The following is a 229,421-nucleotide window of genomic DNA, read 5'->3' on the forward strand; positions in this document are numbered from 1 at the left end:
TTAGGTCATTACGTATTACTTAGACTGTTGCAACGGACACCTCGCTGGTTTGTCTACTTTCACTATTGACCTGCCAGTTAAACAGAAGGCAGCCAGTGTGACCCTTTAAAATTTAAGTCAGGTCATATTATTACCCCACAACCCATATTATTACCCCAAGTCTTCCCCATCACACACGCACACACACACACAAAGTGATCACAGTGGCTTCCATCGAGGGCCTTACGTGTTGTGGCACGTTTCTCCGATTTCATCTCCTCCCTTACTACCTAACTCTGCTCTATCCTTATTGGCGTTCTCCACTCTTAACTCCAGCCAAAGCATGATCCACCCTTAAGGCTTCTGCATTTGTTCCCTATTCTTGGGATACTCATGTACCAGATCTTTACTAGACTTGCTCTCTCCACTCAGATCTCTACTGAAATCCTACTTATTCTGAGAGGCAGCTCTAGACTGTTCCAACTAAAATGATATTCTACACCACCATCCTCTGTCCTCTTACTCTGCATTGTTTTTTTTCCTAACATTTTTTACCTGTGAACATTTAACCTATAATTATGTATCTGTAATCTAAGTATACTACTAGAATATGAACTCTGTAATGGCAGGGACTGTATCTTTCTCACCTTTGTAACCCCAAACCTCTAGAAGAGGACCAGAGCACAAAGTAGCTGTCTGATGCCGTACCGTTCTATCCGTTCTTTCATTCACTCTGTCAACATCTGTTGAATTCCCATAGCATGTAAGGCCCTGTTCTAGGTACTGGGGCTGAAGCAGTAAAAAAAACAAACCAAAATTCCTGCATTCACAGAACTTATTTCCCAGGGCAGAGGTTGGGGTGAAAGGGGAAGACAGGATCACACAGACAATAATATTAAAGTTATGAAGACCAGTGGAGAATAAAGCAGGGTTTACCTGAGTAGGTGTGCTCTTTTACTGAGGGGGTTCAGGAAAGGCCCTCTGCTGAGGTGACATTTGAATAAAGATTTGAAGTGAGAGAGTGAACCATATACACAGGGGAAAGAACCTTCCAGGCAGAGGGAACAATAACGTAAAAAAGACCTGAAGCTTGAGTGTGCTTGCTGTATCCAAAGATTAGCAGGGAAGCCAGTGTGGCAAAAGAGCAGATAGGAAATTAGTTTGGAGATACACGATGGGAGCCAGATCACTCCCAGATTTATAGACCAAGGAGAGGACTTTGGATTTTATCTCCAAAGAGTGCTAGAAAGCCATGGAGGGTTCTGAGTAAAAAAGTGACAGGATCTGATTTATAAGTGAAGAGATTTACTCTGGCTGCTCCTTTGAAAACTGCCTGCAGGGAGGCAAAATAGAAGCTGAAAGACAGGAAGCTATTGCAAAAGATCTGCAAGACTAGTGTTGCAGTGAACGTGATAGGAAGTGGTTGGATTCAGGACATACTTTGAAGGTGGCAGAGGTGATTTGCTCATAGATTTGAGTATGGAGTGCAAGATAGTCAAGCTATCTCAGGTTTTTTTATTTGAGCGACAGGATAAATAGTAATGCCATTTACTGAGATAGAACTCCAGGCAGGAGCGGGGAGCAGGAGGAGAGGGTTTTTTTGGAAAAATGTCCAGTTCTATTTTAGACATGTTAAATTGGAGGTGCCTATTAGATTTCCAAATGGAGCTACTGAGTAAACAATTGAAATATGAATCTGAGGCTCATAGAAGACAATTGGTGGTATAAACTGGGGAGTCATTAAGGTATAAACGGTGTATATAATCACGGAGTGGGGAGCACTTACTTCATGTGGAAGAAAAGAGAAACAGTTTATATATATAGGCTGGACCCTCTAATCCCACGGTGCTCCAACTAGTAAAGGTCAGGATGTAAAAAAAATCCAGCAAAATTTATTTAGAAGGAGCAACTGGGAAATAGAATTTATTTTATTTTTATTTATTTGACAGAGAGAGAGAGACAGCAAGAGAGGGAACACAAGCAGGGGGAGTGGGAGAGGGAGAAGCAGGCTTCCCGCCAAACAGGGAGCCCGATGTGGGGCTCAATCCCAGGACCCTGGGATCATGACCTGAGCCGAAGGCAGACGCTTAATGACTGAGCCACCCAGGCGCCCCCAGGAAATAATTTAAAACCGGAGAGTAAGGGGTCTTATAAAACAAATGTTTTAAATGTTTCAAGAAGGGCACTATCAACTGTCATTCTTAAGAGTTTGAGGTTAAGATGACTGAAACTTGACCACTGGGTTTGGAAACATGGAGGTTAAGACCTCAACAAGAGTGATTTTAGTGGAGCTATGGAAATAAAAACCTCCCACTGTGTGATCCGGTTTCTATGCTTACTCTGGTTACTATGCTTCGATGGACACCATTGCTCTTAACCACCAAATCTTCTTTCTTATTTTGGGCTTTCCTATTGCGTTTGAGGTTGTGATGATCATTACCCCTTCTAAATATTCATTCTCACAGCTTTCTGTGACATGTCCTTCATAGTTCTATTTATATCTCTTGATGATTTATTTCACGAACTGCTCTTCCTCTTCATTCTACATGTTATTCCAAAGTGATCTTATTCATTCTCACAGTTTAAACTACCATCCCTATCCCAAAGCCTTTATTGCCAATCCAGGCTTCTCCTTCAAGCTTTAGACTCACATACCTGATAGCCAATGGCATTTTTTTTAAAACTGCTTTATTCAAATGAAATTCACATACAATTCACCCAAAGTGTGCAACTGAATGGCTTTTAGTACATTCACAGATACGTGCAACCATCACCACAGTCAATTTCCAACCATTTTCATCATCTCAAAAAGAAACCCGGTACCCAGTGCTATTACCCCCTATCTCCCCATACCCTTCCAGCCCCAAGAAACCATTAACTACTTTGTATCTATGGATTTCCCTATTCTGGACTTCCATATGAATGAAATCGTATTTTTGTGTGTGACTGGTTTCTTTCACTTAGCATGTCTTCAAAGTTCATCCACGTATCAGTATTCCATTCCTTTTTATAACCAAATATTGTTCCATTGTATGAATATACCCCACATCTTGTGTATCCCTTCATCTGCTGATGGGACAAGTTTGGTTGTTTCTTAAGACTATTATGAATAATGCTGCTATAAAAATTCATGTACAAGTTTCTGTGTGGACACATGCTCCATTTCTCTTGGATATATACCTAGGAGTGGAATTTCTGGGTCAAGTGGTTAACTCTGCTTAATCATTTCAGAAACTGACAGTTTTTCAAAGCAGCTGCACCATTTCACATTCACACCAGCAGTGTATGAGGGTTCCAATTTCTCCCCATCCTGGCCAATATTTGATTATCTAACTTTTTATTTCCAGTCATCCTAGTGGATGGGAAGTTGTATCTCACTATGATTTTGGTTTGCACTTCCCTAATGACTAACAATGTCAAGCACTTTTCACATGTTTATTGGACATTTTTGTCTTCTTTGGAGAAATGTCTATTCAGATCCTTTGCCCATTTTTAAATTGCCTATTACCGAGTTTTAAGAATATATATTCTAGATACAAGTCCCTTATCAGGTATATGATTTACAAATATTTTCTCCCATCCTGTGGGTTTTCATTTTTGATGGTGTCCTTTGAAACGCAAAGCTTTCTAGTTTTGATTAAGTCCAATTTATCTTTTTTTCCTTTTGTTGTTCATGCTTTTTGGTGCCATACCTAAGAATCCCTAGCTAAGCCCAAAGCTATGACAGTTTTACCCGTTTTCTTCTAAGAGCTTTACGGTTTCAGTTACTACTTTTAGGTCTTTTTTTTTTTTTTAATATTTATTTATTTGACAGGGAGAGAGATAGCGAGAGCAGGAAAACAAGCAGGGAGAGTGGGAGAGGGAGAAGCAGGCTTCCCGCCGAGCAGGGAGCTCGATGCGGGGCTAAATCCCAGGACCCCGGGATCATGACCTAAGCCAAAGGCAGACGCCCAACGACTGAGCCACCCAGGCGCCTACTTTTAGGTCTCTGACCTATTTTGATTTTTTAATATAATGTGAAGTAAAGATTGAGCTCATTCTTTTGGCTATCCAGTTGTCCCAGTACCACCGTTGAAAAGACTATTCTTTCCCCGCTGGTTTTGGCACCCTTGTCAAAAATCAGTTGACCACAGATGTGTGAGTTTATTTCTGGACTCTCTGTTCTACTCCATTGGTATGTGTCTATCCTTGTGCCAACAGCACACTGTGTTGATTACCATTGCTTTGTAGTAAGTTTTGAAATCGGGAAGTTTGAGTCCTCCTTTCTTTTTCAGGACTGTTTTCTTATTATGAGTCCACCGCAATTTCATGTGATTTTTAGAATTACCTAGTCAATTTCCACACAGAAGTCGGCTGGGATTCTGATAGGGACAGCACTGAGTCTTGAGATCATTTGGGAGTACTGCCATCTTAATGATGTTAAGTATTCTGCTCCATGAACATGAGATGCTTTTCCATTTATTTAGATCTTCCTTCTTTCAACAGTGTTTTATAGTTTTCACAGTATAGTTTTGTACTTCTGTTAAATTTGCTCCTAAGTACTCTTTTTCCCCCAAGTATTTTTTTTATGTTATTGTGAACAGGATTGTTTTCTTAACTTCATTTTTGGATCATTCATTCCAAATGTATAGAAATACAATGGATTTTTGTAAATTCATCTTATGTCCTTAGAATTTCCTATACAAAGATCATGCCATCTGCAAATATGGCTTTTATTTCTTCCTTTCCAATCTCAGTGCCTTTTATTTCTTTTTCTTGCCTAACTTTCCTGGCCAGAACCTCCAACACAATGTTGACTAGAAGTAGTGAGAGCTGATATCCTTGTGTTGTTCCTGATCTTCGGGGAAAAGTACCCAGACTTTCACCATTAAGTATACTGTTAGCTGTAGGTTTTTCATAGATGCACTTTATCAGGTTGAGGATGTTCCCTTCTCTTCCAGCCATTGGTACTTTAACATTCCCAAAGTGAACTCACCTTTGCTTTACCTTTGTCAAACTCAAACTTCTCCTATTTCTTATCTCTTAGTTGACACCACTGTTCTGTCTTAGGCTGGATTCCCTAGAAACAGAGATCAAAAAAGGGATTCTGTGCAAATGGTTTGTTGAGGGAGTGCTCCTAAGTAAAACCTGTAACAGAGTGAGGGAAGCAAGATAGGATAGGGGGAAAAGTTAGGTAAAGATATGGATTCCTAAGTTTACCCTCCACCAGGAACTCTTGGCAAATACATGGCACGTTTGCCCCACCTTGAGGAAAGGGGGAAGGATCACTTGCTGATAACACAATTACCGATTACATGTCATCACTGATAATGCAATCTCTATCAGAATCCCAGCTGCCTTCTTTGCAGAAATTGGCATCATACCATTGTCTGTGATGCTGTCCCTGGGAGGGAATAACCTTCCAGGAATTTCCAGCAGTGGCTCCATCGGCACAGAGGGCAATTCTCAGAAGGATGCAGCTGTGAGCTATTAGCAGCCAAGACTTTACACTTCCTAGTAAAGAGGTTCTAGACAGTGTACCAGTAATGCTTACTACAGTCCACTTCTAGCACTGCTCAGATCCACATGCTTTGTATACAAGTTCATTCTATCAAGGCAGTTTCTCCAGCATTCTGGTTAATCACAATTTCTGGGGACACTTACAAGAGGGGTCCCTAGCACCCATTCTGGATTCATCTCCCCATTGGCTAGCACTTCTGTTAGTCTATATGGCTTACCCAGTAGTAATCCAGACCCTCATCCCTGAGGTTTCTGAGCCCCTAGAGATCATGCCCTTATCAGGATGTAATTGTTGACTTCCTCATTTATAGTTAAACTGAGTACAGGAGGACCAAGAGGTATCTCAAGGATCCTATGTGCATCACACACTTTCCTCTCCGTGTCCCTGTTAGCAGCAGTCCTACCTCCCAGGCAGTGTGGTAACTTCTTTGCTTGATAGTCTGCAGGCATTAGGAGCTCAAAGTGACCAGAAGACAGCACATATTTAAGTCTGAGATTCTTATGTTGTGCCTGGTAGAAGGATCTCCCACTCCACCCCACCCCACCGCCAAAACCAGGACCTCCAGAGCCACAGAATTTAAAGTTGCAGGGATGGTACATAAAACTCCTCAAATAGATCACTGGGAGTGATGCTGAACAGGGTGACTTCTATTTCCACCCCTTGGTCCCAGAGCCCTTGGACTGAGGATAAAGCACCCTATTATGGTCATATAGGTATATACTGTACTGTAAAGGACAGCACCCCATTCTTGCTGGCACCACCAATGTACCTTCCAAAGGCCATCCCAATGCTCTAGTAAGTCAGAAGCTTCTGGATGGAAAGGTATTTGGTAGGAACAGTATACCCTACTGTCATGCCCCCATTGCCGCACCTGCTTTGTCATTAAATGGGTCCCTTGTTCCAAGGCATTATTATGTAGGATCCCATACCAGTAGATCAAACGTCTCTGAGTCTTTGGATGGTAGTACTAGTAGCTAAGGCACTTTAGGTAGGATAAGCAAAGTTAAAAAACACGTGATCAGAGTAAGCTGTCAGCGTGACTTTTCCAGCATGGAACTGTTGCCACCAGGTGGCGGGTTGTTCTTGAGCAGTGGTACTGAACTAGGGCATCAGCATTGCTCTTTGTAGCTGACAGTTAAGACATTTAAAAGAGCTAGGTCAGCCTTGGGTAAGAGAAGAGTCCAGTGCTAACAGGTGGATAAATAGCTCCATCTCTGCCAACAAGGTGATTCTCCTCATGAGCACACTGTGAAGAACGGGGCTAGGTGAGGCTCCTGACCAAATTGTCCTGTCCATTTGGTTATTAGTTAACACTTTTCTGGTGAATACTTTAACAAGTCCCACTCTCACAGACCCACTGAAATGCTCTTCACCAGACCTTCTCCCGCATTTTCCTATCTTGCACTTTCTGGGCCCCTGACCAACCAGCCCGCGGACTGTGAGTTAATGTATACTCTTGCCTCAGGCCACTTCTCTCCTTCCAGACCAAGTGGATGATCAGCTCCATTGCCTGAAGACCTACTGGTTGAGAATTTCTCCTCATCGTTGACTTTCAGAGCTACTCTAGATGGGGCTGTTGAGAAGCAGTAGTCCATTATTCGTCTTGCCTTAACATATCAAACCAACTCATCCACAAACCAGGCCTGGATTTCTTCCTCCTCTGTCAAATGGTTGCAGGAATTCTTACATTGCCACAGGCATGAGCTCCGACAAGGCTATCAGTGCAACAGATATAGGTAAGACAGAGGTCTGGGGACCCTTGTTTGCTCTAACTTACTTGTACCCACTAAGTGTGTTTGGGCTTCTTCCCAAATGTACCACTTCCACTGTAAGATGGATTGCTATTGTATCCACCCAACCTTATGACTTGGCAGGTCCCACAATAACCAGCTGGCTATATGGGCAACTGGTCACATAGTCACTTGACATTTTGTGGTCAGGCACTGAGTCCCTATCAGGGCCTAATCGTATGCTAGGAGATGCTTTTCAAATGATGAAACTTTCTTTCCTGCAGATGGCATAACGTTACTCCAGAACCAGAGATCTATGCTGGAACTCTCTACTGTGGATTGCCATAGAATCCACACATCATCTTTCCCTACCACAGATACCTCTAGTGCCATAGAATTTTCCAGGCCATATGACTCATGCAGCAGCGCTGCTTGTATCATAGCCTGGATCTGCTGCAAAGGCCTATCCTGCATTCCCAAGTACAGAATATAGTGCCTCCAAAACTGGAAGAGGGCTACCAAGGCACTGTGCTTTCTTGCAGTAAAGGATACAAGATGCAGTAACTTATCCTTTACTTTACAGAGAATGTCCCAGATTACTCCAGATCACTGGACTCCTAAAAACTTAACCAATGTGGTAGGACCCTGTAGCTTTGCAGGATTTATCTTCCACCCTCACCAAGGAATCCAAAATACTTGACACTGCTTGTTCATCAGGTCTGATTAGCATATTCCTACTTCCTGAGTAGCATAAGCTTAATAAAGCATATGAATACGATATTCTGTAGAATGTCCAGCTCCCTTTGGACTACACTGTGAAAATGGGGGAAAATTAACAGAGCTCTAGATCAAGATTGTGAATATACACTGGTGTATCACTTGTGAATGCAAACTGCTTCTGATACTCCTTTTTGATGGGTATTGAAAAACATATTCACTAGATCATGGGGTCAGCAAACTTTCTGTAAAAGATCAGACAGTACATATTAATAACCATACACCTATGACAGAAGCTGTGGTACTTTCTCTAGTAGAGAAAACAACACCCAACACAGTACCGCAACAACCTACTTCAGTTTACTGTAGTCCACAGCAATCCAGTTTTTGCAAGAACCAGACAGGTGAAACTAAAGGAGGAAATGATGGAAACCCACACCCCTGCATCCTTCTACCTTTTTAAGCATTTAACTAATCACTGCCATTTTCCCCAGAATACGATGTTATTTTTTATATTCTATCTTGGCAGAAGTGGAGGTACAGTTTCAGGGGCTTCTATTGGGGCTTTCTGCCAACTGCCAAATATGTCCATTCAGATTATACATTTGGAAACCTGAAAAAATGACCATAAAGTGGATTTCTGGACCCACTGTGAGACAGACTTGGGCAAGCACTCCATTCTGAGCCCACATTTCCTTATTGCAATGTGGATGGGATGTAGGGAGGGAAGCGCTGTAGTGGTGCTTTAGGTCCCTGGATATCAGAGTCAATTCAGACCCAGTATCCCTGTTTTCCAACTTAAAAAATTTAGGTCATCTTCCCCCAATATACAGTTAACTAAGTAAATGGATCTTTTAATTGATAGGTTGAGTCTGAGAACTGTCTCAGGCCTAGGAAATTGGCAAGGAATTTTGACTTTTTGTTGAAGTTACTGACCTCTTTCTTCTGTTCAATCATTCTTGATCTCTCTTAATTAAATATAAATCAACACCTTTCTTGGCTGTCCATTTATCTGGTCCCTAGGCCCACCCACATTCCATTAGCCATCTCCACTTTGAACATGCTGCCCTTCTGGAAGTCCACCCACCCTGCTTCTGAGAGTTAAGTGCAAAGTTGCCGCTTGGCCTCTGCTATGCCAGGATCCTATCATCCTCACTGCTACAGGGGAAACCAGTTCTTAAACATCCCCTTCCATCAGCCTCCACCCACAGAGACAGCCACTTCTGAACTTCTCAAAGACACCGGTGACCCATTCATTAGTGCCTTTCCTTTATAAAAAAAAGTTGTCCCCAGGCCTTCCTGAGAACATTGTCAGCCGGTGGGTTTTCCAGTGTAATAAACATTCATTCTTGCATGCCCACTTCCTCTAAGTCTTTTGATCATTTCTCATATGGTCTATCATCTCAACTTCATTTACTGTGGGCCATCAGTTTTTTCCAAGTTCCCCAAAGCCATCTCTATAGCATATCGTAAGCATCTCTTCGTGCCCTTGCCAGGATGGTCCAGAGCTACAGGAAAATGTCCTCATTATCACAGATTCTGTATGAATTTGAGTCTTAATTCATGAAACCATCCAAACAACTACAAGTTTATTATCTAACACACAGAATTTTGGAACAAAGGGGCACCTCCTTTTGAGAGCAGCGTAAAAACTCCACGTACAGCTTATACCTGAATTCTGTGAAGGTTATTTTTAAGCAAGAGAAAAGGCTAGAAAAATACTATAAATATCCCTACAGTGACCTATCTTGCTAAAGAAAAAAGTTCACTGGACGCAATCCTCATGTGAGAGAGAACAGGTATAGAAATGTAACAGCGTGGCCGATGGAGCCATGGAGCCCGGGGAGGGCCCCAGCAGTGCTTCTCAAGGTGGTTCAAGGACTTGTACTGGTCCGTGAACAGTTTTTTTTACTAGTCTACAACATGATGAGTTAGAAACTGAAAGTGTTTAGACACCTTTTAGCATTTTGACATTGCCGTGATACCCAAGTGCATGATCCATGGACTTATCCTGCTGAAAGGGGTCTGGTCAGTTCAGGTGTGGTGAAGCTTGTGTAGCGGGCAGCATCCTGTGTGAACTGCACACTTGTCATGGGCAACAGGAACACTTCTTAGTGTGCAAAGGACTGGATATTTGTAAAGCAAAAAGCCTGGTCCTTTACCACAGACAGTTTGAGAAGGACTGCTCTATCCTTCCGAAAGTCACAGAATCACTCAAATAGTGCTTCTGGAACAGAGAGTAACTGGAGGTCAATTTGTTTATGTTCAATCAAAATGAAAACAAATGACTTCGGAGCAAAACTAAATTGGACTAGGACATCTGTTTAGATTCCTGGAGTAAGCCCTGACTAGGCCGGCGGGAGTGAGAATTTGTAAAAGAAAGCTGCCTGTATAGTAGGCACTTGGTTCAAGGGGCAGGGCCTTTTTGTTCTTCCCTTCTCCTCTCTATCCTCGTCCAGCTTTTGGCTGGAGCTAGATGAGAGAATTTTGGCCCTTCAGGCCCTGTGACCATCATCACAAGTCCGCCTGCACTGTTCCCACCTCCTGCAGCTCTACAGTAGAGGAGTCTCGGATTCAGACTGGGGCTCTGCCCATACTCTGATAAGGTACAGTAGCTGGATGTTCCCAAACAGCCTGAGGCCCTCAGAGCACTTCCTTCCTTGTCAACACCACAGAACATGTAGGATCATTTTAAGGGGTGAAAAGCTTAACCCAAGGGAAGTGGCATGTCAGGAACGCAAAGTGACTCAGATGCTGAATGTACCCTTGCTCTGTGCCCCATCTTCTGAGTGCAGAAACGGGACAGCCAGCTGGCCTGACCAGAGTACCCACCAACACATGGCAGCCAAGGTCCATGGATGCATTGGTTCCCAAAGAGAGGTGCAAGGTCAACTCGAAAAAAAACAGTTATTAAAAAAAAAATGTTGGGGCGCCTGGGTGGCTCAGTCGTTAGCGGCTGCCCTCGGCTCAGGTAATGGTCCCAGGGTCCTGGGATCGAGCCCCGCATCAGGCTCCCTGCTCGGCGGGAGGCCTGCTTCTCCCTCTCCCACTCCCCCTGCTTGTGTTCCCTCTCTCGCTCTCTCTCTCTCTGTCAAATACATAAATAAAATCTTAAAAAAAAAAACACGTTAACATTACTAACAATAATAAGAATATCAAATGTTAGGGTACAGTACCAATTGAAGGGTTTCCCAGATTGAAACACCCAGAGAGAATGAGGCAAGATGGCCAGTCTCCTTTGCCAAGTGAGGTGCAGACCGAGCTGGGGAAAGGGGGTGGTGGTAGAATCCAACACTGCAATGTTATGCAGAACTAGTATGCAAACATTCCTCACACTGCATCTTACAGAAGGTGAGGAAGATCAGAGAAAGACCTGAATGAAAAACAGGCCACACTCCTCAATCAGAATATTTATTAGTCAAGAAAAAGGACCCAGGCTGCACCCCACTCCCATTCCCAAGACACCTGCTTAATCAAGGGACAGGATTCAAAGAAATCGGAGGTCTCAAATAAGCCAGAACGTATCTGGGGAAGAACAGTCATTCATTTCCTAGGCCTGACACTGTAATTATATGTGTTTTCCAGGGAGAGGGGCCAATCAGAGTGGTGGATGGCCCAGATGAGGGGAAATAGGATGGCCCTTCTTTTGTCACAGCTTGGGTTCAGAGAAGGGTTGGAATTAACAGGTATTTAAAAAGAGAGATGAAGAGGGGCAGGGGGTGCAGGAAGGTCAAGGGCTGGTTTCACCCACATCACACAGCATTGTTCAAAGAACCAAGGTAACAACTTTAGTTCTCAGGCTGGAATAGAGTTGAAAGCTCAGCACCTCGAGAGAGGAGAATCCCAGGGCTTCTCTTTCAACTCTACTGTCATTAGATGCAAAAGGCCCCACTTCCTTTTCCTTCACAGAATTCACAACGGTCTGTCTAAAGGCAGGAGGACATGGTGACAGACCTAGAGAACCAGCCTGGGCTGTTTCTCCCCATTCATTCCCAAAGGCCCTGCCCAAAAGAACTAGAGAAATACAGAGTCCCAGGACTCTGTCTCTGCTCCCCAGGTCCAAGAGGGAGTAGAGACAAGGCACAAAGACCCTGGATGCAAAAGTGAACATCAGTGTGGCCATATATAACATTATTTGGCAGGGAAGAAAGTGCATGCCCCACAAGGGATGCCTTCCTTCACCTGGAAGGTAGCTGGGCCTTTGCTAGTAGCAGAAACCACATGGATAGGGCTCACAGAACCGGCCTGCACAATAGGCCATGTTTCTAGAAAGATAAGAGTCAAAGCCTCAGCTGGTATGGCACAATCTCAGCTGGAACGACAGAGGGCAGTGGGCAGACTGCTCGTGCAGACGACACTCCTGCCTCAGTTCCCAGTGGTTCTGCTGACTCCAGATGCTCCCCATGGCTGGGAATCAGGGACAGACACGTGTTGTGTTTCACATGATCAGACACTGTTCGCCATTGGCACCTGGTGGGCCCGACAGATTGAGGGCATCCAGGTCAAAGTTGAGGCCAGGAGGCTGGAGAAGAGATGGAGGGATGGAGATTACTGCTCTTACCTCAAGTGAGAGCTTTTGAAGGTGCTTCCCCTGTAGCCACAGTGATCGCTTCATGTGCAATCATTAAAGATTACAGAATTCCAGAAACCTGGGACTCACATTCAAATCTAGAAGATATACTCACCATCTCCCCAGCCAGTTCTTTTGGAGGATGGCCCAAATCCTGTAGCTGGAAAATAAGAGGAACTTGAGAAAGAGAAAATCCTAGAAAACAATATAGCAGCCCAAGAAGAATCTGAGCCATGGTCTCTCTCCTGTCTTCTGGGGACCAGGCTATGGGACCTCTCTTGTGCTTCCTCCTCTGCCTGGGTTTGGCAGTGTGGCATTCTTCCCAGATACCTCCTCCACCGAACACCCAAAGAGACAGCACCAGGGGGCAGACAGCAAGAGGAGGCCTTACCTGCTGCATAAGATCCAGCACTAACTCAAAACGAGCCTTCTGAGTGGCCTCACTGTCTGTGGGGCTCTCTGCCTCAAACTGCTCACATATCTTGCCCATGACACTATGTTGTTCCTGATATTTTTCAAACTGCTCTGGAGGAAGAGACTCCCGGTGACTCTGCAACCATTCCGGATACTAAGAAAAGACAGAATGGGTGGGGAAAAATTAATGAACAATGGATAGGAAAGGAAATTAAACATGAAAAACAATAAAATATGAAGGGAAAGGGGAGGACATGGAGGAAAGAAAAACTGAAGAAGTGAGTTCAGCGTAGGAAGTGGCACTGACTCCAACCCCGTCACCTGGCTATGCTAGCACGGATGGTCACCAGAGGGTGGCGCACTTCTTCTGTGAAGGGCTACATGGTAATATTTTAGCCCTTGCGGGCCATATGTGACCTGTCACACAGCCTTTCTTTCTTCTGTTTTGACTTTACAACCTTCAACAATTCTTAAAGGCGGAGTTGGCTCTGGTCCACCCAGACCTTGGCCTGCTGACTCCTGGTCTAACTACTCACTTCACACTTGACCACATGTTGGACTGTGTCACTGAAACGCTTCTATTCCTGTATTCTGTAGGCTCTCTGACAGCAGGAACCATCTTTTACACTACTCTTAAACTGTTCATAGCATAAAACAAGGAAAAGAAAGGGCTGGTCAGACAGCAGCCCCAAACCAGTTTACAGAAACCAGAGCTGAAGGATTTCCCCTTCTACCTTCAACATCTTCAGTGTGGTACCTTTATTCCCAGAGACACAGCTCCTCCCCAGCCCTCCTGCTCCAAATACACAAAGGAGAAAAGACTGGATGGCTTGTGCACTCGAGTTACTCTCTAGCTCTGTAGGCTCTAAGCAAAGTAGCCCACAGGGGTTGACACAACAGAAAACAAGGAGGAAAAGCAGAAATGTAAGTTCACAAACCTTTTCGGTAATCTCCTTCAGTGATGGGTACAGCACATCCTTGGACAGGAGGTTCTGCATGATGCTCTGCATAATGGGGAGAATGTTCCCTTCCCCATCCCCTTCATCCATGCCCAGCCCTTCCATGGCCTTGGTCAGTTCCTCCTCTGACATGCCTGAGTTCTAGAAAGGACAGAAAGGAGGTAAGCAAATACAGATGGTCCCTGACTTAGGACCACTTTTCAACTTTATGATGGTGTGAAAGGGATGCACATTCGGTAGAAACCGTACTTCAAATCTTGAATTTGGATCTTTTCCCAGGCTAGTGATATGCAGATGATACTCTCTTGTAATGCTAGGCAGTGGCCATGGCTCCCAGGCAGCCACGTGATCACCAGGGTCAACAACTGATGCACTGACAACCATTCCATCCCCTTATAACCACTGTTTTTCACTTTCAGCACAGCATTCAATAAATTACATGAGATACTCAACACCTTATTAGAAAACAGGCTTTGTGGTGGATGAATTTGCCCAACTGTAGGCTCACATAAGTGTCCTAAATGTGTTTAAGGTAGGCGAGGCTAAGCTGTGATGGTAAGTAGGGTAGGTATATTAAATGCATTTTCAACTTATGACAGTTCCAACTTATGATGGGTTTATCAAGGTGTAACCCCATCGTAAGTTGAGGAAGATCTGTATATTGCCTTCTTGGAATGCTTATCACCCTTTCAGGTGGGAAAGAACTATTTAAACTTGCCTGCAGCAAAATAGTGTGGCAGGAACAGACTTCACATGCTACCAAATAGTCTGTTTTTTGAGACTCTGCTGCTGATGTGCCTGAGAGGTCCCTCATGGCCCCTACCCCTTTCCCTCACCTGAAGATCAGTGGCATTTTTGGCGAGTCCACTTAGTGTCTCCTTCAGGCAAGACGTAAATTCTTGTTGGGAGGTTGCGTCACTGCCTAAGGAAGATCAAGAAAGCCAAGGTCTTTAGGTTTTATCTGTCTGCTTACCCAGACTGACCTGGTTATCCGCTTGGATATGGAACATTTACTAGTGGATCACTAGCACTCCAAATCTCTGAATCCTCTGTGGTTATCTTCATAGCCATTTTCACGAATCTACAGGAACTGTGTGTCAGTTTGTTCTCCATGATGACACCCACAACACTGTGACCTTTAAAAGGTCAGTTTTTAATAATCTTTTCAATGATTTTTCAGCCTCATCCCTTTCATTAAGCCATGTTCCTATCCTCTTCCCATCTCCTGGCCCCGCCCCATGGCAGTGATATAATGAGCGCTATCAGCTTTACCAAGAGTTCTAGTGTTCTCAGGCAACAAAGATGACAGAAGTTTGTTCAGATAGTTCCAGCCCTCGGGGCCTCCTCCTCACCCACTCTCCCGGCAGCTTCTGAGAGCTTCTGGAACTGCTCCACCAGGTGGGGCTCTTCCTCAGCCAACTCCTTCATCGCCTTCTCGAACTCCGCAGTGGCTTGGGAAGCCAGCTCGCTGTCGAACAGTTCCTGGAAAAACTTCTCTTGGGAGGCAAAGAGGGCATCCTGCAGGGAATAGGTGACCAAAATGCATCTCTTACTTGGCAACTCTGACAAAAGCCACAGGCAGTGGCTCTGCGAAATGCAGTGCTTCCCTCCTGCCCATCTCCACTGGCCATTCTAACTCCTCTCTTAAGAAGAACAGTAAGAAAGGCATCTGACCACTGCGGAAAGGGAATGGCGTGGCATTCCCAAACCAACCATTTAAACCTGCTCTTCTTTCAAAGAACTTCCTCGAGATCCCACCACTCCATCGTCAAAAGTCCCTGTTTACCAGGACTGAGGCCTGAAAGAGCACTCAGCAGTGTAAGGCCAAGGCCTCCTCCCCCCAGTCCACTCCAACCCGCAGGGGCTTGCCCCACCTCTGCTCAGAGACGCATGCCCGTCCCCTCCCCCTCCCCTAAGAGGGTGGAATTTATACTTTGGCAGTGTCTCCTGGCGATCTCTTCTGGGGCCCCGAAGCATCAGGGGCCGTGGTGGTAGGAGGGGGTGCTGGGGAGGGTTTGGCCTTATCGAAATCATCAAGAGCACCTTCAGAGACAAGAGACATAGTGTGTGTGTTGGGGGGTGGATGAGGATGCAAGGCTGGGGTCAGGGGAGGGTAGTTCTGGGCAAAGCATTAAGAGAACAATCTTTCAAAGTGCCAACCTTTCTAAATTTTTTTTTGAGTCTCCCTCTCCTGGCCCACCCTTCAGTAAGCTTCCCACTTCTCTCCTCATCACCCAATTTATGTGATCAAAGGAGAAGAAATCCCGGGGCGCCTGGGTGGCTCAGTTGGTTAAGCGACTGCCTTCAGCTCAGGTCATGATCCTGGAGTCCCGGGATCGAGTCCCGCATCGGGCTCCCTGCTCGGCGGGGGGTCTGCTTCTCCCTCTGACCCTGCTCCCTCTCATGCTCTCTGTCTCTCATTCTCTCTCTCAAATAAATAAATAAAATCTTTTTAAAAAAAGGAGAAGAAATCCCTTAAGATGGAAGAGGCATCGCTCTCAGAGCTGGGAGGAGAGAGCTGAAAGTTCTGCAAAGACAGCTCCGTCTACACAGTGCCTTCCTTGCCACATCTAATGGGTCCCCAGAAATCCCACACAAATATCCAACAGGAGCAGAGAGCACAGATGTCCTTAAGCCCCTGAGCTCACTCTGGAGCCCTCAAGGGAATAATTTTTGGCAAGCAAGCAGAAGCCACGCGCTGTTCCACCCAGCTTCCCACGGGTCCCGGCACTAGCACAGACTGAGGGAGAGCACGCTGCACTCCCTGGGGAGCACCGAACGCTCTTCTCCTCTCCTCAGATGCAGCCCTCCCGTGGCAAAGCTCCTAGAGCTCCCTCCGGCCTCCTCGTCTCTGCAGCTACTGATGTGCCCATCCGCACAGAGTCACCTGGCATCCCTCGCCGTTTCTGCTCCTCTCTCTGTGACTGGGCAAGAGACGAAACATATTCACCGCTGCCCTGAAAAACCCGAGTCCTCCCCACCATCCCGCCTGCCAGGCCTGGGGGAGGGCATGGCCCACTGCGGGCAAGCGACCAACAGAGGAGCGGAGGGCAGGGCGAAGGAGGAAGGAACACTCAGCCTCTTTCGGAGGGTGAACCGTCTCCGCCCAGAACCGCAGAAGGGAGCTGGCTCGAGCTCTGACACGGGGAAAGAACTGGAACAGGGCCCGCTGAGGAAAAGGTGAAAGGCCCGGCGAAAGACGCGCGAGGAGAGCACAGCGCACAGACGGCGCGCCACGGACCTGTCGACACCTAGAGCAAGCAGTCCGTGAGCGTCGCGGTCCCTGGCCACCGAGCACCGAATGCGGCTGCTGGCGGGAAGGAAGTCGGGTCCGAGGACCCGCTCACGCAGAGCAACGGGAGGTCGGCGTCGGATCGGGAATCGCCGTCCGGGGGGTCACCGCTTCCCCTCCGGCCCCGAAATCAACGGTCTCACACGCTCAGGGGCCCCAGACGGGCTCCTCAGCCCCCGCCGCGGAGGAAGGAGAGGGTGACCCAGGGATTTTCTTCGGAGTCGCAGGCAGATCCTCCGCCCCCGGCCAACCTTGGAAAGCCTCTCCCGCTCCGCCCCCAATAGCTCAGGCTCAGTTCGCCGTCGAATGAGCCCTTACAACCGCCCCCGTCGGGTCTCTCCCTTTACCAGCTCTTACTTTCCAGGAGCTCTTCCAATTCCCGGTCAGCGTCGGCCCCAGCCCCACAGTCCTCCTCAGCGGCGGCCATCTTGCTCTCTCCGGCTTGCCGTAGGGGGCGGGCCTCCGCGGCGCCTGCGCCCCGCCCCGCCCCGCCCCTTCCCCTCGTGCAACCAATAGCAGTGCTGGTCGGTGCGGAGCCGCCATTTTTAAAGGGACAGGAAACGGAGTTTTTTGGTCTTGTTTTGGGTTTGGGGGGGGTGCTTTTTTTTTCCCCCTCTCTCTCTTTTCTCCCTTCTGGCCAGGAACCGGTGAACTAACGGAGTGGAACTTACTGTCTTACTGTTAACTTCTGCCAGGTTACTTAGTAGCCTAGCTTCCTTTACTTCACCTTCTCGCATTATCCAGAGAAGTAACCGTCTCTCGTTTTCCCCAACACTTCACACTCTCTGGCATGCGATGTTTTACTTCCCTGGTTTCCTGTCTCCCCGCCGCCGCCTAGAATTTAAACACCACGCCGGCAAAGATTTGCCTTCACTGCTGGGTTCTCAGCTCCCGGGCTGGGCCTGCGGTGGGTAGGCGCTCGCTGGCGGCTCTTTGCCCGCCCAGACCCCGACAAGGCACACTTCCCGGTGGGGTCTAGCGGCTCTCTCACCTCCTGTCCCCCATCAGGACTGCCAGGACTGAAGGACACAGGCCTAGGAACTTAGAACCCAGCGTCAGCTGGAGCAATTCAGGCAGAAAAAGCCAGTCTGGGGCCGTGGACCGAGCCAGGGGACAGTTCACATGTAGTAGTGACAGACCTGCCTTCCCTGAACGACCTCCTTTTCTCCAGACGGAACCCAACTCCAATCCAGAGAAGCTGGGGGAGGAGGCACGGATAGAGACGACTCTACACATCCCTTCCCTCCTCTTCACATGGGCCAGGACCGCCTCAGACGCAAGCCGACTTAAGCACTTAGAGGGCATCCACTGTTTAGGATCCTGCGCTGGGCACAAGAGAGGAAGAGGGCCAAGTCAGGACCAGCCCCTGCTGCCTGGGGATTAGGCCGGAGGTAGGATCGGACAGACACGCAGTAAGTATGGTACAAGGTAAAGCTCCTAAAAGGAGGATAGAGTGCGATGGAGCTTAAAGGGAGAAATCACATCTAAATGAAGTCACTTCACAGCTTTCATCCTCGGCTTCCTGAACACACACGAGTTCTGGGTCAAGCACCAGCTTAGGTACCTTACTCTTTCCTTCAGATTCTTAAAATCATCACCTGTGCAAAACCTACCGTATTGTTCCAGGCACAAGTGGTGTGACTCAGGAGAAAACATTCTGAACTGAAAGTCAGCTGACTGAAGTCCCAGTCCCAGTTCTCTAACTAATTACTTTTGTTCAAAACCCTTCACCACTCAAGGCCTCAGACTGCAACTATGTAACATTATAGTTCCTTCAATTCTAAACTTCTATAATGGAAACGCCCTCTGATTAACCCCTTTCTCCCCAACACCTGTAACAGAATCTATTCCAGGCTTCCTCATTCAACTCCAAACCACTTACATGCCTATCTCTATTCTATCGTTCTATCAAGCACATTACAGGTATTTCTATTGGCTTTATATTAATGTGGTAACAAGCATGTTAATAAGGAAAATAAGGAGGTAACTGAGAGAACATGGAGTTGAAAACAAGCATGATCCTTCCTCTAAACTTGCTTCTGCTTTTTTCTTCTTACTAGTGATATTCCTGAAACTGCATCTTCACATTTATTCACCTCCTGCCTTTCTAATGTATAGTTCACACTGTTGCAAAATATTTTACAGCATTTTTTTAAAGTGGGCTCCACGCTTAGAGCCCAACACTGCACTTGAACTCATGATCCTGAGATCGAGACCTGAGCTGAGATGGAGTCGACGTTTAACTGACTGAGCCACCCAAGTGCTCCTACAGCGTTTTCTGTATATCTCTCTTGCTTAAGGACTTAATGGCTCTCCACTGTTTATTGACCAACTTCAAATTCTTGCCTGATATTCGCAATTATTTTATATATATCCATTTTGTTTCCCTAATAACATGAGCTTCAGGAAGCACGGATTGTCCTTTTTTTTTATATATCCCCCAGTTCAGAATAAAGTTTATGTTTAAATGCAAAGTTAGTAAACTTACAAAAATAATTTTTTTTGCCAAAATTTATCACCAACTTGCCTATGTTTACAGAAAGAATGTTGACAACTTGAGAGAGTATCATCAAAGTAGTATGCAAGTTTTTGAGAAGGCAGGCTTTGTCTGTAGATATTAAGTTTAAGCGAGCAGCTCTTAAAGCTAAAAAAATATCAAGGCCTGTGCTCTCTGATGCAGGAATTCCATCTCGAGGAGTCTGTCCTACAGACACACTTCCCCAAACTGTACAATGTGTGTTCAAGTTATTCATTGCAGCATTTTTTATAACAAAGATTGAGAACAATCTAAATACCCATCAGGAAAGAAGGTAACTTACATAAACTAAATCATTCAATGGTACACTATGCAGAGAAGTAAAAAAAGGGAAGCTAACATACGATATAGAAAAATATCTTAAATGCGGTACACATGATAAAACAAGGTGCAAACTCATTTAGCAGCATGCTTCATGTCTGTGTAGCAGGGGAATCTGCTTGTGTACACACAAACCGCTGATGCACACAAGGACGCCAAGAGTGGCTACTTATTTGAGGGAAGGTGACAGGAACTGGGTAGCTGAGGAAAAGAGTGGAAGGAAGATGTCACAGAATAGCTTTTTACCTTTACTGAGTTTTGAACTATATGAATGTATTGTTTATTGAAAACATGAGTTTAAAATGAAAAAAAGTACAAACTGTAATCACAGGCAAAGAATGTCACTCTATCCAACGTAGTCTTAGCACATGACAAGCAAACTGTGTTGCCAATAGAATCACTGTAACATATATAACGTACTAATTAATTTTATACATGTGGATTACCTGTAAAATATCTAGAACAGAGACAGGTACATGGTAGGTGCTCAGTAAGTACTGGCTGTAACTAGGAAAAGGGGGTAAGGTTGCCGTCGTCAGTAATGGAACAGGGGAGCTAAACTTGCTTTCTACATTCTCACAGTTTAATAGATGAACAGTATATGCTTTTTTTTTTTTTAAGACAATGGGCATTTCTTACTTACAAAAGTAAGTAATTCTAAGTAAGTAATTTTAATTACAAGATTTAAAAAAAAGCTATCTGCTTTGGTGAGGCAGCTACATGGAGTAGGAACAGGAGGGTGTCCGGGAAACAAATGGGGTCACAAAACTCATAGAAATTTACTTTATTAAGGGTGAGAAACAAAACACAAGAACAATGGCTATAAAGAACAAATCAATAAAAGGTGATGTGCATTTTTGGAAAACCAGTTTCTTCTCAGACTTTAAGTTTCTGGGCACACACAGAGGGTACCTGCCTGGGAGTTTAAATGTCCAAGGAAAATGGGGGATGGCTAAGAGTTTGCTGTGGCTGAGTAAAAGATGGGCTCTTATTTATTACACCCTGCTTCTGTCCAAAAGAAGATACAAAGAGGGTGGGGAGGGAAAGGATGAATATTAAAGGAATTCAGTAAGCACATGCGCATCCTGAGTTTTCATTTGTTCCTTGAACGATCTAAGCTGGGACGACAAGGCCAACTGCGACCACAAGTGTAGTCACCCTTGAGATGAGAAATAGTCAAATGTAGATGTTCTGATTCGCCACAGAAGAAGAGAAAGTGACACGACGTCTTAGGGCAGGAAAGCTAAATGTCAATAATTTGAAGGGTAATTGAGGAAAAAGGAGCTAGAAGGACAAAGAGACTGATTCTCCGGAGGAACTATGGTGATTGACCTGCACACACCAGAGGGGGCCTTAGCGGAACTGCAGAGGACTGATCCTTAAACCAATGACGTCTTTGCCAATCTCTGTCACCTGTGGAAAAGGAAACAGAGGAAAAAATTAGGGATTTGTGAGGGTGAAAAGCCCAGAGAGCTTACTCCCTCCACTCTTCAGGGAGGACAGAAGTGTACGTTGTTCATGTTGTTAATGTCTGTCACTGATCTGTTTATTGATTGTTTACAGTATCACTGCCTCAAGGAGCTACAGGCAAATAGAGGAGAAAAAAGGACGAACATGCTTCCTTCTCTTTCCTCTTCCCTCAATATCCTGGATGCATTTCTAGAGAATAGTACTTACTGTAGTGACCTTGCAGATTTGACCCTTGAACTCAGGGGAATAGCAGGCCCCACTGAGCGGACATTTCTCTACAGGCTTTCCACGGTAGATGGGCCGATAGGAGGCAGCACAGATGTCAAAAGGGTTGTGCATGTCGTAATTGAGCTGGTAGGCATCTGTGGGGTTGGGGTTCTTCTCACAAGCAGACAGAATTTTGCGGGTCTGAGGGAGGGAAGGAATATTTTATTTAAGAGGACCAAAAACTGCAAACCAGAACTCAAATGATCCCAGCACCACTGTTTTTAGTTTCTTTGATTCAAGATGCAATTGTACTGAGTGAAATCAGAATATGTCCTCCGTACAGGACATATGTGAAGGGGTCACAATTACCGTTCCTGCTGTATCAGGATCTCCCCTTCTCGATAGCAAAGTGGTTCCATGGATCTAGACCCATATTCCTCCGCCAAGTCTGGGAATTATCAGGGTCAGGACTCAAAGGGTTAAGACTGGCTTCGACTGCCCAAGAGGAATGCTTCTAGAGAATACAAGTAGCAACTCGTGTGTGTGCAGGTTAGCAGTGGTGGTAATGGGTAGCAGAGCTTAGGCACAGGAAGACTAGAGCTATTCTAGGGAGTAGGTCCCTCTTACACCTGCACCACGGCTGAATGAGTTAGAAGTTCCCTTTCCCGGAACAAAAGGAGGCACCCACGCCACTAAGTAAAGAGGATGGCGTTCTGTTGGGTCCTTTTGTTGAATGTTGTTCTTCAGTGCTTTGTTTCAGAGGCAAGGGCCTTGGTCGTCTACTCCCTCCATGTAGGCGATGTGATTCCTTTACGCTTACAGGAGTTCCCATCTACCTGTTGAGCCACCTCCGGCTTGGGCCCAAGTTCCAGCAGGCGCCGAGCAAAGGTGGCAGCTGTCTTAAAGTTCTTGAGCTTGAAGAAGAGGTTGAGGGCCGTCCGCAGCACCAGGATCATGTGCACAGGCTGCAGGTTTGAGTGGGTGAAATAGGCTGCCATCTGGTGGACAGAAGGAGGGACACATGCCCCGCTGATGCTACAGCCAACACAGATCATTTATAGGCGGCTGCAGGGGCATTAATCACCACACAAAGCAAACAAAAACAGGACTGATTATACGGCAGAGGGATCTTCTGCCCCCTGGGGATGGAGGACTGACGGAATGAAGAAGGGCAGAAAAATACACCCTCTCCTCACAGAAGTGGGCCCAAATATCTCTTACTCCCCAGACTGCAATCTGGGTTGAGAAGTCCAGAATTCAGATCTGCTGGTGGGGGAGGGGGAGGACACCTCTGTGCTGCGCAGAGGCCCAGAGACAGTACCTCGCAGATGCGCTTCTGCTGATCCAGAGTCTCTTTGGGCAGCTTCTTCCTTTCTATCTCCATGGACAAACCCACAATGTACTCACGGCAGATGGTGATGAGCTGCTGGGCCTGCAGAGAGGGGCGAAGCAAGATCACGGTGCAGAGGCAAGGATGTGGGGGTGCCCAGGACTACAACAAGCAGCTGCCCCTCCTACCTCTGCAATCTCCTGTTTATTGTCCACAACGAGAAGAGGCACACTGAGCAAGATGGAGCGGAATTTTTCCACAGCCTCCTCAAACTTGCCAACGGTGGTGAGCTGGTAGCAGAGCTGCAGCCGCTGAATGAGGTCATTAAGCTTCAGGCCCACCGCTGGTACACCGTTCTTCAGCCCTGCATCCTTCCTGGACGTTTGGAAAAGTAGGAAGAAGAAAGGAGAATCGGGACTCCACCAGACTCAACGGGGGAAACAGGAGGGGGAAGTGGGTGCAGATGTATAAACCAAGCCTCATGCAGTGTCAAGCCGAAGTTCTCTTCCTACTAGGAAACCTCAGCTCTGGGACAAGGGTTAACTGTCCCCCAGGCTACCATCTGAAATACCTACCCCATGCTGGAAGAGACACAAGTCACGAGCAAGGGGCCTTACCAATTGCGATTAGGATAGCCGTACATGGAGGGCAGGCAGGGCAGGGCCTGATAGGTGGTACGGCCGCGGGCATAGGTCTGTAGGAACAGTTGCTTATAGGGGCCAAACTGGGTCACCCCCACTTGGTCGTGAAGGAGCTGGAATACAGGAGGAAAGAAACACAAAAACTGTGACCCTGCCACTGAAAAACCAGCTGACCTTGGGCAAGGTACTTCTCTGTACTTGTTTCCTCATCAGTAAATCACACTTAATTATAGGACCTACCGCATTTAATAATACCTATAAAGCATTTAGGATAGTGCGGGATACACAGTCAACACTGAGGAAATGTTCGTGGTTGTTGCATTTGTAGTTACTGTTACTGCCATCATAATACATGGTTTAGCGTTCAAAACACACACCTGTTCGTGAAGGGGCGCTGACTTTGAGCCACAAAGCAGACTATACATGGGGGGGGGGGGCTGGTAGGATCCACCTGAAGAGATTACTAAGCCAAATGGAAAGCACTAAGAGGAAGGCCTTATGAGGCAAGTTTCCTCAGGCAAGACCAGGGTTTCCACGATAAAGACACACCTCTGCCCTTGTGGATAGGTTAATTTCCATTCGGTTAAGATGAGTCACCCTTCTCCCTGGGGACCCTGAACGAGGAACACTCAGCAAGAGCCAACGCTACTCTCAGACTTACCCGCATGGCTGTTTCAAAAGAGCCTGCCAGGATGTGATCCACTGGAAGCTGAGAGTTACTGCACCAGATCTAACAAGAAACAGAAAACCCAAGCCAAGTTAAACTTTGCCCTTTCTCCTCCCAAACTATCCTACTCTGTATCTAGAGCAGAAAAGTATTAGCCACTCATTACATATTAAGCCAGCGTAGCCAGCTCAGAACCAGAAGTCATGCCCACAGGGCTGTGTTTGTCTACTTACCTGAGTTGGGCTGGTTCCCTTGGTGGGGGGCACAAAGAACCCATCCTCAGCACCCCCAGCTGCCCCAGGGGGTATATCCTAGGAGAAAAACAGGTCAGTCATTTTGTAAGCCATTCAAGCACTCTGTGCTGATCAATCTAAACACAGCCCTTTACCTTGTCCCCAGACTCGACTGGGGAGGAAGGGGGATGGTTGTGGGAGAAGACCTTCAAATACGAGCAGCTTCACGAGTAACAAAATGATACACCAAAAGCTCTAATTCAGACAACAAAGCCTGCTGCCTTTTCATAAGCTGCTGTTGGCACAACCTGATTATCTCCTTTCCTTCTTTCAAATGGAGACAAGCATCAGACCAGGACGGTCTAGACCCCCTCCCTTTCAAGGAGCCTCAGGACAGGTCGGGAGCAGTAAGGACAATGGCTTGCATAGGGAGAAGCAGAGGGAGCCTTCTAAGGGTAAGAACCCCATGCACCAGCTCAGGAGGGAGCTCCAGGTCCTCTTCGACATCCCAGCCGCCTCCTTCTTCCTGTCCCTTGCCAAGAGCGTCGTCCCCCAGACCTTCTGTAGCCTCCACAAAGCCGTCTGTAAGGAAAATCCAGGCTCAAAGTGGATTTGCAGAGTGGTATAATCTTTAGCCCAAAGAAAGCACAATGCTAGGATCTTTATGGGTCCCATGGTTTGGAACCCTGCAGGAGTGCCCCACAACCCAGCCCCCACCCAGGCCACCATCCTTCCAGGAGTCCAAGAAGTACACTCTTACCTTCGTCCAGCTGCAGCTCCGCATCCTCTCCCCAGCCCTCGGTGCCAACAGTGTCAATGTCAATGTCAGCAGCCAGTGCTCCTCCCTTGCCTACAGAGAGAAGGAACAGAAAGGAACTGGTTATGGCCAGGCAAGTCTGAGATCTGGCCTCTTCTGCAGGCAAGCTGCATCCTTACAAAAGCAGCTGCCAAGGCCCTGTCCACTCAATGTTCTTGTTTATTATTTATTTTTGTAGTATATATGCTACGCTAACTTGCAGTAGTTTTCAAAGGGAGAGGGAATAGAAGAGAGACGGAAAGGCCTTCCTGCTACTAAAACCTGCCTCTTAAACCATTTTTTTTTTAAAGGTTTTGTTTATTTATTTGAAAGAGAGAGAGAGCGTGCGCACCCTCGAACAAGTGAGGGGAAGAAGCAGGGGGAGCGGGAGAAGCAGACTCCCTGCTGAGCAGGGAGCCCGATACGGGGCTCAATCCCAGGACTCCAGCATCATGACCTGAGCCAAAGGCAGACACTCAACCAACTGAGCTACTCAGGTGCCCCTCTTAAACCATTTTTTACTTAGCAACTCTTAGAGTTTCCCGCTGAGAGCTCTGCTGAGCTACCACCTCTACAGTGTGTACGCGGCATGGGGACACAGGGTAGGTGAGAGGTGGAGGGATGAGCAGGCCTGGGCACAAGATGCCCAGGGGTCTATCTAAGCTTTCAGCCAAGAAAACCAGAGCGGGCAAGGGTGGGAGTAGCGGTGGGAGGTAGCTCAGGTCTGCATACGCCCGCATGCCAGAGTCTGAGGTCGCTGCCCTGGTGCCTTAAGACCGTACATCGTGAACGATAAAATACTAAACGGGACTGAGTGACCAACCACACATATGGAAAAGCCTAAGGAAATGCACCCACATGTGCAGAGCGGTTGTCGGAAGCCTGGACTAAGACACAACTTTCTTTTCTCCCCCTATTTTCCAAATTCTAATAATCTCATAATGCTTTTATTTAATTTTTAAAAGCATGTACCATAGCTCAGATTGGTGTCTCTGTGCTCCATGATCTCACACAGAAGAAAGGACAAAGGAGCTGAGGGTACTCTGTAGGACAGCTCTTCACAAAACAAACAATAACAAAAACACTACAGAGGGGTGGGCACTTACCCTTGCTGGCAATGGAGCCTTCAAAGAAGCCTTTAGACACAGTCAGTAAGGGCCAGTTGGTATCCAATGGCATGATAGGTGCAGGTGGCTGGAGCAGCTTGGCATTAGGATCAATGTCTGGGATCTAAGAGGTGGAAGAAGGTTAAAAGCAAACAGCTCTCAGGAATCATGCAGGGAAGGCTACAGAGCCTCCTTTGATCTCCTTTGCTTCTCTGCCTCTCCTGGTAACCAGGTGGGAGACTAACGTCTGTAGATTTAAACTGTCCCCAGATCTGAGTTCATCCTGTAATCCGACACCCATGTAAACAAAGACTCACAGTCTCCTTCTCTGGGTCAAATGTCTCCTTCAAGCTCTCAGCTTCTTCATCTAAGCCATGAGTAGCAGCCGTGAGATAGGCCAGTGACTCTGCAGAGAAAACAGACGTTGTGGTAGACAGCATTCCGGATGTCCCCCAGCAATCCCTGCCTCCTGGTCTTCAAGTCTGTGCAAAATCCCCCCCACACCCACACCTTCAGTGTGGAAGGGACTTGCTGACTCACTTCTAATGAACAAGACATGGCAGAAGTGATGGGATGTCACTTCTGAGATTAGGATACGACTGTGGCCTCCACCTGGATGCCATCGCCTGCTCTGAGGGAAACCAGCTGCCATGCTGTAAAGTGCCCTAAGGAGACGCCTACATGGCAGAAAATTGACATTTCCCAGTCAGCAGCCCACAAGGACCTGAGGACTGCCTGCAGCCCTGTAGAGAGTGTGGGAGGAGATCCTTCCCCACTCAAGCCTTGAGATATCTGCAGTCTTGGCCAACGCCCTGATCACAGACTCCTGAGAGACACTGAGCCAGAGGCATCCAGCTAAGCCATGCTGAGGTAATCAGCATTTGTTGTTTTAAACTACTCACTTTGGGGTAATTTGCTCCACAGCAGTAAGTAACTAATACAGTCACTTATCCTTAAACTCTCTCATCAGTGCTGACAAGAATCTTGGAGTCATCCCTGGCTCCTCTCCTCACGTCACACATCCAGCCCTTCAATAAATCACGTTGTTTCCACCTTTACAACATATGGCAAGTCTGACCCCTTTACTGCTTAGCACCTTCGTTCAAACCACATCTCTCACCTTTCTTGTTTCCTAGTGTATCTCAAATGCTAGTATTGTGCTTGGTACATACTGGGCTCTCAGAAAATATCCTTTGAGGAGCGTCTGGGTGACTCAGTTGTTAAGCATCTGCCTTCGGCTCAGGTCATGATCCCAGCATCCTGGGATCAAGCCCCGCATCGGGCTCCCTGCTCAGTGAGGAGCCTGCTTCTCCCTCTCCCACTCCCCCTGCTTGTGTTCCCTCTCTCGCTGTGTCGCTCTCTGTCAAATAAATAAAATCTTTAGAAAAAAAAAAGGAAAAGAAAATATCCCTTGAATACATAAACGAATAAATAAGTAAAAGAGTAAAACCTCCAGGCTTGAGGTAAAAGAATAAAATTCTAATGGCAACCAGTCAAGTGTATTTACTAGGGTCTCTGCTTCAGGACATTTTAAAACCCCCTAGCTCCTCCATGACTATTAACTGTTTTCCTAAGAGTGCTTGACCAGACTGAATATTCTGGCTGTACCTCCACCTGGCTCTGAAGAATGTCTCCTGAGCTTGATAGGAGCATGCTGTCTCTTCTGGAAAAATGCACAACAAAGGGAAACATCTCACCGCTATACGTGGGTAATTCACCACGAAGAGAAAATACTATCTAAGCCCCAAGAGAGATGGTGAGTCCCACGTGCCTACTTACTCTGCCCACAGTTCTTCAGGATCCGCACCCGCTCGGACACGTCACCCAGGTAGAGGGCATTCTGATAATGGCCACTCATGTCCTTTCGGATCTCAGCTGCAGCAAGTCAGTAAGAGATACCAAGTTAGGGCTTTTCTCTTAAGTTCTCATTCTCCTCTATTTGCCTTCCTCCTTCCCCCAAGGACCGCTCTTCCCATCCTTAGTTTCTGGGGACTCACCAATCTTCATCATCTTGCGAAGTTTCTCTAGGTTGCCAGTGATAAGGTACAAGAAAGAAAGTTTGTCAAAGTTTTTGGTGCGTTGATAACACATTTCCACAATCTGGTGGTTCCCTTGTAGCAAGGCCACTTCTCCCAGCTTTTCCCAGCAGTTCTTGTCATCCAGTGCTTTGGCTGCTTCCAGAGCAATCTAAAGAGTCCCCAGGGTCAGAGTTAACAGGTTGGCAGATACTGTGACTCAAAACTAGGGACTACAGTCAAAGTATCTGCCTCTACATAAATCTCCCACAGGCTCTCTATACTTGCAATTACTCTTAGCGTTCAGTCTAATTCTACTGAAAATCCTATCACCAAACAGAGTCCCTTTGGCTCCATGGAAAGAATCACATTACATTATCCTTCTCCTCCGAAATTTACTTTTACAACAAAATCATCTCCTACCATTTGCTGATTCCGTAGGGCCAATTCCTACTTAGCTACCTTTTTTTCTACTTGCTAAGTTTGAAGATCCACAGGGGCTTTAGGAAAGAAGAAATAATAAAAGAAGGAAGTTCACAACTAGAAAGTCAATTCACCTAAGCCCTCTTCCCATTTAAAAAAACGCCTGTACACTCTAGGTCCCAACATTTTTTTTAAAGATTTTATTTTATTTGATTTTTAAGTAGGCTCCACACCCAGTGTGGAGCCCAACACAGGGCTTGAAATCACAACCCTGAGATCCAGACCTGAGCTGAGATCAAGAATCAGATGCCGACTGAGCTGCCAGGCACCCCTCTAGGTCCCAACATTTCACAAGTACTTCTTCATCTAAGCAGCCAATCAGCAAGTAAGAGGTGAAGGAAATAATGAGATTTTTCAGATTCCACACTATGTTGCTCCGATTCTAGAAGTTAATGAATTCAGAATGACCGATAATGACAACAGTAACAACGCTATGGCAGATGCAGAGACAGGAAGTGGCAGAGATGGGCCAACAGCAACAGGAAGACAGCTCTACCTAACAACTAGAAAAATCTCAAATTCCATCATACCTCCTGAAGCAGCAAGCCCAGAATAACATCCTTGCAGTGCGACCCTAACCCTATCACCTCCTCTGCAATGAAATGGGGCTCATGACCACGTCTCCCTCACCTCAATATTTCCACACTCGAGTGCCAGACTAAATCGAGTTTTTTCATCCTTGACGAAATGCAGTGCCACTTCTGGGTAGCCCTTCTTCTGGAGGTAAGCAATGATGGACTGTCCTACTAGCTTGGCATTCCTCACCATGTGCAGTACCTAGACATTTGGGGTGGGGTGGGGCAGGAAGGAGAGATCACTCAGAGGGAAAAAGGAGTGCTGGCCCTCTCACACCCCTAGTGCGCAGTCTCGTTTCATACCTCATCATATTTTCTGTTGATCAGGGCCAGCTTGAACTTGAACTCAGTGGGATCAATGGTGAGCACCCGCGGACGACACTCCCTGTCCAGGCAATACACATTGTTGCCCTTCACGCGCGTGACATAGATGGGTAAATCCAGAGTCCGGATGATCCCATAGTCCCTGCAAATAGGAGTTAGAGGGCACAACTTTCAGCAAATGAGGGGCAAAACCCAGCCTGTGAGGACCTGGAACAAGCTTAGGACACAACTTTTTATCTTCTCACTGCTCTTTGGCCAAGTGCCACTTGCACAATGGGACAGATGGGAAGCAATTCAAAAGAGAGCAGAACTAAATGCCACATGTACTTTTTCTTTTGTATGAAGCAGGAAAACACGGGGCACATGGTATGATCTTTCTCCATAAGTTACAACTCTGAGAGCCAAGAGACATGGCTAAGGAATCAGTCCTGAAAGTTAAATTTAAAGTTCTGGTATACAATCACTGGGCCAGTTAAATCCTTCCCTGCAGTTACAGGTAAAAGGAGAAGAGCAGGAGATGCGAAGTTCTGACATACAAATGATAAAAAGCAAAAAATATTTTAAACTGAACAAAAACTAAAAGTTTATAAAATTTATGGGCATCGCTAACACAAAATTTGATTGATAATCCAGGATGCTAAGTGCACACACTGTATTAGAAGAAACACCAAAAACTAATGAGTTCTATGTACATATATTAGAAAATTAATAAATATAATATAAAAAATAAAAATGTAATAAAAATTAATAAGCACCCAACTCAAAAATTTTGTTCTTTTAAAAGTTAAACCAAAGAATATACTTAGGAAAAATAATGAAGCCAATCATAAAATTAAGAAATAGAAAACAAAAATACAACACAGAAGTTCAATCAATAAAGGCAAAAGCTAAATAAAACTGATAAACCTCTCATGAGGCTAATTAAAACAAAAAGATAGAACTGCAATATTAGGAATGGAAAAGGGGATATTACTCTAGCTCCTGCAGGATGAGGATGGGCGTAAACTTTTTTTAAATGATCAAATTCCAAGAAAAGTAAAAATTTACCAAAACTGCCTAAAAAGAGATAAAAAACCCCTACAGTCCCATAACTGTTACACAAGATAAACTGAATCATAAAAAAATCCAGGCCTGGATGACTTCACTGGCAAATTCTACCCAACATTTCAGGAAGAATTAAACCGAATCTTATTACAAACTCACTGAGAGAACAGAGGAAGGTGTATTACTTCCTTATTTTATGAAATTAGCACAACCTCAACACCAAAACCTGACAAGGACAGAAAGAAAAAGGGAAGTCACGGGTCAATCTCATATATGTACATACATGGATGTAAAAATCCTGAGCAAAATACTAGCAAACTAAAACTAGCAATATCAAGGGGCGCCTGGGTGGTTTAGTCGTTAAGCATCTACCTTCGGCTCAGGTCATGATCCCAGCATCCTGGGATCGAGCCCCGCATCGGGTTCCCTGCTCAGTGGGGAGCCTGCTTCTCCTTCTCCCACTCCCCCTGCTTGTGTTCCTGCTCTGCTGTCTCTCTCTCTGTCAAATAAATAAATAAAATCTTTAAAAATAAATAAATAAAATTTATTTTATTTAGCAATATCAGAAACGGGTAAAACATCATGACCAAGTTAGATCTGTATCAGGAATACAATGTTGGTCTAACATTTTTTTTTTTAAGATTTTATTTATTTATTTGACAGAAAGAGAGAGAGCGAGCACGTGCACAAGCAGGGGTGTGGGAGAGGGAGAAGCAGGCCCCCTACCGAGCAGGGAGCCCAATGCAAGGCTGGATCCCAGGACCCTGGGATCATGACCTGAGCCAAAGGCAGATGCTCAACCAACTGAGCCACTAGGTACCCCACTGGTCTAACATTTTTTAAAAATCAATTTAATTCACTACTAATCAATAAAAAGAGAAAAATCCTATGATTACCTCAGTATATGCAGAAAAAGTATCTAATAAAATTCAATATTTATCTGAGCTATAGCAAGGAAATTCCTTAATAAATAAAAGCTATCTCTAAAGAAGTCTACAACAAACTTACATAATGCCAATACACTGAAAGCTCACTCTTTTTCTTTTCTTGAAGATTTTATTTAAGAGAGAGAGAGTGCAAGCAGGGGAAGGGGCAGAGGGAATCTTAGGCAGAATCTCAAGCAGACTCCACGCTGAGTGCAGAGCCCAACGTGGGGCTCAATCTCACAACCCCAAGATCACAATCCAAGCTGAAACCATGAGTCGGACGCTTAACCAACTGAGCCACCCTGGCTCCCCAAAGCTCACTCTTTAAATTGGAACAAGACAAAAAAGCTTGCCATCACCATGTTTATTCAACACTATGCTGGAGATTCTGGTCAGTGCAAGACAAACACATGAAAGTTAAGTACTGGAAAAGAAGAACAAACCATCACTACCCAAAGATGCTATGATTATTTGTGAAAAAAAGATAAATTACTAGAAATAATAAAAGTCTAGCAAGGTCTCTGAAATAGAATCAATTTAAAAACGTAATTGTATTTCTAAGTATCATAAAAAGTTAGAAAATTAAATTTTTAAATGGATACTATCCACTTACAAATCACATTGAAAACTACCAAGGGCCTAAGAATAATCTAAAGAAATGCAAGATCTCTATGGAGAAAATTATAAACCTTACTGAAAGAGTAAACATTTATTTAGGAACACCTAAATAAATGAAGAGTTACTACATCATGTTCACAGATCAGGAAATTTAATATTGTAAAGATGTCAATTAGGCCCAAAATGACAAACAGATCCAATGCAATCCCACTAAAATCACAAGAGTGTGTTTTCTTTGTTGGTTTTATTTTGCATGGAATTTCACAAGCTGATTCTAACATACTTTTTTAAGGCAAAAAAAAATTGAAAATTTGCCTTTTCAGGGCAAAAGTAATTAGAAAATAGCTTAATAACTTTAAAAAATAAAAGTGGGAAAGATCCGAGGATGTGCTTTAGCAGATGCGAAAAATCCTAAAGCTGTAATACTTTAAGACAGAATGAGATCAGAGATCAACACACAGCCCACAGAAAACAGGTCCTTGCATTTTTGGAAACATGATTCATACGTGACAAAGAAGGCACTGTAGAATGAGGGGGTAAAGATTGGTCTGATTTCAGTAAATGACTCTGGGACAGCTGAGTGTCCGTAAGGAAAACTGTGAAACTGAGCCCCCTGCACCTCACACCATACACAAAAATGAACTTCAGCAGATCACAGTCCTAGATATGAAAAACAAAACTATAAAGTTTCTACAAGAGAATATAAAAGAATGCCTTTATAATCTTGGAGTCGATAAAGATTTATTCAAGAAGATACAAAACCCAATACCCATAAAAGGTAAGATTCATAAATTCAACTATATTAAAGTAAGAACATCCGGTCGTCAAAGGGCATCATAAAGAGAATCAGAAGACAAGCTAGAGAATGGGAAGAAACATTAAGATTTGTAACACGTAGCCCTGACAAAGGATGCACACTCAAATATATGAAGAACTCCTAAAATTAAAAAGGATAACTCATTAAAAAAAGAGATAAAAGGCCTGAACAGAATTCACAAAAGAGGAAATCCTGATGGTCAACTGAAAAGTTGCTCAATCTCATTAGGAATCAGCGTAGAAAAGTAAAATGACAATGAGATGCCATTACACACCCACCAGACAGACAAAAATAAGTCTGGCAAAGCCAAGGGCTGGAAAGGATGGTAAGCAAGGAAGATTTTCTACCATGCTGGTGGACGTGAAAATCGGTACAGCCCCTCTGGAGAGCAGTTTCATGTTACCTAGTAAACGCGAAGATACGCATACTCTATGATCCAGCAATTCGGCTCTGGGTGGACACTCTAGAGAAACATTATGTGCATTTGCACCAGAACACATGTAAAAGAATGTTTAAAAGAACATTGTTCATCACAGTAGCCAAATCCTAGAAATCACTCAAACATCCCTCTAGAGTAGAACTGATAAAACTGCGGTATATTCATATAACAGAATATTACACAATGAAAATAAATTACAGCTACAACATGGATGCATCTTACAAACAAAATATTGAGCAAAATAAGTAAAATATGAAACAATATATTCAGTATGATTTACATGAAGTTCAAAACCAGGCAAAATTAAAGCATACTATTTTAAGACACATATTGGGCAGTAAAATTACAAAGAATAGCTAGGACGAAATTTCCACAGAAGTCAGAATAATGTGATCTTTGGGTGGGAAGTAGAGGTGGTTGTGCCCAAGGCTGAGGGCTTCTGGCTGCCAGCTCTGCTGTAGCTCCTGACCTGGGTGGCAGGGACACGGACATCCACTATGTGACAATCTGCTATTCTCTTTGTATGGACTCCGTGCATTTGTCTGCATTTGGGTCATATGTCACAATTTTTTAAAGAGTTGAAAAAGAATGTTCAGCTGTGCGTAGCACACATGTGCCCGACAAAGATTTCCCACGAAGAAGGTTCAAGGAGGACTCAGTTACATCCCTTGAGCCAGGACAGTGATTTCAAGAGCTGCATGCTCCCACTCTGTGTTATCAGATGATTCACTTACCCAGTGGTGACGGCATATTTGATGTGGTTGCTTGTGGTATATATAAATACCCCACTCTCATCCCAGGCCCCACTCTTGACGCGAATGTTCTCATGAATGTTACACAGGGCCTCCAGTTTGCGGTTACAGATCACAATGGCTGTAAGAGGCAAAGGGCATGAGTGCTCTGCTGGACAGGATGAGTGAAGCAGACTGGCAGGGGTGGGGAGGGAAGGGCCGGTCTCTAAATCAGGGCGGATATGATGAAGACTTACCATGTTTGGCCAGTAGTGCGACGTGGGACATGTCTGCTGACCAGATAACATACTTCACCTTAGAGATCTTCACAGAGGCCAGAGTCCTGGGACAGAGAAAGGTGAACCTAAGTGGACCTGACTCCCTCGTCCCAGGTTAAGACCTACATGCTTTTCATCTCCAAATTAATGTAAGCCCCAGTTTCTTAAAATAATACCAAATAAACACTCTCTGCATGGTAGCTGAGTGACGGAAACATCTTGGCTCACACCGTGCACTTTCCCTTCCCTCACTCCCTGTCCCTCATTCACATGTATTATTAGGGAATCTGTGTATGTCTGATCTCATCAGTGGACTGGAAGTTCCTCTAAGTACAAGAACCATGCTATTCATCCCTACGTGCCCATAGTTCTAAGTCCCCAAAGCATTCTTCGTTCAGGTGCTCCAAAAACTGATAGATAAGCCCCTCCTTGCGATGCTAGTATGGAGAGGATGGAAAGTGACCCCAGAGGGAAAAGTGGCAAGCAGGTCTTAGAGTTACAGCACAAAAGCGGCCAAGCCTGAGGCAAACTCACTGGGAGAAAAGCTCCCACTACAGAGGCCCACCCTCACCCACTATACGCCTGTCTGCTTGGGGGCACCTGACATGTTACCGCTTCTGCTGAACATCAAAGAGCGTGATGGATTCTGCATCTCGAAGCAGGAGGCTGCCCGTGCCAGCATAAAAGATCTCATCACAGTTGGGCACTTGCACCTTTTTGGTGATCTCATTCTTCAGATTCTTGATCAGGAGCTGAAATAATGACCAAAGCTGGGGTTATCAGAAATGTGTGTTCGTCAGATGATGACAGTTGACGTGCCTCAGCAAGGGTTCCTGAGCTTCAAGAAATCAAGTTTGGGTTGTTCCTGTCCAGGCCAGTCACCACTCCAGGCAGCCCACTCCCACCCAAACCCTCTCCAGGGGCCTTGAGAGCTTTTGCTTTTCCCCCCAACTGAAACATCCTGAGAAATCCAACTGAAGTCCGAATTCCTCCTTCAACCAGAGAGAGGACAAGACTTCTGGGCTTAAATTTTTGTTACATATTTTCTTGAGAGAGCTTTGTCTGTCTTGTTTAGGACTGCTTACATTTTTAAGTACCAGTGGCGGTAGTTAGCATAAGGAGGAGGATTTACTCCTCATCCAGCCCACCTATTTCAGAGTTGATGTTTTCTGGCTTCTGTGTTGTCAAGAGTGACGTTAGCTTGGTTCTCAAGCTCAGACCCACAGTGATCATCAACCCAATCAAGTCAATTTTCAGGTTTCTTTGCTTGATGGGGCGACTGGGGTTATCTGCATGATGATCACAACTCCCCAGGCAGTGAGCAGAGAGAAAACCTGCTCTTTCTTTGTGCGATACTTAGACCACTGCCACCACGACGCCAAAATCAGTTTCCCCTTTTAGGCTTAACTCACCGAATGCATCCGATCTAGGACAGCAAACCGATTTCTAGCAACCCAAACGGCTGTCAGGCCCGAGGATCGTTTCCCTTCAGGAGCTGAGAACAAAAGCAAAGGGCGGGAGCGTGTGATGAGCCACTGGCAGGTGACGGAGTCAGGTGCCATGGAGCTGCCAGTCTTGCCGGCTGCCATGTTGGCTTTGCCAGTTCAGCTGCTTCCTAACTAATTCAGCTGTAACCTGAGGCTATTGTCAGTGACTTTTCCCCACCAGTCCCCTCCAAACTCCAACCTCCACCCCTGCCAAGCCTCTTTTCTCTAGGCCAAGTGGATGCATTTCAGCCAACACCATGTACTGGCAGAAGGACCGCCCATCTTGGGAGACTGCACACTCCATCAAGCTAACGAGCAGGGCCTGGCTGGCCAAGCTGCCGAGCGCTGCATGCAGCCTGTCAGCGTCTAGGACCTCCTAGCTCCACAAGCTGGAGTAGAGGGAGAGCCCCCTCCCCAGGACGCAGCTGCTCTGCTGCTTTTAACATGCAAATGCAGACCTCGGGGTAGAGCAGGGTGGGGCAGAGCGCTCCCAACTAAATCTTGACAGGCAGATGAGCTCTGTGTGGGGCAGTGTTTAGTACCAAGCTGTTGCTCCATAAATGTCCATCATTCTTATTACCCTGAAGAAAGTTATAAATGTTCCTCGGTTCCCCAGCATTTCACTGGCTGATTAGAATTCTGAATGGGCTCTCCACTCTCAGGGACACCTCAAGGGTCATACACAGAAGGCTGCCCCAAAGTACTTTTATCTATTAGCATCGGCAGCAAAGTGGACAGAACGTGCGGGCCAGCCTTGCTCTGCACTTCTCCAGCACCTGTGCCTGACAGGCAATTCTTATCACAGCCGACACCCCCACGCTGTGGGGGCTGGGGAGCCACACTCGTCAAGCTTTTGCTCTTTCTCTTCCTCTTCCTCTCTGTGGCCTGTCACTGGGCTGCACTGTATTCCTTTACTAATTATTCTCTCCCTCGAAAGATGGAGAAAACAAAAGTGGTACTAAAACAAAACTAAGGTATTTTAAATGCTATTAACTGAAAAACAGAGGGGGAAAAAGAGTAAGGGGGTGGGTAGGGAGGGACACAATCATAAAATTTGGTCAGAAATGGCTTCACTGTTTAATTTATAGGGAAGACTGATTTATGGATGCCAAAGACATACAGGTTTCCTCTCTTCTCACCAGGACCACGCTTTTTTTTTTTTTTTTTAAAGAGTGAATCGTTTCGGCAACGCTAACGACACAGTAGCACCCACAACAGGGCCAGGGCTAGCAAAATGACTTCTCACATTCTGCTGATGGAGTCTAAAGTGTCCTGAAAGCGTGCTAGTAAGGTGGGGACCCAAGGAACACACTCTGTAAAGCAACGGGAGGAAGTGGACTGCAAGGAGCTTCTGAGAAGGACTCAACAAGGGGTGGTGGTGATGGAAGAGGTAGACGGGGGTCTCAGCTGGATCCTGGGATCCCTGGTGGGGTGTGGGCTGCGAGCAGCCTCATCTCTTTGACATGCAAAAGGAAGCCTATTCGGATCTGGAGTGGATGGGAGAGCATAAATCCCTAGTCCCAGGATGAGACACTACAAGATTGGAACCACATTCTTAAATAAATGAAACTACCGGGGTGAAAGTCGTATCAGCTGACAATAAACTAGGATAACATGCTGTGCTGAAAGAGAAAATGGAGAGTTTCTAATAACCAAATTATAAAATATATATATCTAGCTGGAGTAATAAAATGAAGGAGGAACATGAATATTTCACACCATGGTCGCCTGTGATGCAACTGTCAGCGGCCCCTGCCAACAGACATGAGTGATGTGGCCGCAGCCTGGGGACGGAACGTGAAAACCCTGAAGAGGCGCGACTGCACAGGAGAGAAGAGCTGTGCGCAAAGCCCGGCAGACACAGGGAGCACCTACCGTCAGGATTCTGGGAGTCTGCATCCTTGGGGATGGTGTACAGGTCATAGGTACTGTTCTCTAAATTGCTGGCTCTCTGTGGACGACAGAGAGAGGTCAAATCGTGAGAGGAACCTAAGGCGGCAGTTTATTCTGACAGAAAACTGTGCCATCATACAACAATTCGAAGGTATCCCTTCCTCACTCTTCACCTAGAGGGCAAGCGAATGTTTCTACAGCTAAAAATTCTCAGGCTCATTGCCCAAGGGCTCAGAATTCACAGCACTTTATTTTTTGTATCCTCCAAAGATGCAGATCATATTTGAAAGGAAGCAAAGGATTGCTCTTGGCTCCAAAAATTAACAAACCAAATCCCCAATATTCTGGTTGCTCTACCTGCACACAACTCATCACCTTTAAAGTCTGTTCAAAGGGGAGAAAAAAAAAAAAATCAAAGGAAAGATAGCAAAGACAACTGTCAGGAGAAAAATGTTCTTAGATACTGAACAAGGACTGGATTAGACACTCAAAGTCATATGGGGAAAGACAGGTTTTCATTCTTTTTAATTGGCAAACAGGGCACTAAAACTAGAATGTCATTTCTTTTTCCCCCAAATTATATGGCAAGAAATGTGGGAGCTACTTGCTGACCCTGAAAGCAACTCCACTGACAGGAACCCTCCTCCAAGTCAGCTCTACAATTTTACCGACATGGAGGAATCAAGATAAACATCCTCTTTGCATAGGATATATATATGTGTAGTGATTTGGGGCATTCATCTTGATGCTCCGTTAAGTTTAGAGATCGTCAGCCTTATACAAGAGAAGTGCACAAACCCTAACATGTTTATCATCACTGGAGTGGACCTGATTTGAGCCTGATTACTGGGTTAGCTCTCTCAAAATGACCATTAAATGGCTTCTAAGGAGCCGCTAGAGGTTCTCTAAGGGCATGAGAAAGAGACCTATGGGAAATGGGAAGATCCTAGGAGGATTCCATGGGTTACGTACCGTACACAGTAGGACTGCATTTTCTGCTGGATTGTATGACATATTGAACACCGGAAACTTGGAACCACTGGAGTTATACATGGAAAAAAAGAGAAAATACGGAAGAGGAATAAGGATGGAAGAACGGAATTACTCCCACACCTCCTACTTATCCAGTCTTTACACATATACTCATCACTTTTGTAATCAGGAATAAAAATAAATATTGTATCTACTCTCTTCCTTCCTTTAAGGCTTGGGGACATCCCTAACTCAGCTTTGACAAACAGTTTTAAAAAGACAAACCCTAGTACAAGCCCAATTATTCAACGGAAGGTAGGGTTAGCACTCACTGTAGTGAGTGGGACTGGTTCTTCTTGGGTACAAATTCCTACACATAATTGCAGGGGACACCAGAGTAACATGACATGCTCTGTCTCTGGCTAATTTCTCCTGTCCCTTGGAGTGTTCACATAAACCCATCTTTTTATTGTAGTAATGCTGGAGGGTGGTTATCAAACCCTCATGCCAAAGTTTGCCACCATGAATGTTTCAGCATGCTGATGCAGCTGGCTTTCCAAGAGGACAGTTCTTTTTGCCAGACATCCCAGAGGTTATCGTATCTTCAGAGTTAAGAGCTTCCAGAGACATATATTCTAGTTTAGAGATGTGTGCATTTTGCTGGAAAGCAAAGAAGAGTTACAGAAATGCCAAACAGAGGGAAAAGGGCCTGTCACCAAGTTGGGCTGCTCTCTACCAGGAGACTCTGGTTTGCAAGAGACCCGGCAGACTGTGGCAGTTATGGTCTCCTCTGCACAGGGTCACTAGCATTCTCCTTAGGGAAACTCCCATTCTCCTCATGGCATCCTCCTTGCCCACCATGCTCTTGGGGTTTAAACTGAGCAGCCTCCCCGATAGGGATTCAATCTGTGAGAGGAGATGAGATCCAAAATGTCATTGGAAGAACAGAGTCCGGTTTGTGGGTATCAGCTCTGGCGACAGACGAGAGGGTCTGGAGGGAGGGAACAGGTCTGACTTACCTCCGCAACTGCATCACAGCTACATCTTTGGAGCTGTTGAAATCCAACTGACGTAAGAATCTGTCCTTGACATAATGGAGCATATTGCCATGAACAGCATAGGCTGGCCGTTCCCGTTCCAGTTTAAACACAATCATGCCACCATCATGGCCTGGGGCAAAGGGAGAGGAGGAAAGAGTCAACTGCAGGCAAGAAAGAAAGCTGGAAACAGGAGATACACAAGGACGAGCACTGCATATGCGTGCTAAAAACCAAGATACCTAAATGTATCCTTTATTTGTCTAAATTCTCACAGTTCTTAGAATCTTTATTCAAATAAATTTCTGTAAATCCTTGCCTAATCCTCTATATCACACCATCACGTTTAGACACACCCTCCTCTGTGTTCTCCTAACACTTTGTACAAAGTTCCATTATACCTAAAATAAACAAATGGAATTGCATCAAACTGAAAGGCTTCAGCACAGCAAAGGAAATCATCAACAAGATGAAAGGGATGAAAGGGCAACCTACTGAATGGGAGAAAATATTTGTAAATCACATATCCAATAAGGGGTTAATAGCCAAAATATATAAACACAACTCAGTATAAAAAAAGAAAACCACACACAAACAACCCAATTAAAAAATGGGCAGAAGACGTGAATAGACATTTCTAGAAGACATTCAGATGGCCAACAGACACATGAAAAGATGCTCAACGTCACTGATCAGCAGGGAAATGCAAAATCAAAACCACAACGAGGTATCAGCTCACACATGTCAGAGTGGCTAGTATCAAAAAGACAAGAAATAACAAGTGTTGAAGAGGATATGCAGAAAAGAGAACCCTCGTGCACTGACAGTGGGAATGTAAATTGGTTGTAGCCACTATATAAAACAGTATGGAGATTTCTCAAAAACTTAAAAATAGAAATACCATATGATCCAGCAATTCCGCTACTGGATATCTATCTGAAGAAAATGAAAACACCAATTTGAAGAGATATATGCACTTCCACGTTCACTGCAACATTATCTCTAGTAGCCAAGATACGGAAGCTACGTAAATGTCCACTGATAAATGGATAAAGAAGATGTGTCACTCACACACACATACACACACACACACACACACAGTGGCATAGTACTCAGCCATAAAAAAGAATGGACTCTTGCCATTTACAACATAAATGGACTTAGAAGAATTACACTAAATGAAGTAAGTCAGACAGAATGACAAATACTGTAAGAGTTCACTTATATGTGGAATCTAAAAAACAAAAGAAACAAAAATGACCACCACCACAGTGGAAACAGACCACAGATATAGAGAACAAATTGGTAGTTAGCAGAGGTTGGAGGTGGTGGAGAGTGATCAAAAGAGGTAAAGGAGGGGCGCCTGGGTGGCTCAGTTGGTTAAGCGACTGCCTTCGGCTCAGGTCATGATCCTGGAGTCCCGGGATCGAGTCCCGCATCGGGCTCCCTGCTCGGCGGGGAGTCTGCTTCTCCCTCTGACCCTCTCCCCTCTCATGTGCTCTCTCTCATTCTCTCTCTCTCAAATAAATAAATAAAATCTTTAAAAAAAAAAAAAAAGAAGGGCGCCTGGGTGGCTCAGTCGGTTAAGCGACTGCCTTCGGCTCAGGTCATGATCCTGGAGTCCCGGGATCGAGTCCCGCATCGGGCTCCCTGCTCAGCAGGGAGTCTGCTTCTCCCTCTGACCCTCTCCCCTCTCATGTGCTCTCTCTCATTCTCTCTCTCTCAAATAAATAAATAAAATCTTTAAAAAAAAAAATAGGTAAAGGAGATTAAGAGGTATAAATACCCAGTTACAGAACAAATAAGTCATGGGGCTGTAATGTACAGCATAAGAAATATAGTCAATGATGTTATAATAACTTTATGTGGTGACAGATGGTAACTAGACTTAATCATGGGGATTATCTTGTAATATACAAAAAGATCGAATCACTATGATGTTCACCTGAAACTAACAGGATACAGTATGTCCACTCTGCTAAACCCTCCAGTACAGCACTTAACGGCCTGCACTGTAACTGTTTAAGGCCACCAGCTGCGCTATACCACGAGCTCCCTGAAGACAGAAATTACAATCATTTCTGTCCTTCCCCCGTCCCCAGCATAGAGCAAGAACATAAGAGGTTTTGCTAAACAGGGATGCTAGTTTAAAAAGCCTTTCCAGTTGTTTTAAAAAATGTTTTGCTTCTTCCCTACTAGCATCAACCATCTCTCAGAGAAACCTCCAACCTTTGTCCTCCTGGTCAGCTCTCCACACATAAACCCGATCATTCACTTGCCTACCCAGCACTTTCCAATGGCTCTCCACCCATTCAGAGTAAAATCTGGACTCTAACCCTGGCCTGCAAGGTGGAGCACAGCCGGGCCTGCTCTTCCCTCCCACGACTCCACCCCTACTCGCTGTGCCCCTCCTGGCCTCCGATGCCGCTCACACGTGCCCAGCACCTCTCAGAGCACTGCCAGCATTGTGTGTATCATCCCTCACTGTCCTCAAGACCCACCATGAAGCAGCAGTGCCCACGTGTCCCTCCCCACGCTCCTTTTCTTCAATGCATCTTCCAGATGTTATTTTACATACTTATTGTTTTACGGTCTCCCCCACTCACTACACATAAGAGTTCCACAGGGTCGGGGACACTGCTTGAGGCGCTGCTCTCACAGCAGCACCCAGACTAGGGCCTGAGGCGCAGCATGTATCTGCTAAATGGATGACAGAAACTCAGCCTCGAGCTCCTCAGTTCCTCTGTCTGAGAACCCTGAGTGCCCACTATTAGCTTCCTAACGAATCAAAGGGAAGGGGTTTTCTTGTCAAATGGATCTGGGTGGAGAACAAACACTGAACGACTGGTTCTCCAGGAAGGTGAGGGAGAGCAAAGGAGAGAAGCTTCAACCGCCCGGCTCTAAGAACCCTATTTCTCCCCACCACCCTGCTATGCATCAACTGGAGAGAAAGCTAATGGAGAATCACTCTCATACCTTACAAACTTTGAACTTAAACAAGAGAAAAAAGAGAAGAAATGGCCCTTACCTGCTGCAAAGAGGTTCAGATTGGGGTGGGCAGCTAGGACCCAGAAACGATCGTGGTCCCTGCGGAAGGTCTGAACCCCAGTCCTAGGAAAGCAAAAGGTACACAAAGGAAAACATTAATTTCAGAGTAATCCTCAGTCTATCACATACAACAGCACTGAACACTGAGTGTAAGCCAGCACACTGATGAAAGATTAAATCAGGGACAGCAAATTGCATATACTCTGACCCTAATATTTGGGTATTTCAATCTCCCCTTATTCATCATGATTTCCTGTTATACTACCTTCATTCCATATTTCTTATTTTCCTAACTACCGAAGAACATGCTTAAATTTGGGGGAGAAAAAAATGCACATGGAAGTTGCATTGATGGGAGATCTATAAATGCTGGGTGATCTCTAGGCCCCTTGAGGTTTTCATAACATCAGATCTGACTTCTCCATATGCTGAAGATGGAGAAACACACAGAAGCAGTCTAATCTAACTTTTAGGAGAGAATGAGAGAGGAGGGGCTTTCCCCTGGCTTGGGTCACACACCACCATAACCCTCTTACCGCTTGGACATATCCCAGACTCGGATACTCTTGTCCTCAGAATTGCTAAGGATCAGCTCTTGGCGAGGGTGGAAGACAGCACAAGACACGTTGTTGTAATGACCACGGCAGGTGTCAACCTCCCATGCCTTTGACTCTGAAGGACCAAAAAGAATTAGATCACAATTCTCTACTACTACTACAAGTTCAGGATTTAAAATTACGGCATCTCCAACCAAATGCTAGGTGCTACACCAAAATGCTACAGAAGCAACTTTTTTTTTAAGATTTTATTTATTTTTTTTATTGTTTTATTTTTTAAAGATTTTATTTATTTATTTGAGACAGAGAGAATGAGAGAGAGAGAGCACATGAGAGGGGGGAGGGCCAGAGAGAGAAGCAGGCTCCTTGCTGAGCAGGGAGCCCGATGCGGGACTCGATCCAGGGACTCCAGGATCATGACCTGAGCCGAAGGCAGTCGCTTAACCAACTGAGCCACCCAGGCGCCCAAGATTTTATTTATTTGACAGAGAGAGAGACAGCTAGAGAGGGAACACAAGCAGGGGAAGCAGAAGAGGGAGAAGCAGGCTCCCGGCTGAGCAGGGAGCCCGATACAGGGCTCGATCCCAGGACCCCAGGATCATGACCTGAGCCGAAGGCAGACACTCAACAACTGAGCCACCCAGGCGCCCCTACATAAGCAACTTCTAACAGGGCAATTTTTTCATTTAAGCCTCTGAATCTCTATATGTTTCTTTGTTCTTTCACTCGGACCCACCTATCAATGGCAGCACCTCTTCTCCATCATTCTTTATCCTCTTACCCTGTTTTGTCACTAGGTGTCATGATAGAATAAATGTAAGCTCCATATGTTTTAGTCACCATCTTATCTCCAGAGCCTTGAACAATGATTAGTACAAAGCAGGTACCCAGTAAATGTTTTTAAATGAATGTTTATTCTTAACTGTGTTCAGAATTCTCAAAATCAGGATGCCTCAAAAACAGGAAAAAAGAGAACGGGGCAATTTTTATGCTCCTAGGATTAGCGTAAGAACCTAAGGTAGGAAAATGGGTCACTAAGTCCAGAAGACCTGGCTGCTTCACCTGGCTGGCCAGCAGTCCGTTTTTTAGACACAGTGATACCGTCATTACTCACCATTCATGCGCCAGATCTTCACTTGACGGTCATCTGCCCCAGATACAATAAGGGGCATAGTGGGGTGGAAGGCAGCCCAGTTTACTCCACGATCATGACCCTGTGGAAAAAAAGAAGTGGTTCTTCTAAAATGGCTTTATAACTATTACTGAAAGCAAACTAAAGAGCCACGCTGGTGGTTATTAAAAATGTCTCTGATTTTTACTCTTCCTGTGACAAGAGTCAAGGGATTATGCTATTCTAAGATATGAACATGAGAGTTACCATGTCAACCCACCCAATATTACACCCAAGTTCTCATGCCAATTCCCAAATCTTACTCCCAAATTCAGCGTCATTTGCATTTGGGATACACTGCCTTGTTTTATTGTCTACTTATATATTATTTCCCCAACTAATTATTAACATCACAAGAATAAAAACCAATTTTACAACTTAATGAGGAAATGTTGGGAAACTCTCGGATGAGTCCCAATACTCCCTTAGGAAATCTGTGAGGTCAAAACTATTTTCCTAATAATGTTAAGGCATTATTTGCCTTTTTCACTTTCATTCTCTCCTGAGGATAAAGTTTTCCAGCAGCTACGTGACATGATGTCATTGCTCTGATGGCTAACAGAATGTGTGCTTATATATTTTATGTTTTAAAAAGTCTGTAGTTTTAATTTCAGATACGGTAAAAACTGAAAGATATAAACCACATAAACAAGAACTCTTTGGGGTCCTCAGTAAGTCTTAAGGGTATAAAGAGGTTCTCAGAACACAAAGTTTAAGAACTGCTAATTTTAAGATATCTTGTACTTTATTTATACAGTTGTACTCAGTACCACTATAGAGAGACTTCATGTGTGGCGAAAATCCCTTGGGTTTTGGAGTCCGATCCAAGTTCAAATCCTAGTTCTTTCGATTACAAGATACATGTGGATTTTGATAAACTGCTCAATTTCTCTAAGTCTCAATTTTTTTCATCTGTAAAATCAGGTTACTAATATCTACCTCAGAGGATAGCTGTAAGGATTAAATTAGATATTCTTAAAAATCTAGTTTCTTTCTCTAATGCTTTTCTATTTTCTCACCACGCACACAAATTACTCACATATGGCTGGTCCTTAATAACTCCGATTAAATCACAACCCCCCCCATCCCAACTCTCACAAGAGGTGTGCGAACGGGACTCTGCTTTGGGATCGTGAAAGAGCTTATACCAGCCTTCTCCCTCTCTCCCAACTGGGTTTAGGAGGTAATGTGACTCTCCCCTAGGTGGCACAGAAGCCTCATTTGTCCTGGCTCATGAACTATTCTGTTTCCAGTGTCTCCAAACAATGCCCGGCATTTAATAAGCACTGCACAAATCTTTGTTGCAGGAATGAACAAACGAGCGGCGTCCTGTCCCCACCTCCCGGACAAGAGCCCAGATGAGCCGCTGGCTGTGAAGATAAGTACCTCCAGCACGTGCTTCACCACCGCATCTGTCGTTCCAAACAGATCAACCCCAGTTATTCCTCGCACATCGGACTCCACGGCACCAGGGGACAAGTTTTTTTTCCTTAGACCTTCGAAGGGATGAGGAGTGGAATGGAAGACACAAAATAATGTTACCAAAAAGAGCCCAGTAACAGAGGCACAGGAAGGTACAGGGAGAAACTAATGTTAAAGACAAAGAAGGGAAAAAGAAATCTAGAGAGACTGAAGAAAGAAGTCAAAAGCTCCTATCGATCTCTTTCTAAAAATGTTCAAGATATTGAGGCACTTTGACCAGCCTCTTTTCCTCCCTGAACACTTAACAGCCCCGCTACTGGGATCTCCTCCCCAAGGAGGAGATCCAAACTTCTGACACGGCTACCTTCTTCAGCGAGCCTCGCCTCAAGAGCTGTCTACCTGAGGTCATTTCTAGTCTTGACTGTTCTTGAAATGAGGCCTAAAATGGTAAACCTCCCATTTCCACTTTCAACTTTGTGACAACTACAGCAACTTTTCTTCCACCATCTCAAAAACTTTTCAAAGAAAAGCCATTTGGGGAAGCCACAGCTGTGTGCTTCTCAAACGGGAAGCTGCTGGGCAACTCATGGGGCAGTTCCAGAGCAGCTAAGGAAACAAGGCCCATTAAATACCGAACAGTTATTTGGTGGAAGAGAGTAAAAAAAGTACAACTATGCGGAAAGTGTACTCCTCTATGTGACTCTTGGGCAGTGAACAAAATAATTTAAACTGTCATGTCCTTATGCACAACAGAACTTTATAAATGTATTCTCAACAAAAAGATTGCCAGATCAATGTAATTTCTTTCCTTTAGATCATGACGAATAAAATCTAGTTAGGGTCAAAATAAATAAATAAATAAAAATAAAACTGTCATGTCCTTTTAAGCTCTTACTTAAAAAGGCTGGTTATAGACCTAAATACATGTATTTTGCCATTGAAACTTCTGGAGGCTGGGGGGGTAGGGGGAATGGGTTAGCCTGGTGATGGGTATTAAAGAGGGCATGCACTGAATGGAGCACTGGGTGTTATACACAAACAATGAATCATGGAACACTACATCAAAAACTAATGATGTAATGTATGGTGATTAACATAATGAAATAAAATAACATAAAACTTCTGGAGGCTAGTTTCACTGGGAGGAATTGCCCACAATTTGAAAACAACAGAAAAAAGACACCAGGATAAGAAGAGTCTCCCGTGTATAAGACCCAAACTCATGGCTCAACTACACCTATCTTTATAAACTGTGGTACAGTCACAACCAAAGCTATGCTAACAACTACTTTACATTTGAACAGCACTTTGTGATTTTCAAAGCACTCTCTAACATATGTTCTGTAATTTGATCCTGATAACCTTTGAGACAGGCAAGCAGGTATAATTATATATAAATAAGAAAACAGAATTGGGACTAAAATTCTATCTTTTGAAGTGTTTGTGGGGGAAAGAGGAAATTCAAACTACTGGCACTTGTAAAATAAAAAACAAGTATCCATAATTAGGGGGAAAATAAAAGCCATTACTGAAAATAAAACCTAAGTCACTTTAAGCCTAAATGTTGGCCTGTCGGAAAATATAAACATTTAACTTTAATGACTGTATTTCTCTTTGTTGTTCTAAAACTACAATATTAATGTAATCTCTTCTCTTCCAGTGGCACGTAGACATCAGCACTGGGGAGGCAAGTGCTTAAGAGGGCCTGACGGTGTCAATCATCTTGTCCCCTGTCCAAGATGAGCATTTAGTCAATAGGTGAGAGAAATAAAGCCGATGCTTTAACAAAAATGCACTCTCCAAGGCTTCATAAATACATTATCAAAGGGATGTCTCTTCTCACTTACTTCGCTTGTCTCTTTAATGGGATCTGTCAACTTCTAATGAGTCTGGTGTATGGAACAGATTCAGAGGAAGACACAGAGACAGACAGCTGTGAGGAACTTCACCTCCAATAAGCTTCAACAAACCCATTAAAAGGAAAGCCGTATGACAGAATGCGAGCCTTTGCTGCACTTGCTGTCATGACCCAGGAAAGGGGGAAGAGCAAAGACAGAGAGATGAATAGGGACAGGCAGTGAAAAGATACTTAAGAGAAGTATTTGAGCGTTTGACAAGCCACTCACTACAACTGAACGACAGATGGAAAATTTCTACAGCAGCTACTCAAATCCAGAGGGAAGGGAGTTCACTCTCAGACTGGACCAGTTTGACGCACGCTTCCCAATGGGGGCCAGGGGAAGTAGTAAAAAGAGAGGAATAAGGACAGGAACTGGCAGCAAATTAATACTTTTTTAGTTGTCATTTCAAAGATTAAGCCTGAATTACATGGGCTTGACATGCAAAGGTGTAAGCACATTAAGATAATTTAACTGTCAGTTTACTTGGAAGATCAAGCTATAAAAATAACCTATCTTCTATATCTAGATTGTAAATATATTCTCTTTTAAACATATTTTACCAGGCTAACAGAAGAGATTCAGGTTAAGTAAGCCCCATGGGGCTCAATTCTCATGGGACAGATAACAAGACAGGTTTTCCTTTAAAGATCTCCGTTTTCTTACTGTATACTGAGCTCAGAGAGGTAGACATTCCAAACAATTAGAATTTTCAGCAGTCCTTTAAATGTGAGGGTATTCATTCTCTGACTCAGAACTAACTTTTCCTCTCTCAGAATTACTACCTCTGGTCCCTAACAGACCTGAAAGCTAATTACTCTTCCTGTGTTCAGACTTATTTGAACCCAGGCAAAAATAATTCTGCTAAAAAGAGTGTGCTGACTTCCAGAAAAGGAAAGACTAAATGTGAAAGTCTAACTCAAAGCTCCATTTGGTTAAAGACCAAAGCATCTCCTTTCACTCTGGTTAAGGGGTTACTGGAAGTCAAGAGAGTTGTAAGTAGAGAAAACACAGAAACAGTAAAGAGAGCATTCACATCAGTAGAGCAAGTCAGCACAAAATTCTCAGTATCACATATGCTAAGTAAGTATAGTGACTGCAATATAATTAGTGACCCATGCACTGCACACATTCAAGAGCAAGTAGAAACCCCAACTGGGGTCACCCTCTCGCCCTCTCTTCTTGGATTTAAGGTCCTTAATTCTGATGCAAAAAGTGATCTTCAACCTACAGAAGTGAAGAAAAGGATTTCTTGCCTTGGGCATTTCAGGTTATCAGTGAGAATCCATCCACCTAACTGCCCCAATCACTATGGCTAGGCCACAGGCACCTGTTGCGCGAGCATCAGGGGGCGTGACCAGCACTCTCAGAGCAGGGCAGTAAGAGGCTCTTCTCAGAATTAAGCCCTAATGGCCAAAGCATCCCTTTATGCATGTAATAAATTAACTTCTTTATGATCTACAATGTCATTAGCTATATGCCATTCTCATAAGAAGTGAGAAAATAGTCACTCAAAGTATTTGAGTAGTGCTCAATCCTGTCACAGAGCTCTGGCTGAGAAACACGATTCTAAATAATGGCTGCTGATCAGCAGGAACAGCATGAGCCGGACCCAAGCCCATCAGGCTCCTATATCCAGAGACAGAGAGGGGGCTTTGAATGTGTGCACAGTGAAAAACCATGGAAAGCCATAGCTAGGTTACTGAGAAAGTAAATAAGGAACTCCCTGGCACTAGCGGTGAGGAGGGAGCACAGGCTCATGGTGCTTGTGCTCAACTCCTGTCGGCAAAGCTGGTCACATCTGGGTGTACTTCAAAAAGCCTCATCAGTCTGACGAAAAACTGCAATGGCAGAAGCCCTAGTGAAAAGGAGTACAACTTGCCTATCTCCAACAGTCTTGTTGATGCCATTCCCTTCTAATCCCGACTCTCTGAAAACTGCAGAAGATTCTAGAAGTTCTAAGATGAGAGTCATCACAACAGTTCACCATGACACAGGACTCAGACTGTCATCCCTGAGGTTAAAGACCATACATAACATACGCTGAGTTTCCATCAAGAACTCTTCTCCTGGTTGGGAAGGGAAAGGGGCTGGAGAGATAGGTAAGAGCATCTTGTCACCTAAATCAGTTTTTAGCTCTTCACATCTCTGCCACACCAAAATACGTATACATTAGAAAGTCAAAAAGTTAAAAAAAAAAAAAGAACCCAAAGGTTCTGCTCTCCTACTGTCCTCATCCCCCCCTGGTTGCCTTCTATGCTGCATGAATCCTAACCAACTGCTACTACAATATTCCAAGTGCTGCACCCAGAAATCCAAATTCCTGGCTTGCTATTCATTAGTGGTTTGTACGAAGAGCAAGTACCACACTGCTCTAGCCCACCATGTCACAAGGGAGCTGAGAAAAGCTACCACCTCGGCCACACGATTCAGATGGATGACGCCTTTACCACCAAAAAGAACCAGGCCAAGGACCTCTGAGGGGCCTTCCTTTTATAGAACGCAACAAGTGTTTTGCAGTCTAGCCACTGACCTTCCACAGAACCCCAATCTCTAAGAATTCCGAAGGCAACAAACAAAGAGAGACTATTCAGCAAGTGATAAGTAAATTTTTTTTTTTTTTTAAGATTTTATTTATTCATGAGAGACAGAGAGAGAGGCAGAGGGAGAAGCAGGCTCCCAAGGAGCAGGGAGCCCGATGCGGGACTCGATCCCAGGACGCTGGGATCTTGACCTGAGCCGAAGGCAGACGCTCAACCATCTGAGCCACCCAGGCGCCCCATAAGTAAATTTTACTGGGCAGGGCACCATAGCATTTGGAGTTCCTTTTCCATATTCTACCTGTCCACAAAGCCCTTCCAGCCAGCCAGCCTGCTGGCCTACCGGCCTGCCCACCTCACAGGGGCTGTCCTTTCCCCACATTTACCCTCTCGGCTTAGGAACTTTTCATGTTTCCTCTACATAGCGCCAACCATTTAAATCCTTATCCCCAAATCAAGACACATAAACTGTGAAAGGAGGGATTATTCCAACTATCCAAAATCTACAAATCTGTTTTAATTTCTGGTCATTGTAATTTCTAGAAGTCTGCCCATTGAAAGGAGTTCTGGACATAAAAATCCCACTTCTCCTGTGCTCCCTACATTAGAAGAAATGGAGGGATTTTCTTATTTCTAAATGAGGCCACAGGATCCCAGAGTCCTGCTGCCCCGCATTAATCTATTCCCAAAATTCGTTTTGGTGGAAGATGTTATTTCTTGTTTTACTTTACTGGAAGGCATGTTTGTTTGTTTTTTTAAGATTCTATTTATTTATTTGACAGAGAAAGACACAGCAAGAAAGGGAACACAAGCAGAGGAGCAGGGGACAGGGAGAAGCAGGCTTCCCGTGGAGCAGGCAGTCCGATGTGGGACTGAATCCCAGGACTCTGGGATCATGACCTGAGCCGAAGGCAGATGTTTAACAGCTGAGCCACCCAGGCGCCCCTGGAAGGCATGATTCTTAATCAAATACTCCCAAATATATAGATTCTATATAAGATACTATATACCAGTATCTAGATTTTAACTAGATAGATACTCTTCTACCTACAAAGTGAAATTTCCTTCAAGTTAAATACGCTTTCCAGAGCAGCCACTTCTCTCAAGAATACCGCTAACTCAAAGTACCCTCAAAAGCGGATTTAATACCCTCATAAGCAGAGATGCCATTACATGAGAACAGAATATTCTAACTTTTCCTGGTCTAAGCCAACTACCCTCACTATTTTAAGCAATTGCAGTTTTGCGCCAGACATGATGAGGTTGTCCCCTGAACTTGGGCAGCTCACCAGAAATATCCCAAACACGCACAGTCTGGTCCAGGCTGGCTGACACAACCAGGTCTTCTGAGGGGTGAAACTGAGCACACATTACATAATGGTTGTGTCCTGTTAACACGCTGCAAGAAGAAAAGAGAAAGACAATACCAAATTAGAGGCAAGACTCAACAGACTCCTACACACTAAATACTACTCTCCATTTTTAACAGATAACAGACCCAAGTATTCTTTTTGGAGGCAAAGGCAAGTCAACCTAACAATTCTGAACTAGTAACAATAAGCAAAGTCGGCTGCTTTAACAATAGTCCCCTTCTTTGCTCTGATGCTTCAGCATTTAAATATTACTAATTGCAGGAGACAGCTCTCCTCTCATGTTAAAAACGTTCATATATCAAAATAAATGGAGTCCTAGTAATTTATACTGGAAACTACCAGTTAGATTTTGGTGGGATAATCCCTCTTAAATGGCCTCATTTTTCAATGGTCCTTACATCTTCATGAGAAGTTCAAGACCCAAACACAAAACAGAATGGAGGTCTAGACCTTGACTCATGTTTCACGAGAACAGAACTGAAAACCAGCTAAAAGTTTTGTTCTAAAACCTAGTGATAGGACCTCCCTTCCCTGGCAAGAAATGATCAGAAAATCCAGATCGATACATTACTGACAAGATTGCCTCTATATTTATCATTTTGCATGTGAAAGCATCTTACAAATACAATCAGTAATGAATCAGCGGGCAGGGCCCACTAGGGAAGGGAAAGGATTGCTCTGAAGGGAAGCTCATAATGCAAACACTAGGCAGAATGAAGCCTCTCTCTCAGCCACATCTCCTGCTTTACCAGACACAGGTTCTAGACTGCCAGTTCCACACCCGGATGGTCTGGTCATCTGAGGCACTCAGAATCCAGGGATATTCCTGAAAGACAATCCAAAGGGTTTCGACACTAAACAAATGTGTTCTTTCGGGCTCTGTAACCATTCCTCTCTTTGGAGGAAACCCCCCACTGCCAGACATCTCAGCTATACTAGCAAAGGGATCACAGCTTCTGATCTGCAGCCTCGCTGTCTCCTCCCCACCGTTCTGCCAGCTTTTCCACACCGGCACTTCCACCTGGAGATTTCAGAACAGAAGCCAGAAAAAGGCATAAAGGATTCTTAGAGGCAAAGAATATATATCATACTTACTTTTCTGTGTACATGTGTGCATATGTGTATTTCTATTTACACACAGCTAGTCCTGTAAATTAAGATCCTATGAAAGGGTCTTCTCTCTTTCACTCTAGGATTAGAACACTGTTTTATGGTCTGACTCGTCAGGCCATCCAGTCTCAAAAAATTCCCATCCCAGGAACCAAAGCAAAAAATAACATGGAGAAACAACATAGCTCTTTTTGAGTCCATAAGCTCATTGAGAAAAGAAGGTATTTCTTATTCACACTTGTATCTTCAGTGCTTAGCAAAGAACTTAGTAAGTACAAGGCACACGTATACTTATTGAACCAAAAAAATAACAAAGTTTTTCTAACTTTCCAACTGGATAGCAACTTGCTAGGCAGGTCTTCAGCACGTCCCTTATGCCAACGACAAAAAATTCCTGCTTCACAGGGCATCTTATTGAACGGTTATCATTCTCAAATGGTTTTCTTTTTTTTAATTAATCACATATATTTCTATTAATTACTTAACATCACTGAAACCCAGTTTTTTCCATCCATAAAATGGGGTTATTATAGACATTTCTGAGTCGAATGATTCTTTGAATCATCCTGTACATGGAAGGAAGTTTAGCAGCATACCTGGATCCCATGCACCAGATGTCAGCAGCCTTCATTCCCTAAGCCGTACAACAAAAATGTGTCTGGACACTACCACATCCTCTGGGGGGCAAAATCCCCCATGGTTGAGAACCATGGAAGAGGTACCTAAAACCATTCTGGCAATTCGGCAAGCATTCCATTCACATTGGCCACCTCCTCCTCCAATCATTCTAGACTTAAAATAAAAGCAAACACCACAGGGTCTTACACTGCACATGATTTCTTCAAAGTCCCAGTAGTGCTGGAGGTAAAAATTTAGGATGAAAGGACCTGGAGAACGGCCTTAATAAAATGTACTTCCTCCATTTTGTTTTGTGCATTAAGAGAAGTTTCAGGCATCAAACAGAGAGCACACTTGGCTTCATTTCTCATAAAGTGAAACAGGTCCTCCAGGACTAAGTACCAGCAGGATGGCCTTGTCAACACCAGCCGCGAGCTCACAGCAAAGCGTGCACCGTCTAAGAATTTTCTTTTTCATCATGATAAGTGTACTCTTTGATCCCCATGCTCTATTTCACCTATCCCCCCACCCACCTCCCTTTTGGTAACCATCAGCTTGTTCTCTATAGTTAAGAGTCTGTTTCTTGATTTGTCTTTTTTTTCCTTCGCTCATTTGTTGTATTTCTTAAATTCCACATGAGTGAGATCATATGGCATTTCTCTTTCTCTTATTCTGCTTAGCATTATACTCTCTAGCTCCATCCATGTCACTGTAAATGTCAAGATTTTATTCTTGTTTAACACTGAATATTCCACACACTTCTTCATCCATTCATCTATCAATGGACACTTAGGCTACTTCCAAATTTGGCTATTGTAAATAATGTGGCAATAAACATAGGGGTGCATGTATCTGTCTGAAATAGTGTTTTTGTATTTTGGGGGTAAATATCCAGTAGTGTGACTACTGGATCATAGGGTAGCTCTATTTTTATTTTTTTGAGGAATTTCCATATTATTTTCCAGAGTGGCTGTACCATTTTGCATTCCCACCAACAGTGCATGAGAGTTCCCCTTTCTTCATCCTCACCAACACTTGTCATTTCTGGTGATGTTTTTAGCCATTCTGACAGGTGTGACATGATATCTCACTGTAGCTTTGATTTCTATCTCCTTGATGCTGAGTGATGTTGAGCTTCTTTTCAGGTGTCTGCTGGCCACCTGCATATCTTTGGAGAAATGTCTGTTCATGTCTTCTGCCCATTTTTTAATTGGATTATTTGGTTTTGGGTGTTCAGTTTGTTGTTGTTGTTGTTGTTTTCAAGCAGGCTCCAAACCCAGCATGGAGCCCAACACGGGGCTTGAACTCAGAACCCTGAGATCAAGACCTGAGTTGAGATCAAGTGTCAGATGCTTAACTGACTGAGCCACCAGGCACCCCTGGGTATTAAGTTTTTTAAGTTCTTTATATATATTTTTGATACTAAACCTTTATCAGATATGTCATTTACAACTATCTTCTGCCATTCCACAGGTTGCCTTTTAGTTTTGTTGACTGTTTCTTTTGCTATACAGAAGCCTTTCATTTTGGTGCAATCCCAACAGTTTATTTTTGCTTTAATTTCCCTCGCCTCAGGAGACATTATCTTGAAAAATGTTGCTACGGTCATGTCAAAGAAATTACTGCCTGTGCTCTCTTCAAGGATTTTTTTTTTTTTTTTTAAGTAAGCTCCATGCCCAGCGTGAGATCAAAACCTGAGCTGAGATCAAGAGTCCGCTGCTTAACCGACTGAGCCACCCAAACACTCCTCTAGGATTTTTATGCTTCCAGGTGTCATATTTAGGTCTTTAAACCATTTTGAGTTTATTTTTGTGTATGGTGAAAGAAAGTGGTCCAGTTTCATTCTTTTGCATGTATCTGTCCGGTTTTTCCAACACCATTTGTTGAAGAATCTGTCCCATTGTATATTCATTCCTCCTTTGTCCAAGATTAATTGACCATATAATTGTGGGTTTACTTCTGGGCTCTCTATTCTGTTCCAATGATCTATGTGTCTATTTTTATGCCAGTACCATACTGTTTTAATTACTACTGCTTTGTAATATAACTTAAAAGTCTGAAACTGTGATACCTCCAGTTTTGTTTTTCCTTTTCAAGACTGCTTGGGCTATTTGGGAGTCTTTTGTGGTTCCATAAATTTTAGGATTGTTCGTTCTAATTCTGTGAAAAATGATGTTGGTATTTTGATAGGGGTTGCATTAAATCTGTAGATTGCTTTGGGGGGTATAGACACTTTAACAATATTTGTTCTTCCAAACCATGAGCATGGAATGTCTTTCCATTTCTTTGTCTCATCTCCAATTTCTTTCATCAGTGTTTTATAGTGTTCAGAGTACATGTCTTTCACTTCTTTGGTTAATCATTCTCAAATGTTTTTGCTATAATTTTTGCAATCATTCTAAATTTTTTTAAATTTTACAGAAAGAAATAAAACTATACTTAGCCAGGAAACTCTTATTTCATTATATTCTAACTTAATTCAAGAGACTTAATCAAGAAACAGTACAAATTAAATCTAATAGCACAGAATTATAGAAAGATCCAGCCAGGTTGAGACTGGTTAAGAGGCTGGGAGTCTCTAATCCACATTTAGTCTGTCTTCTAGGATACCTGACAGATCAAAGGTAGAAAGCCTGGCTAAAGGAACAACCTCTACTGTACCCGAAAATCCTAGGATAGAAGTGCTTGATTATGTTAATGCTTCAAAACATTTACTAGCTCATCAAAATGGCATCTAACCTTGCCCTCCCTCCAGACACACTTTAAAAACACCCCACATGGGATTAGTCTGCACACTTTTGTTCACGAGCTCAGCCAACCTGAAATCAAATCTCTACTTTTCCCTATAGAGAATCAATGCCTTCCTTATACAGCCCACTGAATCCAATTAAATTAAATTCAATATAACCCTGAGTGCTTCCTTTTGCAGAAGGAAACAAAGCAGAAAGGTCAACACCACACAGACTCTAGAAGAGCCACTCCAAGAACTCCAATAATTCTGTTATCAAAGCATGGGTTCTCGAGAAGCAAGAAGATTCCCAGAGAACCTCAAGAATGCTCTACAACTAGAGCCACAATGGTTACTTACGTGATGGAAGAATGTGGTGCGAATGTAGTCTAAGTGCCCAAGCAACGTGAAGAGACAGCGCCGAAGCTTGTAATTCCACACCTGCAAAGAGAAATCCAACTAAGCAATAGGACATAAGGGTCCTGAGCCTCAAAGAGGTTCAGGATTCTCAATAAATACATCTGGTTTATATTTTGGCATTTCTAAATAAGTAGGAACCTTGATAGGAAGTCTTGTTTAAGACCTGCTTAAGGTTGGAGATAGAAAGATCAAAGATGAAAATGTAGGTCAACCAAACATATGGAGAGGGGAAAAAAGGCAAGGCTAGGGACAATTACGGAAAAGTTTTTCCTTTCTTTGGGGAGAAACTATCTCAATTTAGTAACAGGAGACAAGAGGTTTATCCGGGGCTTAACTCTTCTTTCTACTGCATAATTGGGTTCTTAGCTTGAACACTGACCCCCCAGTGTGTTACCTACTACCTTAACTCAAGATAAAAAAAGCAGGACAGATACCATGACTCTAAAGGAAACAGTAATATAACATATGGTGTCATCTCTTAGACTGCTAACTTGGTGGCAAACGATGCCCAAACATTCACAGTCTGTACTCAGCAGACAGACTTTAATTCATCACTATGGAAAATACTACATTGCTCACCATTAGGGTGAGCTAAGCAGAAAAACATCATATTCAGATATAAAGTTGAGCTAACTACCAAAGTACCAGGTATCAATGAACATAACTAAGAAAGACACTAAACCAGGACCAGAAATGTAAGCATACACTCCCATCCAGAAAAACCTCTCAGAAAGTGCAAAATTGAGGTCACTTGGCCTTTTTAAAACACTTTAACATTTAAAATTTTTTTTTATAATCTACCCCCAAGCCAACTAGTTACTATTCCTTTTTTACTTAAAAAATTTTAATTTTCTTTTGTAAATTACAAAAGGTAACACCATCTCCTGTAACAAATTCAAACAACCGGGAAGTATGATTGTCCAAACAAGAATGCAAGCTCCCTCAAGGGGGGGTCCTTGTCCACCATGCTCAACACTATACCCTTAGCATCTAAAACAGCCGCTAACACTTAGGAGGTGCTCAACAGGTATGTGCAGAAATGAGAAAAGGTAAACGACATGAAACATGAAAGTGAAATGTGAAAGTATCCCAATACTTTCACTGTCATCTGTTGAATTATCTATAAATAAAATACATGTACACAATGGAGTCTGAGTGTCACACAAAAATTAGATCATACCATAAATACCACTCTTAAAACTTCTTCCCCCTTACAGAGTTCAGTGTTTTAAACTTCCACATTTCCAGCTTTATAGTCCTCCACCAAACTCCAGAACTGTGAATTCTTAAAGACAAAGACCTGCAGGGTTTCTAGACTCTGGCCATCTGTGGCTCCCTGTGGTAACACTGCACACCGAGCCAGCTAGCTAATTCCTTTATTTAATGGCTTTATTGAAATACAATTCAAATCCCCAAAAAATTTATCCACTAAAAAACAAAGAATTCATGTTTTTAGTACTTTCAGAGCTGTGCAACCATCACCACCACCAATTTTAGAACACTGTATCACCCCCCCAAAACTATACCCAATAGCTGTGACTCCCCATTTCCTTCCAACCCCTCCAACCTCAGACAACCACTCATCTACTGTCTGCCTTTACTGATCTGCCTATCTGGACATTTCATATAAATGGAAAATAGTCTTTTTTAAAAAGTATTAATGATTTGGGGAATAAATCTTTTTTCTCAAATGTCACCTAGTCTTTCTTAAATAGATTATAAGGAACCCAAGTTAACCATTCTTGATAGTCGATGGTCAATATAAATGACAAATACCTTACTAAAAATATTATATAAAGTGATATCCCTAGGAGCTTTTGAGGTCTATCACGTGGTTTGAGCTTCCACAAGCCGCCCCTAGGATGCAGTACGAAAATCTAAAAAACAGAAAGAACTGTCCTTCCTATAATTCTAAGGCCTCTTTTCTCTGTCGGCAGCCATCACTTGTCACGCCTGTCACCTAAGTTATGCTGTGTAATCTAAAACATAACTTTCTGAGCTAGCTTCTGAAAAAAGTATCTTTTTTATGAAGTAAATTTCACTGGTTTGATTGGATACACATGCTTAATGAAAACCTGTGGAAGTAAAGAGAAATTTTTGATTTTTTATTTTATAGGTTCAAAGCCTCTGGCTCCAGTTTTGCTTTTATCAGCCAAGCTTCTTCAAAGAGCTGCCTATATTCTACTGCCTCACTTTTACATTAAGGTGCTAGGATCACTAACATCTTCCTAATTAAGCAATCCAAAGGTTACTTGGTCCTTATGTATTCCAACCAGTTTCTCCTTCCCCAAATCCTCTCCTTCCTTGGCATCCAATAGGCTTCTGCTTCTTCCCCTTGGTTCATCTCCAACCTCTAAAATCATTCTTTCCTATACTAACTCTACTTACCCTAGCTCTTAAATGACAGCTTCTCTTCTCATTCAACATGATCCCAGAGGGACACCTTCTACCACCTCTGCTTTGGCTCCCTCCTTCATGAGGACAACTCCCAAATATGACTCTAGTGCAGACACATCTCCACAAACTGCCCCTTAGGTACCTCAAACTCATCAGTATCAAGACGGTATTCATTACCCGTCTGCTGTGGACTGAATGTCTGTGTTCTCCCCCCAGTTTATAAGTTGAAATCCTATTGCCCAATGTGAAGGCATCAGGAAGCAAGGCCTTTGAGGGGTACTTAGGTCATGAGGGTAGAGCCCTCCTGAATGGGATTAGTGTCCTTATAAGAAAGACTCTGCAGAAATCCCTCACCCCCTCCACCATTTGAAGACACACAGAGAGAAGGCAGCCGTCTACAGCCTAGAAGAGGAACCTCACCAGAAGCGGACTGTGCTGGCACCCTAATCTTGGACTTGCAGCCTCCAAAACTGTGAGAAGTCAGCTTCTGTTGTTTATAAGCCACCCAGGCTGTGATATTTTGTTATAGTAGCCCCAACAGACCAAGACACCATCCTCCCCCAGCACTCCGGAAAACTGCACCTCCTCGTTTTTCCTCTCCCCGTGAATGGTACCCAGTGACGTAGGCTAGAAGCCTGCAATAAATGTCATCTCATTTGTTTCCCCTTACCGTCCCTCCAGCAGACTCATTGATGCCCTTCCTTAAGCTCTCAATTCCATCTCTGTCTCCATTCTGAAATTCTACCGCCTGAGGTCAGGCTCTGCCCACTACCACCCAGGCTTATGCAACAGTCACCTAACTGGCATCTCTGCATCCAGGCTTGTCCGCTTTATCCAATCCTTTCTCTAGACTACCACCCAAGTAATCTTTAAAAAAAGTGAACCTGATGTCACTCCTCTACTTAAACCTCTGTAATGGTTCCTTGTTATCTGTATGATGACATCCACATTTCTGAGCACTGCAGATAAGTCCTCCAGGATCCGGCCCCTCTCATCTTCTGGCTCTTCTCTCACCTTCTCTCCAGAGTTTATTCACGCAAAACTAATTACATTTCTCAGATGTATCCAGCTGTGCCATGCCTTTCTGTCTTTGACTTGGACTGTCCTTGCTGCTTTCACTTTGGTTATCTATTGTATCACTCAGCAAACTGTCATGCTACTATTTAGGGTGTATATGTATCTCCTCCATTAAAATAAAAGCTCCTTGAGAACAGAGATCATTTCTTATTTATTTTTGAATTCCCAAAAAAATAAAACAGTGTCTGATGTTATCACAGTAAGTATTCAATAAATGTTTGCTGGATAAGTGTCCCTGATAACATCAGAAGCCTGAGCTCTGTATGAATGCGATGTCCTGTTTTTAGTCCTTTCCACAACGGCCAAACCCCAAATCCTATCCTTTACTCCTAATCATAACAGACCCTTTATACCTTAATCTTATAGTCATCTCCTCCAGAGACAAACAATGGCTGCTGCTTATGGAAGTCAATGCCTCGTACTGGACCTGGGGAAAAAAGCAGGCAATGTATGTTAAAGAGAACTGTACTTCCTAATCTCTAAGGTGATTCTTATTCAGGATCCAGCCCATCCATATTCTCTAAACCTAAAGAAAGCTTAAACTACTCCAGAAGACAATAAATATTTATATCTCTTTAATTTCCTCCTAGAAATTGTTATCTTACCATCATGTTCATCAAACTTGTCAATAAGGGTACACATCCGATAGTCCCATAACTGGATGACCCCATTGTGTAAACTGGTCAGGATCCAGGGTCTTTTGGGGTGAAAACTGAGCCCTAGGGAGAAGAAACAAACAAACAGGGAATGATCCAATGAGCTAAGCATGGCCCACGATGGCATCCTGTCAATTTAGACAGGAAAAGCGAAGAGCTAAGTTAACCCTAGGTACATACACTCATTCACTGAATGCCAGACATCATGAATTTTATGCTGTTAGGTGCTGGATTTTGTTACATTGCTAGACTTTGTTTTAGGATGTTGTGAGGTTACTTGTTTTGAAGTTTGCTTTTACTTTTGTTAGTGTGGGTCCACAACAGCCTTTAGTCTAGATCTAATTTGGCACCACTATTAAGGCAATACCACCTGAGGTCTCTAGATGATGCCCTGCAGTATTAGGAGGCCTTCGATTCTGGCTAATAGGAACACAAAACTATTCCCAGCTCTAAGTGAACTCCAGGGATTATTCTGCCTTCTCTCTAGAGTTCTTTCCCAGGTTCTAGGTCATTTCCTCACATGCATATGCAGATTAGGACTCAGACAAAGGCCTGACAGCATCCCCTGGAGAACTCCAGCATTCCCTGTGCAGCTCTCTCTTTGGTATTTTGTCCAGCAAACTCTGTCTTCAGTGAGACCACAGGGCTCTTTCCCCTTCCCTATACCGCAGCCTGGAAACTCTCCAGGTAGTAAGCTGAAACAATCATAGGACTCACCTTATTTATTTCCCTGAATCACTCTCCTGCACTGCCTGTCATCCAGTGCCTGAAAATTTTTGTTTCACACATTTTGTTCAGTTGTGCAGCTGTTTTAAGGTGGAAAGGTAACTCTGGTCTCTGTTACTCCATCATGACTGGAAATGGAAGTCCACAGAAGTAACAACTGCCAACCAGTCTGGAGTGTATCCTTTCAGATTTGTCATGCAGACCATATCATTTTATGAAAATGGAAATACGTTATGCAAACTTCTTTCCTCGCTTAGCTATATACCATGGATCTCTCTTTTTAACAACAGCAAAATACAAATGTACCATATTTTAAAATTATTTTAGTGATGGGCATTTAAGTTTTTTTCCCTGACGTTCATCTATCAGAAAATAGAGCTTAAAGAAAATACTTTTAGGGCGCCTGGGTGGCTCAGTCAGTTAAGCGTCCGCCTTCAGCTCAGGTCATGACCCCAGGGTCCTGGGATCGAGTCCCACATCGGGCTCCTTGCTCAGCAGGGAGCCTGCTTCTCCCCCCTGCCTCTGCCCCTGCTTGTGCTCTGTCTCTCTTTCTCTCTCAAATAAATAAATAAAATCTTTAAAAAAAGAAAATACTTCTACACATGATCTAGCCTATTTACATTATTACTGCTTTAGGCTAAAGACCTGGAAGTAGAATTGCTCAGGAATAGGGTATGTGCATTTAACATTTTCATAGATACTATCTGATTGCAAAAAAACTAGGGATATACAGTCTCATCAGGTTTCTGAAGATAGCAGTTTTGCACACAGTGCCCAACATGGATGTTATTGGCTATTTGTTTTGTTTTACTAATCTAAAATTTTTTAAAAAGGATATTTAAGTTTTTTTAAAAGATTTTTTTTTTTAATTTATCTGTCAGAGAGAGAGAGAGAAAGCGCGCACAGAGGGAGAAGCAGGCTCCCTGCTGAGCAAGGAGCCCGAAGTAGGATTCCATCCCAGGACCCTGGGATCCTGGTCCAAGCTGAAGGCAGACGCTTAACCAACTGAGCCACCCAGGAGTCCCTTTTTTTTTTTTTTTTAACATTTCTTTCATTATTAGTGAGTTGGAGAATATTTTCATTTATTTACTGAACACTTACATTTCTTCTTCTAAGTTTTCTACTTACCCATTAAAAGTTATTTTTTTCCTTCATGATATGTAGTAATACTCATTAACAGACAGTAACTCACATATATTCTAACATCTTTTCACCCACTTTCCTTCTCTACTGCCCAGTGAGAAATCAGGAGAAGGGAAAGTTCAAGGATCATGAAGACCCATTTCAGCCATCCGTAAATTCCATCAAGACTCCCACAAGACTTAGAAACTGCTCAGAATCTATTCCCACGTGAACAACGGCCTCCAGTTTTTGAGCTACTGAGTCTACACCAGGCACTGTAATAAGCATTCTCATACACTATCTCACTCTAATTCTAAGGAAAAATGTTAATTATTTGCATTTTAGGGATGAGAAAGTAGAGATTTAGAAACCTTAAGTAAGTTGCTCAAGATCATACACCTTGTTAGGGGATGTTTCAGGATTCCAAAGCAAAGCCCTTTTGACTCCAAACACCAAGTTCCCAAACACCTTGTTCTAATGCATCTTACTAAATATTCAAGATTTACGTACATATATTTTTCAGAGTCTCGCCAGGTCGTGCTTCTCTGCCCTTCCCATTCTAACATTCTAAGAGACGACTACTGCTCTTTCGATCATTTGCCCTCCACCTCCATCCACTCATACTCCAGCTTTGGAGTTGCCGTGTTCAGGAAATAAGAATGAAGATGCCCCGTTAAATCTGAACTCCACATAAAAAGCGAACAATACTTGAAAATTACTTCGTTGTTTCTCTGAAATTCAAATTTTTTTAAAGATTTTATTTATTTATTTGAGAGAGAATGAGAGAGAGAGAGAGAGAGCATGAGAGGGGGGAGGGTCAGAGGGAGAAGCAGACTCCCCGCCGAGCAGGGAGCCCGATGCGGGACTCGATCCCGGGACTCCAGGATCATGACCTGAGCCGAAGGCAGTCGCTTAACCAACTGAGCCACCCAGGCGCCCCTTTTTTTTCTTTTTAAAGATTTTATTTATTTATTTGAGAGAGAGAGAATGAGAGAGAGCACATGAGAGGGGGGAGGGTCAGAGGGAGAAGCAGACCCCCCGCCGAGCAGGGAGCCCGATGCGGGACTCGATCCCGGGACTCCAGGATCATGACCTGAGCCGAAGGCAGTCGCTCAACCAACTGAGCCACCCAGGCGCCCCTCTGAAATTCAAATTTAACCAGGCGTCCTGTATTTTACCTGGCAAGCTCACCAAGTTCAGACTTCACGGGGTTGCGGGCCTCAGTGTCCTGCTTGCAGGCAGGAAATACCGCCCAACGGAGGCACTGGACGTCGCGAAGGTGCAGCCAACGCCCCCTTGAGAGAGGTAGCCGGTGCTCACTTCCGAAAATGCTAGACTTCGATGTGAATGGCACAGGTCGGGACTCGATCCCCAGGGCCACTCCCTACAACACGGTCATCAAAAAGCCAACGGGTCACAGGGCCCCGGGACGGGAGCAAAGTCGGGGGCAGTGGCCCCAGGAGAGGAGGGAACGGAAGGCGCTGGGAGCAGGCCTACCGGGCCTCCTGCGCTGCGGGAGCCGCCACACGTCAACCACACCCCGAGGGCGCTCCGCAGAGGAGAGCGCTGCAGACCCGCCGCCAGCCCACCCGCCCTCCCCTCCTCCCCGGGCTCGCTCGGCGGGCCCCACTCGGCCTCTCTCGCCCCCGCGACGGCGCCGCGCCGACACCCAGAGCCCGAGCTCCCCCTGGTTTTCTCCATTACCTTTGACCCGCGCGCTCTTGGTCTCGAATTTGGTTAGCATCCTTCAGGCCTGGGGCTCCGAGGCACCGACCCGAGCCCCGCCACTCCCTGCGGCCCTTCGGCTCCCTCCACGTCAGCGCCGCTGCGCTGCGCCTCCCGGAAGCTCCCCGGACACGAACTTCCGGCCCCGGGAGCCCCGGACCACAGAGACGGCACCAGTGTTGGCCTAGAGAAGCCACTGCCGGACCGGAGGGGAGGGGTAGCTTCCGCTCAGCCGGGAGGCAAGATGGCCGCGGCTGGCGGCAGCCCTGCGGCCGATCCGGGGACTCGGAGACTTCTTCGCCTCGTGTCTTTCTGCGTCCTGCTGGCAGGTGAGGCTTTCCCCGCCCGTGCGCTCCGGCGTGTCAGGAGAACCGGCCGGGCCGCGGGCGCCGCCGCCCCTCTTCTGGTCCCCTCCGCCCTGGGTCCCCGCACCCTGCAAATCCGCTTTCTCTTTCGTTCCCGCGACAGAAGTTCCCCCTTTTGCCTGGACTTGGCTTGAGGGTCCCTTCTCCCCCGCGCCACGTCGTGTCCCCCATCTCCTCCTCCGGCCTCTTCCCGGACTTCCAGCCTGGCCCGCCCACTCTGCCCGGCTGCCTCGTTTTCCCCACGGCCCCCGCCGCCCCACCCGCGCGTCGGAAAAGACAGGTGTCAGTTCCACTGGCCGTGCGTGTAGACTGTTGGAGGTGAAAGCGGCCTCGTTGTGTGGGTGCAGTGCGGCGCTTCAGACAGTTCATTCCTCGTTCCTTCCTCTGTTGATTCCCCCACGGACCCGCGCGTCCCTGTGCTTTGCCTCAGTTTGTCTTACCAGTGGAGTGAGACAAAGCGGGGCCCTGGGTACTCCTAACTGTTTGGGCCGTGGGGTAATGATTCAAGGAACTCGAGGCATTGACAGTGCACAGAAGTGTTTGCTTACACGCATTTATGTCCTGGTGTAGGTCTTCCTAGGTGGTCAAGCCCTAAAATGCAAATGTGCCTGGGTATAACTCTGACCAATCCTTTCCCCAGATTCATGTTGTCTTTTTTTTTTTTTTTTAAAGATTTTATTTATTTATTTGACAGAGAGAGGCACAGCGAGAGAGGGAACACAAGCAGGGGGAGTGGGAGAGGGAGAAGCAGGCCTCCCGCCGAGCAGGGAGCCCGATGCGGGGCTCGATCCCAGGACCCCGGGATCATGACCCGAGCCAAAGGCAGACGCTTAATGGCTGAGCCACCCAGGCTCCCTGTTTTTGTTTTTGTTTTTTTTAAGATTTTATTTATTTATTTGACAGAGAGAGACACAGTGAGAGAGGGAACACAAGCAGGGGGAGTGGGAGAGGGAGAAGCAGGCCTCCCGCCGAGCAGGGAGCCCGATGCGGGGCTCGATCCCAGGACCCCGGGATCATGACCCGAGCCAAAGGCAGACGCTTAATGGCTGAGCCACCCAGGCTCCCTGTTTTTGTTTTTGTTTTTTTTAAGATTTTATTTATTTATTTGACAGAGAGAGACACAGTGAGAGAGGGAACACAAGCAGGGGGAGTGGGAGAGGGAGAAGCAGGCCTCCCGCCGAGCAGGGAGCCCGATGCGGGGCTCGATCCCAGGACCCTGGGACCATGACCCGAGCCAAAGGCAGACGCTTAACGACTGAGCCACCCAGGCGCCCCTCATGTTGTCTTTAAAGATTCCCAACAGAGAAACTAGAGTCGCCCCACACTGTGGTCACACACAAATGACCTACGGATGTTAGAGTAACTGACAGATCTGTGGCAGAAGGTTTCTCCCAGTTCTGTTCAGATTCCTGTACGAATGTCTCAAAGACTTTTTACTGTAACCTCTATTCTTCGACTAGCACCCTTTTGTTAAGTAGGGAGGTATATACATAAAAGGTAGGAAGCAGAAGTGCACTCACCCATGCAACCAGGAACAGGTACATCCGAGGTTACGTGCTCTTCCTTTAGGAAGTGAAGTTTTCCTTCTTTCTGTGTTGATGTAAGTTCCTCTAAGTGAAATCTGTAGTAACTCTCTGCAGCACCTAGCTGGGTGCATTCATCCAGTCCAGTAATGTGTCCAGGAAGTGAGAAGAATGGCCATTAGTCCCATTTTAGAAAGTATGATATACCCAAGCCATGCGGCGAGCAAATGACTTGAGAGTGCCAATGTCTCTCAATTTTTTCTAACGCTTTTTATCTTCTGATCAGGTTTCTGCAGGGGAAATTCAGTGGAGAGGAAGATCTACATCTCCTTAAATAAAACAGCTCCTTGTGTCCGTCTGCTCAATGCCACTCATCAGATTGGCTGCCAGTGTGAGTTGAGGTTGGGATTTGTGTTTGTGGCCATTGATATTTCAGTCTGTGCCCTCAATATAAAGATCCAGGTTCTGCTTGGGAGTCTCAGCACACAAATTAGGCTGTGTGGGTCGGAGGTGACAGAGAACCATTTGTCAAACCAAGCAAGATAATTATAAATGCTGCATTCTTTTTTTTTTTTAAGATTTTATTTATCTATTTGACAGAGAGAGACACAGCGAGAGAGGGAACACAAGCAGGGGGAGTGGGAGAGGGAGAAGCAGGCTTCTTGTGGAGCAAGTAGCGTGATGTGGGCCTCAATCCCAGGACCCTGGGATCATGACCTAAGCCGAAGGCAGATGCTTAACGACTGAGCCACTCAGGCGCCCCTAAATGCTGCATTCTTAAGCTTCTTCTAATGCATCTTCTTTAACCACCACAACAGCCCCATGGAGTAGATTCTCTTATTATCTCTGTTTTACAAATGACAAAACTGAGACTGAGAGAAGTTGAGTAACTTTTCCAAGATCATCATGCTATTAAGTGATGAAGCTAGGAATCGAGCCCCATGGTCCAAGTTCTAAGCCTGGGACTTTTTTTTTTTTTAGATTGTATTCATTTATTTGGCAGAGAAAGAGACACAGCGAGGGAGGGAACACAAGCAGAGGGAGTGGGAGAGGGAGAAGCAGGCTTCTTGTGGAGCAAGTAGCGTGATGTGGGCCTCAATCCCAGGACCCTGGGACCATGACCTGAGCCAAAGGCAGATGTTTAACGACTGAGCCACCCAAGCACCCCGTAAGCCTGGACTCTTAACCATCCACTAGTTTAAGTAGGAAACAACTGTTTTCTAAGGAGAAGGAAGCCTCGTATTCTATGGAGCCCACCATCACTTGCACTCTGAACAATCTTCTTGGAACCGAAATGGGCTTCGTTAAGGCAGTGAACTGTTTGAAGAGAAGACATATGAGAAAGCCAAACAGCTGCAGGAGGAATTAGTAAAGCATTTGGATTTGTCTTTATGCTTTGTAAATGTGTTCCAGAACAGCGTACCAGGACAGTATGGTTATAAAACCATGCAAGGGGAGAAAGCAAGGTGAAGACTGAACCCCTGTTCCTCTGCTGCTTCACCTGTTGTCTTCAGATTTCGTTCTTCTGTGAATAGTTGTTCTGTCAGAATGCAGTTGGGCAGTAAGCAGGAAACTTAGAGGCAGATCTTGGCTTCTTCTTCTTCTTCTTCTTCTTTTTCTTTTTTTTAATTTTATTTAAAGAGAGAGAGAGAGAGTGTGCACATGAGTGGGGGGGCAGGGAGGAGGGAGAGGGAGGGAGGGGCTGAGCAAGAGGGGTGGCAGACTCCCCACTGAGCAGGGAGCCCGGTGCAGGGCTTGATCCCAGGACCCTGAGACCATGACCTCAGCCGAACACAGATGGTTAACTGACTGAGCCCCCCAGGTGCTCCAAAACTTTGTTTCTTCACCATCAAATTGGTCATGTCTGAATTTCAGTTTACCCCTCTAAAAATGGCTAGAATATAGGTGCACAAAGCTGAGAGTCAAGCTACCTTCTATAGACGCTTATTGATGATGCTGAGTGAGCAGCATGGTCTCAGGAGTACTGTGGGATTGCTTGAAACCTTCCAGATTGGCAGGAGGACACACACCCCAGGAAGTGAAGGGCTTGCTTAAGGTGGTAGGTCCTCCTTTTCCACCCATCCTTCCCTGAGCTATACTCTGTGTTAATTGTGCCATGTCCCTGCTGCAGGATGTTCTGGAGGAAGGTTAACTGGCTCCAAACAGTTCCAAATAAAATACCCAGACTTAGTTCTTAAACTGGGTTTGTGGGTAGAAGAGAGCCAGGTCCAGTGTGGGCTGAGCTCAGGCTGCTGGCGTTGCTGGGACTCCACTCTAGTGCCAAAAGGCCAAGGCCCCCATCCTCCTGGAAGTGTGTGCTCTCAGATACCCTCTTTCGGAATGAGTCCTTCTGCTTCATGTTCTTAGAGCAGCTCTGTGGGAAGCAAAGCAATAGCCTGTAGAAATAAGCCAAGTGCCAGGGCAGAGAAACGAGAAGGGAGGGGTTGGACTCTGGCCACTTCCTCGTGAAGAGCTTGGCTCCTTTTCAACTTATCTCTTACTTCATATTTGTCCATCTTGAGCAAGCTACCCCCTCTTTGATTAGGATTGCTAGCATGATAAACTTAAGGAGAAAAAGATGTAGGTTTGAGTCTCTGCTTCTATTGGCCCCTTTTAGTTGTTTTTTTTTTTAAGATTTTATTTTCAAGCAAGAGATCAAGAGTCGCACACTCTAACAACTGAGCCCTATTGGCCCCTTTTAAAATGCTCCAAGGGGGCTATGTGTAGGTTTCTTTCCTTTCCTTCCTTCCTTTCCTTTTTTAATCTGTCTCCAAAGTATGAGATGAATAAGGGTGAAAATGTTTCTCCTCATTGAAGACCCAGAGGAAGTGAGCAAGCTACTCCAGACTACACAGTCACCAGTTGGAATCCAGATTAGAATCCGGGTGTTTTATTCCAGTGTCCTGGCTCATCTTCTCCCTGTGCTCCTTGGAGCTGCAGTGAAACATGCTCTGTTCCCCAGAAAAGCTTTTCCCTTTTCTGTGTTTTGTGTGGCAAGGACTATTGCCTTTCATTGGACTGAGAACTGCCCCTGGTAGCTAGATCTTTATTAAAGTTATTCCAGATTCTGATATTCCTCTAAAGTTTATTATTATCACCATCACCATGAACTTCTTACTTAGTATAAGATAGAGCTGAGGGTTGGGGACTTGCTTCCATGTCCAGATTTTACCAAATCCCATGGAACAAACTTTCTACTTGGCTGGCAGTCAGAATGTGCTTAAGGTTTTGCACAAGTTAGAAATATTTCACTGGCTTGACCTAGAACCATAATTCTCATGACTGGCTATGTATAATAAAGAACGATATGAGGGGAGCACGTGGATGGCACAGTTGGTTAAGCATCTGACTCTTGATTTCGCCTCAGGTTGTGATCTCAGGGTCATGAGATCAAGCCCCATGTCAGAGTCTGAGCCCAGCATGGAGTCTGCTTGAGGGTCTCTCCCTCTGCCCCTCCCGCTCATGCAGGTGCACTCTCTCTCTTTCTGTCTCTCTAAATAAATAAATCTTAAAAAAAAAAAAAAAAAAAAGAACCATATATGGCAAGTTTGGAAAGTACACATACCTGGGCCTCACCTTTAGAGACTTTAATTTAGTAGATCTGAAATAAGGCCCAAGTATCTGTATTTTTTAAAACTCCAAAGTGATGCACAACCAGAGTCAAGAACTACTGCCCTAAAACAATATACGAATAACACATCCAATTTTCCCTGGGGAGAAGGCTCACGGGGAGACCATAGGATGTCTCTACATGATTCACTAGGGACTTGACAGGCATTCAGGACGATGAACTATCGATCCTCTACTGCAGTGCTTCCTAATCTTTGTCATTCATGAGACACATAGAAAATGTTACTTGTGTGGCATCCTGGCATATACTGAAATGGATGATATTTGCAGGGCATCCTGGGGTAATGGATGAGTTTGCTCGTAGCTGGGAGTGACCAGCCTAGGGTCTTTGGAAACCCTAGGTCCCCAGAAATGAGGGGGGGGTCAATGTCAGCTCATCGTTAATCCAGCAAGGCCCATCAGTTGGGAAGCTGTCTTCTAGAGACCCCAAGGTTCTTGATTAACCTTACCTAAAACTGGCTAAAAGCAAGTAAAGTCATTCCCAAATAGGGCATAGGAGTGGAGACCCAGGAATTCTCCTAAACCCAAGGGAGTCTGCACATGTGTTCTCACAAAGGAAGATTCGGTGCTAGAACTCTGAGCTAGAGATCTAGAACCTGCCATTTCCTGGAGAAAATACGGGTTTGAAAACTCCGGTGTCTGCTGTTCTGGAAATTTGTATGTATGGCTAAATGAGGTTGAGGGAAGAGGGCAAGAAAATGCCCGTAAGCCTTTCTGAATATTTAGTGACTAAAGCCTCTGGTGAGGAGACTTGTTGGGCACTCTTGTTCTCCAGTCAGGCCCACCAGCTGGTGGCCTTCAGATGGAGCTGGGCGACTCAGCCTTCAGTTCAAGTGTAAGCCTGGAGCTGGCGGCATTCACCCAATGTCCTGTGCCGTGTTTGGGGGATAAATGATCTGCAGAATCAGTGAGGCAAAGTCAGAATTGTCAACTGTGGGAGTTTTTTTTTTTTTTTTAAGATTTTATTTATTTGACAGAGAGATAGAGAGCACAAGTAGGCATACAGGCAGGCAGAGGGAGAGGGAGAAGCAGGCTCTCTGCTGAGCAGGGAGCCGGACGTGGGGCTCAATCCCAGGATCCCAGGATCATGACCTGAGCCGAAGGCAGCCGCTTAACCGACTGAGCCACCCAGGCGCCCCAACTGTGGGAGCTTTAATGTGACCCACTCTGTCCCGGCAGCTTCCGTCAGTGGGGACACAGGGGTCATCCACGTAGTGGAGAAGGAAGAGGACCTGCAGTGGGTGTTGACTGATGGCCCCAACCCCCCTTATGTGGTTCTGCTGGAGGGCGCGCTCTTCACCAGGTGAGGGCTGTGTGTGTCTGCTGGGAAACCACAGCCAGAGAAGGGAAGGCTTGGGGGACCATCCTCACACCTGTGAATAAAAAATTCCCTTGGCTGTCCTGGTCTAATCAGGGTGGAGGCGTGGGAGGGAGTCTTAGAAGAAAACATGCACCATCAGTGGAATCATCATGGTGACCTCATAACTAGAGCTCTAGGGAGGAAGGAGGGGCCTTGGGGTCCCTCAGGGACAGGGTAGATGAGATTAAGCCCTGAGCTCAGGCTGGGTCATTGTCCTCACTTAGGAGTTAGAGATGGAGAAGCAAGAAATGAGTCAACAGTCGGCGGCGGGGGCGGTTTGTTCTAATTTTTATAAGTGTATAGTTGACACACAACGTTACATTAGTTTCAGGGGCATAGCAAGGAGTCAACAGGTCGGGTTCCATGAGTTCCCCATTTGTTTCCATCCTTGGCAGGATATTGGGCCACTAATAACCTTCCTGTCTTCCTTCCTGGCCTGCCCTCCCTACTCCAGGAATCTGATGGAGAAGCTGAAGGGGAGAACCAGCCGCATTGCTGGCCTGGCCGTGTCTTTGGCCAAGCCCAGCCCCACATCAGGCTTCTCTCCTAGCGTGCAGTGTCCCAATGATGGGTTTGGTAAGAGCCCCAGAGGATCGGGGGACCTCCTGTCACCCAGAGCTCACTGTTGCTTCGACCTCGTGTCTTTGGAGGGGTCAGGGGTATGCGTCAGTCTGTGTATCTGTTTGTGTGTAGGGGGAGCAGCCGACTCCCAAGTAGCAGATAGTGTTTTTTGTGTCTTTGTGCCGTTCATCCCTTCCGTCTGCTGCTTCCCCTTCTTCCGCTTCCCGTCACGCTCGGATCCCTAATCAGCCAGCCTCAGGCTCCCTGCTACGCCTGTCTGTTTTACTGTAGGTGGTGACAGGTTGATGCTTGCTTCTCTGAGTCACCCTTCCCTTTGGAACTCTTGGTCCCAACACTATCCTATCCTAGCCTTCCTCCCTCGCTTGGTCCCTAAATGCTTAGTGTCCCAACAGTCTGTCCCACATCTACCCCTTCAGGCATCTACTCCAACTCCTACGGGCCAGAATTTGCTCACTGCAGAGAAATCCAGTGGAACCCCCTGGGTGATGGCTTGGCTTATGAAGACTTCAGTTTCCCCATCTTCCTTCTTGAAGATGAAAATGAAACCAAGGTCATCAAGCAGGTAATGACAGCCAGCTCCTAGCAATTCCAGTTGCAAAGAGAAGTTTTGTAGGCACTCCACCTGTCTGCAGGGACCTCATCTACCAGCGCGCCCTCTGAAAGACAGTTGCTCCAAGAAGAGCCAACGCCTTTATTTTTCTCACGTTTCCCTTATTTTTCTCATGTTTCCCTTCCCATTTCTGTCCTGCCAGCTCTTACAGCGTTGACAGCTTTCAGGCTGGAAGAAAATATAAACGTTCTTTGATGTGAAATAAAGTGTAGAGCCCTGGTTAGGAACGTCAGACTAGGAATTGAGAGATTCAGTGTTGAGACCTCTGACATTCTTTTTTAGTTGCAGTAAATGCTAATTGTGGTCTAGCTTCTTTGTGTTGACATGCAGAGCGATTAAGAGATTTGTTCCATGGTTACATGGTGAGTTGATGTCTAAGTGGTCTTGAATTTGATTTTTGATCCTTGGTTCACTGCTCTGTACATCAGATCACATTAAAAACTTGGGCCAGGCCGTTTGCGATGGGGTCGTGTTGTCCACCCCAACTAAGTCATTGAGCCTGTGGCCCTTTGCACCCCTTGGTGAGGTTTTCTCTCGGACCTTGGACACCCTGGGTCTGTACCAGGATAACTCTAGCTCAGAGACAGATGCGAGAGCAGCTTCCCAATGTGGCTGGGCCCTCCTTCTGGGAAGTCTGGGCGGGACTCCACACGGACTGTCTCAGTGCTTCCCTCTCCCTCCCTAGTGCTACCGCGATCACAACCTAAGTCCAAACGGCTCAGCGCCTGCCTTCCCGCTGTGCGCCATGCAGCTCTTCTCCCACATGCATGCCGTCATCAGCACGGTCACCTGCATGCGGCGCAGCTCCATCCAGAGCACCTTCAGCATCAACCCAGGTAGGACAGGTCCAAGGCTTGCCCGGTGTACGGGGCACCAGGGAGTGTTGGAGGGACAGCTACAGGCAGGGAGCGTGCGGTGGGAGCAGCGGAAAGGATTCTGAACAATTGAAGCTGCTTGTCCCTGAAATGGACGGGGCAGAAAAACCAACGTAGAGCGGTGGAGACAGGAAATGATTACAGGGTCCACGGGGCAGTGGGCAGAGGAGTCTTCCAGGCATTGTCTGGGGCTGTGCTCTCCCTTACTTCTGTTGCTCTCTCCCTGTGTCCTGCTCAGAAATCGTCTGTGACCCCCTGTCCGACTACAACGTATGGAGCATGCTTAAGCCTATAAATATATCTGGGACATTAGAGCCTGACGACAAGGTTGTGGTTGCTGCGACCCGGGTGAGTGTTGGCCCCTGATCAGGGTGGACGGGGCTGGCATAGAACAGGCTGGCAGGCCTCGCGCGGGTATATCAGATTTCCAAGTTGCTATGGTGGGGAGCCTCTGTGGAGAGGAGTCTGGGCTCTGGGGCTCCCCGGCTTAGCCATTATGCCAGGATATGAACATTCTCTTGGCTGGAATGGATTTAGGGACCTGGGGCCTGGTCCTAATTGCTGTTTTCAAAGCCTACCTCCCCTGCTTTTTCTGCTGTGCCCAGCTGGATAGTCGTTCCTTTTTCTGGAATGTGGCCCCAGGGGCTGAAAGTGCCGTGGCCTCCTTCGTCACCCAGCTGGCTGCTGCTGAAGCTTTGCAGAAGGCCCCTGATGTGGCCACCCTTCCCCGCAATGTCATGTTCGTCTTCTTCCAAGGGGTACGGGCTCTTTGGCTGGGGTGGAATGGGGGGGGCCGGCGGGCAGGATCAATGTGGGCGTGGCTATCATTTGGGGAAGATCTGGGCACTTAGGACCTAAGTTGTTATTCGGCAGAGAGCTTCTGGATGTGCCTCCATGTGTCTCCCCTGTGGAGTCCCACGTTTTCAGAAGCCTTTGCACCCTGACCTGGAATCGCTGTGCTGCCAATCCCCTTGCTCGCCACTGATGCGATCTTTTGGAGGCATCCTTTTACTTTATTCTCTGGAGCCTTTTACTGCCACTCCCACCCCAGGGCCCTGAGGCTCCTGCCTCCCCCACTGGCACCACAGCCTGGCCCTGGAATCAGGGAATAGCAGCCGTGGCTGAGTCGGCAGTGGGGAGGGAGAGGCAAGGAGCGGGCACGTAGCAGCTGATGTTCGCCTCGGGCCTTTGCCGAGGCTGCTCTCCCCATTTCTGGGCTCGAGAAGTCCTGTGGTACACACGTGTGAGGGCTAGTCACAGCTGGGAGGTGGGGGGGAGCGGAGGGTGGAGTCACAGGACTTCCTGAGCCGGCGGCAGTTGCGACAACACAAGCCTATAGCCTTCGTGCCTTGAGCCGCGGCGATCTGGCCTCCGGGACGGAGCCTGCCCTGACCCTTGGGAATCTCTGTTCCCTTGCCCACCCCCCTTCACCCTCAGGAAACTTTTGACTACATCGGCAGCTCAAGGATGGTCTACGACATGGAGACGGGCAGGTTCCCTGTGCAGTTAGAGAACATTGAGTCGTTCGTGGAACTGGGACAGGTGTGCAGCGTGTCCCACCCCTCCCTCCTACTTCATGCCGCCTCCTCTGTCCTGTTGTCCTCACTGCTGGTGCCACCACCTCTCCCTCGACTTTTCTCTGACCTTACGCCTTTCTCCCGGCTGTGGGCCACAGTGGACACCGTTGATACATGTTGCATCTTCATCCCCCCGCAGGTGGCCTTAAGAAATTCACTAGAGCTTTGGATGCACACAGACCCCATGTCTCAGAAAAATGCATCCGTACAGCATCAGGTAATCTGAGCATCTTTCCTCCTCACTTCCTGTTTCAACCCTCAGAATATGGGCCCCCCTTGCCCAGGCCTTAACCCCCCACTGGCCCCCGGGGCCTGTGAGACAGGACCTCGGGTCAGGTGCCAGCTAAAGGACGAACAGCATGGCCGTTTCAGCTCCCCGGGAAGAACCGCGAGCGGAGCTCGGTTGTCTGGTTTCTTTTTTTTTTTTTAAAGATTTTTTATTTATTCATTTGTGAGAGAGAATGAGAGACAGAGAGCACGAGAGGGAGGAGGGTCAGAGGGAGAAGCAGACTCCCCGCCGAGCAGGGAGCCCGATGCGGGACTCGATCCCGGGACTCCAGGATCATGACCTGAGCCGAAGGCAGTCGCTTAACCGACTGAGCCACCCAGGCGCCATGTTGTCTGGTTTCCTGGGATGGGTAGCTCGCTGACTCGGAGCCTAGCAGAAGACAGGGAAATGACTAGCTCCCTTTCTCTGCGCTGCCACACTGACCCAGTTGTCCGGGCTGCCCTGCCCAATTGCTGGCTGCGTCAGACTCTCTACGCAAGCTCTCTTCCACGTTCCTCACCGCTTGTTCAAGACCATCCCTCCTCTCGGGGCCCAGCTTTAGGCCCGTTTTCCTTGTGAGGCGGTCTTCCTCCCATCCCATTTTAACCGCTCCCCCTGCTCTGGGCTCCTGTGGGGCGTCCAGTGCAGTTTTGTGGGGGCAACTTCCTCCTCTGATCCTGCGCAAGTAGGAAGTTGAGCATCCAGTGAGGATGAGGTAGTGTGCTGAGGACACTCAGCCTCAGCCCCCAAAGGCTTGAGGAATTGGGCTGCGGGAGGGCTGGGGGCAGCTCCCAAGCTGGGGACTTGAGGGAGAGGGCCTGGGAGAGACCCCTGGCCGCCCTGTGCCCAGCCGCCCTGAGCTGACCCAGTCCCGCAGGTGGAGGCCCTGCTGAGCACGCTGGAGAGGAGCGGCGCCGGCGTCCCTGCTGTGGCCCTCCGGAGGCTGAACCAGTCCCAGCCCCTCCCGCCGTCTTCCCTGCAGCGCTTTCTTCGGGCTCGGAACATCTCCGGCGTTGTTCTCGCGGACCACTCCACTGTCTTCCATAACCAGTAAGACTCACGTAGACTGCATCCTCGTTCTGGGAGGGAATCTGTTCTGCAGTCTGGGGTCCACGGAGGGGAGCGTCTTCTGTGTCAAGAAAGATCACCACTCTCCCCTGACCCCACAGCACCCTCTCCAGATCTCAGGTCAATCTGTGCTCTTTGCTCAGTAGCCTGCTCACATCCAAGCCGGTCGCCTCATCTGAGTTGGTGTCACCTTAGAGAACAGGCCCCGCTCAGCCTTCCCTGGCACAGAGCATCCTTTCTTGGCCCGCCTCACCCAGCTCCCCCGAGGCCTGGGTCCCCAGAGCTGCCAGCAGAGGGCAGCATCTCCAACAGGAGCGCCCACGGCTGGAGGACGGCGAGCTGGCCGGTGGGGGGCCGCCCAGGGGTGCTGTGCTGCATGCAGACGGTACTCGTGCTCTGAAATGTAACCTGTTCCTGCCGTTGGGGTAAAAGTGTCCCCTACAGATGAAGGGACTCCAGAGAGAAGGGGTGAGGCCCTGTTAGTCACCTCTCTCCTGGTTCTGGGCACCGCAGACTGCCCCAAACTGAAGCCCTAGGCTAACAGGGAACCTCTCACTCGGGCTGGATTGCTAGGCCCCCCGCTTCCCTTCCCTCTGCCATGAGGCCAAATGGGTTTCTGAGTAAAAATACTTAAGTTCCAGTTCTCTGACCCCAGCCAAGGAGCACCTTCTTATTTATTTCGGGCAGGGACACTTCCAGTGCCTCAGGTCAGCCCTCTCCTCCATGTCTGACTTCTGCTCCACTTTGGGGTGAGGGATGGTCATCATTTGCACACATTCGGCCTTGCTTCTGTGTGGGGCCAGCGTATATCAGTGCTGAAGGCTAGGAGCGCTCCTCTGGGCTTCTCGGATGTGCCTCCGCAGGGCTCCCCGGGGAGCAGAGGGTGGTTGGACCCAGTGCGGTGTTGTGTGTCTGGGAGCAGACCCGCTCATCTCCCTCTGCCCCCAGCCACCCTCAGTGCTAATGTTTGTTGGAACCACCACACAAGAGCTCTGGTGATCGCGGGCGTGCTCCCTGAAAGTCCTCCCAGCCGTCCTGTGTGTCTCCAGCCCAGACAGTGGGGAGAGCGTCTCTTCCGTTTGAAGTTCTCCCCGGAAGGGAGACTCCCGCATTCTGATCTCATTTGCCTTTTCTCCCTTGTCTGTCAGGAAGGTCCTTGTATTTAACCACTCCTCTCCCATCTCTCGGTCCCCACACCATCTTCAGTATGGGACCCTCGTGGTCTCTTCCTCCCCCCCACCCAGGAGGAGGAAAAGAGTTAGAGTCTCCTGCAGGAAGGGCCTGTGAGGGAGGCCGAGGCTCACGCCAGCTCTCCCGGCAGCTATTACCAGAGCGTGTACGACACTGCGGAGAACATTAACGTCAGCTACCCTGAGTGGCAGAGCCCTGAGGAGGACCTGAACTTCGTGACCGACACTGCCAAGGTAGCACTCCCCTGGGCTGGGGGGGAGCGCGGGGAGCGCGGTGAAGCTGCTTGGAGGTTGGAAGAGGGGGGCCATTAAGCCCCCCTCCTCACCTGCCGCAGGCCCTGGCAGCTGTGGCCACAGTGCTGGGACGTGCACTGTACCAGCTCGCGGGAGGAACCAACTTCAGCGACACCATCCAGGCTGATGCCCACACGGTAAGAACAGGCGGCCCCTGCCTCCTCGCCAGCTCTGTTCCCACGGCAGCCTGCCCCTCCTCTCTGTCACTTGTCTCTTCTCCCGAACCTGGGAGCCCGGCGTGCCAGCGAGGATACCCGATGCCCCAGGGCACTCCCGGGTGGGCCTCACCTGCGTCCTCGTGAGCCCGCCTCTGTCTGCCCGGCTCCTGGCCCACAACAGGGTTGCCACGGAGAACTCTCCCTGAGCTCCAGGTCACAAGGTGTTGCTTCTCACTGCCCTGATCCTAGGTAACCCGCCTGCTCTATGGGTTCCTGGTCAGAGCCAACAACTCCTGGTTCCAGTCTATCCTCAGGCAGGACCTAAGGTCCTACTTGGGTAAGCACCCGCTGTGGGCGTGGCACCCTTGGCTTAGGCGAGGGACAGAGAAAGACCATCTCGGCTTAATCCTTACTTTTTTTTTTTTTTTCTTTCTCCTCTCCTTTTTTTCTCCCCTGTTTTCCGTTCTTTCTCCTGGTATGTATGGGATTCATTCTCTTAACCTTCTTTTCTCTGGCTCCTGCCAACCTCGGGCTCTTCTTTGTCTCCCACCCGCACCCACCTTCCACCCTGCAAATCCTCCCCTCCACTCAGGTGACGGGCCCCTTCAGCATTACATCGCTGTTTCCAGCCCCACCAACACCACTTACGTGGTACAGTACGCCTTGGCAAATCTGACCGGCCAGCTAGTCGACCTTACCCGAGAGCAGTGCCAGGATCCAAGTAAAGTCCCCACTGAAAACAAGGATGTGAGTGGTAGTGGGTGTGGGAGGTGCCCCGAGGGCCCCTTTCCCCTGGGGAAGTTGGAGAATATCCTAGGCCCAGTTGGACCCAAGGGGTTGGGATGGAGAGGCGGAGGGATGCGGCCCCTTGGACTGGAGTGTTGGAGAGGCAGAAGTCCGGGTGAAAGCAGACCGTGTCCGGGGTGAGAGAGGACCGCCTCAGCCCCGCACCGTGGCCCGTCTTCCCGTGCAGCTGTATGAGTACGTGTGGGTCCAGGGCCCTCTGAATTCCAGCGAGACGGACCGGCTGCCGCGCTGTGTGCGTTCCACGGCGCGACTGGCCCGGGCCCTGTCCCCCGCCTTTGAACTGAGGCAGTGGGGCTCTACTGAGTACTCCACGTGGACTGAGAGCCGCTGGAAAGACATCCGAGCCCGCATATTTCTGATAGCCAGCAGAGAGCTGGAGGTGAGCCGGGAGGGATGGGCCAGAGATGACCTTGCCCTCGCTCTGCTGCCCCTGCCCTCACACCCCTCCCAGCTCCCCTTGGCCCCAGATGTGCCACAGAAAGCTTCTGCAGCTCTGTCCCTTGTCAGCTGGCATGCCCCGTTAGGACGTCTATCTGCACTGAGAGTTTGAGTCTATGTGCACGCTGGAGAGAGGCTCCCATGGAGACCCAAGGAGGTGCTCCTCTGCCTGGGGACCACCCCCCTCCACTCCCAGCCAGCAGTCCCCCCCTGCTGCTCCTGGGATGTGTGTGGGATCCACCGTTTATTGAGTACCTGTCACAAGTAAGTCAGTGATGTAATTGCCACCAGAGTCAAAAGTCATGGATCCTAACTTCAAGGTGCTAAAAGTCTTAAGTAAGACAAGGTGGAAGGAAGAACAGAGATCCTTTACTCCTCTTTCCAAATGGAGAGACTCGGTCTCCCAAGTGGGAAGATGTTGCCTCCGATTGATTGCTCAGGACTCAGCGCTCGGAGCCAGCTCCAGAATTGGGATGAAACCGGGCTGAGTTCTGAGAGCACCTTTGTCCTTCCCTGCCCACCCTCCTGCAGTTCATCACCCTGACGGTGGGCTTCGGCACCCTCATCTTCTCTCTCGTCGTCACCTACTGCATCAACGCCAAGGCCGACGTCCTCTTCATTGCCCCCCGGGAGCCGGGAGCTGTGTCTTACTGAAGGGGGAGCCCAGCTTTCCCCACCAGCTCTACCGTTCATGTCCTAGACCACGTGTCCCACAGGGACATGAACCACTAATTTGTCACTGCAACCTCTCTGGGCCTGCTCAGACTGGAATTAATGTAAAGAAGTGGAACCGCCCAAAAGAGACAGGGAGAAGTCACCTGTCCTCTCCAGCTCCCCCTGCCCATCTCCCCTTCCATGGTTCGTCCTCACCCCTGCCAGATTCTGGGATGGGAAACAGAAGCTTCTTACTCCTGTTCGACTCCTAGCTGCGCCCCCTCACTTACCTTCTTCAGCATCCCCCTTCTCTTCATCCTGCCCAGGACCGCCCTCCCCACCCCACCCCACCCTGTACCCAACCATTTCCTGTTTTCCTGACCAGGAAGAAGGACAGGAAGGCCGAATGCCAGGGACAAACTACGAGGAAGCCCAGAGGAGCAGGCCGGGCCCTCTGGGGGCCATGCCCACTGTCTCCCGGCTGCTGTCCTGGCCCCAGACCCTTAGCTGCACAGCAGGGGGGGTGGGCTGCTGGCTGGGTGTCCCGCCTCCAGCTCACAGTGCTCAGTTGTAATTTTATTAAGCTGTAATATCTATTTTTGTTTTCTTTTTTCCTTTGTGTGTGTGTGTGTAAATATATAAATAGCAAGTTTCATTAAAATAGACGGTCCCACATGACCTGTTCATATTCTTCCGCACCCTCGCGTTTGGTGACCCCCGACTGGAAGTCACAAAATTGTGACCTCACATGCTGTCTCTGGGTCTCCGGGAGCCCGAGGAGTAAGGCTCTGCCAGAAACGGTGAAAAGTCCCCCAAGCAGGGCTCCTGTGGAACCCCGAAGCTCCGGCTTCCCTCAGGCGCGTCTTTGTCTGCCCTGAGACACCGGCTAGGGTGCAGAAACGAAGGGAACCGGCCCCGACCCTGAGTGGCTCACAGCTGGGGTGAGGGGAGGAACGGGGGCGAGCCAGTGCGGTCGCGTGCCGTGTATCTGGAGCGTTCTGATAGCACGTGGAAGGATTCGGGGCGCCGGGGGTGGCACCTGGAAAGGCTGCCCAGCAGAGCAGGCATCTGAGTTTTGGTCTGGAGTTCCGCCGTGGAAGCACGGAGCCGTGAAGGCACGGGTCATGCTGGGAAGGGCAAGTTACTCGGCGCAGCTGAGGAGGCGACAAGGCTGGGGCCAGGTCCCACGGGGCCTGGGGTGGCATGCTGAGGCATCGGGCCTTCTGCTGCTCGTGGGCATTTTGTAGACCGAAACAAGAGTGGCTTTGGACTCTCCTAGAAAGAGAACCTTGGCTCTTTGGAAATACTCTAATTCCCTGGGTCTTCCTGGGAGCAAAATTGCAGAGTATGGCCGCACTGCTAAATGATGGCGGGACGACTCCCCAGGAGCGGCGCCTGAGGCCAGCCTTCTCCCCTCACTGTGGCCCTGAGCTGGGGAAGGACCTGCTCGCAGTCCCCGGGGCTGGGCTCTTCGCCTCGCGTCCTGCGTCTCCTGCCCAGGGGCTGATTTTCCTTCAGGCTTCTCTCTGCCTGAGAGAAGGGGACACGTTTGGGGTTCTGGGATGTGGAACTGAGCCCTGCTCCCCACCCCCACCCCCGCACCCCTCCTGGCCCGCACGCTGTGCTGGCGGGAGGCGGGCGCAGCTGCCGCGTCGCTGGGCCGACTCTGCGCCTCCCTCGGCCAACAGGGTCTCCCGGCGGACAGGGCAGTAAGCTCCCGCGGCCTGCTGGCAGCTTCGGGAAGCCGGGAAGTGGCTGGGTACCAGCGAGGGGGCTGAGCGGGGGGGTAGGCACCGGTGCGAGATGTAGGGGCCCAGTCTCCTCAGCCTGGGGACGACAACCCCACACCAGCTTGTGTTCTGCCTCCCATGCCACCCCGACCCCACAACCCTCCCACCCCCAAATACAAAAGCAACAAACGGGCTCTTTCCATGGCTCTTGGGGAGGCTAAGCTCCGTAGAAGGGGCGCAGACCCCCGGCCGACCCCTTCCAGGACCCCTTCTCTGAGACCTTGGTCTGGCTCCTCCCCAGGCACCCGCTGTACCCTGAGGCCTCACGGGACTGGCTGGCAGCCGGTTAGGGACCATGGACCTCAGCTCCTTAGCCTGCCTCCCCCACCCTTGCTTCGGGCCCTGCTCAGCCCTGTGCCCCCCGGGATGCGTCGCTTCCCCTCCCTACTGCTACCCAGGCGGGGCTTGGAGAGCCGACCACTCTGGCCCAGGACCCAGCCCGGCTCTGCGTCCTGCAGCCCCCTTGTGTCTCAGCACTGAGGGCTTTCCTGACGGCTGCTATTCCTTCCCCCGCTTCTCTGAGTGAAGGGTCTACTCTTGTGTTTCCCACACAGAGAGAGTGGGGACTGCTCCCAAAGGCCATCCTGGGAGGAGGCGTTTTCATCCAGAGTCTGGTGTTCTGTACCAAGATCCCACCTTATTCAGTAGGACTCTGTTTCTTCATGGAACCACATAATAAGACCTTAAAAATTGTATGTAGGGTCTAACTCACTCAATACATGAGTCGCCCAGAGGAGTGAGTGGCTCTCCCGAGGTCACGGCAAATTCGAGCTGAGCTGAGATTAGAACACGTCTTGTATCTGCCCTGGCAGCCATGGCAGTAATAAACAGTTATTGAGCATGGCTGTGGGCAAGGCGCTCTGGCCTGGCATCATAAAAGGCTGTGGTGAGATACGGCGCCTTCCCTTAGAGACTTAGGATCCAGAGTCTAGACGGCAGGATGGCACAGAACACAAGATAAATACCCAGGCAGGGCAGCATATGAATCAGTGCTAGGAACAGGTTCTACCTGTGCTCAGAGGACAGAAGGTTGGCGTTGGGCGAGGCCGTTGTCGTGGAAAGAGCTCAGGACCAGATTGTCTGGTGTGCCATGAATGGTCTGTGTGGCTCTGGAAAGGGCATCCCAGCCCTGGGCCCCGTTTTGCCTGCCCGAGGCGGAGTCAGGCGAGGGGCTGCTCTCCGGGGGCCCTGCTGGCTCTCACAGCCGCCCTCCATGTGGCCTCCCGTCCATATTAAACTCCTCAGGGCAGGGAGGATTAAAAGATTGATCAGTTCTTGGGGCACCGGGGGCAGCTCAGTTGGTTAAGCAGCAGACTCTTGGTTTGGGCTCAGGTCACGATGTCAGGGTCGTGAGATGGAGCCCCCTGTCGGTCTGGCTCCAAGCTCAGCATGAAGTGTGCTTGTCCTTCTCCGTCCCCATGCTGTCTTTCTCTCTCTCTCAAATAAATAAATAAGTAAACTTAAAAAAAAAAAAAAAGTTGATCAATTCTTGAACTTTCTAAGGTCGTTAGGAAGTTTTCCTCCCAGAGAGGGAGGCCTGGGAGGCACTTATTGTCCTGTAACCCCAGGACCCTAGGAGTCTGGGGGTGGGGGGTGGGATTGCAGCATAAAGTCATTGGAAAGCCACTCGGAGACTCAGCCTCCCGTCCTGAGACAGAGCCTGGCAGGCCTCCCCGAAGTTGAGCTTGGGAAGTAGAGCCCCTTCAAGGTGGGGGTTCAAACGAGCCTCAGGTCTGATTTGTATTCCTTCCTGAATCCACACGCAGAAGCTACAGGGGCCCCCACCGTCCTGCGGTGGAGACAGGGGTCCCCGAGTCGGGGAAAACACGGGCGGGAGCGCAGGGGCCACCTCAGGAGGCCTAGGATGATGCAACTGCGAGTAAGCCTCCAGGTTCCGGCTCCTGCAGGTGGCCGCGCGGGCTGGGGCTGGGACCCTGGGGTCCCCTTCCGCCCACACCTCAAGCGGGGTCTTGGAGAGAAGGGGAAACAGAGAGGAAAGCGGGCATCCTGAAACGAATAAACTAGTACAGGGAAACAGGAAGTAGGGAAGCCTGGGGGCCGAAGGGGGAAGGGGGGGTAGCGAGGAGCCCGGCAGCCGTGGAGGGGAGGGGGCCGGGTGGGGGGGGAGGCCGGCGGGCGTGGCTGGGAGGGGAGTGGGCCCGGAGCTGCTGGTGACAGATGGGTGGACACAAAGAGCAGAGCTGCGGGGAAGACAGATGGATGGGGGAGGGAGGAGGGGAGGCTAGAGGGGCAGTGGTTGGAGGCCTTAATGAGATTGGGGCTGGGCTGGGGCTGCGGAGAGGTGAGCGGAGAGGAGAGAAGAAAGCCGAGGCCGCCGGGGAGGACAAAGGCAGCGAGGCCCGGGGCCCGGGGCGGGAGAGGGCCCGGCCGGCCGCTGGAGAGGGGGGCTTCCAGCCGGGCTGGCAGCGAAGGGGGTGACAGATTGCGTGGTTCACCAGAGTGGAGACCCGCTGTCACCTTCTAGAGGCACCGAGAGGGGAGATGGAGAAAGACCGACTGACAGAGCCAGCGTGGGAGCAGACAAGGAGGTGGAGGAGGGCCAAGGCTTCCCAGCCACACCGAGGCCCCGGCCCAGGCTCCTCCTGCGGGCCTTGCTCCCGTGAGCCAGGACTCGAACCAGTCTCTCCCCGCATAACAGCCCAGCCGGGGCCACTCCCGGGAAAGGGTCAGGCAGCGTGGCACCGCGAGGGTTAACGCCGTCTGCTCTCCCTGCCAGCCGCTCGCCTGGTTGGGTCCCCAGGGCTCCCCACATATGTCACCCCCTCTCCTGCCAAACCCACTGCCTCCCAGCTCCTCCAGGCCTCCCCCCACCCTCAAGGACTGGGCCCCGGCCCCTGTGTCCTCCCCACACTCCAACTTCCACCCCAGCAATCCACCTGGAAGGCCGTATAGACATGAAAACACGGTGACAATCTGAGAAAGTGAACACCTATAACACACAAACTAATGACAACAAGCCAGAGGGCCATGCTCATCCCCCTTCCTGCCCTTCCTGCCCTCCCTGTGGCAGAGACCTTCACCCAGCTGGGGGGGGGGGGTCTCCTGCCCCCTCAGGCCGGGGCTGCGGGCAGCCTGGGCTGACCCCAGAGCTCTCCCTGCTCCCTCAACCATAATGCTTCAAATACAAGCATGCATGAAGGTCTTGCCACCTTCAAATCACGTGCACAAATTCAAGGCACGGGGCGAGCACTCGGCCTCGCGCTCCCCCACGCATTGTGTGACAAGTGCCCTGTGAGGAAGGCAGCAGGATCCCCATTTCACAGAGGACAAAATAGCCTCAGTCAAGGTTAATGACCTGGCCGAGGTCACTGGGACTTGGTCCACGGGCTCCCGGTTCAGTGGAATTACTCATTCTTTCTGATACGCCATGCTTTTGGCTCCTCTTTATCACAGGCTTGTGTTCTTGGCTACTCCCCTGAAGAACAAAAATTGAATCCCTGAGTGAAGATTGGGGCCGGGGGCCCCAGAGTCCAGGGTCCCAGGTGAAAGATGCAGAGGAGAAGGAGGTCCTAGGGCAGCCTCTCAGCCCCCTCACCATCAAACCCCAGTTTGTGGGGACCGCTGGGGCTGGGTACACCAAGGATGGCATCAGAGCCCTGAATTCTCAGAGCCAAACAGCCTACAAGGAGAGAAGCTGAGGACAGGGACCCCATTCCTCCCTGCCTTCCCACCCCACCCCCAGCATGCGGTGCCTCTGCTTCTGGGGTCTCTCTAGGTTCTGCTTCTGTTTCCCTCGACATCTCCCCCTGTGGGATCCGGGCCTCCCGGCTTCAGTCAGAGTCCCTCATCCCTAGAGTTCTATGAATCTGGTCTCCCCGTCCCTGGCTCCCTGCCTCCTCCACGTCTGTGTCTCCACCCTGTCTTGGGGCCTCCCCCAGGGCTCTCCAGTACCACGCAGTATCATCGCAGAATTCCCGTGTATCTCCGGCCTGTGTGTCTCCCCCCCGCCCCCGACCTTGCATCTCTGAGTCTCCGCAGAGCCTCCCCATCCTGGCAGTTCCTCTCTGGTGTCTCTCATCTCTCTGTGTCCCCCGCACGTCCGTCTCCCCGTGCCTGCCCCATGTCTGTTACCCACCGACAGTGTGCTCGCTGTCCCCACATCTCCCCCTGGCTCCCCTTCCTCTTCAGCCCCCGTTGGTGGGCATCTCTCCTCTCCCCACGGCACTCTCTCCTGGGTCTCTCTGTCTCCCAGTTTCTTGGACAGGGTGGAGGGCAGGAGGGTGGGGGAGGTAGCATTGCTGTTGCTGGGGGCTCATTAGGTGGAGATTGGTTTTTAATCAGCACCATGGCAATGATGATGCAAGAACTAAGATGCCACCTGATCCCCTGCCCCCAGCCCCCCTCCTCAAGCCTCCTTTCCCCTCCAGCTCAGCCCATCTGCTGGCGCCCGGGCACCTGTCTGGGCCTGCCCAGGTGGGAGTTGGCACCTCCCAGACCTGGGGGTGACGAGTGGTGGGGAGCTTGGGGAGGGATTATAGGACTCCCCTTAGGGAATGCCTCACCTTGGAGAAAGCCCAGAAAAAGGTCGATCCGGCACCAGGGAAACGGCAAATGCCTCCAACAACCTGCAGGTGGGGTGTGCTCCTTCTAAGGTCTGGGCCCTTTATGCAATAGCTCAATCTCCATGGCAACCTAAGAAGCAGTTATAATGAACCCCATTTTACAGAAAAGGACAGTGGAGGCTCAAGAGGTTAAGTGACTTGTCCGAGGTCACACAGCCGCCAGGGCTTTCTTCACCGCAGCACCCTGTCTCTGCAGGGCTCCCGGCCACGGTTCATTCCGGATACTCGCAAAGGCTCCATGAAGATACCCAACAGCTGGCTGGACGAGAGGACTAGACACACAAACCCAGCCCACATCCTCTCTGTGCTTCCCTTGGTCCCGGCCCCTGCCACCCTGCACGCACACACACACACACGCGTGCACATGCACACGCACCCTCGGGCTGGAGGCAGCTGAGCTGCCCCTGTGAACTTAATCAATGCCTGTTTGCATGTAGTTCTGTATCTGGTTTTCTCACTGCTCATTTGCTGCCCCGGCACACTCCCAGCTGCCCAGGCTGCCCTGCCTTCTCCCGCGTCCTTCCTCTGCCTTTAGCCCTTCCTTTCCTCCCAAGGCCCCCTAATTCCCAGTGGGTCAGCCTAGAGAAATTCCTCGTGGGCTCTGTGTCAGGAATCTGACCCCACTCCTCCTGGTGACGGGGTAGGTGGGAGGACGAGGGCTGGGATAGAAGCTGTGGGGTGACTGAGTCCCAGGGTGACGAGGGGCAGGGGCCTGAACAAGAGCCACAGACAGCCTGCCAAGGGGTCCGCTCGGCTGCAGCTTCATGAAGGATGAGAGCTTGCGGACGGCAAGGACTCTGGGGTCCTCTTCCGCGTTTTAGCGCTGTCCACTTGCACTTTTCTAGATTTCCCTGTTAGTACCTGGGAGAGCTTTCTTCCCGGGAGAAAAGACACAGGGGAAGGGGCCGTCAAAGTCACACCGGGACTCGGAATAGGACCATGGCACTTAAACCTGGCATGCTGGGGGCCCCTGTCCCTGCCGCCCCTGGTGTGGAAGACTGAGGGGTTCATCTGTGATCCTGCCCTGGCTCTCGCCCCAGCCCCACCCCTTCCCGCGGCTCTCCATTTCTTGCTTATGAAATATGCATGGAGAACAGATGTCCCTGCTCCCCTACTCCCTGCCCCCCCAGGGCCAGCCCCCACCCCCAGCTCCCGGGAGGTGGGGTGGGGGGGTGTTCCCAGTTCCCTCTGCCAATGGCTGCCTGGCCTGGCTGTTTAATATTGATGAGGGGGGGGCCTGGGCCAGCCAATGGAGAGCTGGGGGTGTGTGTGTATCTCCATATATACACAGGGCTGGGCCCGCTCAGGTGTGTATGCGTCGGTGGGGGTGTGTGTATATGTATGTGCGTGCGTGCCGCTGGCCCCCGTACCTGGCCAAGCCCACCCCCTCCACCTGGGCCCTATACCCTCACCATGTGTACCCCTCTCATCAGCCCTGGAGCCGGGGCAGCCACGCCACACTGCTGTCCCCGAGAGCTCTAGAAAGCTGGTCCCTAACTTTGCAGACGGATGAGCTCTGAGCAGCCAGAGGAGACTGGGGCTGTCAACGCGGCCCCCTGTCCTGCCAGCGTGGATCCCCTCACAGGGTCTTCCTAGGTAAAGGGAGAACTGTGGGCTGGGGAGGGGTGGGTGTGTCCCTTGCACTCTGGCTCAGGTCCCCTCCCTGAGCCTCCCTCTAGATCCTCTCTCCTGTGTCCCTGCACTTCCCTCTTCCCCACTCCTCCCCTTGGACTCTTTGTGCCTGACTGTCCTCCATCGGGTTGAGCATGGCAGAAGTGGGGCTGGAGGTCCTACCCGCGATGCTTGGGATTGCTGTTCTCCCTCATCCTTGGAGCCTGGAACTTTGGGACCAGAAGTGGATTGGGGGTGAGGACTGCATGGGTAAATAGGAGCTGCTGCCAGGACCGGAGCTGCGGTGGACGGCGGGGCCCGGTGGAGGTGGGACAGGGGTCAGATTGGGAGCACATGGAGGGGAGGGGTGGGGAGGGCATGGCAGAGCGGTCAAGGGTGAAGGAACACGGGCACGGGGCAGAGGAGAACGGGCTGATAGATGTGCTCGGAGGAACGCGCAGCTGAACTCTTGAAGGCCAGGGGCAGTAACCAGGTCCTGGAAGGTGCAGACTTCGGGGCCTCCCACCCTGTTGACACCCCTCTTGTCCCTTTGGAGCCTGGAATGTGGAGCGTGTTTTGAATTTCAGCACTGACCACCTTCTGCTTTGTGTGATGGTTGTGCGTGTGTGTCTGTTAGATGTGGAGACCCTTGCACCCGCCAACCGCCAGCAATTAGTAACTATTTGTCAACTACTCCTGAGCCTGGCTTCTCTGCAGTGGGGTGGGGCAAGGTGGGGGGTCGTGACCCCTGGGAGGAGGGCCCTCAGGCAGGAGAACCAGGCTGGTGAGGAAGGGAAGGAGCCTCGGCGTTTCTGTTTCCCGCGGCTCGGTCCCGCTGAGCTCCCAGTGAGTGGTGCCCTCTTCCCCCTAACACTCCTCCGAAGCAAAGCCTTCCCAGACCTCTCCCTGCTGCCTCACCCTGACCTCCTCTGGTCCCAGGGACAAACCAACCTTACCCAAGTCCCATAATGGTGTCCCCAAGAAGCTGTCCATGTCCCTTTCCCTGCAGGCCATATCTGAGCGGATGGGGGGTTGGGGGAGTGCCCCGAGTGGGAAGCTGATGATGATCTCTGTCCCTCTTCTTCTTTGTGGAGCCACCAAAAGCACCAGGGAATGGCGCCCCATGGCTGAGGGTGTTGGGGACAGAGTTAGAGGAAGGCGCTTGTCCTGAGGAGGGTCATCATGGCCAGAAGAGATACCGTCCCCTGACCCTAGTGGACAGGGTGGTAGGATCAGGTGTCTGCGGTGGTCATGTTGGGGGGTGGGGGGCCGGCAGGGACTGAGCCGGGGCAGCTGTGCTGAGCTCCATATGTCCCAGTCCACTCTACAATGGGCAAGCTGCGTGTGTATCCCCTCCCCCCACCCCACCCCCACCCCCAGAGAGGCAGCAAGGCTGGAGAGAGGCCCTGAGAGGGAGGAAAGGGCAAGGCCAAGGCTTATAGCTCTCCCATCACAACTGGGGAAGGTTTCGAGGCACGGCCAACCTCTCTTGAAACTGTGACTGCAGTCTTGCTCAGTTTTCTTTTTCTTTCTATTACTACAGGATATTTTTATTATGGTTAAAAAACCACGAACATAAAATTTACCATTTTAAGCACATGGTTCAGTAGTGTTAAGTATGTTCACACGGTGGTGCAACAGATCTGCAGAACTTTTTCATCTTTCAAATCTGAAACTCTACACCCTTTGAACAACAACACTTCCCCCTTCCCCCCACTTCCCCCAACTGCCATTGTACTTTCTGTTTCTCTAAAGTTGACTGCTTAGATCCCTCACATAAGTGGGATCATACAGCATCAGTCTTTTTGTGACAGGCTTATTTCATGTAGTGTAATGTCCTCAAGTTTCATCCATGCTGTAGCACATGGTAAGATTTCCTTCCTTTTTAAGGCTGAATAATATTCCACTGACTGTATATGCCACATCTTTATCCAGCCATCTGTCGATGGACGTCTGGCTTCTGTCCATATCTTCTTTATTCTGACTAGGGCTACAGTGAACATGGAAGTGCAGATATCTCTTTGAGATCCTGATTTCCATTTTGGGGGGATACCATCCAGAAGTGGGATTGCTAGATCAGCTGGTCGTTCTATTTTTAAATTGGGGGGGACCTCCATTAGGTTTTCCATAGTGACTGCACCATTTTGCAATTCCACCAACACACCAACATGGCACAAGGGACTCACTTTCTCCACATCCTCACCAACACCTGTTATTTGATGTTGTTTTTGTTTTGACAGTAGCCATCCTCACGGGGGTGAGGTTTTAGCTCATTGTGGTTTTGACTTGCTTTTCTCTGATGATGAGTGATGTGGGGCATCTCTTCATGCCTGCTGGCCATCTGTGTATCATCTTTGGAGAAATGTCTGTTCAAGTTCTGGCCCATTTTTTAATTGAGGGATCTGATGTTTTGTTGTTGTCGGGGTTCTGTATAATATTCTGGATATTCACCCCTCATCAGGTATATGATTTGCATGTATTTTCTCCCGCGGCTTGCCTTTTCACTCTTCTGATTGTGGCCTTTGACTTAAAAAGTTTTCAAGTTCAACAGTCCCATTTGTCCTTTTTTGCTTTGTTGCCTTCCTTTTGGCATCATATCCAAGAAATCACTGACTGCCAAGTCCAATGTCATGAAGATTTCCCCTGTGTTTTCTTCTAGGAGCTGTCTAGTTTTAGGTCTTTAATCCTCCTGCTGGGTTATGTCCTGCCCCCCCACCCGCCCCCACTCCGTCTCACCTCTCCTCCTTTCCTGATGCTCCCTTCCGGATTCTCTTCTTACCATCTTTCCTCCTACTCCTGTATGCCTGTCCACCTGCCTGTCTCTCCCAGACCGCCACCCCTCCCCATGTTTCTGCTGTTCTCCCCCCCCAAGTACCTCCCTGCTCCCAACGCATCTCCGACCTTCCTCTTGCCCTCCCCATCTCCGAGCTGTCCCCTAATTCCGCCCTCCGTCCCAATCAATTTCTTCTTCTCTCCTCCAGGCTCGGCACTGGAACCCTGACCATGGGACCTTGAAGTGGCTCTGACCTCCTCAGCTCAGTGGCAGACCCCACTCCCCCAGGCCCTTCCTGCCCCTCCCACAAACAGCTTGCAGGCTCCCAGAGGGAGGGGTGGGGAGGAGATCCTGATCTCGCAGGGCAGGGGGCCTCCATCATGATGCTCAACTCAGACACGGTGGAGCTGGACCTGCCTCCCACCCACTCCGAGACCGAGTCAGGCTTCAGCGACTGCGGGGGCGGGGCGGGCCCCGATGGGGCTGGGCCTGGGGGTCCCGGAGGGGGCCAGGCCCGGGGCCTGGAGCCCGGAGAGCCCGGCCGGAAAGACCTGCAGCACCTGAGCCGGGAGGAGCGGCGGCGGCGGCGCCGGGCCACGGCCAAATACCGCACGGCCCACGCCACGCGGGAGCGAATCCGCGTGGAAGCCTTCAACCTGGCCTTCGCCGAGCTGCGCAAGCTGCTGCCCACGCTGCCCCCCGACAAGAAGCTGTCCAAGATCGAGATCCTGCGCCTGGCCATCTGCTACATCTCCTACCTGAACCACGTGCTGGACGTCTGACGGGGCCTGCCTCCGGCCTCGCGGGGGTCCGCAGGCCCCCCGCCCCCGCCCCTGCACCCCGGCACGGAGTCCCGCAGGCCCCGGGGCGCAGGCAGGGTGCCCCCCGCAGGTGCCTGCTGGCTGGCGGCTAGCGGGAGCCAGACCTCCTCTTACCGACCCCGGGGCCCCCCCAAGGGCGAATCTCATGTACCTCCCACCGTTTGTGGTTGGGGCCCAGCTGGTCAGAAACGTTTGCCTGGGTGGTCGGTGTACAGTTCTTGCGGGGGTTCCTAAGCGGCCCCCCTAGCTCTCTCAAGGGCTGCTGCCTCTTCTACCCCACGACCAAATTTTCGGAGACCCCAGATTCTGTGTCTGTCTCCCATCCTCTTTCCAGCTTCTCCTGCCCGGGAGGGAGGCGGCATCGGCAGGGGAAGGGGGAAGCCTGGGCTCCGAGTGCAAGGGGGGCTTCTTCTCAGACATCTCAGCCCAGCACTGGTGGCCCGAGGGCCAGGCACGGCCAGGCAGGGGGCTCCTGAGGCAGCTCCTGCCAGGGCAGTCGTAGCAGCGGGAATCGCAGAAAAACGCTGTTTTCTCTCGTTCCTGAGGCTCAGCACAGACAGACCTCGATCTTACTTGGTAGTGAGTGCCTTGCCCTCTCTAAGCTCCCTGCCTCCTCCCACCCAGCATCCCAATTTTCTCCCTCCCTGTGTACAGCTGTTGAAAGGGTAATCGATCTAGATCCTGGAGGAGGGGATGATGGCCCCAGACCCAGCCCAGAGAATCAGCAGAGGGCCCAGGCAATGGGTGAGCCAGATCGCACATCTGCTTCCTCCATCCCGGCCCACTGGGAAAATGTGCAAAACCCACCCGCCTTCCTCCCTCAGATGCGGGGGGGGGGGGGGGGGGGGGGGGGGAGGCTCTATTCCTGCCCTCTGGGAATGCTCAGCTCTTTGGGACCTAGGGCCAGTTCATTATAGATAGATTTTTTTCTCCTTCCTTAAGCTTGGCTTCAGCAAGGGAAGACACCCCCCAACCCCACTCCCCACTCCCAGGCTCTCTGCACTTCCCCCCCATATGTTGCTTAGCCCCCTCTGCTCACGGCAGCCCAGGGTCAGCAGTGGAATGAAGGGCCAGAGGGCAGGTGCAGAAGAAGTGAGCTCACGGTCCTTCCCATGCTCCCTCCTCCCCGACACCAGACTCCGCACTCTACAAGGATATTATTTATTTACGTATTTATTTATTTATTCATCTATTTATTTACTTATTTATTTATAAATATTACTATTTATTGCCGAGTTGTGCACTTTGGGGTAGAGCGAGGGGGCTCCTGGCAGTCCTAGCTGGGTCTCTCTTGCTTCCTCCCCGGTTACTCTTTTCCCTTTCTTACTCCTTCTGCAAGCTCCAGGTGTGTGGGGAGATCCTCTCTGCTCACCACACCCATATCCCTTCCTCAGATCCATCTGTCCGGACACCCAGTCCTCTGGGATGGTGCCCTTCCCCCAGCTCCAGGGCTCCTGGACCCTTCCGTAGCTCTCTCCACCCCCAGACAGTCGCACCCCAGTCCTGCCTGCCTCTTTTCTCTCTCTAGCCCTCTCCCATGACCTCTCACTTCTTCCTGATAGCCCCAACAGCAGCACCCCCCCCGGGGTCTGTGTCCTGTGTCCTGTGTGTGATCCCCTCCCATTGCAGTTCCAATTTCATACGAAAAGAAAAATTAAAGTGACCTCGTTCTAGCACCAGGTATGGCTGTGGATCATTCGGTTGGGCTTAGCAGCTGGCCTAGGCATGGAGGGTCCTAGGCTTTGAAGGCTCTTCTGATGGGGCTTTGAGAGCTCAGTGTGGTGGGTACACAGAGAGAGGGAGGGGCCACAGGGTAAAGAGGTGCAGGGAAGGGTGTAACACACAGGTCCCAGACCTGCCCACCGAGAGTCCCATGTACCTCCATCTTGGTATTCATTGAGCGACACTTTCTGACCCCTCTGGTATTGTGCTTCTGCTCTGCTCTCTCTGGGCCTGAGGATGAGCTTGAGTTCCCAGGGGAACCCAAGTAACACATGTGTCTGTAGGTCCATGCTGCTGGGAAAAGCCATGACATAAAATCTGTCTCTCCTCATTGTTGTCTCTGAGCTGGGTCAGTATTCACTGCAATTTGTTCTTGGCCCACTTTATGTTCCGCAACCTGAAGATATGGGGGAGAACATAATGGACAACCTGGGACTCAGAGAGGGAAGGGAAAGGGATAAAAAGGAGCTCTGAAAGAATATCAAAGGACTCCTGGAAGAGACCCTACAGTCAATTTATAGATGAGGACACTAAAGCCCAGAGAGGAGGGGGGCCTTGCCCAAGGTCACACAGCTAGTTGGGGCAGAAGTAAAGTTCAAACCTAGGTCCTTTACATCCTGTACTGCCAACACCCCACTTCCCTGAAATGACCCAGCCTGCCAGGTGAGACTCTGTGGGCCTCATATTTTAACAAGAACCCCAATAAACCAGAGTATTCAGTTTTGTGGCCAAGAAGGCAAAAGGTCCGGAGACAACTTTGCAGAAGGAATAGCTGAAAAACTGAGGCTATGTGTCTTCACAAGAGCAGACTCAGGGGGCAATATGGTCCTTAGCTTCAAATATTGAGAGAAGAAACAAAAACAAGACATGCTGGGAGGCCCCAGGGAAGCAGAACCAGGACCAGTAGGGGGAAGTTATAGGAAACAGATTTTAACTGGAAGAAAAACCTTTCAACACCTGGAGCTGTCCAGCAACGGAAGTGCCTGCCCCGAGGAGGAGGAATCCGAATAGATGGGCTGGAGCGAGGACCACAGACGGAAACCAGCGAGTCCATTCCTGCCTCCCTGGAACACTGGCTAGGTAAACTCAAAGATCCTTTCCAAACTGGAGGCCCTCTGGGAAGTCTGAAGGCAAGCAATGGGAGGGAAATGCTGAGACATGTCCGGACTCCGAAGGTGCTGTTTTCATCCCTGACCTCAGCGGCAAGAGCGGTTTAAGTTAGACTGAGGGAGAAACCCCCACACATCTTCCCTTCCCCATTTGCATTAGAGGAAATGTGCTCTGCCCAGAGCCTGGCAAGAGGGAGGGCTGCACAGAGACCAGGGAGAACCTGAGGACTATAGGGCTGGAGCTGGAAGGGAGCATGGCCGGCACCGGATCCAACACCTTTGTTTTGAAGGCAGGTAAGCCACTGTCCACAAAGGCCATGTGACTCACCCATGTTGGTGGACTGGGGTTAGAACCGTGTCCTCCATTCCTGGCTCTGGAGCTCGGTGCCTTCCCCTGCACGGTAGCCCCGGCCCTCGGAGCTCCCTGCCTCCCCCCTTGTCACTTTGACCCGCTGGAGAGCAGAAGGGGTTGCTGGGCCCCTCTGCTCAGGGATCCCTCAGGGCCTGGGGGTGGGGGGGCAGCCGCAGCTGTTCTGCTAGCTCCAAATTTCTTCAGATAATCAATTGGCCTCGGCTGCTGCTCTGCTCCGCAGGACCAGGACTGGAGAAGCTGGAGGTGGGGAGGAGGAGGGGGAGGGGGCAGGGGGCTGGGCGCTGGGAGAGGGGACTGTCTGGGAGACCCAAGTCCCCAGGCTGGGGACTGAGGGAGAGTGGGAGCTCTGGGCTAACACCCAGGGAGGGAGGGACAGAATGTCAGGAGAGGAGGCATCTGGGACCCTCGTTCTACGTCCTCCAAAACCCATCAGGTGGGCCAGTGGGCTGGGCAACCGGGAGGGGGCACCCGGCACGAGTGGGACTTGAGTACCTCACCCCCCCTTTCCTCCTCCAGCCCCTTCTCACCCCTGCCAGCCCCTTCCAGCTGTCCATGCCCTCCTAGTTACGCAGGCCCTGACCCGCCAGCGCTCTGCCCCTTTCTCAGCAAAGCCCACCCCCGGTGGCAGAGCCCCCAGCAGGCCCCAGAGGCTTGAGAGGGGAGGGGAGGCTCTTAGCCACTCCTCCCGCCTTCACACACACACACACTCACGTACACACACACACTCTGTGTAGGCTGCCAGGCGTATGGCCCCTTTGTGCCGCACAATGGAGGCCCTGCCATGCCCCTTTCCAGGCTGGGCATGGGGCTTCCTCTCCCTCCTCTTCCTCACCTCCCTTCCTTCTCCATCCCCCACACAGGGCCTGCCTATGCCTCCTCTTCTGCCTCTAGCTGGACCTCCCCTCCCTCCATCTTTCTGCATCTTGTTTGCTCACTTGCTTGCGTCCTTTCCTGAGCCCCCGAGGTCTGGGCGAAGCCTGTGTAGAGAAGAAAGAAGTGGACAGAAGGCCACAGTCCTTGAAGGCTGGTTTGGGGAGAGAAGAAGGAAGCAAGCGGAGCGGGAGTGGGGGAGAAGCGAGGCAGTGTTGGGATGGAGGGGACAGAGAGCCCGCGGCTGGCAGCCAGAAGACCTGAGTCCAAGCTCCATATTCACCTTCACTCGCGGCGCCGTAACAAGCAAACCACATGCGCTCCCTGGGTCTCAGGAGTAAGACCTGCCTCACAAGGGTGTTCTGAGCATGAAATGAGATCATCCCGGCAGGGCTCAGCATGAATGCCCACTAAATGGCACAGTAAGGGGCAGGTAGGAGCAGGGCCAACCTGCACTGTTGTACAGTCTGTGCACTGTACAAGGTGCCAGGCCAAGGCAGTGAAGGGGCCTGACATCTAACCAGAGCCACCGGTCATGCCGGTGGTGCCAGTGAGGGTGCAGCATCCCCCGACAGGGGGCCCTGGAGCCGACCCCTCGTGTGGGTTCCCGGACATGAACTTACAGGGGTCCAACCGAAAACTCAGAGTCCCGACAACCTTGGGAACCAAGACAGAGTGGGAGGGGACCGAGAGGCTATGGGGAGCCCCGAAGGGGAGGTCCCTTAGCTCCGTCTTCCCTGTAAAGTGGAGAAAAGCTGAACTATGAATTCTGCTACACCCATCAAGGAGACGCTGCAGCTGAGAAGGGGGGCGCTTAGAAGCAGGAGAGGAGGGAGAGCCTGCGGGGGTCGGTGGGTAGAGATGAGAACGCGGTGTGGGTGGAAGGACCTCGGGCTCTTGGTCTTCCTCCCGGGTCCGCACTTAAGCAAGGTTCCCGGAGCCGCTCTGATGATCACTTGTTGAACACTGCCCCCTGCCGGCGGCCGGCGGCGCCGTCTCACTTCCCTCTCGGGCGGGAGCCGCCACCAAACTGGGAGGGGTCCGTCCAGAGGGGCACAAAAGGTGAGGGAGATGTGGTGGGAGCTGCAATCCAGAATTCTGTTCTTGTCAGAGTTTCTGGAAGGTGCATGGCGGGGTGGTTGCTGACTGGGGATGACTAGGGTCTAGAATTCGTGGGTGTTTCATTTACGTATGTTAATGCTGTATCATTTCCAGATGGATTGTTTTCCTGCCTGTGTCCATTTCATTTGCTGTGTGTCCGTGTGTGTGTGTGTGTGTGTGTGTGTGTGTTCTGTCTCTGGGGTGCTCGCCTGCTTCTGTGCCGCTGTCCCGGAGAACATATGTGTGCTTGTTTCTATGTCCTTTTTTATGTGGGAGTCTGAGTGTTGGCTTTATGGGGGAGCGCTAGAAGTGGCTTCATTTCCTCTCCTTCCCTCCGCCGTAGACCTCTGCCTTCCACCAGCCACATGGCCACCTGCAGGTGACAGTCTTTTGGTGGCTCTTGCCTCCTTTGGACCAAGCTCAGAGCCTCGCTCTGGCTTTACCTGGGATTCTTGAGCCTGCTAAGTGGGGCCTCGGGCTTGACGCCCAAGTGGAAGAGACTGGGAGGGCCCTGAGCGCAGAGCCACCTACCTCCCTCTCGTCCTTACTGGCATGGAACCTCCAGCCTTCTCCTTTTATTACCTTCTGGCTGACCTCCTTCATTAGTCAGTCCTCTTTTATTCAATGCACTATACATTTACTGAATAGCCAGTGTGGGCCAGACACTGTTCTAGGTTCTGAAATACCAGGCAGTCCGACAGGGAGGAGGTGTGGGGAGACAGACGTGTAAACACACCAACCCCCAGAGAGTGAAAAGCAAATGCAAGGACTGGAGTCCCGGAGCCAATTATGTTGTACATTGACCATTAGACTTTAACTTAATATGTACTGCTACTTACTTTTTCTTTAACATTATAAATATCTTTTTATATCTGTACATAGAGACGAACTTCACTTTTTAAACTTCTCGCTAGGACATATGTATTATAATTCATATAGCCATCCTCCTGCTGATGGACATTTAAGCTAATTCCAATATTTGTTACGAATAATGCTGCAGCGTACCACATCATTCTATGCATATATATTTGTGCACTTATGTGAGCATTTTTGGAGGGTGGATTCTTAGAAATGGAACTGCTGTATTAAAGAGAATATACCTTTGAATTTTTTTTAAAAGATTTTATTTATTCGACAGAGACCGAGCACAAGCAGGGGGAGCAGCAGAGAGAGGGAGAAGCAGGCTCCCCACTGAGCAAGGAGCCTCGATGGAGGTATGGAGGGACATGGGACTGGATCCCAGGACCCTGGGATCATGACCTGAGCCAAAGGCAGATGCTTAACTGACTGAGCCACCCAGGCATCCCTACCTTTAAAATTTTGATAGATACTTCCGAACTGCCCTCCAAAAAGTCCTTATTGGTATAATACTTCCAACCACACACGAGAATCTACATTTCTTCACACCCTTCATAGCAATGAATATTAGCATTCTTTTAATTTTTTTCCAATTCAATAGGCAAAAGGGAATATGGAGTTTTTCTTAATATTTTCTTCATTTTGAGATTGATACTAGTTTTATATGGTCATTAGAGGTTGTATTTCTTCTGTTCATATCTTTGGCCTCTTGAAAAAAGCTAATTCATTTTTCTTCATTTTATGCTACATTTTTTTTCTTTAAAAAATACAATGTATTTTAAGTAAAACAGTGCTTTTGTTGTTCTTCCATTTAGCTGGTATCATCTATTAAATCCCTCAGTTTGTGGCACACTAAATAATTGGTCCACACCTCCCTTTTTGCTGCCTCCTCTTTTTTCCATCCCTGTTCCCACTTTCCTTGCCACCCCAGCCACAGGCATGCTCTCATTTATTTAGTCATTTGACTCTCCTTTCACCCCCATATTGACACATACATGTATCCCTGATCAATACGTTACATTATTTTGTGTGTTTTACATTTCAGGACAATCGTATGGAATAACATCTCATTCTGTTTCTTTTACTTTCCTTTTTTCTTCTTACTAAACATTGTGTTTTATGCTTTTGCTATGGAATGAATAAATCATGGGATGAAAGGCACAGCATAGGGAACAGAGTCGATGGTGCTGTAACAGGGCTGTAAGGTGACAGAGGGTAGCTCCACTTGGGGTGAGCACAATGTAATGTCTAGACTATGTTGCACACCTGAAACTAATGTAACATTGTGCATCAACCATACTTCAATAAACATTAAGTAAATAAGACTGAAATGTCAAAAACTTCTCTTCTGGCTTTCTGTCCCCACTTCTTGCCGCTTGCTGTGCCAGCTGAGGGCTCCCCTGCGCCCCTCGTATCCATGCCTTGCAAAATTCATCAAGGACTTTCTGCTTAGGGCCAGCGAAAGGATGCCAAATCTATCAATACCAAGAAAACTAAGGATAATGTGACGTTTAAAGTTCGATGCAGCAGATCACTTCATACCTTGGTAATCACAGACACAAAGAAGGCAGAGGAAAATAAAGCAGTCCCTGCCCCCACGTTTGGCAGTGAAGGAGCTGAAACGAACATGACACACCAAGTGTGCTGCGGGGTTTCAGGGTTCTTGTCTCATGGAGCCCAAGAATGAATCTGAGGGACAAAAGAGTGAAGTGAAGTTAAAGTTTTACTAACTGAAGGTGGGAACAGAAAGGAAAGAAAAGAACTCTCTGAAATGACAGGGGTCCAAAATGGGTTGCCACAGAGGGCGTTTATGGTCGGTCTTTTATAGGCAACTGACCAGGGAACTTGGTAAATTTCTTGTCAATATCATGGCAGATTTGTGAATATCATGTCTATATTTAGAACAAACCTGGTGGACTTGTAACCTATCATGAGCACAAACAAGGTGTTCTTGTAAATATCATGTCTATTTCTCTACATCTGGGATTTCTGTGAGCCTGGTTACCAAGCCCCCTGAGTGACCCTAGTCTTGGTGTCCCCTACCTCTCTCTCCCTACCCAACCTCACCTGTCCCCTACTCAATTTGAACTGTATCAAAATTTTAAAAATTCTTTAAAAAACAGACATACAAAACTTCTATTCTGCTTTAATATATGAGATGGAATTTAAAAACAACATATGGTGAACTAGTTCATTCTTTTTTTAAAAAGATGTTATTTATTTATTTGACAGAGAGAGAGAGTACAAACAGGGGGAGCAGCAGAGGGAGAAACAGACTCTCCGCTGAGCAAGGAGCCCCATATGGGGCTCGATCCCAGGACCCTGGGATCATGACCTGAGCTGAAGGCAGACACTTAATGGGCTGAGCCACCCAGGTGCCCCTAGGTCATTCTTTTTATCTACATATACCTTGTGCACTCTACCATGTATTTTTTTTTTTTAAGATTTTTTTTTTTTTTAAAGATTTTATTTATTTGACAGAGAGAGATACAGCGAGAGAGGGAACACAAGCAGGGGGAGTGGGAGAGGGAGAAGCAGGCTTCCCGCGGAGCAGGGAGCCCGATGTGGGGCTCGATCCCAGGACCCCGAGATCATGACCTGAGCCGAAGGCAGACGCTTAACGACTGAGCCACCCAGGCGCCCCTCTACCATGTATTTAATATGCAAGGTTGTTTCCCAATTTTTTTTGCTGCAATGAATTTCCTTGAATATGTCATTTTATATATTCTTTGTAGGGTTATTTTTATAACGTTATCCTAGGAATAGAACCAGATTATAGACTATACACATATTCAGTTTATTAGACACTTCTAAGTTGTGCTACAGCAACTATTAGTTTAGACTACAGCAGCAGCTCAGGATTCTCCTGTTTCCCACCACCTCATGAGCACTTGATACTCACCAACTTCTAAATTTTGCTGCGGATGTAGTTGTAGCAATAGGTATTTGTTTCCTGTTTGGTCTGATTTTGGGGGAATTTTCCAATTGATTGTATGATCTCTAGCATTACAGGATTGTAAGATCTGTAGGATTATGGAAAGTAAGTCTTTTGCCATGCAGACATTTTTATTTGGTCAAATTTACAATCTTTTCTTCTATGGCTTCTGTATTTTGGGCCTTGGACTTCCCTGCTTCAAGATCATAAAAGAAAAAGGGAAAAAAAACAAAAACAAAAAACAAAACTCCATTGCTTTTGTCAACCAAGTGGAGAGTCTGTAAAGCAACCAAAAGCATGCATTTGGGGTCTTAGGGATTGTAATTCCCAAGGCGCAAAGCTTGGAGTTGACCGAAATTGTAATCGTGCTCCCAGTTTTGAGAGGGGAGTGCAGGCTTATAAAGACAAAAGCCACAAAACTTATCTTGTAACAATTAGGACTGGCGCTGCAGAGATGAAACTGCCTAATGCATGAATGGCTGTTCAGCCAACAGGTGTTACATTATCTCCATCTCTGCCCGAAGGAGAGGGATATGCTCCAGGAGGTGGCCCAGGTGCAAATGGCAAGTTGCAATTGACCAAAACCGAGAGTTTATGATGCTCCAATTCTCAGCCACAGGCCCTGCTTTCTCAGTATCTTCCTTACCCTATTTTGAATGACTCTTAGCAATGCTTACTTCACTTAGGATTCTTCTTTCACACTCTCTTCTAATACTTACAGTATTATTATTGCTTTGGTGGTAATGTTGTTTACCTTAAATGAGGTAAGAATCCAAGTTTACTTTTTCCAAGAGTTACCCAGTTATCCAATACCATTTATTGAACAGTCTGTCTTTTCTTTATTGAAAGAACAATTTTCTTTCATTTGCAATATAGTTATATATTACTTCTTTTTCTTTTCTTTTTTTTAGTTTTGAGAGTTCTTTATATAATCTAATACAAGTTCTTTATCCAATATGCAATATGCAAATATTTCCCCCAGTCTGTGACTTGTCTTTTCACTTCTTAAAAGTGTCTTTTGAAAACAGAAGTTCTCGATTTGGGTAAAGTCAAATTTATCATTTTATATTTTGTGAAAATTAATAAAGGGAAACTTTATTAAAGTGGAATCCAGAGGCTAGAAGGGGGAGCCATATTACTCAATGTCAAATGCTGGAAGAATTGACAACTACAGATCCCAGCAGAAGAATCCTCAATGGGAAAGAATGATCAACGACAGGTCTCAACAGGAAAAGATGTACATTGAATCTTCTACAAGAAATCAGCCACCCCTGCAACTCAGCCAATGTGTGACCCTCATCACCCTCAACTCTTTTTTTCCTTCCATAGACTTTGATTCAAAACAACCTCTCCCAACTTCCTTCTTCTCTCTCTCTCTTTTAAAAAAGATTTTATTTATTCATTTGAAGCAGAGAAAGAGCATTCACGAAGCGGGGGGCGGGGGGGGGCGGGGGGGGAGGGGCAGAGGGAGAGGGAGAAGCAGGCTCCCCGCTGAGCTGGGAGCCCAATGCTGGACACGGAGCTCAATCCCAGGACCCTGAGATCATGACCTGAGTAGACACTCAACCATCTGAGTCACCCAGGCACCCCTGAACCTCCTTCTTCTCCATAAAATGACTTTCCTCTTTGTTGGGTTTGCCTATGATTTTGCCATAGTTTGCATGTCCTGAATTTCAATTCTCTGTTATTGAATAAACCCATTTTTTTTGGCTGGTGGTATAACTGACTTTTATTTTTAAGATTAACCATCTTTTGTGGATCATGCTTTTAGTGTCATATTTGAGAAATCTTTGCTTAGCTGAAAGTTGCAAAGATTTTCTCCTGTTTTCCTCTGGAAGTTATGTCTTACATTTAATTTTGTGATCAATTTTGAGTTAATTTTTGTGTGTGATGCCAGGTATGGATTGATGCCCTCCTCCTCCTTCTCCTCCTCCTCCTCCTTTTCTTTTCTTTTTTTGGCATGTAGTTACCCAACTGTCCTATATTGAAAAGACTGTCCCTTCTCTACTGCATTGCCTTTGCACGTTTGTCAAAAATCAATTGACCATATGTACGTGGATGTACTTATGAACTCTCTATTCTGCTCCACAGATCTATTTGTCTTTTTTTATGCCTATACTATACTATCTTAATTACAGTAGCTTTGAAATAAATCTTGAATTTATACAAGTCTTTCAGCTGTATTCTTCTTTTTCAAAGTTGTTTTGGCTGCTCTAGGCCCTTTGCATTTCCATATGACACTTAGAATCAGATCACCAATTTCAATCAACATTGCTGTGATTTTGTTTGGAACTACATTAAATGTTTAGATCAATTTGGGGGAATTGAAGTCTTAATAATATTGAGTCTTCCGATCCATGGGTAATATATATCTTGCTATTTATTTAGGTCTTTTTCTTTTTCTTTCTTTTTTTTTTTTTGAAAGAGCACAAGCAGGCATGGGGAGGGGCAGAGGGAGAAGGAGAGGCAGAGAGAGAACCCCAACCGACTCCCTGCTCATAACAGAGCCAGAGGCAGGGCTCAATCTCATGACCCTGTTATCATGACCTGAGTCGAAATCAAAAGTCCGATGCTCAACTGACTGAGCACCCAGGCTCCCCTATTTAGGTCTTTTTTTACTTATATGAGCAATGTTTTAGAGTTTTCAGTGCACATCTTTTGTCAGATTTATTCCTAAGTATTTTATGGGTTTTTTGGTGCTATAATCAATAATATTTTTAAATTTAACTTTTGAGTGTTCATTGCTAGTGTTCTGGATTAAATTGTGTGACCCCAAGATATATATTGAAGTCCTAATCTGTGGTACCCATGAATGTAATCTTATTTGGAAGTAGGGTCTTTGCAAATATAATCTAAGTTAAGATGAGGTCATACTGGAGTAGGGTAGGCCCTCAATCCAATAAGATTGGTGTCCTTATAAGAAAGAAACTTGGACACAGACATGCAGAGAGGGAAAATGATATAGAAACCCACAGGGAGGGGGTCCCTGGGTGGCTCAGTCGGTTAAGCATCTGCCTTCAGCTCAGGTCATGATTCCAAGGTCCTGGGATCAAGCCCCGCATCAGACTCCCTGCTCCGCGGGAAGCCTGCTTCTCCCACTCTCCCTGCTTATGTTAACTCTCTCGCTGTGTCTCTCTCTGTCAAATAAATAAAATCTTAAAAAAAAAACCCACAAGGAAAAGACAATGGAGGTAGAAATTGGAGTGATGCATTTACAAGCCAAGGAACACTTGGATTGCCAGAAGACACTGGAAGCTAAAAGAGGCAAGGAGGGATTCTCCCCTAGATCCTTCAGTGAGAGCATGGCCCTACCAATACTTTGGTATCTGACTTCCAGCGTCCAGAACGTGAAAGAATAAATTTCTGCTGTTTTAAGCCATCCCAGTCTGTGAGACTGTTATGGCAGCTAAGGGAAACTAATGCAACTAGTAGGTAGGAACACAATTGATTTCTGCATATTGATCTTATGTCCTGAAAGCATGCTAACCTCAGTTGTTAGATCTAGTAACTTTTTTGTAGATTTCATTGAATTTTCTGTATAGATAATTATGTCATTTCTGAATAAAAAAGATTTTACTTCAGGGCACCTGGGTGGGAGCCTGCTTCTTCCTCTCCCTCTCCCTCTGTTGCTCCTCCTGCTTGTGCTCTTTCCCGCTCTCTCTCCTCTCTGTCAAATAAATAAATAAAAATCTTTAAAAAAAAATAAAGTAAAAAAACAATTTTACTTCTTCCTTTCCAATCTGGATGCCATTATTTATCTTTCTTGCCTTATTGCACTGGCTAAAGCCTCCAGTATAATGCTGAAGAACAGTGGTGAGACCAGATATCCTTGCCTTGTTCCTGATTTTAGGAGGAAAGCATTCAATCTTTTACTATGATGTTTTTACATGATGTTATCGTGTGTGTGTGTGTATGTGTGTGTAGATGCTTTATGTGGTTGAAGAAGTTTCCTTCTATTCCAAATTTCTTGAGACTTTTTTTGATCAGAAATTTATATTAGATTTTTGTCAAATGTGTTTTTGATAGATGTTAAGATGATCATATGTTTTCTTGTCTTTTCTTTTTGTTTTTTGTTTTTTATTTATTTATTTATTTATTATTTATTTTTTATTTTTTTAAAGATTTTATTTATTATTTGACAGAGAGAATGAGAGAGAGAGAGCACATGAGAGGGGGGAGGGTCAGACGGAGAAGCAGACTCCCCGCCGAGCAGGGAGCCCGATGCGGGACTCGATCCCGGGACTCCGGGATCATGACCTGAGCCGAAGGCAGTCGCTCAACCGACTGAGCCACCCAGGCGCCCTGTTTTTTCTTTTTTAATTGTTAGAAATGTTTTCAGTGTTTCAGATGTTTACTCCACTTTGCATTTTTGGTCATGATATGTACTATCCTTTTTATATAATGTTGGATTTGATTTACTAAAATGTTATTAAAGGTTTTTGCATCTGTATTCATATGCAGCATTGGTCTATAGTTTTCTTGTAATGTCTTTGTCTCATTCTGCTGTTAGAGTAACGTCAGCTATGTATAATGAGTTGGGACGTATTCCCTATGCTTCAATTTTCTGAAAGAGTTTGTGTGAAATTGGTATTATATCTTTTTTTCTTAAATGTTTGGTAGAATTCACCAGTAAAGCTATTTAGGTCTGGTGTTTCCTTTGTGGGAAAGTGTGTGTTTGTTTCATTTTGTTTTTTAAGATTTTATTTATTTATTTGAGAAAGCACCAGCGAGAACACAAGTGGGGGGAGTGGAGAGGCAGAGGGAGAGGGAGAAGCAGATTCCCTGCTGAGCAGGGAAGCCCGATACAAGGCTTGATCCCAGGACCCTGAGATCATGACCTGAGCCAAAGGCCAACTGAGCCATCCAGGCACCCCTTTGTGGGAAGATTTTTAGCTACAATTCAATCTGCTTAATAGCTATAGGGTAATATAGGTGATCTATTTCTTCTTGAGTGAGTTTGATATTTTATTATTTTCTTTCTTTTAAAGATTTTATTTATTCATTTGAGACACAGAGATACAGAGAGAGAGAGAGAGAGAGAGAGAGAGAGCATGAGCAGGGGGAGAAGCAGAGGGAGAGGGAGAAGCAGACTGCCCGCTGAGCAGGGAGCCCGATGTGGGGCTCGATCCCAGGACTCTGGGATCATGACCTGAGCCGAAGGCAGACGCTTAACCATCTGAGCTACCCAGGCACCCCTCTTTTATTATTTTCAACTAAGCTGTCAAATGTTTTGCATAAATTCTCCTATTATTCTTTTAGTATCTTTAGAATCTGTAGTGATGTAGTCTCTCTTATTCCTGATATTAATCATTTGTGGTTTTTTCTTGTTTGTTTGATAAGTCTGACTAGATTTATCTATTTTTCCTATCTTCTCACAGAACCAGCTTTTGGTTCTTAGTTTTCATTCAGTTCAAAAATTTAAATTTTCTCTTTGATTTCTTCTTTTCCCCATGAATTATTTAGAATGGTGGTGTTTAATTTCCAAATATTTGGGGGATTTTCCAGATTCCTTTCTATTATTGACATACAATTTAATACCACTGTGGTCAGAGAATATATTTTGTATGATTTTATTCCATTTATTTATTTACTTATTATTTATTTTTAAAGATTTTATTTTTATTTTTTTATTTTTTTATTTTTATTTTTTTTAAAGATTTTATTTATTTATTTGAGAGAGAGAGAATGAGAGAGAGAGCACATGAGAGGGGGGAGGGTCAGAGGGAGAAGCAGACTCCCTGCCGAGCAGGGAGCCTGATGCGGGACTCGATCCAGGGACTCCAGGATCATGACCTGAGCCGAAGGCAGTCGCTTAACCAACTGAGCCACCCAGGCGCCCCAAAGATTTTATTTTTAAATAATCTCTACATCCAACATGGGGTTCAAATTCACAACTCTGACATCAAGAATTACACGCTCTACCAACTGAGCCAGCCAGGCACCCCAGATCGCATCCCTTTTAAATTTACCAAGACTTCTTTTATGGCCTAAGATATGGTCTATCTTGGTAAATGTTCCATGCACACTTGAAAAGAATGTGTATCCTGCCGTTATTGAGTGGAATGTTCCATAAATGTCAATTTTGGTCAAGTTAATTGATAGTGTTGGTCAAGTCCTTAAATATCTTTACTGATTTTTTGTTCACTTGTCCTATCAATTACTGAGATATAAGTATTGTCATTTCTAGTTATAATCACAGATTCATCCATTTCTCCTTATAGTTCTATCAATTTTTGCTTTGTGTACTTTGCATCTCTGTTATTAGGTACATAAATACCTAAAATTTGTTACGTCTTCTTTTTTTTTTTAAGATTTTATTTTAAAGCAATCTCTACATCCAATGTGGGGCTTGAACTCACAACCTCAAGATCAAGAGTCCCATGTTCTACCAACTCAGCCAGCTAGGTGCTCCTCAAATTGTTATGTCTTCTTGATGAATTGACCAGTTTATCATTATGAAATGACCCTCTTTATTCCTAGTAATACTCTTTGCCCTTAAATCTACTCTATCTAGTTTTAATATAGCCATTCCAAGTTTATTTTGATTAGTGTTAGCGTGTTATATATTTTGCCATCCTTTTACCTGTAACTTATTCATGTCTTTATATAGTGAAAGGGATTTCTTGTAGGCAGTATATAGTTAGGTATTACTTTTACAATCCAATTTGACAAGCTCTGTCTTTTAATTGGTGTTTACTTTTTTAAGATTTTATTTATTTATTTGAGAGAGTGAGTGAGTGAGAGAGTGAGCACAAGCCAGGGGGAGAGGCAGAGGGAGAAGCAGGCTCCCTGCTGAGCAGGGAGCCCGATGTGGGGCTCGATCCCAGGACCCTGGGATCATGACCTGAGCCAAAGGCAGACACTTAACCAACTGAGCCACCCAGGTGCTCCTAATTGGTATGTTTAGATCATTTACATTTAATGTGATTATTGACATAGTTGGGTTTAAATTTTCCATCTTGCTATTTGTCATCTATTTGTACCATCTGTCCTTTGTTTTTGTTTTTTTCCTTCTTCTCTGCCTTTTTCTCAATAATGTAAATAACTGAAATTCAAAATAGAAAATATGGAGAAAGACTTGGGATTTTACAGATTAAACTGGTGGTGACAGGAATGGCTTAATAGAGAAAATATCAGGTCGTAATTCTGCTTGTGGTCCAACTCCGGCATCTTTGCTGAGGGTCACATTGAGCTGTGAGTGCAAGGATGGCTTTAGAGTCCGCACCATGGCAGAAGACATCAAGACCAAAATCAGGAACTACCAGACTGCCCGTTTTGACAGCCACTTCCCCAACCAGAACCAGACTAGGAACTGCTGGCAGACCTACCTGGACTTCCAGCACTGTGAGAAGGCAGCGATTGTTAAAGGGGTGATGTCTCTGTGTGTGAATGGTACCGGCCTGTGTACAAGTCCCTCTACCCCATATCCTGGGTGTCAGCCTGGGACGATTGCTGGGCTGAAAGCACATTTCCTGGGAAGATCTGAACTGGCTCCACCCACCTCTCCTGTATCCTCCATCCTTCTCCCAGGGTGGCAAAGGGGGACCTGTGCACAAGGTGATCCCCACCCTGGGATCTTGAATCATGGCTTAACTAATAATAAATACTCGTTGGAAAAGTGTAAGACTGTGTATGTGTAAAAGAGCCAGATGATCGGGCAAGAAGTTGGGGTGGGAATTAATACCTTGATCAGTAAGAGGGGCTTCAGGGTGATTGTTTTTTTCTGTTTTGTTTTGTTCTATGTTATTAAATTGACCACCTTCTCTTTTAAAAAAATAGAATGTCATTTGATCTGGACCTTGAAATATTTTGGATCAGAGTGATGGTGGATGGGAGGCACGCCATCTTGAGGGAATAGGATGAGCAAAGGGGATGGAGACAGGAAAGTATGTGTTTGGTTCAGGAGAAAATGGATTATGCAGATGGTCAGAGGAAGAGTGGCAGGAGAAGATGTGAGGGTACGTATACTATTGCCAGCTTCCTATGGACGCCCCCACCCTGACGGCCTGCAGATACCTAAGCCTCCTGTCAACTCAAACCCCTTATCTGCCTTCAAACCTACTCTCTCTCAGAAGCCCATAATTTGATGTGTGGCATCACCATTTTCCTTAATATCTATTCCAGAAGGCTCTGAGTCATCTTAAATGCCTCTTTGTTCTTCACCTCTATCCATCCCACCCCCAGGTCACCTCTCCAATTTGAACTTTCCTTTCTATCCCCCTGGTCTTGGAGCGAGCACTTGCTTGCTCTCATTCTTGTGCTCTCTCTCTTTCTCTCTCTCTCTCTCTCTCCCCTCAACTACTGCATTAGCCTTCTCACTGGTCTCTCCATTTCTAGATTCGTCTTCCTTCACACCATCTTTCACACAGGGACTAACTCCCTGTACCCCCTGAAAATGGATGTGAAATTCTATGTGTGTTCTTTCTTGGGGAAACCTGTAGCTTTCATTAAAGTCTCAAAGACAGCGACAGTCCACAAAAAGCTAAGAGTGACTGCCTTGTGTCTTTGATGTTCAGTTAATGTAGTGCAGTTGACAGACTACTGAACAAGAAGTCAGGAGACCTAGGGCGCCTGGTGGCTCAGTCGGTTAAGGGTCCAACTCTTGATTCTGGCTCAGGTCATAATCTCCGGGTCTTGAGCTCAAGTCCTGCATCAGGCTCCACGCTGGGTGTGGAGCCTGCTTAAGATTCTCTCTGTCCCTCTCCCTCTGCCCCTCCCCATCCCTCTCTTTAAAAAAAATATCAGGAGACCTAGGTTCTAGCTCTGGTGCTGCCACTAACTTGCTGATGATTGGGGGTGATGTTACCTGCTCTGCACCTTTTCCTCATCTGTAAAATAGAGAACGATTTCTTCCAGTCTCAAAATGTTATTTTATTACTTACAAGTAGATTCCTTTAACATCAAATATTCCACAGTTTATTTCTTCTCAGGCTCTTCTCCTCTGTTCTGTTCCACTAGACAAACATTTACTGTTGTGTGGTGGTCACTGAGCGAAGCTCTGCATTTAGAAAACAAAGAAAGCACTGCTTCTCCCACTTCATAAACTCACAGACCAGCTGTGCAGACAGATATGTAAATGAGAAATTACCATACAATGTCATAAAATGCAGAGCTCTGGAAGCACAAAGGAGGCCCTCTGGGGGAGGGGCATCTAACTTTGCTTGGGCAAGTTGGGGAGGCCTCAAAGAGGAGAACACAGCTGAGTCTGGAGGGATGAACAGAACTTTCTGAGCAGAGAAGGAGGGGGATGACATTTCAGGCAAAGGAAACACCATGTGAAGGTAGAGGGAGGCAGTAACAGAGTCCCAACTTGGCAGAACAGCCCATACCTGAGGATACTTTGAATGTATGCATGTTGAAGACTTGGGTTTTGAATGCACAGGAAGTAACAGGAGAGAGGGCTGTAGGGGAGAGTGAGTCAGGTACTCAAGGCCCTCACACAGAGTGCCAAGAAGTCTTGACTTCACCCCTTGACAGTGGGGAACCATTGGCTTGTTTTAGGCAAGGGAGTGACCATCTGATTTCTCTTTCTCAGAAAAAGCACACTGGCCGTGGAGGGGAAGATACATTGGAAGGGTACGATGCAAGTTTGGAAGTGAGAAAGGTCTGAATAAGCCAAGGGAGTGGGGGGTGGAGGGAAGGTAATGTGTCCCCTTTAAACCTGTTACACCCAAAGAAGAGCCAAGTTAAAATGTCCAGCAGGATGCTGGAAATATGATTCTGATGCTCAGAAGAGCGATCTGGATTTAGGAGCATGAATAAGTAAGTGCTGATGGAAGGCACGAGAGAGAATGACAATACTTTGGGAGAGCCTGTAAGGTGAGGCATAAAGGGGCCGAACGCTGAGTCCTGGGAAATACCAGTGTTTGAAGTCAGGAGAAGAGATTGAGAGGATGGGTGAGATGCAGGAAGCCAAGGGGTGAAGGGAGGAAGGAGGATGGTGATGAGGAATCTACTCTTTTAGGAGGGTTGGATGAGAAGGAGGGGAGAGGGAGCACTGCAGCAAAGGGAGCCTGCAGAGTGGAGGGGCCTATTTTATGTTGTTCTGCCAGCTGGGCAAAGATGAGCCAGGAGGCCCAAGTTAGACACAGGAGAGACTGGGGGAAACAGATGGGCGCAGGAAAGGACGGTATCTAAGGCAAACCCGGAGGACGTATCCTTGGCAAGGGACGTGGGGCATTTGTTCTGCTGAGGAGGGAGGAAGGAAATCAGGAAGAGTTTGCTTTAGTGGTTCTCACATTAGAATCACTGAGATAACTTTTAAAAAGCACCAATAGTTGGGTGCACCTTGGAAATTTCTGGTTTAATGACTCTGGGATGGGTCCTGGGCATTGGTATGTTGTCAGAGCTTCGCAGGTGATTAAAATCTGCAGTCAAGGTTTGAGAACCCCTGGTTTCATTGTAGGTAACTCTTTAGACTGGTGATAACAGGATGGGGTTTGAGGAACCTCGCACTTGATAAAGGTTGGATGACAGGGGATGGTAAAGTTTGGGGACAGGTGAGGACTACAAAAAGAGAAGGAAGTTAGAAGGGAGCTGACACCAATTTAGTGACTTATGTGCCATTGATGTAGGAATGAATGAGGCTCTGTCCTTGTTCTCAAAGAGACCAGGAGCTTAGTGAAGAGAGAGACACCTCGCAACAACCCTATGATACACAGCGTTCTTAACCAGTTAAGCTGTTTTGCTATTTTGTTTCTTTTCTCACTAAAAATGAAAGAAAAAAAAAATCCAGCTGTTTCACAGTGTAGACTGGATCCGGAAATATTTTTGTAAGCATCGAGAGGTGCCTTTCTAGGAAAGTGGGTACTAGTGAAAGAGCTCTAATTATCCTGGGAGATAGAACTGTGCCCAGTTTTGGGGCGCCCGGGTGGCTCAGTCATTAAGCGTCTGCCTTCGGCTCAGGTCATGATCCTGGGGTCCTGGGATCGAGCCCCGTGTCGGGCTCCCTGCTCCACGGGAAGCCTGCTTCTCCCTCTCCCCTTGCTTGTGTTCCCTCTCTCGCTGTGTCTCTCTCTGTCAAATAAATAAAATCTTAAAAAAAAAAAAAAAAGAACTGTGCCCAGTTTTATCAGCAGGGCTCTAGGAAGATGGTGGTTGTGGCCGGGATGTGCGCGTGGCTGGGGTCACCTGTACCTGGGAGTTGGCTGAAATTGCTGATCACTCAACATTGAAAGACTCTGATGGCCATCTTGCTAGCTTCCGTGGTTAAGCAAAGTCCTAAGGATACCCCTTTCTAAACAGCAGTGCTGGGAAAGGGCTCTACTTTTCACCAGAGTGGAAGACCTAACATTTGCCACTGTGGTCTGGGCCTGACTTCTGGGAACAGCCTCATCTGCACCGGAAGCAGGCCCTCCTCTCAGCTGGGATTTTCCTTTAGAGAGTGTCCATCGCCACTTCACGAGCCTTTTGCATCCTCCCTGGAGGTGAAACCTCCACGGCTCCTGAGAGGCCTCTGGTCAGCCTGTTCTATCCCTACTGCCTGAGGCCTGTGAGGTTCTAGAAAGCACTAGGAATCTTGTAAGGTACCTAACAAAGAGGGCAAGTTTGATTGAGAATTGACTGGGGCATGATGTGTATATGGAAAGGGTTCCTTCGGTTACCTTATTAGTCCCATTTTATATAAACAGGAATTGAGCCCGGAAGAAATGAAGAAACTTGCCCATGTCCTCAAAGCTAGGAGCTGTGTTTTCGAAATTAATAAATAATAATAAATATAATAATCTGTTCCACTCTATTGTCCTTCAGGGTCCTGACTCCCTCTGTCACTGTGGGTTGAGGCCCTTGGGAAAATCCCAGTTGGATGTCACCTCAGTGTCCTCTTCCCTCCTAGAGTTAGCCTAGGTCCCTTGGGCCCTAGGATACACGGACCTCCTCTTTGGATCTCCATTTCTTCACTCTGTGAATCCAGATGGGTTTCCATTCTAGCGGTGAGCGTGGAAGGTAGCCCAGAGAATTGCTGCATGGGACACATCACACCAGTTAGAATGAATGTTGGACCTCGCCTCTGTAATCCAGTGCTTTTGTTGCAGAGGTAGAATTGAAAGCCTCCTATCCCACCCTCGGAGAGGAGAAAGGAGAGCTTGAGTTTATTCCAGCTCGATGCCCGGTATCTGTTAATCCTGAAGCTTTATCTGTTGACATCCTGACTTAGGTTTTGGCTTTAGGTGGGGCCAGTCTACAGAACTGCTATTCCAGATATCTATAATTCTCATTCTTTCGGCCTTTCTGAGTCTTGTGAAACAGGCTAGCATCATGTGAACATACTTCATGCTGAAGCTGGTGCCCCAACAGTGGGTCAAATTAGACCCTCGCTGCCTGGCACAGGGTGGGGTGTGCTCGGGGCAGGGCTGGGAACACCTAAGCCTGCTCTGCCTCCCTTTCCCTTTCCCAGCTCTTCTGCCACGTGTCCTTCATATACCGCCAGGATCACGGGTGCAGCCTGGTGCCGGGCACGTCACAGGCACCAAGCACCTGGACTCAGTACGCAGGGACTTCGGTCCTGGAAATAATGATTCTGCATATCGCATGCAGTCTTGGTAGTGAGTCACTTGCTCACTCGTGGTGTGTGATGGGGGCGGGGGGTGGTGAGGAGAGGCAAGGGCTAAGGAGAAGGGAAGTGTTTCCTAAGGTTTTCCATCTTTGAGTGCTAACCATGCAGAAGAAGGTGGCTCTGTCCTCGTGGTTGGTTAGGTTAGAACGGACAACTGTGAAGGATAAGCTTCAGTCTCAGAGAAAAAATTTCATTAGGGAGGAGCAGAAATCCCAAACAAGCTGAGAACCCCTTTCCCTTGGGACTTCTTAATCACAGGGTTGGGTTAGAAGGTATCAGGACTGAAAGCCCAAAGATGTTGAGATGGTGAGAGGACCTGCAAGGGATAAGTATGCGAAGGTGCTTTTGAAGTATTACTATTCCAAGGTAAGTGCAGGGTTGAGCAGCAATAATAAGATAATATAATACTTTAAGCTTTTGCTCACTCCAAAGGGCATAGGGACTTCCCACAACCCAGGCTTTTATGATGGGGGAGACTCTTGGGGGGCTCAGAGCTATTGCCCCACTTCAGGAAGCCCAGCTGGTTCCTTGGAATGCTCCAAGGCAGAAATGCCCCAATTGTGTGGGATGTTTTGGGATACCTACATCCCCTGTCTAGTACCCCCAACTCCAAGGTATCTGAAGCCCCTGGCGCCAAGAGCCTGCGTGATTGGGGTTAAGGACCTGATAGGCCTTTGGAGGTTTCCTGGGAGAAGCGCCCCTCTCCCCTACATCCAAGTTCCCTGCCCCTGCGCCTCCCCCTCTCTCGCTCCCCCAGGGCAGGGCTCCCTTTGTAATTAATCCCAACGCTGAAACCAGAGGGGAGGAAAAAAGTGTTAATGAGGGAGCGTCCCATACTGACTGGGCGGTCACCGCTCGCAGCTAGAACACCGAGTAATTAAATTATTTTTGGAAGCAGGGGGAGGGGGATGCGGTGGTGCGGGTGTCAGGGAAATCCCCGTATGCACGGGAAGCGGGGAGCGTCTCCTGCCACTAATTAAAATCAGAAACGACTCTCCCTTCTCGCAGCCCTGGGGGGTGGGGGAGGAAATCAATCTTTCCACGTCCCAGATTGGACTCTGTGTAGCCGGCTGTGTGGCCCGCGAGAACGCACACCTCCATCCCCGGGGTCCGGGGGCTCCGTCTCTCACCGGCGGCTCGGGAAAAGGCGCCCCAGGAGGGAGGGGCTGCGGGCTGGGCCCTGGCCGGGGATCGAGGCCTCCCCGGTCACCGCTCGGGGCGGGGGTCGCCGGGCCGCGGCCTTCTCCCAGGCTCGGGAGGGCCCCGCGCGTCTGGGGAGGTCCGCCGGCCGGGGAGCGGCGGCTCCGGGAAGAGCCGGGCCGCAGACAATGGGCGCGGCGGCGGGAGGGGCGCGGCGGCGGGAACAGCCGGGAGGCGGCGCCCGCGAGCGCGCGCCCCCCGCCCCCCCCCGGCCCCCCGCCCCTCGCCCGCTCCCCTGTCCGTCCCCTGCCCGCTCCGCCGCCGGCTCCGGTGCGATTCCCGGGCCCCGGTTCCGTGCTCCTGGGCCCCGCCATGGGAGCCTGAGCGCCCCCATCCCCCGGCCCCTGCCCCCGGGGCCCCGAGGGGGGGACAGGCAGCGGTCTGGGACGCAGAGGGGGTGGCCGGCCCCGGAGCCCCCTCCGCGCCGCCCTCGCCCGCGCTGACCGTCCGCCAGCGCCGAGTGCGCCGCGACCCGGAGCGCTGCGGATACAAAGGCGCCGGGCCGAGCCCACCGGCACTTCGGGGCGGCGGTGAGTGCCGGGCCGCGGGGGCGCGGGCAAAGTTTGCCCGAAAAAGAAAGGAGGACGAGAAACAGGAAAGGAGGACAATCGTGCGGGGGCCAGGGGGTGCCCGGGATGGCTGCTGGGGGAAGGGGGGCTCGGGGCACCCCCCTTCCGGTCCGTTTTCCCACTGCACGGCGGAGTGCCCCCCAACTTTGCGGAGGGCCGGGGGGCTCCTGGGGAGGGGGCGGAGCCCGGGCCTTGAGAGCCAGGGACTTTCCTGGGCCCGGGGCCCCGGCGGGGGCCTTAATGATCCCGGGGGAGCCGGTTGAAGCCGGAGACCGGGAGTGTGTGTTGGGGGGGGTGGAGAGGCAGTGCAAGGATCGGAGTCTGGAGGTATTGGAAGCGGGGAGGTGTTTAGGGGTGCAGACACACCTTCAGGAGTGTGGGGAGGGACGGGGCAGGTATGCATTCCGGGTGTAGTGGGGAGTCTGGGGACCGATCGAGGAGAGTAGAGGGGGTGTGTGTGCTGCTCGAGGACGGGGCTGGCGGGCCGGGGACCCGGGCACTGTGTATGGGGGCCCAGGGACAGGCGCCGGCATCCCTCTCCCCACTCACATTTACCCATCTGGGGGGCTGGGGGCTCTGCATTAGTGAGTTCTAAAGCATCGGTGGAGGCTCAGTGTGTGTGATTCTTTGTTTTTGTGTGTGTGTGTGTATGTGTGTGCGCGCGCGCGCGCCGTGATGTGCTGCGTGTTCCTGCAGGTGGGCCCCTGGGTTTGGAGGTGTAGGGGTTTTTCTGTGGAGGTGTGTGCACCCCGGGAGCAGCTGACCGTGTATCTGCTGTGTGCTTGGATGTGCATTTACGTGTATACCCGGGGGAAGGGGTGTGTGTCTGTGTGTGTGAACTGCGGAGGGGTTTCTGGGAAAGAAGGGTGTAGGTACTGAGGAAGGCGGGTGTGCAAGAACAGAATGGGGCATACCTGGATAGGTGTGCGTGCACCTGTGTGGTGGAAAGGGGGTGAGCAAATCTGTTCTCTTGTGTGCAACCAGCGTTGATGGGTACGTCCCAGTGGGTGCACTGCGTTAGGTGGTGTGTGTGTTTCTGAGTGTGTGTTGGGGGTACTATTTCTTGTACCTACAGGCAGATTTTCCTGGTAGAAAGCCTGAAGGACAGCTGTCTGGATGATCCTGCAGCTTCTTGGATGTGCTCTCTCAGGGCGCAAGGGGAGTGCTTTAAGTATCTGAGACCTACAAGTGGCAGTGAGTGGGCCATCTTAAGAGATGCCTGTTTGGGAGGTGGGTTTTTCTAGAAAAGGGTGTGTGCTTTGGGCAATAGAGAACAGGGGTTCTGGCTGTAGTCCTAGAGGAATCGGAGGCCCTGGAGGAGTCAGGGAGAGAAAGAAGAGGGCCCTCCCCCACCATCATAGGTTGGGTTCCAGTGCATGGAGAGGCCACATTCTTGGCTTTCCGGCCCAGGCTCAGCCCCCTCAGGCCACAGTTGTCTTGGAAAGCGCCTTGGAGTCTTTGACTGAAAAGCCCACGAACCCTGCCCTTCCTCCAGGACCCTACAGTTCCTGAGGAGTTGGGATTTTGGTATGGGGTGGAGGCCAGAGGAGGCAGCCTGCTGGAGGGATGAACAATGGGGTGTGGTGCAACGAACGGGGTCTGTCCATGGGGTTGAGAAGGTGGCATGGGAGCTCTGGGGAGGTTGGTGGGGTGGGGTGTGGGGGGTTCCTCAAGAGTTTCTGCAGGTGTGTCTGTGCGGGTTCCTTAGTTTCCCTTTTCCCTGGTGAGGAGCATGGCTGGGGCGGAGCTGTGGTCTGGGGCGGGTCTGAGGGTGAGGAACAGGAGCTGAGCCAGTGAGGGGGCAAATGAGTGTCCATGTGTTGGGGGGAGCGTGGGCACCCCTTGAAGGCCGTTCTCACCATCCTGATAATGTGGCGGGAGGTCACCACTGTCGGGGAAGTGGGTGTATCTCTCCCCACAGAAGTGGTGGTTACCCCCTTTGCCTCTCCTCTCTCTTGTCCTTTCTCTTCTGGGGTGAAGGGAAGGGGCTGACCTTCTTGTTTAGGATGCACACTTTATTCTCCGTCGCCCTCTCAGATGCTTTCCTGTTGCCGCCAGGGGTTAGGGTGAGCTGCCCAGGTTTAGGGGCTGAGATTGTGACCGCACAAGTTTATCAGGGTCGCTGAGGAACTGGAATTGGAATGTCTGAGTCCCTAAAGAGCATGTGCAATTGGAATGTTCCCTCTTCAGTCTCCAGGGCTTCCTGGCTTTCCTAAGACTGGGGGATAAGGGTAGTGGGAGTTAGAACATGTTGGGACTAGGGCTGGGGGCAGAGCAGGAAGGACCAGATGCATGATTCCCCCAAGCCAGACACTGTCTGATGGGTAGGGCTCCTGTGGCGAGCGAGGCTCTTGAATCGAGGATGGGGTGCTCTGGCTCTCGTGCAGGCCTGCTACACCGTGCTGGTGGGGGTGTTCTTCCAAGGAGGATGTGTTGTGCTCAGAGGATGGGAGGTGCCATCTCTGGAAGTACTTCTAGTCTGGAACCAGTGGACACATTGGCTCCTCCTGCTCCATTGTCTTGCTTCTGCCTGGTCATTCCTCTGATTCCTCCAAGACGGGCCTCTCCGGTGTGGCTCTCGGCTCCTTCTGCTCCTTCAGAGTTTGAGGAAGGGCCCCCTTTCCTGGCCCTAGAGCAGGACAGACTTTATCTGTTTGTCTGGTTTCCAAGAGGCCCTTCCGGTTGAGGGGGGCGTGTACTTGGCTAACAGAAACTTTGGGGGGGAAGAGGGATGAGCTCTGGGACTCTTCTCCTCACCTCTGAGTTTTAGGGACTCCTGTCTGCTCTTTTGCACATTCTGCCCTTGACAGCTCCCCACACCCTGACAGCATTGGCTGGAATTAGTACTTCGCAGTGGCGTGACGTGGGGCAAGTTCTTAAACCCCGTTCTTTAGCCTCTTGGATGTCTTACGACACCATCCTCCAACCCCGATGGGGCGTTCCTCCAGGAACGCCAGGTCCCCCCAGTGGCCTCCTTGCCTGGGTTTCGGCTTGCTCCTACCTTCTCTTTTTGCCACTTCCTAGTTCCGAGACCTGAGACAGAAGAGAGAACTTTTTGAAGTCTCACCTGTAAAACGGAGTTAATAGTTCGCCCTACCGCTTCGGTTTATGAGGGTTAAGTGCAGGAACAGAGCGTGAGCCCTTCACCCGGCGCCTGGCACGCGGGCAGCGCTTGGTCCCCGTGAGCCGAGTGCTTCGGCTTCTCCCCGGTGCCGTGATGGGAGGCAGCTCTGGGTTGGGGAGCGGAGCTTGGTGTTGGTTCTGCTCTCCTGGTGGACCACGCTGGGCACTGCCTGCTGTCTGCCCGGGGCCGTGTGAAGCACCGGGGCGAGAGGGGCGGGTGAGACGGGCTTTCACAGGGAGACGTGCAGAAACACGTCGATTTCACTGTAGCCCAGTGAGTGCTGTATGGAGGTGTGTTCAGGAGGCCACCCGAGCCCGGAGCCGGAGTGCTTGGCCCTGGGGGGGGTGTCAGGGAAGGCACAGGGAGGAGATGTGCCCTTCGCTGGCTGAGTTTTCTTAAACAGAGGTGAAATTCACATAATATAAAATTAACCATTTAAAAAAAAGCTTTTACTTATTTGCTAGAGAAAGCGAGAGCGCACAAGCAGGGGGAGAAGCAGAGGGAGAGGGAGAAGCAGCTCCCCGCTGAGCAGGGAGCCGGATGCGGGGCTCGGTCCCAGGACCCCGGGATCATGACCTGAGCCGAAGGCAGATGCTTCACCGACTGAGCCCCCCAGGTGCCCCTGGAATTAACCACTTTAAAGTGTGAGTTGGCATTTAGTAGTTGGCAGCGTTGTGCAGCCATGGCCTCTGAAAGCCTTTTCCCGACCCCGAAAGGAAACCCGTACCTACAAAGCAGCGCTCCCCATCCCCTGCCCCTTCCTCTGGCGACCACCGGTCTTCATTCTGTCTCTGTGGATCTGGGTGTTTCATAGAAATGAAATTATACAACGCGTGACCTCTCCTGTCTGTCTGCCTTCCCAGAGCACCATCTCTTCAAGGTTCCTTCCCATGGGAGCAGGCATCAGAACCGCATTCCTTTTCAGGGCTGAATCGTATTCCACTGTGTGGCTGGACCTTAGTGGGATGTAAAGGATGAGCTAGGCAGACAGGGAGGGGCCTGCAGAAGGTTTGCAGGTACAGGCCGAGCATGCCAGAAGGATCGAGGGTGTTGGTGAGCTGCGTGCAGCGTGGTACTGTTGGATCTCAGGATAAGGTGGGGGATCTGGCCTCAGTTTCCCTGCCAGTAAAAGGAAGTCCCATGAGGTTGGTGGGTAATAGGGAGACGCTGGGGTCCTATTGCCTCTTCTCAGGGTCTGGGTGGAGGATGGGACTTTAACTTGCCCTTTCCTCGTCTTTCTCGGGTGGTTCTCTCTTGTATTTGTCTACCCCCGTCCCTGCTGGTACCTGTCTTTCAATATCCCCTGTCTCTGAATTGACGTGACATTTCTTCTCTCACTCTCTCCAGGTTGGTAGCCTTGTTCAAGGGGAGGTTTTAGTAGCAGAGGTGAGGGAAAAGCCTGGGCGTGAATCCTACTCAAACCTCCTCCCTCCCTCCCCCCGCCCAGCCCCCCCGCAGCCTTCCCTTCTCTAGGCTGCCTCCTGGTGATCTGACCTGGGCAGCTGTCCTGTGATCTGGAGAGAAATGAGGTGGGTCAGGGAGAATCTTTCCATCCCTTCCTCCACACTGCTTGGTACGGAGAAGGAGGCAGAGGCCTTGTCTGGTGGGGCCCTTTGGAAATGAGGTGTTGCTGTGCTTGTCTGGTGCCCCTGGCAAGGCTGGTAATTACATGACAGCTGGGAACGGGTTTGGGAGAAGCAGGCTTGGAATCAGCAGAGCCAAGGACCTCCTGGTAGTCAGGGTGGGGCGGTGAGGGCAGAGGGAAAAGCTGGGGGCAGGGGTGGGACGGCAGACTTGGGGTCCCCTTCCCCAGCCACTGCACACACAGCTGGGCTTAGTACCTGTGGGAGAGTGGGGGTGATTGGCACCCAGGCCCTGCCTCTGTAAGTGTGGGAGGAGGGAGGGGAAGAGAGGGTTGGGGGACCTGGGGCCAGCCCCCCACCCTCAACCCAGGAAAGAGGCAGAGAATGGGAAGGGGGGGTTCTGGCTGCTCTCTCAGGCAGGGCTCGGCTGTGGTGGAAGTTAGGGCGGGGTGGTCGTCTGGGGGGCTGCGGCCAGCACTGTAGCCAGAGGTGATTCCATCTTATTCTGGGTGGGGTCTTCTCACAAGGAGAGGATGAGAACTGGAAGTGGGAGGATCGGAGGCGCACTCTCTAAAGGACAAATAGGTGGGAACTAACGTTTTATTGTCCATCTCTTATGGGCCACACTCCATGATATTCCATATGCGTTATTTTGTTGGAAACTCTTAAATTCCTGAAGTAGGCACTATTACTCCATTTTACAGGCCTGAAAACTGAGGTTTAGAGAAGGTAAGCAGCTCACCTGAGATCTCATGACTGCCTTGCTCTTCCATTTTCCATAATGCTCCTTCCGCCTGCCCCTGCCTTCTTCTGGTTGAATCTGATTTGCTCATTATTGCCTTTAATCTTGAACTTGAATCACTGCCCGGTCTCCTGAAAGGTGGACATGAGTTTCCTTGTCAGCCTGAGTAGAGACGTCTACCTCTGAGGGCGGGGCCAGGGGGAGTCTTCTGGAAGAAGGAGGTCTCCCAAGAGGAGCACCCCCTGGTCACAAGCCTGGGGCAGGGCTGTGCCCTGGGCAGAACCTCTCCAGGGGCCGGCCTCTTCCTCTCTGTGGGCCCCTTCACACGTGGGGGGCTCTGGCCACTGCAGCCCATGGGGTCTTGTTTGTGATTGGGAGGGGCCTGGCCCTCATTGTAGTGTTTTCCAGCAACCCCCAAAATATCCCTCGGACCCCCACTTTCACCAGGGGGCTCCTGGCTCCCCGACCCCAGCCAGAAGAGAGTGTGTGTTTGTGTGTGAGTCTGGGGAGGGGCCTCTGGCTTTTTAGGGTAAGTGGGGATTGGACGGGAATAGGTGCTGAACCCAAGGAAGGTGTGAATGCGGTAACTTAAAAAACAACCAAGTGTGAACAGAGACACTTGTTTTGTCACATGCTTCATACTCCAGGACTGGAGGTGGCAGATATAAGGGCTGGAGGACGTTGGGACTTCTTTGGAAGAGTGAAACCTCGGTTGGTGACTTAGTCAAGGTGGTGGAGGTCAGTTGGTACGTGGGCCTTTCAGCTGGCCCAGTTTTCCTGTATAGGAGCTGGGTCACTTGCCAGATCTGGGGCCCCGGGCTGAAGCGTGAGGGGAAGGTTTCCAGAGTAGGGAGAGCCAGGCGTGCCACCTGCACCCTCAGTCACGCTGCGTCACATCCTTAGGCCCAGCCTGCTACTTTTCCTGTATAAACCAGCTTTCGTGCCCCGTGTCCCCAGCTCCCAGCTCCCCCACCACATGTGAGCCCAAGGGTGGCTGAGTCCCCCTCCCCAAGTAGCCACTTGCCACCTCCTACTCCATGGCAGAGGCTGGGCGAGCAGGCTGGGAGGGCCTCCTGGAGTCAGGGTCACTTGGCGCCTCCCTGAGACAGTAGGCTACGAAGAGAGAGGCATTTTTGTGTTCCTCAAGGCTGGGAGTGTGGAGTGCACCGGAATTGATCTGTGAGCAGCCTGCACACCTCCCATGGTCCACCTTCTCCTGTCCCTGAGGACAACTCGAGGTACCTGTTTTCCTTCTTGGCTCTTCCACAGCTCACCTGATGGGCAGGTAGGGGCCAGTCCTTTGCCCCAGCTGAGGGAGGAAGTGCAGAGCCTGGTGGGTGGGAATTGTGGGGCCGGCCCGTTGGTGGAAATTAAACAGGGCATCCAGGCATTTAGAAGCCCTGGTTACCTTCTCACCGGCCTCGCACCCTGTCTCCCCTCTGGCCCCCACCTGGGACAGCTGCCAAAGAGATTACTCACCCTTTCTGCTGTCTACCCTCCCCCTGCCCAGGGTTCCCTTCTCCACTGGCTGGGAATGGGTCTGGGGGAGGCTAGGGAATGAGGCGCCGTGGTGTGGGTGCGTGCGTGCACGCGGGTGTATGGTGTGTTGGGGGACAGAGGCTTTTTGCGAGCTGGTGTGGGGGTGGGGGTGCCAGAGAGAAAGCAGAGCAGGTCTCTACAGAACCTGCCCGGCCAGGGTAGGTGGAGCTGGGTGGGGCGGGCGGGAGCCATTCCAGGTTTCAGAGGGGGATCGGAGGGTGGGTGTAGGTGTGTGTCTGCGCTTCGGTGTGTGTGTGGATTGTGGAGGGTACCCACATCACCCCTGCTTTAGATGGAGGGAAGTTGAGGAAGTAGAGGAGCAAGGCTTGGCTCTGGCTCCCCCAGCTCGTTTTCCGTGAGAACGCAGGCTCAGGTATCCTGGCCGGCAGCCCAGTGTGTGGGCTCTCCCCCCAGCGGTGCTCCCTGCACCAGGGTCTGGCCATGAGCAGCTGCTCTGGAAGCTCAGTCACCAAGGTGACCCAAGCCCAGCCGTCCCCTGCTTCTCGGCCCAGGGAGGAGAAGGATCTTGCCCCTGCCCTGGGGCTCGAAGGATGGTGAGCTCATGTCTGGGGCTGTCCTGGGAGTGTGCCTGGTTAGCAGGGCGGGGGCTCCTGGGCTCCCCAGGCCGGCCTTTTCTCCTCCTCAGCGCCCTGAGATCCAGCTGCTAGCTCTGGTCTCATCCAAGGATACTGGGACCTTTTTCAGGGTGCAGGAGTGAGGGTGGGAGCAAATCTCCTGCCCATTTTTGGTCTAGGGCCTGGGGCTGTCCCCGGCTTTTCTCACCTTAATTCTTTTTGTGATGGGGAAACCCAGCATGGCCTCCTGGGAGGGATGGCTTGTCCACCACTGAGGCTGGATGGGGACGATCAGGAAGCATGGAGAGCCTCAGCTGGGTGGGGGAGGGTGGGGCAGAAACCATCCCTTGGAGGGGAAGGGCTCGGGTCTCGAATGTCTGAGCTCGGGCCTGTCTAGGGTGTCCCTTGTCACGAGGCCCGGGAGTCTCATGGAGGAACCTGGTCTCGCTCTTGAGAGGAGCACACCCCAAAGCCAGAGCGTCGGTCAGGTCCAACAGTGGAGGCCAGGAAGGCGTGCCTGAGATGCGACCGTGACGTCTCTTTCTGGGGTGCATGTTTTTATCTGGAAAACATAGGGTTGCACCTCGAAGGCCTCTTCCAGGGGAGTGCTGGGACCTGCCGAGAACTGGGTGGGTCCATGCAGTTTCCTCCCGGGAGGAGGGGAGAGAAGGGGGAGCTCGGGGAATACGTGGGCACAGGTAGAGGTTCTGGCACCTTCCTGGCCTCGGCGGGCAGCCGGTTAGGTGTCTGCATTTGCTGCCACACTGGACACCTCTCGCCACCAGTGGTGGCTGTAAGGGCCTGGACTGAGCACATGGCAAAGAGGAAAAACCACGGGTCTGAAGAAGGATAGCTGTGACTTTGAGTCTCTGCCCTCCTCCCACCAGCCTGATGACGTGGTAGGGCGCTCTGTCTTTCTGGGCAGATTTCTAGTTCTTTGGACACTGGGCGGGGAGGTTGGACCCCCGCTGGCACCCAGGAGGGTGGCCAGCCAGCACGGTGCGTGGACTCACATCGATGTCCTTGGACGTCGGGACTGTGGTGGGTGAAGCTGAGGGGCCTTGGGCCGGGGGCGCTCACATGCCCACGCCACTCTGTGGGCAGGAGTGGGGACCTGGAGGCAGCGGCAGGTGGACCTGGGCTCTTGCGTAGGAGTCACGGAGCTTTAATGGCAGGTGTCCACAGAGAGCTCTGCAGGAGGGGTCCGCGGTGCCCCTTCCCTTGTGTCCGGCAGCACCAGCCTTCCCCATCTCGGACTGAGAAGAGGGGGGCCATTTGTTTCAAGAGTGGGCCTATCAAGAGCTCTGCCCCGTCAGAGTCAGGAAAGCTCTTGGTGTCTTGTCCTCCCCCCGCAGCCGGAAGATCCAACCCAAGTGCCTTCCGCTGCGCAGTTGGTCTGCTGCCCCCAGCCCCATCTTCCATAGAGATGAGGAATAACAGGTGCCCTTTTTAGGTACATGTTTGTGTCCGGTCTCCTCCGCAGCTTTGCTTTCCTGGCTGAGTCACTCCCCCAGCCCCACCCTCACCTCTGCCCCGCCTCCTGCCCCCATCCTGGGCCTGAAGGAGCTGGGACTGGGTGGTGGGGTGGTCCTGGTCCAGAGAGCGGGCAAAGGAGGTCGTGATCCTAGCCACTTGCCGGCTGGCCTTCAGTCCCCAGCACCTGCCCCACATTGGGGTGCCCATGTCTGTGTCCAACGCCTCGTCCACCTGAGCCGCGCCTCTGAGGGGGGCTACGAGGAAGGGTCCTGTCTCAGTCTGCATTTTGGCCAACACCAGCCTTCCCCTCTGTAACCCCCCCCACCCCCCAAGGCCTTGTTCCCTCTGCCTGTTGCCAGGTTCTGAGTGTATTTTTTCCAGAGGCCGCTGATTGTTTCCTGAAGAAACCTGATCCCAGGGCTCAGACAAAAGCTGGGGCTGCCAGAGGAGAAACCCCATTCTCTCCCGCTCTGTCCCTAACCCCCCCCCCACCTTCACAACCTCCCTCGCTTTGGATGCTGGGTATGGGTTCCAGGACCCGGCTGCCATCACCTAGGCAACAGGGGGCTTTGGTTGCCATGGTGATCAATGTGGGAGAAGCTGGGCAGCCGGGGACAAAAGCCCCCACATTCCCCCCCACCCCTCCCCCCAGTCCCCTTGGGATGGTACTGAGACACATTCCATTAATTTTATTTCTGAAAGGCCTTTGGGGGGAGAAGGGTCTTGTTTTTGTGACAGGCTCCCTTCCTTCTCTCTCTCCTCTCTGGCCTCCTTTTAACCCCAGATAATCCATGGTTGGTTTGAGCAGGGGACTGAGTGAGTGTGTTTGTGTGTCTTGGAGGTGGGGGCAAGGTGAACGCAAGGGGACACATTGCTTTTCCCAGCCTCCCACCTGCAAACCAGGGCCCTCCCCCCATCACCCCCCCCCCCCCCAGTCCACACCGGGTCTTGCTGCCCTCGAGGTCCACCTCTGACATTTCCACTTGTTGGTCTCATCCAGTGTTCCCCTCCCCCACCCTCTTCCCTGGGAATCCGCCCACCCAGGAGACCCTCCAGACCCCTGATTCCTGAGCTGATGAAACAAGGGCAACCTCTCCCCTTGTCTGCACTCACCTCCCGTCTCTCCCCCAGCCTCTCCAGATTCGGGTTAGTTCCCCGGGTACTTGAGGGGACAGCAGGCGAGGGTCTGAGAAATTGGGTGCTCATTCTGGCCCCTCTGTTTGGTAGGGGAAGGAGGAGCACATTTAGATGCTTTTTGGGGCACCTTGAGTTGGGTTGGGGGGGTGAAGCGGGCCAGGGGAGCAGGGTGTATGCTGGGTCTTTAATACGTGGCTGGGAGGAAGGTAGGGGCTCCAGGCGGAGTCGCTCGGAACAAAGGGTTGGGAGGGGCTGGCACTCTTGACTGGTTCGAAATTTATCTGTAGGGGAAACACAATGGTCCTGGCTTCCCTCCTGGGTGTATTTGAAGTGGTTCTGGTCAGGGCTGTGTGTGTGTGTGTGTGTGTGTGTGTGTGTGTGTGTGTGACTTCTTTATTTAGTAGTACAAACAGCAGGATTTATTTATACCACCTCTTTCCAAAGTCTCAGAGGAAGTGTGGGGATCGGAACATGGGCAACCCTGAGCCAGAGCATATTAATTCCTTAACTAATTACTAGCTGAGCAGTGTATAGAAGCATTTCTCTCACCCCCAGGGTCCTCACAGCAGCCCCATCAAGGATGTATCATTATTTTCCGATTTTCCCGATGAGCCTACCAGGCTACAAAGTGCAGAGAAGTTAAGTAACTTGCCTGTGGTCATGTAGCTGGTGGGTGGGAGAGTCAGGTTTCGAATGCAGAGCCTTGGATGCAAATCCCAGGCTCTCTGTGCTGTTGTCTCTGGAGATGTGAGTGTTAAGGGTGAGGCTGAGATGGTGGGGAGTCCTGGATCCTCCTCTGTCTAGACCCGGGCGAGGGCAGGTCTGTTCCCCCTTACTTCTCCACCCCCTCTCTGGAGCCCGCTCCTTCTCTTGAACCTCCTGGTGGGAATCGGGCCTGGGGACGAGAATAGGCTGCAACAGGCCAGACAGATGCAGACAAGGTGTGGGAACTGTACTGAGATCTTAGCCAGTAGAAAGGGTTCTCAGGAGCCGGGGTGGAGGAGCCCGATGTGTAATTTGTGGATGGGGTGCTGCATAAGGCCCTGTTCACGGCAATGGTATTTAGAAAGGGTTCGGCTGGGGTTGAGGCTTCATGTCTGTGTCCCCTAAGCGTGTGTCTGTCACACGCTTGCCTTGACGTGGGGCTATTGACAACCATCGAGAGGCCACGGGGGTGCCTCCAGATAGCTGGTAGGGGGATCAAGGAATGGAGGGATAGATTTCATCTCCCCACGGTGGTGGCGGGTTCCCCGAGAGTCAGAGGGCGAGTGCATTCCCCAGGTCATCGTCAGTTTCTTGCCCCTTCCCCCGGGAGGGTGGTGGACACAGATACGTCTCAGTCATCCTTCCTGTTCTCTAGTTGCTGACCGCTTAGTTTAGTGGGAGAAGAGTTAACCACACTGAAACCTGTTTCAGTTCTGAACAACATTGACTTTTTGGCAGCATGCGACCTGGTCGGTTTTATTCCCGCCTCCAAACGCTCTCCTGTTCTCAGATGCTGCGGGAGCCCACTCTTCTGGCCTCCCCCGTCCTCTGGCCTCACCTCGTTGGCTCCTTTGCCTGCTCTTGCACACCAGGATTCCCAGAAACCCCTTAACTCATTCCTCTTCCGAGGGGATCCCACACACTCCCACCTTATACCCCGGCAGCACCTCCAGCTCAGACTCTCCTGAGTCTGGCTCCTCAGAAACCCCACTGCCTCCCTGACCGCCTGTCTCATGGCCTTGAACTTAGTCCGCTGGAAATGGAGCTCACTGCCTTCCTCCCGAGGTCCCCCCCCCGCCCCCGCCCCGTGATGTCACTACCACCTACTCTCTTGCTCAGGCCAGAGATCCTGGGCACTCCCCTCCCCTCAGCCAGACCTTGGTGGGCCCTGCTGATCCTACCAGCATGTCTCACGCCCGGCTGTTGTCACCTCCTCCAGGCGTGCACGCCTGGAGCAGCCTCCTTCCTTGTGTTCCCACGTTCCCACGGCTGCGCTCCCCTCCCCCAGCCCCTGCCTGCATAGCTAAAATCCTTCACAGGCTTCCCCTTGGGCTTGGACTAAAACGCGAGCTCCTCACCTGGCCCAGGGATCTTGCGATAGCTTGGCCCCGGCTACCTGTCCACCGTCCTCTTCCTCAGCTCCAGCCCCACGGGCCGATGCTAGTTCTTGAAATACACCGAGCTCCGCTGCCCTTGGTCTTCCTGAGCGCGCCTCCCTGCCTTTCTCCTGCACTCTGCCTGGGTCATTGCTGCTCTTCCTTCAGGCTCAGGTGTCATTTTCTCCGAGAGACTTTCCAGAAGCACTCAGTTTCTGGTCGCGGCCCCCAGAGCCGTCTCTCCTGGTTTTCCTGTCGTCACTCCTGCAGTTAGTTATTCATACTCCAGTGTCCTCGTTCTGCATGCATCTGCCCCACCAGCCTGGGAATGCAGGGTCAGGTCCCCGCCATACCCCCAGGGCCTCGTAGGGAGCGTGGTGCACAGAGGTGCCTGAGAGTGAGTCGATGGGCCGGTGAGTGAGGCTGGGAAATACGCGTGTGCGTGGCTGAGTCGTGCGTGCGTGACAGAGGTGGGGCAGAGGGGAGGATGCGCGGTGGCTGCTAGTCGTGGAGGGCTGGGCTCTGGGGCCCAGCAGGATGCGGGTGAGGGTTGGGGAAGCGAGGAGGAGAGCTCATTCTTCTCTGCAGAGCTCAAAGGTGAACGTGTAGAATAAAGATGCCGCCCCGAGCACACTCACCCAAGAAGACTCTTGACCTTGCCATTTCAGGGCTTTAGGCTTTTGAATGGTTTCTGCTGCCTTCTCCTCCCCACTCACCCCAACATTATCCATGGTTTCCATTCCTGACCTTGTCCCTTAGTCGTGCGCACGCGCACGCGCACACACACATACACACACACTCTCTGAGCCTCATGGGGAACAGCCAGGCTGACCTGGCCCGTGGCTACAGGTCTGTTTGATGGACGTGTTGGCAAGATGGTGACAAGAGCCCTCCTCCTGTGGGCATCCTCAGAAGTTGTGAGTCAGGGAGAAGGAGAGGCCTCTACAGAAGCCAGCGGGTTTCTGCTGCGTGAGGTCTCTATTGGTCCAACCTGTCAGCCTGGCCAGAACCTGCCCTCTCTGAGCCATGGTTTTCCTGGCTGAGAATAAGGAAGGCGTTACCCTGGTTCTCTGCCCCGGGGCGTCCAGGGTCGGGTCGTTCCTAGTGGCCTTTGCTGGCCGTCTTCCCTGCACCCCGTTGGCACAGCCGAGGGGTGCTCCCCCTGGAGGCAGGGCTGGAGCAACTGGGCCCGCTGGGCAGAGCGGGAACCTGGATGGAATATTCTGAGGTTGTGGCTAGGCTTCCTGCAGCTGCCCTTTGGGGACTGTCCTCCTCTCTGCCCTGACCTCACGGGGAGCTCCAGCTACTTCTAACCAGCTGCTTCCTTTTCTCAGGAGCGCCGCTTCATTTTCTCTGAGAAAAGCCCACTCGTCCAGCAAAATAGAGTCCCTCAGGGTGACGGTTGACTTCCTGAAGGTGCCCCTTGGCCTGAAGAAGCCGGTGCTGAAGGAGGTGGCTGTGGGGCCCCCCAAAAGGCCCCAGCCTGTGGCCCTGGAGCGCTATAAGGCGCGGCGTTCAGACGCCATGGACACCGAGTCCCAGTACTCAGGCTATTCCTACAAGTCGGGCCACTCCCGCAGCTCCCGCAAGCACAGGTGGGCAGGCATGGGGGTGTTGTGGGTGCTGGAGGGTGTGTTGGGGGTGCTTGAGAGGTGGGCGCGCACAGGGGCTGCTGAGAAGACCCAGGTCCCCCCTTTGACCTTCTGTGCCTGTTCCCCTGGCCTCCTGCTGCAGGGACCGCCGGGACCGGCACCGCTCTAAGAGCCGAGATGGGAGCCGCGGGGACAAGTCGGTGACGATCCAGGCTCCAGGGGAGCCCCTGCTGGACAACGAGTCCACGCGAGGGGATGAGCGGGTGAGCATCCGCGGGCACGGGGTCCGGGCCAGGTGATTTCAGGCTGCTCCGTGAAGCTGGAGGTCCATCCGATGGGGAGGGGCCTGGAGACCTGGTCTCTTCGGACAGAGGCCCTATCAGGGAGGGCATCTTGTGTCACACTGGTTCCGCTTGGTGTCCCAAGGTAGGACCCCGCTTCAGTGGAATCCAGGGAATTTCAGTAGAGATCCCTTTGGAAGCCGTAGCTTCTTCCTCCTTAGAGAGGTAAGCTGGCCAGGGCTGTGTCATGGGCGTTTGCCTGGCTCCTCTGCATGGAGGCCCGCCAGTCCGGTGGGCTGGGAACCGGGGCAGGAGGGCGCAGTGGGTGGGGTCTGGGAGGGAGGGCAGCGCTGAGTTTTCCTTGAGCCCCGAGGCGTGGGCACTGCCACGCCCTCTGGTGTCGGCCTGCAGAATCGCATCGCCTGGGTCTGGAGGGAAGCAGGTGTGGGCGAGTCGGTGGAGAAAGGGGGAGCAGGGGGCGCCCCGAAGGACCCTGTCACTGGAGGGGGGCGGCGGTGAGCAGGTTGCTCCTGCTCCAACCTCTGTGGCCCACCGTGCTCACCAGCAGGGAGGTCAGTAGGCAGAACGCAGTGCTGGATTAGGGCAGAGGCAGGATTTGAAGTGACTGAGGTTGCCTGCGTCTTGTGCCTCCCGCTCTTCCTTCTTGGGGGCATCTCAGGCTGGAGACTCCCAGCTCCTTTTCTTTCACAGGAAATCTCTGTGACTGACATTGGGACTTCTGGGTCTTGGGAGCAGATGAGTACCTAAGGGAAATATTCTTTCTCCCTCTTTCCCAGTCCTGTCCTCTCCCTGAGACCTGGCCTCCTGAGTTCTTGAAGGACCCCGAGACATGGTCAGCTCACCTGCTGTGGGGGAGGAGGCCACAAACCCTTGATGCTTGGAGAGGGTCGGCAGCGTGTGTGTGTTGGGGGCATCAGCCTAGAGTGAGGAGTTGATCCAGTTTCTCGAGCTGAAAGTGGTCAGTGCACCCACTTTCTTTCATCAGATCAGACTCCGCTCCTGTCCTTGGGAAGCCCCTGATCACTGACCCTGCCAGGCATCTCCTACACTCCCCAGTCGGTGCCTTAGTCCTGAGAGTCTCTCTCTTCCCATGGAGGGTACAGGCACCGATGGCTACTGGTGGTCTTGGCGCTCCTCTGTGGGATGGTGTCTGGCCTCTGCAGAAATTGCTCGAGTGAACCATACTCAGAAGGACACTGGGGACCTCAGCCTGTCTACCCCCTTGCCTCCAGGAACAGGCAGGCTCTGTGCTGCGGGCAGACCAGAGACCCAGGGTGGCCCCAGTGTGTCATCTCCTATGCCCTACACTGATCATTTGCCTTCTCCCTCTTTGCCCTCCGGGGTCCTCTTCCCTTTGCCACACTGCTTTTTTTCAGGTCACTCTCTTAGTCAGAAACCTTGAGTGGCTTGAGGTCTGGAGAACAGGTGCTTCTGGCTTAGCCTAGTTTGCAGGTAGCCTGCTCAGGCTCCAGCTGGCCATGCCCGGCTCTGCTCCTGGCGTGCGCACCCTGCTCGTCCTCTGGGTGCCTCAGCGCACCCTGCCAGCCTCTGAATGTTTGAGTGATTCATGGGGGTCTTGTTAACATTCAGCTTCTGGTGTGCCAGTGTGGGGTGGGGCCTGAGAAGCCGCGTTTCCAGCAAGCTCCCAGGAGATGTCCATCCACACTGCTGGTCCGCAGATCATGTTATGAGTACACAGGCCTTAGGGATTGTTATGTGAATTCAGTGATTCTCAGTTTTGGATGAACAGTAAAATCATCTGGTTTTTATTTATTTATTACTTTTTTAAAGATTTTATTTATTTGAGAGAGAGAGCGTGCAAGTGAGCACATGACCAGGGGGATGGGGAGAGGGAGAGGGAGAAGCCGACTCTCCACTGTGGGGAGGGCTGGATTCCAGGACCTGGGGGTCATGACCTGAGCTGAAGTCAGATGCTTAACAGACTGAGCCACCCAGGTGCCCCCAAATCATCTGGTTTTTAATTTTTATTTATTTTTTTAAAGACTTTATTTGTTTATTTGACAGGGAGAGACCGCCAAAGAGTGAACACAAGCAGGGGGGTGGGAGAGGGAGAAGCAGGCTTCCCGCCGAGTAGGGAGCCCGATGCGGGGCTCGATCCCAGGACGCTGGGATCATGACCCGAGCCGAAGGCAGACGCCCAACGACTGAGCCAGCCAGGCGCCCCTCATCTGGTTCTTTAAAAAAAAGGTGGTTGGGGATCTGGGCCTTGGTGTTCTTTCCCCAGCTGGCTACTGTGTGCCGTGAGGGTCCAGGTCTCAGAGGCGCCAGCCCTGCAGAGACCAAGCTTGGACACAGAGTGGAGCTCAGTAAATATTTTGGTGGTTGCATATGGGCTGATGGCCCTCTCTGCTCTCTTTTGCCCTGCCTCTGCCCTCCGTTTCCCCTCCCCTCCCCCTCCTCCCTTTCCTTTCGTCTCCCCTCCCTCTTCTCCTTTTCCCCTCCCCCTCCCTCCCCTCCCTCTTCTCCTTTTCCCCTCCTCCTCCCTCCCCTCCCCCTCCTCCCTTTCCTTTCGTCTCCCCTTCCGCTCCCGTCTCCCCTCCCTCTTCTCCTTTTCCCCTCCCCCTCTCTCCCTCCCTCTTCTCCTTTTCCCCTCCCCCTCCCTCCCCTCCTCCTCCCTCCCCTCCCCTCCCCCTCCTCCCTTTCCTTTCGTCTCCCCTTCCGCTCCCGTCTCCCCTCCCTCTTCTCCTTTTCCCCTCCCCCTCCCTCCCCTCCCTCTTCTCCTTTTCCCCTCCCCCTCCCTCCCCTCCTCCTCCCTCCCCTCCCCTCCCCCTCCTCCCTTTCCTTTCGTCTCCCCTTCCGCTCCCGTCTCCCCTCCCTCTTCTCCTTTTCCCCTCCCCCTCCCTCCCCTCCCTCTTCTCCTTTTCCCCTCCCCCTCCCTCCCCTCCTCCTCCCTCCCCTCCCCCTCCTCCCTTTCCTTTCGTCTCCCCTTCCGCTCCCGTCTCCCCTCCCTCTTCTCCTTTTCCCCTCCCCCTCCCTCCCTCCCTCTTCTCCTTTTCCCCTCCCCCTCCCTCCCCTCCCCCTCCCTCCCCTCCCCCGGGCTGCGGCCCCTCTGGCTGTAGGATGACAACTGGGGGGAGACTACCACAGTCGTAACGGGCACCTCCGAGCACAGCATCTCCCACGATGACCTCACGCGCATCGCCAAGGACATGGAGGACGGTGTCCCGCTGGACTGCTCCCGCCACCTGGGCGCGGCGGCCGGGGCCACGCTGGCGCTGCTCTCGTTCCTCTCGCCGCTGGCCTTCCTGCTGCTGCCCCCGCTGCTGTGGCGCGAGGAGCTGGAGCCCTGCGGGACGGCCTGCGAGGGCCTCTTCATCTCCGTGGCCTTCAAGCTGCTCATCCTGCTGCTGGGCAGCTGGGCGCTGTTCCTCCGCCGCCCCAAGGCCTCGCTGCCCCGCGTGTTCGCGCTGCGCGCGCTGCTCATGGTGCTCGTCCTCCTGCTCGTCGTCTCCTACTGGCTCTTCTACGGCGTGCGCATCCTGGACGCCCGCGAGCGCAGCTACCAGGGCGTGGTCCAGTTCGCCGTGTCGCTGGTGGACGCCCTGCTCTTCGTGCACTACCTGGCCGTGGTCCTGCTGGAGCTGCGCCAGCTGCAGCCGCAGTTCACGCTCAAGGTCGTGCGCTCCACCGACGGCGCCAGCCGCTTCTACAACGTGGGCCATCTCAGGTGTGGGCGCGGGCCCGCGAGCAGGCCGAGGGGCCTGCAGGGCCTGCAGGGCCGTGAGAGGCGGGTGGGCGGCGGGGAGGAGCCGCAGGGCCGTGGGCCGCAGTGCAGTACTTCGCACCCAGGAGGTTTTCAGCAGCGCAGGGTCCCGGGGCAGCTTGGACTGGGAGTTAGCAGTGGGGAGAGAGCAGTGAACCAGTGGGGACCTTAAAGAGGGCTGGGCCAAAGGGGCACGAACGGGGGCTTTTGGGAACCCCTTTCCTGGCCTTCTTGGAGGCACAGCCTTGGTGAGCCCTCAGGTGAGTGGTCACTGAGATGAGCTGGCCGGAGGAGGGACCCCCAGAGGAAAAGAAAACGGGGGAGTTCCTCTGCACCCCCGCCGGGCCATACGGAGTATCAGGAGCACCTCCTGGTCCCGGAGGGAATCTTGGGGAAGTCTTGGAGGGGGTGAGGTGACCCTTTTGGGGGACCCAGGCCCAATGCCCTTTCTCCCCTGGGCTTCAGCACAGCAGGGAAGGACTAGCAGGCCCAGCCCTGGGGAAGGCTTGGGAGCCTGGGAAGTCGACTTCCGGCCCTGAGCCAGGCTTCTTGGAAGCAGCTTGTCCCTGTCCTTGTCCTTTCCGGCCCTGCTCATCTGCCCTGATGTCTCCCTCCCCCGGCACCCCTTGTCTGTCCCTTCTCCCTCCCCCTCCTGCCGTCTGCCCCACAGCATCCAGCGCGTGGCAGTGTGGATCCTGGAGAAGTATTACCATGACTTCCCCGTCTACAACCCTGCCCTCCTCAACCTGCCCAAGTCCGTCCTGGCCAAGAAGGTGTCTGGCTTCAAGGTGTATTCCCTCGGAGAGGGTGAGCGGCCCTGCTCCCCTGCCCTCCCGTCCGTCCCCTCCCGGAGCAGGGCTCTGTACCTGCTCGCTCTGCTCACCCTGCTTGCTGTTTTTGTCAGCCTCTTCCCTTGCTTTCCCCAGCCCCGTCTCTTCTGTCATTTCCCTGGATTCCAGGTGGCTGGTGTTAGCTGCTGATTCTCCTCGCTGTCCCTTTACGCTGCGGCGTGTCCCCCACCACCCCCCGCCCCGTTCTGACTTCTCTGCGTCTGCTCACCAGCTCTGGTCCTAAGCCCTCAGCTCTCTGAGCTCCAGGTCCTCCTGCACCAGGAGGAGCATGTGCAGGACTCCTGCTCTCCGGGCGCTCCCGGTGGCCGACCTGTGGGCCTCTCCCAGCTGTGGCCAGGAGGGTTGGGAGTGGCGGTACCGCCCGGGGGTGGGCCCAGCTTCCTCCGGATGCGTCAGGTTGCTGTCTCCAGACTTGCTGGGATGGGAAGCGAGCATGCCCTGAAGTGACTTGTGCCCGTCTCTCCTGCTCCCGCGCAGAAAACAGCACCAACAACTCCACAGGCCAGTCCCGGGCTGTGATCGCCGCGGCGGCTCGGCGGCGGGACAACAGCCACAACGAGTACTACTATGAGGAGGCCGAGCATGAGCGGAGGGTGCGCAAGCGCAGGGCCAGGTGGGTCCCCGCTGGGTGAGGACGGGCGGGGGAGCCTGGGGGCCCGCCGGGTGAGGACGGGCAGGGGAGCCTGGGGGCCCGGCCCGCTGGGTGTGGGCTGGCCAGGAGAGGAAGACCAGCAGGCCTGTGCACCCGTCAGGATGGGGTGCGCTGTGAGCATCCGCGTCCTGTGGCTGCCAGGACAAATGCCGTAAGCTGGGCGCGTAAACCAGTGCACGCTTCTCAGCTCATAGTCCTGCCGGTCAGGCCCTCAGTTGGTGTCAAGGCCGAAATCAAGACCACGCCCACCTGAGCCTGGGTCCTCTTCCAAGCTCACTGGTCACTGGAATCAGTTCCTTGTCACCTGACCTCACGGGTCAGGATACGGTAGTTCGAATTTTCCTTTGACCTGTTCTTTCTCTCTGGAGAAAACCCTGCTTTTAAAGAGCTCATGTGATAAGATCAGGCTGGTCAGGGTCATCTCCTTGTTTTATAATGTCCAAGTCAACTGACTCGGCACTTGAATTATGTGTGCAAAACGTACGGAGTGAACCAAATAGCCAGGAGCCGGGAACCTGCTGGAGGTGAACGGGGCATCTTGGAATTCTGCCTCCCACCGTGGAGCAGGGACCTGGCAAACCATGTGAGCCTTGCCTGCAGCAGCGGGGACTGAGGCTGGACTGGGCCTCCTACCAGTAGCTCTTGGAGGCCTGCTTAGCTGATGGTACCTTTTTACCTGCAAAAAATGAGGTCCTGGCACTCATATCTTGGTACATTCCTAAGTACTGTCCTCACTCCTCCCTTTTTCCTGTTCACGTTATTATGTACGCTTAAGTCATGCCTGAAGAGTCTGTCTTGGTGCCTGCCACTGCCATGTCCCACCGTGGTGTGTTGGGATTTCCACGGGGCCTCCGACAGGAGAGGGCCCCGGCATTTGACCATCCGCCTTGCCCTCTGCCCCTCCTCACCCGGTCTCTAGGCTTTGAGGGAGGAAGTTATCCCTTCCCCTGTCCTGACATGAGGCTGGTGTCCCAGCAATGCTATTTCTTTTTTTAAGATTTTATTTAATTATTTGAGAGAGAGCATGAGCAGAGGAGCAGAAGGACAGGGAGAAGCAGGCTCCCCGCTGAGCAGGGAGCCCGATGCGGGACTCGATCCCAGGCCTCTGGGATCATGACCTGAGCTGAAGGCAGTCGCTTCACTGACTGAGCCACCCAGGCGCCCCCAGCAGTGCCATTTCTTTGACATTCCAGCATGTCTCCCGTTGTCTCAGAAATGGCCCTGGTGGGAAGGAACCCAGCGATGCCACACACGCCCTTCACCTTCTGCCCCAAGCAGGGTTTTTGGATCTCCTGTCCTGCTAACACCATTCTTGGCCCGTAGCGGACATTTCCTTCCCCTATTACCTTGGTTGTCACCAGGAGAAAGCTTTTCCCTTGGTTCACCCGAGATAAAAGGGTTTTTTCAGAAGGAGCTGCACCGAGACACAGAAGCACAAGAATAAACAGAACTGTAGCCGCATACGAGCCACAGTTTTCTGAGCCCAGAATCCCACCCTCAGCTACCCCAGGTTCCAGGTTCCTGGGTCTCCAGACGCCGCCATGTGTCTGTATGCGTTTAATGTAAATTGACTTCTTTTTCCTGCTTCCACCTTAACACCGTTTTTGAGACTCACCCCTGCTGCCCTTGACCCGGTGTGTGGCATCTTGTCGCGGCGAGGTGGTTCACGGGTGTGTCGCACCCCCTCGGCAGCATTTGGATTCTAGTGCTCTTCCTCTTTGCCTGTCTTGATGAGTAGCGCTGCATGAACGTTCTCATTCTCTGTCTGACGGCCGGCCGCTGAGGGCTTGCGTGTCTGCAGCCAAGCAGGTCTCACCTCTGCCATTTTGCTCTAGTGTTCTCGCCTTTTTCTTCCTGGTTTGTAGTCAGTTCCTTGCAACCCCACCCCCCAGACAGATGCTAACGTTGCCCATGCCCTGTGCTTGTCTGGTAGTTTGTCAGCCAGCGAGGCGTGATTCGGGGGTCTCAGGTAGGACGGCGTCTGCTACAGGCCCTGGCTGTCTCTGGCTTTGACCCTGGAGTCCCTGTGCTCGGCCCCCGGAGCTCTACAGCTGTCTCCTGCCTTGCCCCCCCCATCGCACTGTGCATGTGCACCCCCACACGCACACAGCCCCCAGAGCCCAGCCCTTGGCTCCAGGTGGGTTTGTGCTGTTTTGGCGGGGGGCGGGGGGTGCCCGAGGCCTGGCCTCGCTCAGGCTGCGGGAGGGCTGGAGCTGAGGGAAGGACGGGAGGTGGGCGTGTGGTCCAGGCCCCTCCTGTCCCCCAGGCTTGTGGTGGCGGTGGAGGAGGCCTTCACTCACATTAAGCGGCTGCAGGAAGAGGAGCAGAAGAACCCGAGGGAGGTGATGGACCCCCGGGAGGCAGCCCAGGCCATCTTCGCTTCCATGGCCCGTGCCATGCAGAAGTACCTGCGGACCACCAAGCAGCAGCCCTACCACACCATGGAGAGCATCCTGCAGCACCTCGAGTTCTGCATCACTCACGACATGACGCCCAAGGTAGGCTCATTCTGCTGCCAGCACCCTGCCTCTCCCCGCTCCGGCCTTCCTTGCCACGGGGTTCGCTGCACCCAGCCCTGCAGCCCTGCCCTCCTCTGCTCCCGCTCCGCCTTGTGGTCTCTTCTCCCATCCCTGCCCCACCCCGCGCCTCTGCTCGGAGTCAAGTTCCCAGGCGGTGAGGGGCAGGGGCAGCTTCCAGACTCCTCCGGGAATGGCCGAGACCTGACTCCCATCTCTCTAAGGGCTCTGCTATTGCCACACCGAGTCCCCCCGTCCCCCTTAGCTGCCACCGAGTGTTCTTTGTGCTCATTTCGAGCTGTTACCCTCCCCTCACTCAACTTTATTGTCAGCCTCCTAGAATTGCGTCCCCAACCACACTTGGTGAGCAGGGTGACAGGCTCCGTGAGAGCCGATGCAGGGGAAGCAAGAATGAGGGAGGGCTCGCGGTCCTGGCCTGCGGCGGGGAAAGTGCGGGGCGCAGGTCCTGACCCTGGGCGCCCCCCCGCCCTCTGTGGGCTCCGCTTCCCCATGTTTACAACAAGGGTCTGAAGCAGAGGAGCCCAGCCCCTTTCTGCTCTAATGTTCTAGATGGCGTGGAAGCAGAGCGTGAGCTGGGGGACATCTTGGTTGTCTCTGGAAGCTGTGCCCCCAGGGGGCGAGGGTGGCAGGTGGGTGGGAGAGATGCCCACGCAGCCCCTGGCCTCTCCCCAGGCCTTCCTGGAGCGGTACCTGGCGGCCGGACCCACCATCCAGTACCACAAGGAACGCTGGCTGGCCAAACAGTGGACGCTGGTGAGCGAGGAGCCGGTGACCAACGGGCTCAAGGACGGCATCGTTTTCCTCCTAAAACGCCAGGACTTCAGCCTGGTGGTGAGCACCAAGAAGGTCCCCTTCTTCAAACTCTCCGAGGAGTTTGTGGATCCCAAGTCGCACAAGTTTGTCATGAGGCTGCAGTCTGAGACCTCGGTGTGACCGAGCGCGGCGGCAGGGGGTGCGCGGGGCTCCTGCGGGCGGGGGAGGGCTCGGCTCTCGTCTCCCGCCGCCCTTCGGCCTCCTGCCCCTGTTTACTTTTACTTGAATTGATCCCCCACCCATCTGCTCCCCTCCTCCTTAGTTGCCCCACATGAGCCTCAAGAGGCCACCTGCGTCAGCAGAGCCTGGGAAGCTTGCTCTCTCTCCCCAGCCCTCACTTGGTGTCATCCTGCAGGAAGCCGTGCCTCTTGCCCTCCCTCTCCCTCCCGGATGGATGGCGGTCTCTTCTGAGAGGGGGCGGGGACCCCCTGAGCCCCCCACACGGCCCGAGTCAGGGGTCTCCCCGCCACGGTCATTGGCTTCGGCTGTCAGAGCCTCCCCTGCACATCCACACACATTCAGAGCGAGGGAAGATCCTACCCTTCACTCCAAAGTCTCTACCTTCTGTTTCTGAGTTGTATGGTCTGTGACCACAGGCAAACTGAGGCAGAAGCCCTCTGTGACCACGTTTCCTGGGCCATGGGGGACAGTGCCTTCCCTCACTGGGTCCACCCTGGGCAGCCTCTGAGCGAAGGACAGGAGCGACTCGGGGAACATCACAGATCCCTGCCCTCCGAATCTACCTGTATTTTCGTTCCCGCCTTGCTGGGGCAGGTTTCCCCTTCCTGCTGAAGGACGGCAAGTAGACAGACGCCAGCCCAGATTTAGTGGCTTGCAGACCATGACCCGACCCCCCAAGGTCTGAGACCAACATTCCCCGCCCCCCCGTGTGTCTTCTCTCAGTGCCAGGGACTTGTTGCCTCATCTCGTTTTGGGGGGAGCCAGTAGCCCCCTCGTCCCCTGCCTTAAGCCCACTTCTTTGCCTCAGGGGTCTCTTTTCCTTGGCTGGCCAGGGTGCCCTCCTGTCTCCCTGCCTGGTTCTCTGGGCGCTCGTCTCCTTCAGTGCTGGGGTGAGGGGCCAGGATTGCCGCCTTCATGGGTACACGTCCCTCACCCTGTTGGGCTTCTGTAGTCTCTACACCCAATCCGAATTTTCCAGAGTTCAGGTCTCGTTTTGAGCAAAATCCACTGGCCTTCTAAGACATATTTTCAGTGTACGTCTGAGCCTTTCACTCAGACGTGTTTCAATTACGTAGTTTTAGCTGAGGGAACTAGAACCTCCAGCTGGGGTCCACGGGGAGGGCCATTCGCGGCTGGGCTGGAGTGTGCCCTGGGGCCAGGCCTCTGAGTAACTCGCCGTGCCCCCTCTCAGGCCCATCTTCTGGCAGACTCACTGGTTCTTGCCACGCGGAGTGCCCCATGAGCTCTGATCCCCACTGGTCTCTGACCAGGGAGGCTTCCTGTCTGTGTAGGGATAGCCTGGGCGTGATGGAGCCTCGTGATGGCCTTTCCCCCCTTGTTCTCTTTGAAAAAGCACATCTGTCCACCCACCACTTCTGCAGAAGGGCTCTTCAGTTTGCGTTGAGCCCGATCCCTACAGGTGTGGTTTGGGGGCTGACTTAGGCAGTGCCCGAGGGAAATGCATCCTATCCTGGGGGTTGTGGGAAGGTATCTTTTCTTCTCTTCAAGGACCTGGTTTCAGAGGAGTCCCTCCTGGGTCACATTTCTAAATACCTCACTATCCTGGAAAATGGGGCCTGGATGGTGGGCAGGAGCGGGGTGTGGGGTGACGGAAGGACCGGGTTGGGGCGGGCAGACGGAACGTATTTGGGATCTTCGTTGCGGCCCTACGTTAGGGGCGGGGGAGTGTTTATTTTCAGAACCTGCCATGTTTTTAATCACTGTGATTTTTTCATTCCTTTTTCCTAAAACAAAAAGCAAACTTTCCCCCAACTCTCTAAGCACTAAGGGCTGTGACTGAGAACGGTAGTGTTTTGGTCCTTTGCGTCACAACTGTGGTATCTTTGTTTTCTTTGACGATTATTATAATTATTATTATTTTGTAAAGTGTCAGGATGAGTTGTCAAGTGTTTGGCTGCGTGTGTCTTTGCTTCTCCCACACGGGGAGTTGTCTTCATGCTGTGAACTGCTGTGGGGCGCGCCACGGGCCCAGGCCCTTGGCGCACTGTCCCCCCTGCTCTGCCAGTCCCGCCACGCGCTGGGTTTTCTTACTCTTCTCCTGTGGGGGCGCACCTACCTGCGGCCCCCCCCACTCCCCCAGGACACCGGACGTGTGGCTGGGTCTCTGTGACACCACAGCATCCTAGCTCCTCCCCACCCCACCCCCCAGGCCTTCCTGTCATCACCTTGGGGCACCCTGGGGATGCTGCACCTCAGGCCTTCACCCACCTCGCCACACTGCCGCGTCCCCACCGGTCCCCTTTCTCTGACACGACCCTTCACGCTCCGTTGACTCTCGCTTATTTCTTTTTGATCCTTCGTCGTCTCTCCCCATGCCTGTCCCATCTGAGCCTTTCATTTCTTGCTCCGCGTTCCTGTTGCAAACCCCGCCACGGTACCTGTGAAGAGGCATTGGGACCCCCCGAAACACCCCTTCCCAGAGTCTGTGCTTCTCTCCTCTGTGGGGCCCAAGGAGCTCCCTCGCCCCTCCCTGCTATCTGTCCGTCTGTCCGTCTTGTCTGTCTGCTCTTTCCCCTGCCCTTCCCCCAGGGCAGCATCTGCTGATGGATTCGGTCCTGGTGTGTGATTGTTGTGATTTGTTCTGTGCGCGAAAGGAAGGGGGCTTGTTTTGGGTCCCTTCCAAGTGAGATTGTAAATGTAGAATTTGCCACTGTTGAATCTAGATTTTTTTTTCTTTTCTCTCTTTCTTTTTCATTTCTTTCTTTCTTTTTCTTTTCTTTCTTCTTTTTTTTTTTGGGTTACAGAGACCTTGTGCATGCATGTAGAAAATTGTAAAATGTAAATTTTTTTTTAATATATAAAAAGCTTGTTTTTACAGTTTGCAGTGGATCTAAACATAATGGCAATTTTAGGGATTTTTTTTTCTTAAACATAGGAACTAAAACTGTACAAATTTTTTTTATATGAAATAAAAACATTTGACTTTTGTGGGGGCATTCTGTTGTTTTTCTTTTTCTACTGGAGTGGGAGCAAAAGAAGTCGGATGTGCTCCTTGTTAGGGGGAGAGCGGCCAGCAGGGGGCAGTGTGAGCTCAGCATTCCTCCGCTCGCCCTCAGGTCCCGTTTGACTGGAAACTACCTATTCTGAACCCAGATTCCAAGAAGTGAAGACTCGGTTGTTCCTTGGGGTGGTTGTCAGGATAAGGAGGAAGGAAAGATTACTTTCCGGGTGGATCCAGAGGATTTTCAGGCAGTTGGTGATTTCAGTCAACTGTGATAGCTTATCACATTTCATTGAGAAAAATTCCTGAAGTACCTCTCTTCTAAGTCTCTTCTCTCTCTCTCTCTTTTTTTTTTTAAAATGATTTTTATTTATTTATTTGAGAGAGCACAAAAGGGAGGAGGGCCAGAAGCACTCCCCGCTGAGCAGGAAGCCTGATGTGGGGCTCGATCCCAGGACGCTGGGATCATGACCTGAGCTGAAGGCAGACCCTTCACCGACTGAACCACCCAGGAGCCCCTCTTCTAAGTATCTTCTTATTCCTACCATCATCTCTCTGATCTTTCAGGCATGGCACAAAAAGAATCTTCTAGCAATAGTCATGTATTTAAAATGAAGACGTTCAGTTGGCAGTGTGCTTGTAATCAAGTACCAGAGTCGTCATCAAATCAGGGTCCTTCTCTCAGCTCTGCCCAGACCCACGCTTCTCTGGGACTTTGGGCACCAGGCTTCACCCATGAGCGGCCTTCTGGGGTTAAAGACAGACAAGCAAGCAAATGTAAACGCTCTTGTGTGGAGTTGACCCATTTCCTAGATTTGGTCTTCTCTCCCCAGCCCACACTTTGCCAGGCTGAGGATGCACAGACAAGAGACTCGGTCCTTGTCCCGCAGGAAGAGCCACGTGTATAGGAGGCCCGGGCCGGACATCTAAGGCACCAGGCCAAGTCCCCGCGGCTGCATTCACGGCCACAGCGCACATGGGCCCTGGCCGGACTCCCAGGAGCTTAGGGAGGTTTTCTCCAAGAAATTTAAGGAGTTTGTTTAAGAATCAAGTTCGGGTAACACAATCTCTTTGAGCGGAGGGGCTTTATCTGTTTGGTTCACCTAAGTATTCCTGGCATCTATGCCATTCCTCACATACAGTTGGTGCTCAATAAAAAGAAAATTACTGAATGAGTAGTGAATTCAAAAAGCTAACAATATGATGGGGGCACATGAAAGGGGCCATATCCTTCTCCCTTTAAAATTGCGCTCATCTTTCTCATGTGAAAATGAATAAAAACACAAGCCTTGAAACGTCATCCCCTATCCTCATGATTGTCCTTCTGGGAACGAGACTTACAGTTTCACTTACTGTTTCCAATTCACCTCGAAGCCAACTTTTAACTGTGACAAAATTTCTACCCTACCATGCTTCTGAAATTATTCTTGTTCTTCGTAGCCAAGCACAACAAATACCTTGGTCTAGTGAGTCTTTATTCAGTGCCCGTGATGCCCCCAGCCTGGTGTGAAAGCAGTTTGTTTGGCAAAGGCTGCGGATGTGTTCCTGCCTCCACTGACCCAACGTTGTGGGTCTGTCTGAGGAGTCTGTCTTTAACCTCCCAGACCTCCTCCTCCACTAACACTGGCCCCAGGAGTTAATAGATTTAAGGCCAGGTCTCAGTACTTGATCTGTGGGATCATATTTTCTCTTGGGGTTTGCTGAAAGCAGAAGTGATAGCCCCGACCACTTGTCACGGCTCAAAGGGCATTTGTAACTGCCGAGAGGACGCGCTTTTTCCATGGAAGTATTTCCCAAATCACTGAAGCCCGGGTCTCAGCTCGTGTGCTGTCGGGATAACGCCAGACTTCTCCTGGACATTCCTGCCCAGATGTGATTTTCCAGCCTTTGTCTCTGAAATGAGGCCAAAGGGAAAACCCGGCGCTGGGGCTCTGGGAGGAGAGCCATGAGAATTTTTAGACCAAGTTCTTAGCAAATCTTACACACTTTTTTGTTTGGGTCCATTGAAACGGCTTCTACAGAACTGAAAAACAGCATAACGGAGGCCCTGACTTTTTATATGTTAGTTTAAGCATTGATGGAAATACTCCCCCAGTTGCTGGGAAGGCTGGGGTGGGAAGAAGTCAGCCTTTGGAAAACCATCACAGCTTAGTGCACAAGTGGTCATGGAAGATGTTAGAGAGTAGAGGACCATCCGCACAGGAGAAAGATCTTGGGGAACAGTTATCCCTGTACTAGCTCTCTGGTTTCTCTGTGGGCTGAGAATGGGGTCTGTTTCCCTCATTTCGAACCGCAGGGCAGATGTGATATCCTAAGAACCCATAACAACAATGCCAAACTTAAGTACATGTGGAAAAGCGGGGGAAGGTACTGGCCGTGTTGGGAAACCTGGGCAAGGCATTGGCTTCTCTCATTCCCATCTGAGCAAGTTTTGGGGAGACATTGTATGCTATGCAATGAGATACAAAGATAAATAAAACATTGTCCCCTCTTCTAGTTCATGGGACTTTGGCTAGTAAAACTGCAGAAATTTTATTATTTTGTCACCTGTTCTCAGCAACGCAAGGAAGTCAACTTTACCTCAGGTGGGACGCACTGAAGCCAATGCTTGGGGAGAGCGTGGAGCCTGGTAGGTAAGCTGTTGGATGTCACCACTGAAAAAGAGCCGTTTCTACTCTCTGGGTCCTGTAATGGGGACCACTTGGGCTGAGAAATGCTAGAGGACTCTGAGATCTTCAGTTGTGTCCTGTCCTTTCTGCTTGCTTTATGGGCACAGTTAGCCCATTCTGCTGCCTCACCCAGGACACTATGTGGTTGAAAGTGAAAGTGGGTTTTTAGGAATTACAGGGCAGTGAAATTACTCTGCATGAGACTATAGTTGTGGATACATGTCAGTATAAATGTGTCCAGATCCACAGAAGGTCCAACACCAGGAGGAAAATCTAATGGAAGCTGTGGGACTTTGGATAATAATGTGTCACTGTAGGTTCATCAGTTGTAACAAATGTGGGGCTCTGGTGGGGTGTGTGGACATGGGGGGCGCCTCTCCCTGTGTGGGGGGCAGGGTGCCTTTGGGAACTCTCTGTACCTTCAGTTCCCAGTTATGTTCTAGCAAAAGATGAGTCTCTTCGAGAATAGCAGAGAATTGCAATCCGGAACTAGCAAGCTGTGGTAAAAGTCACAGGCAAGTCTAACAAACAAAGGGGAGGAGCATTATTTTATGGGGAAGAAGGAAGAAGTTGGGAAGGGTTGTTTTGAACAAAAGTCCATTGGAGGGGTGCCTGGGTGGCTCAGTCATTAAGCGTCTGCCTTCGGCTCAGGTCATGATCCCAGGGTCCTGGGATTGAGCCCTGCGTCGGGCTCCCTGCTCAGTGGGAAGCCTGCTTCTCCCTCTCCCACTCTCCCTGCTTGTGTTCCCTCTCTCACTGTGTCTCTCTCTGTCAAATAAAAAAATCTTCAAAAAAAAAAAAAAAAAGTCCATTGGAGAGAAGCAAGAGTTTAGGATAATGACGGCTTCTCATGGGCTGAGTCATGGGGGTGGTCGGTTTCTTGTAGGAGATGCAAGGCACTTTTCCCATTGGGGCCTGTCATTGATGATTCTTTCCAGTGAGATTTTTTTGAGGTTTTATTTATTAATTAGAGAGAGAGCATGAGCAGGGGAAGCGGCAGGCAAAGGGAGAGGGAGAAGCTGACTCCCCGCTGAGCAGGGAGCCTGCTGTGGGGCTTGATCCCAGGACCCTGAGATCATGACCTGAGCCAAGGTCAGACACTTCACCGACTGAGCCCCCAGGCGCCCCTCCAGTGAGATTCTTCTGTTAGGGTCTGTGATTGACAGTTCTTCCTGTAATTGACATTGAATAGTAGGGCTCCCCACCCAGACCCTCCTTCTAGCACCCAGAGTCCACTTCAGTGAGGTGTCTTTTTTATTAATTTTCACATTGTGAACCTTAGACTGCTCTGGAATATAAAGTCTGGTCAAAAGGTAAAACGTCCAGTTGTAAGATAAGTAAGTACTGGGGATATATATAATTATAGCCTGAGGACTACAGTTAACACTGCTGTATGATGTATTTGAAAGTTGCTAAGGGAATAGATCCTAAAAGTTTTCATCACAAGGAAAAATCAGTTTTTCCTTTTTTTCCCTCTTTTCTTTTTTCTTGTATCTATATGAGATGATGACGGATGTGGACGAAACTCATTGTGATCATCATTTCACAATATATTGTAGTCAAGTAGTTATGCCCTACATGTTAAACTTACATAGTGCCAGTGAAACTGAAAGAAAAAGAAATAAAATCTATTTAAAAAACAAACCCAAACCAAACATAACCTTACTTAGTCCCAGATACAGACCTAGTAATCAAAGTAATAGTGTAGGCACTTGTCATTCGGGAAAAAAAAAAAGTGGAAGTGTCTGCTGTTTCCCCTGGATCCCTGAAAGCCTGCCGTGGAGCTTGGAACTCTGCTAAAGCCCCTGGAAAAGGAGGGTCTGGTGGCCCATCCACGCCTTGACAGCTGGAAATTTGCATGAATGGGCTTGAATGTGTCAAGAGACAGGTGGTTTCACTTACGGGTAGTTTTCGCTCCTTTCAAGTTCCAGTTAGTGTTTGTTCTATTTGACACAGGATGTGTGATTTTAGGGTGAGGTTGCCTGGGATAGTTTTTACTGCCATAAGGAGTTGCTGCTGAAGGCACAAGCTTTCTGTTAAAAGATGAATAAACCCTGGGGGTCTGCTGTACAGCACGGTGACTATAGTTGATGACATGATGATGTGTGCCTGAAATTTTTTTTTGCAAGTTTGTATAATCATTTTATTATCATCATTATTATCATTATCATTTTACATTTAAGTGTTTAATTGTGTATTATTTTGCTATAATGTCTTTATTCAAGTTAAAAACACATATCACCCCCAAAATTTTTACATTCAGAAAAGAAACCATTAACATATGATAAACATCATCCCAACTAGGTAATTACACATCTGCACAAATAAAAGGGTAAGAGAGAGACAATTACATGCTATTTTTAATTAATATATTACACATGCTTTAATAAATGAAAAATCTGAAATTAATGGGAAAGCATTGCTGGGCTTAAATATTTCTTTATCACAAGAATTTTTTTTAAAAACTTGTCTTTATGGTTAAGAATAAAAGACTCTGAATATCATTAAGAAGCTGGATGCATTAGCTCCATATTTTATTTTATTTATTTATTTTTAAATTTTTTTTATTCTTATGTTAATCCCCATACATTACATCATTAGTTTTAGATGAAGTACTCCATGATTCATTGTTTGTGCATAACACCCAGTACTCCATGCAGAATGTGCCCTCCTCAATACCCACCACCAGGCTAACCCATCCTCCCACCCCCCTATGTGTGCCTGAAATTTGCTAAGAGAGTAGACCTACGTGTTCTCAGCACACATGCACACGCACACGTGTGCACACACACACACACACACTCGAGGTAACTATGCGTGGTGACCGATGTGTCATCTGATTGCGATAATCGTTTCACAAAGTATACACGTGTCAAATCATCACACCGTCCACTAAAATACTTAAAATTTTGTTTGCAATGATACTTCGATAAAGTGGAAAACAACCCTGCTGCCAAAGGACTATTTTTTTATAATCTTTTTTTATTCTTTTTTTAATTTAAAATCAATTTAATTAACATATAGTGTGTTATTATTTTCAGAGGTAGAATTCAGGGATTCATCAGTTGCATAGAACACCCAGTGCTCATCACATCAAGTGCCCTCCTTAATGCCCATCACCCAGTTTCCCCATCTCCTCACCCCCCTGGCCTCCAGCAACCCTCAGCTTGTTCCCTAGAGTTCAGATCAAAGGACTATTGACTTGCATCCTAACATGGAACCTCAGACTCCAAAGATGAGAGCCAGTTAAAAAGGAAGCTGTCCCTGAAGATGTCCTTTTCAAGGACTGGTCAGCAGTTGGGCCCATCTGCTTGGGAGCATCTTGAAGAATTTGACACCAGTGAACCTGTTTGCTGGGATGGAAATGTTCAGGTGGTTTTTATTCTGTCTTGAAGTAGGTTCTGATGCAGATTCTGATTCAACAAGCTTGGGATAAGGTCTGAGATTCAGCATTCCTAACAAGTTCCCAGGTGTCTTAGACATGTAGGTTACTGGGAAAAAAAAAAAGAAGAAGAAGAAGAAGACCATGGACTGGGTGCCTTAAACAACAGAAACGTATTTTCTCAGAGTTCTTAAGATGAGAGGAGGGTGCCAGCATGGTCAGGTACTGGTGAGGAGTCTCTTCCTGGCTTGCGGACGGCTGCCCTCTCTCTCTGTGCTCACTTGGCGGTGACAGAAAGCTATGGTCTCTTCCTTTTTCTTAGAAGGACACTAATCTCACTACCCTCATGACCTCATCTAAACCTGATGACCTCCTCAAGGCCCCAGCTCCAAAACCATGACAGATGCTTCAACATAGGAGTTTGGGGGAGGACACGATTCAGTCCTAGAGCCAGATGCTGCTGGTGATGTTCTGCAGAACTTACTCTGAGCAGCAAGGCCCTCAGAGAAACTGTATTCCTGTGACATTTGGAGGGGCCCAAACTTGCCTTACTCAACACTGAGATACTTGATCCAAGAGATCAAAATTGTTAAGCGATCCAAATGTCATGAATGTAGTGCGTAATTTGGCAAAGTCATTGTTGCTCCAGTGTGAGTTTGCACTCTCTGTCTCAAATTGTCATTTGTGAGATTCTCAGATGTTGTGAGATGGCCTTCTGTGTAGCGTTTACGCAAAAGCAGTTCCATGGACCTCTTACTGATTCAATGAGACGTTCATAATGACACCAAAAGGGCCAATCTGGTGAGATCTTATCATTAAAGGCCATAGAAATTAAAGGAGCAGCTTCCAATATAAATTATCTTTGACCACAGATTTCTTGCCAACATGATCAAAAGAACAGAGGAAATTCAGTTTTAGCAAGTGTGGAGAGTTTCAGATAAGATTCCTTAATGTGCTTCAGTATTTATATTAATTGCAATGGCTACATGGTGAAACGATCATCCTATATCAATAGTTTGGAAACACCTTCTCAAGTTTCTTTGTCCAAGTTGTGATTGCGACGCAATCTTTAAGATCATTGATCACAGTTGATGTTCCTGGAAGCTGCTTCATCTGTGTCCAGTGTTTTCCACTCACTGAGTCATTCGACAAATACTCGTTGAGTGCTTCTATGTGCTCAGAGCTATGCTAGGTGTTAGTGATATGGCAATGAAAAATACAGATGTGGTCTTTGTTCACAAACAGATGGCAACTGACATAAAAGTTATAAGTGAATCTTTTGTTCTAAGATTAAAATAAAAAGAGAGAGAGGAAGAGTTGGAGCATCTAATGTGCCCTGCTGATATATACACCGATTATTCAATACTCAAGAAAGGAGGAACTTTGTAGCAATCCCTCATGGTTAGACCGTGGCGTCCATCCCTGTACTTACTGCTGCTCAGTGGCCGTGGTTCTTCCGAAGGGCATGGTCTTTGCCTTGACAAATCTTATGCATAGTTGCCAAAACAATATATACTATTTGAGGAAAATTCTGAGTTACCCATTTTCAGTTCAGAATTTTATTTCACCTTGAATTTTTCAGCAAGCCACACGGAAACCCTACTTCCCAGAATTACTGGCATGCCACATATTGTGGCTAAGGAGATGCCCAGGAAAGCCTGCTGGGTGCTGCTGGTAGGACACCCACAGAGTGTTAGCAGCCCGGAAGATCATTGCTGGTTCAGACATTCTACTTTTATCAGTGAATCAAAGGGAAACAATGTTTTGGGGATAGAATCAAACCAGCCACAGGAAAGCAATTACAGATGAGAATGGGACTCTATTCATTTATAGCGGCCAGTAGATCTGGTTTGGGAGCTGGGGTTGGTCATCTGTATAGGCACATTCCTTTTTTTTTTTTAATTCTTTATTTAAATTCAATTTAGTTAACATATACTGTATTATTAGTTATTATTAGGGGTAGAATTTCATGATTCATTAGTTGCATATAACACCCAGTGCTCATTACATCAAGTGCCCTCCTTAATGCCCATCACCCAATTACCCCATCCCCCACCCACCTCCCCTCCAGCAACCCTCAGTTTGTTTCCTAGACTTAAGAGTCTCTTATGGTTTTCTCCCTCTCTGTTTTTATCTTGTTTTATTTTTCCTTCCCTTCCCCTATGTTCATCTGTTTTGTTTCTTAAATTCCACATATGAGGGAAATCATATGGTATTTGTCTTTCTCTGACTGACTTATTTCCCTTAGCATAATACCCTCTAGTTCCATCCACATCATTGCAAATGGCAAGATTTCATTTTTTTTTAAAGATTTTATTTATTTATTTGAGAGAGAGAATGAGAGAGGGAGAGCATGAGAGGGGGGAGGGTCAGAGGGAGAAGCAGACTCCCTGCTAAGCAGGGAGCCCAATGTGGGACTCGATCCCAGGACTCCAGGATCATGACCTGAGCCGAAGGCAGCCGCCTTCTAACCAACTGAGCCACCCAGGCGCCCCAAGATTTCATTTTTTTTTTAGATTTTATTTATTTATTGAGAGAGAGAGAGAGAGAGAGAGAAAGCAGGGGGAGGAGCAGAGGGAGAGAGAGAATCCCAAGCAGACTCTACACTCAGCACAGAACCTAATGTGGGCCTCGATCTCACAACCCTGAGATCATGATCTGAGCTGAAATCAAGAGTCGGTCAGTTACCTAACTGAGCCACCCAGCCGCCCCAAGGTTACATTCTTTTTGATAGCTGAGTAATATTCATATATATATATATATATGTATACACACACACACACACACATCATCTTTATCCATTCATCTGCCAATGGACATCTTTCCATAGTTTGGCTATTGTGGGCATTGCTGCTATAAACATTGGGGTGCAGGTGCCCCTTTGAATCACTATGTTTGTATCCTTTGGATAAATACCTAGGAGTACGATTGCTAGGTCATATGGTAGCTCTATTTTTAACTTTTTGAGGAGCCTCCATACTGTTTTCCAGAGTGGCTGCACCAGCTTGCATTCCTACCAATAGTGTAAGAGGGTTCCCCTTTCTCCGAATCTTCACCAACATCTGTCATGTCCTGACTTGTTAATTTTAGCCATTCTGACTGGTGTGAGGTGGTATCTCATTGTGGTTTTGATTTGTATTTCCCTGATGGCGAGTGACGTTGAGCATTTTTTTATGTGTCTGTTGGTCATTTGGATGTCTTCTTTGGAGAAGTGTCTGTTCATGTCTTCTGCCCATTTCTTTTTTTTTTTTTTAAGATTTTATTTATTTATTCGACAGATAGAGAGAGAGCACAAGTCGGCAGAGTGGCAGGCAGAGGGAGAGGGAGAAGCAGGTTCTCCGCTGAGCAGGGAGCTGGACGTGGGGCTCGATCCCAGGACCCCAGGATCATGACCTGAGCCGAAGGCAGCTGCTTAACCAACTGAGCCACCCAGGAGGCCCTTCTGCCCATTTCTTGATTGGATTATTTGTTCTTTGGGTGTTGAGTTTGAGAAGTTCTTTATAGATTTTTGGATACTAGCCCTTTATCTGATAAGACATTTGCAAATATCTTCTCCCATTCTGTAGGTTGCCTTTTAGTTTTGTTGACAGGTGCATTCTTGATGAGACAGATTAAATGAATAAATTAGCACCTTGTCTGTTAAGTACAGAAGCAAACCGAGGGAACTGGGAGTTCTGAAGAGACATAACCGGATGCTGCTCTACTTCATGTCCTTTTCCCCTTATCTACATACTGTCCCTGGTGAACCTCATCTGGTCCTGTAGCTTTAAATGCCATCCTACGCCAGGTAGCATAGCCAGGTGGTAAAGACCTTGGGCTCTGGGGTCAGCCTGCTTGGGGTTTTCTTCTGGTTTTACCCCTACGGGTTGAACAACCATGGGGAAATTTTCTGTTTCCTCGTCATTAAAATGAAGGCAACAGTACAGTGCCAACTACATGGGGATTTGGGGAGTATAGCGAAGGAAATACTCATAAACTGCTTAGAGAGTGTCTGGCACATTGTAAGCACCCAACAGATGTTCAGTGTATGCCAAGTCCTCCCAAATCTCTATGTCTTGTCCTGATTTCTCCCCAGAACCTGGATCCATACATCTAAGTGCCTATTTGATTTATTCACAAAGCCATTGGAGAGTCATTTCAAACTCAGTATGGCTAAACAGACTGGTTCCTTGCTTACATCTACTACTTCCCTGGTGATCCTGTTTCATTAAACACACATCTGGCCACCTCCTCACTCGAACTAAAAACAGAGGAATGATCCTTGATTCCTGTCCGGTCTTCTTTCCCCACATTCAGTCTTTATCCCTGAACACAGAACATGCCATGCTCACTTTCAGTGAAGGGCCTTTGCATTAGGCTTTCTCTGCCTGGAATGCTTACCACTTGATCTCCACTTACCAGGCTCTTGTCATTCAGCTGTCAGCTTAATGTCACCTCATGGAGAGGCTTCCTATAAACAACTGTCAGAGCTGAAAGATAAAGATAATGTTTCTCTCAGGGGCAGACTGCAACGACTCAACCAGACTCTTGAGGATGGTTCTGTGTCAGGAAGCAAGGCTTTGCACTTATTTTTAGTTTTAGGTGAAAACTGCTGGCGGCCCAGGCTCAAGTAGCCAGACTTCTGGTTTTGTCTACCCAGAGCTCAATTTCTCTGTTCCTGATACCATGACTTTTAGCTCTGGGGGTATCTTGACTAAGTGACGGGGCACGGCCACCATCACACCCCTTCCTCCTGCCACTCAGAGGAAGAGGAACAGCGGCCAAACACCGTTGGACAGTTTGCTCCAATCTTAACACTCACCCCTCAGCCCCACTGACAGATAGAATAGGGGGGACCCATGCTCCCCACCTCTTGCCCATCACTTGGATGAGAGCATTTGCTACCAGATCCCAGGGAGTCTCTCCTATTTCCCGACCCAGCCCACAATGGGCCCTTGGACATCCTTCTCCAGAAAGCCGTGTTTCTGTCAGCATCTCGTCCTCATTGCCAAAACTGTTAACAACTGTCAAGGATCTGAGATTTTCTCCCCCTGCTGGCAAGCTAACAAGTTTGCCTGCCACCGTATCATGGAGGCTGACAGCAGACAGAAGAGTCCTGGGTCAGAGACAAAAGACTTGATCACTCATGGCCTGGCAGGTGGCAAGAATTCATGTTTGCGTTGACTTCCTTGCCTCCAGCTCCCACGGGCTGATGCTGAGAAGCCCTGGTGAGTGCTTTGCACGTAGTAGTTGCATGTCACAGCTGAGGAACCCCAGCGTTTTTTTTTCTTTAAGATTTTATTTATTTATTTGAGAGACAGAGAGAGAATGAGAGAGAGAGAGCACATGAGAGGGGGGAGGGTCAGAGGGAGAAGCAGACTCCCTGCCGAGCAGGGAGCCCGATGCGGGACTCGATCCAGGGACTCCAGGATCATGACCTGAGCCGAAGGCAGTCGCTTAACCAACTGAGCCACCCAGGCGCCCTGAGGAACCCCAGCGTTTTAAAGAACCTTTATATGAGGCACAAATATCTTCATACTCCAACTATTTCACATAGTTTCCTAGACTTTCTTTTTACCAATCTTCAGATTTTTTCTTTGACGTCCCCGACCAGGCGGCCAACCTGTGGGATGTTGCTCGTGACTTGGGCAGATATGTACCTCAGGATGTCTCCTTCCAAACGAAGGGGGCTATTCAGTGCACTGCTTGCGGTGCTTCCTGGCGGAGAGATGTTCTCTCATGCCTGACTTCGAAGCTGCCACTGAGTGGGTTGGAGTGGAGAGGCCACTTCTCTCCCCTTAGAGCTGGCTTGGAGTATAGATCCAACCCGGCACATTTTCTTCCTCCATTAATGGTTCAGAGGGAGCTTACCAGGAGTCTGTTGGTGTGGGGCGAAGGGTAGAGATGGAGAAGCCTGTGGGGCAGTTACTAAGCCCTGTTTCTGCCGCTTGCTCGTTCACTCTGCACCTGTTCAGGCCCCGTCTGGCACCTTCCACTTCTATTTTATAATGGATTGATGTGAGGCGCATTCAGGTATATTCTTGGTGGTTCAGGTAACACCCCGTTCGTGAGGGGCAGTTGGTGTCGTGGGACACTTCAAGGTCCCAGGGCAGACATCCAGTCTCCTCCGCCAGCTCCCAGAAGCAAGCGTGCAAAGGCTTTTCAAATGGAGAAATTATGTCAGCACAAGAGGCCAACAGCTTACAGCAAATCTCTAGGGAATTCAGACTCTTAAGGGGGGAAAAATCAACCTAAATTTGATTGCAAATAAATCAAGAGACTTCAGGCCCAACTTTTTATTTGGTAAAAATGACAAAAAGATTTGTCATTTGAAATGTTGGAAGAAATTTTTTGGGACCAAACTCTACAAAGATGTGTGTGTTTTTTAAGATTTTATTTATTTATTTTGAGAGAGAGAGAGCGAGCGCACGGGAGAGGGGGAAGGGCAGAGGGAGAAGGAGAAGCGGACGAGCAGACCGCCCGGGATCCTGGGATCATGGCCTAGGTTGAGACCACCCAAGTGCCTTGAAACTCTAGTTTTAACATAACTTGTTAAAACAAAAACAAGAGAGAGAAATTTAAATTCAGTTGTACTTATACTTCTAATTAAAGTGGACCTTACAATAAATACAACTACTTTGTGAATGTGAGGTTAAGTTACGGCTCCTTTTTTTCCTTGTGTTTGCCACAGGATGAAACAAAAGTACAAACACGGCATGTTAATTAAGTCACAACTTTGTATTTCTTTTCTAACAAAAAGCTAGATTGTACAGAACAATCTAAATTTCTTATACTTGTCCTAAAGGTCAAGTACCTGTTCTATTATTTGAAAGGATGTAAATATAAACATAGTGATATGCAACTACATTGCATTATAATTTAAATAAGTGGTATCTTTTTTTTTTTAAAGATTTATTTATTTATTTGAGAGAGAGAGCACGAGTGGGAGGGGCAGAGGGAGAGGGAGAGAGAATCCCAAGCAGACTCTGAGCTGAGTGTGGAGCCTGACTTGGGGCTTGATCCCAGGACCCTGAGACCACGACCCAGGGTAAAACCAAGAGTCAGATGCTCAAGCGACTGTGCCACCCAAGAGCCCCTAAATAAGTGGTGTCTGTATATATTGGTTCTTTTATATAAACCTTAGGCAACGTTGCACGTTATGTGGACCTACAGAGTTCACCCGATTTTATTATCTGTATAAAGTTTTAAGAAGTTATTGTATTCCTGGTAATTTCTTAATATTTAGTTATTGTATTGCATCTGAATATATTAATTATATTTTCTAAGCTTCTTAATTGACTTTGTGCTAGCATATTGAATTTATTAGTAATAAATCTTTGGCAACTTTTAAAGAAATTAAAATTGAGAGAGATAAAAAAAATAGTGTCTAGTCACCACCCCATGCTTGTGTGTGTTTTTAATCTCTACATTCTTGTCTACTAAAAGCATTTTCTTCTACAAAACATTCACATTAAGATAATAGTATCAGTCAATGTATTTTCTTATGAAATACTTGATAAAATTATGTTTTATAAGTGAGAGTTTGAAAGGTTTAAATAAATAGTCATTAAAAATATTTTTTGTTTTGGGGGCGCCTGGGTGGCTCAGTCATTAAATGTCTGCCTTCGGCTCAGGTCATGATCCCAGGGTCCTGGAATGGAGCCCCATGTCCCCCTCCTGCTCAGTGGGGAGCCTGCTTTTCCCTCTGCCTGCCCCCTGCTCATGCTCTGACTCTCACTCTCAAATAAATAAGTAAAAGCTTTAAAAAATATATTGTTTTGACTACCAAACAATGTGACTGTCATACAAAGGTTGTGAAATAATAGAGAAAATTCTGTATATTTACACGGGTCTCTGCCCCTGGTTCCTGACACAGAGCTCCTAAATCCCTTAGAATTTCCTGGGTGACAGGAGTGTCTTTTCTTCTAATGAGGTGTCCCTGGGTGGGCTCCTGGATGGGGGCTGGTCACCAGAAAGACAGAGCTCTGATTAGATGTGGGAATTTTCAGCCCCACCCCCATTCTCCAGAGAGAGGAGAGAAGCTGGATATGGAGTTAATGGTCCATCATGCCTATGTGATGAAGCTTCTGTAAAAATCCCAAAGGTACAGGGTTCACAGAGTTTCTGGGTCGGTGAACACATTCATGTATCGGGAGGATGGTGCTCCCAAACTCCACGCAGACAGAAACCCTCCCACGCCTCGCTCCCATGTATCTCTTCATCTGGCTGTTCATCTGTATCCTTTATGATAACCCATATTCCCTAATAAACGGGTAAACATAGCAAGTGTTTCTCTGAGTCCTATGTGCCATTCTAGCAAATTATTGAACCCAAAGAAGGAGTCATGGGAACCCTGATTTATAGCGGGTGGGTCAGAAGCAGGGGTGAAATCCTGGGGCTTGTGGGGGCTTGTGAACTCAGCCCCTAACTTGTGGGATCTAGTGCTGCTCTCAGGTAGATAGTGCCAGACCTGGACTAGTGGCTTAGTTTACGCAGCTGGAGTCTGGGAGGATTGCGCCACGGGCGGAAAACCCCACGACTGGTGTCAGAAGTGAAGGATTGTGAATGTGGAGGTCATGTGAGTAACAGATAACTCGGAAGGAGTGGGTTTTTCCTTTACAAAGTACATTGAATTTTTTTTTTTTTTTTTTGACGTGTAAAATTCAGATGGGAGGACTAGCAGCTGAAGAAGTGAAAATTCACCTCTGGTGTGTGGCCCTCGCTCGCTGGGAGGTGGTTGAGAAGAGTCTTTCTGTTTGTTTGTGTCCCTGTATTCTGCCCAGATGGCAAAACGCGGACTCACCGGTGCCAGCGATCTTGAGACAGACTCTGGCTACTGTTTGGGGCGCCTTGTGAATTGTGAAAACAGGAGTGTCTCACTTCTGGACGAACGAACATTGCTTGGGTTCCTTTCTGACTTTCTGTTTAGGTTGTTGTAAAATGGTTAGTTTGGTTAATAACACCTCTGGGGCTGTGGACATTTCTCTTCACAGTTATTTTCATACTTATCTTAACAGTTCACTCTATGCCCCTGCCAAGTCTACCAAATATTGCTCTCCTCCGAAATCAGATGCCACATTCAGAATTCCTGGAGATGACTATGGTGTTTTGTTTTGTTTATTTTATTTTTTAAAGATTTTATTTATTTATTTGAGAGAGAGTGAGCACGAGCATGGGGAGCAGCAGAGGGAGAGGGAGAAGCAGGCTCCCTGCTGAGCGAGGAGCCTGATGCCAGGGCTCGACCCCAGGACCCCAGGATCAGGACCTGAGCCTAAGGCAGATGCTTAACTGACTGAGCCACCCAGGCGATCCTCCCTGCCCATTTCTTAAAGGAAGGCAATAAAACATTAACACAGAATTTGAAAAAAAATGAGCTGGCAAAGAGTTGTGCCAGTTTATTTATCCAAACTATAGAGGCCACATGTTCTGCTCATCATTTTAATGAACATGAGTGTTAGAGCAAATAGAAGGCTCAGACTCTTTCCACACGAAATATGGATGGGTAGGCCCATGACCTGTCTGGTCTCTAATGGCCAGGCACTGTGAAACATCCAGGGGATGGATGATGGTAAATTATTATAAGCTGCTAAGGGCAATTCATTCATAGGTTCAGGAAGCCCTGAGTCAGTGTGTTCAAATCAAGTTGCATTCCCAGAAGACATTGCTTGAGCTTTGCAGGGAGGGAGGGAGTCTAATCAAGTCAAGCTTTAATACGGCCTCTGTTTTAATCCATGCATAAGGCAATATCGTCCCTACCCACCTAAGCAACTGCTTGTTACTCATTTCTGTTTTTCCCTAGATGCTGAGACTAACAACCAATCCACCTTTTCACTGAGGTTCAGACCCATGGGGAACTTACAGGAAGCTGGAAGGGTATCCTGAGACCCAAGGACAGCTGGGAGACCTACTCTAATCCTAGCAAAAAAATCCAAACACTTTCCAGACTCGCTCCAAGTAAGTACCATCCTGCAACAGCTGGTGTTAAGAAATCTCCAGCAGGACAGCTCTCACCCTGCCCATTTGTTTAAAGGAAAGTCTTGCGGGCGCCTGGGTGGCTCAGTTGGTTAAGCGACTGCCTTTGGCTCAGGTCATGATCCTGGAGTCCCTGGATCGAGTCCTGTGTCGGGCTCCCTGCTCGGGGGGGAAGCCTTCTTCTCCCTCTCCCACTCCCCCTGCTTGTGTTCCCTCTCTCGCTGTGTCTCTCTCTGTCAAATAAATAAATAAAATCTTTAAAAAAAATAAAAGAAAATCTTGCTTCTAACTTCATTCTTGTGTCCCTGAATTGTAAGCTTGAGCTCAAGTGTCTCAGCGTCACACTAGGAGGTTGGGGCTAGGAAGAGCATGGTTTAATTCCTTGCTGAGAAACTCCAGGGCTGTGTTCACGCCTGACATGTATGAAAGGCAGTGCAGATTCTGTCCTGATTCCTGGTGGCTGCCTGGCTCCCATGTTGTCATGGTGATAGAGTGGCTTCTGTGATGAATGAGGACAGACTGCCGTGGACACGGAAGAGGATAAAAACAGCCACAGGGGCTTGCTTAGAATCGTGTGCCTTTTCAGAACATACTCAAATAATTTTTCTTTTGTGCCTTTCTGAAACTGTGAAGAAATGTGAGGGAAGAGAATGAGATCAAATAACGTGACTAACATGGATCCGTTATTTACAAAGTGCTCCAGGCATTGTTCTAAGCTATTTATATAGTTACTACCGCTTCATTTAAATTTACATATGCACTTGACAACAACTCTATAATGCACGCCCTCCTACCACGGCTACTTTACAGATGGGAGATCACTGCGTCAATAAATTAATGAATCAGGTCGCTGAGATGCAGCTCCTAAGTGGCAAGGTTGGGGTTCAGACCCAGAGCCTGCCTGTCTTCGGGGCCCTGACACAAAACAACCGGTCTACACTGCTTCTCTATAGAAACTGGGGTAAAGAGCTCTGTGTGGTCTTAGAACACAGTTTGGAACCCGATTAGTCATCTTAGAATCTAGGTTTCCTGACTCCTATTCAATACTTCTTTCTTTCTTCTTCTCATTTTTTAAAAAGATGTATTTATTTATTTTAGAGAGAGAGAGAGTGTGTGTGCATGCGGGGGTGGGCAGGGGCAAAGGGAGGGGGAGAGAATCTCAATCAGACTCCCCGCTGAGCACAGAGCCCGATATGGGGCTACATCTCATGACCCTGAGATCATGACCTGAGCCAAAATCAAGAGTTGGATGCTCAGCCAACTGAGCCACCCAGGCGCCCCCCCTTCTTTTCATTTTTTTTATTGTGCAATATATCATACACAGATCATGTTGTATAAACACACATATATTTTATATCGAACCATTTGAAATTGTCAATATTTGCTTAGATTTGACACATAAAAATGGCAATTTCATGATTTCATGTGCTATTTAATGAACTAGTAAAGTTCAGGCAAACAGGAGTATAAACCCCTTCCAGTTCAAAGAAGAGAGCATTGATTGCCTCCACATGCCCCTCCCCATGACACGTGCCTTCTGTCCCTCTGGGTGACGCCACCCTGAGTTTTGCCGGTAAGCATTTCTTTTCCTCATGTTGGCATCCCTAAAGAATGTAGCTTATTTTTGCTTGTTATGTTTTTATGTAAATAGATCAGACCACACATGTTCTTTTGAGACTTGCTTTCCTCATTTGTTACTATGTTAGTGCAATTGAGCTAGATTGCTCATGCAATTACAGTTTTGGGGGGTTGTTGTATAATATTACATTATATGAATAAATCACTTTATTTATCCATTCGACTGTTGAAAAGCATCTGGGCTATTCCTGGGTTTGAGCTAATAAGCGCAGAGCTTCTGTGCACATTCTTGCGTACAGCGCCTGGTGCACTTGGCAGGAATCCGTTCCAGTGTAGGATGTACACTTACGGGTGGAATTACCAAGTGCAAGAAAAAACTAAACGATTTATACCAAATTATTCTGCACTCAGCAGGTATAACTTACACTGAGTTTCCATTGCTCTGTGTTCTCTCTTCCATGTGGTATGATCAGAATTTAATTTTTGTTATCTGAGGGTGTGTAATGGTACTTTTTTGCAGTTTTAATTTGCATTTCTCTAGTTATTAAAGAGGCTGAGCAATATCTCATGTCTTTATTGACCATTTGGATTTCCCCTTTGCCCTTTGGGAAATGCCTGTTCATGTCTTTGTCACTATTTTATTTTATTTTATTTTATTTTCTCTCTCTTTATGTGCATATGTGTTCACAGGAATTCATTAAATGTTTCTGGATGTCAGTCTTTTGTCAGTTACATATGTTACAAATATTTGCCCCCAGTTTGTGCCTTGGCTTTTCACTTTCTTTATAATGTCTTTAGGTGAACAGATTAAAAAAAATTTTAACATGTGAGTACTAGTAATACTTTTTGTGTCTTGTTCAAGGAATCCTTTCCTGCACTAAGATCATGAAGCTATTCTACTCTATTGTCCTTTAAGATCTTTATATTTTTGTTGCTTATGTCCAAGTCTTTAATAATCCTGGAATTGAGTTTTGTGTTTGGTTTCAGGTAGCGGGGTGTGGTTGCTCCAGTGTGATTCATTTTAAAAACCCATCCTTTTCCCACTGATACACACCACCACTTCTTTTATATATCCGTTTTTCATTGCTCTTTCTCCTACAGGTAATCAGTGCTCCCTGTGCAAATTTGAGAGCAATGGAATTAATAACTTTGTATACCTGTTCTTTGCTCTTCCCACTGACTGTTTCCACGTGGTTATTTTACAGATGTGGTATTATGAAAATACTGAAGTATCATCAGTATCGAGTATTCCTTGGGTCCGTTCTAGGCAGACTGCCACATTCATGCCTTCTAAGTTCCCTGGGACCCCGTGGCCCCAGCTGCTGCCTTGCTCAGGGCCACCGCGTGGTTGCGGCTGTTGATAGCTGACTCTCAAAGTTTTGATACTTTGGGGGGAACAAAGGGATCATTCAAGTCACCAGGCGAAGAGTTGGGGAAGTGAACCATAAGAGACTTAATCATAGGAAACAAACTGAGGGTTGCTGGAGGGGAGGGGGGGTTGCGGGGATGGGGTAACTGGGTGATGGGCATTAAGGAGGGCACATGTTGTAATGAGCACTGGGTATTATAATAAGACTGGTGAGTCACTGACCTCTACCTCTGAAACTAATAATACATTATATGTTAATTGATTGAATTTAAATTTTAAAAATTTAAAAAATTAAAACAAAACAATGTATTTATTTAACATTATACATTAAGTGGTTTAAAGTATATGCTAAGAATCGAGATATTTTTATGAGACTTTAAGAGATTTTAGGATTCAAATAAGAAGTTAAATTAGGGCGCCTGGGTGGCTCAGTTGGTTGAGCAACTGCCTTCGGCTCAGGTCATGATCCCGGAGTCCCGGGATCGAGTCCCACATCGGGCTCCCTGCTCGGCGGGAAGCCTGCTTCTCCCTCTCCCACTCCCCCTGCTTGTGTTCCCTCTCTCGCTGTGTCTCTCTCTGTCAAATAAATAAATAAAATCTTTAAAAAAAAAAAAAAAAAAAAAAAAAAAAAAAAAAGAAGTTAAATTAATGCCTGGAAAATTATCTAGGATATATTAAAATGATGTAAACTTTAAACACCATGAATCAACTCTGAAGCTATTAGCTTATTCTTTTAGAAACTACTTAGTTTTAAATTTACATAGGGTAAAATTCATTTTGGGGTGTACCATTATATGGGTTTTCACAAATGAATACAGTCATATAAGCACCACCACAATCCAGATATGAAACAGTTTTATCACTCACAAATTTCCCCTGTGCCACCCAATTATAGTCAACCCCTCTCCCCACCCACAAACCCTGGTGACCACTGACTTGTTCTCTGTCATGAGGACAATGTCATAGGACATTATATGATATATAAATTTTGGAAAGATTTTCAAACCTACCATTATCCATTTTACTTTTTAAAACTGAGGTATAATTGACAGATAGCATTATGTTCATTTCAGGTGTGCAACATAATGTTTTAGTATTTGTATATACCATGAAATCATCACCACAAGAAGTCTAGTTAACATCCATCACCACACACAGTTATACATTTGTTTCTTTCTTTTTTTTTTTTTAAGATTTTATTTATTTATTTGACAGAGAGAGACACAGTGAGAGAGGGAACACAAGCAGGGGAGTGGGAGAGGGAGAAGCAGGCTTCCTGCTGAGCAGGGAGCCTGATGCGGGGCTCAATCCTAGGACACTGGGACCATGACCTGGAGCCGAAGGCAGATGCTTAACGACTGAGCCACCCAGGTGCCCCATACATTTTTTTCTTGTGATGAGAACTTTTAAGATCTACTCTCTTAGCAACTTTCAAATATACAATTAAATATGTTGACACAATGCTGTACATTATATCCCAAACACTTGTTTATTTTATTTTATTTTATTTTATTTATTTATTTATTATTATTATTTTTTAAAGATTTTATTTATTTATTTGCGAGAGAGAATGAGAGACAGAGAGCATGAGAGGGAGGAGGGTCAGAGGGAGAAGCAGACTCCCTGCCGAGCAGGGAGCCCGATGCGGGACTCGATCCCAGGACTCCAGGATCATGACCTGAGCCGAAGGCAGTCGCTTAACCAACTGAGCCACCCAGGCACCCACACTTGTTTATTTTATAGCAGAGTTTGTACCTTTGGACCACCTTCACCCATTTTTCCCACCCTTGTCTCTGGCTACCACCTATCTGTTCTCTGTATCCATAAGCTTATTTATTTTGTTTTGGTTTTTTTGGAGGCGGTTGTTTAGATTTGTCTCTCTCCGACTGACTTATTTTACTTAGCATAATAAGCTCAGGTCCGTTCATGTTGTGAGAGTCAAAAAATAATGGTTATTTTGGGGCAGCAGGAATTTCCCTGCTGATAATTAGTCAGATCAAGAAGGGCGAGACAGTGACAGGATGAGACTGATCTGAATTCAGTCACACTCACAGGCGCACAGGCAGTTAGAACCAGAAGGAACTTCAGGGTCACTTAACCAAAATCTTAATTATAAATATGAAGAAACTGAGTCTCAAGCTTGTGTCCCTACTTGCACCGTGGGCCTAGTGCTCGGCGTATTGGGAGTCAGCTCAGTAGGCTTCCAGCCGCTACAGGGCCATGCTTGTGACTGTTGGCTTCGTCTGACTGTCAGGTCCAGCCCAGATTCTGCCTCTTTGCCGCATCCCTGACTGCTGGCAATCCAACTAATACTGGGATGTATCACTAATAGCAGAAGAAAGGATGGTTTTGGATAACTATCTCATTAAGTTAATTCCTGACTCTTTGCATCATGGAACTGTAACCCACTCACTAATATTTATGTGATGGTTGTTCATTCTGCTATTAGGCAAAGTGCCCAAGAGAACATATAATCCAGAATCAGGTCTTTTTTAAAAGGTGAGAACTGGAAGGGCTCCTCCAAATCATTTAAGGTGGTTCTGAGGCACCCTCAGGCATCTCCACAGAGTTCCCACTGGGAGCGTCTCAGTGAAGGAGTGAGGGGAGGGGCTCAGCAGTGGCTGTGCTCCCTCCTCTGATTAAACCACTTGCAATCATTATCATTCTTTTTGAAGGGCTTTTTTTTTTTTTTTAACATTTCTTATAGTGCTGATCTGCTGGTAGTGATTTCTTTCAGCTTTTGTATGTCTGAGAAAGTCTTTACTTCGGCTTTGTTTTTGAAGGCTATTTTCACTGGATATAGAATTCTAGGTTGACAGTTTTTGTCCCTCACTCTCAAGATGTTGCTGCACTGCCTTCTGGCTGGCACTTTTTCCCCCGAGAAGCCTGCTGACATTTTATCTTTATTCCTCTGTACTTAAAAAAACAAAACCAAAAACTATTTATTTATTTGACCGAGAGAGAGAGCACAAGCACGGGAGAGAGACAGAGGGAGAGGGAGAAACAGTCTCCCCACTGAGCAAGGAGCCCGATGCGGGGCTTGATCCCAGGACCCTGAGATCATGACCTGAGCTGAAGGCAGACACTTAACGACTGAGCCACCCAGGTGCCCCTTTCCTCTGTACTTAATGTGCCTTTATCTCTGGCTGCTTTTAAGCTCTCCTCTTTATCACTTGTTTTAAGCAACTTGATTATGATGGACCTTGGCATAGTTTCCTTAAGTTTCTTGTGGCTGGGATTTATTGAGTTTCTTGGCTCTATCTTTGATAATTTCATCAAACTTGGGAAATTTGACCCCTATTTTTTCAAACTTTTTGCCTCTCCCATCCCTTTTCCTGGACTCCAGTTACATGTACATTGGTCCATGTGAAGTCACCCAAACAGTGGGTGACTATTAACAGAACAGAACTATTAACTCCATTCATATTAATTTTGTTGCAAATAACACTTCCAGGTTATTTTGTTTTCAGTTTTTCTTTATGTGTCATTTTAGATAGTTTCAATTGCTGTGTCGTCCAGTTCACGTCTTTTTTTATGCAGTGTTTAATCAGTTCTTAATTCTACCTAGTGTATTTTTTGATACCAGACATTGTATTTTTTTTTGAACTCTAGAAGTTCAGTTTGGGCTGTTTTATATCTTCCACACTTCTTAATATGCTCATGTTTTCTTCTAGCTTCTTGGACATATAGAATGTGTTTATAATTATGGTTTAAATGTCTTTTTCTACAATTTCTGCCATCTGTATCATTTTCTGCTTCGGTTTATATTTAATTTCCTTTTGTCCTCATTATGGGTCATATTTTCTTGCCTCTTTGCATTGCCTGGTAATTTTTTATGGGATTCCAGATATTGTGAATTTTAGGTTATAGGGATTCTTTGAATTCTTTTAAATAATTTTGAGTTGTCTGTGCAGTTAATTTACTTGGGAACTGCCAGATATTTTGAGGCATGCTTTCAAGTTTTGTTAAATGAGACTAGAGCCATTCCTCTTTATTCCTTTGTATGTATCCAGGTTTCCATCTGGAATCTTTGTATTTTAACCTTAAGAACTTCTTTTAATATTTAGTTCTGGTCATGAGTTCTTCTAACCTTTTGTTCTTCTTAAAAAGTCTTTATTTTGCCTTCCTTTCTGAAAGATATTTTCTCGATAGAATTCTAGATCTAGTGTTTTTTCTTTTTTTTCTTTTAACACTTTAAAGATGTTTATCTGCTGGCTTGCATTATTTATTTTTACTGGAAGACTGCCATAATTCTTACCTTTCTTTTCATGTATGTAATGTTCCTCTTCCTCTGCCTACTTTTAGTATTCTCTCTTTTTTTTGTTATAGCACAACTTATATATTTCAAATGGACAAAAAATTAGTATCATTTACAATATCTTAAGATAAATTGCCTTTGAATGGGAGCTTCCTTTCCAGTACTTTGAGGTCTACAAGACATATTTAGAAAATGTACTACTGTGGAAATGACTGCTTAAATCGAATGGGGGGAGGGGGGAGGGCCTGTGGTTTCTCTTTTTGATTAATTGCTGTAACACTGTCCTTCAGGCAGCTGAGGGAATTTCATGTTTTCTTTAGACATCATTAGGTGCCGGAGCTCTTGCAGGACAACTTTGATGCTATGTGAATGCCATTTTGCTAGCACTGATATAGCTCTTGGGTCCACCACTCCATTAGAACTATTAACTCCATTCATATTAATTTTTGTTGCAAATCTTACAAAGGGGGTGCTTCTGGGTATTTAAGTCCACATTCTATTTTAAGGCTGTATATTTGGTTTTCATAAATTGTCTGAGCCCATGGTGGCTGCCATCTTGCATCACTTAGTATTTTTTTTATCACTGGTTTCCAAAAATTTGGTTATGATATTACTTTGGTAGTTTTTATGTTTATCTTGCTTGTGGTTCAGTGAGCTTCCTGGGTATGTAAGTTTATCGTTGTATCAAATTTGCAATATTTTTGGTCATTTTCCTTGAAATATTTCTCAGCCGCACCCTTCTCTGGGTATCTGATAACAATTGCATTATACTGCTTAATAGTGCCACACTTCACTGATGCGCTTTGTTCTCTCTCTCTCTTTCTTTTTTTAAAGAGTTTTTTCCTCCTACTTCTGTTGGGATGGTTTCTATTACTATGTCATCCAGTTTGCTGATCATTTCTTTTGCATCTGTTAAGCCCAGCTAGTGAACTGTCATAGCAGGTATTGTGTTTTTCAACTCTATAGCTTCCATCTGGTTCTTTTCTTTATCTTCCATTTATTTACACATAAATACAATAAGGAGAGAAGTGGAAGATATAGAAAATAACCCAAATGCAACTTCTGTTTAAAATTTTTTTTTTTTTTTGAGGTTGCATCGAAAGTACACCACTTACACCTTTGTTGCAGGAAGCCTAATTGATTGATGACTCTGGCAGCATGCTCTGAATCCACCATTGTATCTGCACAAAAACCCCCCTTTCATGGGCTGCCCCTAGTCATTGATTGGATGTGGTATGAATACTAATGTAGGTCTTTTCCTGCAAGGTACAGATTCCTCTGTTGAGTGACTTTGGCTTGAGGACTCATCAACCCAGATGGAACTTTCTTAGAACTGCACAGCAGTCTGAGACCCTACTCATCCAGTCCTTCTTCCTTTCCTCTCTTTTTTCTTTCATAGGCATTTCCTCCAGTAAATCTTTGTCATCTTGTTTCTTGAAGCATCGAATTAATATATTTATTATTATCACTATATATTTTGTTCTTATTCGCAGTCAGTATAAGATTTCATTTAAATAAAAGGTTCTGGTTTTAAAAGTGTTTGAGAACTATGGTCTGTTTTACATCATTTATAATTGAGGGACTGAAGCTCAGAGGTTCTTCTGAACATTGAGTTTGCAAACCTAAACCAACCTATATTATAGCATTAATCAATGCTTGTTCTTTTTTAGCATTAATAAAGGCTTGTTCTTTTGCTCTGGACAAAGAATCAGGAGCCCCGATAATACTGCTAACTCCTTTTTGGTCTTGGACAAGCTACTTAACTCTCTAAGCTTATTAAAGGGGTTAGGATAGTTTACCTATATAACCTCTTTAACTCTAAAATCTAATTTTGTAGATGAGAAAACTGACATAATTTACCTGACCAATTATCCAAAAAGTTGTTAGGGAATATCTAGATTGGATTTTTTCCCTAATAGACAACAAATGGCCCAAAACTTTGTGTGTGTGTGTGTGTGTGTGTGTATTGACCTGTATTTAGGAAAATACCTTGATAAGTCACTTATGGTAAAGGATGTGATCTGAGGACATGGATTTCAGGACCGATATAGTGAAAAAAGTGGCTGAACTGTTTGACATACAGAAGGGAAGGAATTTACTTTTGATTCTAGGAAGCAACAGAAAAGAGAAGGCAGAAGGGGAAGAGCAAGGAAAGAGAGTGGAGTCATCAAAAGAGTATAAAACTAGAGACAGGAATGGGTGGGTGAACATTTCTAGGGGCAGAGTAGGGAAAGGGCTTTTAAGGCCAGAGATACCCAACATTTAATTGGGAGGTTTTTGCTGTATTAATCAGGCTTCTTATGTTTGAAAGTGACACAAATTTAACTCAAAGAACCTTAAATAAAACAGGGATCTTAGTGGGTCACAAAGTTTGGAAAGATGTTAGGTGAATTTGTAACAACTAAGGAAGAATTGCAGAAACCAATGCTACAGGGACGAAAAGTGGAAACTTGGATAATGATGCTAGATTTCTCTCTCTCTCCTTCCCTCCTTTTCCGGCCTTGCTCATCTCTGTTTGACTCTGTTTCTCTTTGACTTCATTCTTTCCTGCAGCAGACAGGACTTGGTCATGTGGTAAGAAACATGGTTGCTATCCGACCCAGCTCAGCAACCATAAAGAGAGAGCTTGTTGGGGGATGGGGGAAAGCGGTACCAGTGTGGTGCAACAATTCCAGAGACAGGTTCTAATTAGCCTTGCTTGGATTCCATGTCCATCCCTTGCACCAGTCATCAGCGTCAGTGAAATAGGGCACTACAATCAACCAACACAGGTCATGTGACTACATTTTTGCCTGGGGTAGGGGAAGGGTCTATTACCAGAAGAATGGGGATAGAAATGCTTTCTGAGAATATAAAAATAATAGCTGACTCTGTGTTGTTCTGGTGTAAACCAGCCTTTCTTCCCAGAACCTTTCTTTTTTAAAGATTTCATTTTTTAAGTAATGTCTATACCCAATGTGGGGCTCAAACTCACAACTCCAAGATCAAGAATCACACGCTTGATGACTGAGCCAGCCAGGTGCCCCCAAAACCTTTCTTACAATCGTAATGTTGTATCCATGCAACAGCTTTGTGTAAATGGGGCTACTTAGGCAGAAATTTGGGGAATGATCTGACTCTTCTCTGGGTTTAAGGTAGTAAAGAATAGGGAAATGCACATGGGTGGTCAAATGATCCATAAACTGAACTAATTTAGCAGAAGCAGGAATTTGGAGTCAAAGGTGACTATGAGAACAATGCAGTAAAAGAGGGGATTGCATTGACAAAGGATGCAGAATGGAGGTTTGAGCTCATTTTTATCCGTGTGATCTGGATTGGGGCAGATTGACATTACTGGCTGTTTTGTAAGTTCTTCAAAGATTCCTCTACTGGGAATCTTTAACTGTAATTCCTGCGATGTAGGTGATGCTTCTTATCTGATTGGCTGGTTTTAACTTCAATTCTCAGTACTGAGCTTCCCAAAGTTGGTCATGGGGGACATCTATGGAGTGATGAGCTTTCAAACTGGCTCCAGATCAACTCCACCTCCGACAGCCTATGTTTGGTCTGGGGAAACACTCCTGCATCTGTCCCGTCATCTGCAGATGGTCACCAGTCCTCTGCTCTGTGGCCTTAGGCCCATCTATCCACAACCTCTCTTCATAGCCCTTACTCCAGAGGACACATGTCACTCTGAATGATCTGCCACTTATGATTCTATTGGAGTCCGTCCAACTGGCTTGAGGGGAGGGGACATCCCCTGCCCTGTGCTGTGTAGAACACAACATTCCCACAACTCTTTGCAGAGAAATTCTGTCCTTCCTTTCTCTTCAACCTCAACTTCTGTTAGAAGTGAAGTGTTAAGGGCCACAAAGCTTTTTCTCATCATCTTTGTAGATTCCTGAAAAAGTGGGCCAGCTCTGTAATGTGGGGAGAACTTAGCATCTATTGTTTTATTTATGGTTTTTGGAGGCTTAGCCAAAATTAAAAAAGAGAGAATCTCATTTTAAGTTCCTTTTACACATACATTATCCCACTGAAACATTTAGGTATACTGGTCCCATTTTACAGATGAGGAGACAGGTTTAGTGAGGTTATGTGACTTTTTCAAGATCATACAGATAGTAAGTGACAAGGATAGAGTCTGAACCCAGATTTTTCTGACTCCAAACTTTACGCTTTTTCCACTTTAAAACTGTTAACTGATTATCAGAGAGACCTTGAGTCTTGCCATTAGTGCTCTGAATGGGGCGTGAGGAGCCTTGATCAAGGGTTGGTGCCTCTGATCATCGTGCTCTTAACCCACTCACCTCTGTGTCTATGCTTTCTGTTACAGAAGCTGTGGAACATAATAGTAACATATAAATATATGTATTTTTTTACTGCTTCCTTATAGAACTGTGTTGGTGAAAATATTTGGGGGTAGGTGGGTAGGAAAAGAACTGACAGAACTAAAATTTATTGAACATCCACTACTATGTTCCAGTCACTCTGTGATAGGTTCTTCATGCACACTGTTCAATTAGGATTGACTAAAAACATTCAGCAAAGGGTAAGCACAGTCAGCCACCAACCAGGACGCTGGTGGTTAACAGTCAGTAGGCTGTGCCCATGAGGCCGGCCCAAGTGTGGGCCTTGAGGACACGGGCTTAGCAGCCCACACAGGTCACACAGCCAGCGAGGGGGCCGGGCCTGCTCCCAGAGCAGCCCCACAACAAAGTTCATGCTCTTTCCAGCTACTGCAGTGAATACTTCACGAGAAAGTAGCTACACAGGGTAGAACTATTATTATTCTCAGATGTAAGTACTCTGATGTTATTTAGAAAAAGGTAAACAAGGCCCATAAGTTTCGTTTTTACAGTTCCTCTTTCAAATGAACACTGTTTGTCTCCTTTGCCTTGTCTATCTGTCTCTTTCTCATGCCTCTTGTGGACCAAAAGTAGTTCAGTTATGAGCCTCAAAATCATATGCTCAGCCTCCTATTTCCTCTCCTCATGATAGCACCCCCCCAATCAAGATGCATTTGAAGTACTGAGAGTAACACCCAAGAAAAAAGAAAGGGGGTGGTGGAGGGGGGGAGTGGGGATGGGGGAGGGGATAGATCAGAAAGAGAGAGGAAGACAGAGAAAAGGCAGGATGAAAGAAAGAAAGAAAAGAAAAGAAGGAAGGAAGGAAGAAAGAAAGGAAGAAAAAAAAGAAAGAAGAAAGAAAGAAAGAAAGAAAGAGAGAGAGAGAAAGAAAGAAAGAGAGAAAGAAAGAAAGAGAGAAAGAAAGAAAGGAAGAGGAGAGGAGACAGGGAGAGATAGAAGGCAGAGGCTCCCTCAGAGCTCTTATGTACATATTCAATCAGAAAGGCTCACAGCCACCGGAAAGTTTGCAAATTTAGATGTCATTTCTGGACCCTAACAGCTTTGAACACCAAAGGGCCCCAGAATCCCCGCCATTCACCCAACACCAGGACTGCGGTAATCATGACCCCGGAAGGGTGGTGAGAGTGGAAGGTCGAGCCTTTCCACCGGTTACTTGTGGAAAAACCAAGGACAAACAGGAAGAATTAAAACAGGAAATGACTCATAAACCATAGAAGGGGCGCTCCCCTCCCTTTTATTATCCCCCTCACAGAAAGACGTGTTTCCATTTGCTTTGTTTTTAGGATTTTTCTCTCAACAACAACACAGTCTCTCCTGACTCCTTCCTGGGAGGGAGATTCAGCTTTTCCAAAGCCACTTCCCTGCTGTATTCTCTCACTAATTTCTCATAAGCCATCTTAATACTGAATACTTGTGTTCTGTACCTGCTACTGAAGAAACAGGATTAGTCAAAGATTTGTAAATGCACTGTTTAGAAAAACCCAGCAGCAGGTGCAAATTTTATGGATGGTAAAACTCATCTGAGGAAATGGAAGGCTCTCCAGCTCTCCGCTTCAAAGAGCTCCTCAGTAGGTCTCTTTTGTTCAGCTCTTGGCCCCAGAGCATGCTCAGAAAAGGGAACTCGGGACACGCCGAGTTTAAATTGGTCCGCAGGTAGAGTAACAGGTGGGTTTCAGTTTTCTCGTGGGGGGAGGGGAGGGGAGTGCCAGTAGGTTTAACAACTACCTCTCCAATAACAACAACAACAAACAAACACGCCCCCAAAACCCTGATTTGCAGCACTTGCCCGCATCTGTGGTGGCGTTTGCATAGAGATGTGCACTATTATAACGTATTTCCACCATATGAGAGCAATAGATGTAAATCATCTCAGGGGCATAGAATGTAACATGTAGTAAAATAATTAGGAAGTGATGTGTTTTGAGTACTTACTACCTTTTTAAATATTAATGTATTTAAATGTAAACTTACATAAATCAGTTTTTTTTTTTTAAAGATTTTATTCATTTTTTGGCAGAGAGAGACACAGTGAGAGAGGGAACACAAGCAAGGGGAGTGGGAGAGGGAGAAGCAGGCTTCCCGCGGAGCCAGGAGCCCGATGTGGGGCTCGATCCCAGGACCCTGGGATCATGACCTGAGCCGAAGGCAGACGCATAACGACTGAGCCACCCAGGCGCCCCCATAAATCAGTTTTTAATAATGGCTGTGCTTAACAACAGGTTTGCAAAATTTTTGAAATTTTGAAGTTGACTTATGTGAACCTGTATGAGCAGCTTCTGGCTTGTGGGCCCTGGGATTTTGAGAGGAGAAGAGAGAGGATGAGCGAGCTCCCAGGAGAGGCACACGCTGGAACCTAAGGAGGATGTCACCAGTGAGAATGTCTCTGTACGTGGTTGGCCCAGGGACTCCGAAGACAGTGATTTGAAGGACTCCATTTTAATTTGTTTCTTATTCTGTGCCATGCACTCTGGCCCTTTCCCTCAGATCTTTTTTTTTTTTTTAAGGTTTTATTTATTTATTTATTTATTTATTTATTTAACAGAGAGAGAGAGAGAGAGAGAGAGGGAGGGAGAGGGAGAGCACGAGCACACAAGCAGGGGGAGAGGCAGAGGGAGAAGCAGGCTCCCCACTGAGCAGGGATCCCCATGCTGGACTCAATCCCAGGACCCTGAGATTGTGACCTGAGCTGAAGGCAGATGCTTAACCGACTGAGCCACCGAGGTGTCCCTTAAGTGTTTTTAAAAATGATTAAAGAAGACCCTGTAGGTAATACAAACTTTATCTAACACTTCATGAAGCAGACTGTCTCCACTCAGAGCACTGTAAAATGGGGCGGGAGGTAGGACCCTTTTATAGGATGAAGAATGAAGAACAAGAAAGCAGACACAGAGCCCAGGGCTGGCTTGGGTGATGGGGCTTGGCTGACTGGACATACTGTGTTTCTGGTCAAGCAGAGCATTTACGGGGATATGAGTGTTGTCTGTTTCAGCTTGCTGCAGGGGTACTGTGAGCAGGGTGGCCCATCTTGGGCCTAGAAAGTTATTTCAACAAGTGGAGGAGTGAGAGACACACAGACTTGTTCGGTGGTACTTTGAGGGTCAGGGGTCACACTGGTGACAAAGTAGCCAGGAGCCTCACTTTCTTCATCTGTAAAGTGGAAATAATAATAGTGCCTAAACCATAGAGCAGTTGTGAGGATTAAATGAGATAATTTGTATACAATATGAGCCTGATGCCTGGTGCATAAGTGGCTTCCCCCTCCCCCTCTCTGACTACTCCTTGTCAGACTCCTTTATTATGACTTCCTCTTCCAGAGGCAACAGTCTGCTTTACCTTTCCTCTGTTCAATCTCTATTAACTCTCCATGGGACCACATTTGGTCTCATGCCTTTAAATATTACCCATGTGTTGGTGATCTCCAGGTATAAGTTGTCTACACCCGTTGGCATTTTTAGACTGCTGACTTCTTCAGCTCCAAGTTTGGGATATATGAAGCAAAAACAGAACCCAAAAAACTCAGCACTGAGTATTTCCTTGGGTCTTGACTTCCCTAGCCTCTCTGCCTTCTTCTGTCCACCTTCAGCATCTTCTTATGTTTGTTTTATATATATGTCTAGGGTTTTACATCGTCCTCAGTGGGAAGAATAGAAAAATATACCAAAATTATCTTGGTGGATGTGTTTATTGAGTTTTTTTAAATTTAAAAATTTTTAATTATGGTAAAAACACAATATAAAATGTACCCCCTTCACCATTTTTAAGTATACAGTTCAGTGGCGTTAACTGTATCCACATTGCTGTATACAGATCTTGAGAACTTTTTCATCTTGCAAAATTGGAACAACCTCCCATTTTTCCCTTGATGGGAAATTCAAAGCACACAAGGGAACAACTCGTTAGGATTTAAAAAGTCAGCATATTTATTTATTTTTTATTTTTATTTTTTGTATGGTAGTTCTATTTTTCTTCTTTTTTTTTTATTCTTATGTTAACCCCCATACATTACATCATTAGTTTTAGATGAAGTGTTCCATGATTCATTGTTTGTGCATAACACCCAGTGCTCCACGCAGAACGTGCCCTCCTCAATACCCATCACCAGGCTAACCCATCCTCCCACCCACCTCCCCTCTAGAACCCTCAGTTTGTTTTTTTTCAGAGCCATCGTCTCCAATGGTTCATCTACCCCTCTGATTTCCCCCGCTTCATTCTTCCCCTCCCGCTTCCTTCTTCTTCTTCTTCTTTTTTTTTCTTAACATATATTGCATTATTTCAGAGGTACAGATCTGAGATTCAACAGTCTTGCACAATTCACAGTGCTTACCAGAGCACATACCCTCCCCAGTGTCTATCACCCAGTCACCCCATCCCTCCCACCCCACCCCCCACTCCAGCAACCCTCAGTTTGTTTCCTGCAATTAAGAATTCCTCATATCAGTGAGATCATATGATACATGTCTTTCTCTGTTTGACTTATTTCGCTCAACATAATACCCTCCAGTTCCATCCACGTCGTTGCAAATGGCAAGATCTCATTCCTTTTGATGGCTGCATAATATTCCATTGTATATATATATACCACATCTTCTTTATCCATTCATCTGTTGATGGACATCTTGGCTCTTTCCACAGTTTGGCTATTGTGGACATTGCTGCTATAAACATCAGGGTGCACGTACCCTTTCGGATCCCTACTTTTGTATCTTTGGGGTAAATACCCAGTAGTGCAATTGCTGGATCATATGGTAGCTCTATTTTCAACTTTTTGAGGAACCTCCATACAGTTTTCCAGAGTGGCTGCACCAGCTTGCATTCCCACCAACAGTGTAGGAGGGTTCCCCTTTCTCCGCATCCCCGCCAACGTCTGTCGTTTCCTGACTTGTTAATTTAAAAGTCAGCATATTTAAAAAAGGAAAATTTGAGCCCTCAAGCACTTAAAATAATAGGTTGGCATCATATTCTAGAAAGTAAAATATTTATGCTTAAAATGATTGAAAACAAAGTAAAACAAAAAACAAGATTTTATAAAATTTAATTTCCAGAAATGAGGCATATAATTGCTGAAATTAAAAACTCAATAGATATTCAGCCTTAAAAAGGAAGGAAATTCTGTCACATGCTACAACATGGATGAGCTTTGAGGATATTTTGCTGAGTAAAGTAAGCCAGTCACAAAAGAATAAATATTGTATGATTCCACTTACAAGAAGTATCTGAAATCATTGAAATCAAGGAAAAAGAAAGTAGAATGGTGGTTTCCAGGGGTAACTTGTTACATAGCCATAAATATTTACACAGGTATCATAAATATCTTACTAGTTTAAGGCCTTTAAGATATAAATCTATCCTTGATAATCTTGATCTAGTACCTTAATCTTCTCAACTCAGATCTTTATTTTTACCATCTTCTATATGCACAAACTAGACCTTGCCAATTATCTGGAACTGTTCCACCTGTCCGAAGTATTGAACTTCTCTAACCTACTGTTTGACCACAAATTTTTATCCTTCCATATCTTGCATCATTTCTCAATACAAATCATAAGCCTCATCAATATCTCCAGTCCAATAACCCACTCATTTCCCCCCAGTTTATTTGTCTCCTTCCTAGCCTCACTTTGTTTTCCCACCATCATTGGACTATTGCTTCTCTGTATGCTGAACATCAGTTTTGTTTGGGAACTCTTCTTGCATTCCACGTGGTATTGGTGGGGCTGTTGTTCTCGTGGTCTAACCATCTCCACCATAGATGTGGGCCCCTGACCCAGGCCATCCAAGCAATCCTTGTTGGGGGTTATGTACACTGTAAGAGAAAGGGCCAGGGTCAGCCTATGGGGTCATGAGCTCTAAAGAATATGTAAAAACGGAGCTGCTGGATACTTGGAGAGATTTGGGAATGAATAAAGCCAAGCAAAGGCAAGCAGAGCTGAGAGATAAAGAGAGATAATTTTTCTTATGATATTATTTGAACTATGGATCCTGCTGGACCTGAAGCCAATTTTATCTCTTGGCTGTTCCAGCCATATGAGTCAATAAATCCTCTCCCACTTATTTTCCTTTAAATTACTTTATAATACCCCCCCCCCCCGCCGCCCCAAGTTTGGCTTTATTTTGCAGTACAGAAATGATTTGGAGACATTCTGAGACAGATATCATTGAAGCAGAGGCTCTGTCAAATCAAAACTGCAATGTAGCTGGGTCTGTTTTGTATCCCACCCCTGGGATACAAAAGAAGCTTCTACATTTACCTAATATTTTTGTTTTTACAACCAAAAGCATCTTGACTAACATATTTACATAACCTGGACCTCTGTTTCAGATATGAACACATTTGGTTGCAAACCACCAGAAAACACAAAAACCATGTCCTGCATAAGTAAGGGTTTATTTATTCCACATAATAAGAAGCCTGAGGCAAGGCAGTCCAGAGCTGATAACAACAGCACTGAACACAGTCAGGAATGCATGAACACATTCATGACTTTCTCCCTTTCTTTCTCCCTTTCTGCTCTGATGTCCTTACTGTGCTGACTTGATCCACCTACTTGTGGCCTCAAGGTCACCAAGTGGCTGCTGCTTCGCCAGGCCTCACTCCTGTGCTGTAGACACTAGAAAGGAGAAACAGAAGGGCATCATTTGTAGACTTATGCTTATGTCTCATGGATGCGTGGCTTCCCCTAGCTACAGGAGAGCTGGGGAATTAAGTGTTTAGCTTTTACTGTCTCTCTATTAGAGGCAAGTAAAGGAAAGACAGGCTGGAAGTAGACAAACCCAAGCTAATTGTTTTCAGGATCCTACCACTACACGTGACCTCTTTCCCTGCTCTGTAAGCCACCAACCATCTGCGAGTTCTACAAACCATTCTGTACCTGAGTGTTGAAGGTTAGTGGATAAAAATCACAAAATTGCAGAGAATGGAGCCTCTACAAATTAATGGCATTTAATATCCTGTAGGCATTCAGAGCTGTTTTGTTTTTTAAAGATTTTATTTATTTATTTTGAGAGAGAGAGCACAAAAGAAGGGGGAGGGGGAGAGGCAGAGGGAGAAGCAGGTTCCCCTTTGAGCAGGGAGACCAATGCGGGGCTCAATCCTGGGATCATGACCTGAGCCGAAGGCAGACGCCCAACCGACTGAGCCACCCAGGTATCCCAGAGCCATTTGATAGTTATTTTTCATTTTAGTTTTATTAGCTTTCTCTCCTATTCCCTTTAATTATTATTGCAAATCTTTAACCTGAAATACCTTCTTTATGCCCCATTCTCATATTCCCTTCACTGTCAACAAATTGCAGTCCCTTGCTTGCTGAGAAAATAGAGGCCATAAAAATATGAAGTCCTTCAATGTCCTGTAACCAATCCTTTCCTCCTTCTTTTATTCCTTTTGGCTTTAAAATCAGAATCTGTGATTGTGTTTTTAACCTTGCCCACATCCATTATGCTACAATATGTTTATTTCATTCATTGTATCTCAACACTTGGCATCATTTGGTAGTGGGTCCACCATAAATATTTGTTGGATGCTATTGAATCCTCTTTGCAGGACTTTGCTGTATCAGTGATCCTCTACTGGATCTTTCACTTCTCCCTTTTACCTCCTTTTAGTCTATAAACAAACTCAAGCTTTTTTCCCCCAAAGGAACAAAACCTTCCTTCTCATGTACCTCCATTTACCCCCTAGCTAACATCTAATTGCTTTCTCTACTGAACCAAGCTTCTCAAAATAATAATCTCTCCAATTTCAGTCTCTGAAATATTTTCCAGATATTTCTCAACCCCTTGCTCAGTAGCTTCAACCCATCATGTCAAGGAAAATGTCCTTTCTGAGGTTTCTGATGACTTCCTACTCACCACACTTACATATTACTTAAGTTTTCTGCAGAATTTTTTTATGTGCTTCCTATTTCCTGTGTCACTCCCTTTCCTTGAATTTTGTGACACTAGGATTTTCTGTTTTTTTCTAACTCTCTGTTGATTTTTTTTTTTTTTTTGTTCTTCTGTTGGGATTCTCTTCCACCATGGTATTATTCAGGACTCTGTAGGTGACCATCTTCTCTTTTTACTATAGACACACTCCTTGGGTGCCCTTATCAATACCATGGCTTCAGCTGTCACCCAGATGCAAATGATTCCCAAATCTTTTTCTCCAGAAAATGACATCTGAGCAAAACCAGAAGGAGGTGAGAAAGTGAGCCATGTAAATATCTGGAAGAAAATAATTCCAGAGAGTGAAAATAGCCAAGTGTCAAGGCCTGGGGTAGGAATGTTTGGCATGTTTCAAGAACGGTCAGAAAGCCAATGTGGCTGGAACTGAGAGTGAGGGGAAAATTTAGTAGGAATTGAGGTCAGAGAAGTAATGGAGGAGAGGAGGATCAAGTCATGTCAGGCCTTTTGGGCCATCTTAATGACCCTAACTTGTACTGTGAGTGAACTGAAAAGCTGTTGGAGAGGTTTGAGCAGAGGAGTGATACATTCTGACTGAAGTTTTAAAAGGGTAACTCTGTGTTGAGAGTAGATTGAAAAGAGCAAGACAGGAAGCAGGCCTGTCTAGTTGGGGAGGCTGTTGCAGTAATTTAGATGATAGATGATGGTGATCTGGATCAGGGAAGTTGCAGTGAAGTAGCTGTTATGGATCTATTTTAAAGAGAGAACCAATAACATATGATGACAGATGGGATGTGGGGTCTGAGAAATAAGGACTCAAGAGATTTTTGTCCTGAGAAACCGGAAGGATGGAGTTGCAGTTTACTGAGCTGGGGAGGACTGTGGGAAAAGCAGGCTGGGGGAAAGATTAGGAGATCGGGTTTGTACCAATTAAACATGAGATAGTGATTAAAAGACATTCAAATGTAGAAGTCTTGAAGCATCTGGATAAAAGATGGAGTTTAGTTGTCAAAGGGACTGGAGATATGCCTTTGGCAGTCATTATCCTGTGGGTAGAATTTAAACTTATGAGGATAGATGAGATCATCAACAGAATGAGAGTACACAGAAAAGAGAAGAGTTCTAAGAGCTGAGCCTTGGAGTAATCTAATGTTAATAGGCAGAGAAGATGAGCATGAACCAGTGAGGGAGACAGAGGAGTGGCCAGGAGATGGGAAGAAAATCAGGAGAGTGTGGCGTCCTGGTAGATGACTGAAGAAATGTTTCAAGAAGGAAGAAAGGATTGACCAAATCAAATAATATTGATAGCTCATGTAATTTGAGGACTGAGTATTTCAATGGGTCAAGAGGGTGGGAAGAGAAAAGTAGGAATTTTTCTGTGAACAGAAGGAGAAATAGAGCAGTAGCCAGGGAAAGTAGGATCAAGAGAGTTTTGTTTTGTTTATTAGATGGGAGAAATATTATGTCTGCAATCTGATTATAATCTGATGGGAAAGATCTAGTAGAGAGGGAATTTGTTAAAGCAGATTTAAAAGGGGAGAAGTGCTGGAGCAATGTCCTTGAGCAGGCGAGAGGAGATAGGTTCTAGTGCCTAAGTAGAGGAACTGTCCCTCGCTTGACACAGTTAAATAAATTCATCCATAGTAACAGGAAGATGAAGAAAGATACAGAGAGGAAGAGAAGACAGAGTAGGATACAAACGAAGGTGGGTGGCTAGATGTTATAATGGAAGCATGTGGAAATACTCTTCAGGTAGCTTCTGTTTTTTCAGTAAGGAATATGAAAGTGAAGACAGTTGAAGAAGTATTGGAAGGTGGTGCCCCCTATGATTTCTCTGCCCTCACCTCCTAATTGTTTAGGAGAGTAAGAGAATGAACAAGGGAAATAAAGTATAATTGCTTGGTAGCACTGAAGTTAGGGATCATAAATTTAAGTGAGACTAATCATAGCATAGTTGTATCCTTTTTTTCCAGCTAGTTGTACAAATTCAGGCATGAACGAGCCCAAGTTGGAGTTAGCAGTATTGACTTTTTTGTTGTTGTTGTTTTGGGCCGGGTAATATGACTCAAAATGGAACAACGGAGTTGAGGGTATGTGGGAGGGAGTGGTGAAAATGCCTTACTATGGACATTAAATTGAGTAAGGAGGAAAGTGATGCCACGAGGGTCAGGAGGGATGGTGAAAGGTAGTTGGATCAATGGACTATTGGTTGGGGCATGGAGGTGAAGGGATTGTTGGAGTTAGGGCAAAAGAAGGAGTGAAATGGAAAGATGGAAGGTGGGATTAAAGAGAGTAGGATGCTTGAAACTAAGATTACAGAAAGATTGTAGGTTTTGGTACTAGGGTATGACTACAGGAGATGTCTAATCAGCAGAACCGAGAGAAACAAATTAAGTTATGGGACAGGAATCACAAGAGGAGCCAAGCCAAGGAGCAGTAATGAGGAGCTAGAAAGATAGAGGAGAAAACCAGGATGGAGCAAGTGAAAGGCTAATCGAGTGAAAGGAGTGGAAGACAAGGTCATTGGAGGAGAGGAGGTCAGGGATCTGAAAAGCAAGGCTAATGGAAAGACCATGTGCATGGATAGAAGTTCAAAAGGAGTAGTGTTGAAGAGTGTACAAGTCAGCCAGGAGCTAACTCAAGGAGTTGGGGGACAGTGACCCGAGGATAGCATGTGACTCTAATAGGAAGTGTGGTGGTGTTACAGTCTTATAACATGAGATTCAAAGCTAAAATTTCTCAGTGTGTGGTCATGCATGATCTCCTGCTTAGCAAACTTTTTACTTAAGTTTTCTGCAGAATTTGTCATCACTCCCACTTTCTTGAACCTCTTTTGTGTGAACCTTTTTTATCTTGAACTGTTGTGATTCTGAGATCTGCTGGTTCTCTTACCTCTCTGTCAATTCCTTTTGTTGTTATCTCTTGGATTTTTCCTTCTCAGGGATGACTTCTCAGTTACTCAGGGCTCCCTACATGTCCTTTTCTCTTCTCACTGTGCAGGTACTCCCTGGATGATCCCACCAATCTCATGGCTTCAGCAGCCGCCCAAATGCTTGTGGTTTCCAGATCGTAGCTCCAGCCCCAAATGGGCTCTCCTGCTCTAGTCTTCTATTTCTGACTGTTCAATGAATAGAATTTGGATGTCCTTCAGGCAGCTTAAATTCATTCAAGGCTGCATTAATTATTATTATTATATTATATTATTATTATTCTCCAAACTTCCTTCTCTTCATTTTTGAATTTCAATCACTGATATATTTGACTCATCATAGTCATATGTCTCTTCCTCATCTCCCATATATAGTCAAGTCACTGATTCCTGTGAATTCTATTTCTGAGCTCTGAGTTCTATATCTGAATTGTCAACACTGATTAAGTCTGACAATTTGCCTCCTTCAAACCTATATCTGTGCAACAAAAAGTTGGTGAAGAAAAACAGAAAGGCACTGTCCAACTTCATAGAAGTCTAGGACATATAGTTTATTAGATGCTCTGTTTCTATAGCACAGAAAGGCACATAGAAGGAAGATGGGATGGATGTTGAATGCCAACCCACTACCCTGACAAGTCATCCTGAGATTCAGGACAGGGCATGTTCTAGGTTGAGAACTGATCTGTGTGTGTGCGTGTGTGTGTGTGTCCACACCAGATAAGAAGTTTTGGTTGCAGGTTATTATTTGTAAATTAAAACAAAAAAGTCACTACCTCAGAGAAGCCTTCCTTGATCACCCTATCTGGGTAGGCTTCTCCTTGTTATTCTATAATTTTTCCTTCATCAGTTTACCAAAAATTTAGAGTATCTATCTTGTCTCACACACTATTCTGAGTGCTAAGAATACAGTGAAGAAAAAGGACAAAATCCATACCATCACTGAACTTAGACTCTAGTGGGGGAGCCAGGCAAGAATCCTGTATAGAAATAAATAATGTATTTTCTAATAGTGATCTGTGCTATGTGAAAACAAAGGGTAACAGGACAGAATGAGTGGGGGTGGGGAGGCTGAGAGCAATTTTAGGCAGGAAAATCAGAGAAAGCCTCTTTGATATGAATGGTGAGAAGAAGCTGGCCACACAAGGACCTGGGGATAGAGGTGTGCACAGACAATAGCAAGTATAAAGGCCGTGAGGTCCTAGAGCCCGGTGGCTTCTACGACATTGCCAGTACCTCCGAAGGACTCATTCATAGCACTTACCACAGAGGTAATCATGTATTTATTTGTGTTTACCCATCCAGATCTATCGTATATTTGTTTAGTGTCTGTTATCCCCATGATTCCCGAGGACCGAGGCTCTGTCTATCTTGTTAAAAGTTAACGCCTAGTACCTAGCACTCAGGGAGCAGTTAAATGTTTACCGAATTAATGAATAACTAAATAACAACTGCTTAATAAATGCAATTATTTGTAGGATTAGCTGTTGAAGAGGTGCATTTCGTTTTCTAAATATAAACCTGTAACTCTGACTATGTCTTTTCAAATTGCATGTTCTGCCCTCTGTCATAAGCAGGCTCCTGTCCTACACGCTTCCTCTCTTGAAAACCTCTATTGTAAGAAGTTAAAAACTTAAGTTACTTTCCCCTTTGTCTTATATTGCTGTGAACGCACCCTATGATTTGGATTGTTATCAGATCTCGAGAGGGGCTTTGGTAGGAGCTTCTCCGTTCTTTGAGTTACTAGGAGTATTAATGATATGTAGTCTATGGAAATGAATAAAGGGAGAGAGAAAAGCAGAATTTAAGGTGACTGTGGGACATCCAGGAAGTGTCCAGTCAGCAGAATCATGGAAAACAAATCTATTTATGAGACAAGAATCCTAAGAGAAGCGAAGCCAAGGAGAGGTAAGAAGGAGCCAGAAAGACAGGGGAGAGGGCTAGGACGGCACAATGTACTGACAGCTAAAAAGAGGGAAACTTTCAGGGTGGAGAAGACTCTAATGTCAAATGTCCCAGAGAATATTGATGTTTTTAAGAGGGAAACTTCAGAAGAATGGTGTGACTAGGTATGAAGAGGTGAAAGCTGGGGACATAAGCCGTTCATTTTAGTGGTCTGGCAGTCAGAGGTCAATGACAATGTCCCCTTCCTTCTTTCCCACAGAAAGTGTCTTTAGGTAACCTCTGGGAAGAGGAAAATCAGGAGTTCAGATTTCCTCTGTCTCTAGTTGAGAAGTCACTTCTCAGCTCATTCTCATCACTATGAAATTTAGCATGAAATGTATGCCTCGAGACTCTGGAGCAGGGTTACTTTCTCTCTGTTCTGCATCCATCTGTGGCAATCTTCCTCCTATCAACATATACATTGGAACCTGATGGAGGCTCAGTGGTTCTTTACTAAAATCTTTAGAGAAACATTCTAAAGCCACACAGGGTCCAACTATTGGTTTGAGGGTAGATGGGAGTAAGGAAGGGAGGTCAGGCATTGTTACTTTGCCTGACTTGCTAATTTGCTTCTTGGACCAATATGGAGTGGGGCAAAGCTTCATGGCTTAAACTAGAGGTTGGAAGCTTAAACATTTATAGATATCAGGCAGATCAAATAAGCTGGTGAGGTGGGCAGGTCAGGCCAGGGATGAAGTGTAGAGTGTGAGCCCCATTTAGAATAGGACAAATGTCCCTCAGCACCAGATATTGTTGCCCTGTAGAAATGTGCTCCCAGTATGGTCAGGGATCTGGAAAACATTTTTTTTTAAGATTTTATTTATCTGTTTGACAGAGAGAGACACAGCGAGAGAGGGAACACAAGCAGGGGGAGCGGAAGAAGGACAAGCAGGCTTCCTGCTGAGCAGGGAGCCCGATGCAGGACTCATCCCAGGACCCTGGGATCAAGACCTGAGCCGAAGGCAGACGCTTAACTACTGAGCCACCCAGGCGCCCCTGGAAAACATTTTTAAAGAAAAGCGAGAAGTCAGGGTCTCGAGGTAAATGGTCTCAATTTTTCGTGTTACTATATAAAAAATTAAGGTGAAGGGGAGTGGGAGATACAGGCCTCCAGTTACGGAATGAATAAGTCATGGGGATGAAAGGCACAGCATAGGAATATAGTCGACGGTATTGTAATAGCGTTGTCTAGGATAGCTACACTTGTGGTGAGCATAGGGTAATAATAACAACAAAATTAAAGCATTGGGGGGGACCAAATATCTGTAGATAGGATCCTGGTCTCCAGCTGCCAGTTTGTGACTTCTGGTTTAGGACTTGAGAAAGTATGCCAACGGAATACTTTCTTCATTCCTCACTTCATTACTGACTCCTCACCCCCACAGCACGTCCATCATGGTTCCCAAACCCCTTTTCTCAGCCATTCACTGACTGTGATTGTGCTGGCTCTGAGGGAGGCAGCAGGTGGGCAGGGGCCTATGGATGGGAATGGGGAAGAGTGGGGAAGCTTCACCTTCCGTTTAGTCTCTCAAGTCTATAAACATGCCATCAGTGTTCTCTTGAAGTCCCTGAAGATCAACACATTACCTCACCAAGAAGATCAGTCTCCTCTCAAAGACTACCCCATGTAGTCTACATGCACAAAAGAACGTTCCCTCCAGTAAGTAGACTGGAGTCACCCAGGGAGTTTAGAAAGATTGCTGCCTGAGTCCCAGCCTAGAATAATTAGATCAGTATCTCTGGACGTGGGGTCCTACATTGGTGGGTTTACATGCTCCTCATGTGGTTCAAACGAGCAGTCAGGAGTTGAGAACCACTGGATAGGTAATTACTGAAAATATGACTATGTGAAGGGTGAGAGAGTTTGGATTAGCTGGGGGGTGTAAAAGCATCAGTGAAGGGAGCAAAGGTCCAAAGAGAAATTGCGTGGGTTTGTCGTGTGCTGCATGGTTCATTGGCTTTTTCCCATGGATGTTGCAGGATGGGGCATAGGCAATCCTTTGGATTGGATGTTGGCTCGGCAATATGGAAAGTTAAGGAAAAGAGCACAGAGAGTGTTAATAATGACTTCATTGATCTGTGGACAGGGAATGAAAGCTATTCAGATAGGGACTAAGGGTCTGGGTGACTTAAAATGAGTGAAGGAGGGAGGAAACCCCAGTGAGCATAGGGGGAATGTAAAGAAGAGGGGTAATTTCGAATGTCAGATTTCAGAGGCCATTGTGATGAGACAGTTTGGAGTTTGCCATCCTGGTGTGATTCCACTGTAGAGCTGTCCCTCCTTATACAAGGAACCCCCTCTGGTGTTCCCAGCATTCACCTACACTGGTTGTATTCTAACAATCTTAATGTCATTCATTCTGTACCCCGGTCCTTCCTCTAGTTTTTAAATTCCCTCCTCCACCCCCATCTACCAAATTACTTCTGACCTATTGTTTGCTCATTTATTCGACAAGTATTTATTGAATGTCTACTTCAATAGACTAGGTACCATGTGAGGTCCTGGGGAACAGACACTATTCTCTTGGAACTCAGAATGCAATGAGATATATTAGATATATCAAACATAAAATTACATAAATGCTTATTAAATTACAATTTGTATAAGTGGTTGGAGAACTAGAGGGAATAGTGAGGGTGAATATGGCAGAGAAGGCTTCTCTGGAGAAATGATACAGAAGCTGAGTCCCGAAGGATGACTAGGAACTGGCTAGCTTGTGTGGGTGTGTTTGTGCACGTGCGTGTGTGTAGAACGTATCACAGAGGGAATTGAATATGCAAAGGCACAGAGGCAGAGTTTGCATTCTTCTAGGAGGGAAATGAAAACGAGGCTGGGATGCTGTGGAAGGAGTGGAGATGTAAGTAGGTGTCTAGCAGGTCATGCCAAAGGTTTGGGACTGCCAGTGGGTGTGACTAGGGGCTGCTTAAAAGGGGAGAGGACTTCTCTTTCATATTCCCAGGACAGCCAATCACAGTCTTCTTCCCTCAATCAAAGTAGTTTAACAGTGATGCAGTTTCCTCCATTCTACAATGAAAACATTGGAGAACAAGCTTACTTTCTGGACAAAGAAAGGTTCTTGTTTTTGCTTTGTAGGAATTTTGTAGGCATTGAATGTTTTCTTCCCTGGCTGCAAAATGCATTTTCTCTCTTGGGAATGGGGCATCCAGGTCTTAATGTGTTTACCTTCATAACAATAGATTACTTACAGTTGGCTAATTCCTTTTGTTTCCCACCAGAAAGGAAAAAAAAAAGATTAATTATATAGTGAGCGTTGGGTGGTCTTCAGGCCTGTAAAGGAGGTTTCCCATTAACAATGGTGCCATTTACTGATATGGGAAAGAGTAGTAGAAGAAGAGCCTTGGAGAAAGAAATCCAAAGGTTTGGTTTTTTTTTTTCTTTTTTGACATCCTAAATTTGATATGTGTGTTAGACATCTAAGTGGAGATGCCAAGTAGGCAGTTAGTGATGTAAGCCAGCAGGCCAGAGCTAAAGATATAAATTTGGGAACCATTAGCATATAAATCATATTAAGACAATGGAAATGGTTGACATCATGTAAGAACATGTAGATGGAGAAGTGAAAGGGGCCCAGGTTTGAAGCTTAGCTCCAGTCTTTATGGGTCCTGCAGAGGAGAAAGAGGTTCAGAAGGAAACTGAGAAGCAGCTGGTAAAGAAGGAGGAAAATGCGGGAGGATGTGGCATCACAGAAGCCAACAGAAGAGAGTGTGACACTGAGAATAAATATGGAGGTTGTTTAAAAGGTTTAAGGAAATATAAAAATCAAGAACTCTATATTTTATTACCTGACCTATAGTGAAGTGTCAGCTTAGTTTTTCTTATAAGCTTTTTTTCTCACTCACTTCTTAGATATTCATGGACACATGTCTAGTTCCCATTTTAGTAGTGATCCTCTCCAGTGCTGTCCAGTCTCAGGGTGGATTCTTGTAGACGGACTGCTCTAGATAGATTATCATCCCTTCCATGACATGATCTTTAATTTTCTGGCTGGTTTTTGGCATCCTAGATGTTGAAAACATTTCTCTACGTGCCCTGATTTCACAGATTTTTCCTTCTCACAGATTTTTCCTTCTCCCTTTTTGAAGGAAGTCTTCTTTTTGTTACTTGATCCCCTTGGTTTGGAAAGCATTCTTTTACCTACCCAAAGAGATTTCCTCTGAGCTTGATGCCATCTTGCATGGAATGGCAGTAACCTTCTTCTCTTTCCTTGATGCCTCCACGACTCTGTTCCTAGAAGTCCTTCCTTCTTCCTGATCAAATTTTCTCAGTCCTGTCCTATTCCACTGACTGATAATATAATTGATAGCCAGTATGTGAGATTAATTTAACTTTGATGAATTTTGTGTAGCTCATCTATTGTTTGCAGCTACTATTTCGTCTATTCCCTATTCAAGCTCGCCCACCCCTTCACACTGAATCTTGAGGTTTTAAGAGCTGGTCTCTATCACATAGTTTCCAGCACATGGGCTCCCCCCAACAGTCCTGGCCTGTTTAAAATTTTGCATTTAACTTTAAAAATAGATTTAAGATTTAAGAAGAATTTTATTGGTTTAAAATCACAAAACAATACGCTATTACTGTAGCTATTTAAATAATTCGGAAATATATAAAGGAAATAGTGGGATACAAAAGTTGGAGTATCTCACGGAGGAGACAGGTAAAAAAGTTTGTCAAAGGTGATAGCAAAGGGGCTCCCAAGACAATGGCTGTGCATCAGGCATAGAAAATAACCAGCTCAGGATGGAGTAGGAGGTCAGATGCTCCAGTAGGGCTGCCTCTAGAAGAACATAAAGCTGATAAATTATTTAACAGATTTAACTAGGTGGAAAATTATATTGAAAATCGCTTTTACAGAGCTAATGGAGGACATGGGAATATAGATGTTTAATGAAAATAAAGCAAAGAGGAAAATAAGGCAATTAACTCCAAGAAAAACTAAAAATTGTACAAGAGGGGAAATGTAATTATAGTCCCTTCTTGGCTCAGTAACCAACAGCATTTTACAGGGGCGTAATGATGAAAGCATTTGAATATGTATTCAGCCAAAACTGAGATGTCTCCATATTAGGAGGATGGAATAGGGAAAGAATGAATCTAAACAGGTAAGAAGTCAATAGATAACGTGTGTGTGTGTGTGTGTGTGTGTGTAGAAGGGGGAGTATGTGAGAGGCGAATATAAAACAAGAGACTAGTTAGCTGTTATATACATTTTATCTTTTTAAAAAGATTTTATTTATTTATTTGAGAGAGAGAACGTCCACGAGCAGGGGGGCAAAGGAGGAGGGGCAGAGGGGGAGAGAGAAGCAGACTCCCCACTGAGCAGGGAGCCCCATGCAGGGCTCATCCCAGGACTCTGGGATCATGACCCAAGCTGAAGGCAGACGCTTAACTGACTGAGTCACCCAGGAGCTCCCTTGTTATATGCACTTTAAAGCACTATTTGACTTTGAACTATTTGTAGATAAAACTGATAAATTAATCAAAAGCAAAAAAAAATGTAGCACAACTATATGTTCTAACACTGGAGAGTTGCTTAAGATATATTCTTTTTTAAAAGATTTTTTAAAATTTTGCGGTGCCTGGGTGGCTCAGTCGGTTAAGTGACTGACTCAAGTCATGATCTCTCGGAGTCTAGGAATTGAGCCTTGTGTCAGGCTCTGTGCTCAGCAGGGAGTCTGCTGGAAATGGTCTCCCTCTCCTTCTCCCTCTGCTCTTCCCCTGCTCACACAACACACTCTCTCTCTAAAATAAATAAAATCTTAAAAAAAAAAGTTTTAAGAAAAATTTTAAGTAATCTCCACACTCAGTGTGGGGCTGGAACCCACAACTCTGAGATCAAGAGTTGAAGGTTTCACCGACTGAGCCAGCCACAGGCCCCTTAAGAGATATTCTTAAGCAAAAAAAAAAAAAAAAAAAAAAAAAAAATTCTAAAAAATATTTCATTCTGGTAAAAAAGTTGTTTTTTAATAGGGAACCATTTGTGGTAGTTATCTTGGGGATTATAGGGGATTTTTGTTTGTGGAATGTTTGAATTCCACATAATGAGCATGTATTTATTTTTGTGATCAGAAAAGACACATTGAAAAAAGATGTATTAGAGTCATATCAGCTAGATGGTGGAATAAGAGGGCCCAGCCCTTGCCCTCCCACAGGAAGATGGATTTAACAGCCATTCGTGGACAAATATACTTTTACGAGAGTTCCAGGGTCTAGTTGAGAGGTCTTAGCACCCCAGAGGAGCACAAAATCTGAGAACAGCCACATTGCTAAGGGTGAGAACAGTTTGACTTTACTTACATCACCTACTCCCCAGGCTGGCACAGCTCAAGGCTTAGAGAGACTCCCTCAGTCTGTTGTTCCTCCCACAGGAGACACAGAAAGTGAAATGAGTGTCCTGCTTCCCCAGCCTTTACAAACGGGCCTGAGAGACTTGCTCCTGTTCCCCAGAATGCTTAGGGTGTTTGCCTTTCTGCCTCACTGAGGGGCAGCTAAGGACAAAGAAAAGGGGCTGGGGCTCACAGCAACTGACACGTGGATCTCCAAAACCATCCCATGGACCCTGCCAATCAGCTGGCCCACTGGTGGACCCCAGCAGCTGGCCTGGGTCCGCCCCTGCAGATGGCGCCCCATTGCCCCGCGTTCATGCATGCCCTACAAACAGCACAGGAACCCAGAAGCTGGCTTGGCTCTGCAGGATTGGGAGAAGGCACATAACCCCGGACTGCTCCTTCGGCAGGGAAGGAGAATAATGAAGCTTACAGCCATTATCCTGGCATGTCTGCGTACTGCTCTGGGGAAGTTGGACTGGTGACTCAGCACTTAGCCTGGCTCTGCAGAGTAGGGAGAAAGGGCATGCAATTTCAGTCATGCATGAGGAATAAGTCCCAGAGATGCACAGTGCATCATAGTGCCTATCATTAACAATATTGTATTGTATACCTAAAAATCTGCCGATAGGATAGGTCTTAAGTGTTCCTATCACACAAAAAACTAAAAATTAAAAAAAAGAGAGGGGTTAGAGGAAACATCTTGTGGTGCCAGGTATGTTTATAGTACTGATTGTGGTCATGGTTTCACAAATGTATACTTATCTCCAAACTCATTAAGTTGTGTGCATTAAGTACAGGCAGCTTTTTGTATGTCGATCATACCTCAATAAAGTGTTGAAAAACAATTTGTTTAAAGATCTCAAACTCACACAAAAAAATCAGAGAACTCTTCCCTGGGGATAAAAGAATGAAATTTTGAAATCTGAGCAGAGATAAAAGGTAGGAAGTGATGTGGAACCAGGTGACAGAGGATGCATCCTTCCTCCTTTCTTGTGCTGAGGGTTTGTGAGAAGATTCTGTTGGTTTGGGAGGAATGCAACGTCATAATGCCACAGTGATGCTCACACTTACCGAGCTCTCTCATGTGCTATGCCCCACGCAAAGGGCTGCAGGCACAGCGTCTTTAATTCTCACAAAACTCCACTACATGTTCATTTATTTATTAAAAAGTATTTGTTGAACATTTTCTATGTGCTAGATGCTCCGGATACAGAGATAAAATCGTCATGGTCCCTGTTCCTGGAGAGTGTACAGTAGAATAGGAGAAACAGACATTAAATACCAATAAATATTTAACGGCACAATGTAAATGACATGGAAGGTGTGACAGAATAACAGGGGGATCCACTTCAGTTACAGTGGTCTGAAGGTCTTTCTTGGAGAATGACATATGTGCATTGGGACCTGTAGAGTAGGGAGGAACCAGGCAGGCAGAGAAGGGTCTTGAGGCAGATGTGAGCAAACTCTCTCCTCTGATGGAGGGGCTGAAAAAGAATCAGAGAAGCCAAATCAGAGAGGGGTGGGAGGGAGACATGGTGGCTGAGGCTGCAGATGGGCCAGGCCATCCAGAACCACAGAGACTCAGTTTCTTTCTGGAGTGCCTGGGATGTCTTGCAGGGTCAGTTTTAAGCAGACAAGTGAAGGATCTGGTTTATATTAAAAATATTACTCCGGCTGTCTTTTAGAGAATGGATTGGAGGGAGATAAGAACAAAAATTGGGAAAATCTGTTTGGAGCTTACTGTCGTATTCCAGGTTGGACATGATGACGGGTTAATATAGGGTGGAGGTTAAAGTTTTGGAGAGAAGTGGGTCAGTCTAAGATACGTATTTGGAGGTAGAGTCCAAAGGGCCTGGTGATGGAACAGCTGAAGTCAAGGCTAACTCCGATTCCTGGCTTGAGTAACAGGCTGATCCCCATTTTTCAGTCTAGGAGACCAGACATCAGAGGTTCCAGAACATGTCCCAGGAGGTAGGTCTAGTAAGTGATGTGTGAGGATTTGGGACAAGGCCCATCCAATTCCAGAGACAACATACATAACAAATACACTGTACTCTCTCCCAGTGAATCACAATCCTGCTCCTTTCTAAAAGGAGAGGAGTGGCTGTCTTCTGAATTATAACTCTCTGTCAAGCACAACCCCATCAGCTGCCAAAGAGAAAGTCAATGCCCAGGCTTGTTCATGGAAGCATGTTTTGGCCTGGAGCAGATTAGAAAATGTTATTTGGATCACATGCTGGAAATGATGTTGTTCCTTAGATGTCTGACGTACTTGAGCAGGTTCTAGTCCAAAGAACTGGAAGTGATAATCCTAAATATTCGAATTCTGTTGCTAGGCAGAAACCAAGCTGTGTTCTCTCCCATGAGATCAGGAGAAGCTGTGTCATTCCTGAGTTCCTTTTGAGACCTCTCAGCAATTTAGATGACGTTGTCAAGGGCAGCTGTCCTGGAAGAAATAGGTATACGCTAATGGAAAAAAGAGGAAAATGAAGTAGGTTAGTAGGGACCAGAGCCTCAGGCTACCTCTCATGGCTATAGAGAAGGTCTGGAGAGCACTAACTGGCAGATAAGGATATTGATAGCTAAGGCAAAGTTAAATTAAAAATTGAATTAAAAAAATCTCATTAAATTCAAGTACGTTGAAAACTTAGTTATGGGTGGTGATCCTAAAATACAAGATAACTTCTTGGATATGTTTTGGTGATGTCCTGAGGCTTTCTATATCCTGCTGGTATTTGTGCATCTATAGAATGGCCCCTTTACTTGTACTTTATTTGTAAAGTTACAAGTCTGGGGAGAGAGGTAAGATGTGAGAACAGGGGACAATCACGGGCTTACCTCTTTGTACTGATGAACTGTGGAATAAATGGTGGAGAAATCACTGCTTTTCACAGGTGTTAGGATATTTGTTTGCTGTAAAAAATAATCATACATTTGGCTCACACGGACGAAGAGATATTCATGCGTAGATATATTCTGGGGGAAGACAATGCGATATAGAAGGATGATGTCAAAGTTCTTCAGGAGGAAAAGGCTAGAGACTGTGTAGCCAGAGGAGCTGGAGACAAACACCACTAGCTCTCCAACCTGAGAAGTTTAGTGACATTTCCTGAGGCCCACACGGAAGCACAACACCCCAGCAAACCAGTGGCTCAAGACCCAGACAGGGACAGAGGGGCGACCTTGTTGGCAGGTGGTGTGAAGAAAAGGAAGCATTGTTTCCTGCATCCGACTCTACTCTCCTTCCTCCATTTTAAGAACTGACTTCTATACTAGAAGTGTACAGAAGTATTGGATCTTTTGTCTTAGATCTTTACTAGCTATGACTGGAGATATTGCCTGCTTCAAGTTTGTCCCTTGACTCGAATTGCCTCGTTCTCATGCCATCGCGTTCTCCTCATACCTGGGGAACTGATAAGTAGGAGGAACACCCAGTCTCAAGAATGGTTCTACTTGGAATACAAAGTACAGCAACAACAGCAGAAGTCCCCCGTGTTCATAAGTTTGACATTTAAAACTAATTAAGGAATATTTAGGTTATTTATCAAAACCTCTGGAACTCTCCAAAGTATAATTTTTGCTAAAGAAGAAGTTAGCAAATTTGCTGGAGACTAATTTATTTGTTTGTTGAGGGTGATTCATCTAGTCTTCAAAAGGGAACTGGAAAGGCAATAGAAACATTTGAACAACTAAGAATACCCCTTCCTGTTACCTCTCTTCATGGAGCCTACCTTGTAAGTAACTGCGAGGGGCTGTGTGAAGGGACATTCACTTGGGGAATCTAAGATTTCTAGCTGGATCGTTGCTTCCATGAGTTGGTAAATGCTGAGTTATCTTGACTTACTTTTCAGAAGATGTATGGTATTATCTAGAAATGTTCACCTGCAGGTGCTTTACTTTGGGGGTGGTGGGAAATTGCTGATGTGTGGCAGAGGAGTTCCTGGTGGCTGACCAAGGCCATCTGTTATGTTGCGGGGGGGAAGGGAGGGTTGAAGGCTGTTCATGCCTTTACTGTCTTCTACTCTTGCAAATCCTTGCCCCACTTCCCCTCTTGAGAGACTGCTTCTGAGTTCCCCCATTTCCACTACATCCAGGGTGAGAAATCCCCTGCTACAGAATTGTCTGCTCTGGAAACTCTCAGACTTACATGAGAGTCTGTTCCATTCAGCAAGTATTTACTGCACATTGTGCTCAGGGAAGAGGGAAGAAGACGTAATTTTCACTTCAGGTAGCTTGTAATTAAGCTGAAAAGGGACAAGACTTACTGATGCATCACGCAGTTAGAGGACCATGTAAAGAAGGGTATGAGCAAACACACCACGGGGCTTGAGCCCTGGGGGCTAGCTATGTCCCACATACAACATCCTAGCTTCTGCCACTGCCCCTCCTCTCCTCAAAGGTGTGTGTCACTGGATTAGTCAGATGATTGTGGTGACAAGTTTGTGAATAAAGACTATAAAAATCATACCAATGATGGAGTATAAAGCTGAAAGGACTCACCCTGTTTGGATGAGTGACACAAGCATACACGGTGTTCCCTGGAGAGACGGAGACATAATCTAAGTTCCTTATGGTCTCTGCTGTTAACACAGGAAGGCACGGTCAGTGTCCTGGTCTCCTGGGACCTTGGCCTACACCAGGGCACTTTTTGGCTCCAAAGAGGCAGTTGTTCAAGGCAATCCCCTTCCCTAGGGTTCATTCATTTTTGACAGTCTTTGAAGTTCTGGGTTGAACCAGAACCTTCTCAGCCATGTACTCTATTTCTGACCTCATCACTCGGGGGTGTGTGGTCTAGAGGTATCCTAAAGCTTCAGAGTCTCCCTCTGGATTTACATTGGGCCAGGGAGCTCCCGAGACCAAATAGCACTGCCTGCACAAGGGCTAGAGAACCTTGTTGGCAAGCGTAATGGAGCCAAATTATGTCACATATATAATATTATTAAACTTCTCATATTATATTATAAATGATTATACTATAGATGGTTATACTATGGATGATTATACTCTAGATTTATATTATGTTATATTATATTATATTATATTATATTATATTATATTATATTATAGATGAGAAACTGGAGGCTCAGAAATTTCAATTAACTTGGCACAAAGTCAAACAGGAAGTGATGGAACAGGAACTTGGATGCCTGCCTTCTGACTCTGAACCTCATGTTCATCTTCTACACACCATGTCGTTTATTTCTCACCCATGAAGTGAGACTCACAACCAGTCTGAAGCCAGAGCCTGTGTTCCTGTCTCTAAATCATACTTTCTTTTTGGACTGGGTCTACTCAATGTTCAGGTCTTGGCTGAAAGAGTGATGGGGTCAGGAAGTTTGTCTTTGGACCTTTGATGCTCTAAACCTGTCCCTGCCCTGGAGTTGTTGGTTGATAATGAACAGGCCATGAACCTTTTGCTGGCTCCCAGTTTCTCATCAGCAGGGTGGGAAATGACCCTGATCTCACTCCAAGAAACTGGGTGAGTGACTGGTTTGCATGCTTGTAAGGGACCCGTTAGGTCCCAGAGGGGACAGACATGCATAGTTACAGGTCGTCTCCTTTTGCACCATCTGGTCCATCTGAGTAATGACATTCAGACCCCCTCCTCTCTCATTATCCAGCCCTCTCCAGCCCTTTTCCTCCTCCATTAGGTTCTCCCCTTCTGTTTTATGATTGGGAGCTAAGAGTCTGCAAGCTCACCAGGACTCTGGGTTTGTGGAGTAGAAAAATGAAAGATGCCTGAAAAATAAAATCGGGGAAATTGAGATTTGTGAGTGTAGTGAAAGTGGCTCCCACACCCTACCCCACACCCACAGGTGTCTCTCTAGAGGATATGGGGGGCGGTGCTGAAGGGGAAGGGCAGTCAGGCCTTGAGGCTTGGTCATGCATTTTCCAGTAGGACCCACCCTCCTTGGGAAATTAGCAGGTGTGTGGTCACATCCCAGGGGTTGTCCCAGTGGACCATCCTCCCTCCCTTTACCTGTCTTCCACAAACAATCTTTTTTCCTCCAAACAAGTAACCCCACAGTGATGACTATACATATCAAAGTAACCACAACCACAATTATAATCCATTTGGTATCAGGGTGATTTTTCATATTCAAAACACCTGAAAAAAGAAAAAAGAAGTTGCACTTGAAGCAGGTAGTGCTTTCCTTAGAGCCTCCACTGAGCCTCTTCTAGGCCACCTTTGGGGGCTGGCTGGGCCCTGGCTCTGGGTAGATTTTCTGAGAGTGGGAGTCCATGTGGCAGACAGGACAGGAGCATGGTAGAGCCAGAATGGGGAGCAGTTCTGACTCCCCAAGGACTTTGCTCCTGGGCTCTGAGTGGGCTGGAGGAAGGGTTGGGGGAGGGAGGGAGAGAGAGGGAGAGGGAGGAGAGGCCTCTGGAGGTAGTGAGAGGCACAGAGCTGCAGGAGTGTCTGTCCTCTCCCAGAAGGGTTTGGCTGCCTCCCACTGGGCCACTGTTCTGGGGAATCACTTTGGGCAGGAGGGACACACCACACCCCACAGCTGCTCAAGGCTCTCAGAGGGACCTGAGACAGACTGTTACCTTCGCAGAGACTCTGGGTGGAGACAGAGAAGGATATATTGCTGACAGTATTCTCAGCTACGCAGGTGAACTTCTGTTCACTGGAATTCCTGGGGTCCCAGGAAATAGTGAGGTTTGCTTCATTTATAAACGTGTTTCCTACAACCTGCCACCTTAAGAAGGTGTCATTTGAATTCTCTACAGAGCAGGTCAGGTGGATCTCACAGGTCCCAATCTCAGACAGCCACGTGTGATTGGCAATTTGTAAGTTCCTCAGTCGTCCTGCATGCAGAGAGAAGACCTGAACTAAGAACAAACGCCTTGGCTCAGCACTCTGAAAAATATCATTCCCGCCACAGAATGTTTCTGTATTCCACCCAACACTCTACTGTGTGTTATGGTATGTGTCGTCTGTAACTAAGTCGGCCCCTATTGCCTAATTGATGGCACCAAGGTCTGGGGTGGCCAAATGATGAAGGGCATCAGCATAAGACAGAGTAGCCAGAGGGAGAAGTGGTAGGGACACACCAGGGTAGCCACCACCTAGTTAGATGATTCTGGGCTGCTCGATTTACTTTCTGGACCCCAGTTTGTTCCTGGTGTCCTTTCTAGCCTTGTACACTGGCCTCGTGTAAAGACGTTTGGGAACTCAGCTGAGGGTCAACTCTACCTTAGCCAGGGCAGAAACCAGTAGATCAGACTCAAGAACCTTGTTTTCTCAACCATCAGAATCCCCTAGCTGGAATAGAAGATAAAAGCTTAACGTCCTTGAGGAACTGTATTTCTCACAAATCTGCAGGAATCCTGGGCCTCATTGTATCAGATGCTGGTTCCCATGATGAAAAAGAGACTCTGATATGGAATGCCAGCAAGTCAGAAAGGGAAATGTTGAGAACTGAAAAACCAGGGAAAGGAGTGAAACTGAAGGAGCAAGCAAAGAAGTACAATACATTCAGGCATGTAAGAGAACATCTGCTGTAGAAATTCCTGAGAGCAGAGACCAGAAAATACTGGCTATTAAGATGTCAGTAGCTTTGAATCAACGGGGACATGGGAGTGGTACAGAAAAGGCCGCTGACCTGGACTTGGCCTGAGGGTAACAGTGGCCAATGGAGAACTGAATGACTCCCACTGTTGGTGGGAAGAGATTGAGGGATGCTCTAAGCTTTGTTAATAGACTAGCACGTGGGACATATGTTGACAGAAAGGAGATTTCGTGTAATGGCAAGTGTTGGATTTGGAGTTAGGAAGACCTGGGTTAGACTCATGGCTTTGTCACTGGTTACATGACCACGGGTACGTTTTTAATCTCTGCAAGCCTCAGTTTCCTTATCTGTAAACCTGGGCAATAATACCAACCTCTTAGGGAATTATGAGGATTAACTGAGACAATGCCTAGTGCAGCAATGGCAAATATTTGGCATGAATGCCACATTCCGTCAACCTGTGTCCATGGCTGACCTCAAAAATCTATCTTGTTGCCTTTTTCCACTTAGTGAGTATAAAACTGCCTACGTGACATTTCCACTTGGATATAATGTGTATCTCAAACTCAACATGTTCAAAAGGATTCCTGTTTTTCTCTCTCAAGCCTGCTCAGTGCATAGCCTTCAACACCCTCGTTGATAATCGCCTTTCCAGACACTCAGGCCAAAAGCCCTGGAGCTGACTGACTTACCTCTTCATCTTATACCATATCAGGATATCCTGGTGACTTTACCTCCAAAATATATCCAGGGTCCAACCCCTTCTCCTTACCTCTACTGCTACCACCCTTGGGCAAAGCAGCAGCATCTCTTGCTTGGATTGTCACAGTGGCCTAATCGGTAATTGACTTCGACTACTGTCCCCTGGAGCCTATTCTTAACAGAGCAGTCAAAGGGATGCGTTAAGCAAGTCAGTCAAATCATATTACTGCTCTACAAAACCCTCTGATGGTTCTCAGTCTCACAGAGTAGAACGCAAAGTCCCTGTGATGGCTCTCAGAGCCTTACCAGATGTGGCCCCTATTTCTTTACTGACCTTGTTTCCTATTACTCTCCCCTCACTCTGCTCCTTGGTGTTGGACCTCCTTGGTGCTCTTTGAGCATGCTGGGCACAGGGAATGCCTATGCTGGATGGCTCTTCTTTCAAATATCTGCGTGGCTCACTCCCTCACCTCCAAGAGGTCTTGGCTCCCAAATGTTATTTACTCAGTGAGGCCTATTATGACCACCCCATTTAGAACTCACCCCTGTTCCCTGGCACTCTTGATACCAAAAGGCCCTGAGAAGGGATTGGCATTGAACCTGGGGAGTATGATTATTGCAGAAGAAGTCATGCTTGGTCTTCTGAAGAATGGCAGAAGAACATTGTCTCAACAAGTATGATGGAGCCTGATATGGGGTCTATTCTCAGACTTTTGACTGGATGTCTCTCTTCTCTCCAGTGTCCTCGCTGTGCCTTGATGATCCTGGTACACTGAGTGATCCTGCCTGTAGTGGGTTGAATGATGACACCCCCCACCCCTCGGCCAAAAGATATCCCCATGTCCTAATTCCCAGAATCTTATTTGGAAAAGGGTCTTTGCCGATGTAATTAAGTGAGATGAGGAGATGATTCTGGATTATCTGGGTGGGCCCCAAATCCAATGACAAGTGTCCTTGTAAGAAGAAAGCAGATATTTGAGACAGAAGAGGAGATCACACAGGGAAAGGAGGAGGCAGAGACTGGCGTGATGCTATCATAGACCAACAAACACCAAGGAATGCCAACAGCACCCAGAAGCTGGAAGATTGCCCTCTAGGGCCTCCAGAGGGAATGCAGCCCTGCCCACACCTTGCTTTTGGACATTTGGCCTCTGGAATTGTGAGAGAATAAAATTTCTGTTGTTTTAAGCCATCAAATTTGTGGTGTTTTGTTTTGGAGGCCTCCAGACACTAATGAACTGCCCCAGGGCGATTCTGCCCCTTTGCTCGGAATTCCTGTTGCAGACTTTTCTAAACAATCTTTCTTTCCCTTCATATTTACCTGTTCTGTGTCCTATTCTTTTAGGGACATGACTCTGACCAATCTAACATGGTAAATCCACCAAATATTCAGGGGATTCTAGAGGTTCACACGTAACCTATTTGTGGTGACATTTTATTTTAACTTAAGTGCTTTTTTTGGATTCCAAGTGTTAACTCAAAGGACTCTGGGTGAATTTTAGATACCATGGATTCTGGAGTAGATAAGAATTATAGAATCTTGGTGGCCTTTAAAGTTGCCAATTTAATGCTTGAATCTCCTGTACAACATTCCCACCAAGGAATTATCTTAAAGCCATTCATGGCATCTCTGAACATCACTGATTGCTAGAAGGATTTTTTTTTTTTTTCTAATACTGACTCAGAAGCTGTCTCATGGTTTCCATAATTTTATGTTGAGGACATGAGCCATCTGGAAAAAGTAGTGTTAGAAATTAAATAATGTTGAGTGGCTCAGTTGGTTAAGCATCTGCCTTCTGCTCAGGTCATGATCCGAGGGTCCTGAGATCGAGTCCCACAACGGGCTCCCTGCTGAGCAGGGAGCTTCTCCCTCTCCCTCTGCCTCTCACCCATGCTTGTGCTCTTTCTCTCTCTGACAAATAAATAAAATCTTTATAAAAAAGAAGTTAAATAACCTTGATAGAAAAGATCTTTCTTATTATCAGCTCATCCTTACAGAGCACTTTCTAGGTAGAGTTCTGTCCTGTACACTGATCACTCCATGGGGTCAGACTGGCCTTTGTGTAAAGGGAGGTCTCATGTCAGGTACATGTCACTCTCCCACTTACTGTCTCCATGACCGTAGGCAGGTTGCTGGGACTGACCCGAGGCCTTGGGAGTAAGGGTGGTACCTGCCTCATGGAGCTCTTGTGAAGAATATACTACAGATACAGGGAATGCACAAGGAAACAGAGTCATAGCGACTTCACCTCTGTTCCTTCCAGTACATTTCAGGTCAAGAGGGAATATTTTAGTGTGTGAGCGAGTGTGATGTGATTTGAGGCCAGGAGTCGCAAGACTTATGTTCTATTCTCTGCTCTGCCACTAACTGGCCGAGCCATCGACTTGCTTTTCTGCCAGACCTCAGTCTGACCGCGAATGCCATGTTCTTAACCACTAGGCTACACTTGCTGTCACATAGGATTTGACATCTGTAACACCTTTCAGTCCATACACAATTAAACCCCACGCTTTGACTCACTGAAGACCTGCAGAGTGTAGTAGGAAAACTCTGTGGAGGTCTGTGTGGTTATCTGGGCACAGTAAAGTCCTGCATCTGCCGTTGCCAAGTTGCTGAGTTGTAAGGAGTAGTTCTCCATCAGTTGCAGTCGATCTTTCCGTTTTGGATCAGTCACCAAGATCCGCGAATCCGGAGCAGCTTTTGGCAATATGAAGTGGATAGATTTTCCATTGTGAAGCCAGGTGATGGACTCAATATCCTGATGTACAGGAAGCTTCAGGGAAAGAGTTACCGACTCCCCCAGAACCCCATTCACTGTCAGTGGGTTTGAGCCGTCTTGTGAAGCTGTGTTCCCTGTAAGCACAGAAGGGAAACAGCTATAACCATCCCCCTCTGCCCACTCCCTGCTTCCCACACCCTTTCCCCTAACTCTGCCCGTCTGTTAGAGCCTTCTGATACTGAAGCCCAGAGATAGGAGGAAGAGAGACAGGGGTTAGGAGAAGTGTTGAGATGGACAATCACAGAGGTTCCAACCCAACAAAATGTGTGGCGTTCTTGGGTAATGGGTCATTGGCCCAGATGGTTCTGGCCCAGTCCACCCTCCCACACTTGCCGGTCACTCCTGGGTCATGGCCACAATACCTGACTCCAGCTTCTGAGTTCTCTGGGCATAAGGTAGAGGGGAACAGGGAACTGCATCCACTCCCTGGCTTAGGCTCCAAAAACCACAAGTCTTCGCTGATGAAGTTTAGTGAAAGCTCAACACTTACTGATTACCTACTACGCTCAACATAGTAGTTTTGTGGGGTTTAGAGAACTGAGAATAAGAATTTACAGCTCTTCTTATTCATTATTTCCTTTGATGTTGTTATAATTCTAGGAGGCAGCTAGGATGAATATTACTATCTCCATTTATAGATAAAAGAACTGAGGCATAGAAGTTTAATTCATTTTCCCAGGGTTGTCCAGCTAAAGAATACGAGTCAGGATTCAAACCCAACTCTTCTGACTTCAGCTACTTTGTGCTCTTCTTATGATAGCAGAAGATATCTTTTCTATTCTCAAAAAGATTATAGTCTAGTTGAGGAGATAAAACTGATAAATATAAAAGTAATAAATATAAAGAGCGCCTGGGTGGTTCAGTTGGTTAAGCGTCTGACTGTTGATTTTGGCTCAGGTCATGATCTCAGAGTCATGGGATCGAACCCCACATCAGGCTCTGTGCTCAGCAGGCAGTCTGCTTGAGGATTCTCTCCCTCTGCCTCTGCCTCTGCTCCTTGCCCTGCTCACACACACTCTCTCTATATATCTAAAATAAATAAATAAGGCTTTTTAAAAAAAGTAATAAATATAATTTCAAAGGGACAGATAATGGCGATATTCTCATGAGCTTATCTCAGGGCCATTAATGTTTGAGCAAAAGAGGTGAAATTGTCACAATGATTCTTTAAAAAGATGCTTCCTTAGCATCCTTTGCAAATACTTAGCACTTACCATACCATTTTGTAGTCCTATTAACTCGTTTGTCTAACTGACCATGTCTTAATTATCTTTGTATCTCAGCATTGTGCCCGACATGAAGTAGGATCTGGAAATGTTTGAGTGAATCAGTGAAGAAGTAATTGCAGCCATGACCCCAGCCCTGTCCAGATCTCTTACTTCTCAGGAGAGGATCTGAGCAGGGAGGAAATATCTCTTGAGATCCTGACACTCAGCTAGCTCCTGGGTGAGCTCATGTTTGCTCTCTCCTTCCTGGACTGTGGAAGCTGGGCACAGACACACCGCAAGCAATAGCCCTCTGTGCCACATCTTTCCCATCAGGAGTTTAATGTGCCCTTATTTGTCGTCTTAATCCTTCTACCCTCTAGGAACCACATGGGTGAATATCATAAGCAAAATCTTGAGCAGAGATTTATTTTGCTTTTATTTTTATAACTGATTCCATTTATTGAAAGTTTAAAAACAGGCAAAACAAATCTGCTGCTAGAAGTCACTACAGTGGTCACCTTTGAGAAGGAGGGAGAGAGCAGGTAGGAGGGAGCATAAATGGGGAATTCTGGGGTGCTGCTAATGTCTTGACCTGTGTCTGGATACACAGATTTAGTCATTTTATGATAATTCATTGAGTTCACACTTAGGATTTGTACAGTTTTCTCGCTGTGTGTTATATTTCCTTTCTTTTTTAAAATTTAAATTCAATTAATTGACATATAGTGTATTATTAGTTTCAGAGGTAGAGTTTAGTGATTCATCAGTTGCATATAACACCCAGTGCTCATTACATCAAGTGCCCTCCTTAATGCCCATCATCCAGTTAGCCCATTCCCCACCCACCTCCCCTCCAGAAACGCTCAGTTTGTTTCCTAGAGTTAAGAGTCTTATAGTTTGTCTCCTTCTCTGACTTTGTCTTATTTTACTTTCCCCCCCTTCCCTTATGATCATCTGTTTTGTTTCTTAAATTCCACATATGAATGAAATCATTTGATAATTGTTTTTCTCTGAGTGACTTATTTCCCTTATCACAAAACCCTCTAGCTCCACCCACGTCATTGCAAATGGTAAGATTTCATTTTTTGATGGCTGAGTAATTTTCCATCGTGTATATATACCACATCTTCTTTATCCATTCATCTGTCAATGGACACCTTGCAGAAGAATGAAATTGGACCATTTTCTTACACTATACACAAAAATAAACTCAAAATGGATAAAAGACCTAAATGTGAGACAAGAATCCATCAAAATCCTAGAGGAGAATACAGGCAGCAACCTCTTCAACCTCAGCTACAGCAATTTCTTGCTAGACATGTCTTCAAAGGCAAGGGTAACAAAAGCAAAAATGACATATTGGGACTTCATCAAGATAAAAAGCTTTTGCACAGCAAAGGAAACAGTTGACAAAACCAAAAGACAACCCACAGAATGGGAGAAGATATTTGCAAGTGTCTTATCAGATAAAGGGCTAGTATCCAAAATCTGTAAAGAACTTATCAAACTCAACACCCAAAAAACAAATAATCTAGTCAAAAAATGGGCAGAAGACATGAACAGACATTTCCCCAAAGAAGACATCCAAATGGGCCAACAGACCCATGAAAAGATGCTCAACATCATTCGCCATCAGGGATATACAAATCAAAATCACAATGAGATACCACCTCACACCAGTCAGAATGGTTAAAATGAACAAGTCAGGACATGACAGATGTTGGCAAGGATGCAGAGAAAGGGGAACCCTCCTACACTGTTGGTGGGAATGCAAGCTCGTGCAGCCACTCTGGAAAACAATATGGAGGTTCCTCAAAAAGTTAAAAATAGAACTACCCTATGACCCAGGGTATTTATCCTAGGTATTCGTACTCCTAGGTATTTATCCAAAAGATACAAATCGTACTCCTAGGTATTTATCCAAAGGATACCAACATAGTGATTCAAAGGGGCACCTGCATCCTAATGTTTATAGCAGCAATGTCCACAATACCCAAAATATGGAAAGAGTCACTGTGTGTTATATTTCAGTTAAAAATGTTAGAGCAACAACAAAAACCAAGCCAAACCAAAACAGTTACAATGGCTTATAAGGACCAAAATGATTTGCTCATTTTTATCTCTCTGACCTAATTTCCCCTTACTCTCTCCAGACTGGTTTGCTTTGCTCGAACTATGCTGGCCTGGCTATTTCTTGAATAGACTGGGGCTTGTATACTTGCAGTTCCCTCTGTCTGGAAGCATTTCTCCCAGGTGTGCATGTGGCTCATTTTTTCATCTCCAAAAATATTTAATGCACAGATTCCCTCTCAGAGAGGATCACTCTTCCCTCATCACCAACACTCATCCTTATACATTCAGCTGCCCTTTTTTGAAATTTAAATTCAGTTTAGTTCCCATATACTGTATTATTAGTTTCAGGGGTAGAATTTAGTGATTTATCAGTTGCATATAACACCCAGTGCTCATTACATCAAGTGCCCTCCTTAATGTCTGTCACCCAGTTAACCCATCCCCCACCCACCGCCCCTCCAGCAACTTTCAGTTTGTTTCCTAGAGTTATGAGTCTCTTACGGTTTGTCTCCCTCGCTGATTTTGTCTTATTTTATTTTTCCCTCCCTTCCCCCATGATCATCTGTTTTGTTTCTTAAATTCCACATATGAATGAAATCGTATGATATTTGTCTTTCTCTGACTGACTTATTTCCCTTAGCATAATACCCTCTAGTTTCATCCACATCATTGCAAATGGCAAGATTTCATTGTTTTTGATGGCTGAGTTATAATAGTCCATGTATATATTTTTTATATATATATAATATTCCATATATATACCATATCTTACTATATATAATGTTACACACACACACACACACACACACCATATCTTCTTTATCCACTCATCTGTCGATGGACATCTGGGCTCTTTCCACAGTTTGGCTATTGTGGACATTGCTGCTATAAACATTGGGTGCATGTGCTCCTTCTGATCACCACATTTGTATCTTTGGGGTAAATAGGCAGTAGTGCAATTGCTGGGTCATAGGGTAGCTCTATTTTTAACTTTTTGAGGAACCTCCATACTGTTTTCCAGAGTGGCTGCACCAGCTTGCATTCCGACCCTTGTACATTCAGCTGCCTTTGAATTTATTTTTCTCCATGATGCTTACCATCTAGCATACTTTATAGTTTGAATTTTTTTTTTAATTCTCTCTCCCTTCCACTAGAATGTAAGCTCCATGAGAGCAAAGAAATTTGTGTCTTTTTCATTGTTGTGATCACTCTCAAACAATGCTTGGCACATTGTAGGCACGTACTATTCATCCAATGAGTATTTGATGAGGACACTTCATTTTTTCTCTTTGAGGTTCTCTGTTCAGGATATTAAGGAACAGTTTCTCTTTTGTAAGGAGTCTTGGCATACCCTGGGGCCCAAGGACTTCCCAGGAACTGTTGCCTCCCTGCCTAGCACATTCCTTGAAGTCTCCTTTGTTTTTATAGATTGCAATTATGCATTTAACAAGTAATTCTTTCTACTATTTGCTTAGTTCTATGTTAATTCAGTGAATGAAGCCTTAGAAATCATAGCATTCAGACCATATGTCTTAGATCCCTTTTATGAACCAACTTCCAGGCTGAAGATTGGAAACGGGAATAGGAAATGCTGGTCCTCTGGGCCCACCATGTGGAAGAGGAGCCCAGCAGGTAAGGGAGTAGTTTTGGGGCAGGGAACTAGCCCTTGAACTAGGATGGGGCTCACCTCTGCATTGCCTTGTACCTAGTGCACTCAATACTAAGTCCTTCTTTCTTTTTGTTGTAATTATGAGATTGTTTTCCTCTCTTTTCCAGAATCTTGAAGATAGGGATTGTGCTTATTACTCTATATCCCTAGGACCTAGCACACTTTCTAGCTCAATAAATGTTGAATCAATAGAGGTGTGTGCTCTGTGGGACAAAGAAGTGAGCATCAGGGGCCAGCAGAGATGGGGGTTGTCAGGGAACACTTCACAGGGGAGATAACATTGTAGCAGAGTTCTGAATAAAAACAAGAGGTTCCCAGAGCTCAATTATTTGTGATTCTTCCAAAAATGCCCTGGTCTTTCTCTGCTCTGTTGTTCCTTTTGCCTGAAATGCCCTTCCTTGCCTTTTCCACCTGGTAAGCTCCTAGTTATCCTTCAAGGATGAGCTCAAATACCTGTTTGCCTCTGCTTTTATTTGTGGGGAGTTTGCTTGGGTACAGGGGGACGAGAAAGGAGTCTGTGACAGAAAAAGAGACAAAGTGGAAGAAGGTGGAGAAGTGTAAGGTAGAGTCCCCTGAATGTCTAGGAAAAAAGAAAAAGGCTGGAGGCACTTAGCTTGGGAAGGTGAAGGACAGAGGTTACAGAAAATGTTCCAAAGCCCTTCTGTGAGACATTGGACACAAGGAGAGCTGCTTCAGAGCCCAGGTGATGTGATTTTGTCACCAGTGAGAAGAACCCCACAACTCAAGAAATTCCTCAAAGCTTTTGCCTAGCTATCAATTTTATCTTTTAGAAACAAGCTAAAGAATTGCTGGAACAGGAAAAGAAATATTTTGAGTAGGATCCCCCCGCCCCCCCCCCCCGATCCCAGGACATGCCTGGGGAGATGATTCATAAAGTGCCCAATGGTTACCTCAGCTTCATCATAATGTTAAAATCCCTGCCCTTGGAAAGCATAAGCCTCATTAGCATAACATACAATGTATGTATAGGCATGTTTTCTGAGTGTGCATGAGCAACTCTATGCCTGCCCATTACATGCAATGAGGAGGAACTCCCCTCTGCATATTCATCCCAGACTCCAATGAGAGGAGCCTGCTTATCTTCAAATTTAATGCAATCTCTATGCAAAAGTACTAACAGCATTTTTCATAGAACTAGGACAAAAAAATCCTAGAATTTGTATGGAACCACAAAAAACCCGGAATACCAAAGCAATCCTGAAAAAGAAGAACAAAGTTGGAGGAATCACAATTTCAGATTTCAAGATATACTACAAAGCTGTAGCAATCAAAACAGTATGACAATGGCATAAAAAAGACACATAGATCAATGGAACAGAATAGAGAGCCCAGAAATAAAGCCAGTTATATGGTCAATTAATCTTCAACAAAGGAAGCAAGAATATACAATGGGGAAAAGACAGTCTCTTCAACAAATGGTGTTGGGAAAACTGGACAGCTACATGCAAAATAATGACACTGGACCACTTCCTTACAGCATACACAAAAATAAACTCAAAATGAATTAAAGACCTAAATGTGAGACATGAAACCATAAAATTCCTAGAAGAAAACACAAGCAGTAATCTCTTTGACATCAGCCATAGAAACATTTTTCTAAATATGTCTCCTTTGGCAAGGCAAACAAAAGTAAAATTAAATGACTGGGACTATACCAAAATAAAAAGCTTTTGCACAGTGAAGGAAACCATCAACAAAACAAAAAGACAACCTACCAAATGGGAGAAGATATTTGCAAATGATATATCCGATAAAGGGTTAGCATCCAAAATATATAAAGAACTTATATAACCCAACAGCCCCAAAACAAATAATCCAATTAAAAAATGAACAGAAGACATGAACAGATGTTTCTCCAAAGAAGACATCCAAATGGCCAACAGGAAGATGGAAAAAGTGCTCAACATCACTTGCCATCAGGGAAATGCAAATCAAAACCACAATGAGATATCACCTCACATCTGTCAGAAGGGTTAAAATCAAAAGCACAAGAAATAACAAGTGTTGGTAAGGTTGTGGAGAAAAAGGAGCCCTCCTGCGCTGTTGGTGGTAATGCAAATTGGTGTAGCTGCTGTGGGAAACAGTATGGAGGTTCCTCAAAAAATTAAAAATAAAATTATATGATCCAGTAATTTCACCACTGGGTATTTACCTAAAGAAAATAAGAACACTAATTTTAAAAGATATAGGCACCCCTATATCTTTTATTGCAGCATTATTTACCATAGCCATGATACAGAAGCAACCTAAGTGTCCATCCATAGATGAATGGATTAAGAAGATGTGGTACGCACACAATGGAATATTATTCAGCCATAAAAAAAGAATGAAATCTTGCCATTTGCAACAACATGGATGATCTAGAGGGTATAATGCTAAGTGAAATAAGTCAGGCAGAGAAAGACAAATGCCATATGGTCTCACTCCTATGTGGAATTTAAGGAACAAAACAAACAAAGAAAAAAGAGAGAAACCAAAAAGCCGACTCTTAACTATAGAGAACAAACAGCTGGTTGCCAGGAGGGAGGTGGGTGGGGGTGGGGGTGGGGTAAAATAAGTGAAGGGGATTAAGAATACACTCATCATGACGAACACTGAGTAATGCATATAATTGTTGAATCACTAGATTACACACCTAAAACTAATGTAACACTGTATGTTAATTATACTTGAATTTTAAAAAATTGACTTAAAAAAGAGAAAAAAAAGGAGCCTGCTTACTCCTGTTTGGGGAGTCACAGCTTTGGAAATTATTCTCCATGTTCTCTTTATTTGCTGCAAATAAAGAAGACTTCATAAGGCAACTTCAGCTGGTGTAGTCTCTCTCTATAACTCACCCCAGACCCGACCTACATTGGTCCAGTAACAAATTCTGGTGACTCAGATGGGAGTCTTGCCCTTCTGAGGTTCTGCCCTCCAGTTCCCTGGTTTCCAACAGGCAGAGCGGAGGGCAGTGGCAGCTGGTCCTGGGCTAACCCATTCAAGCTCCTGGGGATGCGCCAGGTGCGGATTCCTCGTGGGGCTCTCCCTCTTTGGTGCCTATTACCACCACCAGCATTGAGACCTCCCCTGAAATCCAGCGGCCACACTGAGTATGTTTACTCAAAATGATCTCTGCTGGCATAAGCTGGGTCGACAGCACAGCTTTTAGAGGTAAATTAGAGTTGTCTCCCAAAGTCTGAGTAAATCGGGAAAAACAGGAAGATGGCATAACCTGGGTCTTCAGGAGGCTTGGATGCTCCTGGTGAAATGGGAGCATTCCTTTAAAGACTAGTCAGAGGGTAAATTTGGCTGGTCCCTCTGTCAGGGACTCTGGACACTGTTGTTCTGGTATCCAGTGCTTAGAGTCTGGGAGATTGCCAGACATCTCCGTCCTCGCTGATCTAATATCTGTGTCAAATGTTTATACACAATAGACTGTTGCTGACTGTTTGGATCACCACCCTGGCTGCTTGGCCTAATGTACCTTGTCCTTCCTTTCTTTTCTTTCCTGGCAATCTGTAAGTAGGGATCCCCGGTTCTCTGGTTTACCTTCCCTTTTACTAACTGATAAGAAAGACACCCCAGAGTCTTTGGCAGTCTCCAAACGTCTTTTAAGAAGACACTGGGGCACTTTCTTTCTCTAGCTTTTTTTCTTAAGGACAAGCCACTGGAGTCCTAAATATTCTGTGAGCGAGATGGTGTGACATTTGTATCATTGCTACTCACTGTAAGCTATCTTTGCAGGTTAGAAGACTCTAAGGAAAATTCCCAGAACACGGGACAAGGTCTATTCCGAGGGAAAGCCCGCGGGCTGTAGCCTCCAGAACTGGAAGGCTTTTGGATACTCCCCCTGGACTCAAAAGCAAGTGATCTCCTTTTGCAACATAGCCTGGCAACAATATACTGTAGGGGATGGAGAAAAGTGGCCAGGAAACAGAACTTTAAAATTCAATGTCACATTGCAATTAAAACTATTTTGTAGAAAAGTAAGAAAATGGGAAGAGATCCCATATGTTCAATGCTTTATGCAACTATATCGAAATGAAGATTTACAAAGGAAATGTAAAATTTGTAAGATAAAGGTGGAACCTAAAACTTCAAAACTACTTCCCATATTAAATCTGATGAAGAACTATTCCTTTAAGTCAGAAGACATAAAGCTAGAACCACTTGCCTCAAATCCCTTCTACAGTTCCAAGTCAGCCATTAAGTCATAATAAACCTCTGCCTTATTTCCTTGGTATCCAGATCCTTAGTGACACCCAGACCCCAATTCCTCCAGCCCCATCAGTGCTAACCCCTGATTTCCCATTAACACCTCCCCAAGCAGTCCCCGATGTCTCCTCCCTTACCAGATAGCACTACTAGATTAGGGACCCGCTTCCAGCCTGGGGTTGGAATATTCCCATTTAGACAGGTCCCTCACGGTCACAGACGTCTCATTAATGTGCGTGTCCTCTTTTCAACATCAGACCTGTGCAACTGGCAGGCACACCAGGGGACTATGAGCTGATCCAGTTGAATTTATAAATTTACTGTATATTTTCTATACACAGTCCAGTCTGGGTGGACATCCAAGCTTTACTAACCATCCTCCTAAAGGCAGAAGAAAAGTCTGTGGTGGTGGCAAAAGCCAGAGAAGGGGCTGAAAGACTATCAGCCTGGAGGTAACCCAGGGTCAGGAAGGAAGACATCGTGGGTGAGAGTTCCCACCCCGCCCGTGCCCCCCCCCCGCTCCCCCACCCGTGGGATCAAGAGGTCGCTGACAGAGTTGGGTTACACTCAGGGTGCTTACTGTAAACAGGAAGGGCAATGGAAACAGAATTGCTCACACAGTCCCCAAAAGGAGGATGGGCAAAACTGAATCATCCCAGCTGCCCCTCAGCGAAGATGGGATGTGACGGGGCCGTGGGGCCCCCAGGCCAGCTTCAGATGACCAGATCCTCACTTCCCACGAGGAGCCCTGGTGACCCTCGCAGTGGGGAGGAGAGTTGGTTGAATTTTTGCTCAATACTGGAGCCGCTTTCTCTGTGTTGAGCACCCAAAAAAAGGGTAGCCTTTCTAACCCAAAATGTAGTATAAAAGGAGTCTCGGGAAGAGGAGAAACCAAAAGATTTCTGGAGACTCTGACCTGTGGCATCGGGTCAACATGACGAAAGCACTCTTTTCTTTAGGCACCAGAATGTCCTGTTCCTCTTCCAGGAGGAGACATTTTATCCAAACTGGGAGCCGTAATCAGTTGGGAGCAGGACAGGATAGAGACCCAAGTGTCCAGGTCCTGGGGAGCTAAACTCACGGCTCTACTCCATAGTCTGCCAGTGTCTGAAGCCAGCTTAACCTGGACGTCTGAGCACCAGGACAACTGGGATGTGCCCGCAGTGCCACACCCGTGATGGTGGAATTAAAACAGATCGATCGTACACCTGGGTGGCTCAGTCGGTTAAGCGTCTGCCTTCAGCTCAGGTCATGGTCCCAGGGTCCTGGGATCGAGTCCCACATCGGGCTCCCGGCTCGGCAGGGAGCCTGCTTCTCCCTCTGCCACTCCCCCTGCTTGTGCTCTCTCTCCCTCTCTGACAAATAAATAAAATCTTAAAAAAAAAAACCAAAACAGATTGATCATTGGCCTGGGGTAAGGCAACACCCCTTAAAACTGGAAGCTATAATCGGGGCGCCTGGGTGGCTCAGTCAGTTAAGCGGCTGCCTTTGGCTCAGGTCATGATCCCGGGGTCCTGGGATCGAGCCCCACATCGGGCTCCCTGCTCCGCGGGAAGCCTGCTTCTCCCTCTGCCACTCCCCCTGCTTGTGTTCCCTCTCTCGCTGTGTCTCTCTCTGTCAAGTAAATAAAATATTAAAAAAAAAAACAAAAAACTGGAAGCTATAAAAGGGATCTTCTGGGTAATAAATAGATTCTTGGAGCAAGGGTTGACCAGGCCGTGCAGATCCCCATGCAATACCCCAGCTTACCCGTTAAAAAGCCAGGGAGCAAGGAACAGATTTGCTCAAAGCCTCCAAGCTGTTAATGAGGCTACTCATTAATGTACATCCTATAGTATTCAATCTGTATACCCTGTTAGTCTATTTGCCAAGTAATAGTAAATATTACACTGTGTTAGATTTAAAGATCTTTTTCTGCTCCCCACTAGATTCTGAATCCCAAGAATTATTTGCCTTTGAGTGGGAAGGCGTCAGCCCCCCAAGAAAACAATACTGCTGGACTGGTTTACCTCAGGGATTTAAAAAATTCCCCCACTCTCTCTGGAGAAATCCCAGAACAAGCTGTAAGAGTTAACTCTAGAAGAGAGTACTCTCATGCAACGTGCGGATGGTATTCCAATAGCCAGCCTCACTCAAGATATTCTGACAAAAATATTGTATTCATGTTAAATGTTCTAGTTAGCAAGGGATATAAGGTATCAAAAGAAAAGGCTCAAATCTCTAAGGAAACTGTAAAATGCTTGGGGCTTATTATTTCTAAGGGGGCAACAAGGTCTTCCTCAAGAAAGAAAGAGCAATATGTCAGCCAGACCCACCAAGGACCCACAAGCAATTGCGGGGGATTTGGGGAATGTCTGGGTTTTGCCACATCCGTGTTCCTAACTTTGGGCTAATCGTGAAATCCCTTTATGATAAGCTTCGGGGACCTGAGACCTACCTGTTTGAGTGGGATGAAGCATGTGATCAAGATTTCAATAGACTTAAAGCCCTCCTTTCGGAAGCCCCATCCTTAGCATTACCAGGCTTTGAAAAGCCATTTGATTTATATGTACATGAAAGACAAGAAGTGGCTATGGGGGGTGTTAACCCAAATGCTGGGCCCTTGAAGAGAACGGTAGCTTATTTCTCTAAACGGTTGGACTCCCTGCCTGAGCCACATGCCTTTCGATCAAAAAGGCAGAGAAAAACTACAGGTCAGCCCACAACAGTCTGGACCCCACACCTGGTCTCTGGTCTGTTGGAAACCGAAGGACCTCTGTGGTTATCCCGGCACAGACTACTGCGATGTCTGGCCATGCAGCTAGACCCCATGCCACACTTTCAACCCAGCCACCCCACTTCCTGATCTTGATCCACCTACTACCCACAGTTGCCCAGAAGTAACGGATCAAGTGTACTCTAGTCCCAGAGATGTCCAAAGTGGAGCCCTGTCCAATGCAGAGGAAGGCTGGTTTGTAGGCGGCAGCGATTTCACAGGAAATGGGCAAGACGGGCAGGTTGTGTGTGTGTCCCTAAACACTCTTGTGGAGGCTAAGAGGCTGGCCCCAGGCTCCTCACCCAAAAAGCAGACATAATTGTGCTAAGCAGAGCTTTAGGGTCGGGTCAAGATCAACTGGTACCTATTCACCCTGATTCTAAATACACCTTCCCTGTAATCCACTCTCATGGAACCATATGGAAAGGAAGAGGGTTCTCAAATGCTGGAAATAAAGAAATCAGATATGGCAAAGAAATCCATAGGCTGCTGGAAGCAGGGCAGAAGCCCCCACAGGTGGCAGGGGGCATTTGCTGTAAATGCCACCAGAAAGGAAATTCCGGAAATAATACCGGGAGGTCGTTTGGCTGACGCAGGCACGGAAAGTTCTGCTAGATCAGGGGAGAGTTTGCAGAGGCCATTAATCCCTTCTTTGCCCCTTTATCAGTCCACCCCCACCTACTCCCGAGATGAAACAGAGGAGGCAGCAAAGATGGGCTCCCCGTGGTCCCTGATAATCGGAGACTGGATGACAAAGAGCAGTGAGAAAGTCCAGGCACCCAACAAACTGTCTGGGGGGTTTCTAAGAGTGCACATGATGCAACGCATTATGGCCAAGAAGCTTTATGCCTGTGGTTAACAAAGCTTATAAATATTCCAGGGATGAGAGAGATTATTAAAAGACGAGCAAACCGGTGTGTCTACTGTCAGTCAAATAATATACAAGCCAGGCCTCTGGTACCCCCTTTAGCCACGGCAACTCGGACTGGGGGGCAGCACCCAGGGAGGACTGGCAAGTGGATTTTACTGTTATGCCAGCAGCACCTGGGTTTCAAATACCTCTTGGTATTTGTAGATACATTCACTGGATGGATGGAGGCCTCTCCCTGTAGGACAGAAAGGGCAAATTAAGTACCAAAGGCCTTATCAAAAGAGATATCTCCTGGGACGCCTGGGTGGCTCTGTTGGTTAAGCATCCGACTCTTGATTTCGGCTCAGGGCATGATCTCAGGGTCGTGAGATCGAGCCCCACATCGGGCTCCACACTGAGCGTGGAGCCTGCTTGGGATTCTCTCTCTCCTTCTCCCTCGGTCCCTGCCCACCCCCCTCACCCCCTCACCCCTCTCACCGCCCCCCCCGCTCGCATTTCTCTCTTTCTCAAAAAAATTAAAAAGAAAGAAAAAGAGGGATTTCCCTGATTTGGGTTACCAAGGTCACTACAAAGTGATAATGGGTCGGCTTTCATATCAAAGGTCATTTCTGTGGTAGCCAAAGCTTTGGACATCAAATGGAGGCTACACTCTGTGCCTGGAGACCTCAGTCCTCTAGAAAACCGGGAGGAGCTAAAAGAATCTTCTGGAAAAGACCCTGGTGAAGTTGTGTCCAGAAACAGCAAAACTGTTGAAAATTATTACCAATAGCTCCCACCAGGGTAAGAGCCGCCCCAAAGAGTAAACCAAAATCTAGCCCATTCAGAACGACTTACAGGAGGCTCTTTCCTGAAGGCCCTCACTCCTCCTCACCACCAGACCCGGAGTTTTCTCTGGCCATTGAGCGTGTAATTCATCTCCAACGCGCTCAGCAAGTGTCCTTTTGCCACTTTTGCCTCCCCCTACCTACTGAAATCAGGCTTCACCCAACAAACCTGGCCTTTGGGTGCACCTCCCATGGAAAAGTGGGTCACCCCAGGATCAACCACACCCAATATGCACAGGGCCCCACCTAGGACTGTTGGCCATGCATTCTTCTTTAAAACTAGAAGGGGTGGTGGGCGCCTGGGTGGCTCAGATGGTTAAGCGTCTGCCTTCGGCTCAGGTCATGATCCCAGGGTCCTGGGATCGAGTCCCGCATCGGGCTCCCTGCTCCTTGGGAGCCTGCTTCTCCCTCTGCCTTTCTCTCTCGCTCTGTCTCTCATGAATTAAAAAAAAAAAAATCTTTAAAAAAAAAAAACACAAAAACTAGAAGGGGTGGTGCCTTGGATCCCCGACTCTGGAGTGGGAAAGTCACCTGCACCAGGGGTGGTGGGCGCCTGGGTGGCTCAGATGGTTAAGCGTCTGCCTTCGGCTCAGGTCATGATCTCAGGGTCCTGGGATCGAGTCCCGCATCGGGCTCCCTGATCCTTGGGAGCCTGCTTCTCCCTCTGCCTTTCTCTCTCGCTCTGTCTCTCATGAATTAAAAAAAAAAAAAAATCTTTAAAAAAAACAAAAAGTAGAAGGGGTGGTGCCTTGGATCCCCGACTCTGGAGTGGGAAAGTCACCTGCACCAGCAACTCGGCAGATGAGGTGCTACAAGCAACAGACGACAGCAAACACACCCGTGAGTCACTCTCTGACCTGAAACTTGTGTTCCAGGGACACGCAGTTAAGTAAAACCCCAGTGGACGGGACAGTCAGATCTCAACTACCGTGATTTCAGTCCACACAGCGCTAGTCTGCTGTTCTGTCTCGCTGCCTTGACGAGATTAAGCCACTTTCCCTGTAACCGTTCAGTGAGAAATGCCACCGCTCATTGCTAATACATGGTTAAAATGGATAGTTTTCAAGTCCTCTTTGCCTTGCTCACCAGCTTCCAGAGGCCAGGTACCGTGTTCCAGCCCTTAAGATCTTAGTGTGAACACTATCCTGATATTAATTATTGTCATAGAGGTTCTAGGAATATCTCAAGGTACAGACACACCAGAGCACCCTTGGGAACTGAACTCCCTGGGTAATCTAAGTAAACTCATAGCAGAGGGAAATAAACTAAAAGGCTGTTGGACGTGTCACCAACACCCGCAGACTGAAATCGGATGGCTTATACACCACCCAATCCAGAGGGACCCTAATGTAAGTTTTTTTTTTTTCACATCAAGAAATAACTTTATCCAATGGGAATTCAAATGGGAGATATATATATTTTTGAAGATTTTATTTATTTATTTGACTGACAGAGAGAGAGAGCACAAGCAGGGGGAGCGGCAGAAGGAGGGGGAGAAGCAGGTTCTCCACTGAGCAGGGAGCCTGACATGGGGCTCCACCCCAGGACCCTGAGAACATGACCTGAGCTGAAGGCAGATGTTTAACAGACTGAGCCATCTAGGCACCCCTACGTGGGAGATATATTTAACATCAATTCATATATTGGCAACTTATACACTTATTATCAAGTATGACATATTAAAGCACAATATAGTCTCTTGCACTCTCAACCCAACTTCTGGCCTCGCTTATGTGTCACTCCCCTGACTACCAACCATACACCTAAAGAGACTAGGAAACATTTATTGAAGATGGTTTTCCAGGAAGTTAATAAAATGAAAAAGGCAAAATATATCCAATAAAACATAGACAGCAACGGGGCCCAGAATTTACTCTGGAAAGGCTGCCTAAGGCATTACCAAAAAAATACCTATAAATCCCTGATCTGACTTTGTAATTTCATGATCCTAAAAATTTCAATTTAAAGCACAAGGTGACATGACCATGCTAACTGGTATATTATTTCCTCAGTAAAGTCATATGTGAGAAATACTATGTCTGTCCAGGACACTGTCACCCCAATATGTGTTTGTAATACAGTTGGTTATATAAGGTGAGAAAGTCAACTTGGTTATTTTTTAATGCATTTTAAGAACTAACGACACAATGGGAAAAGGACTATTTTTACATAAAACAATATTAAATCAGCATGTGCTGAGGTGAAATGGGGAGGCTGTAAGAATTTTACAAAATAATAATTTAGAAGTTGTAAATGCTTTTGTTCAAAACTGCAAAAAAGGCATCAGTTATCCTCATTTGCTGGAATCACAGTTCTTCCGAATAACAGCATCTACTGATGAACCTGATTAAGAATGAATAAAAAAATTAATTTAAAAATTGGAATGAAAATAAAATACAAATTGGGATGATTCTGACTGAAACCAGAATACAAAATTATGAAGACCAAATCAATCTGACAGTGGTGACGGAAGTACTGTTATTTGGCTAATGAGAACAGGAATGCTCCTGACCAGTGGTTTCCAAGAGCCCCGTGCAGATGATTCAGGTGCCATCAGGAGCTGGTTTAGGAGAGTTAGCCCAGTGAGTAGGACTCTGGACCCTGCTCTGGACCCAGAGAAGCTACTTCTATCTGTTTTACCATACATTGAGAATGTGTGAACATCTTTTTTTTTTTTAAGGCTTCATTGTGTTAAAAAAAAAATCCTGAAAACCACAGTAAAATATATATATATATGATATAATGATATAATGATATATATATGATATAACTATATATCATATATATATATGCTGTTTCCAAGCACACAATTGAAAAAAAAGAGAATTGAAATCAGGACATCTGAGACCACAAAGGCTCCAAACTACTGAAAGAATAATCAGTTTTCTTTTCACTTAATTAATGTTAAAATGACTTGTCAACGGAGATATGTTGTGTAGGTACCTAACTAGTAACAGACTACTAGTTAAGTACCTTCAGGTCAATAGCTCATACGCAGAGGCGAGCTAGCTAAGTGGGAAAGTGGGGACGGCTCACATGAGCTGGGCAACCACAAGGGTAAGCAGGTCTCCTCTTAGCCTGACCTTGGCAACAAGCTGTTTCCGAGAAGCCAAAGTTCTTCATGGCTGAGCGCTCATGTCCTTTAGACATTTCAGAGAACAAGCGATATGAGCTGTGGTGTAAGTTTTCAATGAGACTGAAAGGCATATCAGTGAGGTCCGGCTACCTCCACTTAGGGCTGTATGACAAACACACAATTTTTAACATTAAGTTGTTAGAGATGACCGGCCAACATATAAATACGCATAGTACTTGGCACACAGATCCTTTAATAAAATGCTACTGAATCCTTTCTGAAGATGTCCTGTTTGCTAAGTGATACGTTCTAAAGGATAAAAATCAGAAAAAAAAAATTTCTGGTCTTAAAAAAAATGTTGGATGTGAAATCCACTCTATTCTAATGCAGCAGTGGCGAATCTTTTTTTAAGTTATAACAGGTTTTATGCTTAATACATACATTTTGGGCTTAGGAAATAACACATAATTACAATGCAAAATTTGATTTCGATTAATACATAAAGATAGGGAATGCTTCACGGATGTGCGTGTCATCCTTGCTCAGAGGCCATGATCATCTTCCCTGTATCATTCCGATTTTAGTGTATGTGATGCCGAAGCAAGAACTAATGTAAGTTTTTTTATGGGCTCCCGAATTCCTTTAAAAATTCTCATTCCAGGGGTGCCTGGGTGGTTCAGTCGGTTAAGTGTCCGACTCTTGGTTTCGGCTCAGGGTTGTAGGATTAAGCCCAGAGTCAGGCTCTGTGTTCAGTGGGGAGTCTGCTTGAGATTTTCTCTTCCTCTCCCTCTGCCCCTCCCATTCATGTTCTCTCTCTCTCTCAAATAAATAAATAAATAAATTTTAAGAATAAAGTAAAATAAAAATTCTCCTTCCATAGCTATACAGCTGGGTCATTCCCATAGAGAAATTCTGTGTGTAAATCTTACCCCTGTTGTTAATGATACTGGGAGGAGAGGGGTGCTATACCCAAATTGTACGTCAGCGCCCGGCCCTGCTGTGGGTGTACCCCTGAGACATCCACAGCCCCTCAACGTCACTGAGGATTGCTTTCCAAGTGAAGCTCATTGGTGTCCAGTGAAGGGATGCGACAACACTAGAGGGACGTGGGAAAGTCAGTGTAAGGCAAGGACAAGACTGACCAAACCTAAGGGGTGCTGGAGACATACCTATTTATATAAACAGGCCCCTGGAAAGGCAGCCATGGGTCCAATCAATTACACAGCCTTGTGGAGCGGACCTTTGTCTCCTGAAGGCAATGGCATCCCCGAGCTGGGGTCCCAAATTGCTTAACTGGTTTAACTCAGTGCAGACTCACTGAGCCTGCACACCCCAGGATATGTTTTTATTTGTGGATCATCCCACCATAGGCACCCAAGGGACTCATCTCCAGCTGGGATTTTTATCTCCCTGCTTCTTGTTGTTGCTCACGTGTCCATTGACGATGTCCAGCTCACTGGGCAATGTACTGTATGCTTCATGGGTCCTGTGAGGATGACCTTACATAATCCTACTCAATCTTCCCATCGGGGAAAGAGAGCCCTGGGACTGATTCTGGCCAGCTTTGGATTGGCCATCACATCAACCGCCCCTTGGGGAGGTTTTATATCATGAAGCCACCCTTCAGGAATTGGCACAATAGAAACATGGGCTAGGAAAACAGGCAGTGCCCTCAAGAAATTAAAAATTGTCCTTGACTCCTTAGCTAATGTAGTGTGAGATAATAGACCAGCTCTGGACTACTTGTTAGCAGAAGGAGGGGGGAATCTGTGTAATAACTAATACTTCATGTTGTACCTGGGGTAATAATACCTCAGATGAAGTAGAAGTGGATATTAAAAAACTCTTTGATCAGGGGGCTTGACTGCGTACCTTCGACCAGAGGAGGATCTTCCGATTAAGTCTGGCCGACTATCAAATGGCACGACCCAGTATCACAAATCTCCTCTCTTTCCTGCGGCCACTAATAATCCCGCGACTCATTACTTTTTGGACCTGCATACTTACCTGTTTGGTACAGTTTGTGACCAAGCATACAGAGGCCATACAATTACAGATGGTGGTAACGCAAGGATATGAACAGCTCAGAGCTGAGCCTGGTGACTCACATATCTCAGACTAGTTAGAAAGAGGTTCTGCACCTCTGCTGATTCCCACGATGATGCCCACATCCAGCAGGAAGTAACTACAGAAGATGATCCATTGTCCCATGCCCCCTCAAGAATGAGAAGCAGAATAAAACTCGAGAAGGGATTTTGTCACCAATGAGATGTCCTAGACTCAGGAAACTCCTTCTCCATAGGCAGAAGCTTCTGCCTATGAATTTTATCTTTTAGAAACTAACTAATGAATTGCTGGAACAGGAAAAGAAACCTTTTGAACACCAACTCCAGGAGAGTGATCATCATCATCATCATCAGAAAGTAAGTGCTGGTAAGAATTAATAAGATAAATAATTATTAAGAAAATAAGTGCTGGAGCCAAACTGTGGAAAGAGCCAAGATGTCCATCGACAGATGATGGATAAAGAAGAGGTGGTATATATATACAATGGAATATTATGCAGCCATCAAAAGGAATGAGATCTTGCCATTTGCAACGACGTGGATGGAACTGGAGGGTATTATGTTGAGCGAAATAAGTCAAACAGAGAAAGACATGTATCATATGACCTCACTGATATGAGGAATTCTTAATCGCAGGAAAAAAACTGAGGGTTGCTGGAGTGGGGGGTGGGGTGGGAGGGATGGAGTGACTGGGTGATAGACACTGGGGAGGGTATGTGCTCTGGTAAGCGCTGTGAATTGTGCAAGACTGTTGAATCTCAGATCTGTACCTCTGAAACAAATAATGCAATATATGTTAAGGAAAAAAAAGAAGAAGAAGAAGGTAGCAGGAGGGGAAGAATGAAGGGGGGGAATCGGAGGGGTAGACGAACCATGAGAGACGATGGACTCTGAAAAACAAACAGGGTTCTAGAGGGGAGGGGGGTGGGAGGATGGGTTAGCCTGGTGATGGGTATTGAGGAGGGCACGTTCTGCATGGAGCACTGGGTGTTATGCACAAACAATGAATCATGGAACACTACATCTAAAACTAATGATGTAATGTATGGGGATTAACATAAGAATAAAAAAATAAAAATAAATTAAAAAATAAAAAAAAAGAAAAGAAGTGCTGGAGAAATTAAAACCTTCATACATTGCTGGTCAGAATGTAAACTGGATCAGCCACTGTAGAAAACTATTTGTGACTCCTCAGAAGATTAATCCTAGAATTATCATATGATCCAGAATTGGATCAGAATTGAAAACAGGTACTCAAGCAAATACTTGCATGCAAATCTTCATCACAGCACCATTTACAAGAGCCAAAAGGTGGAAACAAGCCAAGTGTTCATCTATATAGATGAGTGGATAAATAAAATGTGGTACACACACACACACGGAGTATTATTGAACAATAAGAAGAAATAAAGCGCTGATACATGATACCATATGATGGAACCTCAAAAACATTATGCTAAGTGAAAGAAGTCAGACACAAAGGTCACACATCATACCATTTCACTGGTATGAAATGTCCAGAATAGGTAAACCCACAGAGACAAAAAGCTAGTTGGTATTTGCAAGGGGTGAGCGGGGCTTGGGGGGAGGGGCAAATGGGAAATTACTGCTTAATGGACATAGAGTCTTGTTTTGGGGTGATAAAATGTTTTGGAATGATAAAAGTGGTGGTTGCACAACACTGTGAATGTACTAAATGCTACTGAATTACATACTTTACAATTATTATTTTATGTTTTGTGAATTTTACCTTAATGGAAGAAAGAAAGAAAATCTGCCTGTAGGTGGAGACCCAGCTGAGGCTAGATGGGCATTGGGAGGCTGGAAGCTGAGGGGCACGGGAGGCTGGAGGTCACATGGGACAGACCACGACTCTGAGAAGTGGAAAAGTACAGTTGTCCTTGAGGATAATGTCAAAATGCAAAACAACTCCTTGCCCGTGGTGAGCAACAATAAAGAGGAACAATAAACATTGGAAGGTGTGGATGGTGGGTAAGAGAAGTAGCTAACACTGCCCCCGAGGAAGGGAGCCGTTGGATACAATCTCTTAGCAGAAAAGTTTTGACTCAGGACCTCAGAATCATATGGCTAACTCACATGGATTGGCTCGGCCTATGCTTGCAGGCACTTCTCTCCTCAACATTAGAATACCCATATCTGCTTCTGGCAAATATACGCAGAGAGTTAGTCCCTATTTCTCCCTCCCTTCAACCCCAATATGACTAGAATCCCGTGAAATCTAGATCCTTGCTACTCAGTGTGTGGTCCACGGAGCAACACTGGGGTTACCAGGGAGCTTATTATGAATGCAGAATATTTGTCCGCATTCAGAAGCAGTATTATAAGACTCCCTAGTAATTTGTATGCATGTCAATGCTTGATAAGTTTCCATCTAGGAAGAATAAAACGGAGAAACTAATGAAATTTATTTTCTCCAGGGCATGATGATGCCCGATTCGGGTTATACCTACGGGAATTATTTCTCAATATGGTTTATCTTTTCAGCTAACTTTTTTTAAAAAATAGCAAGTTACAGTGTCTGACCCACTGGAAAGAAGTTTGGATGGCATGAGTCATCTTCCTTCATGCTTGTTTTCAAAATTGACTTGATTTGTGCCAGATCCTTGCCTCAGCAGATTCCTTTCCCTCCCTCAAACTTCTGACCCCAAGCAAAGCAGATCCCCTTGTTTTTCTGTTTCATGGTACCCTGCTGATTTTCTTCCTGGTGTCACGTTTTGTAATTATATATACATTCAATTATATGAATGTAGCTATGTGTAAACTAAGTAGCATAGCCAGGTGATTATGAGCACGGACTCTGGAGCCAGGCTCCCTGATGTCCAACCTTGGCAATCATTGCTCCTCTCCTGGGCTTCAGAACACCTGCAAATGCATTCCCATGTGTTTCTTTTTACGGTCCCACCCCAACCCATAATTGTGTGACACGAAGCACGTTACTTAAGTGTCATGTGCCTTCTTTCCTCCTCCCTGAAGTGGGAATAAGGACAGTGTCTATTTCATAGGGTATTTACGAGAGGGATCGATGGAAATGGGGAGGAACAGGGGAATTTTAACCTGAGCACATTCAGAATATTTCATTTTAGGGTGGGTTCGGTTTTGTCAGAGGTAAAAGTGAGGCAAAGATGCAGGGCTTTGCCACCAAGCCAGGGAGTGGCTCTCGAATATATGAACAAATTCTCCCTCTTTCTGCACCTTACCCATATTGCCCAGGGTTCTGTCCTCCTTGCACTTTCTCCTTAGCTTTGTTTATTAGTTCCGTGCCATGACTCCCAAGCCTCCAGCCCCTAGACCTCAATTCCCAGCTGCTCTCTGGAAATCTTCTCATGGATATCACACTGATGTCTTAAAATCAGTAGGTCCCAAACTGAACTCACCTTCTCCATGGCTGCTCCCTCCTCCCCTCCCCTTTTTCACCCAATTTCACCACCTTTGGCTACTCTGTCTGAAATTTCCCTGCCCCTTCCACCGTACTTCATACCCTCCTTCCCTGCTTGCCTTAGTTATCATCGATTTCTGTGCAATATGCCATTTCACTTATTCATCTTGTTTCCCCTGCTCAAATGAACTCGGTAAGGATGGGGGTTTTTGCCTGCTTTGATCACAATACTCCCCAGAAAGTAGAAAACCAACCAGCCTTTCCCCTCACTCCTGCTGCCAGTCAATCTAGTTAATTCTACATCTGTGGTGACTCTCTCACTTCTGTCTTTTCTCTTGTGCTAGGGCTGTGCTTGGTCTCAGAAATGTTGCAACTGTTACAAGAGCTTTCCACCTGCTAGCTAATGAAATTTGGGCAAGTTCTTTAAATCATCTTGGCTCCTCATTTTAAAATGGGGTCAATATAGTACAAACTCCCAGGCCAGTCCTGAGGCTTACGTATATAATGCATGTGCAGCACTTCGCCCAGGGCCCAGAACAGAATACCTTCATGTTTTCCATGTATAATGGACAGGGGGAACCGTTCCTTTCTCTGTGGCACCTAAAGTCCTGTTGGACTGCCCAGACCCTGGTTTGCATGAGAGGATGGGAGATGTCTCTTTTTACAGTAAGCAAAAACTAAGAGGACTATTCTAGTGTCGTCTCTGTGCCCAGAAATTGTGGGTACGCTGAGCCATAGATCTTCAATCTTTTCAATAAGGATAGTGAGGTTCAGGCAGAATCAGTAACCTACCTGAGGTTCCAGAGCAAGATAGTAGCTAATTTGGGAAGAGAACTCACTCTCCTAATCTCAGGACTCTTCATACCACAGCATGCTGGTTGTAAAGCCCAAGTAGTCTGGTCTTAGAAGAAGTTCACCTCCCATGCCCCGCAGAGACTTCCCTCAAAGGCAGACACAGGTGAAACCGTGTCTTAAATACATATAAATCTTAAAATTTTTTAAGTGTGAAGGAGCGAGGGCACCTCATGTGCTAAATTGAGAGGAGGTGGCAGTTTCTCAGGCACAACCGAGAGTGTCCCCCCCCCCCCCGTCCGATGGCAGAGACAGACAGACAATATGCGCAAGTGACTTAGATCGAGCAAGCAGCACAAAACCAGGGCGTCAGTGAGTGGCTACCTGAATCTGCTGCAGCATTTACCTGGGCTGAAGGAGAAGACAAGCGTGAGGGGCAGAAGCAACCAGAGCATGCTGTCAGCGGCAGAGGCTGGTGCTGGTGGCCTCCCGGTGCCTGGCGTCTGCTCTTCTCTGCTCTGTCATAGATGAGGTTGGTTCTCACAGAGACTTCCCCTTCCTCTCAGAGGTGTGGTAAGCCCTCTGACCACATGCTGCAGGCCTGATTTTATTACTACTCCCTTTACTTTTTTTTCTGAGCGAAGCACAAAGAACTTAAGTGTGCACTGTGAATTGGCATTTTCGTTTTCCATCTAGATTCTTTTCTCATTTTTTGTTTTTTTTTGTGTGTGGTGAAATGGCCTAAATGACATGTCGTGGTGTTGTAAGCTGAAAGTTACTGTTTTAGGGGCGCCTGGGCGGCTCAGATGGTTAAGCGTCTGTCTTTGGCTCTCAGGTCGTGATCTCCGGGTCCTAGGATCGAGCCCCACGTCGGGAGTCTGCCTGTCTCCCCACTCCCTGCCATGCTCGTTCTCTCTCTCTCAAATGAATAAATAAAATATATTTTTTAAAATTACTGTTTTAACTGTTCAATTCAGTGAACCAACATTACAGGCATACCTTGTTTTATTGCGCTGCACTTTATTGAGCATTGCAGACATTGTGCTTTTTACAAACCGAAGTTGTGGGGGAACCCTGGGTCGAGCAAGTCTCTTGGCACCATTTTTCCAACACTTACTTGCTTTGTGCCACATCTGGGCAATGCTCACAATATTTCAAAGTTTTTCATTATTATTATATTTTTACGGTGATCTGTGATCACTGATCTTTGATGTTACTATTTTTTTTTAAAGATTTTTATGTATTTACTTGTGAGAGAGAAAGAGAGCATGAGAGAGGGGAGAGGCAGAGGGAGAACCAGAATCCGGCCGGGAGCCCGATGCGAGGCTCGATCCCAGAACTCTGGGATCATGACCTGAGCTGAAGGTGGACGCTTAACCTCCTGAGCCACCCAGGCGCCCCTGATGTTACTACTGTAATTGTCTGGGGGCTCTGTGAGCCACTCCCGTATAAGATGGTGAACTTAATCGATAGATATGTGTGTGCTGATTTTCCCACCGACGGCCATTCCTCCGTCTCTCTCCCTCTCCTCGGGCCTCCCTATTCCCTGCGACACAACAGTATTGAAATTAGGCCAGTTAATAATCCTACGACGAACGGCCCCTAAGTGTTCAGGTAAAAGGAAGAATCACACATCCATTGCTTTAAATCGAAACCTGGCAGGGATTAAGCGTAGTGAGGAAAGCATGTCCAAAGCTGAGACAGACTGAAAGCCTAGGCCTCTTGCACCAGTGAGCCAAGTTGTGAATGCAAAGGAAAACTTGTTGGAGGAAATTAAAAGTGCTATTCCAGTGAACGCACAGGACGATGAGAAAGCTAACTGGTCTGTTGCTGATGTGGAGAAAGTCTGCGTGGTCTGGACCTTCTTTACCTGCCTTTTTTTTTTTTTTTTAAGATTTTATTTATTTATTTGAGAGAGAGGATGAGAGGAGAGAGAGCACATGAGATGTGGGAGGGTCAGAGGGAGAAGCAGACTCCCTGCCGAGCAGGGAGCCCGATGCGGGACTCGATCCCGGGACTCCAGGATCATGACCTGAGCCGAAGGCAGTCGCTTAACCAACTGAGCCACCCAGGCGCCCTCTTTACCTGCCTTTTATCTTCTGTTCAAAACCATGCTCACCTTGAAACTAGGGATCGTTTGGTTGTATCTGCAAGTCTGTCACGGTACATAGTACAATTTCACATACAAGATATCATCTCCTTGGAAAACTTTCCCAAACCTCCTGAAAACCGGGTGAAGTGATTTGCTCTTCTTATTCAAATCATAGCATTTCTCACATGGTTCAGAATGTTTCCTTGGCCTCTCTTCTTTATTTCTTTATAATTTAATTGAGGACACGAAATGGGTTGATTACCATTCTTTTTTTTTTTTTTTTTTTTTAGATTTTATTTATTTTTTTGACAGAGAGAGATATAGCGAGAGCAGGAACACAAACAGGGGGAGCGGGACAGGGAGAAGCAGGCTTCCCGCAGAGCAGGGAGCCCGATGTGGGACTCGATCCCAGGACCCTGGGATCATGACCTGAGCCCAGGGCAGACGCTTAACGACTGAGCCACCCAGGCGCCCAAGATATTATTTATTTATTTGACACAGAGAGACACAGCGAGAGAGGGAACACAAGCAGGAGGAGCGGGAGAGGGAGAAGCAGGCTTCCCGCAGAGCAGGAAGCCCGATGCGGGGCTTGATCCCAGGACCCCGGGATCATGACCTGAGCCGAAGGCAGACACTTAACGACTGAGCCACCCAGGTGCCCCTCTTCTTTATTTCTTTATAATTTAATTGAGGACACGAAATGGGTTGATTACCATTCTTACCCACAGCCTAACACAGTACCTAGGACTATAACAGACACTCAGTAAATATGAAGTTAATGAGTAAATGCAATGCAATGTATTCCTATGTAAGGGCTACAACAATATGTTCTTTTTTCTTTTTTTTTAATTGAAGCGTTGTTGACTATATTGACTATAATTGACTATAAAACCAGTATTATTAAGGGCGCCGGGGTGGCTCAGTCGGTTAAGCGCCCAACTCTTGATTTCAGCTCAGGTCATGATCTCAGGGTTGTGAGATTCAGCCCCGCATCCGGCCGGCTCCTTGCTCAGCGTGGAGTCTACTTGAGATTCTTTCCCTCTGCCCCTCTCCCCGTGCTCTCTCTCTCAAATGCATAAATAATCTTAAAAAAATAAAATAAAACTGGTATTATTAGTGTCAGGTGTACGACATAGTGATTCCACATTTATAGGCATTATGAGATGCTCACCACTGTAAGTATAGTTACTGCCTGTCGTCGCACAAGGTTAGCACAATTTATTGGCTATGTTTCTTCTTTTTAAAGATTTATTTATTTATTTGAGAGAGAGAGCGAGCACGCAAGCAGGGGAGGAGCAGAGGGAGAGGGAGGAGAGAAGCAGACTTCCCGCTGAGTGCAGAGCCTAAAGCAGGGCTCAATCCCATGACCCTGAGATCATGACCTGAGCTGAGATCAAGAGTTGGACGCTCAACCGACTGAGCCACCCAGGGGCCCCTATTGACTATATTTCTTATGCTGTACTTTTCATTCCCGTGACTTAGAACTGGAGGTTCGTATGTCTTGATCCCATTCACCTATTTCACTCATGTCCCTACCCCCTTCCCTCTGGCAACCACCAGTTTGTTCTCTGTATTTATCAGCCTGTTTTTGTTTGTTTGTTTTGTTTTTTTAGATTACATGTATAAGTGAAATCATATGGTATTTATCCCTCCCTGTCTGACTTATTTCACTGAGCCTAATACCCTTTTGGTCCATCCATGTTCTTGCAAATGGCAAGATTTCATTCATTTTTATGACTGAGTAATATCCAATTATATATGTCACATTTTTTATCCATTCATCTATCAGTGGATGTTCACTTCTATATCTTGGTTATTGTAAATAATTCTGCAATAAATGTAGAAGTGTTTTAAACTAGTGTTTTTGTTTCCTTTGGATAAATATCCAGAAATGGAATAGCTGGACCATATGGTATTTCTATTCTTAATTTTTTTGAGGAACCTCCAAACTGTTTTCCATGGTGGCTACACCAGTCTACATTCCCACCAACAGTCATGAGGGTTCCCTTTCTTCCACATCCTCAACAATACTTGTTAGTTCTTGTCTTCTGTTACTAGTCACTCTGACTGGTGTGAGGCAACATCTCATTGTGGTTTTGATTTGTTTTTCCCTGCTGATTAGTGATGTTGAGCATCTTTTCACGTGTCCAGTGGCTATCTGTATGTCTTCTTTAGAAAAATGTCTACTCGGGGTGTTGGGCTGGGCATGTGTGAAATAGGTGAAGGGGTTTGAGTACACTTACCATGATGAGCATTGAGTAATGTGCGGAATTGTTGAGTCACTGTATTGGACATCTGAAACTAATATAACACGGTATGTTAACTATACAGGAATTAAAATAAAAACATTTTTGAAAGTAACAAAATATCGTGAATTAATAGAGCATCCCTTTATGTTCCCCCATTCCCAGAGGCAACCACAGTCTTGAATTTGGTTGTTCTCCACATGTTATTTAAATTGTTTACACATTGTGTGTGTTTGTGTGTGTGTATAAGAGGCAACAATAAAATGCCTCAGTTGGAGAAAGGATAAAGAAGAAAAAGAAAAAAAAGAAAAATGTCTATTCATGGGGCGCCTGGGTGGCTCAGTTGGTTAAGCATCTGCCTTTGGCTCAGGTCATGATCCCAGGATCCTGGAATTGAGCCCCTCATGGGGCTCCCTGATCCATGGGGAGCCTGCTTCTCCCTCTCTCTCTGCCTGCCGCTCCCCCTGCTTGTGCTCTCTCTCTCTGTCAGATAAATAAATAAAATCTTTAAAAAAATGTCTATTCAGGAGCAGGATAGCCATAAAGTGTGCAGAGCATGGATGCTCTCGTGTGTAGGTGCGTGTCTGTTTCTCTAGCAAGGGTGAGACCACAGCCTCGTCCTTCGCTCACCATTGGACTGTGACCACTGTAAAACTCTCAGGGCTCCACGTGCCACCCAGGGAGGTGGCATTAAGACATGCTTCTACTCAGAGGAGCCACGAAAGGGAACCTTCCCGGAAAGTGGAAGCGCACGGTCATTGGAAGTATAAATGTGGCGACTCCAGTGTGGTCCAAGTGTGTGTATCCTGTGACCCAGCGAGTCCATGCCCTAGGGAAACCTTGTGTGTGTGTACCCAGAGCCACGCACAGCGACCTGCGTTAACAGCACGGAAAATGTGGCACATCCACACCTGTGTGCCTCTGAAACAAGACTGGGCAGCAAACAACACAGAAAAAGACAAGAGTAGGATTCCATTCATATACAATTCCAGTGCAGGCAAAACCAAACAACAGTGTTTAAGGATGAGTCCATTCTGTGGTCAAGCTATAAAGAAATCAAGGGCATGACTAACGAATCGGGACAGCAATTCCCCGTGGATGGGGAGGGCACAGGGATAAGACCGGGGGCTCAGGGGAACAAGTATTGTGTTCCCTTCCCCACGTTATATACTTATGTGTGCTCCACTTAAAATTTTAATTTTAAAGAGGAAAACAGTTCATTCAACCCCATCTTCATCCTGCCAGGCCTTGGTGGAGGTGGAGTCTATTCCAGGCCCAGGCAAAGGCGCTGTTTGGGCAACTTCATTCATTCTGGCTGGAGAACAAAGCAAGGAGGAAAACAACCAGAGACGGGGGGCCAGGGGGGAAGCTACGGGCAACCTGGCCTTGAGCCTATGGGCAAGGAGAAGCCGTGGACAGGTTTCAAGCAGGAAGTGAGTGACAGAATCAGGTTTGTCCTAAAAGGACACAGAAGATGATGTAGCCCCGGCACCTGGCATGTTGTAGGTACTCGAATGTTTCCTTCAACTCTGACTCTCTCCCTCAGACTGGAGAAAGAGGGATTTCAGTGGGGGAGAGGGTGGGCATTCCCACATGCAGGGAGCTTAGGAGGCAAATGCGAAAGGATTTCCCCCTTGAAGACCTCTTTCTTTTGGGGGGTACGCGGGTTCTTTTTCCCTGCACACAACCCCCTGCACCTTAGTATATTCCCAGAGCTGCACAGTCTAGCTGTAGAACATTCTCATCACCCTACAAAGACCCTCAAGCTGAACGCCTCGTTGCCTGGGGGCTGGGGAGACCATCCACACAGAGCTGAGAGGCAGAACATTCCCAAGGTTGCGGGGCACCAGCCTCCCATCTCCCAGTGCTTTAGTCTATTAGAATGAACAAATATGACACTGTAATTTTCAGATTACATATGTAAAATGTTAATTCACTTCGAGTTCCTCTTTACTTGCTCCTTAAGAATGTCTGTCTTGACTGCTGAATCTCAGATCTGTACCTCTGAAACAAATAATGCAATATATGTTAAGAAAAAAAAAAAGAAGAAGGTAGCAGGAGGGGAAGAATGAAGGGGGGGAAATCGGAGGGGTAGATGAACCATGAGAGACGATGGACTCTGAAAAACAAACTGAGGGTTCTAGAGGGGAGGGGGGTGGGAGGATGGGTTAGCCTGGTGATGGGTATTGAGGAGGGCACGTTCTGCATGGAGCACTGGGTGTTATGCACAAACAATGAATCATGGAACACTACATCTAAAAGTAATGATGTAATGCATGGGGATTAACATAACAATAATTTTTTTTAAAGATTTTTATTTATTTATTTATTTGAGAGAGAGAGAATGAGAGACAGAGAGCATGAGAGGGAGGAGGGTCAGAGGGAGAAGCAGACTCCCTGCTGAGCAGGGAGCCCGACGCGGGACTTGATCCCAGGACTCCAGGATCATGACCTGAGCTGAAAGCAGCCGCTTAACCAACTGAGCCACCCAGGTGCCCCAATAAAAAATTTTTTTAAAAAAAGAATGTCTGTCTTGAAAGCTAAACTATGCACTCAAAAGCTGTTTATATTTTATCAGTATTTCTAGACGCTCTGTAGTGGGAAAATTTGGGGGATTGTCTAGCCTGCCATGTGGTCTTAAATACAGGTCCTCCCACCCCCATTAGAATGAAACCATCTCAAACCAGTCACGTCTAGATTATCTTGAGCAGGCATTACACCTTTGTCCCACACTGAGATCAATAAATGAGTCCAAAGGGGAGTGTCTATAAATGACTGTGTAGCAACTATAAATAAGGTTCTTGACCACAGGACGTTCAGTGCTGCAGACACGCACATGCTTCACTACGGTGGGCACCCTTGCCTAGGACCCTCTAAATGCTTAAAATCAAAGCAAGATCCAGGCCAAAAACCTGTAAATCAAATTCTCAGGAGTATAAACAGCAGATCCTGGAAAATGAGGGACTGGGCCACACAGACAACGTACCTCCAGGAAAAGCAGACTCCAGGTGCTGAATCCTACATCCTACTCCCTCACCTTAACTTCTGATGTCTGCTTGTAAGACCAGTGTTTGAATGATCTTACTGGCTTTGACAAACTTACTCTAACTCAAATTCTTGTATCATCTGATTACAAGCAGACTGAGCATCACTGGCAAAACACACATGCCTACATGAATAAGCAATCTAGGTTTTCACTGAAATTGTTTCCCAGATTGACCGACCGCTCGTCCATGTCGCCCACAGGTGATCGAGGATTTAGTGGTTTTTTTAATTTTACAGTTTTAAAGCAGGGTCTAAAACCGTACTCACCGCTTGTTTTGCCTCAAGAATAGTCCTTGTCTTCCTGATGAGAGATGTGTCAAATGATTGGACAGTCACTTACTCCACCACTGCATTTCCGCCATAAGGGTTGTACATGTCATCTGGGAACTGAAGACTTACTGGCATTACTATGAATTGCGAACATGCACTTACTCAAATAATGTTAAAGCTGTGCACCTAAGAGAACATACACTCGCCTACTGGCTAATGAAATGCGCTGTCTTAAAGGTTTGATTATGTCAAAATATTCAGAAAAGTGTTCATCTTCAACATATATTCAAATGTTCAAAATAAAATTAAGAGACAAGTTGTTGGCACGTA

At 47.2% G+C, this 229,421-nt stretch overlaps 6 protein-coding genes, 1 non-coding gene and 2 pseudogenes across 15 annotated transcripts; 4 read left to right on the plus strand and 5 right to left on the minus strand.

The window, feature by feature from the left end:
- Positions 1–11,319: 11,319 nt before the first annotated feature.
- Positions 11,320–17,719, minus strand: PEX19 (peroxisomal biogenesis factor 19). 3 transcript variants are annotated; one of them, XM_045876722.3, is made up of 8 exons: positions 17,519–17,634; positions 15,803–15,912; positions 15,222–15,387; positions 14,706–14,791; positions 13,849–14,010; positions 12,888–13,064; positions 12,612–12,656; positions 11,320–12,448 (listed from the first exon to the last, which is right to left on the minus strand). In XM_045876722.3, the coding sequence occupies exons 1-8, from the start codon at positions 17,586–17,588 to the stop codon at positions 12,365–12,367; spliced, it is 900 nt and encodes a 299-aa protein (XP_045732678.1). In that variant the 5' UTR covers positions 17,589–17,634; the 3' UTR covers positions 11,320–12,364. The 3 variants fall into 3 exon arrangements, with proteins under 3 accessions (XP_045732678.1, XP_064449846.1, XP_064449845.1); XM_064593776.1 differs by lacking the exon at positions 17,519–17,634 and adding an exon at positions 16,757–16,778; XM_064593775.1 differs by lacking the exon at positions 15,803–15,912 and having other exon boundaries at positions 17,519–17,719.
- Positions 17,720–20,787: 3,068 nt separating this feature from the next.
- Positions 20,788–64,832, minus strand: COPA (COPI coat complex subunit alpha). 3 transcript variants are annotated; one of them, XM_045876717.3, is made up of 34 exons: positions 64,675–64,803; positions 64,149–64,354; positions 61,072–61,185; positions 60,820–60,893; positions 56,933–57,013; positions 52,866–52,942; positions 52,033–52,142; positions 46,270–46,379; positions 44,827–44,926; positions 43,692–43,827; positions 43,136–43,218; positions 40,090–40,240; positions 39,071–39,137; positions 38,081–38,156; positions 36,131–36,213; positions 35,331–35,470; positions 34,698–34,783; positions 34,444–34,609; positions 29,845–30,007; positions 29,597–29,743; positions 28,466–28,655; positions 28,248–28,343; positions 26,786–26,874; positions 26,469–26,592; positions 25,327–25,416; positions 25,039–25,148; positions 24,567–24,644; positions 24,328–24,396; positions 23,643–23,779; positions 23,214–23,400; positions 23,017–23,127; positions 22,532–22,693; positions 21,696–21,896; positions 20,788–21,431 (listed from the first exon to the last, which is right to left on the minus strand). In XM_045876717.3, exons 3-34 carry the CDS (start codon positions 61,106–61,108, stop codon positions 21,372–21,374), a joined length of 3,591 nt encoding a protein of 1,196 aa, XP_045732673.1. In that variant the 5' UTR covers positions 61,109–61,185; positions 64,149–64,354; positions 64,675–64,803; the 3' UTR covers positions 20,788–21,371. The 3 variants fall into 3 exon arrangements, with proteins under 3 accessions (XP_045732673.1, XP_045732672.1, XP_045732671.1); XM_045876716.3 differs by lacking the exon at positions 64,149–64,354 and having other exon boundaries at positions 34,444–34,582; positions 64,675–64,832; XM_045876715.3 differs by lacking the exon at positions 64,149–64,354 and having other exon boundaries at positions 64,675–64,832.
- Positions 64,833–64,867: 35 nt separating this feature from the next.
- NCSTN (nicastrin) lies at positions 64,868–80,769 on the plus strand. Of its 4 annotated transcripts, XR_010412166.1 has the most exons (18): positions 64,869–65,024; positions 66,870–66,974; positions 71,393–71,516; positions 72,028–72,149; positions 72,572–72,717; positions 73,451–73,601; positions 73,879–73,988; positions 74,246–74,398; positions 75,078–75,182; positions 75,357–75,434; positions 76,363–76,535; positions 77,875–77,977; positions 78,079–78,174; positions 78,445–78,532; positions 78,788–78,942; positions 79,169–79,381; positions 79,972–80,298; positions 80,480–80,706. XR_010412166.1 is itself a non-coding variant. In XM_045876720.3 (17 exons), the coding sequence occupies exons 1-17, from the start codon at positions 64,940–64,942 to the stop codon at positions 80,092–80,094; spliced, it is 2,130 nt and encodes a 709-aa protein (XP_045732676.1). In that variant the 5' UTR covers positions 64,869–64,939; the 3' UTR covers positions 80,095–80,769. The 4 variants fall into 4 exon arrangements, 3 of the variants coding, with proteins under 3 accessions (XP_054363865.1, XP_064449841.1, XP_045732676.1); XM_045876720.3 differs by having other exon boundaries at positions 79,972–80,769; XM_054507890.2 differs by lacking the exons at positions 79,169–79,381; positions 79,972–80,298 and having other exon boundaries at positions 64,868–65,024; positions 80,480–80,769.
- Positions 80,770–91,089: 10,320 nt separating this feature from the next.
- On the plus strand, positions 91,090–91,633 carry NHLH1 (nescient helix-loop-helix 1). Its single transcript, XM_045876076.2, has one exon. It carries the CDS (start codon positions 91,232–91,234, stop codon positions 91,631–91,633), a length of 402 nt encoding a protein of 133 aa, XP_045732032.1. The 5' UTR covers positions 91,090–91,231.
- A 16,233-nt stretch (positions 91,634–107,866) lies between these two features.
- On the plus strand, positions 107,867–108,126 carry LOC123845305 (cytochrome c oxidase subunit 6B1-like; annotated as a pseudogene).
- Positions 108,127–114,433: 6,307 nt separating this feature from the next.
- VANGL2 (VANGL planar cell polarity protein 2) lies at positions 114,434–140,827 on the plus strand. The gene is made up of 8 exons (XM_045876723.3): positions 114,434–114,923; positions 128,554–128,814; positions 128,954–129,074; positions 132,194–132,801; positions 133,508–133,644; positions 134,166–134,301; positions 136,607–136,838; positions 137,550–140,827. Exons 2-8 carry the CDS (start codon positions 128,744–128,746, stop codon positions 137,808–137,810), a joined length of 1,566 nt encoding a protein of 521 aa, XP_045732679.1. The 5' UTR covers positions 114,434–114,923; positions 128,554–128,743; the 3' UTR covers positions 137,811–140,827.
- A 23,455-nt stretch (positions 140,828–164,282) lies between these two features.
- On the minus strand, positions 164,283–171,837 carry LOC123845635 (ubiquitin-conjugating enzyme E2 variant 1-like; annotated as a pseudogene).
- Positions 171,838–188,495: 16,658 nt separating this feature from the next.
- SLAMF6 (SLAM family member 6) lies at positions 188,496–221,976 on the minus strand. Of its 2 annotated transcripts, XM_064593780.1 has the most exons (8): positions 221,845–221,976; positions 198,231–198,563; positions 194,043–194,303; positions 193,471–193,599; positions 193,191–193,229; positions 191,991–192,070; positions 190,329–190,403; positions 188,497–189,956 (listed from the first exon to the last, which is right to left on the minus strand). In XM_064593780.1, exons 1-8 carry the CDS (start codon positions 221,891–221,893, stop codon positions 189,909–189,911), a joined length of 1,014 nt encoding a protein of 337 aa, XP_064449850.1. In that variant the 5' UTR covers positions 221,894–221,976; the 3' UTR covers positions 188,497–189,908. The 2 variants fall into 2 exon arrangements, with proteins under 2 accessions (XP_064449849.1, XP_064449850.1); XM_064593779.1 differs by having other exon boundaries at positions 188,496–189,956; positions 193,191–193,599.
- On the minus strand, positions 215,685–215,791 carry LOC123847212 (U6 spliceosomal RNA). Its single transcript, XR_006791462.1, has one exon. It is a non-coding gene; the product is annotated as a U6 spliceosomal RNA (small nuclear RNA).
- Positions 221,977–229,421: the final 7,445 nt, after the last annotated feature.

Source organism: Mirounga angustirostris, unplaced genomic scaffold (assembly GCF_029215605.1).
Source record: "Mirounga angustirostris isolate CCGP_5_RB_7025 unplaced genomic scaffold, mMirAng1.0.hap1 SCAF_6, whole genome shotgun sequence".
NCBI classification, from domain to species: domain Eukaryota; kingdom Metazoa; phylum Chordata; class Mammalia; order Carnivora; family Phocidae; genus Mirounga; species Mirounga angustirostris.

What these genes read in the sequence shown, in the direction of transcription:
- VANGL2 (XM_045876723.3), top strand. Translation starts at nt 128,744, where the DNA reads ATGGACACCGAGTCCCAGTACTCAGGCTATTCCTACAAGTCGGGCCAC. An exon ending in TACAACGTGGGCCATCTCAG is followed by an intron (nt 132,802 to 133,507) that starts GTGTGGGCGCGG and finishes TCTGCCCCACAG; the next exon opens with CATCCAGCGCGTGGCAGTGT. An exon ending in CTCACGACATGACGCCCAAG is followed by an intron (nt 136,839 to 137,549) that starts GTAGGCTCATTC and finishes GCCTCTCCCCAG; the next exon opens with GCCTTCCTGGAGCGGTACCT.
- NHLH1 (XM_045876076.2), top strand. Translation starts at nt 91,232, where the DNA reads ATGATGCTCAACTCAGACACGGTGGAGCTGGACCTGCCTCCCACCCAC.
- SLAMF6 (XM_064593779.1), bottom strand. Translation starts at nt 221,893, where the DNA reads ATGCTCTGGTTGCTTCTGCCCCTCACGCTTGTCTTCTCCTTCAGCCCA. An exon ending in TGTCTTCTCCTTCAGCCCAG is followed by an intron (nt 198,564 to 221,844) that starts GTAAATGCTGCA and finishes CTGTGCTTACAG; the next exon opens with GGAACACAGCTTCACAAGAC. An exon ending in CACCCAGAGTCTCTGCGAAG is followed by an intron (nt 193,600 to 194,042) that starts GTAACAGTCTGT and finishes TTCTTTTTTCAG; the next exon opens with GTGTTTTGAATATGAAAAAT.
- NCSTN (XM_045876720.3), top strand. Translation starts at nt 64,940, where the DNA reads ATGGCCGCGGCTGGCGGCAGCCCTGCGGCCGATCCGGGGACTCGGAGA. An exon ending in GTGTCCCAATGATGGGTTTG is followed by an intron (nt 72,150 to 72,571) that starts GTAAGAGCCCCA and finishes CTACCCCTTCAG; the next exon opens with GCATCTACTCCAACTCCTAC. An exon ending in TTGTGGTTGCTGCGACCCGG is followed by an intron (nt 73,989 to 74,245) that starts GTGAGTGTTGGC and finishes TGCTGTGCCCAG; the next exon opens with CTGGATAGTCGTTCCTTTTT.
- PEX19 (XM_064593775.1), bottom strand. Translation starts at nt 17,704, where the DNA reads ATGGCGGCTCCGCACCGACCAGCACTGCTATTGGTTGCACGAGGGGAA. An exon ending in AAAATGCCACTGATCTTCAG is followed by an intron (nt 14,011 to 14,705) that starts GTGAGGGAAAGG and finishes TGTCCTTTCTAG; the next exon opens with AACTCAGGCATGTCAGAGGA. An exon ending in TGCTGGATCTTATGCAGCAG is followed by an intron (nt 12,657 to 12,887) that starts GTAAGGCCTCCT and finishes CTTATTTTCCAG; the next exon opens with CTACAGGATTTGGGCCATCC.
- COPA (XM_045876715.3), bottom strand. Translation starts at nt 64,714, where the DNA reads ATGCTAACCAAATTCGAGACCAAGAGCGCGCGGGTCAAAG. An exon ending in GAGATGACTATAAGATTAAG is followed by an intron (nt 57,014 to 60,819) that starts GTATAAAGGGTC and finishes TTCTCTTTGCAG; the next exon opens with GTGTGGAATTACAAGCTTCG. An exon ending in GGCTATCCTAATCGCAATTG is followed by an intron (nt 23,401 to 23,642) that starts GTAAGGCCCCTT and finishes CCAAACGTCCAG; the next exon opens with GAAGGATGCAGGGCTGAAGA.